Source organism: Myotis nattereri, assembly GCF_964212035.1.
Source record: "Myotis nattereri genome assembly, chromosome: X".
Classification (NCBI taxonomy): Eukaryota; Metazoa; Chordata; class Mammalia; order Chiroptera; family Vespertilionidae; genus Myotis; species Myotis nattereri.
In genome coordinates, this window is record NC_138078.1 from 2,527,945 (window position 1) to 2,811,950 (window position 284,006).

A 284,006-nucleotide genomic window follows, 5' to 3' on the forward strand; every position below is an offset into this window, starting at 1 on the left:
CCGGACTGCGAGAGGGCGCAGGCCAGGCTGAGGGACCCCCCCACACCACCACCACCCCAAGTGCACGAATTTCGTGCACCGGGCCTCTAGTTGACTAACGTGACCCCACAAGGTGCAAAGCCCTACGTCCATGGGGCCTGAGGCCTGAACACGGGGACGGGCTCCTGTCGCCACCCACCCTGGGGAACGAACGGAAACAGTCGTCAGGGCCGCGGCGGGTCCTGCCAGGGTGTGTGTTTGAATAGGCAAGGTAGGCAGACGCCCGCCGGTGCCGGGAGGAGACGGAGGGTGCGTGCCTGCCGCTGGGCTCGGCGCCTTTGATTCACGGCGCTGCCTGTCGCATCATGAAATGCACGTTCTGGAGAGCGAAGTCGTAAAGACTTTTAAAAACAGCCCTTCTGTGTTCAAAGGGATTCCCTGTAGGTTTGTGTTTTTTCTTTTTTCTTTAAAGCAATGTGTGTGCTGCTTGCATGGGCCCTGCAGCACGTTCACTTCCAGGCATAAGCACGTTTTATCATCGGCCACAGACACACACTCGGGCTGCCGGTGGTTGTATTGCTCTCTTCTGATAGAATCATCACAGCCATTGCTGGGACGATGCCGGCCCTTTTCAAGGGCTTTTTCCCCCAAAAACATATATTTTATCGATTTCAAAGAGGAAGGGAGAGGGGGAGAGAGAAACATCTATGAAGAGAGAGAATCATGGATCGGCTGCCTCCCGCACGCCCCCCCCCCCCCCACACTGGGGATGGAGCCCGCAACCCGGGCCTGTGCCCTTGACCGGGAATCGAACCCGGGACCCTTCATTTCCCCAGGCCGACGCTCTATCCACTGAGCCACACCGGCCGGGCCAGAGTTGCATGGTTGGTAATACGATTACCATTTTACAAATGGAAAATTGAGCTTTTTGCATAGGGACGCTGAATAGACACACTATTTTTATTTTTTAAAGAAACATCACATCCGTTTTCAAACATCTGCTGCCTTTTATTCTCTTGTGACGTAGGTATTCTGTCTGGGGGTGACGTCGGCAGAGGCACCCTTCCCTCTCCGGCGAGATTATGAAAACGCAGCTGCAGGGCCGGCAGGTTTAGAGGCGTTATTTTTACGAGTCACGTTGATGCCTGTGAGATTTTACAAAGGGGTATTCAGTAGGTGTTTGCTATGACTGTGGTGCACCGGAGAATTTCTTAAGGAAATTTTGAAATTGATTTCTTTTTCGAAGAAATACACGGAATTGTCAAGCAACACCATTTCAGGCTATTTCTTTTTTAAAGATATTTTTATTGATCTCAGAAAGAGGAAGGGAGAGGGAGAGAGAGAGAGAGAGAGAGAGAGAAACGTCGATGATGAGAGAGAATCATGGATCGGCTGCCTCCTGCACACCCCCCACTGAGGATCAAAGCCGGGCGTGTGCCCTTGACGGGGAATCGAACCCGGGACCCTTCAGCCCGTAGGCCGACGCTCTATCCACTGAGCCACACCGGCCAGGGCTCAAGCTATTTCTTTTCAAGGTTGTGTCTCCCTGCCCGTTCCCGTCCCCGCCCCCAAGGTCACCTTCCATCCGTCCACGGGCGTTCCGTGTGTCTGAGAGTCTAGTCTACATTAGCCATCGCCAGGGTTTAACTCCGTCACCGCAGGCGTCACTGGAATCGAAGGGATTGCTTTCCTGCCCAATTTGCCTCGGAGGACAGAGTGTGGGCCTGCAGGCCGAAGGGTCCCGGGTTCGATTGCTGCCAAGGGCACACGCCTCGCTTGCAGGCTCAGTCCCCAGCCCTGGTCGGGGCCCGGAGGGGAGGCAGCCAGTCGATGCGTCTCTCTCGCGTCGATGTTTCTCTGTCTGTCTGTCTCTCCCTCTCCCTTCCACTCTCTCTAGGAAAATGGCAATGGGAAAATGTCCTAGGCGAGGATTAACAGAGAGAGAGAGAGAGAGAGAGAGAGAGAGAGAGAGAGAGAGAGAGAGAGAATCATCGCAAAAACACAGCATGGACCAGAATTTGCATGTCCGTGTTTGCGGGATCGCGTGTGCGGTGTCGGCCAGGTTCAGCTGTGGATGTGTGTTCTAGCCTCCACCCCCCGCCCTACCCGCCCCCCACCCCCCAGCCCTGCGGCCCTGGAAGTTCAACGTTAGTCCATTTCTGGCCTCTGTTGATTGCCGGGCCCTGCAAGGAGCACACGGTGTCTAAAGCTCATGGTTTCACCCTGGCCGGTGTGGCTCAGTGGCTAGAGCGTCAGCCTGTAGACCGAAGGGCCCCGGGTTCGATTCCGGTCAAGGGCACGGACCTCGGTGGCAGGTTCCTCCCCGGCCTGGGCCCCGGTCGGAGCGCGTGCAGGAGGCGACCCGTCGATGTGTTTCTCTCACATCGATGTCTCTCTCTGTCTCTCCCTCTCTCTCCCACTCTCCCTAAAACTCCATGGGAAAATATCCTCGGGTGAGGATTAAAAATAACCCCATATAATAAAAGCCGAGGTGGCGTCGCGCGCAACGTCATCACAAGATGGCTGCCATGAGGTGGCCGGCAGGGGAGGGCAATTGTGGGCGATCAGGTCACCAGGGGAGGGCAGTTGGGGGCAACCAGGCCAGCAGGGGAGGGCAGTTGGGGGGCGATCAGGCCTGCAGGGGAGGGCAGTCGGGGGGCGATCAGGCTGGCCGGCAGAAGCAGTTAGGAGCCAGCAGTCCCGGATTGTGAGAGGGATCGGGCCTAAGCCGGCAGTCGGACATCCCCTGAAGGGTCCCAGATGGGAGGTGGTGCAGGCAGGGCTGAGGGACATCCCCCCGCCCCATGCACAAATTTCGTGCACCGGGCCTCTAGTAAAAGAATTAAAGCCCATTCTTGCAAAGGACGTCCGATGCCAGTAAGAGGGAGCACTTGTCCCGGGGACGAGGCAACCGGCTGACTTTCCCTGAACCCCAATGTCGGCCAAACCAGCAGCAGCGGGGGCCAGGGGTCCTCATGTCCGACTGCTCAGATATGCTGTCGATTTAGAAAACCATACCAATGACCATAAAAAACACCCCACTTGATAGCCAAACGGCAAGAGTCTCTCTAAAATGTGTAACACGCAGCTTGTGTGCTTGTGGCTCTTAAACACGGGTTCAGGATACGACGGGTTGCTCACCAAACACGTGTTTGGGGAAGCATAAGCCAATTGGATTGTATTTGTATCATTTTCACCAAATCTCACACGATATAATGTTTTAAAAAAAACAACCTGATTTTTCACCCGGCCGGCGTGGCTCAGTGGTTGAGCATCAACCTGTGAACCCGGAGGTCAGGGTTCGATTCCCGGTCAAGGGCATGTGCCCGGGTTGCGGGCTCGACCCCCAGTAGGGGGCGTGCAGGAGGCGGCCGATCCATGATTCTCTCTCATCGTGGATGTTTCTGTCTCTCACCCTCTCCCTTCCTCTCTGTGACATCAATAAAAATATGTATTTAAAAAAAAGAAGAAGACTTGAGAGGCCTTTCCCGTAAAGGTAAGACTTCATCGCGCCTGTTGCAGGGTGGCTCCCACGCAGACACGTGCAGAGCCACGCCCAGGAGGGGCAGGGAGGCCCCGGTGCACGAAATTTTTGACGTTAAAAAAAAACACAAAACAGCAACACACCTTACTTTTTGCTTGTGAGTGGGCTGCTTTCCATGCGAGAGGAGTGAGTGTTTCACAGAACGCCCGCTGACTTTTGTGTCCGATGGAACCGGTAAAGGCGTTTTGGAAGGACCCCGGAGGTTTCGAAGCTCCGCTCTGTTGACAGACGGGAGGTGGGGCCGCCTTTGATGTTTGCCAGCCCCTGGCGTTGGCACTGAGCCCCGTCTGCACCCCAGACTGGGAGCCAAGCCTCTGGGCAGGAAAAAAGGCAGCGTTTGAGGGGAAACAGTGCCACACGCTGGCCGTCCGGGTGCAAAGGGCCCAAAAGCACTGGATTCCCCATCCGTGATCCCCTGTTTTGGGGGCTCAATGGTGTGAGCGAGATGCCCATGCAGAGTTCCCCGTTCCCGCCAACGACGGGGCTAAACTCTGTGAATCTACGCACAGAAGGCCCTCGGGTGACCGGGGGACGCCGGAGATCCGCTCTGTAAAAAAATCAATAAAATATATTTTTAAAAAATAAGTAAATAAATAAACTAGAGGCCCTGCGCACGGATTCGTGTGCGAGCAGCTCGCTGCCCCGCCCTGCTGTAGCTCCCCACCGCGTGCAGCCGGGGCGCCCCTCACTTCATCTTATAAAACGGATATTCTACCTCCGCGATTGAGACAGAACACACAGGCTGGGGAGATGGTTCCGTCTTAGGTCGGCGTCCTTTCTTTTCCAACGAGAGGCCACGTCGGGCCGCGATGCCTGCCAGGATGGATGGCGGTGCGTCTGGATGTTCACACGTGGCTCTTCGCTGATGACACCCGGGAGCCGAACGCCAGCGCACACGTCTATTGAAAGAACATTATGTCGTTTGTCATACCCCCGGCGTCACAGAGACATGCAACCACTCACAACCCATCACAGGGCATCCCTGCAGATTCAGTCATGAGCCCCCGGACAGGGCCTATTCTTGTTTCTATGACCCGTAACGGAAATAAATCTATTAGCCCGGCCGGCGTGGCTCCGTGGGTGAGCACTGACCCATGCACCAGGCGGTCACGGTCAGGGCACACGCCCGGGTTGCGGGCTCCATCCCCAAGTAGGGGGCGTGCAGGAGGCAGCCGGTCCATGATTCTCTCTCATCACTGATGTTTCTCTCTCTCTCTCTCTCTCTCTCCCTCCCTTCCTCTCTGACATCAATAAAAGTATATTTGAGCCCTGACCGGTGTGGCTCAGTGGATAGAGCGTCGGCCTGCGGACTGAAGGGTCCCGGGTTTGATTCCCGGTCAAGGGCATGGACCTTGGTTGCGGGCACATGCCCAGTAGGGTGCGTGCAGGAGGCAGCCGGTCCATGATTCTCTCTCATCACTGATGTTTCTCTCTCTCTCTCTCTCTCCCTCCCTTCCTCTCTGAAATCAATAAAAGTATATTTTAGCCCTGACCGGTGTGGCTCAGTGCATAGGGCGTCGGCCTGCGGACTGAAGGGTCCCGGGTTCGATTCCCGGTCAAGGGCATGGACCTTGGTTGCGGACACATGCCCAGTAGGGGGCGTGCAGGAGGCAGCCGGTCCATGATTCTCTCTCATCACTGATATTTCTCTCTCTCTCTCTCTCCCTCCCTTCCTCTCTGAAATCAATAAAAGTATATTTTAGCCCTGACCGGTGTGGCTCAGTGGATAGAGCGTCGGCCTGCGGACTGAAGGGTCCCGGGTTCGAATCGCGGTCAAGGGCATGGACCTTGGTTGTGGGCACATGCCCAGTAGGGTGCGTGCAGGAGGCAGCCGGTCCATGATTCTCTCTCATCACTGATGTTTCTCTCTCTCTCTCTCTCCCTCCCTTCCTCTCTGAAATCAATAAAAGTATATTTTAGCCCTGACCGGTGTGGCTCAGTGGATAGAGCGCCGGCCTGCGGACTGAAGGGTCCCGGGTTCGGTTCCGGTTAAGGGCATGGACCTTGGTTGCGGACACATGCCCAGTAGGGTGCGTGCAGGAGGCAGCTGGTCCATGATTCTCTCTCATCACTGATGTTTCTCTCTCTCTCTCTCCCTCCCTTCCTCTCTGACATCAATAAAAGTATATTTGAGCGCTGACCGGTGTGGCTCAGTGGATAGGGCGCCGGCCTGCGGACTGAAGGGTCCCGGGTTCGGTTCCGGTTAAGGGCATGGACCTTGGTTGCGGACACATGCCCAGTAGGGTGCGTGCAGGAGGCAGCCGGTCCATGATTCTCTCTCATCACTGATGTTTCTCTCTCTCTCTCTCCCTCCCTTCCTCTCTGACATCAATAAAAGTATATTTGAGCCCTGACCGGTGTGGCTCAGTGGATAGGGCGCCGGCCTGCGGACTGAAGGGTCCCGGGTTCGATTCTCGGTCAAGGGCATGGACCTTGGTTGCGGGCACATGCCCAGTAGGGGGCGTGCAGGAGGCAGCTGATGGATGTTTCTCTCTCTCATCACTGATGTTTCTAACTCTCTATCCCTCTCCCTTCCTCTCTGTGAAAAATCAATAAAATATATTTTTAAAAAAGAGAGAGAGAAATGATCGCGCGGATGCTCTAGGGATGTGTCGTGTGCATATCCATCTTGTGGGTTTAATACACGTGTCTAGCCCCCGCCCTCTGCAGAGAAGAGCTTATGGGGGGCTCAGCCATGGCCCAGCGACGCCCAGAAAGGCCGATCTCAGGGCCGGTGAGCCACTGTTCCCAATTGCACCAGCAGGGGGCAGTGTTTCCATCCGCCTCCCGCTCTTACTGCAGCCGGCAGGGCAGCGGTTCTCAACCTGGGGGTCGCGACCCCTTTGGGGGTGGAAGGACCCTGTCACAGGGGCCGCCTAAGACCGCCGGGACACCCATCCATAATCACATATCGATTTTGCGATTCATCACTGTGCCTTCATGATGTTCCACGTGTCACCAGGAAAATGCCTCCTGCAGGTCAGATATTTACAGGACGACTCATCGCAGCAGCGACAGGACAGTGAGGACGTGGCCACGCAGATGATTTTATGGGTGGGGGTCCCCACAACACGAGGGACTGTGTATTCAAGGGTCGCGGCCTTAGGGAGGTTGAGAGTCGCTGCCGTGGGGCATTACAGTGGGAGCAGGGACTTTATCATTTTTTTAAATATATTTTTATTGATGTCAGAGAGGAAGGGCGGAGGAGAGAGAGAGAGAGAAACATCCATGATGAGAGGGAATCACGGATCGGCCGCCGCCTGCACGCCCCCACCCTGGGGACCGAGCCCGCAGCCCGGGCCTGTGCCCTTGACCGGGAATCGAACCCTGACCTCCTGGTTCCTAGATCGACGCTCAACCACTGAGCCACACCGGCCGGGCAATCTTGGTTTTATTGACAGCCTTTCACGATTGATTCTCAAGTATTTTAATGGACTCCCCACCCCCCCATACTTCCCTGGAGGTGATCGATGCGGCTCCCACGGTCTCCTGCCGTGGACACAGTGGGTCTCCCCCGCCTGGGAAATTCCACGTGTCTTTTCTGGTTGTTGCTTGAACCCCGAAGGCCCAGATGTTAGATGCCTTTGGGAGCGGGGGCGCTGGGGGTGACAGCTCCGGGTTTGGGGGCGGGGACCTGGCGTTGTAGCCTCTCGGACGCTGCTGCATGCAAGGGCCCCCCGCCCGCCTGCTGGCCCTGTGATTTTCGCCCGCCTCCTCCAGTGAGTGAGGTTCAATGGCCTGCACCTACTCTGTCTGAAACGTTGCAAAAATAAGCCGTTCTCTGGGTGATGAGCACACAGTCCCCCCTGAAGGAACGCCCTTTGCTTTTCTTGCCTGTCCCCCCACCCCGTTTCTGAAAATCCCTTTGCACACACAGACACAGAACCCCAAGCTCTCACGCTCAGGAACCAAGCACAGGACGGCCATGGTACTCAGCCGGCGAGGCTTCCCCATGCCAGCGGAATGACGGGTTCGAGCTGGTGCCTGGCACGCGGGAGGAAAGGCATTTCCCAGGAGATGCGTCCCGGGAGCAGAAGAGCCTAGCCGTGCCCGAAGTTTTAACAAGCGTGACTACGGAAAAGGAATGATAGGCAGAGGCGTCCTGAGGCTCCGCTAAGGGAAACGGGGTGCCCCCGGGGCAAGAAGGGTGACAGGATTCACTTTCCCAAGAGCATGTGAAGGGCTGGAGCGGTGCATGGAGCCAAGGCGACAGTTCTCCGGTGAAGGGTGCCGGTGGGGACACTGACTCAGAGGTCAGGCTGTGGTGTGGGTCTGAAGGAGGAGCTAAAAGAAGACCAGATCACCTTTCGCCAACGAGGTGCCCGTCAGCACCTTGTTCTAGTGTTTTGACAGGGGATGGTCATAATAATGGTGGCGGTGATGCTGGTGATGATGATGATGACATTAATAATGATGGTCTTGATGGTGGTGATGGTAATAATGGTGATGATGGAATTGATGGTGGTGATGGTAGTGATGGTGGTGGTGATGATGATAGTGATAATAATGACGAGGATAATATTGATGATGGTGGTGGTGATGATGATAGTGATGATAATAATGATGAGGATAGTATTGATGATGGTGGTGGTGATGATGATAGTGATGATAATAATGATGAGGATAATATTGATGATGGTGGTGGTGATGATGATAGTGATGATAATAATGATGAGGATAATATTGATGATGGTGGTGGTGATGATGATAGTGATGATAATAATGATGAGGATAATATTGATGATGGTGGTGGTGATGATGATAGTGATGATAATAATGATGAGGATAGTATTGATGATGGTGGTGGTGATGATGATAATGATGGTGTTGATGGTGATGATGATGGTGATGGGATGATGAAGGGGATGGTGATGATGATGATGATAGTGATGGTAATACTTGTGGTGATGATGATGGTGGTAGTGATGATGGTGGTGATAGTAATAATGGTGATGTGATGATGGTAGTGAAGGTGGTGGTGATGATGAACCATGGTGGTGATGGTGGTGGTGGTGGTGGTGATGAGATGATGAAGGGGATGGTGATGATGATGATAGTGATGGTAATACTTGTGGTGATGATGATGGTAATGATGGTGGTGATAATGGTGATGGTAGTGATGATGGTGATGATGATAATGATGATGTGATGGTGGTGATGACGATGAACCATGGTGGTGGTGGTGGTGGTGATGGTGGTGGTGGTGATGCTGATGGTGGTGATAGTAATAATGGTGATGATGGTATTGATGGTGGTGGTGATGATGGTGATAGTGATGGTAATAATGATGAGGATAGTATTGATGATGATGGTGATGGTAGTGATGATGGTGTTGATGATGGTGATGGTGATAATAGTGATGGTAATAATGGTGATGATGGTATTGATGATGGTGATGATAATGATAATGGTGATGATGATGGTGATGATAATGATGATGAAGGGGATGGTGATGGTGGTGATGATCATGATAGTGATGGTAATACTTGTGGTGATGACACGTCTAATCTCCTGCTTTAATTTTCACAACTCTTCTACAAGGAGCGCACCCTCATCTCCACTGCAGAGACAGGGAATTCTGGCACCTGCATGCTGATGATGGTGAGAGTGATGATGAAGGGGATGGTGATGATGATGATAGTGATGGTGATGATGGTGATGATAATGATGGTGTTGATGATGGTGATGATGGTGATGATGATAGTGAGGTAATAATAGTGATGATGGTGATGGTGTTGATGATGGTGATGATGAAGGGGATGGTGATGATGACGATGATGATGAAGGGGATGGTGATGATGATGATAGTGATAGTGATGATGGTGATGATAATGATGGTGTTGATGATGGTGATGATGGTGATGATGATAGTGAGGTAATAATAGTGATGATGGTGATGGTGTTGATGATGGTGATGATGAAGGGGATGGTGATGATGACGATGATGATGAAGGGGATGGTGATAATGATGATCACGATGATGGTGATGGTGGTAACAATGATGGTGATGATGAAGGGGATGGTGATGATCATGGTCATGGTGATGGGGATGATGATGATCATGATGATGGTGATGGTGATGATGGTGATGATGATGATGATGAAGGGGATGGTGATGGTGGTGATGATCATGATAGTGATGGTAATACTTGTGGTGATGACACGTCTAATCTCCTCCTTTAATGTTCACAACTCTTCTACAAGGAGCGCACCCTCATCTCCACTGCAGAGACAGGGAATTCTGGCACCTGCATGCTGAACGCTGCACAGCTCCGGAAATACCACACGGGCAGGTAAGGAGCTTGGCAATTCTTCTCCGACACCACACTGTGGCCTACCAGGCTACATTCTCACTGCCAAATCCCCTTTGCTATCCGAACCCAAACATTTGGAATTTCTCCTTCCATTTCCCCCACAAGAGAATAAACCTTCGCTCGCGCCGCCACCCCTGCCCAGGTAGAACTCCCTGAGAGAGAGACACTGGAAAGTAACCGTCTGGCTTCTGTTACAATACGACCCCCTGCTGTCGAGAAATACAGCATCTCCCTTGGACTCAGTGGGTCTGGGCGAGGTTCAGGGCTTGCTTTTCCAAGAAGCTCCCAAGAGATGTTGGTGATGGATGCTTGTCTGCTGGGAGAGCCGAGCGGTCGAGAACACGGGCAGGGCATGGACAGGCTGCATGGGGTGGGCGACGAGGGGAGGGGGAGAGCGGAAATCCCTGCTGTGCGGGGAAGGGAGACCCACACTGAGGCATGTGAGCCATGCAGGACGCGGAGGAAAGACCCCATGCCAGCCCCCGAGGCAGGAGACGTGTAGACGGAGGGGAACGCCGTGGGCAGGAGCTGACGGGAGATGGCTGGCAGACCCCACCCGGGGGTGTCGGGGTGCCAACCACAGCAGTGAGCCCAGGGCATGGGATGGGGTTCAGGCCGGTTGCCGTAAACACCATGTCAGTTCTGCGCAACGCAGCCCGGCTGTCCCTCACCCAGACTGTGGCGGGCGGCGAGAGGCCAGCGGACAAGAGCTGGGGCCTATCTGTAGGGAAGCAGATTCTGCTGGAGAACTTTGTGCCAAGAACAGAGAGAAGTCAATACAAACATTGTACAAACCTGCATTTCCTTGCCCGCAGGCAGGCCGGCAAACAGCAGGGCAATGGCTTTCTTGTTGGTTATGGGCTCAACCTCTTAATTACATTTTTTGAAGCCAGCAACGTTCCAGGAAGGAAAGACAAACAAATGGTCCAAGACAAGGTTATTCGTTCTCGAAGGTAACCGTGCCAATGGGCGCGCTGCTCGGGGCAGAAACTAATTCTTCTCAAGACAGCTGCGCTCCCCCCCACCCGGGGAATTAGGACATCGCTCCCCTAATTAGCCGAAACGGCCTGCAGGAGGTTCCCGCCACTGGGCTACGCAATCTCCCCCAGCAGAAATGTCTGATGCCAGGGGGAGGGCGTTAACAGGAGCGGGGAGGAGAGGGAGGAGGGGGGAGGGGTGGAGAGAGGGAAGAGGTGAGAAAAGAAGTAGGATTGTTAAAAATAAAATAAAATGAAAGCAAACTAAAAAAACAAAAGCAGGATTGGCTCAGCCAGGGTGGCTCAATGGTTGAGTGTCGACCTACGAACCAGGAGGTCACGGTCCAATTCCCGGTCAAGGGCACAGGCCCGGGTGGCGGGCTCGATCCCCAGTGGGGTGCGTGCAGGAGGCGGCCGGTCCATGATTCTCCCTCATCATCGATGTTTCTCTCCCTCCCCCTTCCTCTCTGAAATCAATAAAGATATATATTTTTTTAAAAAAAGAATCCTATATAGTAAAAGCCTAATATTGAAATCGACCGAACAGCAGAACGGCCGGTCGCTATGACACGCACTGACCACCAGGGGCTGCCCCCAGCCTGCAGGCCCCAGGCCATCCAAGGTGGGGGGGCTTGTGGGGGCGCCCTGATCGCCCCACTGGTTGTCCAACAGATCGGCCCTGATAGCCGTCCAGGCCTAGGGGCTCTACCTGTGCACAAAATTCGTGCACCGGGCCTCCAGTTAGACATAATCTCTTCCAAAGTCTCTTGAGGTTGTGTGTGTGTGTGTGTGTGTGTGTGTGTGTGCGCAGTCTTCATGGCATGAAAACTAACTGCCCATCAGCTCTGCTCAAATACTCAGTCCGATTTAAGTATTACACGAAGGAAATCAGACTTGTGTGCCGAACGCTGATCAGGAGCTAGAAATGCATTTTTTTTTTTATCCCCATCAAAGGCCACTCGCAGTAAGAACTCATCAAAGCCCCGGCCAGTGTTGCTCAGTGGTTACAGTGCTGACCTGCACACCAAAGGGTCTCGGGGTTATATTCTCAGTCAAGGGCACAGACCGGGGTTGAAGGTTCACTCGCCCAGCCCCCCATTGGGGTGGGGTACGCGCGGGAGGCAACCAGTCGATGTGTCTCTCTCACACCGACCTCTCTCTCTCTCTCTCTCTCTCTCTCCCCCCCCTTCTTCCTCCCTCCCTCCCACTCTCTCTGAAAAGCAATAGAAAACAGACACCCTCAGGTGAGAATTAACAACAACAACAAAAACTCATCAAATCCAAGACTCGCTCAAACCAGAGGCATTTCTAAAGACCGACTACAAACACAAACCCCCCTGACACCGAACGGAACCACACGCTGTGACATGTCCAGGCGAGCACGGCGTGTTGGAAATTGGTTTTCTTGCCCTGACCGGTGTGGCTCGGTGGATGGAGCGTCGGCCTGCGGACGGAAGGGTCCCGGGTTCGATTCTGGTCAAGGGCATGCACCTTGGTTGCGGGCACATCCCCAGGAGGGGGCACCACGGGAAAAGAATGCAACAAAAGAATACCCTTGGCCACATGTCGCGCCTGTGGAAATATAACCACCCACACGCATGCACACACACACAGGCACACCCATGCACCCACGCAAACCCATGCACACAGGCACACAGGCACACAGATGCACCCATGCACACACAGGCACACACAGGCATCCGTGCACACACAGGCACACACAGGCACCCCATGCACACACAGGCACACACAGGCACACACAGGCACCCATGCACACACAGGCACAGGCACACACAGGCACACAGATGCACCCAGGCACACACAGGCACACACAGGCACCCATGCACACACAGGCACCCGTGCACACACAGGCACACAGATGCACCCATGCACACACAGGCACCCATGCACACACAGGCACACACAGGCACCCATGCACACCCATGCACACCCAGGCACCCGTGCACACACAGGCACACACAGGCACCCATGCACACACAGGCACACACAGGCACCCGTGCACACACAGGCACACACAGGCACACAGGCACACACAGGCACACACAGGCACCCGTGCACACACAGGCACACACAGGCATGTGCATATGCACACATGCATGCACAGGCACCGTGCACACACAGGCACACACAGGCACCCATGCACACACAGGCACACACAGGCACACAGGCACACACAGGTATGTGCATATGCACCCATGCACACACAGGCACACACAGGCACCCGTGCACACCAAGGCACACACAGGCACCCCATGAACACACAGGCACACACAGGCACACACAGGCACCCATGCATACACAGGCACCCATGCACACACAGGCACACACAGGTATGTGCATATGCACCCATGCACACACAGGCACACACAGGCACACACAGGCACCCATGCACACACAGACACGTGCATATGCGCCCATGCACACACAGGCACACACAGGCACCCAGGCACACCCATGCGCCCATGCACACACAGGCACACGCAGGCACCCATGCACACACAGCACACCCATGCGCCCATGCACACGCAGGCACCATGCACACACAGGCACACATAGGCGCCCATGCACACCCATGCACACACATGCACACATTGGCACACCCGTGCACCCATGCACACACAGGCACAGGCACACAGAGGCACACAGAGGCACACACATGCACCCATGCACACACAGACACACACAGGCACCCATGCACACCCATGCACCCATGCACACGTAGGCTTCCATGCACACACAGGCACGTGCATATGCACCCATGCACACCCATGCACACCATGCACCCATGCACACCATGCATCATGCACACCCATGCACCCATGCACACCCATGCACCCATGCACCCATTGGCACACAGGCACCCATGCGCGCACAGGCACGTGCATATGCACACGCCCGCACCAGTTTAAGCAGCGAGTCTCTGAGGCATGAATGAGCTGCTGGCGTTGTCAGGGGCGGCCTCCCAGGCGGAGGTCACTGTGTAGAACTGTGGGCTCCACACGGCGCGACTTTGCACGGGGGCCACCCGTGTTCATCGCGCTCCTCCCCGCGACGCAGACCCAGCCGGAGGAAGCCGCGGGCACTGCCTCCCCCCGTTAAGCTTCCCCCGCCCGCTCACCACATCCACACATCACCCCCGCCTCGGGCGTCCTCGCGGCTGCTGCCGGACACGGTCCAGTCTGTTCTGCTTGAGAGGAAGCTGGAAAGGCGTGCAGCAAATAAGACACTGGGGGGTAGGGGAGGCCAGGGGATTCTCAAGGGCGGGGGGAAAAAAAGAGGAGACATATATAATACTCTTTGTAATACTTTAAGCAAAAAAAATAAAATTTAAAAAAAAAAAAACACGGAAAAAACGGTCAAATAGGAGCAGGTCAGCCCGCCATACGAACCAGGAGGTCACGGCTCGATTCCCGGTGAAGGCACATGCCCAGCCCTAGCTGGTGTGGCTCAGTGATAGAGCGTCGGCCTGCGGACTGAAGGGTCCCGGGTTCGATTCCGGTCAAGGGCACACGCCTGGGTTGCAGGATCCATCCCCAGTGGGGGGCGTTCAGGAGGCAGTCGATCCATGATTCTCTCTCATCATGGATGTTTCTCTCTCTTTCCCTCTCCCTTCCTCTCTGAAATCAATAAAAATAGATTTAAATTTTTTTAAAAAATAAAAAATATATAAATAAAACCAGGTCAGCCCAGAGAGCAGTGGCCAGGGCCCTCTCTGCCCCTCCCCCTCCACACGGGGCCCAGGTCCTCTCCTGGCAGGTAGGCAGGTTGGAGGGGCAGCCCACACGGTGGCCCTATCCCTGCCTGTAGGCAGGAGCCGCCCGCGGGCTGGGAGCAATGCACAGTTCATTACCAGCTGCCGGGACGCCTGGCAGGGTCCAGCTCTCACAACAAACTGCCTTTCTCCTCTGCACTGAGCCTGCGCTCTGGTGGGGATGTCTCCCCCAAACATCGCAGGCCCCCCAGAAGGGATTCGCATGAGGCAGGGTGCCTCCGGGGCCAGCCAGCGGGGGGCCTCAACAGGGTGCCTCCGGGGCCACCTAGCGGGGGCCTCAGCAGGGTGCCTCCGGGGCCAGCTAGTGGGGCCTCAGAGCTGCAGCAACTGGCAGCCATCAGGACAGATTAGCCCATAAGCGAAACCTAATTGTCGAGTCAAAAGTTGAAAATGGAGAGATTTCCCCCCGTTTACTGGTGTGGTTTTAACCCGATGGGACCACCGCGAGAGATTTCTACCCAGCGGGCCCGACGACGCCTGACTCCATCATTCCGTGAACAGAGTCCTGTAGATTTTAACATCTTTTTGGCCCACATTTTCAGAAGACGATAAACACGAGGGACGCTCACTAGGGGTTAATACGACATGGGTTTTTTTAAAAATCGGGGTGCTGGATAGCGGTTCCCACGCTCCCCCCACCCCAGGCTGCCTCTACCCGTGGCTGCCGTGAGGGGTGGCGTTGGTCCCAGACTTTGTGGGAGTCGCCCGCGTGCATGGTTTTCAGGTTCTCTGCTGAGGAAGCTGCTCCCTGCAGACGGGAAGGGGGGGTGCAGGAAGCAGGCCCAGCCGGACACCCCGGGGTCACCATCTTGAACCAGAAATGGAACTGGGACCAGAACCGGAAGTCAACAGGGCACAGGCCAGGCCGAGGGACCCCACTGGTGCACCGTGGGGGTTGGAGAGGGATGCGGGAGGTTGGCCAGCGGGAGAGGGACCCAGGGAGGGCTCCAGGCCGCATCCGGCCCGTCTCGCTCAGTCCCGATTGGCTGGATCCCAGCAGCAAGCTCACCTACCAATCGGAGCGTCTGCCCCCTGGTGGTCAGTGCACGTCATAGCAAGCGGTTGAGCAGCCTTAGCATATCATTAGCATATTACGCTCTGATTGGTTGAATGGCCCACCAGACAACCGGACACTTAGCATATTAGGCTTTTATTGTATTGGACGTCTATACTATGACCCTGCGAAACCAGTGCCTCTTACCTTCCACCCTCTCAAGAAATCAATACAAAAAATACCCTCAGGTGAGGATTAACGAGAAAAGCATTTACAGTTTGTTCCTTCTTTCTTATTTTTCTCTCTCTGGAACACCTACTGTTTACATACCAGGCGGGGTCCCTCGGGCTGGCCTGAGGGGATCTGGCCGACACCAGCTCTCTGACATCCCCCAGGGGGCCCCGGATTGCGAGAGGGCGGTTCTTGGGTGATGCACCCCAGAATCAGGTTCCCTTCTCTCTGGTTCCGGGTGTATCACCCGAGAACCGCAGCTGCCAAGTCTCCGCAGCTTTGCCGCTCCTGCATTGAGTGTCTGCCCCTGGTGGTCATTGCGTGTCCTAGCGACCGGATGGTCGGACGGTCGGACGGTCGGACGGTCACTTAGGCTCTTATATATATAGACTAGAGGCCCGGTGCACGAAATCTGTGCAAGGGGCTCGGCCCTCGCAGCCGCAGTGGCTTGCCTCGCAGCCCCGGCTTCGTCCGGAAGGTCGTCCGGAAGGACGTCCGGTCTAATTAGCATGTTACGCTCTTATTGTTATAGAGTGGGCCTCGTGGAATGTTCCTCTAATTTTCTTCTCGGGTCTCTCCCACGGTCCCTCTCCTCGTCTTTTCTTCTCCCCTTTCTGTCGACCGCCTTCATGTCATCTTCCGTAGTGAGCTCGTTCTGCACTTACCCGTACCCCCTCGGCAAGTGTGCGTGTTACACGGGGTCAAGATTTATCACCCACACGGAGGCCGAGGGGGGTGGGTGTGACTCAACAGCAGAATGTTGGCCAACGTCCGGGCAGGTAGGATGAGGGTCAGAGAAGTATTCACCCCCACGCTAGAGCGTCCAATTGCCTGTGCGAGGCCTTCCAACGCTATTACTTCTTCCTGGCAGGGCAACCGGCAGTGTTTTAGAATGTTCCAGAACGTTCCAGAATGTTCCAGAGCGTTCCAGAACACTCCAGAATGGGACTGCTCCTTCCGCCAATGAGGACCAGGGCTTCCTCCAGTGACCCACAACAGACACGACCCATACGTGAAACGTGAAGTTACCGTGTTCAGCGGCTGGGATGTTGGGTTTCTCGGTTTCTGCCGCCGAGCCTAGCCGAGCCTCACCATTGGAACTTGCAGCCCATTTTACAGATGACAAAACTGAGGCAGACCTTCAGTCACACAGATAGAAAGTGACGGAAGCAGCATTAGAATCCAAGCAGTCGGCCTGCAGAGTCTCTGCTCTTCTTGCTTTTTCTACTTCTTTTCTTTTGTTTGTTTTGCCTTGTCAATCCTCACCTGCGGGTATTTTTCCATTGATTTCTAGAGAGAGAGGAAGGGAGGGGGAGGGACAGGGAGAGAAACACATCAATTGGTTGCACGTGCCCTGACCCGGGCCCGGGATCACCGAGGGACATGCCCTTGGCCGGGCTTGAACCCGGGACCCTGCAGTCCACGCGCCGACGCTCTACCCACTGAGCCACACCAGCCAGGGCTCTGCTTTTACCTCTCAGCCGCCTCTCTGGTCAGGACGCGTCCAGGGGAGCGTGGCACGCGCGGGAGAGAGCCAAGGGCGGTGGGTGCTGGGGGGAAAGTGTGAATTTCCTGCAACACGGGGACTACATTGGACACGGAGGGATGGGGGCTCCCGCGGGAATCCTGGCCAGAAGGACGAAGAACGTGAGCCGAAGGTTCTGTGGGTGCAGCCAAGGGATAGAAACACACAGGACAGCCCGTCGGGGTGCCTACATTTATTCTTAACGGATGTGTCCGTTAGAAACGACCCCCGTGCACAAAACTGTGGCTGAACTATCAGCCGAGAAATAGCAGCTCCCCCCCGGGGTCCCCGTTTGTCCCCCACATCTCAGGGCTGCTTCTCGTAAAATAAGACAGGACACGCTTCTGCGGGCGGTTGACGATTCGCCCCTAACACAGTCTCACTCGGACTATTCTTGGAGGGCCCGGAGGAAAATTTGCTCCCGTGTCTATAAAAAGCGAGTGTATTTTGTGAAGTAGGAGATGAGAAACAAGAAAAAAAAGATGTGTTTTTAAAAAAAAAAAAAAAATGCCGCTGCCCGTCCGGTGGGAGCCGGAGCGGAGACTCTTGTCCTGAGAACATCATTCCCTCTGAAGCGATTAGAAAAGGAAGAACCTAGATCAGAACCAGCCTGCGGCAAACGGAGCCTGGACCGGACTCCGTCCCCCCAAAAAATAACTCATTAAAAATATCATCTCACACGTGCATCTCATTTTGGCTCCTCAACGACAGACGCTGCCCGGCCGGGGTGGCTCAGTGGATAGCGCGTCGGCCTGCGGACTGAAGGGTCCCGGGTTCGATTCGGGTCTTGGTTGCGGGCACATCCGCAGTGGGTGGCGTGCAGGGGGCAGCTGATCCATGTTTCTCTCTCATCGATGTTTCTAACTCTCTATCCCTCTCCCTTCCTCTCTATAAAAAAATCAATAAAATATATATTTTAAAAAATTAATTTTCCTTTTTTTTTTTTAAATCCTCACCTGAGGATTTTTTTTTATTTTATTGATTTTTAGAGAGAGAAAGACAGAAACATCGTTCGGCTGCCCACTGTGTGAGCCCCGGCCGGGGATCGAACCCGCAACCTGGGCACGGGCCCTGACCGGGAACCAAACCCACCAGCTTTCCCCGCATGAGGCGAGGCTCCAACCAGCGGAGCCACCCAGCCAGGGCGCTCCCTGCTCCAGGAGCACTCGGGGCCCAGACACTAAGCTATTTTCCAGGAATGTCAAGTATGTGGTCCCTCGCAGACAGAGAATGAGCGAGGGCTGCAGGGGGCCTGCTATGCTTGGCTCCTCAGACGCGTTAAATACAGTGGATTGGCGACTAATCCGGGCCCACCGGGCGCGCCGTTACCAGGACGGCGTCCGATGTGTGAGGCACACGAGCCGTGACCACGGTGATGCCACACGTGAGAGGCACTGGGATGTCTTCGATCCCGGTAACCGGCGAGGTAGGGGTGGTTATGCACCAGTATTGGAGAGCCAACCCTGACCACAAGGGCGTGGTGAGCCAACCCTGACCACAAGGGCGCAGCGCCTGCATTGAGCCCCTGCCCCCTGGTGGTCAGTGCCCGGCATAGCGAGCGGTTGAGGGGCCTGAGCATATCATTAGCATATTACGCTTTGATTGGTTGAACGGCCGACCAGACGACCGAACACTTAGCATATGAGGCTTTTACTATAGAGGATTTTTTAAAATATATTTTATTGATTTTTCACAGAGAGGAAGGGAGAGGGATAGAGAGAAACATAGATGGGAGAGAAACATCGATCAGCTGCCTCCTGCATGCCCCCTACTGGGGATGTGCCCGCAACCCAGGTACATGCCCTTGGCCGGAATCGAACCCGGGACCTATCAGCCTGCAGGCCGAAGCTCTATCCACTGAGCCACACCGGTTAGGGCTATAGGATTTTTTATTGATTGCAAAGAGGAAGCAAGAGGGAGAGAGAGACAGAAACATCAATAATGAGAGAGAATCATGGATCGGCTGCCTCCTGCACGCCCCCATGCCTGGGTTGGGGGCTCCGTCCCCAGTGTGGGGTGTGCAGGAGGCAGCCGATCTGTGATTCTCGTCATCGGTGTTTCTCTCTCTCCCTCTCCCTTCCTCTCTGAAAAAAAAAAGTTTAAAAATAAATAAATAAAACAAAATAAGTTGACGGCCCGAGCCTGTTAAGCTCAGTAGATAGAGTGTCGGCCTGAGGACTGAAGGGTCCCGGGTTCGAGTCCCACTCAAGGCCACGTACCTCACTTGCAGGCTCGAGGCACCCCAGGGTTCAGGCGGGAGGCAAGCAATCGAAGTGTCTCTCTCCCACGAACATTTCTCTGTCTGTCTCTCCCTCTCCCTTCCACTCTCTCTAAATAGCAATGAAAAAAAAATAAAACGAGACATCCACCAATTAAAAAGCAAATTTGATGACAACCCTTGCCTGACCTTGTACATGAGAGAAACGCAGGGGAGCCCTGGCTGGTGTGGCTCAGTGGGTAGAGCGCCGGCCTAGGGACTGCAGGGTCCCGGGTTCGATTCTGGTCAAGGGCCACATGCCAGGGGACAAGGTCGCCTGGGCGGGAAGGCGAGGGGGAGCCGTGATGGCGAGTTTTCCTCTGTGACCCGAAATTCCAGAGCTTGGGCCCCTCCTAGGGCCTCGGAGAACGTCCTTCCTTTCCTTTCATCTTCCGCTGTGACTCGTGCCCCATGGACACCAAAGTGCCTTCCAGATACACAGGTCTTCATGAGCGAGTGGCCCGGTGCACGAAATCTGTGCACAGTAAAAGGGAATTAATCAGAGGGGGCGGGGACACAGTCTGCTGATTGGTCAATACCTGACGGCGTCCCAGACAATTTGCATATCGTCCTATTATTAGTTAGGTCGTCGAAAAGAAACCACCAGTGCCCTGGCTGGTGCGGTTCAGTGGTTAGAGCGTCAGCCTGTGCACCGAAGGGTTGAGGGACTGGGGGGCGGGGGGGGGGGGGCAGGGAGCTGCAGGGGGGCTCGCAGCATGGCTTGCTCTCGAGAGGGCCCGGGGGGCGGGGGGGCTGAAGAGCAGGGCCCGCAGTAACTCACTCACTCACTCGATGGTGGGACGTCCCTTCAGTGGCCAGCAGCAGGTTGGATGGGGGAAAAGGGCGGCAGATGGTGGCTGATGCAAGACCGGGCTTCCGGCCCCGCAGGCGTGGCTCGGGGGTTGAGCATCGACCTAGGAACCAGGAGGTCAGGGTTCGAGTCCCGGTCAGGGTTCGAGTGCCGATCAGGGCACAGGCCTGGTCAATTCCTGATGAGGGGCACAGGCATGGGTTGCAGGCTCGATCCCCAGTGTGGGGCGTGCAGGAGGCAGCCGATCCACGATTCTCTCTCATCACTGATGTTTAATCACTATTCTCTCTCGTCACAGACTCTGCGGACCGTGAGCCGCCAGCCAGGGGGCCATGATCACTGCCAGCAAGAACGGCTCCTGGCCCTGGCCGGTGTGGCTCAGTGGACAGAGCGTCGGCCGGCGGACTGAAGGGTCCCGGGTTCGATTCCGGTCAGGGCACATGCCCGGGTGTGGGCTCGATCCCCAGGAAGGGGAGTGTCTGGGAGGTAAAGGATCGATGTTTCGCTCTAAAACAGCGGTTCTCAACCTGTGTGGGTCGCGACCCCTTTGGGGGTCGAACAGCCCTTTCACAGGGGTCGCCTAAGACCGTCGGAAAACACATAGATCATTACATATTGATTTTGCGATGAATCGCTATGCTTTCATTACGTCCAATTTGTAACCATGAAATTGGGGTCACCACCACATGAGGAACTGCATTAAAGGGGTCGCGGCACCAGGAAGGTTGAGAACCACTGCTCTTAAATATCAATAAAAGCGTATCCTCAGGTGAGGGTCAGACCAAATAAATAAGCCCAGACGGTGTGGCTCAGTGGTTGGGCATCGACCTAGGAACCAGGAGGTCACAGCTCGATGCCCCCCTGGGGTTTGGGGCTCGATCCCCAGTGGGGGGCGTGCAGGAAGCAGCGGGTCCATGATTCTCTCTCATCATTGATGTTTCTCTCTCTCTCCCTCTCCTTTCCTCTCTGGAATCAATTTTTAAAAATGTATATTAAAATGACGTCATGGGGGGGTGTCCTCAACCTTCCAGACCATGTTTAAGCCGCCTGTGCACAGAGCCAGGTACCTCCCCAGAGAGAGAAAACGGCAGGAAACAGTCCGCAGAGCTCACGGCATGAGCAGAAGCAGCTGGTGCAGCTGGGGGTGGGTTCTGCTTATTGGGGGGCAAGGGGGGGCCTTGGCGTTGGTTGTTTTGCTGCCTTTGCTTTGGGGCCGGAGGACGGGGGCGGGGCACAGGAGGGGCCCCGGTGAACCGGGTGTTGGGGAAAATCCCTGGCAGAAAAGGGGTGCAGGGCTTGCAGACGTGGGGTGAGCAGCTCCGGGTGCCCCTGGGGCCGGCCAGGCAGCTGGGCCTGGGGACACCCGGCCTCCGCCTCAGACCCACCCCCGCTGGACCCGCGGGCCGGGGACCGGTGGTCGTGTGTGTTTTTAATGGTTTTTACATGTTTTTTGAAGCACCGCTTCCTGTTATGCCGCAGGAAGGCTGGGCCGATGCGTGACGGAGCAGGTTTCTTTTGCAGCGAACCCCACAGCCGGCGAGGGCGGAGGCCCCGCGCCCCCTCCCCGAAGCCGCCAGGGGCTCCCCAGGTCCGATCTGCACGCGGCGCGGGCTCCCCAGGTCCGATCTGCACGCGGCGGGGGCTCCCCAGGTCCGATCTGCACGCGGCGGGGGCTCCCCAGGTCGGATCTGCACGCGGCGGGGGCTCCCCAGGTCCGATCTGCACGCGGCGCGGGCCCCCCAGGGTCCGATCTGCACGCGGCGCGGGCCCCCCAGGGTCCGATCTGCACGCGGCGCGGGCCCCCCAGGGTCCGATCTGCACGCGGCGCGGGCCCCCCAGGGTCCGATCTGCACGCGGCGCGGGCTCCCCAGGTCCGATCTGCACGCGGCGCGGGCCCCCCAGGGTCCGATCTGCACGCGGCGCGGGCCCCCCAGGGTCCGATCTGCACGCAGCGCGGGCCCCCCAGGGTCCGATCTGCACGCGGCGCGGGCTCCCCAGGTCCGATCTGCACGCGGCGCGGGCTCCCCAGGTCCGATCTGCACGCAGCGCGGGCCCCCCAGGGTCCGATCTGCACGCGGCGGGGGCTCCCCAGGTCCGATCTGCACGCGGCGGGGGCTCCCCAGGTCCGATCTGCACGCGGCGGGGGCTCCCCAGGTCCGATCTGCACGCGGCGGGGGCTCCCCAGGTCCGATCTGCACGCGGCGCGTCTCCACGCGGCGGCTCTGGCAGAAAAGGGAACTGTACACGCACGCAGTCCGGCTAAAAAAAAAAAACAAAAAATGGCAATTGCATCTCGGGGAGGGTTGGGTGGAGCCCAAACACACGTTCCCCGCCCCCCTCCCCCGCGTGCACAACCTCCCTCCCCCCTCCTCCGCCCATCCCCCTTCTCCGCCCTCCCCCTCCTCCTCCACTTTCCATCCCCCTCCCACCATCTCCAACCCCCCTCCCCTCCCCTCCCCCATCCCCTCCCCCTTTCGGCTCCCATCCCCCTCCCTCCTCCTCTCCTCCTCCTCCCCCTTTCAGCTCCCTCCCCTCCCCCTCCCACTCGCGCCCTTCCCCTTTCTACCCGCCCCGCCCCCTCCCCTCCCCCCTTCCCGCCGCAGGCACCAGCTCCTCCCCCTCCTCCCCGCTCCCCTCCCCCCTCCCCCAGTCCCGCTCGGAGGACCCCTCCACTGGGGGACGGAGAGGGCGTGGCCTGGGGGTCACGTGTCCCCTGGTGGGGCGTGGTCTGGGGAGCCCCCCTGGCCTGGGTGGGCGGGGGCGGGGCGGCGGCGGAACCTGTTCTTTGTTGCGAGGTCAACGCCGGCGCCTGGGGACGGAGCTACCGAAGACCTTGGAAGAGACGCGCACAGGCAGCGCGCGCCCCTCCCCCACGTGCGGACGGAGCTACCGAAGACCTTGGAAGAGACGCGCACAGGCAGCGCGCGCCCCTCCCCCACGTGCGGACGGAGCTACCGAAGACCTTGGAAGAGACGCGCACAGGCAGCGCGCGCCCCTCCCCCACGTGCCGCGCGCCCCAAACACGGTGCGGGGTCCTCATCCTCCCGGGGTCCGGGGTCCTGGGCCCGGGGTCCAGAGGACGCAGGGAAACAGGAAATGATCGGCCCAGGGGCTGTGCTTCGGGGAGCCCGCGGGAGGCCTGGGCATGGGGGATGGGGGAACCGGGTTAAAGGGGGTGTCGCTGGGGGCGGGGAGGCCTGGGGAGCTGGGGGAGGGGGAGGGGAGCACCCGGGGAGGGGAAAGCAGGCCCCCACTTCGGGGTTCTCCGTCCTGGCGGACCCAGGAGGGCCGCTCGCGGTGTCTGACTCCCTGCCTGGCAGGTGAGCCCTAGGGCCAGGCGGCTGCCGCTCCAGCTTCTGCGCCCACGAAGGGAGCGGTAACCAGCTGGAACCCAGAACCTGATGGGCTGGGCTTCCTGTCGGACCTGGAGCCGGTTCCGCAGAGGCAGGCCTGAGTGTTCCCGGAATAAACTTCCAGTCCTGCCGGCAGCTGGGAGAGCGGCAGGTCACCCACAAAAATCTGCTCTGCACCCGCCCCCCATAAGCCAGCTGCTTATCTGGGGCAGAAGGACACAGATTACTTGGGGAGGTCGGCAAAGGGGTGTGCCAAGTGGGCAGTTCAGAGGCATGCAAAGGCTGGGGGTCTGCAAAGGGCTGGGGGTTCTCAAAGGGCTGGGGTTTGCAAAGGGCTGGGGGCCTGCAAAGGGCTGGGGGCCTGCAAAGGGCTGGGGGTCTGCAAAGGGCTGGGGTTTGCAAAGGGCTGGGGGTCTGCAAAGGGCTGGGGTTTGCAAAGGGCTGGGGGTCCTCAAAGGGCTGGGGGCCTGCAAAGGGCTGGGGGTCTGCAAAGGGCTGGGGGTCTGCAAAGGGCTGGGGGTCTGAAAAGGGCTGGGGGTTCTCAAAGGGCTGGGGGTCTGCAAAGGGCTGGGGGTCTGCAAAGGGCTGGGGTCTGCAAAGGGCTGGGGGTTCTCAAAGGGCTGGGGGTCTGAAAAGGGCTGGGGGTCTGAAAAGGGCTGGGGGTTCTCAAAGGGCTGGGGGTCTGCAAAGGGCTGGGGGTCTGAAAAGGGCTGGGGGTCTGAAAAGGGCTGGGGGTTCTCAAAGGGCTGGGGGTCTGCAAAGGGCTGGGGGTTTGCAAAGGGCTGGGGGTCTGCAAAGGGCTGGGGGCCTGCAAAGGGCTGGGGGTCCTCAAAGGGCTGGGGGTTCTCAAAGGGCTGGGGTTTGCAAAGGGCTGGGGGTCTGCAAAGGGCTGGGGGCCTGCAAAGGGCTGGGGGGTTTGCAAAGGGCTGGGGGTCTGCAAAGGGCTGGGGGTCTGCAAAGGGCTGGGGGTCTGTAAAGGGCTGGGGTTTGCAAAGGGCTGGGGGTTCTGCAAAGGGCTGGGGGTTTGCAAAGGGCTGGGGGTCTTCAAAGGGCTGGGGGTCTGCAAAGGGCTGGGGTTTGCAAAGGGCTGGGGGTTCTCAAAGGGCTGGGGTTTGCAAAGGGCTGGGGGTCTGCAAAGGGCTGGGGGCCTGCAAAGGGCTGGGGGTTTGCAAAGGGCTGGGGTTTGCAAAGGGCTGGGGGTCCTCAAAGGGCTGGGGGTCTGCAAAGGGCTGGGGGTCTGCAAAGGGCTGGGGGTCTGTAAAGGGCTGGGGGTCTGCAAAGGGCTGGGGGTCTGCAAAGGGCTGGGGGTCTGTAAAGGGCTGGGGGTCTGCAAAGGGCTGGGGTTTGCAAAGGGCTGGGGTTTGCAAAGGGCTGGGGGTCTGCAAAGGGCTGGGGTTTGCAAAGGGCTGGGGGTTCTCAAAGGGCTGGGGGTCTGCAAAGGGCTGGGGTTTGCAAAGGGCTGGGGGGTTTGCAAAGGGCTGGGGGTCTGCAAAGGGCTGGCGGCTCCGGTTTCTGCAACCAGGTTGTCAGTCTTTCCGTCCTAAGAGGCAGCTCCCGGATGGGGAGGCTGGGCCGCATGTCCAGCTGAGCTCCCAGGGCCCGCAGGCCACTCCCAGGCAGGTGAGCAGGCGCCTTTTTGGATCAGAACCAGGCCAGCCCGGTGAACAGACCATGGCTAATACTTCTTCCAGCTCCAGGTGGTCCCCCCTCTTCCATTTCTGCCCCTGTCGGAACCTCCAGCGCCTCCCAGTGAGACCTCGAAGGCCTGTCCTCCTCTGGGCGGAGAATGTTTCCATCCAGAAATGGGGGGTTGAGGGCAGCGCGGGGTGAGGCCTGAGCTCGGGGTGCTCACCTAGCCTTCGAACGCTGTCTCGGGGTCACTCCGTCGTTTGCAAAGGGCCCCTTTGGATGACGGCCGAAGGCCCCACTGGTGGGCTTTTATATAACAGCAAGTGCGAGAAAGGAATCCGTCTCCTTCCACCACGAATACGTGTGTGGCTCTGGGGGTTTGGGGCTCCTGTTTGAAACTTTCAGGGGTTTTGTTTGTTTTGTTTTTAAATATATTCGTATTGATTTCAGAGAGGGAGGGAGAGAGAGAAACATCCATGATGAGAGAAGAGAACCATGGACGGGCTGCCTCCTGCGCGCCCCCCACTGGGGATCCAGCCGAGCCCAGGAGCTGGAGAGCTGAGGCCCCTGGGAGCAGCCCTCATCGGATGACTGCCGGGGGGGCGTTGGGCACCTGCCCCAGGACCTTTGCACATGCTATGGGCTCCGCTGCGCATGCACCACGGCTGTCCCTCCCCCGCAGGTGTCCCCTGGGGTTCTCGCCCATCAACCACCTGAGCCCAGTTCCTCCCTCCGGCTCTGCTTTAGGGAAACAAACCTGAATGCAGGCGACTCCGAAAGTTAGAGCCCAGGTTTAGGCGCAGCCATTAATATGTTAAAGTCATGTGCTGGGCCTCTAGTATCAGATACATGACAAGAGCAAACCACCTAGACTTACAAAGAGACTTCAAACACCTGGTTGTCTTCATCCCTTTCGGCTGAGTGCCCAGGTACACAATTCCTGCTTTTTGGGTGTTTTTTTTTTATTCTAAATATATTTTTATTGATTTCAGAGAGGAAGGGAGAGGGAGGGAGAAACATCCATGATGAGAGAGAATCACGGATCGGCTGCCTCCTGCACGCCCCCCACTGGGGATCGAGCCCACAACCCGGGCCTGTGCCCTGATGTGCGATGGACCCTCCACCTCCTGGTGCACGGGATGATGCTCAACCCACTGAGCCACACTGGCCAGGCAGGGAGACTCTGGATAACGAGCTTATGTTCACCCGGCGGGCGTGGCTCGGTGGTTGAGCGTCGACCTAGGAACCAGGAGGTCAGGGTTCGATTCCCCGTCAGGGCACAGGCCTGGGTTGCGGGCTCGATGCCCAGTAGCGGGCGTGCAGGAGGCGGCCGATCCATGATTCTCTCTCATCACTGATGTTTCTCTCTCTCCCTCTTCCTTCCTCTCTGAGATCGATAAAAAGTCTACGTTTTTTAAATGGCTCGTCTGCATAAGGGGCGGCCTGACTGAGCCCCCCTTTCACTGGCTTTTGATTAATATTCCGATGAGTCCCATCGGTGGCTCGCGCCAAGGATTTAATTGTGCAAGAGGTGAGCCTGCAAATGAGAGAGAGAGAGAGAGAGAGAGAGAGAGAGAGAGAGAGAGAGAGGAGCTATAAATAGCAGACCTTAATGTTAGCCATTAATAAAAAACACACACAATGGATCCTAAAAGAGTCTGGCTTTTTGCGTGTGATCACATCTCTACAGAGAAGGCTTCCTCCCCGACCCCTGCTCCCCGGACCCCGTCCCCGCCCCCAGCCGTGGAAACAGGGCAAATACTGTCTGTTGTGAAATCCAAGATGTGAGGACACTTTCTCTGGAAGGGGAGCAGGGGAGGGGAGGGGAGGGGAGGAGGTAATGCAATTGGGGCGAGAGAGAGCCGCCCTGGACAGTGAAGGAGACGACGGAGGGCCCTGGTCTCCGTGGGTGAATCTTGGGGTCCTGGCGGGTTCCTGGTGAGACAGGGAGGCACAGCGTTTACCTCTAACACACGGCACCCCAGGCCCTGCCTGCCTCACGCTCTCGGCCTGCCTCTGTCCCCGTCGTCCCTGTGACCCAAATAGCCGGCAGTGGCAGGAGGGGGGCGCCCCCGGCCGGGGATCAAGCCCCAAACCCCAGGCTCGTGGCCTGACCGGGAATCGAATGGGCGTCCTTGTGTCATGGGGTGGTGCTCCAATCTCCTGGGCCGCAGGGGCCAGGGTTGCAGGGCTTGAACCCAGTCGGGGGCGAGCAGGAGGCAGCCGATGGATGATTCTCTCTCATCACGGGTGTTTCTAACTCTCCCTCGCCCTTCCTCTCTCTCTCTAAAAAAAGAAAAAGTATACACACACACACACACACACACACACACACACACACACTCTAGAGGCCCGGTGCACGGATTCGTGCACCGGTGGGGTCCCTCGGCCTGGCCTGCGCCCTCTCGCAATCCGGGACCCCTCGGGGGACGTTGGAGAGCCGGTTTCAGCCCCATCCCCACAGGCCAGGCCGAGGGACCCCACCGGTGCCTGAATCCGTGCACCCGGCCTCTAGGATGCATATAAGATCTTTGGTTAATCTCTTCTCGCCCTCCCCTCCCCCTTCCCTCTGAGATTCATCAGTCTGTTCCATGTTTCCATGCCTGTGTGTTGAGCGTCTGCCCCCTGGTGGTCAGTGCGTGTCATAGCAGCCGGTTGAACAGTTGAATGGTTGCTTAGACTTTTATATATATATTTATATATATATATATATATGTATATATACTGTATATATATCTATATATGTATATATACTGTATATATGTATTTATATATGTATATATACTGTATGTATATATATATACACACACACATATACATATATATACACACATATATACTTGAAAATTTTTTGAAGAAGTGTTGGCACATTTCCATGGGCGTGTGGACCAAGACAGGAACGAGGGGGAACGTTCTAGAAACGTCCCATGCCCCTGGGGGTGGGGGTGGGGGTGAGAGAGCAACCAAAGGACTCGCATGCACGCATACAGGCATAACCCATGGACACAGGCAGTGGGGGGTGAGGGCATGTGCTGAGGGTGGGAGCGGCCGGGGAGAGGTCGGTGAGGAGAAAGGAGACATATGTCATACTTTCAACAATAAAGAATTGTTTTTTTTAAATATATTTTATTGAGTTTTTACAGAGAGGAAAGGAGAGAGATAGAGAGTTAGAAACATCGATGAGAGAGAAACATCGACCAGCTGCCTCCTGCACACTCCCCACTGGGGATGTGCCCGCAACCCAGGTACATGCCCTTGACCGGAATCGAACCTGGGACCTTTCAGTCCGCAGGCCGACGCTCTATCCACTGAGCCAAACCGGTTTCGGCAACAATAAAGAATTTAAATTAAAAATAAATAAATAAAAAAGAAACGTTCCATGTCCCCCCCCCCCTTTTTTTTTTCAATTTCAGAAAGAGGAAGGGAGAGGGAGAGAGAGAGAGAAACGTCAATAATGAGAGCGAATCACCGATCGATTGGCTGCCTCTTGCACGCCCCCTACTGGGGATCCGGTTTGCACCCTCAGCCACGTGCCCTGACCGGGAATTGGACAGTGACCTCCTGGCTGGTGGGTCAACCTCAACCACCGAGCCGCACGGCTGGGCACAGCCTCCCTGGCCTGGATGTGGCGTTGGGTCTGCACAGGTGGCACACGCACCCGGCCTGTGCCCTCCCCGCAGGGACGTCGTGCCCCAGCGTTTAAGGCCCCAAGTCCCGTCCGCCCAAGGCCGGCGTAGGAGACGCTGCAGAGGAGTCACTAAAAGCCGACTCGGGGGCCCCGGCCGGTGTGGCCCAGTGGATAGAGCGTCGGCCGGCCGGTGTGGCCCAGTGGGTAGAGCGTCGCCGGTGGACGGAAGGGTCCCGGGTTCGATTCCGGTCGAGGGCATGTACCTTGGTGGCGGGCACCTCCCCAGTGGGGGGTGTGCAGGAGGCAGCTGATCGATGTTTCTGTCTCTCCTTCCCTCTCCCCTCCTCTCTGAAATCGATAAAAAATATATTTTAAACATAAAATAAAAAATAAAATCTTAGTTTTAAAACAACAAAACAGTCCGTTGCCTCCCAGAAGCTCAAACAATGGACATCCGATTTCTCCCTGGATTCGGGGGTCGGGGGTCGGGGGGCTGAACGTCCATGGGCCAATGTGTCTATGTTTGTGTGTTGGTGGGTTTCGGGGCTCCGCGCCTCCTTTGCCGCCTCTGAAATCCAGGGGCAGCCGGATTCCCAAGTGGACGAGACTTCTGTGCCTGTACAGCTCCGTGGGGAAGTGATTTTTGGTTATTTTTTAAAATATTAGATAATTTTTTAAATAAAGAATGCTTTACATATTTTATTTTACTTTTTAAATATAATAGAATTGATGTCAGAGAGGAAGGGAGAGGGAGGGAGAGAGAGAAACATCCATGAGGAGAGGGAATCACGGATCGGCTGCCTCCTGCACGCCCCCTGCTGGGGATGAGCCTGCAACCCGGGCCTGTGCCCTTGACCGGGAATCGAACCCGGGACCTCCTGGTTGGTAGGTTGATGCTCTGCAACTCAGCGGCACTGAGCGCGCTCACAGCGCTGCCCCGCCTTCCTCTCTGCCCGGGTCCGAAACATGGTCCTCATTCCTGGGGGGAACCACGACCGCTTGGCACGGTCAGGCCTCGTTTCAGCCCCGCCTCGCTCCAGCCCCAGGCAACCGCGACGCGGCTTTCCACCGCTAAGGATGCCCTATTCTGGACATTCCCCGTGAATGAATGAATCATGTGACCGGGACCTTCCGTTGTCTCTGGCTTCTCTCACTCAGCGCTTTATTCCCCCCCAGGGTGCGTCCACAGTGTGGCAGGGGTCAGTAATTCGTTCCATTTACCTATATATATAAAAGCCTACGCGACCGTCTCCACCCGTCTCCACGCACTGACCACCAGGGGGCAGACGCTCAGTGCAGGAGCTGCCCCTGGTGGACAGGGCGCCCCCACAGCCAACCTCCCGCAGCCCCGCCCCCCAGCCCGCCGGCCCCGATCGGCCCCCACCGCCGGCCAGGCCGAGGGACCCCACCCCTGCACTCTAGTCCTGTATGATAAAGACCTAATATGCTAATTAGACCGGGTGGCGGAATGACCTTCTGGAACGACCAGTGGGCGGGGCCTCGAGGCAGTCGGGCTGCGAAGGCCGAGCCCCTTGCACGGATTTCGTGCACCGGGCCTCTGGTGTTAAAATAAAAACAGTTCTAAGTGAAGGATAATTATTTTTTAAGCACACGTTGGGCAGCTCGGCTATTTATTGGGCACCGACTGTGTGCAGGGCCTGTACCGTCCTTCCTCACCAAGCGGACCCTGGCTCGCCCCGTGCACCTGGCCCTCCAGGGCAGAGGCGGGGGCCTGGGCACGGCCGGTAGAAGGCGCATGCTGAGATTTCTTGTGCCCGGCCGGTGTGGCTCAGTGGTTGAGTGTCGACCTATGAACCAGGAGGTCACGGTTTGAGTCACGGTTGGGGCACGTGCCCAGGTTGTGAGCTCGATCCCCAGTAGGGGGCGTGCAGGAGGCGGCTGATGTATGTATTTCTCTCATTGATGTTGCTCTCTCTGTCCCTCTCCCGTTGTCTCTGAAATCAATAATATATATATATATTTTTAAAGGATTTCTTGTGAGAAATTGGGTGATGCATCATGGGAGGCTGGTAAGCCAGCGTGAGCTCGGCAGGGCGTGCAATGAGGAAAGGCAGGCTGGGGTCCTCCCGGGAACAGACTGAAACCTGGGGAAGTTCCCTCCTTTTCGGGGACACCTCCCCCCTGCCCCGAAGGCCCTTCCCTGATTGCACCAGGCCCACCCAGGTTCCCTGGGCCGACCTCCCCTGCCGAAGGCCAACTGATTAGGGACCTTAATCACATCGGCTACAAAATACCTCCTCAGCGACCCCTAGATTCGTGTTTGCAGGGGGTTGAATTGTGTCCCCCCTGTTTCCTCCCTCTCCCCAAAAAAGATATATTCAGGTCCTGATCCCTGGTACCTATGAAAGTGACATTATTATTATTTTTTCTTTTATATGGAAAGGGCAGAAAGAGCTGACTTTTTTTTTTTTAAATCCTCACCCAAGAATATTTCCCCATTATTTTTACGGAGAGTGGAAAGGAGGGGAAGAGAGAGAGAGAGAGAGAGGAAGGTTGATGTGGGAGAGACATTGGTTGCTCGCCTCCTGCAGGGGATCGAGCCTGCCGCCTGGGTACGTGCGGTGATCATCATCATCATCATCATCATCGAACGTGCAGTGCCATTGCTCTTGGGGTGTGCGCACGCGGGAGGGCTCGCTGGGGTGTGTTTGCACGTGACGTCGTGGGGGGCGGCTCTGAAAGGAGTCCCTGGGTGGGAAGGATTCTTTCCCGCCACGGAGCTTGGGATCCGAGGAGCTGGATTGGAGTTGCCTGTGCCCCCTTTTTGTTTATTTTTTGAATATTATTTTTTATTTTATTATTATTATTTATTATTATTATTTTTCTGTGGGGGGATTGGGGGGACCCCCACTGGCACCCGCCTTGGCTGGCCTGGGGCCTGCGGGCTGGGGATGGCTCCTGCGCTGAGCATCTGCCCCCTGGTGGTCAGTGCGTGTCATAGCAACCGGTCATTCCACTGTTCGGTCCATTTCAATATGTTTTTATTTATTTCAGAGAAGAAGCGAGAGGGAGAGAGAGAAATGGCAATGATGGGAGAGAATCATGGATCGGCTGCCTCCTGCACGCCCCCCACTGGGCATGTGCAACCCGGGCCTGTGCCCTTGATCAGGAATCGAACCCGGGACCCTTCAGTCCGCAGGCCGGCGGTCTATCCACTGAGCCGCACCGGCCAGGGCTTTTGTTTGTCTTTTCATTCTCTTCACGGTGTCGTTTGCAGAGCAGACATTTTTAATTTTAATAAAGTTCAACATATTCAAGAATATTTTTATTTCCCCACGGGTCAAGCGTGCTTTGGGTGTTGGCGTTCATCACGTCCTTGCTGGACGCAAGGTCATCCGGATTTCCTCCTCGGTTACCGTCTAGAAGTTTTATGCTTTTGCTTTTCGCATTTTTTTTTAAAGATTAAAACATTTTTTTTGTTTACTGATTTGAGAGAGAGAGAGAGAGAGAGAGAGAGCGAGAGATACACTGATTGGCTGTTCCACGTATTTACGCATCGTTGGCGGCTTCCTTACGTGCCTGCGACCTTATGGGGACCACGGTCCAACACACTGGGCTACCTGAGTTAATGACATTTTCTTTCTTTTTTAAAAAATATATTTTATTGATTTTTTTACAGAGAGGAAGGGAGAGGGATAGAGAATAAGAAACATCGATGAGAGAGGAAACATGGATCAGCCGCCTCCTGCACGCCCCCCACTGGGGATGTGCCCGCCACCAAGGTCCATGCCCTTGACCGGAATCGAACCCGGGACCCTTCCGTCCGCAGGCCGACGCTCTACCCACTGAGCCACACCGGCCAGGGCAATGACATTTTCTGAATTTTTGTGCAGAGCGCAAATATGATCTGTGCCTGGATTTAAAAAAAAAATGCAACGCCGATAGCATCGCTTGCAAGCAGGTCCTGGTACCCCAGCTCCGCGGGGGAGCAGAAGGGATTGTTGCAAACATGCCAACAGGGTAGCGAGCGCTCCTGGCGAGCCTGCTGCTCGGGGTTTGCATTAACCTTCACTCTTATGGGAGGAATCCAGGCCCTTTCCTCCGCCTCCCCCTTCCCCTCTTCCTGTTTCCTCCCGCCCACCGGCCTGCACCCGAGAAAAGATACAATGAAACAGGCCCCTTTGCCACCCCCCCCATTGCATCTACAGATAAAAAGGCCAATGCAGGCCCCAGGAGGCGGGCGAGGGAGGCTGCTCTGGCGCTGCAGCCGGACGCCCCTTAGCCCTCTCTTGCAGGGCCCAGCTGTGCCTGAGTGACCCCTTCATCCCTGGTTGGGGGGGCTGCCGGTCAGCCCCGGCCATCACCCCGAATCTGCAAGAAGACCAGGGGGGTGATTGCACGCCCCCTCTAGGGTTAGAGACCCTGCAACCCAGGCATGTGCCCTTGACCAGAACCGAACCCAGGACCCTTCAGGCTGCAGGCTGAGGCTCTACCCACTGAGCAGCACCAGCCGGGGCCCATTTGCCCACACTTGCAATGATCGCAAAGAGACCTTTAAACCGGGTTCAGTTCCGGATTTCCCCGGCAGCGAATGCCAAGCAAGACAGGCTGGCAAGCCAAGAGGCTTTGGTTTTATTTGTGTTTTAGCATTTTTTTTTTTTTTAATTGATTTCCAAGAGGAAGGGAGAGGGAGAGAGGATCATCATGGATCCGCTGTGTCCTGCACGCCCCCTACTGGGGATCCAGCCGGCAACCCGGGCATGTGCCCTGACCGGGAATCGAACCCGGGACCCTTCAGTCCGCAGGCGAACGCTCTAGCCTCTGGGCCACACCGGATTGGGCGGGCAATTGGGTGTTTTTGGTTTTGTTTTGTTGTTTTGTTTTTGCTTGCGCGGCTACTCGGCGGTGTGCGGTAGCCGAGGGCCGGTCCCGCTGCTGTCACCTCGTTATTTACTTTCCGGACCCGGATGACCGCGCAGCGCGAAGGGAGGCGCGCCCGGCCGCCGCCGTGTGACCCGCCAGGCGGAAAAGACGCCGCGCGCCTCCCGCCGGCGGTGGGGGCAGGGAAGCACGTGCCAAGCGCGGCGGCGGCGGCATCATGAGCTCGATTGCACCCCGGGTGTCTCGGGTGCAGGTCACAGCTCGGCACCCGCCCGCCCGGGCCCCGGGGAGCCCGGGGGAGCCCGGGAGCACCGCAGGGCAGGCCCCCGGGGCGGCCCCGCCACGTCCTGTGGGGGAGGGGTGCGGGCCTGGCCAGGCCACCGGTGGAGAGTAAGACCCCGTGGGTTGCGCTGACTCACCAGTATGGAGGCTGCAAGTGGGGTTCGCTATGGACGTGCATCCCCGACGTGGTGCAGTCCGGCCGCGCAGGGTCCTTCGCGGGCCCGCCTTCCGGATGGAGGACCCCCCCCCCCCCCCCCCGCCCGCAGAGCAACAAACGGCCCAGTGTCCCGGGAAGGAGCAGGCGCGGTGACCGGCTGCCACGCCGGGTGTGCAGGGCTCGGGGCGCGGAGCTCCGCGGGCACCCAAGCGGGGGGCGGGGGGGCGACTGATTTAAAAGCACCCCCGAGGCGCAGGGGGTGGGCGCGCGCCCCCGGGTCGTGCCATCGGGGCCGCGCGGGGTGCGTGGTTGCAGGGACACTGGGGACTGGGGTGCCCAGGGCCGGGCCCCCTGAGCCATGGCAACGTGAACACTTTGGAAAAATGCCCGCGGTCTGCGGCCCGGGGGTGGGGGTGGGGGACAGGGTGGAGAGGGGGGTCCCGCCCCCATCCATCCCCCGAGCCCCCGCGCCCCGGCTCCCGGCCTCCACCCCGGTGTGTCTGAGTCTCTTTCTCCCCCAAACACTCTGGCTCTTCCCAGGGGGCGTTCTGTAAGGTCGAGGCCCCCACTGCGGGGGGGAGGGGGCGAGTGTTGGGGTGCCCTCCGAGCCGCCGGTTTTGAGGGCGGCGCGCCTGGGGCAGGGTGCAGGGGTTCAGTGAGGGCGGCTGGGCGCCTTCTCCTTGGAGGTGGGGGAGGGGCACCCTCCAGACGGGCCCGGGTTCCCTTCTCCCAGGGACACCTTGGGGTGGGGGTTGGCACGGGTCCCCCACTTCCCCCCCACCCCCCGGGCAGCAGGGTAAAGGCTGCGTTGGGGACGGGGTGCGGGGGGGACCAGTGTTCCCTTCCCACCTCCCTGGAGGCCTCGGGGAGGGACCGGGCTCAGAGCGGGGAGGGGGATGTCCGGTCCCCTCACCCCGCCTGGACAGGGTGGGGGCAGGGGGAGCTGGGGGTGGGGGACCGGGCCGGGGCGCAGGGGCCCTCGGGTGGAGAAGGGGCTGGGTGGGGGCGCGGGTCCCCGCCGGGGGCCGGCGGGAGGGGCTGCGCCCGGTCCCGGCGGGGGAAGGGCCGTCCCCGGTCCCTCTGCCCCCGGGGGAGGGGCGGCGGGGGACGCGGGGCCTGGGGGCGGGGCGCCCCGCTGGCAGTCCTCCCGGCCGGGGTCGGCGCTCTGGCGGCGGCCGCTCCCCCCGGAGGTCACTGCCCGTGCCGGTCCCTCCCGCCGTCCCGCCCTCCGCCGCCGCCGCCGCTCCCGCCCCGGCCCCCCGCCCCCCTCCGCGCTCGGGAGCGTGGAGCCGCCCGCGCCCCCGCCCGCCGCAGCGCCCTCGCCGCCATTCGCCACCGAAACTTTCCAGCGCGCGCGCCGCTCGGACTCGGCGGCGGGCGGGGGCGCGGGGGGGGGGCGGCGGCTGCTGCGGGCGCCGGGCCCTCCTCGGCCCCGGCTCGGCCCCGGCTCGGCCCGGCGGCTCGGCCCGCGGGGGAGGCTGGGCGCGGCGGCGCCGGCGAGCGGCCCAGCGCGCGGTGAGGCGAGGTGAGTGCGCGGCCCGGCGGCGGGAGGGCGCGGGGCGCGGGGCGGGGGGCGCAAACTTCTGGGGCGCGTGGGGCCCGGCCGGCGGCTCGGGGCGCGCGCACGCTCCGCCCGGGCGCGGAGGGCAGGTCCCGGCGGTGCCCGGGCGCAGGGGCCGGGGTGCGGCGCGCTCCCCGCGGCCTGAACAATACCCCGAGGGGGGCGCTCCCCCTGGTGCCGGCGCGGGGTGCGCGCGCGGAGCCCGGGGGGCGCCTTTGTTCGGGGAGGGGAGGCGGCCGGCCACTTCGGGGAGGCGCTCGGACCGGCCCCCCCCGGCCCCTTTCGCCCGCCGCCCCCGGGGGCTCCCCCGGGGGGGAGGGGCGCCCCATTCATCCGCGGGCCCGGGACCGGGTGGCGGTCGGCGTGGGTGCCCGGCGAGGCCCCGCGCTGCCCTGCGTCCCGGGCGCTGGAACTGTCACGGAAGTCGGGAGCCCCCGGGCCGAGCGAGGGGGCCGGGCTGGGGGTGACATCGCGGGGTACCCCCGTTCCGGCGCGGCCTGGGAGGCTGTAGACCTGTTGCTCGCGGGCTGGGGGAGGGGGGGACCCCAGATCCGGGCCCGGTTCCCCAGGGTACTGTCCCCACCGGGGGCCAGCGTTCCGACGGGGGCACTGCGTCTTCGGGGGGTCGGCGGCCGCGGGGTCCGTGACAACTCGGGGTCGCGAGAGGCGCGCCCGCCCGCGCCGGGATGGGGCCTGGGCTTCACGTGCGCCGCCGGCCTGTGCGCAGCGGGGCGCGGCCCAGCTCGCTTCCTGCACGGCCGCGCGGTCCCCGCGCCCGAGTGCATGGCGAACCCCGCCAAGTAGGAGTCGGGGTGCGTTTCCCCCGGGGGGACGTGGTGGAGCGGACCCCCAAAGACGCGGAAAGCCGGCCCCCTGGCCTCCGCAGCGGCCTCGGCTCCGCAGGGTCACGTGGGGCTCGACCGGACTTGTGGCTGGTTTTCTCCCGTTCGCGCCGCCCAGTCCCGGCCGCGAGGGAGGCGCAGGGGCGGGACCTCGGGCCTGGGCCGGAGGGGTCAGGTCCCCCGCCTGGCTTCGGGGTGCAGACGGCTGTGATGATGGCAAAAAGTTTGCAATTAGATTTTCCTGGAAAAGACGCGATGAGCGGGGGGGAAAGAGAGAGAGAACGTGAGGACGGACCCATGGAGAGGGTCCTTGGAGACGGTGCGTTCGTCCTAAGGATGCGCACGTGCGCGCTGGGCGTGGGGCGGGTTTGGTGGGGACCCGGCGGGAGGAGTGGTTCAGGGGTAACGGGGGAAGCCGGTCCCTGGGCCTCCTGACTGACGGGGCCCCTCAGGGGAGAGAATTCCAGATTTTACGTCGGCACACGCCCCTGGGGAGGCAGGGAGAGTGCTGGCGTTTGCCTGGGGCGAAGGGGGTGTGCGTGCCTTTTGCCTCCTTGCTGGGCGCAGTGAGTTCTGCTCCGTCAATAGTTTTAAAGAAGGAATGACAGCCGGGCCGGTGTGGCTCAGTGGTTGGGCATCGACCTATGGACCAGGAGGTGATGGTTCGAGTCCCCGTCAGGGCACATGCCCGGGTTTGCAGGCTCCATCCCTGGCCCTGGTTGGGGTGGGGGGGTGGGGGTGCGGGAGGCAGCCCATCCATGTCTCTCTCTCACAGTTGATGTTTCTCTCTCTCTCTCTCTCTGTCTCTCGCCTTCCATGCTACTTGCCCTTTAAAAAAATCACTAGAGCCCTGGCTGGTGTGGTTCAGTGGATAGAGCGTGGGCCTGTGGACTGAAGGGTCGCAGGTTTGATTCCCGGTCGGGGCACATGCCCGGGTGCGGGCTCCATCCCCGGTGTGGGGCGTGCAGGAGGCGGCCGATCCACGATTCTCTCTCATCATGGATGTTTCTCTCTCCCTCTCCCTCTCCCTTCCTCTCTGAAATCAATTAAAAAATATATGTATATATTTTTTAAAAAGTAGGCTACATCCAAGAAGTTAAAATCTCACCGCCAAAGACATTTTAAAAATAGTTCCGACCAGGAAGCGAGCCTACAGTCATTTTGTAAACATTTCTTCTTTTTTTTCTAAGTTGGAAAGATAAACTTTTTTTCCATAACTATTTTTAGTGGGAAGGAAGCCGCCGGCCTCGGGCATGGAGGGTGGATGTGAGTGTCGCCTGGGGGCCTGCCCTCCTCGGCTGTCCCCTCCGCCCCACGCTCTCCGTGGGGATGACCAAGGGGACCGGAACTGACCGCACTGGCCACAGTGGCTGAGGGAGACCCACCGAAACCGCAGTGGAAGCTGGCTGTGGGGACGGACCGACAGTCATCATGGTGCAGGAGACGGGAGGGCGCAGCCTGAGAAAGGGGCTGAAATCCCAGGGGACCAAGCGGGGAGCCAAGGAACCCACTTTTTTTTAAGTATTTTTTTTATTGATTTCAGAGAGGATGGGAGAGGGAGAGGGAGATGGAAACATCCATGGCGAGAGAGAATCACGGATCGGCTGCCTCCCGCACGCCCCACACTGGAGAGCGAGCCCGCATCCCGGGCCTGTGCCCTGACGGGGAACCGAACCGTGACCTCCTGGCTCCTAGGTCGACGCTCAGCCACTGAGCCCCGCCGGCCGGGCTCTGGCAGCCTGTGGGGTGTTCACGGAGCAGCTCCGATCCCGCCATCCTAGCTCCTCACCGCCATCAGATATTTTACGGAGAATCTGCTCGACTGAAGAGCGTGGACGGGAACTGGAAGCCGTGAGGACACCAGTGGGAGCGAGTTGAGCGTGGAGACAGGACAGACGGCTTGGGCCCTGCTTCCTCTGCGTTGGTTTGCTCTCGGTGGACGGGACGCAGATGGAGGTGGGAGGGACTCTTAGAAGAGGAAGGTGGAGGAGCTGGGTGTGTATCGGGGCCGCATTGCCAACGCCGAGCTCGCCGAGCTCTGGGGTTTTGCCGATAACCACGGGTTCCCCGCCGGGGGCCAGTGGGAGAGCCTGAGGAGGCCATGTACAGTCGACGCACCAGGCCCGTTGGGGCGAGGTCGGTGGGGGAGGTGGGCCCCAAGAAAAACAAGTCGTGGACTGCAGCTCTTGAGGCACCGATGTGTTTTGGGGTGCAGGCAGAGTTGGGGACGCTCCCCCAGAAGGTGGGGCACAGGAGTGGGCTAGGGAGACCCACGAGGACGCAGGCCACGCCGGCCGCTCGCTGCCGAAACTCAGCACACGTGTCCTGGCGGCCCCCGGGGAGTGCCAGCGTGCCCTGCGCTGGGCCTCCTGGCTCCTGGTGGGCAGGGGCCGGGGTGACCTAGTTTGCAACCAGCATGCCAGGCCCTGAATGTGTCTTTGGGCAAATCAGTTGCCTTCTGTAGAGTTGGTTTTGTCACAGAGAGAGCAAGAGAGACAAGGCAGCTGGTTTCTGAGGCTGGCGCTGAAGGAGACGGGGTTATTCCGGTGCCTGCAGCCCAGCAGGCCTGGCTTAGGGTCGTCCTCCACTCTGCTCCCGGGGACTCAGGGTGGAAATGTGTCTTTATTACGTGGGGTGGTTGGTCTCCAGCCTTTACTTTCTCTTCCGTTTCTCCCCCTCTGTGAAGTGAAATTCCAGGATCATCATCCGTGGATATACACACACGCACACCCACACGCACACACATGTTCTCTCTGTTTTCCGAATTAGCGTGTAACAGATTATGGATTTCAACACGTGCCTAGGTTTGTGTAATCGGAGGTTCAGTCACAGCCCAGACCTGTGCACGCTCTCCCTCCGTGGTTCCCGGATCGTCACCCTTCCCCCACCCGGACCCGGGACCCAGGACCCTGCCCGTCAGCTCTGCTGTCCTGTCCTTGGTCGTATTCAGACCCAGGCAGAAACCCCCAGGGGCGAGCCCACCACGCCTCCAGCGCCTCCCTTAAGGCTGCACCTTCACACGTGGGCACATGTGGGCCCCGTGCCCTCCTCACCGATGTTATGAAAAGCAGAAGCAGCTAAACCTGTCACTTGTAAATATTTGTAAGACGCCGCAGGGGGAAATTCCGGCTGTCTCGTTGGGGCTGCCAAAGGTTTGCGGTCTCCTCGGCCAGGGCCTCTCTCTCTCGCTGCCGTGGGGTGAGTCTTGACGCCCTTACAGAGAACCTTTGAACCTTTGAAGACCTTTCTTTAAAAAAAATATATATTTTATTGATTTTTTACAGAGAGGAAGGGAGAGGGATAGAGAGTTAGGAACATCGATGAGAGAGAAACATCGATCAGCCGCCTCCTGCACACCCTCTACTGGGGACGTGCCCGCAACCCAGGTACATGCCCTTGACCGGAATCGAACCCGGGGCCCGTCAGTCCGCAGGCCGACGCTCTATCCACTGAGCCACACCGGTCAGAGCTGAAGACCTTTAACGTGTAAAATCGACCGGCAGGTTCACGTCGTGCCTGGGCAGAGAGGTGAGTATCAAAGAGGCTGGAAACTCGAGTTGTATTTGCATCCGCTCGTTGCAGACGGAAAGCAAATTCCCCCGTCCGGCGTCTGGGTTGTGAGCCTGCGTTTCACTGTGGGCCGCGATTCCTGCGTTTCGGGACCCTAATGAGACATGGCGTGTTTTCTGCAAGAAGGAGTCCTTGGCCTGGTGTGTCCTCACGGCGGGGGGCCGAGGCGTTTAGCTGGGGAAAGGGCTGCTACTTAAATGTCGGTGACGGGGCCTGGTGGGGCCCTGCCGGCGTGGCTCAGGGGTTGAGCGGCCACCTAGGAACCAGGAGGTCAGGGTTCGATTCCCGGTCAAGGGCACATGCCTGGGTTGTGGGCTGGATCCCCACTAGGGGGTGTGCAGGAGGCAGCCGGTCCGTGATTCTCTCTCATCATGGACGTTTCTCTCTCTTTCTCCTTCTCCCTTTCTCTCTCAAATCAATAAAAACATATTATTATAAAGAGAGTCTGGTGGTTTTTTTTTTAAAAAAATCCTCACCTGAGGGTATTTTCCCATTGATTTTTTAGAGAGAGTGGAAGGGAGGGAGGGAGGGAGGAGGAAAGAGCAGGAGAGAGAGATAGAGACAGGCAGACACAGGGATTGGTTGTTTCCGGCACACGTCCTGACCGGCAACCCAGTCACGTGTCCCTGCTGGGGAATCGAACCCGTGGCCCTTGGGTGTGCGGAGACCCACTCTCTAAGCACGGACACACCCGCCAGGGCCATGATGGTGGTTTTGTGTTAACTAAAAGTATAGGTAGCCCTGGCCAGTGTGGCTCAGTGGCTAGAGTGTCGGCCTGCGGGCTGAAGGGTCCCGGGTTCGATCCCGGTCAAGGGCACGTGCCCGGGTGGCAGGCTCGATCCCCAGCAGGGGGTGTACAGGAGGCAGCCGATCCATGATTCCCTCTCCTCATTGATGTTTCTCTCTCTCTCTCTCTCTCTTCCTTTCTCTCTGAAATTAATAAAAAAATAATACGGTGACCTCCTGGTTCGTAGGTGGACGCTGAGTCACCGCGGCCGGGCATTTTGGCAAACATTTGACTAGCTCACCCCTAATGCCTTGCCAGGGCCAGAGCACGTGATTTTGGGGGCCTCATATGGGGGTGGGGGGCGGACAGGAATGCCTGGTTTTGGGTTTTAATTCCCAGACCGGTTTCCGGTCCCGTCAGGGGCTTGGCGGGGCGTCCTGGGGGCAGGAGGAGACCATGACGACGCCCATTGAATTTTCATCTGATGTTTCTAGGCCAGCGGTTCTCAACCTGTGGGTCGCGGCCCCTTTGGGGGTCGAACGACCCTCTCCCAGGGGTCCCCTAAGACCGTCGGAAAACACATGTATAATTGCATATTGTTTTTGTGATCAATCACTGTGCTCTCGTGATGTTCAACGTGTCACCATGAAAATGCATCCTGCAGATCAGATGTTTCCATGACGATTCATAACAGCAGCCACATGACAGCGATGACGTAGCCACGAGAATAATGTTACGGTTGGGGGTCCCCACAGCATGGGGAGCTGTATTCAGGGGCCGCGGTGTCAGGAAGGTTGAGAACCGCTGCGCTAAGCTCTTGGTGACCTGTGGAACGTTCCTATAATGTGAGCCGAGTGCTGTGTGGAGCTGACGAACGGATGACAGGAATTGGGGGCGCGATGCTTAGCACTGCTTTCTCACCGGGAAGGATTTGCGACGAGAAAACAGTTTCGAGATCACGGGTTAGGTCCCACGGGGGTTGGGGGGAGACGGGGCGACGTTCAAGTCCCTGAGTGTAAGTGGGACCATGTGTGTATTCCCTGTTGCCCGCCTCCTGTCAGGGTGTGTGTGTGTGTGTGTGTGTGTGTGTGTGTGCATTTTAAGTGACAGATCTTCCAGTGTTTTTTTTTAAAATTATTGATTTCCGAGAGGAAGGGAGAGGGAGAGAGAGAAACATCCATGATGAGAGAGAATCATCGATCGGCTGCCTCCTGCACGCCCCACGCTGGGGACCGAGCCCACAACCCGGGCCTGTGCCCTGGTGGGGAATCGAACCCTGACCTCCTGGTTCCAAGGCTGACGCCCAACCACTGAGCCACACCAGCCGGGGATGCTGTGCTCTGTAAGCTCTCCAGGACCGCAGTGTGTTTCCGAGCTCCCGATTCTGTTGATAACCCGCTGCGTTCAGGGCTGCACACCCTCTGGGCCCCCGGACGCGGGCTCCGGGGGAAGCAGTGGGGCCGCGGCGAGAAGGCCGCCCGTCACCTCGTGCGGGAACCGGGGCGCAATGAGCGTGTCTGGTGCCTCCCAGCTGGCTGCGTACGTGTCCTCGGTCTGTCTTTCTGCCAGAGACATACTGCGTTCCTCCTGGTTTTGGGGCTTTTTTGTTGTTGTTGCATTTCACACGGGTGGCTTTGCCAATAGAAAACCGCCCTTGGAGCCGACGCTGTCTTCCTGGTGTCCCGGTAGACCAGCCGTGGGCGAACTATGGCCCGCGGGCCGGATCCGGCCCGTTTGAAATGAATAAAACTAAAAAAAAAAAGACCGTACCCTTTTATGGAATGATGTTTACTTTGAATTTATATTAGTTCACACAAACACTCCATCCATGCTTTTGTTCCGGCCCTCCGGTCCAGTTTAAGAACCCATTGTGGCCCTCGAGTCAAAAAGTTTGCCCACGCCTGCGGTAGATAAACAGAGGGTGTCCCAAAATTCACACAAGATTTGAATTTTGCGTGAGCGTTAACGACAACAACAAAATAAATAAAAGCCTGATTTTACTTCGTTTATTGAATCAGATTCTCATATCTGCTGCCCTTTGATGTCAATCCCTTTGATAAGTATCACCAAGTACCCATGAGGCCCAGGAGCAGGGACAAGGAAGACCAATGGAGACCGTGGCTTTGCATCTGTGCCAGCAAAGCCCTGGAGGCCATGGACCCGATGTGCTATTCCATACATAACCCTAGACTGTGTCCTTTATGAATCAATAAAAAAAATTTCAATTTTTAATTATAAATCTGTGTTTTCTATCAAAGTTACTTCTTGCGTGAATTTTGGGACACCCTATGCAAGGATGGTCCTCACAGCGTGGACCACGCTGCGGGCTGTGGGCGTGAGATCGAGGCTCCCCTCCGAGCGGGACGGCTCCCCTCCAAGCGGGACTGCTCCCCTCTGAGTGGGACGGCTCCCCTCCGAGCGGGACGGCTCCCCTTCGAGCGGGACGGCTCCCCTCCGAGCGGGACGGCTCCCCTCCGAGCGGGACGGTTCCCCTCCGAGCGGGACGGCTCCCCTCCGAGCGGGACGGTTCCCCTCCGAGCGGGACGGCTCCCCTCCGAGCGGGACGGCTCCTGGCCCCAATCCTCGGCTGAGGGCTCGGTTGGCACGACACCGAGTGGAGCGGCAGCCGCTCCAGCGATTGCACGCCGGCCTTCCGAGAGAGAGAGAGAGAGAGACAGACAGACAGACAGACATTGATGCAACAGACACATCTATGGGTGGCTGCCCTCTAGCCCGGACTGGGTGGGGACCAGCCCTCCAACCCAGGCGTGTGCCCTTGACCAGGAATCGGACCTGCGACCCTCCTGTGTGCAGGCCGATGCGCTGACCGCTGAGCCGCACAGGCCAGGGCTCCGTGCCCGCCTCTTTGGCCGGTCTGTCTGAGTTGCGGCGACGTACGCGTTGGCCTTGGCTTTCGGGTACGGCTTTTGGCGTGCGCGCCCACTTCTGCCTGTGGGACTCTCGAATTCGCGGGGTCGCGTCGTGTGTGAAGGGAAGGTGACCGTGGGCCGGGGCGTTCGCATGTGTGTGACGTCGAGGGCAGGCCAGCCAGACGCCAGTGAATTGCTCTATCGCCCGGGGAAGGTGGGGGGGGTGCCTGTGGGGAGGGCCCTGGTCATTATCACTGGACTAGAGGCCCGGTGCACGAATTTGTGCACGGGTGGGGTCCCTCGGCCTGGCTGGCGATGGGGGCTGTCTTACCCAGTCCCGATTGGGGCCGGCTGCGGGGGTGGGGGGCGCAGGAGGGGAGGTTAGCTGTGGGAACGCACGGACCACCAGGGGGCAGCTCCTGCATGGAGCATCTGCCCCCTGGTGGTCAGTGCGCATCACAGCGACCGGTCGACCGGTCCCCTTAGGCTTTTATCCATAGAGATTGTTTGCCGGCCAGATTGCCCGTGTGATGTGTCACAGAGGCATGTCAGGGAGCGGCCCCACCCAGGCTGTTCCCAGAAGCCCTTGCAGGGATTGTCTCCCACATGCATACAGCAGGCGCTCAGTAAGTGCAGGCTGGCGGGTGTGACCTCCGGGACTGGGGCGGGGGTGGATGGAGCAGGCGGGTCGGGGAACCGGTGGCAGCCGGGGGGCGTTCAGCCTGTGTGCAGCCCGAGCTTCGAGAGTGGAAACACGGCGCCCGCTCCTAACATCGTTGAAATACCGTCTACACAGTTTAGGTCTATTTTTATTGATGAGCGAGAATCTTGGATCGGCTGCCTCCCGCACGCCCCCTGCTGGGGTTCGAGCCCGCAACCTGGGCGTGTGCCCTTGACCGGAATCGGACCTGGGACCCATCCGTCCGCAGGCGGACGCTCCATCCACTGGGCCAACCTGGCCAGGGTCGTCTCCGTCGTGCACATCTTCACGTCTTCCCACGGAAATAAAAAAGCCAGTTGTCGTCCGGATCGTTGCGTGGGAAGCTTTATAATGGGAGGCCCGCAGCCGGCAAACGGATATAACCCCGGCGAATCACATTAGCGGACTCACCCTAAATATAGAGGAAGATTAGCTCATGGAAATTCCTCCTTTCTATCTCGGTCCGTCCAGCTCATACCCACCCAACGGTCGGATCATTTCTGGTTACATTCTGTCATGCTTTTGGCCGTCCTGGGCGTGTTTTCGGAAAAGGGAGCTGAAACGAGACTGGATGTTTTCGTTTTTCCCAGATTCATGTTTAAATGGGAAAAGGGCCCGGCCAGCGTGGCTCGGCGGTTGAGCATTGACCTATGAACCAGGAGGTCCCGATCGGGGCACGTGCTCGGGTTGCGGGCTCGATCCCCGGTGGGGGGCGTGCGGGAGGCAGCCGATCCATGATTCTCCATCACCATGGATGCTTCTCTCTCTCCCTCCCTCCCTAAAATCAATAAGGATGTATCTATAATAATAAAAGCGTAATACGCTAATTAGACCGGGTGTCCTTCCGGACGACCTTCTGGACGAAGCCAGGGCTGTACGAAGCCAGGGTCCCGGGTGCCAGAGGGAAGCCGGGGGAACGAAGGCCTGCTCTTGCACGCATTTCGTGCACCCGGCCTCTAGTTTTAAAAATAATTGGAAAATGGCACCCGGCAGAAGCTGTCTTGTGAGCTTTCATTCTCTCAGTTACCACGCGTCCTCACGCACACACAGTATACACGCCTGGCATCACAGACGGCGAGGTAGGGGGCCCCGCGCTCCCGCGTGGCGTTGGCTTTAAGGGAAGCTGGGGCGCGATCCGTGGCTCCCTGTCTGAGGGTGGATGTTCGGCCGCCTCCAGCTTCCCGTCGTGTTCGCTTTCCCCCTGGCTGGGCTGTATTTGGACGACAGGTGTATTTCTCCGCGTGGGTTTCCGGAGGCCCAGGTGCTCGTCGGAGGGGAACTTCTCTCCGTCCGCACCGCTGGGTTGGGCGGCCGCTCGTGCGTGGAGGCCTAGGCCCTGGATTGAGGGGGGCATGGTGGAGACGGGGGCTGGGCATCTCTGAGCTGGGTGTCCCCTGGGTTCACTGGTGCTCGTCATGGGTGTTCGCTGTGCGTTCGGTTTGCTGTGGGTGGCAGCTGCGCGGACGTCTAGTCGAACGGAACTGAAGGGCTGGCTTAAGATCCAGTTGATTTTCTTTTAAACAGATGTATTTTTTATTGATTTCAGAGAGGAAGGGAGAGGGAGAGAGAGAAACACCCATGGTGAGGGAGGATCGTGGATCGGCCACCTCCTGTATGCCCCCTACTGGGGATGGAGCCCGCAACCCGGGCCTGTGCCCTTGACCAGGAATCGAACCATGAACTCCAAGTTCCTAGGTCAACGCTCATCCGCTGAGCCCCGCCGGCAGGGCAAGGTGCCTACATTTTTAAAAATCTGCCGTGACAGAGTCATCGGCTGTCATCCGCATTGCTTCGTCCTCTATTTTTCCAAGGTGACGGGGTTATTGAGATGTAATTCACAGGCCTTGCCACTCACCCGCCCGCCGAAAGGGTGTTGAGAATTTGCGTTCCTGGCATTCTTAGGGGGTTGTGCAACCCCCAGCGCTCCCTGATTCTAGGACATTTGCATCATCTCCAAGAAAACCCGCGCCCAGGGAGCCACCCTCCCTGACTCCCGCTGGCCGCCACCGGTCTGCTTTCTCTGGATTCCTCTTTTCTGGATGTTGCCAGTAAATGGAGCCAGGCAGTGAACGCCTGGTGTGTGTGTCTGGCTTCTTTCTTGTGTTGTTGTTGTTATTATTATTAATTGTTATTGTTATATATGTTCTCATTGGTTTCAGAGAGGAAGAGGGAGAGAGAGAGAGAAAAACATCCATGATGAGAGAGAATCATGGGCCGGCTGCCTCCTGCACGCCCCCCAGTGGGGATCCAGCCCACAACCAAAGCCTGTGCCCTTGACTGGGAATCGAACCCTGACCTCCTGGTTTATAGGTCGACGCTCAACCGTGGAGCCGGCGGGCGATTTCTAGGATTTGTGTGTGTGTGTGGTTTCACCTGCTTGGCATTGCATTAAATTTCCAAAGTTTTATTCATCCTCTTCTGGTGCGGAGCCTCATCCCTGGAGCACTTACTGGGGTTGAAAACCTGTTTCCTGTTGGGTGTCCATGGGGATCCAAGCTATTTTGTGCAGGTGGCCTTCGGCCAGCGCTTTCCGATCAGCGTGCGTTTTCTTTTTCCTCCCTCGCAAGGTCGCAGGGTCTTAGGACCAGGATCCCGCGTGCGCTCCCCTGGTGCTGTGCACGGCCGTGTGCGTGGTGAATCGCGGTGGGCTGCTGAGGGTGTCCACCGCCCGCCGCCTCCCTCTCTGTGCTAAAGGGCTGAGCCACGTCCAGCAGGGCCAGGGGTGAGCCTGAGGAGGGGCGGCCAAGGATTAGAGAAGATGGACAAGAGCATACAGTCAGGGCCAGGTGGACCACTGTGCCTGGATGAGGGCACAGGGAAGGATTAGAGAGGACGGACAAGAGGATACAGTCGGGGCCAGGTGGACCGCTGTGCCTGGATGAGGGCACAGGGAAGGATTAGAGAGGATGGACAGGAGGATACAGTCGGGGCCAGGTGGACCGCTGTGCCTGGATGAGGGCACAGGGAAGGACGAGAGAGGACGGACATGAGGATACAGTCGGGGCCAGGTGGACCTCTGTGCCTGTATGAGGGCACAGGGAAGGACGAGAGAGGACAGACAAGAGGATACAGTCGGGGCCAGGTGGACCGCTGTGCCTGGATGAGGGCACAGGGAAGGAGTAGAGAGGATGGAGGAGAGGATACAGTCGGGGCCAGGTGGACCACTGTGCCTGGATGAGGGCACAGGGAAGGATTAGAGGAGATGGAGTAGAGGATATAGTCAGGGCCAGGTGGACCGCTGTGCCTGGATGAGGGCACAGGGAAGGATTAGAGAGGACGGACATGAGGATACAGTCGGGGCCAGTTGGACTGCTGTGCCTGGATGAGGGCACAGGGAGGGATTAGAGGAGACGGACAAGAGGATACAGTCGGGTCCAGGTGGACTGCTGTGCCTGGATGAGGGCACAGTGAAGGATTAGAGGAGATGGAGTAGAGGATACAGTCGGGGCCAGGTGGAACACTGCCTGGATGAGGGCACAGGGAAGGATTAGAGGAGATGGACAAGAGGATACAGTTGGGGCCAGGTGGACCGCTGTGCCTGGATGAGGGCACAGGGAAGGATTAGAGGAGATGGAGTAGAGGATATAGTCAGGGCCAGGTGGACCCCTGTGCCTGGATGAGGGCACAGGGAAGGATTAGAGAGGACGGACAGGAGGATACAGTCGGGGCCAGGTGGACCGCTGTGCCTGGATGAGGGCACAGGGAAGGATTAGAGAGGACGGACAGGAGGATACATTCGGGGCCAGGTGGACCGCTGTGCCTGGATGAGGGCACAGGGAAGGAGTAGAGAGGACGGACAAGAGGATACAGTCGGGGCCAGGTGGACCGCTGTGCCTGGATGAGGGCCCAGGGAAGGAGTAGAGAGGATGGAGGAGAGGATACAGTCGGGGCCAGGTGGACCGCTGTGCCTGGATGAGGGCACAGGGAAGGAGTAGAGGAGATGGAGTAGAGGATATAGTCGGGGCCAGGTGGACCGCTGTGCCTGGATGAGGGCACAGGGAAGGATTAGAGGAGATGGAGTAGAGGATATAGTCGGGGCCAGGTGGACCACTGTGCCTGGATGAGGGCACAGGGAAGGAGTAGAGAGGACGGACAGGAGGATACAGTCGGGGCCAGGTGGACCACTGTGCCTGGATGAGGGCACAGGGAAGGATTAGAGGAGATGGAGTAGAGGATATAGTCAGGGCCAGGTGGACCACTGTGCCTGGATGAGGGCACAGGGAAGGATTAGAGGAGACGGAGTAGAGGATATAGTCAGGGCCAGGTGGACCGCTGTGCCTGGATGAGGGCCCAGGGAAGGATTAGAGGAGATGGAGTAGAGGATATAGTCAGGGCCAGGTGGACCGCTGTGCCTGGATGAGGGCACAGGGAAGGATTAGAGGAGACGGAGTAGAGGATACAGTCGGGGCCAGGTGGACCGCTGTGCCTGGATGAGGGCCCAGGGAAGGATTAGAGGAGATGGAGTAGAGGATATAGTCAGGGCCAGGTGGACCGCTGTGCCTGGATGAGGGCACAGTGAAGGATTAGAGAGGACGGACAGGAGGATACAGTCGGGGCCAGGTGGACCGCTGTGTCTGGATGAGGGCGCAGTGACCCAGCCTGCAAGCGAAGCTTTATTGTACAGTCGGATCCCCCAGAGCCAAGCAAGGGCAGCATGTTTACAACGTTCTTGCGAGTTTCACATCAGCTTCTTCCCGGTGGTTGCCAATCTCTGACCTCGATCAGGCCCGGTTTAGGCAGCACTGGCTGCACCCCCGCAGCCCACATCCCTCAGCTACCGAGGACTGCAGGGTCAGACTGTAAGGTCAAGCTTACATACAACCATGGCCTTTTGGCTATAATTGTGCTGGGAGGGCTTTGTAACTAGATTCCACCTCCAAGTGAGATCATGGGGTCTTGCTCTGACCGGCTTATTCCGCTCAGCATCATGCTCTCCAGGTCCCTCCAGGCTGTCTCACAGGGTAAGAGACCCTCCTTTTTCAGGGTTGCCTAGTATTCCAAGGTTTTTTCCCGTTGATTTCTAGAGAGAGAGGAAGGGAAGGGGCGAGAGAGAGAGAGAGAGAGAGAGAGAGAGAGAGAGAGAGAGGAGAGAGAGAGAGATGTACATGAGAGAGACACATGGATTGGTTTCCTCCTGCGCACCTGGGCCGGGGATGGAGCCTGCAACCCAGGAACGTGCCCGTGACCAGACTCGAACCGGGGCCCTTTGGTGCGCGGGTCGATGTTCTCAACCGCTGAGCCACAGCTGCCATGGGCAGACTTCCCTTTGCAAAGAGAGTGCGTTTCTGACTTCTTGGGATGTATTCCTGGAAGTGGGATTAGGGACATGCTCTGGGGGGCGCGGGGGGGAGGGGGGGGAGGTAGCAGCCTGAGAGAGGTCGGGAGGGGGAAGAGGAGACACAGGTAACACTTTCAACAATAAGGAACTTAAACCGAGAAAAGAGAAGAAAGAGAGAGCGCGGAAGCATCTCTGTGCCCCTGGGGTTGGTTACGACCGGATCAGCCAGGCGTGCGCTGCCTCTAGGGGCTGCCCACCAGACATGGAAGGAACTTTGTTACGAGAAACGTGCTTCCTCCGGTTTGGGAATGGCTGATCGACATGGTCCAGCCCTTTTTTTTTTTTTTTTTTTTGTATTTTGCATCAAAATGTAGACACTGGCCCGGGCGATGTGGCTCAATGGTTGACCATCAACCTAGGAACCAGGAGGTCAGGGTTCGATTCCTGGTCAAGGACACATGCCCGGGTTGGGGGCTGGATCCCCAGTAGGGGGCGTGCAGGAGGCAGCTAATCCATGATTGTCTCTCATCATGGATGTTTCTCTCTCCCTCCCTCTCTGAAATCAATAAAAAAAATGTTCTTTTAAAAATGTAGACACTGAGCAGGGAGAAAGCCAGGGTCCCTCGTACGGGCACCGGGAATGGCACCGGTGCCCAGGGTTGGAGCCGAGGCCCCTCGGGGAGGAACGGCCCTTCTCGTCCTGTTCGCTGGCCGTATCCCAGGGTCGTGCGAGTGGACTTCTGCCCCACAGGCTTCCCGTTATCGTCTCACCCGCGAGGAGACGGTGGCGGGGGCCGGGGGCTGGGGGCTGGGGGCTGGGGGCAGGGTGTGTGCGTGTGAGGGCGAGGAAAGCGTGGACCCTCGTGGCCACTGGCAGGGCCGGCCGCCGGGCGAGACGGGCCGGCGAGGACAGCCGGGGACAGTGTGACCGTGACTCAGGCAGCGTGATCGAGGGAGAGAGGATCCCGGGGTCATTCGCCTCCAGGCTGCCCTGGGGCAGTGTCTGCGCCACGGAATGCTCTTGGGAACGCGTTCGGCTCAACTTTTCTTTTTTTTAGATTTTTTTTTCTTTATTGATTAAGCTATTACAAATGTGTCCTGATCCCCCCATTGTGCCCCCATCCCCCCACCCATGCCCTATCCCGTCTCCCCGCCCCCCGTGTGTAGCCATTGGCTATGCTTATACGCATGCATACAAGTCCTTTGGTTGGATTAAATAAAAATAGGCCCGTGGCTCAGCGCTTGTCCGTCGACCCAGGAACCAGGAGGTCACCGGTTCGATTCCCGTTCGGGGCACGTGCCCGGGTTGCGGGCTCGGTCCCTAGTAGGGGCCATGCAGGAGGCAGCTGATCAGTGACTTCCTGTCTCTTCGATGTTTCTGTGTCTGTCCCCCTCTCCCGTCCCCTCTCTCTCTCAAGATCAATAAAGGGCCCTGGCCGGTGTGGCTGAGTGGATAGAGCGTCAGCCTGCGGACTGAAGGGTCCCGGGTTCGGTTCCAATCAAGGGCATGTGTCTTGGTTGCAGGCGCATCCCCAGTGGGGGGTGTGCAAGAGGCGGCTGATCGATGTTTCTAACTCTCTATCCCTCTCTCTTCCTCTCTGTAAAAAAATCAATAAAATATATATATTTTTTAAAGAGATCAATAAAGGCCTATTTTAAAGAAGGTGACCCCGTGATTGTGGGCTAACGTCTGGGGCCGGGGCCGGTAGGCAGGCCGATGTTTTCCTGGAGAGAGGCGAAGAGTGGGAGCAGCGTGACTGGGGTTTAGTCCCGAAGGCGCCATCACCGTCCACGTGAGGCGGGGACGGGAGAATAAGGGGACGTCCTGCTTCCCCTGACCACGGGGGCCAGATGCCCCAGCCGCGCCGGCACACGCACTGGTCGGGTTCCCGTGCTGCCCACAGCCCTCGCTGGCGCCCGTGCCATTACAACCGGGGTGGTGGTCGGGGTGCCCCCGGGGTGCGGGCCGTCTCAGGGGCATCACCTGCCGGGGAATTCTCTGTGGAGTCCCCCGCCGGCGCCTGGAGCAGTAACCTTCTAGCCGAGGCCACGCTCCAGGCTTGACTCATCGGGGTGCCCGAGCGCCTTTCTTTCCTTTTTTAAATATATTTTTATCGATTTCAGAGAGAGAGAGAGAGAAACATCAGTGATGAGAGCGAACCACGGACCGGCTGCCTCCTGCACGCCCCCCGCTGGGGATCGAGCCTGCAACCCGGGCCTGTGCCCTGACCGGGAATCGAACCCTGACCTCCTGGTTCCTCCGTCGCTGCTCAGCCACTGAGTCCCGCCGGCCAGGGGCGGACGTGCGGGGACGGTGGAAATGTGAGCTCAGCCTGAGGCCGCCCCGAGCCTCCCGGCCCACGGAGATGGCAGGTGGCATGGCCGTGCCCGCTGTCTGCCGGGGTGGAGAGTGAGGCCGCGTAGCAGCGCGTCCGTGGGGCGGGCCGGCCGGGCCTTGTCCCGGGACACACGCCCGCGTCCCTGTCCGGGAGTGGACGCGCCGTCCGCCAGCTCTTGGCCTGAGGCCTGCGCGGCCCCTGGAGCGAAGCCGGTGGTGACAGGGAGACGCCCTGGAGCTCGGGGAGCCGGGCACGGCTCCCGGCCTGCACCGTGAGATGGGGTAAGACCGGGAGGTCATGTCGGCGCTCCTGGTGCCAAGCACAGCACCTGTCAGTCACCCGCAGAGGCTTGGGGATGAAACGGAGACGGTTTGGCCAGGGCCGGTGTGGCTCAGTGGGTAGAGCGCCGGACTGCAGGGCTCCAGGTTCGGTTCCGGTCCAGGGCACGCACCTGGTGGGGGCGCCTGCAGGCAGTGACTGATGGGGTACTGGCCTTCCTGCAGGGCGTGACGGGGTTATTCGAAGGCCGATGGTGCCGATGACGGGGGCACAGCTGAATATTCCGAAAGCAGTTGCAGGCGCCCAGCAGGTGTTGCCCAGTGGTTGAGCGTCGACCTAGGAACCAGGAGGTCAGGGTTCGATTCCCGGTCAAGGGCACAGGCCCGGGTTGCGGGCTCGATCCCCAGTGTAGGGGGCATGCAGGAGGCGGCCGGTCCATGATTCGCTCTCATCACTGATATTTCTCTCTCTCTCCCTCTCCCTTCCTCTCTGAAATCAATAAAATTATGTTAAAAAATAAAAGGAAAAGGAAAAAGCACACTTCTGGTGAAAAAGTGGTTTCTTTTATTTTTAAAAATATATTTTTCCCGAAACCGGTGTGGCTCAGTGGATAGAGCGTCGGCCTGCGGACTGAAAGGTCCCGGGTTCGATTCCGGTCAAGGGCATGGACCTGGGTTGCGGGCACATCCCCAGTAGGAGATGTGCAGGAGGCGGCTGATCGATGTTTCTCTCTCATCGATGTTTCTAACTCTCTATCTCTCTCCCTTCCTCTCTGTGAAAAATCAATAAAATAAAATAAAAATTTAAAAAAAAAAAAAAGAGAAGAAAAGGAGGGAAGTTGCCTGAGCGGCTCTTTGCTGCTTTGCTGCCGCGGTGACGGTTGCCGTGGGTGGCAACAGCTCTTTGCTGCCAGCCGGCCGCCCTGCACAGTTGCACCTGGTGCCAGGAGGCTGGGGCAGCAGGCTGGGTGCAGAGCGGCTACACCCCGTATTGCGGGGGGGCGGGGGGGGAGGCCGGGACGGGGGCGGGAAGAGCCTGCCCGCCCGCCCCCCGGGAGCCTGCCTTCTCCGTGGGCGGGAGCCCTGTCTGCAGGGAGGGGACGCCTTCTTCTCTTCAAATACGTGGGTACTGGTTTCAGAGGGGAAGGGAGGGAGAGGGAGAGAAACGTCGATGATGCGAGAGTTGCATCGGGCCTCCTGCCTGCCCCCCGCTGGGGATGGAGCCCGCATCCCAGGCCTGTGCCCTCGGCCGGACGCGAACCCGGGACCCTCCGGTCCGCAGGCCGGCGCGCTAACCACTGAGCCACACCGGCCGGGGCGAGCTAGGCTTCGGGCGGCACCGAGCCGGCCGCCCTGGGCACTTTCCCTGCTGACCCAGTTGCAGAGCTGCCAGCACAGGGAGGGGGCGGGGGCCCGCCGGGCCGGTCACCGCTGGCCGCCGACAGGACCTAAAATTAGCTCATTGAGGAGCCAGCCAGGGGCCGGCCGGCCGTGGCCCGGGGCGTGTCCCACGGGGACTCCAGGGCGGCGGGCGGTGCCTGCTGCGTCTGCCCCCGGTGTCCGCTCCGGCTTCTCTGAGTGTCCTCTCCCCGCGCCTCGCCCCGCGTGGGACCGAGAGTGGGTGTGCGTGCAGGGCGCCCGACGGGCAGGTCCCGGCTTTAGGGCGAGAAGCGGGGACGGGGCTGGTGAGCTGTGTGCCCGCTGGTGAGCTCTGTGCCCGCGGGTGAGCTGTGTGCCCGCTGGTGAGCTGTGTGCCCGCTGGTGAGATGTGTGCCCGCCGGTGAGCTGTGTGCCCGCCGGTGAGCTGTGTGCCCGCCGGTGAGCTGTGTGTCCGCCGGTGAGCTGTGTGCCCGCCGGTGAGCTGTGTGCCCGCCGGTGAGCTGGGGGCCCGCCGGTGAGCTGGGGGCCCGCTGGTGAGCTGTGTGCCCGCTGGTGAGCTGTGTGCCCGCCGGTGAGCTGGGGGCCCGCCGGTGAGCTGTGTGCCCGCCGGTGAGCTGGGGGCCCGCCGGTGAGCTGTGTGCCCGCCGGTGAGCTGTGTGCCCGCCGGTGAGCTGTGTGCCCACCGGTGAGCTGGGAGCCCGCTGGTGAGCTGGGGGCCGCTGGTGAGCTGTGTGCCCGCTGGTGAGCTGGGGGCCCGCTGGTGAGCTGGGGGCCCGCCGGGGAGCTGTGTGTCCGCCGGTGAGCTGTGTGCCCGCCGGTGAGCTGTGTGCCCGCCGGTGAGCTGTGTGCCTGCCGGTGAGCTGTGTGTCCGCCGGTGAGCTGGGTGCCCGCCGGTGAGCTGTGTGCCCGCCGGTGAGCTGGGTGCCCGCTGGTGAGCTGTGTGCCTGCCGGTGAGCTGTGTGTCCGCCGGTGAGCTGGGTGCCCGCCGGTGAGCTGTGTGCCCGCTGGTGAGCTGGGTGCCCGCTGGTGAGCTGTGTGCCTGCTGGTGAGCTGGGGGCCCGCTGGTGAGCTGGGGGCCCGCTGGTGAGCTGTGTGCCCGCTGGTGAGCTGTGTGCCCGCTGGTGAGCTGTGTGCCCGCTGGTGAGCTGGGGGCCCGCTGGTGAGCTGTGTGCCCGCTGGTGAGCTCTGTGTCCGCTGGTGAGCTGGGGGCCCGCTGGTGAGCTGTGTGTCCGCTGGTGAGCTGTGTGCCCGCTGGTGAGCTGGGGGCCCGCTGGTGAGCTGTGTGCCCGCTGGTGAGCTGGGGGCCCGCTGGTGAGCTGTGTGTCGGGCGTCCACTGTCGTGGTACAGAGTCATTCGCTGTCCGCCTCCTGCACGCACCGAGCAGGGCCAGGGATTGAACCTGCAGCTGCCCTTGGCCGGAATCGAACCCGGAACCCTTCAGTCCGCAGGCCGGCGCTCTGTCCACTGAGCCGAACTGGCCGGGGCCGCAGCCGGGTTTTACTCCGTCCCCCGGGCGAGGGGGGTGCCCCCCAGGGGCCGGAGGCCAGGGTCCGGCCCCTCAGCTCCTGCCTGCGGCCTCCTCGTTTTCAGTGAGAAATGCGGATTTTCGTTCCGTCCTCGCCGCTGGTCCCACCCGTGCCCGTCGCGGCCAGACCCGCCCAGTTCTCTGAAGGAAACGAGGGCAATCTGAGCCCCCAGAACGGTGGTTTTTTATCACGTGGCTCAGTCCGAAGCAGAAGGGTTTACTCACGCCCTGGCCGTTCTGGCTCCGTGGATCGAGCGTCGACCTGCGGGCTGAAGGGACCCGGGTTCGATTCCGACTCCAGTCAAGGGCACCTGTCCCGGCCGCGGGCTCGGTCGCCAGTCGGGGGCGTGCAGGAGGCAGCCGGTCCGTGATTCTCTCTCATTAGGGATGTTCCTCTCTCTCTTTCCCTTCCTGAAATAAATAAAAATTATATATATATATATATATATATATATATATATATATATGCACTAGTGCACGAAATTCATGCAGGGTAGGGCTGGAGATCAGGGCCGATCTGTGGGGGGCAATCAGGGGGTGTGGGCGGCCTGCAGGATGGGGCAGCTCCTGTGTTGAGCGTCGCCCCCTGGCGGTCAGTGCGCGTCATCGCGACCGGTCGTTTCGCCGTTCGGTCGATTTGCATGTTCGGCTTTTACCGGATAGGATTTTTACGAAGAGCCTGTGGCTCAGAGGAGCCGAGGCCCACGTGCATGAATTCCGTCTCCTCTCGCCGCCCGTTAGAACCTCCTTTCCCCGCCACCCTCGCGGCCTTTCTCACCGGCAGGTTTAAAACTGGGTTTCCTGGTTCCCTCCCCTGGGGCTGGACACCTGCTTACTGCCCCCGGCCTGAGCTGGTGGAGGGAGCCCCGTCCTCCGGATTCCGGGGGGCCTTTCGCAGGAGACGTCTTACGTGCTTGTGTCCTCCCACCGGCTACGCCTCACGTGACGGGCAAATACGACAACGACGCGGTGACGTCTACTGTCCGCGTGGGATTTGCGTCCGAAGGGCCGTTCTGGGGGCCTCTTCCCGGCCGGAGCTGTGCAGCGATGCTTTCGCCGTCCAGAGGGAGTGCGCCTTCATTGCAAATCTCTCGTGTCTGGCCCTGGCCGGGGTGGCTCAGTGGGTAGAGCGTCGGCCTGCGGACTGAAGGGTCCCGGGTTCGATTCCCGGTCACGGGCACAGGCCCGGGTGGCGGGCTCGATCCCCAGTGGGGGGGCGTGCAGGAGGCGGCCGGTCCGTGATTCTCAAGTCAGTTTCGACTTGTGACGGCCTCACCGCCTGCAGTTTTGGGACACACTCGGACCCATCTGCGCGCATTTCTGGGCCGTGGCCTGGCCGCTCCCGTGGGCGTGGGGTGCTGGCCGGTCCGCCCCGTAATACATTGACGTAAGTAGCTCGCGCTTTCTCCCTTGGTTACATCACTGGTCAGCTGCCTCCTGCACGCTCCCTACTCGGGCACGTGCCCTTGGCCGGGAATCGAACCCGGGACCCTGTGGTCCACAGGCCGGTGCTCTACCCACTGAGCCACCCCGGCCAGGGCTGCGGGTTCGTTTTAAACGCTCACCCGTCAGGTGCCCGGCGCACCCTGGGCTCTGAGCATTGACTGGCTCCTGGTGATCCGATGGGACCACAGCCCGGGGGCCCCGCGGGCACCCAGACACTCTGTCCGTCTGCCTCTCGGCCACTGTCCCTAAAAGCCAACGGGGAAATACTGTCGGGGGCGGGTTAACCAACCGACAGACACACAACGAGGAGGAAAACAAAATAAGTGAGGGGATGTGATGGGACCCGCGTTCTCACTCCGGGTGTTTCTCGCTAACAGGTGACGGACGGCAGCCGGCGGCCGGCACGCACGCCCGGGACGGGGCCGGGGCCGGGACCTGCCCGCCTTCGGCTCTGGTGAGTGACGCAGTGAAGGGGTGGCCCGGAGGGTAGCGCGTGTGCCCTCCGCCTCTTCGTGCTCCCGGGGTGGGAAGGTCATTGGTGCCGCACGGGCGGGGCGGGTGGAGGCGGCGTGGGCTCGGTGAGGGCGGTGGGGGGAGGTGGGCGCTGGCGCCTGGAAGGCCGAAGCTTCGGGGAGACTGGAGACGCTGCCCGGCCGGCGGGGCTCAGGGGTTGAGCGTCGACCTGTGAACCAGGAGATCAGGGTCGGACTCCAGGTCGGACTCCCGGTCGGACTCCTGGTCAGGGCACAGGCCCGGGTTGCGGGCTCCATCCCCAGTAGGGGGCGTGCAGGAGGCAGCCGATCCGTGATTCTCTCTCTTCATGGATGTTTCCCTCTCCCTCCCTCTCCCTTCCTCTCTGTGAAATCAATGAATATAATCTGTGTAACAAAAGCCCAATATGCTACATGTCTGGTCGTCCGATCATCCAGTCGTCTGGTTGTCTGTTCAACCAATCAAAGCGTAATATGCTAATGATATGCTAAGGCCGCTCATCCGCTCGCTGTGACGTGCACTGACCACCAGGGGGCAGACAGTCGACTGGTCGGCCTGTCGCTGTGACGTGCACCGACCACCAGGGGGCAGACAGTCGACTTATCGGCCGGTCGCTTTGACGTGCACTGACCACCAGGGGGCAGACAGTCGACCGGTCGCTATGACGTGCACCGACCACCAGGGGGCAGACATTCTACTGGTCGACCAGTCGCTATGACGTGCACCGACCACCAGGGGGCAGACAGTCGAATGGTCGGCCGGTCACTGTGACGTGCACCGACCACCAGGGGGCAGACAGTCGACTGGTCGGCCAGTCGCTATGACGTGCACCGACCACCAGGGGCCAGACATTCTACTGGTCGGCCACTCGCTATGACGTGCACTGACCACCAGGGGGCAGACAGTCGACTGGTCGGCCTGTCGCTGTGACGTGCACTGACCACCAGGGGGCAGATAGTCGACTGGTCGGCCAGTCGCTATGACGTGCACTGACCACCAGGGGGCAGAGAGTCAACCGGTTGACCAGTTGCTATGACGTGCACTGACCACCAGGGGGCAGACGCTCCAACCAGTAGGTTAGCTTGCTGCTGGGGTCCGGCCAATGGGATGGACATGCCCTGGACCCCTCCGGCCGTCCCTCCCTGGCTGGCTGACCTCCTGAGCCCCTCTCCAGCCCTGATCGGGCACCAGTGGGGTCCCTCGGCCTGGCCTGCGCCCTCTTGCAAGCAGGGCTGAGCCCCCGCCTTCCCGAGTGCACGGATTTCGTGCACCGGGGCCTCTTTGCGCCTCCTGGGCGTGGCTCTGCACGTGTCAGCCTTGGGGTCTCTCTGCAACAGGCGCGATGAAGTCTGATCTTTACGGGAAAGGCCTCTCAATTCTTTTCTTTTTTTAAATATATATTTTTATTGATTTCAGAGAGGAAGGGAGAGAGGAACGTCCATGAGGAGAGAGAATCTCGGACTGGCCGCCTCCTGCACGCCCCCCACACTGGGGTTCGAGCCCGCAGCCCGGGCCTGTGTCCGTGGAGGCGGAGGAGCTGCGCCCCGGCCCCGGGGCAGCCGGGTGGGTGCAGGCGGGTCCGGCACAGACGGAGGGGGCTCTTTGCACACATTGTGTGGGTCTCAGAGAGGAAGGGAGAGGGCGAGGGAGGGAGAGGAGCATCCACGATGAGAGAGGGTCATGCATCGGCCGCCTCCTGCACGCCCCCTGCTGGCGATGTGCCCGCAACCCGGGTACATGCCCTGGACTGGAATCGAACCCGGGACCCTTCTGTCCGCAGGCCGACGCTCTATCCACTGAGCCACCCCGGCCGCGGCTGCACGTTGCCTCCCGGAGTGCTGGCCGCCCGTTTCTGGCTCCAGGGTCCAGTGAGGACACGGCCCACCCCGGGGTCCGCTCCGGGGACGGGATCCTCCGTTCCCTCCCTTCCCTGCGGAGACAGGGGTGCGCGCAACGGGGAAGACCAGGCGCCGTGGGCAAGAGGCGCCTGATTTCCAGCTGCTTTGTAAAAAAAAAAAAAAAAAAATCATTTATTTCTTAAATAAATTTTCATGGACTTCAGAAAGGAAAGGCGAGGGATAAAGAGGGAGAAACATCCACTGGGGATCGAGCCCGCAACCCGGGCGCGTGCCCCTGACCGGAGTCGAACCCGGGACCCTCCAGTCCGCAGGCCGACGCTCTATCCACTGAGCCACACCAGCCAGGATGGGTTCCTGCAGTTTAAAGGGCCCCGGAGGGCGGCCGAGAGCAAGGGGGCCATCAGGCCGCTCACAGAGCCCCCAGGGGATGCAAAGCCCCGCCCCTCCTGCCAAGCCACGCCCCTCCTGCCAAGCCACGCCCCTCCTTCAAGCCACGCCCCTCCACGAAGTCCCTCTCGCAAAGCCCCGTCCTTCTGCCAAGCCCCGCCCCTCCTGCCAAGCCACGCCCCTCCTTCGAGCCACGCCCCTCCACGAAGTCCCTCTCGCAAAGCCCTGTCCTTCTGCCAAGCCCCGCCCTTCCTGCCAAGCCACGCCCCTCCACGAAGTCCCTCTCGCAAAGCCCCGCCCCTCCTGCCAAGCCACGCCCCTCCACGAAGTCCCTCTCGCAAAGCCACGCCCCTCCTGCCAAGCCACGCCCCTCCTGCCAAGCCGAACCCCTCCACGAAGTCCCTCTCGCCAAGCCCCGCCCCTCCTGCCAAGCCACGCCCCTCCACGAAGTCCCTCTCGCCAAGCCCCGCCCCTTCTGCAAAGCATTGGCCCAGGAACCAGGAGGTCGCCGGTTCGATTCCAGTCGAGGGCACAGGCCGGGTTGCGGGCTCGATCCCCAGTCGGGGGCGTGCAGGCGGCGGCGGCCGGCCCATGATTCTCTCTCCTCACGGAGGTCCGTTTGCCCCGTGGGATGTTTCCTTTTACGTGTCCGCCGTTCACGTTTCCTTTTCTGTGCATCGGCCGTACTCCGAGCTCCAAGGGCACGTGTCGGGGTTCACTTCCGGGGCCGTTGCTTCAGGGACGGTGATGAGGGCCCGGGCCGGGGGGCAGCGCGTCAGCTGGTCCCTGCAGGTCCGGTTCCCGCCCGGGGCGCGCGGACCGCGGGTGCAGGCGTGATCGCTGGCCCGGGCCGGGTGCCTGCAGGAGGCGGCGGTCCGTGTGCCTCTCCCATCGGCGTGTCTCTCTCTCTCTCTCTCTTCCCCTCTCCCTGGAAACCCGTGGGAAACCGCTGGGGTGAGGGGTTCACAAAGAGCAGACAGGGAAGGACCCTGATGCCGGCCTTTCCTCCGAACCGGCGCTGCTGGCGGGTACCTCCTCGTCCTCCCGCCGCGAGCCTCGCTCTGAGCCTGCAGGTTAGGGCTGCGTGTGAAACAAGGGGGCGGGGGCAGAGACACGGAGGCCAGAGGCCGAGGGGGGGCGAAGATGGCACTTAGGGGCGCCTGTCCGCCCCATTCCCCCCTCTCCTTCAAGGGGCCCTGGCTGTTGAGAGGTGTGGACCCTGGTTAAGGAGACTGGGTGTGTGTGAATGGCGGGAGGGTGTGTGCACTTGCCTCCTCTCCCATTTTATACTTTGCTTACCAACAGACACTGTTTTTGCCCGGCTGGTGTGACATAGTAGTTGAGCGTCTTCCTGTGGGAACACACATTCCTGTGGGGGAAACACACCTTCCTGTGGGGGACATGCACCTTCCTGTGGGGGGACATGTATCTTCCTGTGGGGAACATGCACCTTCCTGTGGGGAAACACTTCTTCCTGTGGGGAAAACCCATCTTGCTGTGCAGGAATCCTACACTTTTTCCTTTGGGGGAAAGGCACCTTTTGTGGGGAAAAGGCACCTTCCTATGGGGGAAAGGCACCTTCCTGTGGGCAGAATTTATTTTCCTGTGGGAAAACCATTTTTCCTGTGGGGGAACACTTCTTCCAGTGGGGGAAACGCACCTTCCTGTGGAGGAACCCTTTTTCCTGTAGGGGAAAGCTTCTTCCTGTGGGGGAAACACGCCTTCCTGTGGGGAAACCCATCTTCCTATGGGGGAAACGTGCCTTCCTGTGGGGAAGCCACCTTGCTGTGAAAGAAACGCATCTTCCTAAAAGGGAACACAACTTGGGGGTTAGAAGGGGAAGCACCTTCCTGGGGTTAAATGAATCTTCCTGTGGGAGGACCCTCCTTCCTATGGGGGAAACGCATCTTTCTGTGGGGAATATGCATCTTCCTGTCCTGGAAATGCATCACCTGTGGGGGAACCCTTCTTCCTATGGGGGAAACGCACCTTCCTCTGGGGGAACCCTTCTTCCTGTGGGGAAATAGTTCTTCCTGTGGGGGAAACGCACGTTCCTGTAGGGAAACCCATCTTCCTGTGAGGGAAACTCACCTTCCTATGAGGGAACAGATCTTCCTGTGGGGGGAAAAGCACCCTCCTGTGGGGAACGCTCCTTCCTGTGGGGGAATGCATCTTCCTGGGGGGAACCTTCGTCCTGTAGGAGAAACACATGTTCCTATGGGTGAAACGCACTTTCTTGTGGGGAATGCACCTTCTTGTGGGGAAATGCATTTTCCTGTGGGAAAACCCTTTTTCCTGTGGGGGAATCGCAACTTCCTGTGGGGGATATGCACCTTCCTGTAGGGAAACCCATCTTCCTGTGGGGAAACCCATCTTTCTGTGCAGAAATGCATCTTCCTATGGGAGAATATTTTTTCCTGTGGGGGAAACGCAACTTCCTATGAGGGAAATACACGTTCCTATGGGGGAACCCTCTTTTCTGTGGGGGTTACGCACCTTCCTTGTGGAACACATTTTCCTGTGGGGGAACCGCTCTTCCTGTGGGGGAAACGCACCTTCCTCTGGGGAAACCCTACTTCCTGTGGGGGAACCATTCTTCCTGTGGGAAAAACCCACCTTCCTGTAGGGAAACCCATCTTACTGTGGAGAAACCCCTCTTCCTGTGGAGGAATGCATCTTCCAGTGGTGAATCCTTCCTATGGGGGAAACACAATTTCCTGTGGGGGAAATGACCTTTTCTGTGGGCATATCCTTCTTCCTACAGGGAAACACAACTTCCTATGGGGGATGTGCACCTTCCTCAGTGTAACGTATCTTCCTGTGGGGAACCCCTTCTTTCTGGGGGTGGGGGGGGGCGTGAAACGCACCATCCTATGAGGGAACACATCTTCCTGTGGGGAAACCCACCTTGCTGTTGGAGAAACGCACCTTCCTATGATGGAACACAACTTGGGGGTTAGGGAGACACCACCTTCCTGGGGTGAATGCATCTTCCTGTGGGAGAATCCTTCTTCCTATGAGGGAAACGCAACTTCCCATGGGGGATGTGCACCTTCCTCGAGGAAACGCATCTTCCTGTGGGGGAACTCTTCTTTTCGGGAGGAAATGCACCTTTTTTTAGAAGACACATCTTATGGGGGAAACACACCTTGCTGTTGGAGAAACGCACCTTCCTATAAAGGAACACAACATGGGAGTTAGGGGAAAATCCTGTTTCTGGGGGAAACACATCTTTCTGTGGGGGATATGCACCTTCCTGTCCTGGAAATGCACCTTCGAGTGGGGGAACCAATCTTCGTGTGGGGGAAACGCACCTTTCTCTGTGGGAAACCTACTTCCTGTGGGGGAACTGATCATCCTGTGGGGGAAACGCACCTTCCTGTAGGGAAACCCGTCTTCCATTAGGGGAAACTCACCTTCCTATGAGGGAACACATCTTCTTGTGGGGGAAACGCACCTTCCTGTGGGGGAACGCTTCTTCCTGTGGGGGATACGCACCTTCCTGTAGGGAACCCACCTTCCTGTGCAGTAACACACCTTCCTGTGGAGGAAACGCATGTTCCTGTGAGGAATGCACCTTCCTCTGGGGGAAAGGCACCTTCCGGTGGGGGAATTGCACTTTCCTGAGGGGTACCCTTCTTCTTGTGGGGCATATGCACCTTCCTGTGGGGAAACCCATCTTCCTGTGGGGAAACCCATCTTCCTGTGGGGGAAACGCACCTTCCTTTGGGGAAACCCATCTTCCTGTGGAGGAATGTATCTTCCAGTGGAGAATCCTTCTTCGTATGGGGGAAACACAACTTCCTCTGGGGGAAATGCACTTTCCTGTGGGACAACCCTTCTTCCTATGGGGGAAAAGCATCTTCCTGTGGGGGAAATGAACAAACCTATGGGGTAAATGCACTGTCCTATGAGGGAACACATCATCCTGAGTGGTAAATGCACCTTCCTGTAGGAAAACCCATCTTCCCGTGGAGGAATGCATCTTCCTGTGGGAGAATCCTTCTTTCTGTGGGGGAAACGCAACTTCCTGAGGGGAAAATGCACTTTCCTGTGGGGGAACGCTTCTTCCTCTGTGGGATGCGCACCTTCCTGTAGGAAAACCCACCTTCCTGTGCAGTAACACACCTTCCTGTGGGAGAAACTCATGTTCCTGTGGGAGAAACGCACCTTTCTGTGGGGAAATGCAACTTTGTGTAGGAGAACCCTGCTACTGGTGGAGGAACTCTTCTTCCTGTGGGGGAAATCATCTTCCTGGAAGGGAAATGCCCATTTCTGTGGTGACACGCACCTTCCATTGTAGGAATCCTTCTCCCTGTGGTTAAATGCACCTTCCTATAAGGCAGCGGTTCTCAACCTGTGGGTCGCAACCCCTTTGAGAGAACGCATCTTCTTATGGGGGAAACGCCTCTTTCTGTGGGTGATATGCACCTTCCTGTCCTGGAAATGCACCTTCCTGTGGGGGAGCCGTTCTTCCAGTGGGGGAAAGGCACTTTTTTTTTCTGGGGGAACCCTACTTCCTCTGGGGGAACCGTTCTTCCTTTGGGGAAAACACACCTTTCTGTAGGGAAACCCGTCGTCCTGTGGGGGAATGCATCTTCCAGTGGAGAACCCTTCGTCCTCTGGGGGAAACACAACTTCCTGTGGGGAAAATGCACTTTTCTGTGTGGGAATTCTTCTTCCTCTGGGGGAAACGAAACTTCCTGTCCGGGAAACGCACCTTCCTGTAGGGAAACCCATCTTCCTTAGGGAAATGCATCTTCCTGTGGGAGAATCCTTCTTCCTATGGGGGAAACGCAACTTCCTGAGGGGGAATGCACTTTCCTGTGGGGGAGTCCTACTTCCTTTTGGGGATACGCACCGTCCTGTAGGGAACCCACTTTCCTGTGCAGTAACACACCTTCCTGTGGGGAAACGCATTTTCCTGTGGGAAAAACGCACATTACTGTCGGGGAAAGGCACCTGCCTGTGGGGGAATGCATCTTCCTGTGGGAGAACCCTTCTTCCTGTGGGGGAATCGGAACTTTCTGTGGGAAAACTCTTCTACCTGTGGGGGAAACACCACTTCCTGCGGTGGATATGCACCTTTCTGTGGGGGAAATGCAACTTCCTGAAGGGAAACCCATCTCCCTGTGAGAAAGCCATCTTCCTGTGGGAGAATCCTTCTTCCTATGCGGGAAACGCAACTTCCTATGGGGGAACGTTTCTTCCTGTGGGGGAAAAGCACCTTCCTATGAGGGAACACATCTTCTTTTGGGGGAAACGCACCTTCCTGTGGGGAAACGCATCTTCCTGTGGTAGAGCCCTTCTTCCTGTGGGGGAAAGGGAACTTCCTGAGGGGAAAATGCACTTTCCTGTGGGGGAACCCTTCTTCCTGTTTGGGAAACGCAACTTCCTGTAGGAAAACCCATCTTCCTGCGGGGAAACCCATCTTCCTGTGGAGAAAGGCATCTTCCTGTGGGAGAATTCTTCTTCCTTTGGGGGAAACACAACTTCCTGTGTGGAACACATTTTCCTATGGGGGAACCGTTCTTCATGTGGGGGAAATGCACCTTCCTGTGGGGAAACCCATCTTCCTGTGGGGGAACCGTTCTTCCTGTGGGGAAAATGCACATTCCTGTAGGGAAACCCATCGTCCTGCGGGGAACCCATCTTTCTGTGGAGGAATGCATCTTCCAGTGGAGAACCCTTCTTCCTATGGGGGAAACACAACTTCCTGTGGGGAAAATGTACTTTCCTATGGGGGAATCCTTCTTCCTATGGGGGAAACTCAACTTCCTGTGGGGGAAATGCACTTTCCTGAGGGGTACATTTCTTCCTGTGGGGGAAAGGCACCTTCCTGTAGGGAAACCCATCTTCCTTAGGGAAATGCATCTTCCTGTGTAATAATGCATCTTCCTGTGGAAGAATCCTTCTTCCTATGGGGGAAACGCAACTTCCTGAGGGGGAATGCACTTTCCTATGGGGGAGTCCTACTTCCTTTTGGGGATACGCACCGTCCTGTAGGGAACCCACCTTCCTGTGCAGTAACACAACTTCCTCTGGGGAAACGCATTTTCCTGTGGGAAAAACGCACATTACTGTCGGGGAAAGGCACCTGACTGTGGGGGGGATGCATCTTCCTGTGGAAGAACCCTTCTTCCTGTGGGGGAATCGGAACTTTCTGTGGGAAAACTCTTCTCCCTGTGGCGGAAACGCCACTTCCTGCAGTGGATGTGCACCTTTCTGTGGGGGAAACGCAACTTCCTGTAGGGAGAGCCATCTTTCCCCACAGGAAGAACGGTTCCCCCACAGGAAGATGGGTTTCCCCACAGGAAGGTGCATTTCCCCCACATGAAGAACGGTTCCCCCATAGGAAAATGTGTTCCACACAGGAAGTTGCGTTTCCCCAAAGGAAGAAGAATTCTCCCACAGGAAGATGCATTTCTCCACAGGAAGATGGGTTTCCCCGCAGGAAGATGGGTTTTCCTACAGGAAGTTGCATTTCCCCTACAGGAAGAAGGCTTCCCCCACAGGAAAGTGCATTTTCCCCTCAGGAAGTTCCCTTTCCCCCACAGGAAGAAGGGCTCTACCACAGGAACTTCCTGTAGGTAAACCCATCTTCCTGTGGGGAATCCCATCTCCCTGTGCAGAAATGCATCTTCCTATGGGAGAATACTTTTTCCTACGAAGGAAACGCAACTTCATATGGGGGAAATACACGTTCCTATGGGGGAACCCTCCTTTCTGCGGGGGATACGCACCTTCCTTGTGGAACACAATTTCCTGTGGGGGATCCGCTCTTCTTGTTGGGGAAACACACCTTCCTCTGGGGGTACCCTACTTCCTGTGAGGGAGCCATTCTTTCTGTGGTGAAAACGTACCTTCGGGTAGGAACATTGACTTTCCTGTTGAGGAATGCATGTTATTGTGGGGGTAACACACCTTCCTGTGGGGACATGCATCTTCCTGTGAGGGAAAGGCACCTTCCTGTGGGAAAACCCATCTTCCTGCGGGGAAACCCATCTTCCTGTGGAGGAATGCATCTTTCTGTGGGAGAATTCTTCTTCCTTTGGGGGAAACGCAACTTCCTGGTGGAACCTTTCTTTCTGTGAGGGAAACGTACCTTCCTCTGGTGGAACTCTACTTCCTGTGGAAACGTTCATCCTGGGGTCAAAATGCACCTTTCTGTAGGGAAACCCATGTTCTGTAGGGGAAGGGCAACTTCCTAAGAGGGAATATAATTTCCTGTGCGGGAATCGCAACTTCCTTTGGGGGAACCCTCCTTCCTGTGGGGGTTACGCACCTTCCTGTGTGGAACACATTTTCCTATAGGGGAACAGTTCTTCATGTGAGGGAAACGCACCTTCCTCTGGGGGACCCCTACTTACTGTGGGGAAAACGTTCTTCCTGTGGGGAAAACGCACCTTCCTGTAGGGAAACCCATCTTCCAGTGGGGAACCCTACTTCCTGTGGAGGAATGCATCATCCAGTGGAGAACCCTTCTTCCTGTGGGGGAAACACAACTTCCTGTGGGGGAAATGTGCTTTCCTGTGGGGGAATATTTCTTCCTATGGGGGAAACGCTACTTCCTGAGTTTGGAATGCACTTTCCTGTGGGGAAATGCACCTTCCTGGGGGGAAAGGCACCTTCCTGTGGGGAAACCCATCTTCCTATGGAGGAATGCATCTTCCTGTGGGAGAATTCTTCTTCCTTTGGGGGAAATGCAACTTCCTGTAGGGAAAATGCATTTTCCTGTGGGGCAACCCTCCTTCCTGTGGGGGAACCGTTCTTCCTGTGGGGAAAATGTACCTTCCTATAGGGAAACCCATCTTCCAGTGGAGAACCCTTCCTCCTGTGGGGGAAAACAACTTCCTGTGGGGAAAATGTACTTTCCTGTGGGGGAATCCTTCCTATTGAGGAAACGCAACTTCCTGAGGTTGGAATGCACTTTCCTGTGGGGGAAACCTCCTTCCCATGGGGGAAAGGCACCTTCGTGTAGGGAAACCTATCTTCCTGTTGAGAAACCCATCTTCCTGTGGAAAAACCCATCTTCCTCTGGAGGAATGCATCTTCCTGTGGGGGAAATACAACTTCCTGTGGGGAAATGTACCTTCCTGTGAGGGAAAGGCACCTTCTTTTGGGGAACACTTCTTCCTGTGGGGAAAACACAACTTCCTGTGGGCAAATTGTACTTTCCTGTGAGGGAATCCTTCTTTCTAAGGGGTAAACGCAACTTCCTGAGGTTTGAATGCACTTTCCTGTGGTGGAACCCTCCTTTCTGTAGGGGAGACGCACCTTCCTTGTGGAACACATTTTCCTATGGGGGAACCGCTCTTCCTGAGGGGAAACGGACCTTCCTCTGGTGATACCCTACTTCCTGTGGGAGAGCCCTTCTTCCTGTGTTGAAGACGCACCTTCCGGTAGGGTCATCGACCTTCTTGTGGCGGATTGCATGTTATTGTGGGTGTAACGCACCTTCCTGTGGGGAAATGCACCTTCTGTGAGGGAAAGGCACATTACTGTGAGTAAACCCATTTTCCTGTGGCGAAACCCATCTTCCTGTGGAGGAATGCATCTTCTTGTGGGGGAATAGCAACTTCCTGTGGGGGAATTGCATTTTCCTGTGGGGGAACCACTCTTCCTGTGAGGGAAATGCTTTTCCCTCTGGGGCAACCCTGCTTACTGTCCCGGAACCGTTCTTCCTGTGGAGAAAACGCACCTTCCTGTAGGGAAACCTATATTCCTGGGGGGAACCCATCATCCTGTGGAGGAATGCATATTCCAGTGGAGAACCCTTCTTCCTAAGGGGGAAATAAAACTTTCTGTGGGGAAAATGTTCTTTATGTGTGTGGGGGGAATCATTCTTCCTGTGGGGGTAACGCAACTTCCTGTGGGGGAAAGGCTCCTTCCTGTGGGGAAACCCATCTTCCTGTGGAGGATTGCATCTTCCTGTGAGGGAAATGCAACTTCTTGTGGGGAAATGCACCTTCCTGTGGGGAAACCCATCTTCCTGAGGGCAAACCCATCTTCCTGTGGACGAATGCATCTTCTTGTGGGAGAATAGCAACTTCCTGTGGGGGAAATGCATTTTCCTGTGGGGGAACAACTCTTCCTGTGGGGGAAATGCACCTTCTCTGGGGCAACCCTACTTCCTGTCGTGGAACCGTTCTTCCTGTGGGGAAAACGCACCTTCCTGCAGGAAACCTATCTTACTGGGGGGAACCCATCATCCTGTGGAGGAATGCATATTCAGGTGGAGAACCCTTCTTCCTATGGGGGAAATACAACTTCCTCTAGGGAAAATGTGCTTTATGTGGGGGGCAATCATTCTTCCTGTGGGGGAAACGCAACGTCCTGTGAGGGAAAGGCTCCTTTCTGTGGGGAAACCCATCTTCCTGTGGAAAAACCCATCTTCCTCTGGAGGAATGCATCTTCCTGTGGTGGAAATACAACTTCCTGTGGGGAAATGTACCTTCCTGTGAGGGAAAGGCACCTTCTTTTGGGGAACACTTCTTCCTGTGGGGAAAACACAACTTCCTGTGGGCAAATTGTACTTTCCTGTGAGGGAATCCTTTTTTCTATTGGGGGAAACGCAACTTCCTGAGGTTCGAATGCACTTTCCTATAGGGAATCCATCATTCCCGTGGGGGAAAGGAGCCTTTCTATAGGGAAACCTATCTTCCTGTGGAGGATTGCATCTTCCTGTGGGGGAAATGCAACTTCTTGTGGGGAAATGCACCTACCTGTAGGGAAACCTATCTTCCTGTGGGGATCCCATCATCCTGTGGAGGAATGCATATTCCAGTGGAGAACCCTTCTTCCTATGGGGGAAATACAACTTCCTGTGGGGAAAATGTGCTTTATGTGGGGGAAATCCTTCTTCCTATGGGAGAAAGGCAACTTCCTGTGAGGGAAAGGCTCCTTCCTGTGGGGAAACCCATCTTCCTGTGGGGAAACCCATCTTTCTGTGGAGGAATGCATCTTCCTGTGGGGAAAATACAACTTCCTGTGGGGAAATGCACCTTCCTGTGAGGGAAAGGCACATTCTTGTGGGGAACACTTCTTCCTGTGGGGGAAACACAACTTCGTGTGGGCAAATTGTACTTTCCTATGAGGGAATCCTTTTTTTTATTGGGGGAAACGCAACTTTCTGAGGTTCGAATGCACTTTGCTGTGGGGAATCCCTCCTTCCCGTGGGGGAAAGGCACCTTCCTATAGGGAAACCTATCTTCCTGTGGAGGATTGCATCTCCGGTGTGGGAAATGTGCTTTATGTTGGGGGGGGAATCATTCTTCCTGTGGGGGAAACGCAACTTCCTGTGGGGAAATGCACATTCCTGTGAGGGAAAGGCCCCTTCCTTTGGGGAAACCCATCTTCCTGTGGGGAAACCCATCTTCCTGTGGAGGAATGCATCTTCCTGTGGGGGAAATACAACTCCCTGTGGGGAAATGCACCTTCCTGTGAGGGAAAGGCATCTTTTTGTGAGGAACACTTCTTCCTGTGGGGGAAATACAACTTCCTGTGGGCAAATTGTACTTTCCTGTGAGGGAATCCTTTTTTCTATTGGGGGAAACGCAACTTCCTGAGGTTCGAATGCACTTTCCTGTGGGGAATTCCTCCTTCCCGTGGGGGAAAGGAGCCTTCCTATAGGGATACCTATCTTCCTGTGGAGGATTGCATCTTCCTGTGGGGGAAATGCAACTTCTTGTGGGTAAATGCACCTTCCTGTGGGGAAACCCATCTTCCTGTGGGGAAACCCATCTTCCTGTGGAGGAATGCATCTTCCTATGGAAGAATGCATCTTCCTGTGGGGGAAACCCTTCTTCCTGTGGAGAACCCTTCTTCCTGTGGGGGAAACACAACTTCCTGTGGGCAAAATGTACTTTCCTGTGGGGGAATCCTTCTATCTATGGGGAAACGCAACTTCCTGAGGTTTGAATGCACTTTCCTGTGGGGGAACCCTCCTTTCTGTAGGGGAGACGCACCTTCCATGAGGAACACATTTTCCTATGGGGGAACCGCTCTTCCTGAGGGGAAACGGAACCTCCTCTGGGGATACCCTACTTCCTGTGGGAGAGCCATTCTTCCTGTTTTGAAGACGCACCTTCCGGTAGGGTCATCGACCTTCCTGTGGAGGAATGTATGTTATTGTGGGGGTAACGCATCTTCCTGTGGGGAAATGCACCTTCCTGTGAGGGAAAGGCACCTTACTGTGGGGAAACCCATTTTCCTGTGGCGAAACCCATCTTCCTGTGGAGGAATGCATCTTCTTGTGGGGGAATAGCAACTTCCTTGGGTGAATTGCATTTTCCTGTGGGGGAACCACTCTTCCTGTGGGGGAAATGCATTTCCCTCTGGGGCAACCTGCCGGGGTCCAGCCCCAGCGGGTCCAGGGGTCCCTAAAGGTGTGGACGGAGTCGGCGAAGAAGGAATGGCAAGGAGGCAGCGTTCAGTTGATCAGCAGCCTAGCCATGATCTCCAACCAGGATCTCCAGCCAAGTTCTGGTCTGGATCTCCAGAGAAGTTCTGGTTCAGATCTCCAGCCAGGTTCTGTGTCTTTGTTCTCTTGCTAGGTTCTCCAGGTTCTCCAGCCAGGTTCTGTAGCCATTTTCCCTCGCTAGGTTCTCCAGCCAGGTTCAGTCACCAGGTTCTAGTCAGGTTCTCTTGCCAATTTCTGTAGTCAGGTTCAGTCCAGGATCTTTTGCCATGTTCTCTCCAGCGAAGTTCTTCGCTCTCTAAGTTCTGTGTAGGTTCTGTGCCTAGGTTCTGTCTCTCTCTCTGTCTCTTGCTGTCCTGTTACATCTGTATTTATACCAGTTGATTCAATCCTATCAATCTCTATTACAAAGGTTAGGGCGTTTCTTATCTCCATTCCAGGGAGTAAAGATTATGTAGCTTAAGCATGATTGTCCGTAGTTAAAGTGATTAATTAATCACCTGGCACTTAGTTAAGAGGTTTTATTCCCTCCCTAACTTCAGGGGAAAATCCCTACCTGGGGAAGCAACCTTTCTCAGAGAGGAGACCTTGGTTAAAACACATAGTGCCAAGAAGGTGAGCAAACATATTAAGAACAGTATGCCATATATGCCAGGTCCCTTGAAACAGCAAGCATGGACCGGCTCCCGGCAGAGCAACCCTACTTCCTGTCGCCGAACAGTTCTTCCTGTGGAGAAAGCGCACCTTCCTGTAGGGAAACCTATATTCCTGGGGGGAACCCATCATCCTGTGGAGGAATGCATATTCCAGTGGAGAACCCTTCTTCCTATGGGGGAAATAAAACTTGCTGTGGGGAAAATGTGCTTTATGTGTGTGTGTGTGGGGGGGGGGAATCATTCTTCCTGTGGGGGAAATGCAACTTCCTGTGGGGGAAAGATTCCTTCCTGTGGGGAAACCCATCTTCCTGTGGGGAAACCCATCTTCCTCTGGAGGATTGCATCTTCCTGTGGGGGAAATGCAACTTCTTGTGGGGAAATGCACCTTCCTGTGGGGAAACCCATCTTCCTGTGGAGGAATGCATCTTCCTGTGGGGGAAATACAACTTCCTGTGGGGAAATGCACCTTCCTGTGAGGGAAAGGCACCTTCTTGTGGGGAACACTTCTTCCTGTGGGGGAAACACAACTTCCTGTGGGCAAATTGTACTTTCCTATGAGGGAATCCTTTTTTTTATTGGGGGAAACGCAACTTCCTGAGGTTCGAATGCACTTTGCTGTGGGGAATCCCTCCTTCCCGTGGGGGAAAGGCACCTTCCTATAGGGAAACCTATCTTCCTGTGGAGGATTGCATCTTCCTGTGGGGGAAATGCAACTTCTTGTGGGGAAATGATCCTTCCTGTGGGGAAACCCATCTTCCTGTGGGGAAACCCATCTTCCTGTGGAGGAATGCATCTCCCTGTGGGGTAAATACTACTTCTGTGGGGAAATGCAACTTCCTGTGGGGAAATGCACCTTCCTGTGAGGGAAAGGCCCCTTCCTGTGGGGAACCCATCTTCCTGTGGGGATACCCATCTTCCTGTGGAGTAATGCATCTTCCTGTGGGGGAAATACAACTTCCTGTGGGGAAATGCACCTTCCTGTGAGGGAAAGGCATCTTTTTGTGGGGAACACTTCTTCCTGTGGGGTAAACACAACTTCCTGTGGGCAAATTGTACTTTCCTGTGAGGGAATCCTTTTTTCTATTGGGGGAAACGCAACTTCCTGAGGTTCGAATGCACTTTCCTGTGGGGAATCTCTCCTTCCCGTGGGGGAAAGGAGCCTTCCTAAAGGGATACCTATCTTCCTGTGGAGGATTGCATCTTCCTGTGGGGGAAATAAAACTTCTTGTGCGGAAATGCACCTTCCTGTGGGGAAACCCATCTTCCTGTGGGGAAACCCATCTTCCTGTGGAGGAATGCATCTTCCTGTGGGGGAAATACCGCTTCCTGAAGGGAAATGCACCTTCCTGTAGGGAAACCTATTTTCCTGTGGGGAACCAATCATCCTGTGGAGGAATGCATATTCCGGTGGAGAACCCTTCTTCCTATGGGGAAATACAACTTCCTGTGGGGAAAATGTGCTTTAAGTGGGGGGAATCCTTCTTCCTATGGGAGAAAGGCAACTTCCTGTGAGGGAAAGGCTCCTTCCTGTGGGGAAACCCATCTTCCTGTGGAGGAATGCATCTTCCTGTGGGGGAAATACAACTTCCTGTGGGGAAATGGACCTTCCTGTGAGGGAAAGGCACCTTCTTGTGGGGAACACTTCTTCCTGTGGGGGTAACACAACTTCCTGTGGGCAAATTGTACTTTCGTATGAGCGAATCCTTTTTTTTATTGGGGGAAACGCAACTTCCTGAGGTTCGAATGCACTTTGCTGTGGGGAATCCCTCCTTCCCGTGGGGGAAAGGCACCTTCCTATAGGGAAACCTATCTTCCTGTGGAGGATTGCATCTTCCTGTGGGGGAAATGCAACTTCTTGTGGGGAAATGATCCTTCCTGTGGGGAAACCCATCTTCCTGTGGAGGAATGCATCTCCCTGTGAGGGAAATACTATTTCCTGTGGGGAAATGCAACTTCCTGTGGGGAAATGCACCTTCCTGTGAGGGAAAGGCACCTTCCTGTGGTGAAACCCATCTTCCTGTGGAGGAATGCATCTTCCTGTGGGGGAAATACAACTTCCTGTGGGGAAATGTACCTTCCTGTGAGGGAAAGGCACCTTCTTGTGGGGAACACTTCTTCATGTGGGGGAAACACAACTTCCTGTGGGCAAATTGTACTTTCCTGTGAGGGAATCCTTTCTTCTATTGGGGGAAACGCAACTTCCTGAGGTTCGAATGCACTTTCCTGTGGGGAATCCCTCCTTCCCGTGGGGGAAAGGAACCTTCCTATAGGGAAACCTATCTTCCCGTGGAGGATTGCATCTTCCTGTGGGGGAAATGCAACTTCTTGTGGGGAAATGCACCTTCCTGTGGGGAAACCCATCTTCCTGTGGGGAAACCCATCTTCCTGTGGAGGAATGCATCTTCCTGTGGAGGAATGCATCTTCCTGTGGAGGAATGCATCTTTCTGTGGGGGAAACCCATCTTCCTGTGGAGAACCCTTCTTCCTGTGGGGGAAACACACCTTCCTGTGGGCAAAATGTACTTTCCTGTGGGGGAATCCTTCTATCTATGGGGGAAACGCAACTTCGTGAGGTTTGAATGCACTTTCCTGTGGTGGAACCCTCCTTTCTGTAGGGGAGACGCACCTTCCTTGTGGAACCCATTTTCCTATTGGGGAACCACTCTTCCTGAGGGGAAACGTACCTTCCTCTGGTGATGCTCTACTTCCTGTGGGAGAGCCCTTCTTCCTGTGTTGGAGACGCACCTTCCGGTAGGGTCATTGACCTTCCTGTGGAGGAATGCATGTTATTGTGGGGGTAACGCATCTTCCTGTGGGGAAATGCACCTTCCTGTGAGGGAAAGGCACCTTCCTGTGGGGAAACCCATTTTCCTGTGGCAAAACCCATCTTCCTGTGGAGGAATGCATCTTCTTGTGGAGAAATAGCAACTTCCTTGGGGGAATTGCATTTTCCTGTGGGGGAACCACTCTTCCTGTGGGGGAAATGCATTTCCCTCTGGGGCAATCCTACTTCCTGTCGCTGAACCGTTCTTCCTGTGGAGAAAACGCACCTTCATGTAGGAAACCTATCTTACTGCGGGGAACCCATCATCCTGTGGAGGAATGCATATTCCAGTGGAGAACCCTTCTTCCTATGGGGGAAATAAAACTTGCTGTGGGGAAAATGTGCTTTATGTGTGTGTGTGCGGGGTGAATCATTCTTCCTGTGGGGGAAACGCAACTTCTGTGGGGGAAAGGTTCCTTCCTGTGGGGAAACCCATCTTCCTGTGGAGGATTGCATCTTCCTGTGGGGGAAATACAACTTCCTGTGGGGAAATGCACCTTCCTGTGAGGGAAAGGCACCTTCTTGTGGGGAACCCTTCTTCCTGTGGGGGAAACACAACTTCCTGTGGGCAAATTGTACTTTCCTATGAGGGAATCCTTTTTTTTATTGGGGGAAACGCAACTTCCTGAGGTTCGAATGTACTTTGCTGTGGGGAATCCCTCCTTCCCGTGGGGGAAAGGCACCTTCCTATAGGGAAACCTATCTTCCTGTGGAGGATTGCATCTTTCGGTGGGGGCAATGTGCTTTATGTGGGGGGGAATCATTCTTCATGTGGGGGAAAGGCTCCTTTCTGTGGGGAAACCCATCTTCCTGTGGAGGATTGCATCTACCTGTGAGGGAAATGCAACTTCTTGTGGGGAAATGCACCTTCCTGTGGGGAAACCCATCTTCCTGTTGGAAATCCCATCTTCCCGTGGAGGAAATGCAAATTCCTGTGGGGAAATGCACCTTCCTGTGAGGGAAAGGAGCCTTCCTGTGGGGAAATGCATCTTCCTGTGGAGGAATGCATCTTCCTGTGGTGGAATACCAACTTCCTGTGGGGGAAATGCATTTTCCTGTGGGGGAACCACTCTTCTTGAGGGAGAAATGCACCTTCCTCTGGGGCAACCCTACTTCCTGTCGCGGAACCGTTCTTCCTGTGGGGCAAACGCACCTTCCTGTAGGAAACCTATCTTACTGCGGGGAACCCATCATCCTGTGGAGGAATGCATATTACAGTGGAGAACCCTTCTTCCTATGGGGGAAATACAACTTCCTGTGGGGAAAATGTGCTTTATTTGGGGGGGAATCATTCTTCCTGTGGGGAAAACACAACGTCCTGTGGGGGAAAGGCTCCTTTCTGTGGGGAAACCCATCTTCCTGTGGAAAAACCCATCTTCCTCTGGAGGAATGCATCTTCTTGTGGGGGAAATACAACTTCCTGTGGGGAAATGTACCTTCCTGTGAGGGAATCCTTTTTTCTATTGGGGGAAACGCAACTTCCTGAGGTTCGAATGCACTTTCCTGTGGGGAATCCCTCCTTCCCGTGGGGGAAAGGAGCCTTCCTATAGGGAAAACTACCTTCCCGTGGAGGATTGCATCTTCCTGTGGGGGAAATGCAACTTCTTGTGGGGAAATGCACCTTCTTGTGGGGAAACCCATCTTCCTGTGGGGAAACCCATCTTCCTGTGGAGGAATGCATCTTCCTGTGGAGGAATTCATCTTCCTGTGGGGGAAACCCATCTTCCTTTGGAGAACCCTTCTTCCTGTGGGGGAAACACACCTTCCTGTGGGCAAAATGTACTTTCCTGTGGGGGAATCCTTCTATCTATGGGGGAAACGCAACTTCCTGAGGTTTGAATGCACTTTCCTGTGGGGGAACCCTCCTTTCTGTAGGGGAGACGCACCTTCCTTCTGCAACACATTTTCCAATGGGGGAACCGCTCTTCCTGAGGGGAAACGGACCTTCATCTGGTGATACCATACTTCCTGTGGAAGAACCATTCTTCCTGTGTTGAAGACGCACCTTCCGGTAGGGTCATTGACCTTCCTGATGAGGAATGCATCTTCCTGTGGGGGAAATACAACTTCCTGTGCGGAAATGCACCTTCCTGTGGGGAAACCCATCTTCCTGTGGGGAAACTCATCTTCCTGTCGAGAAATGCATCTTCCTGTGGGGGAAATACAACTTACTGTGGGGAAATGTACCTTCCTGTGAGGGAAAGGCACCTTCTAGTGGGGAACACTTCTTCCTGTGGGGGAAACACAACTTCCTGTGGGCAAATTGTACTTTCCTATGAGGGAATCCTTTTTTCTATTGGGGGAAACGCAACTTCCTGAGGTTCGAATGCACTTTGCTGTGGGGAATCCATCCTTCCCGTGGGGGAACGGCACCTTTCTATAGGGAAACCTATCTTCCTGTGGAGGATTGCATCTTCCTGTGGGGAAATGCAACTTCTTGTGGGGAAATGCACCTTCCTGTAGGGAAACCTATCTTCATGTGGGGAACCCATCATCCTGTGGAGGAATGCATATTCCGGTGGAGAACCCTTCTTCGTATGGGGATAATACAACTTCCTGTGGGGAAAATGTGCTTTATGTTGGGGGAATCCTTCTTCCTATGGGAGAAAGGCAACTTCCTGTGAGGGAAAGGCTCCTTCCTGTGGGGAAACCCATCTTCCTGTGGGGAAACCCATCTTCCTGTGGAGGAATGCATCTTCCTGTGGGGGAAATACAACTTCCTGTGGGAAATGTACCTTCCTGTGAGGGAAAGGCACCTTCTTGTGGGGAACACTTCTTCCTGTGGGGGAAACACAACTTCCTGTGGGCAAATTGTACTTTCCTATGAGGGAATCCTTTTTTTTATTGGGGGAAACGCAACTTCCTGCGGTTCGAATGCACTTTGCTGTGGGGAATCCCTCTTTCCCGTGGGGGAAAGGCACCGTCCTATAGGGAAACCTATCTTCCTGTGGAGGATTGCATCTTTCGGTGGGGGAAATGTGCTTTATGTGGGGGGGAATCATTCTTCCTGTGGGGGAAACGCAACTTCCTGTGGGGGAAAGGCTCCTTCCTGTGGGGAAACACATCTTCCTATGGAGGATTGCATCTACCTGTGAGGGAAATGCAACTTCTTGTGGGGAAATGCACCTCCCTGTGGGGAAACCCATCTTCCTGTGGGAAATTCCATCTGTCTGTGGAGGAAATGCAAATTCCTGTGGGGAAGTTCACCTTCCTGTGAGGGAAAGGAGGCTTCCTGTGGGGAAACGCATCTTCCTGTGGAGGAATGCATCTTCCTGTGGTGGAATAGCAACTTCCTGTGGGGGAAATGCATTTTCCTGTGGGGGAACCACTCTTCCTGTGGGAGAAATGCACCTTCCTCTGGGGCAACCCTGCTTCCTGTCGCGGACCGTTCTTCCTGTGGGGAAAACGCACCTACCTGTAGGTAAACCTATCTCCCTGTGGGGAACCCATCATCCTGTGGAGGAATGTATATTCAGGTGGAGAACCCTTCTTCCTTTGAGGGAAATACACCTTCCTGTGGGGAAAATGTGCTTTATGTGGGGGGAATCCTACTTCCTATGGGGGAAAGGCAACTTCCTGTGAGGGAAAGGCTCCTTCCTGTGGGGAAACCCAACTTCCTGTGGGGAAACCCATCTTCCTGTGGGGAAACCCATCTTCCTGTGGAGGAATGCATATTCCTGTGGGGGAAACACAACTTCCTGTGGGCAAATTGTACTTTCCTATGAGGGAATCCTTTTTTTTTATTGGGGGAAACGCAACTTCCTGAGGTTCGAATGCACTTTGCTGTGGGGAATCCCTCCTTCCCGTGGGGGAAAGGCACCTTCCTATAGGGAAACCTATCTTCCTGTGGAGGATTGCATCTTCCTGTGGGGGAAATGCAACTTCTTGTGGGGAAATGATCCTTCCTGTGGGGAAACCCATCTTCCTGTTGGGAAACCCATCTTCCTGTGGAGGAATGCATCTCCCTGTGGGGGAAATAGAACTTCCTGTGGGGAAATGCACCTTCCTGTGAGGGAAAGGCACCTTCCTGTGGGAAACCCATCTTCCTGTGGAGAAACCCATCTTCCTGTGGAGGAATGCATCTTCCTGTGAGGGATATACAACTTCCTGTGGGGAAATGCACCTTCCTGTGAGGGAAAGGCACCTTCTTGTTGGGAACACTTCTTCCTGTGGAGGAATGCATCTTCTTGTGGGGGAATAGCAACTTCTTGTGGGGGAAATGCATTTTCCTTTGGGGGAACCACTCTTCCTGTGGGGGAAATGCACCTTCCTCTTGGGCAACCCTACTTCCTGTCGTGGAACCGTTCTTCCTGTGGGGAAAACGCACCTTCCTGTAGGAAACCTATCTTCCTGGTGGCAACCAATCATCCTGTGGAGGAATGCATATTCCAGTGGAGAACCCTTCTTCCTATGGGAGAAATACAACTTCCTGTGGGGAAAATGTGCTTTATTTGGGGGGGAATCATTCTTCCTGTGGGGGAAACGCAACTTCCTGCGGGGTAAAGGCTCCTTTCTGTGGGGAAACCCATCTAACTGTGGGGAAACCCATCTTCCTGTGGAGGAATGCATCTTCCTGTGGGGGAAATACAACTTCCTGTGGGAAATGTACCTTCCTGTGAGGGAAAGGCACCTTCTTGTGGGGAACACTTCTTCCTGTGGGGGAAACACAACTTCCTGTGGGCAAATTGTACTTTCCTATGAGGGAATCCTTTTTTCTATTGGGGGAAACGCAACTTCCTGAGGTTCGAATGCACTTTGCTGTGGGGAATCCCTCCTTCCCGTGCGGGAAAGGCACCTTTCTATAGGGAAACCTATCTTCCTGTGGAGGATTGCATCTTCCTGTGGGGGAAATGCAACTTCTTGTGGGGAAATGCACCTTCCTGTAGGGAAACCTATCTTCCTGTGGGGAATCCATCATCCTGTGGAGGAATGCATATACCGGTGGAGAACCCTTCTTCCTATGGGGGAAATACAACTTCCTGTGGGGAAAATGTGCTTTATGTGGGCGGAATCCTTCTTCCTATGGGAGCAAGGCAACTTCCTGTGAGGGAAAGGCTCCTTCCTTTGGGGAAACCCATCTTCCTGTGTGGAAACCCATCTTCCTGTGGAGGAATGCATATTCCTGTGGGGAAACACAACTTCCTGTGGGCAAATTGTACTTTCCTATGAGGGAATCCTTTTTTTTATTGGGGGAAACGCAACTTCCTGAGGTTCGAATGCACTTTCCTGTGAGGAATCCCTCCTTCCTTTGGGGGAAAGGCACCTTCCTATAGGGAAAGCTATCTTCCTAGGGAGGATTGCATCTTCCTGTGGGGGAAATGCAACTTCTTGTGGGGAAATGATCCTTCCTGTGGGGCAACCCATCTTCCTGTTGGGAAACCCATCTTCCTGTGGAGGAATGCATCTCCCTGTGGGGGAAATAGAACTTGCTGTGGGGAAATGCAACTTCCTGTGGGGAAATGCACCTTCCTGTGAGGGAATGGCACCTTCCTGTGGGGAAACCCATCTTCCTGTGGAGAAACCCATCTTCTTGTGGAGGAATGCATCTTCCTGTGAGGGAAATACAACTTCCTGTGGGGAAATGCACCTTCCTGTGAGGGAAAGGCACCTTCTTGTGGGGAACACTTCTTCCTGTGGAGGAATGCATCTTCTTGTGGGGGAATAGCAACTTCCTGTGGGGGAAATGCATTTTCCTGTGGAGGAACCACTCTTCCTGAGGGAGAAATTCACCTTCCTCATGGGCAACCCTAATTCCTGTCGTGGAACCGTTCTTCCTGTGGGGAAAACGCACCTTCCTGTAGGAAACCTATCTTCCTGGGGGGAACCCATCATCCTGTGGAGGAATGCGTATTCCAGTGGAGAACCCTTCTTCCTATGGGGGAAATACAACTTCCTGTGGGGAAAATGTGCTTTATTTGGGGGGGAATCATTCTTCCTGTGGGGGAAACGCAACTTCCTGCGGGGGAAAGGCTCCTTTCTGTGGGGAAACCCATCTAACTGTGGGAAAACCCATCTTCCTGTGGAGGAATGCATCTTCCTGTGGCGGAAATACAACTTCCTGTGGGGAAATGCAACTTCCTGTGGGGAAATGCACCTTCCTGTGGGGAAACCCATCTTCCTGTGGGGAAACTTATCTTCCTGTGGAGGAATGCATCTTCCTGTGGGGGAAATACAACTTCCTGTGGGGAAATGTACCTTCCTGTGAGGGAAAGGCACCTTCTTGTGGGGAACACTTCTTCCTGTGGGGGAAACACAACTTCCTGTGGGCAAATTGTACTTTCCTATGAGGGAATCCTTTTTTCTATTGGGGGAAACGCAACTTCCTGAGGTTCGAATGCACTTTGCTGTGGAGAATCCATCCTTCCCGTGGGGGAACGGCACCTTTCTATAGGGAAACCTATCTTCCTGTGGAGGATTGCATCTTCCTGTGGGGGAAATGCAACTTCTTGTGGGGAAATGCACCTTGTTGTAGGGAAACCTATCTTCCTGTGGGGAACCCATCATCCTGTGGAGGAATGCATATTCCGGTGGAGAACCCTTCTTCCTATGGGGATAATAAAACTTCCTGTGGGGAAAATGTGCTTTATGTGGGGGGAATCCTTCTTCCTATGGGAGGAAGGCAACTTTCTGTGAGGGAAAGGCTCCTTCCTGTGGGGAAACCCATCTTCCTGTGGGGAAACCCATCTTCCTGTGGAGGAATGCATATTCCTGTGGGGGAAACACAACTTCCTGTGGGCAAATTGTACTTTCCTATGAGGGAAAGGCACCTTCTTGTTTGGAACACTTCTTCCTGTGGGGGAAACACAACTTCCTGTGGGCAAATTGTACTTCCCTGTGAGGGAATCCTTTTTTCTATTGGGGGAAACGCAACTTCCTGAGGTTCGAATGCACTTTGCTGTGGGGAATCCCTCCTTCCCGTGCGGGAAAGGCACCTTTCTATAGGGAAACCTATCTTCCTGTGGAGGATTGCATCTTCCTGTGGAGGTTTGCATCTTCCTGTGGGGGAAATGCAACTTCTTGTGGGGAAATGCACCTTCCTGTAGGGAAACCTATCTTCCTGTGGGGAATCCATCATCCTGTGGAGGAATGCATATACCGGTGGAGAACCCTTCTTCCTATGGGGGAAATACAACTTCCTGTGTGGAAAATGTGCTTTATGTGGGCGGAATCCTTCTTCCTATGGGAGCAAGGCAACTTCCTGTGAGGGAAAGGCTCCTTCCTGTGTGGAAACCCATCTTCCTGTGGAGGAATGCATATTCCTGTGGGGAAACACAACTTCCTGTGGGCAAATTGTACTTTCCTATGAGGGAATCCTTTTTTTTATTGGGGGAAACGCAACTTCCTGAGGTTCGAATGCACTTTCCTGTGAGGAATCCCTCCTTCCTTTGGGGGAAAGGCACCTTCCTATAGGGAAAGCTATCTTCCTATGGAGGATTGCATCTTCCTGTGGGGGAAATGCAACTTCCTGTGGGGAAATGCACCTTCCTGTGAGGGAATGGCACCTTCCTGTGGGGAAACCCATCTTCCTGTGGAGAAACCCATCTTCTTGTGGAGGAATGCATCTTCCTGTGAGGGAAATACAACTTCCTGTGGGGAAATGCACCTTCCTGTGGGGAAATACACCTTCCTGTGAGGGAAAGGCACCTTCTTGTGGGGAACACTTCTTCCTGTGGAGGAATGCATCTTCTTGTGGGGGAATAGCAACTTCCTGTGTGGGAAATGCATTTTCCTGTGGGGGAACAACTCTTCCTGTGGGGGAAATGCACCTTCCTCTTGGGCAACCCTACTTCCTGTCGTGGAACCGTTCTTCCTGTGGGGAAAACGCACCTTCCTGTAGGAAACCTATCTTCCTGGGGGGAACCCATCATCCTGTGGAGGAATGCGTATTCCAGTGGAGAACCCTTCTTCCTATTGGGGAAATACAACTTCCTGTGGGGAAAATGTGCTTTATTGGGGGGGAATCATTCTTCCTGTGGGGGAAACGCAACTTCCTGTGGGGGAAAGGCTCCTTTCTGTGTGGAAACCCATCTAACAGTGGGAAAACCCATCTTCCTGTGAAGGAATGCATCTTCCTGTGGGGGAAATACAACTTCCTGTGGGGAAATGCAACTTCCTGTGGGGAAATGCACCTTCCTGTGGGGAAACCCATCTTCCTGTGGGGAAACTCATCTTCCTGTGGAGGAATACATCTTCCTGTGGGGGAAATACAACTTCCTGTGGGGAAATGTACCTTCCTGTGAGGGAAAGGCACCTTCTTGTGGGGAACACTTCTTGTGGGGGAAAGACAACTTCCTGTGGGCAAATTGTACTTTCCTGTGAGGGAATCCTTTTTTCTATTGGGGGAAACGCAACTTCCTGAGGTTCGAATACACTTTGCTGTGGGGAATCCATCCTTCCCGTGGGGGAACGGCACCTTTCTATAGGGAAACCTATCTTCCTGTGGAGGATTGCATCTTCCTGTGGGGGAAATGCAACTTCTTGTGGGGAAATGCACCTTGTTGTAGGGAAACCTATCTTCCTGTGGGGAACCCATCATCCTGTGGAGGAATGCATATTCCGGTGGAGAACCCTTCTTCCTATGGCGATAATACAACTTCCTGTGTGGAAAATGTGCTTTATGTGGGGGGAATCCTTCTTCCTATGGGAGAAAGGCAACTTCCTGTGAGGGATAGACTCCTTCCTGTGGGGAAACCCATCTTCCTGTGGGGAAACCCATCTTCCTGTGGAGGAATGCATATTCCTGTGGGGGAAACACAACTTCCTGTGGGCAAATTGTACTTTCCTATGAGGGAAAGGCACCTTCTTGTTTGGAACACTTCTTCCTGTGGGGGAAACACAACTTCCTGTGGGCAAATTGTACTTTCCTGTGAGGGAATCCTTTTTTCTATTGGGGGAAACGCAACTTCCTGAGGTTCGAATGCACTTTGCTGTGGGGAATCCCTCCTTCCCGTGCGGGAAAGGCACCTTTCTATAGGGAAACCTATCTTCCTGTGGAGGATTGCATCTTCCTGTGGAGGTTTGCATCTTCCTGTGGGGGAAATGCAACTTCTTGTGGGGAAATGCACCTTCCTGTAGGGAAACCTATCTTCCTGTGGGGAATCCATCATCCTGTGGAGGAATGCATATACCGGTGGAGAACCCTTCTTCCTATGGGGGAAATACAACTTCCTGTGTGGAAAATGTGCTTTATGTGGGCGGAATCCTTCTTCCTATGGGAGCAAGGCAACTTCCTGTGAGGGAAAGGCTCCTTCCTGTGTGGAAACCCATCTTCCTGTGGAGGAATGCATATTCCTGTGGGGAAACACAACTTCCTGTGGGCAAATTGTACTTTCCTATGAGGGAATCCTTTTTTTTATTGGGGGAAACGCAACTTCCTGAGGTTCGAATGCACTTTCCTGTGAGGAATCCCTCCTTCCTTTGGGGGAAAGGCACCTTCCTATAGGGAAAGCTATCTTCCTATGGAGGATTGCATCTTCCTGTGGGGGAAATGCAACTTCCTGTGGGGAAATGCACCTTCCTGTGAGGGAATGGCACCTTCCTGTGGGGAAACCCATCTTCCTGTGGAGAAACCCATCTTCTTGTGGAGGAATGCATCTTCCTGTGAGGGAAATACAACTTCCTGTGGGGAAATGCACCTTCCTGTGGGGAAATACACCTTCCTGTGAGGGAAAGGCACCTTCTTGTGGGGAACACTTCTTCCTGTGGAGGAATGCATCTTCTTGTGGGGGAATAGCAACTTCCTGTGTGGGAAATGCATTTTCCTGTGGGGGAACAACTCTTCCTGTGGGGGAAATGCACCTTCCTCTTGGGCAACCCTACTTCCTGTCGTGGAACCGTTCTTCCTGTGGGGAAAACGCACCTTCCTGTAGGAAACCTATCTTCCTGGGGGGAACCCATCATCCTGTGGAGGAATGCGTATTCCAGTGGAGAACCCTTCTTCCTATGGGGGAAATACAACTTCCTGTGGGGAAAATGTGCTTTATTGGGGGGGAATCATTCTTCCTGTGGGGGAAACGCAACTTCCTGTGGGGGAAAGGCTCCTTTCTGTGTGGAAACCCATCTAACAGTGGGAAAACCCATCTTCCTGTGAAGGAATGCATCTTCCTGTGGGGGAAATACAACTTCCTGTGGGGAAATGCAACTTCCTGTGGGGAAATGCACCTTCCTGTGGGGAAACCCATCTTCCTGTGGGGAAACTCATCTTCCTGTGGAGGAATACATCTTCCTGTGGGGGAAATACAACTTCCTGTGGGGAAATGTACCTTCCTGTGAGGGAAAGGCACCTTCTTGTGGGGAACACTTCTTGTGGGGGAAAGACAACTTCCTGTGGGCAAATTGTACTTTCCTGTGAGGGAATCCTTTTTTCTATTGGGGGAAACGCAACTTCCTGAGGTTCGAATACACTTTGCTGTGGGGAATCCATCCTTCCCGTGGGGGAACGGCACCTTTCTATAGGGAAACCTATCTTCCTGTGGAGGATTGCATCTTCCTGTGGGGGAAATGCAACTTCTTGTGGGGAAATGCACCTTGTTGTAGGGAAACCTATCTTCCTGTGGGGAACCCATCATCCTGTGGAGGAATGCATATTCCGGTGGAGAACCCTTCTTCCTATGGCGATAATACAACTTCCTGTGTGGAAAATGTGCTTTATGTGGGGGGAATCCTTCTTCCTATGGGAGAAAGGCAACTTCCTGTGAGGGATAGACTCCTTCCTGTGGGGAAACCCATCTTCCTGTGGGGAAACCCATCTTCCTGTGGAGGAATGCATATTCCTGTGGGGGAAACACAACTTCCTGTGGGCAAATTGTACTTTCCTATGAGGGAAAGGCACCTTCTTGTTTGGAACACTTCTTCCTGTGGGGGAAACACAACTTCCTGTGGGCAAATTGTACTTTCCTGTGAGGGAATCCTTTTTTCTATTGGGGGAAACGCAACTTCCTGAGGTTCGAATGCACTTTGCTGTGGGGAATCCCTCCTTCCCGTGCGGGAAAGGCACCTTTCTATAGGGAAACCTATCTTCCTGTGGAGGATTGCATCTATCGGTGGGGGAAATGTGATTTATGTGGGGGGGAATCATTCTTCCTGTGGAGGAAATGCAACTTCCTGTGGGGGATAGGCTCCTTCCTGTGGGGAAACACATCTTCCTGTGGGAAAACCCATCTTCCTGTGGAGGATTGCATCTACCTGTGAGGGAAATGCAACTTCTTGTGGGGAAATGATCCTTCCTGTGGGGAAACCCATCTTCCTGTTGGGAAACCCATCTTCCTGTGGAGGAATGCATCTCCCTGTGGGGGAAATAGAACTTCCTGTGGGGAAATGCACCTTCCTGTGAGGGAAAGGCACCTTCCTGTGGGAAACCCATCTTCCTGTGGGGAAACCCATCTTCCTGTGGAGGAATGCATCTTCCTGTGAGGGATATACAACTTCCTGTGGGGAAATGCACCTTCCTGTGAGGGAAAGGCACCTTCTTGTGGGGAACACTTCTTCCTGTGGAGGAATGCATCTTCTTGTGGGGGAATAGCAACTTCCTGTGGGGGAAATGCATTTTCCTGTGGAGGAACCACTCTTCCTGAGGGAGAAATTCACCTTCCTCATGGGCAACCCTAATTCCTGTCGTGGAACCGTTCTTCCTGTGGGGAAAACGCACCTTCCTGTAAGAAACCTATCTTCCTGGGGGGAACCCATCATCCTGTGGAGGAATGCGTATTCCAGTGGAGAACCCTTCTTCCTATGGGGGAAATACAACTTCCTGTGGGGAAAATGTGCTTTATTTGGGGGGGAATCATTCTTCCTGTGGGGGAAACGCAACTTCCTGCGGGGGAAAGGCTCCTTTCTGTGGGGAAACCCATCTAACTGTGGGAAAACCCATCTTCCTGTGGAGGAATGCATCTTCCTGTGGGGGAAATACAACTTCCTGTGGGGAAATGCAACTTCCTGTGGGAAATGCACCTTCCTGTGGGGAAACCCATCTTCCTGTGGGGAAACTTATCTTCCTGTGGAGGAATGCATCTTCCTGTGGGGGAAATACAACTTCCTGTGGGGAAATGTACCTTCCTGTGAGGGAAAGGCACCTTCTTGTGGGGAACACTTCTTCCTGTGGGGGAAACACAACTTCCTGTGGGCAAATTGTACTTTCCTATGAGGGAATCCTTTTTTCTATTGGGGGAAACGCAACTTCCTGAGGTTCGAATGCACTTTGCTGTGGGGAATCCATCCTTCCCGTGGGGGAACGGCACCTTTCTATAGGGAAACCTATCTTCCTGTGGAGGATTGCATCTTCCTGTGGGGGAAATGCAACTTCTTGTGGGGAAATGCACCTTCCTGTAGGGAAACCTATCTTCCTGTGGGGAACCCATCATCCTGTGGAGGAATGCATATTCCGGTGGAGAACCCTTCTTCCTATGGGGATAATACAACTTCCTGTGGGGAAAATGTGCTTTATGTTGGGGGAATCCTTCTTCCTATGGGAGAAAGGCAACTTCCTGTGAAGGAAAGGCTCCTTCCTGTGGGGAAACCCATCTTCCTGTGGGGAAACCCATCTTCCTGTGGAGGAATGCATCTTCCTGTGGGGGAAATACAACTTCCTGTGGGAAATGTACCTTCCTGTGAGGGAAAGGCACCTTCTTGTGGGGAACACTTCTTCCTGTGGGGGTAACACAACTTCCTGTGGGCAAATTGTACTTTCGTATGAGGGAATCCTTTTTTTTATTGGGGGAAACGCAACTTCCTGAGGTTCGAATGCACTTTGCTGTGGGGAATCCCTCCTTCCCGTGGGGGAAAGGCACCGTCGTATAGGGAAACCTATCTTCCTGTGGAGGATTGCATCTTTCGGTGGGGAAAATGTGCTTTATGTGGGGGGGAATCATTCTTCCTGTGGGGGAAACGCAACTTCCTGTGGGGGAAAGGCTCCTTCCTGTGGGGAAACACATCTTCCTATGGAGGATTGCATCTACCTGTGAGGGAAATGCAACTTCTTGTGGGTAAATGCACCTCCCTGTGGGGAAACCCATCTTCCTGTGGGAAATTCCATCTGTCTGTGGAGGAAATGCAAATTCCTGTGGGGAAGTTCACCTTCCTGTGAGGGAAAGGAGGCTTCCTGTGGGGAAACGCATCTTCCTGTGGAGGAATGCATCTTCCTGTGGTGGAATAGCAACTTCCTGTGGGGGAAATGCATTTTCCTGTGGGGGAACCACTCTTCCTGTGGGAGAAATGCACCTTCCTCTGGGGCAACCCTGCTTCCTGTCGCGGACCGTTCTTCCTGTGGGGAAAACGCACCTACCTGTAGGTAAACCTATCTCCCTGTGGGGAACCCATCATCCTGTGGAGGAATGTATATTCAGGTGGAGAACCCTTCTTCCTTTGAGGGAAATACACCTTCCTGTGGGGAAAATGTGCTTTATGTGGGGGGAATCCTACTTCCTATGGGGGAAAGGCAACTTCCTGTGAGGGAAAGGCTCCTTCCTGTGGGGAAACCCAACTTCCTGTGGGGAAACCCATCTTCCTGTGGGGAAACCCATCTTCCTGTGGAGGAATGCATATTCCTGTGGGGGAAACACAACTTCCTGTGGGCAAATTGTACTTTCCTATGAGGGAATCCTTTTTTTTATTGGGGGAAACGCAACTTCCTGAGGTTCGAATGCACTTTGCTGTGGGGAATCCCTCCTTCCCGTGGGGGAAAGGCACCTTCCTATAGGGAAACCTATCTTCCTGTGGAGGATTGCATCTTCCTGTGGGGGAAATGCAACTTCTTGTGGGGAAATGATCCTTCCTGTGGGGAAACCCATCTTCCTGTTGGGAAACCCATCTTCCTGTGGAGGAATGCATCTCCCTGTGGGGGAAATAGAACTTCCTGTGGGGAAATGCACCTTCCTGTGAGGGAAAGGCACCTTCCTGTGGGAAACCCATCTTCCTGTGGGGAAACCCATCTTCCTGTGGAGGAATGCATCTTCCTGTGAGGGATATACAACTTCCTGTGGGGAAATGCACCTTCCTGTGAGGGAAAGGCACCTTCTTGTGGGGAACACTTCTTCCTGTGGAGGAATGCATCTTCTTGTGGGGGAATAGCAACTTCCTGTAGGAAACCTATCTTCCTGGGGGGAACCCATCATCCTGTGGAGGAATGCGTATTCCAGTGGAGAACCCTTCTTCCTATGGGGGAAATACAACTTCCTGTGGGGAAAATGTGCTTTATTGGGGGGGAATCATTCTTCCTGTGGGGGAAACGCAACTTCCTGTGGGGGAAAGGCTCCTTTCTGTGTGGAAACCCATCTAACAGTGGGAAAACCCATCTTCCTGTGAAGGAATGCATCTTCCTGTGGGGGAAATACAACTTCCTGTGGGGAAATGCAACTTCCTGTGGGGAAATGCACCTTCCTGTGGGGAAACCCATCTTCCTGTGGGGAAACTCATCTTCCTGTGGAGGAATACATCTTCCTGTGGGGGAAATACAACTTCCTGTGGGGAAATGTACCTTCCTGTGAGGGAAAGGCACCTTCTTGTGGGGAACACTTCTTGTGGGGGAAAGACAACTTCCTGTGGGCAAATTGTACTTTCCTGTGAGGGAATCCTTTTTTCTATTGGGGGAAACGCAACTTCCTGAGGTTCGAATACACTTTGCTGTGGGGAATCCATCCTTCCCGTGGGGGAACGGCACCTTTCTATAGGGAAACCTATCTTCCTGTGGAGGATTGCATCTTCCTGTGGGGGAAATGCAACTTCTTGTGGGGAAATGCACCTTGTTGTAGGGAAACCTATCTTCCTGTGGGGAACCCATCATCCTGTGGAGGAATGCATATTCCGGTGGAGAACCCTTCTTCCTATGGCGATAATACAACTTCCTGTGTGGAAAATGTGCTTTATGTGGGGGGAATCCTTCTTCCTATGGGAGAAAGGCAACTTCCTGTGAGGGATAGACTCCTTCCTGTGGGGAAACCCATCTTCCTGTGGGGAAACCCATCTTCCTGTGGAGGAATGCATATTCCTGTGGGGGAAACACAACTTCCTGTGGGCAAATTGTACTTTCCTATGAGGGAAAGGCACCTTCTTGTTTGGAACACTTCTTCCTGTGGGGGAAACACAACTTCCTGTGGGCAAATTGTACTTTCCTGTGAGGGAATCCTTTTTTCTATTGGGGGAAACGCAACTTCCTGAGGTTCGAATGCACTTTGCTGTGGGGAATCCCTCCTTCCCGTGCGGGAAAGGCACCTTTCTATAGGGAAACCTATCTTCCTGTGGAGGATTGCATCTATCGGTGGGGGAAATGTGATTTATGTGGGGGGGAATCATTCTTCCTGTGGAGGAAATGCAACTTCCTGTGGGGGATAGGCTCCTTCCTGTGGGGAAACACATCTTCCTGTGGGAAAACCCATCTTCCTGTGGAGGATTGCATCTACCTGTGAGGGAAATGCAACTTCTTGTGGGGAAATGATCCTTCCTGTGGGGAAACCCATCTTCCTGTTGGGAAACCCATCTTCCTGTGGAGGAATGCATCTCCCTGTGGGGGAAATAGAACTTCCTGTGGGGAAATGCACCTTCCTGTGAGGGAAAGGCACCTTCCTGTGGGAAACCCATCTTCCTGTGGGGAAACCCATCTTCCTGTGGAGGAATGCATCTTCCTGTGAGGGATATACAACTTCCTGTGGGGAAATGCACCTTCCTGTGAGGGAAAGGCACCTTCTTGTGGGGAACACTTCTTCCTGTGGAGGAATGCATCTTCTTGTGGGGGAATAGCAACTTCCTGTGGGGGAAATGCATTTTCCTGTGGAGGAACCACTCTTCCTGAGGGAGAAATTCACCTTCCTCATGGGCAACCCTAATTCCTGTCGTGGAACCGTTCTTCCTGTGGGGAAAACGCACCTTCCTGTAAGAAACCTATCTTCCTGGGGGGAACCCATCATCCTGTGGAGGAATGCGTATTCCAGTGGAGAACCCTTCTTCCTATGGGGGAAATACAACTTCCTGTGGGGAAAATGTGCTTTATTTGGGGGGGAATCATTCTTCCTGTGGGGGAAACGCAACTTCCTGCGGGGGAAAGGCTCCTTTCTGTGGGGAAACCCATCTAACTGTGGGAAAACCCATCTTCCTGTGGAGGAATGCATCTTCCTGTAGGGGAAATACAACTTCCTGTGGGGAAATGCAACTTCCTGTGGGAAATGCACCTTCCTGTGGGGAAACCCATCTTCCTGTGGGGAAACTTATCTTCCTGTGGAGGAATGCATCTTCCTGTGGGGGAAATACAACTTCCTGTGGGGAAATGTACCTTCCTGTGAGGGAAAGGCACCTTCTTGTGGGGAACACTTCTTCCTGTGGGGGAAACACAACTTCCTGTGGGCAAATTGTACTTTCCTATGAGGGAATCCTTTTTTCTATTGGGGGAAACGCAACTTCCTGAGGTTCGAATGCACTTTGCTGTGGGGAATCCATCCTTCCCGTGGGGGAACGGCACCTTTCTATAGGGAAACCTATCTTCCTGTGGAGGATTGCATCTTCCTGTGGGGGAAATGCAACTTCTTGTGGGGAAATGCACCTTCCTGTAGGGAAACCTATCTTCCTGTGGGGAACCCATCATCCTGTGGAGGAATGCATATTCCGGTGGAGAACCCTTCTTCCTATGGGGATAATACAACTTCCTGTGGGGAAAATGTGCTTTATGTTGGGGGAATCCTTCTTCCTATGGGAGAAAGGCAACTTCCTGTGAAGGAAAGGCTCCTTCCTGTGGGGAAACCCATCTTCCTGTGGGGAAACCCATCTTCCTGTGGAGGAATGCATCTTCCTGTGGGGGAAATACAACTTCCTGTGGGAAATGTACCTTCCTGTGAGGGAAAGGCACCTTCTTGTGGGGAACACTTCTTCCTGTGGGGGTAACACAACTTCCTGTGGGCAAATTGTACTTTCGTATGAGGGAATCCTTTTTTTTATTGGGGGAAACGCAACTTCCTGAGGTTCGAATGCACTTTGCTGTGGGGAATCCCTCCTTCCCGTGGGGGAAAGGCACCGTCGTATAGGGAAACCTATCTTCCTGTGGAGGATTGCATCTTTCGGTGGGGAAAATGTGCTTTATGTGGGGGGGAATCATTCTTCCTGTGGGGGAAACGCAACTTCCTGTGGGGGAAAGGCTCCTTCCTGTGGGGAAACACATCTTCCTATGGAGGATTGCATCTACCTGTGAGGGAAATGCAACTTCTTGTGGGTAAATGCACCTCCCTGTGGGGAAACCCATCTTCCTGTGGGAAATTCCATCTGTCTGTGGAGGAAATGCAAATTCCTGTGGGGAAGTTCACCTTCCTGTGAGGGAAAGGAGGCTTCCTGTGGGGAAACGCATCTTCCTGTGGAGGAATGCATCTTCCTGTGGTGGAATAGCAACTTCCTGTGGGGGAAATGCATTTTCCTGTGGGGGAACCACTCTTCCTGTGGGAGAAATGCACCTTCCTCTGGGGCAACCCTGCTTCCTGTCGCGGACCGTTCTTCCTGTGGGGAAAACGCACCTACCTGTAGGTAAACCTATCTCCCTGTGGGGAACCCATCATCCTGTGGAGGAATGTATATTCAGGTGGAGAACCCTTCTTCCTTTGAGGGAAATACACCTTCCTGTGGGGAAAATGTGCTTTATGTGGGGGGAATCCTACTTCCTATGGGGGAAAGGCAACTTCCTGTGAGGGAAAGGCTCCTTCCTGTGGGGAAACCCAACTTCCTGTGGGGAAACCCATCTTCCTGTGGGGAAACCCATCTTCCTGTGGAGGAATGCATATTCCTGTGGGGGAAACACAACTTCCTGTGGGCAAATTGTACTTTCCTATGAGGGAATCCTTTTTTTTATTGGGGGAAACGCAACTTCCTGAGGTTCGAATGCACTTTGCTGTGGGGAATCCCTCCTTCCCGTGGGGGAAAGGCACCTTCCTATAGGGAAACCTATCTTCCTGTGGAGGATTGCATCTTCCTGTGGGGGAAATGCAACTTCTTGTGGGGAAATGATCCTTCCTGTGGGGAAACCCATCTTCCTGTTGGGAAACCCATCTTCCTGTGGAGGAATGCATCTCCCTGTGGGGGAAATAGAACTTCCTGTGGGGAAATGCACCTTCCTGTGAGGGAAAGGCACCTTCCTGTGGGAAACCCATCTTCCTGTGGGGAAACCCATCTTCCTGTGGAGGAATGCATCTTCCTGTGAGGGATATACAACTTCCTGTGGGGAAATGCACCTTCCTGTGAGGGAAAGGCACCTTCTTGTGGGGAACACTTCTTCCTGTGGAGGAATGCATCTTCTTGTGGGGGAATAGCAACTTCTTGTGGGGGAAATGCATTTTCCTTTGGGGGAATCACTCTTCCTGTGGGGGAAATGCACCTTCCTCTTGGGCAACCCTACTTCCTGTCGTGGAACCGTTCTTCCTGTGGGGAAAACGCACCTTCCTGTAGGAAACCTATCTTCCTGGGGGGAACCCATCATCCTGTGGAGGAATGCATATTCCAGTGGAGAACCCTTCTTCCTATGGGAGAAATACAACTTCCTGTGGGGAAAATGTGCTTTATTTGGGGGGGAATCATTCTTCCTGTGGGGGAAACGCAACTTCCTGCGGGGGAAAGGCTCCTTTCTGTGTGGAAACCCATCTAACTGTGGGGAAACCCATCTTCCTGTGGAGGAATGCATCTTCCTGTGGGGGAAATACAACTTCCTGTGGGAAATGTACCTTCCTGTGAGGGAAAGGCACCTTCTTGTGGGGAACACTTCTTCCTGTGGGGGAAACACAACTTCCTGTGGGCAAATTGTACTTTCCTGTGAGGGAATCCTTTTTTCTATTGGGGGAAACGCAACTTCCTGAGGTTCGAATGCACTTTGCTGTGGGGAATCCCTCCTTCCCGTGCGGGAAAGGCACCTTTCTATAGGGAAACCTATCTTCCTGTGGAGGATTGCATCTTCCTGTGGGGGAAATGCAACTTCTTGTGGGGAAAGGCACCTTCCTGTAGGGAAACCTATCTTCCTGTGGGGAATCCATCATCCTGTGGAGGAATGCATATACCGGTGGAGAACCCTTCTTCCTATGGGGGAAATACAACTTCCTGTGGGGAAAATGTGCTTTATGTGGGCGGAATCCTTCTTCCTATGGGAGCAAGGCAACTTCCTGTGAGGGAAAGGCTCCTTCCTTTGGGGAAACCCATCTTCCTGTGTGGAAACCCATCTTCCTGTGGAGGAATGCATATTCCTGTGGGGAAACACAACTTCCTGTGGGCAAATTGTACTTTCCTATGAGGGAATCCTTTTTTTTATTGGGGGAAACGCAACTTCCTGAGGTTCGAATGCACTTTCCTGTGAGGAATCCCTCCTTCCTTTGGGGGAAAGGCACCTTCCTATAGGGAAAGCTATCTTCCTAGGGAGGATTGCATCTTCCTGTGGGGGAAATGCAACTTCTTGTGGGGAAATGATCCTTCCTGTGGGGCAACCCATCTTCCTGTTGGGAAACCCATCTTCCTGTGGAGGAATGCATCTCCCTGTGGGGGAAATAGAACTTGCTGTGGGGAAATGCAACTTCCTGTGGGGAAATGCACCTTCCTGTGAGGGAATGGCACCTTCCTGTGGGGAAACCCATCTTCCTGTGGAGAAACCCATCTTCTTGTGGAGGAATGCATCTTCCTGTGAGGGAAATACAACTTCCTGTGGGGAAATGCACCTTCCTGTGAGGGAAAGGCACCTTCTTGTGGGGAACACTTCTTCCTGTGGAGGAATGCATCTTCTTGTGGGGGAATAGCAACTTCCTGTGGGGGAAATGCATTTTCCTGTGGAGGAACCACTCTTCCTGTGGGAGAAATTCACCTTCCTCATGGGCAACCCTAATTCCTGTCGTGGAACCGTTCTTCCTGTGGGGAAAACGCACCTTCCTGTAGGAAACCTATCTTCCTGGGGGGAACCCATCATCCTGTGGAGGAATGCGTATTCCAGTGGAGAACCCTTCTTCCTATGGGGGAAATACAACTTCCTGTGGGGAAAATGTGCTTTATTTGGGGGGGAATCATTCTTCCTGTGGGGGAAACGCAACTTCCTGCGGGGGAAAGGCTCCTTTCTGTGGGGAAACCCATCTAACTGTGGGAAAACCCATCTTCCTGTGGAGGAATGCATCTTCCTGTGGGGGAAATACAACTTCCTGTGGGGAAATGCAACTTCCTGTGGGGAAATGCACCTTCCTGTGGGGAAACCCATCTTCCTGTGGGGAAACTTATCTTCCTGTGGAGGAATGCATCTTCCTGTGGGGGAAATACAACTCCCTGTGGGGAAATGCACCTTCCTGTGAGGGAAAGGCATCTTTTTGTGAGGAACACTTCTTCCTGTGGGGGAAATACAACTTCCTGTGGGCAAATTGTACTTTCCTGTGAGGGAATCCTTTTTTCTATTGGGGGAAACGCAACTTCCTGAGGTTCGAATGCACTTTCCTGTGGGAATTCCTCCTTCCCGTGGGGGAAAGGAGCCTTCCTATAGGGATACCTATCTTCCTGTGGAGGATTGCATCTTCCTGTGGGGGAAATGCAACTTCTTGTGGGTAAATGCACCTTCCTGTGGGGAAACCCATCTTCCTGTGGGGAAACCCATCTTCCTGTGGAGGAATGCATCTTCCTATGGAAGAATGCATCTTCCTGTGGGGGAAACCCTTCTTCCTGTGGAGAACCCTTCTTCCTGTGGGGGAAACACAACTTCCTGTGGGCAAAATGTACTTTCCTGTGGGGGAATCCTTCTATCTATGGGGAAACGCAACTTCCTGAGGTTTGAATGCACTTTCCTGTGGGGGAACCCTCCTTTCTGTAGGGGAGACGCACCTTCCATGAGGAACACATTTTCCTATGGGGGAACCGCTCTTCCTGAGGGGAAACGGAACCTCCTCTGGGGATACCCTACTTCCTGTGGGAGAGCCATTCTTCCTGTTTTGAAGACGCACCTTCCGGTAGGGTCATCGACCTTCCTGTGGAGGAATGTATGTTATTGTGGGGGTAACGCATCTTCCTGTGGGGAAATGCACCTTCCTGTGAGGGAAAGGCACCTTACTGTGGGGAAACCCATTTTCCTGTGGCGAAACCCATCTTCCTGTGGAGGAATGCATCTTCTTGTGGGGGAATAGCAACTTCCTTGGGTGAATTGCATTTTCCTGTGGGGGAACCACTCTTCCTGTGGGGGAAATGCATTTCCCTCTGGGGCAACCTGCCGGGGTCCAGCCCCAGCGGGTCCAGGGGTCCCTAAAGGTGTGGACGGAGTCGGCGAAGAAGGAATGGCAAGGAGGCAGCGTTCAGTTGATCAGCAGCCTAGCCATGATCTCCAACCAGGATCTCCAGCCAAGTTCTGGTCTGGATCTCCAGAGAAGTTCTGGTTCAGATCTCCAGCCAGGTTCTGTGTCTTTGTTCTCTTGCTAGGTTCTCCAGGTTCTCCAGCCAGGTTCTGTAGCCATTTTCCCTCGCTAGGTTCTCCAGCCAGGTTCAGTCACCAGGTTCTAGTCAGGTTCTCTTGCCAATTTCTGTAGTCAGGTTCAGTCCAGGATCTTTTGCCATGTTCTCTCCAGCGAAGTTCTTCGCTCTCTAAGTTCTGTGTAGGTTCTGTGCCTAGGTTCTGTCTCTCTCTCTGTCTCTTGCTGTCCTGTTACATCTGTATTTATACCAGTTGATTCAATCCTATCAATCTCTATTACAAAGGTTAGGGCGTTTCTTATCTCCATTCCAGGGAGTAAAGATTATGTAGCTTAAGCATGATTGTCCGTAGTTAAAGTGATTAATTAATCACCTGGCACTTAGTTAAGAGGTTTTATTCCCTCCCTAACTTCAGGGGAAAATCCCTACCTGGGGAAGCAACCTTTCTCAGAGAGGAGACCTTGGTTAAAACACATAGTGCCAAGAAGGTGAGCAAACATATTAAGAACAGTATGCCATATATGCCAGGTCCCTTGAAACAGCAAGCATGGACCGGCTCCCGGCAGAGCAACCCTACTTCCTGTCGCCGAACAGTTCTTCCTGTGGAGAAAGCGCACCTTCCTGTAGGGAAACCTATATTCCTGGGGGGAACCCATCATCCTGTGGAGGAATGCATATTCCAGTGGAGAACCCTTCTTCCTATGGGGGAAATAAAACTTGCTGTGGGGAAAATGTGCTTTATGTGTGTGTGTGTGGGGGGGGGGAATCATTCTTCCTGTGGGGGAAATGCAACTTCCTGTGGGGGAAAGATTCCTTCCTGTGGGGAAACCCATCTTCCTGTGGGGAAACCCATCTTCCTCTGGAGGATTGCATCTTCCTGTGGGGGAAATGCAACTTCTTGTGGGGAAATGCACCTTCCTGTGGGGAAACCCATCTTCCTGTGGAGGAATGCATCTTCCTGTGGGGGAAATACAACTTCCTGTGGGGAAATGCACCTTCCTGTGAGGGAAAGGCACCTTCTTGTGGGGAACACTTCTTCCTGTGGGGGAAACACAACTTCCTGTGGGCAAATTGTACTTTCCTATGAGGGAATCCTTTTTTTTATTGGGGGAAACGCAACTTCCTGAGGTTCGAATGCACTTTGCTGTGGGGAATCCCTCCTTCCCGTGGGGGAAAGGCACCTTCCTATTCGGAAACCTATCTTCCTGTGGAGGATTGCATCTTCCTGTGGGGGAAATGCAACTTCTTGTGGGGAAATGATCCTTCCTGTGGGGAAACCCATCTTCCTGTGGGGAAACCCATCTTCCTGTGGAGGAATGCATCTCCCTGTGGGGTAAATACTACTTCTGTGGGGAAATGCAACTTCCTGTGGGGAAATGCACCTTCCTGTGAGGGAAAGGCCCCTTCCTGTGGGGAACCCATCTTCCTGTGGGGATACCCATCTTCCTGTGGAGTAATGCATCTTCCTGTGGGGGAAATACAACTTCCTGTGGGGAAATGCACCTTCCTGTGAGGGAAAGGCATCTTTTTGTGGGGAACACTTCTTCCTGTGGGGTAAACACAACTTCCTGTGGGCAAATTGTACTTTCCTGTGAGGGAATCCTTTTTTCTATTGGGGGAAACGCAACTTCCTGAGGTTCGAATGCACTTTCCTGTGGGGAATCTCTCCTTCCCGTGGGGGAAAGGAGCCTTCCTAAAGGGATACCTATCTTCCTGTGGAGGATTGCATCTTCCTGTGGGGGAAATAAAACTTCTTGTGCGGAAATGCACCTTCCTGTGGGGAAACCCATCTTCCTGTGGGGAAACCCATCTTCCTGTGGAGGAATGCATCTTCCTGTGGGGGAAATACCGCTTCCTGAAGGGAAATGCACCTTCCTGTAGGGAAACCTATTTTCCTGTGGGGAACCAATCATCCTGTGGAGGAATGCATATTCCGGTGGAGAACCCTTCTTCCTATGGGGAAATACAACTTCCTGTGGGGAAAATGTGCTTTAAGTGGGGGGAATCCTTCTTCCTATGGGAGAAAGGCAACTTCCTGTGAGGGAAAGGCTCCTTCCTGTGGGGAAACCCATCTTCCTGTGGAGGAATGCATCTTCCTGTGGGGGAAATACAACTTCCTGTGGGGAAATGGACCTTCCTGTGAGGGAAAGGCACCTTCTTGTGGGGAACACTTCTTCCTGTGGGGGTAACACAACTTCCTGTGGGCAAATTGTACTTTCGTATGAGCGAATCCTTTTTTTTATTGGGGGAAACGCAACTTCCTGAGGTTCGAATGCACTTTGCTGTGGGGAATCCCTCCTTCCCGTGGGGGAAAGGCACCTTCCTATAGGGAAACCTATCTTCCTGTGGAGGATTGCATCTTCCTGTGGGGGAAATGCAACTTCTTGTGGGGAAATGATCCTTCCTGTGGGGAAACCCATCTTCCTGTGGAGGAATGCATCTCCCTGTGAGGGAAATACTATTTCCTGTGGGGAAATGCAACTTCCTGTGGGGAAATGCACCTTCCTGTGAGGGAAAGGCACCTTCCTGTGGTGAAACCCATCTTCCTGTGGAGGAATGCATCTTCCTGTGGGGGAAATACAACTTCCTGTGGGGAAATGTACCTTCCTGTGAGGGAAAGGCACCTTCTTGTGGGGAACACTTCTTCATGTGGGGGAAACACAACTTCCTGTGGGCAAATTGTACTTTCCTGTGAGGGAATCCTTTCTTCTATTGGGGGAAACGCAACTTCCTGAGGTTCGAATGCACTTTCCTGTGGGGAATCCCTCCTTCCCGTGGGGGAAAGGAACCTTCCTATAGGGAAACCTATCTTCCCGTGGAGGATTGCATCTTCCTGTGGGGGAAATGCAACTTCTTGTGGGGAAATGCACCTTCCTGTGGGGAAACCCATCTTCCTGTGGGGAAACCCATCTTCCTGTGGAGGAATGCATCTTCCTGTGGAGGAATGCATCTTCCTGTGGAGGAATGCATCTTTCTGTGGGGGAAACCCATCTTCCTGTGGAGAACCCTTCTTCCTGTGGGGGAAACACACCTTCCTGTGGGCAAAATGTACTTTCCTGTGGGGGAATCCTTCTATCTATGGGGGAAACGCAACTTCGTGAGGTTTGAATGCACTTTCCTGTGGTGGAACCCTCCTTTCTGTAGGGGAGACGCACCTTCCTTGTGGAACCCATTTTCCTATTGGGGAACCACTCTTCCTGAGGGGAAACGTACCTTCCTCTGGTGATGCTCTACTTCCTGTGGGAGAGCCCTTCTTCCTGTGTTGGAGACGCACCTTCCGGTAGGGTCATTGACCTTCCTGTGGAGGAATGCATGTTATTGTGGGGGTAACGCATCTTCCTGTGGGGAAATGCACCTTCCTGTGAGGGAAAGGCACCTTCCTGTGGGGAAACCCATTTTCCTGTGGCAAAACCCATCTTCCTGTGGAGGAATGCATCTTCTTGTGGAGAAATAGCAACTTCCTTGGGGGAATTGCATTTTCCTGTGGGGGAACCACTCTTCCTGTGGGGGAAATGCATTTCCCTCTGGGGCAATCCTACTTCCTGTCGCTGAACCGTTCTTCCTGTGGAGAAAACGCACCTTCATGTAGGAAACCTATCTTACTGCGGGGAACCCATCATCCTGTGGAGGAATGCATATTCCAGTGGAGAACCCTTCTTCCTATGGGGGAAATAAAACTTGCTGTGGGGAAAATGTGCTTTATGTGTGTGTGTGCGGGGTGAATCATTCTTCCTGTGGGGGAAACGCAACTTCTGTGGGGGAAAGGTTCCTTCCTGTGGGGAAACCCATCTTCCTGTGGAGGATTGCATCTTCCTGTGGGGGAAATACAACTTCCTGTGGGGAAATGCACCTTCCTGTGAGGGAAAGGCACCTTCTTGTGGGGAACCCTTCTTCCTGTGGGGGAAACACAACTTCCTGTGGGCAAATTGTACTTTCCTATGAGGGAATCCTTTTTTTTATTGGGGGAAACGCAACTTCCTGAGGTTCGAATGTACTTTGCTGTGGGGAATCCCTCCTTCCCGTGGGGGAAAGGCACCTTCCTATAGGGAAACCTATCTTCCTGTGGAGGATTGCATCTTTCGGTGGGGGCAATGTGCTTTATGTGGGGGGGAATCATTCTTCATGTGGGGGAAAGGCTCCTTTCTGTGGGGAAACCCATCTTCCTGTGGAGGATTGCATCTACCTGTGAGGGAAATGCAACTTCTTGTGGGGAAATGCACCTTCCTGTGGGGAAACCCATCTTCCTGTTGGAAATCCCATCTTCCCGTGGAGGAAATGCAAATTCCTGTGGGGAAATGCACCTTCCTGTGAGGGAAAGGAGCCTTCCTGTGGGGAAATGCATCTTCCTGTGGAGGAATGCATCTTCCTGTGGTGGAATACCAACTTCCTGTGGGGGAAATGCATTTTCCTGTGGGGGAACCACTCTTCTTGAGGGAGAAATGCACCTTCCTCTGGGGCAACCCTACTTCCTGTCGCGGAACCGTTCTTCCTGTGGGGCAAACGCACCTTCCTGTAGGAAACCTATCTTACTGCGGGGAACCCATCATCCTGTGGAGGAATGCATATTACAGTGGAGAACCCTTCTTCCTATGGGGGAAATACAACTTCCTGTGGGGAAAATGTGCTTTATTTGGGGGGGAATCATTCTTCCTGTGGGGAAAACACAACGTCCTGTGGGGGAAAGGCTCCTTTCTGTGGGGAAACCCATCTTCCTGTGGAAAAACCCATCTTCCTCTGGAGGAATGCATCTTCTTGTGGGGGAAATACAACTTCCTGTGGGGAAATGTACCTTCCTGTGAGGGAATCCTTTTTTCTATTGGGGGAAACGCAACTTCCTGAGGTTCGAATGCACTTTCCTGTGGGGAATCCCTCCTTCCCGTGGGGGAAAGGAGCCTTCCTATAGGGAAAACTACCTTCCCGTGGAGGATTGCATCTTCCTGTGGGGGAAATGCAACTTCTTGTGGGGAAATGCACCTTCTTGTGGGGAAACCCATCTTCCTGTGGGGAAACCCATCTTCCTGTGGAGGAATGCATCTTCCTGTGGAGGAATTCATCTTCCTGTGGGGGAAACCCATCTTCCTTTGGAGAACCCTTCTTCCTGTGGGGGAAACACACCTTCCTGTGGGCAAAATGTACTTTCCTGTGGGGGAATCCTTCTATCTATGGGGGAAACGCAACTTCCTGAGGTTTGAATGCACTTTCCTGTGGGGGAACCCTCCTTTCTGTAGGGGAGACGCACCTTCCTTCTGCAACACATTTTCCAATGGGGGAACCGCTCTTCCTGAGGGGAAACGGACCTTCATCTGGTGATACCATACTTCCTGTGGAAGAACCATTCTTCCTGTGTTGAAGACGCACCTTCCGGTAGGGTCATTGACCTTCCTGATGAGGAATGCATCTTCCTGTGGGGGAAATACAACTTCCTGTGCGGAAATGCACCTTCCTGTGGGGAAACCCATCTTCCTGTGGGGAAACTCATCTTCCTGTCGAGAAATGCATCTTCCTGTGGGGGAAATACAACTTACTGTGGGGAAATGTACCTTCCTGTGAGGGAAAGGCACCTTCTAGTGGGGAACACTTCTTCCTGTGGGGGAAACACAACTTCCTGTGGGCAAATTGTACTTTCCTATGAGGGAATCCTTTTTTCTATTGGGGGAAACGCAACTTCCTGAGGTTCGAATGCACTTTGCTGTGGGGAATCCATCCTTCCCGTGGGGGAACGGCACCTTTCTATAGGGAAACCTATCTTCCTGTGGAGGATTGCATCTTCCTGTGGGGAAATGCAACTTCTTGTGGGGAAATGCACCTTCCTGTAGGGAAACCTATCTTCATGTGGGGAACCCATCATCCTGTGGAGGAATGCATATTCCGGTGGAGAACCCTTCTTCGTATGGGGATAATACAACTTCCTGTGGGGAAAATGTGCTTTATGTTGGGGGAATCCTTCTTCCTATGGGAGAAAGGCAACTTCCTGTGAGGGAAAGGCTCCTTCCTGTGGGGAAACCCATCTTCCTGTGGGGAAACCCATCTTCCTGTGGAGGAATGCATCTTCCTGTGGGGGAAATACAACTTCCTGTGGGAAATGTACCTTCCTGTGAGGGAAAGGCACCTTCTTGTGGGGAACACTTCTTCCTGTGGGGGAAACACAACTTCCTGTGGGCAAATTGTACTTTCCTATGAGGGAATCCTTTTTTTTATTGGGGGAAACGCAACTTCCTGCGGTTCGAATGCACTTTGCTGTGGGGAATCCCTCTTTCCCGTGGGGGAAAGGCACCGTCCTATAGGGAAACCTATCTTCCTGTGGAGGATTGCATCTTTCGGTGGGGGAAATGTGCTTTATGTGGGGGGGAATCATTCTTCCTGTGGGGGAAACGCAACTTCCTGTGGGGGAAAGGCTCCTTCCTGTGGGGAAACACATCTTCCTATGGAGGATTGCATCTACCTGTGAGGGAAATGCAACTTCTTGTGGGGAAATGCACCTCCCTGTGGGGAAACCCATCTTCCTGTGGGAAATTCCATCTGTCTGTGGAGGAAATGCAAATTCCTGTGGGGAAGTTCACCTTCCTGTGAGGGAAAGGAGGCTTCCTGTGGGGAAACGCATCTTCCTGTGGAGGAATGCATCTTCCTGTGGTGGAATAGCAACTTCCTGTGGGGGAAATGCATTTTCCTGTGGGGGAACCACTCTTCCTGTGGGAGAAATGCACCTTCCTCTGGGGCAACCCTGCTTCCTGTCGCGGACCGTTCTTCCTGTGGGGAAAACGCACCTACCTGTAGGTAAACCTATCTCCCTGTGGGGAACCCATCATCCTGTGGAGGAATGTATATTCAGGTGGAGAACCCTTCTTCCTTTGAGGGAAATACACCTTCCTGTGGGGAAAATGTGCTTTATGTGGGGGGAATCCTACTTCCTATGGGGGAAAGGCAACTTCCTGTGAGGGAAAGGCTCCTTCCTGTGGGGAAACCCAACTTCCTGTGGGGAAACCCATCTTCCTGTGGGGAAACCCATCTTCCTGTGGAGGAATGCATATTCCTGTGGGGGAAACACAACTTCCTGTGGGCAAATTGTACTTTCCTATGAGGGAATCCTTTTTTTTTATTGGGGGAAACGCAACTTCCTGAGGTTCGAATGCACTTTGCTGTGGGGAATCCCTCCTTCCCGTGGGGGAAAGGCACCTTCCTATAGGGAAACCTATCTTCCTGTGGAGGATTGCATCTTCCTGTGGGGGAAATGCAACTTCTTGTGGGGAAATGATCCTTCCTGTGGGGAAACCCATCTTCCTGTTGGGAAACCCATCTTCCTGTGGAGGAATGCATCTCCCTGTGGGGGAAATAGAACTTCCTGTGGGGAAATGCACCTTCCTGTGAGGGAAAGGCACCTTCCTGTGGGAAACCCATCTTCCTGTGGAGAAACCCATCTTCCTGTGGAGGAATGCATCTTCCTGTGAGGGATATACAACTTCCTGTGGGGAAATGCACCTTCCTGTGAGGGAAAGGCACCTTCTTGTTGGGAACACTTCTTCCTGTGGAGGAATGCATCTTCTTGTGGGGGAATAGCAACTTCTTGTGGGGGAAATGCATTTTCCTTTGGGGGAACCACTCTTCCTGTGGGGGAAATGCACCTTCCTCTTGGGCAACCCTACTTCCTGTCGTGGAACCGTTCTTCCTGTGGGGAAAACGCACCTTCCTGTAGGAAACCTATCTTCCTGGTGGCAACCAATCATCCTGTGGAGGAATGCATATTCCAGTGGAGAACCCTTCTTCCTATGGGAGAAATACAACTTCCTGTGGGGAAAATGTGCTTTATTTGGGGGGGAATCATTCTTCCTGTGGGGGAAACGCAACTTCCTGCGGGGTAAAGGCTCCTTTCTGTGGGGAAACCCATCTAACTGTGGGGAAACCCATCTTCCTGTGGAGGAATGCATCTTCCTGTGGGGGAAATACAACTTCCTGTGGGAAATGTACCTTCCTGTGAGGGAAAGGCACCTTCTTGTGGGGAACACTTCTTCCTGTGGGGGAAACACAACTTCCTGTGGGCAAATTGTACTTTCCTATGAGGGAATCCTTTTTTCTATTGGGGGAAACGCAACTTCCTGAGGTTCGAATGCACTTTGCTGTGGGGAATCCCTCCTTCCCGTGCGGGAAAGGCACCTTTCTATAGGGAAACCTATCTTCCTGTGGAGGATTGCATCTTCCTGTGGGGGAAATGCAACTTCTTGTGGGGAAATGCACCTTCCTGTAGGGAAACCTATCTTCCTGTGGGGAATCCATCATCCTGTGGAGGAATGCATATACCGGTGGAGAACCCTTCTTCCTATGGGGGAAATACAACTTCCTGTGGGGAAAATGTGCTTTATGTGGGCGGAATCCTTCTTCCTATGGGAGCAAGGCAACTTCCTGTGAGGGAAAGGCTCCTTCCTTTGGGGAAACCCATCTTCCTGTGTGGAAACCCATCTTCCTGTGGAGGAATGCATATTCCTGTGGGGAAACACAACTTCCTGTGGGCAAATTGTACTTTCCTATGAGGGAATCCTTTTTTTTATTGGGGGAAACGCAACTTCCTGAGGTTCGAATGCACTTTCCTGTGAGGAATCCCTCCTTCCTTTGGGGGAAAGGCACCTTCCTATAGGGAAAGCTATCTTCCTAGGGAGGATTGCATCTTCCTGTGGGGGAAATGCAACTTCTTGTGGGGAAATGATCCTTCCTGTGGGGCAACCCATCTTCCTGTTGGGAAACCCATCTTCCTGTGGAGGAATGCATCTCCCTGTGGGGGAAATAGAACTTGCTGTGGGGAAATGCAACTTCCTGTGGGGAAATGCACCTTCCTGTGAGGGAATGGCACCTTCCTGTGGGGAAACCCATCTTCCTGTGGAGAAACCCATCTTCTTGTGGAGGAATGCATCTTCCTGTGAGGGAAATACAACTTCCTGTGGGGAAATGCACCTTCCTGTGAGGGAAAGGCACCTTCTTGTGGGGAACACTTCTTCCTGTGGAGGAATGCATCTTCTTGTGGGGGAATAGCAACTTCCTGTGGGGGAAATGCATTTTCCTGTGGAGGAACCACTCTTCCTGAGGGAGAAATTCACCTTCCTCATGGGCAACCCTAATTCCTGTCGTGGAACCGTTCTTCCTGTGGGGAAAACGCACCTTCCTGTAGGAAACCTATCTTCCTGGGGGGAACCCATCATCCTGTGGAGGAATGCGTATTCCAGTGGAGAACCCTTCTTCCTATGGGGGAAATACAACTTCCTGTGGGGAAAATGTGCTTTATTTGGGGGGGAATCATTCTTCCTGTGGGGGAAACGCAACTTCCTGCGGGGGAAAGGCTCCTTTCTGTGGGGAAACCCATCTAACTGTGGGAAAACCCATCTTCCTGTGGAGGAATGCATCTTCCTGTGGCGGAAATACAACTTCCTGTGGGGAAATGCAACTTCCTGTGGGGAAATGCACCTTCCTGTGGGGAAACCCATCTTCCTGTGGGGAAACTTATCTTCCTGTGGAGGAATGCATCTTCCTGTGGGGGAAATACAACTTCCTGTGGGGAAATGTACCTTCCTGTGAGGGAAAGGCACCTTCTTGTGGGGAACACTTCTTCCTGTGGGGGAAACACAACTTCCTGTGGGCAAATTGTACTTTCCTATGAGGGAATCCTTTTTTCTATTGGGGGAAACGCAACTTCCTGAGGTTCGAATGCACTTTGCTGTGGAGAATCCATCCTTCCCGTGGGGGAACGGCACCTTTCTATAGGGAAACCTATCTTCCTGTGGAGGATTGCATCTTCCTGTGGGGGAAATGCAACTTCTTGTGGGGAAATGCACCATCCTGTAGGGAAACCTATCTTCCTGTGGGGAACCCATCATCCTGTGGAGGAATGCATATTCCGGTGGAGAACCCTTCTTCCTATGGGGATAATAAAACTTCCTGTGGGGAAAATGTGCTTTATGTGGGGGGAATCCTTCTTCCTATGGGAGGAAGGCAACTTTCTGTGAGGGAAAGGCTCCTTCCTGTGGGGAAACCCATCTTCCTGTGGGGAAACCCATCTTCCTGTGGAGGAATGCATATTCCTGTGGGGGAAACACAACTTCCTGTGGGCAAATTGTACTTTCCTATGAGGGAAAGGCACCTTCTTGTTTGGAACACTTCTTCCTGTGGGGGAAACACAACTTCCTGTGGGCAAATTGTACTTCCCTGTGAGGGAATCCTTTTTTCTATTGGGGGAAACGCAACTTCCTGAGGTTCGAATGCACTTTGCTGTGGGGAATCCCTCCTTCCCGTGCGGGAAAGGCACCTTTCTATAGGGAAACCTATCTTCCTGTGGAGGATTGCATCTTCCTGTGGAGGTTTGCATCTTCCTGTGGGGGAAATGCAACTTCTTGTGGGGAAATGCACCTTCCTGTAGGGAAACCTATCTTCCTGTGGGGAATCCATCATCCTGTGGAGGAATGCATATACCGGTGGAGAACCCTTCTTCCTATGGGGGAAATACAACTTCCTGTGTGGAAAATGTGCTTTATGTGGGCGGAATCCTTCTTCCTATGGGAGCAAGGCAACTTCCTGTGAGGGAAAGGCTCCTTCCTGTGTGGAAACCCATCTTCCTGTGGAGGAATGCATATTCCTGTGGGGAAACACAACTTCCTGTGGGCAAATTGTACTTTCCTATGAGGGAATCCTTTTTTTTATTGGGGGAAACGCAACTTCCTGAGGTTCGAATGCACTTTCCTGTGAGGAATCCCTCCTTCCTTTGGGGGAAAGGCACCTTCCTATAGGGAAAGCTATCTTCCTATGGAGGATTGCATCTTCCTGTGGGGGAAATGCAACTTCCTGTGGGGAAATGCACCTTCCTGTGAGGGAATGGCACCTTCCTGTGGGGAAACCCATCTTCCTGTGGAGAAACCCATCTTCTTGTGGAGGAATGCATCTTCCTGTGAGGGAAATACAACTTCCTGTGGGGAAATGCACCTTCCTGTGGGGAAATACACCTTCCTGTGAGGGAAAGGCACCTTCTTGTGGGGAACACTTCTTCCTGTGGAGGAATGCATCTTCTTGTGGGGGAATAGCAACTTCCTGTGTGGGAAATGCATTTTCCTGTGGGGGAACAACTCTTCCTGTGGGGGAAATGCACCTTCCTCTTGGGCAACCCTACTTCCTGTCGTGGAACCGTTCTTCCTGTGGGGAAAACGCACCTTCCTGTAGGAAACCTATCTTCCTGGGGGGAACCCATCATCCTGTGGAGGAATGCGTATTCCAGTGGAGAACCCTTCTTCCTATGGGGGAAATACAACTTCCTGTGGGGAAAATGTGCTTTATTGGGGGGGAATCATTCTTCCTGTGGGGGAAACGCAACTTCCTGTGGGGGAAAGGCTCCTTTCTGTGTGGAAACCCATCTAACAGTGGGAAAACCCATCTTCCTGTGAAGGAATGCATCTTCCTGTGGGGGAAATACAACTTCCTGTGGGGAAATGCAACTTCCTGTGGGGAAATGCACCTTCCTGTGGGGAAACCCATCTTCCTGTGGGGAAACTCATCTTCCTGTGGAGGAATACATCTTCCTGTGGGGGAAATACAACTTCCTGTGGGGAAATGTACCTTCCTGTGAGGGAAAGGCACCTTCTTGTGGGGAACACTTCTTGTGGGGGAAAGACAACTTCCTGTGGGCAAATTGTACTTTCCTGTGAGGGAATCCTTTTTTCTATTGGGGGAAACGCAACTTCCTGAGGTTCGAATACACTTTGCTGTGGGGAATCCATCCTTCCCGTGGGGGAACGGCACCTTTCTATAGGGAAACCTATCTTCCTGTGGAGGATTGCATCTTCCTGTGGGGGAAATGCAACTTCTTGTGGGGAAATGCACCTTGTTGTAGGGAAACCTATCTTCCTGTGGGGAACCCATCATCCTGTGGAGGAATGCATATTCCGGTGGAGAACCCTTCTTCCTATGGCGATAATACAACTTCCTGTGTGGAAAATGTGCTTTATGTGGGGGGAATCCTTCTTCCTATGGGAGAAAGGCAACTTCCTGTGAGGGATAGACTCCTTCCTGTGGGGAAACCCATCTTCCTGTGGGGAAACCCATCTTCCTGTGGAGGAATGCATATTCCTGTGGGGGAAACACAACTTCCTGTGGGCAAATTGTACTTTCCTATGAGGGAAAGGCACCTTCTTGTTTGGAACACTTCTTCCTGTGGGGGAAACACAACTTCCTGTGGGCAAATTGTACTTTCCTGTGAGGGAATCCTTTTTTCTATTGGGGGAAACGCAACTTCCTGAGGTTCGAATGCACTTTGCTGTGGGGAATCCCTCCTTCCCGTGCGGGAAAGGCACCTTTCTATAGGGAAACCTATCTTCCTGTGGAGGATTGCATCTTCCTGTGGAGGTTTGCATCTTCCTGTGGGGGAAATGCAACTTCTTGTGGGGAAATGCACCTTCCTGTAGGGAAACCTATCTTCCTGTGGGGAATCCATCATCCTGTGGAGGAATGCATATACCGGTGGAGAACCCTTCTTCCTATGGGGGAAATACAACTTCCTGTGTGGAAAATGTGCTTTATGTGGGCGGAATCCTTCTTCCTATGGGAGCAAGGCAACTTCCTGTGAGGGAAAGGCTCCTTCCTGTGTGGAAACCCATCTTCCTGTGGAGGAATGCATATTCCTGTGGGGAAACACAACTTCCTGTGGGCAAATTGTACTTTCCTATGAGGGAATCCTTTTTTTTATTGGGGGAAACGCAACTTCCTGAGGTTCGAATGCACTTTCCTGTGAGGAATCCCTCCTTCCTTTGGGGGAAAGGCACCTTCCTATAGGGAAAGCTATCTTCCTATGGAGGATTGCATCTTCCTGTGGGGGAAATGCAACTTCCTGTGGGGAAATGCACCTTCCTGTGAGGGAATGGCACCTTCCTGTGGGGAAACCCATCTTCCTGTGGAGAAACCCATCTTCTTGTGGAGGAATGCATCTTCCTGTGAGGGAAATACAACTTCCTGTGGGGAAATGCACCTTCCTGTGGGGAAATACACCTTCCTGTGAGGGAAAGGCACCTTCTTGTGGGGAACACTTCTTCCTGTGGAGGAATGCATCTTCTTGTGGGGGAATAGCAACTTCCTGTGTGGGAAATGCATTTTCCTGTGGGGGAACAACTCTTCCTGTGGGGGAAATGCACCTTCCTCTTGGGCAACCCTACTTCCTGTCGTGGAACCGTTCTTCCTGTGGGGAAAACGCACCTTCCTGTAGGAAACCTATCTTCCTGGGGGGAACCCATCATCCTGTGGAGGAATGCGTATTCCAGTGGAGAACCCTTCTTCCTATGGGGGAAATACAACTTCCTGTGGGGAAAATGTGCTTTATTGGGGGGGAATCATTCTTCCTGTGGGGGAAACGCAACTTCCTGTGGGGGAAAGGCTCCTTTCTGTGTGGAAACCCATCTAACAGTGGGAAAACCCATCTTCCTGTGAAGGAATGCATCTTCCTGTGGGGGAAATACAACTTCCTGTGGGGAAATGCAACTTCCTGTGGGGAAATGCACCTTCCTGTGGGGAAACCCATCTTCCTGTGGGGAAACTCATCTTCCTGTGGAGGAATACATCTTCCTGTGGGGGAAATACAACTTCCTGTGGGGAAATGTACCTTCCTGTGAGGGAAAGGCACCTTCTTGTGGGGAACACTTCTTGTGGGGGAAAGACAACTTCCTGTGGGCAAATTGTACTTTCCTGTGAGGGAATCCTTTTTTCTATTGGGGGAAACGCAACTTCCTGAGGTTCGAATACACTTTGCTGTGGGGAATCCATCCTTCCCGTGGGGGAACGGCACCTTTCTATAGGGAAACCTATCTTCCTGTGGAGGATTGCATCTTCCTGTGGGGGAAATGCAACTTCTTGTGGGGAAATGCACCTTGTTGTAGGGAAACCTATCTTCCTGTGGGGAACCCATCATCCTGTGGAGGAATGCATATTCCGGTGGAGAACCCTTCTTCCTATGGCGATAATACAACTTCCTGTGTGGAAAATGTGCTTTATGTGGGGGGAATCCTTCTTCCTATGGGAGAAAGGCAACTTCCTGTGAGGGATAGACTCCTTCCTGTGGGGAAACCCATCTTCCTGTGGGGAAACCCATCTTCCTGTGGAGGAATGCATATTCCTGTGGGGGAAACACAACTTCCTGTGGGCAAATTGTACTTTCCTATGAGGGAAAGGCACCTTCTTGTTTGGAACACTTCTTCCTGTGGGGGAAACACAACTTCCTGTGGGCAAATTGTACTTTCCTGTGAGGGAATCCTTTTTTCTATTGGGGGAAACGCAACTTCCTGAGGTTCGAATGCACTTTGCTGTGGGGAATCCCTCCTTCCCGTGCGGGAAAGGCACCTTTCTATAGGGAAACCTATCTTCCTGTGGAGGATTGCATCTATCGGTGGGGGAAATGTGATTTATGTGGGGGGGAATCATTCTTCCTGTGGAGGAAATGCAACTTCCTGTGGGGGATAGGCTCCTTCCTGTGGGGAAACACATCTTCCTGTGGGAAAACCCATCTTCCTGTGGAGGATTGCATCTACCTGTGAGGGAAATGCAACTTCTTGTGGGGAAATGATCCTTCCTGTGGGGAAACCCATCTTCCTGTTGGGAAACCCATCTTCCTGTGGAGGAATGCATCTCCCTGTGGGGGAAATAGAACTTCCTGTGGGGAAATGCACCTTCCTGTGAGGGAAAGGCACCTTCCTGTGGGAAACCCATCTTCCTGTGGGGAAACCCATCTTCCTGTGGAGGAATGCATCTTCCTGTGAGGGATATACAACTTCCTGTGGGGAAATGCACCTTCCTGTGAGGGAAAGGCACCTTCTTGTGGGGAACACTTCTTCCTGTGGAGGAATGCATCTTCTTGTGGGGGAATAGCAACTTCCTGTGGGGGAAATGCATTTTCCTGTGGAGGAACCACTCTTCCTGAGGGAGAAATTCACCTTCCTCATGGGCAACCCTAATTCCTGTCGTGGAACCGTTCTTCCTGTGGGGAAAACGCACCTTCCTGTAAGAAACCTATCTTCCTGGGGGGAACCCATCATCCTGTGGAGGAATGCGTATTCCAGTGGAGAACCCTTCTTCCTATGGGGGAAATACAACTTCCTGTGGGGAAAATGTGCTTTATTTGGGGGGGAATCATTCTTCCTGTGGGGGAAACGCAACTTCCTGCGGGGGAAAGGCTCCTTTCTGTGGGGAAACCCATCTAACTGTGGGAAAACCCATCTTCCTGTGGAGGAATGCATCTTCCTGTGGGGGAAATACAACTTCCTGTGGGGAAATGCAACTTCCTGTGGGAAATGCACCTTCCTGTGGGGAAACCCATCTTCCTGTGGGGAAACTTATCTTCCTGTGGAGGAATGCATCTTCCTGTGGGGGAAATACAACTTCCTGTGGGGAAATGTACCTTCCTGTGAGGGAAAGGCACCTTCTTGTGGGGAACACTTCTTCCTGTGGGGGAAACACAACTTCCTGTGGGCAAATTGTACTTTCCTATGAGGGAATCCTTTTTTCTATTGGGGGAAACGCAACTTCCTGAGGTTCGAATGCACTTTGCTGTGGGGAATCCATCCTTCCCGTGGGGGAACGGCACCTTTCTATAGGGAAACCTATCTTCCTGTGGAGGATTGCATCTTCCTGTGGGGGAAATGCAACTTCTTGTGGGGAAATGCACCTTCCTGTAGGGAAACCTATCTTCCTGTGGGGAACCCATCATCCTGTGGAGGAATGCATATTCCGGTGGAGAACCCTTCTTCCTATGGGGATAATACAACTTCCTGTGGGGAAAATGTGCTTTATGTTGGGGGAATCCTTCTTCCTATGGGAGAAAGGCAACTTCCTGTGAAGGAAAGGCTCCTTCCTGTGGGGAAACCCATCTTCCTGTGGGGAAACCCATCTTCCTGTGGAGGAATGCATCTTCCTGTGGGGGAAATACAACTTCCTGTGGGAAATGTACCTTCCTGTGAGGGAAAGGCACCTTCTTGTGGGGAACACTTCTTCCTGTGGGGGTAACACAACTTCCTGTGGGCAAATTGTACTTTCGTATGAGGGAATCCTTTTTTTTATTGGGGGAAACGCAACTTCCTGAGGTTCGAATGCACTTTGCTGTGGGGAATCCCTCCTTCCCGTGGGGGAAAGGCACCGTCGTATAGGGAAACCTATCTTCCTGTGGAGGATTGCATCTTTCGGTGGGGAAAATGTGCTTTATGTGGGGGGGAATCATTCTTCCTGTGGGGGAAACGCAACTTCCTGTGGGGGAAAGGCTCCTTCCTGTGGGGAAACACATCTTCCTATGGAGGATTGCATCTACCTGTGAGGGAAATGCAACTTCTTGTGGGTAAATGCACCTCCCTGTGGGGAAACCCATCTTCCTGTGGGAAATTCCATCTGTCTGTGGAGGAAATGCAAATTCCTGTGGGGAAGTTCACCTTCCTGTGAGGGAAAGGAGGCTTCCTGTGGGGAAACGCATCTTCCTGTGGAGGAATGCATCTTCCTGTGGTGGAATAGCAACTTCCTGTGGGGGAAATGCATTTTCCTGTGGGGGAACCACTCTTCCTGTGGGAGAAATGCACCTTCCTCTGGGGCAACCCTGCTTCCTGTCGCGGACCGTTCTTCCTGTGGGGAAAACGCACCTACCTGTAGGTAAACCTATCTCCCTGTGGGGAACCCATCATCCTGTGGAGGAATGTATATTCAGGTGGAGAACCCTTCTTCCTTTGAGGGAAATACACCTTCCTGTGGGGAAAATGTGCTTTATGTGGGGGGAATCCTACTTCCTATGGGGGAAAGGCAACTTCCTGTGAGGGAAAGGCTCCTTCCTGTGGGGAAACCCAACTTCCTGTGGGGAAACCCATCTTCCTGTGGGGAAACCCATCTTCCTGTGGAGGAATGCATATTCCTGTGGGGGAAACACAACTTCCTGTGGGCAAATTGTACTTTCCTATGAGGGAATCCTTTTTTTTATTGGGGGAAACGCAACTTCCTGAGGTTCGAATGCACTTTGCTGTGGGGAATCCCTCCTTCCCGTGGGGGAAAGGCACCTTCCTATAGGGAAACCTATCTTCCTGTGGAGGATTGCATCTTCCTGTGGGGGAAATGCAACTTCTTGTGGGGAAATGATCCTTCCTGTGGGGAAACCCATCTTCCTGTTGGGAAACCCATCTTCCTGTGGAGGAATGCATCTCCCTGTGGGGGAAATAGAACTTCCTGTGGGGAAATGCACCTTCCTGTGAGGGAAAGGCACCTTCCTGTGGGAAACCCATCTTCCTGTGGGGAAACCCATCTTCCTGTGGAGGAATGCATCTTCCTGTGAGGGATATACAACTTCCTGTGGGGAAATGCACCTTCCTGTGAGGGAAAGGCACCTTCTTGTGGGGAACACTTCTTCCTGTGGAGGAATGCATCTTCTTGTGGGGGAATAGCAACTTCTTGTGGGGGAAATGCATTTTCCTTTGGGGGAATCACTCTTCCTGTGGGGGAAATGCACCTTCCTCTTGGGCAACCCTACTTCCTGTCGTGGAACCGTTCTTCCTGTGGGGAAAACGCACCTTCCTGTAGGAAACCTATCTTCCTGGGGGGAACCCATCATCCTGTGGAGGAATGCATATTCCAGTGGAGAACCCTTCTTCCTATGGGAGAAATACAACTTCCTGTGGGGAAAATGTGCTTTATTTGGGGGGGAATCATTCTTCCTGTGGGGGAAACGCAACTTCCTGCGGGGGAAAGGCTCCTTTCTGTGTGGAAACCCATCTAACTGTGGGGAAACCCATCTTCCTGTGGAGGAATGCATCTTCCTGTGGGGGAAATACAACTTCCTGTGGGAAATGTACCTTCCTGTGAGGGAAAGGCACCTTCTTGTGGGGAACACTTCTTCCTGTGGGGGAAACACAACTTCCTGTGGGCAAATTGTACTTTCCTGTGAGGGAATCCTTTTTTCTATTGGGGGAAACGCAACTTCCTGAGGTTCGAATGCACTTTGCTGTGGGGAATCCCTCCTTCCCGTGCGGGAAAGGCACCTTTCTATAGGGAAACCTATCTTCCTGTGGAGGATTGCATCTTCCTGTGGGGGAAATGCAACTTCTTGTGGGGAAAGGCACCTTCCTGTAGGGAAACCTATCTTCCTGTGGGGAATCCATCATCCTGTGGAGGAATGCATATACCGGTGGAGAACCCTTCTTCCTATGGGGGAAATACAACTTCCTGTGGGGAAAATGTGCTTTATGTGGGCGGAATCCTTCTTCCTATGGGAGCAAGGCAACTTCCTGTGAGGGAAAGGCTCCTTCCTTTGGGGAAACCCATCTTCCTGTGTGGAAACCCATCTTCCTGTGGAGGAATGCATATTCCTGTGGGGAAACACAACTTCCTGTGGGCAAATTGTACTTTCCTATGAGGGAATCCTTTTTTTTATTGGGGGAAACGCAACTTCCTGAGGTTCGAATGCACTTTCCTGTGAGGAATCCCTCCTTCCTTTGGGGGAAAGGCACCTTCCTATAGGGAAAGCTATCTTCCTAGGGAGGATTGCATCTTCCTGTGGGGGAAATGCAACTTCTTGTGGGGAAATGATCCTTCCTGTGGGGCAACCCATCTTCCTGTTGGGAAACCCATCTTCCTGTGGAGGAATGCATCTCCCTGTGGGGGAAATAGAACTTGCTGTGGGGAAATGCAACTTCCTGTGGGGAAATGCACCTTCCTGTGAGGGAATGGCACCTTCCTGTGGGGAAACCCATCTTCCTGTGGAGAAACCCATCTTCTTGTGGAGGAATGCATCTTCCTGTGAGGGAAATACAACTTCCTGTGGGGAAATGCACCTTCCTGTGAGGGAAAGGCACCTTCTTGTGGGGAACACTTCTTCCTGTGGAGGAATGCATCTTCTTGTGGGGGAATAGCAACTTCCTGTGGGGGAAATGCATTTTCCTGTGGAGGAACCACTCTTCCTGTGGGAGAAATTCACCTTCCTCATGGGCAACCCTAATTCCTGTCGTGGAACCGTTCTTCCTGTGGGGAAAACGCACCTTCCTGTAGGAAACCTATCTTCCTGGGGGGAACCCATCATCCTGTGGAGGAATGCGTATTCCAGTGGAGAACCCTTCTTCCTATGGGGGAAATACAACTTCCTGTGGGGAAAATGTGCTTTATTTGGGGGGGAATCATTCTTCCTGTGGGGGAAACGCAACTTCCTGCGGGGGAAAGGCTCCTTTCTGTGGGGAAACCCATCTAACTGTGGGAAAACCCATCTTCCTGTGGAGGAATGCATCTTCCTGTGGGGGAAATACAACTTCCTGTGGGGAAATGCAACTTCCTGTGGGGAAATGCACCTTCCTGTGGGGAAACCCATCTTCCTGTGGGGAAACTTATCTTCCTGTGGAGGAATGCATCTTCCTGTGGGGGAAATACAACTTCCTGTGGGGAAATGTACCTTCCTGTGAGGGAAAGGCACCTTCTTGTGGGGAACACTTCTTCCTGTGGGGGAAACAAAACTTCCTGTGGGCAAATTGTACTTTCCTATGAGGGAATCCTTTTTTCTATTGGGGGAAACGCAACTTCCTGAGGTTCGAATGCACTTTGCTGTGGGGAATCCATCCTTCCCGTGGGGGAACGGCACCTTTCTATAGGGAAACCTATCTTCCTGTGGAGGATTGCATCTTCCTGTGGGGGAAATGCAACTTCTTGTGGGGAAATGCACCATCCTGTAGGGAAACCTATCTTCCTGTGGGGAACCCATCATCCTGTGGAGGAATGCATATTCCGGAGGAGAACCCTTCTTCCTATGGGGATAATAAAACTTCCTGTGGGGAAAATGTGCTTTATGTGGGGGGAATCCTTCTTCCTATGGGAGGAAGGCAACTTTCTGTGAGGGAAAGGCTCCTTCCTGTGGGGAAACCCATCTTCCTGTGGGGAAACCCATCTTCCTGTGGAGGAATGCATATTCCTGTGGGGGAAACACAACTTCCTGTGGGCAAATTGTACTTTCCTATGAGGGAAAGGCACCTTCTTGTGGGGAACACTTCTTCCTGTGGGGGAAACACAACTTCCTGTGGGCAAATTGTACTTCCCTGTGAGGGAATCCTTTTTTCTATTGGGGGAAACGCAACTTCCTGAGGTTCAAATGCACTTTGCTGTGGGGAATCCCTCCTTCCCGTGCGGGAAAGGCACCTTTCTATAGGGAAACCTATCTTCCTGTGGAGGATTGCATCTTCCTGTGGAGGTTTGCATCTTCCTGTGGGGGAAATGCAACTTCTTGTGGGGAAATGCACCTTCCTGTAGGGAAACCTATCTTCCTGTGGGGAATCCATCATCCTGTGGAGGAATGCATATACCGGTGGAGAACCCTTCTTCCTATGGGGAAATACAACTTCCTGTGGGGAAAATGTGCTTTATGTGGGCGGAATCCTTCTTCCTATGGGAGCAAGGCAACTTCCTGTGAGGGAAAGGCTCCTTCCTGTGTGGAAACCCATCTTCCTGTGGAGGAATGTATATTCCTGTGGGGAAACACAACTTCCTGTGGGCAAATTGTACTTTCCTATGAGGGAATCCTTTTTTTTATTGGGGGAAACGCAACTTCCTGAGGTTCGAATGCACTTTCCTGTGAGGAATCCCTCCTTCCTTTGGGGGAAAGGCACCTTCCTATAGGGAAAGCTATCTTCCTATGGAGGATTGCATCTTCCTGTGGGGGAAATGCAACTTCCTGTGGGGAAATGCACCTTCCTGTGAGGGAATGGCACCTTCCTGTGGGGAAACCCATCTTCCTGTGGAGAAACCCATCTTCTTGTGGAGGAATGCATCTTCCTGTGAGGGAAATACAACTTCCTGTGGGGAAATGCACCTTCCTGTGGGGAAATGCACCTTCCTGTGAGGGAAAGGCACCTTCTTGTGGGGAACACTTCTTCCTGTGGAGGAATGCATCTTCTTGTGGGGGAATAGCAACTTCCTGTGTGGGAAATGCATTTTCCTGTGGGGGAACAACTCTTCCTGTGGGGGAAATGCACCTTCCTCTTGGGCAACCCTACTTCCTGTCGTGGAACCGTTCTTCCTGTGGGGAAAACGCACCTTCCTGTAGGAAACCTATCTTCCTGGGGGGAACCCATCATCCTGTGGAGGAATGCATATTCCAGTGGAGAACCCTTCTTCCTATGGGGGAAATACAACTTCCTGTGGGGAAAATGTGCTTTATTGGGGGGGAATCATTCTTCCTGTGGGGGAAACGCAACTTCCTGCGGGGGAAAGGCTCCTTTCTGTGTGGAAACCCATCTAACAGTGGGAAAACCCATCTTCCTGTGAAGGAATGCATCTTCCTGTGGGGGAAATACAACTTCCTGTGGGGAAATGCAACTTCCTGTGGGGAAATGCACCTTCCTGTGGGGAAACCCATCTTCCTGTGGGGAAACTCATCTTCCTGTGGAGGAATACATCTTCCTGTGGGGGAAATACAACTTCCTGTGGGGAAATGTACCTTCCTGTGAGGGAAAGGCACCTTCTTGTGGGGAACACTTCTTGTGGGGGAAAGACAACTTCCTGTGGGCAAATTGTACTTTCCTGTGAGGGAATCCTTTTTTCTATTGGGGGAAACGCAACTTCCTGAGGTTCGAATGCACTTTGCTGTGGGGAATCCCTCATTCCAGTGCGGGAAAGGCACCTTCCTATAGGGAAACCTATCTTCCTGTGGAGGATTGCATCTATCGGTGGGGGAAATGTGATTTATGTGGGGGGGAATCATTCTTCCTGTGGAGGAAATGCAACTTCCTGTGGGGGAAAGGCTCCTTCCTGTGGGGAAACACATCTTCCTGTGGGAAAACCCATCTCCCTGTGGAGGATTGCATCTACCTGTGAGGGAAATGCAACTTCTTGTGGGGAAATGCACCTCCCTGTGGGGAAACCCATCTTCCTGTGGGGAAACTCATCTTCCTGTGGAGGAATACATCTTCCTGTGGGGGAAATACAACTTCCTGTGGGGAAATGTACCTTCCTGTGAGGGAAAGGCACCTTCTTGTGGGGAACACTTCTTGTGGGGGAAAGACAACTTCCTGTGGGCAAATTGTACTTTCCTGTGAGGGAATCCTTTTTTCTATTGGGGGAAACGCAACTTCCTGAGGTTCGAATGCACTTTGCTGTGGGGAATCCATCCTTCCCGTGGGGGAACGGCACCTTTCTATAGGGAAACCTATCTTCCTGTGGAGGATTGCATCTTCCTGTGGGGGAAATGCAACTTCTTGTGGGGAAATGCACCTTGTTGTAGGGAAACCTATCTTCCTGTGGGGAACCCATCATCCTGTGGAGGAATGCATATTCCGGTGGAGAACCCTTCTTCCTATGGGGATAATACAACTTCCTGTGTGGAAAATGTGCTTTATGTGGGGGGAATCCTTCTTCCTATGGGAGTAAGGCAACTTCCTGTGAGGGAAAGGCTCCTTCCTGTGGGGAAACCCATCTTCCTGTGGGGAAACCCATCTTCCTGTGGAGGAATGCATCTTCCTGTGGGGGAAATACAACTTCCTGTGGGAAATGTACCTTCCTGTGAGGGAAAGGCACCTTCTTGTGGGGAACACTTCTTCCTGTGGGGGAAACACAACTTCCTGTGGGCAAATTGTACTTTCCTATGAGGGAATCCTTTTTTTTATTGGGGGAAACGCAACTTCCTGAGGTTCGAATGCACTTTGCTGTGGGGAATCCCTCATTCCAGTGCGGGAAAGGCACCTTCCTATAGGGAAACCTATCTTCCTGTGGAGGATTGCATCTATCGGTGGGGGAAATGTGATTTATGTGGGGGGGAATCATTCTTCCTGTGGAGGAAATGCAACTTCCTGTGGGGGAAAGGCTCCTTCCTGTGGGGAAACACATCTTCCTGTGGGAAAACCCATCTTCCTGTGGAGGATTGCATCTACCTGTGAGGGAAATGCAACTTCTTGTGGGGAAATGCACCTCCCTGTGGGGAAACCCATCTTCCTGTGGGAAATTCCATCTTTCTGTGGAGGAAATGCAAATTCCTGTGGGGAAATTCACCTTCCTGTGAGGGAAAGGAGGCTTCCTGTGGGGAAACGCATCTTCCTGTGGAGGAATGCATCTTCCTGTGGTGGAATAGCAACTTCCTGTGGGGGAAATGCATTTTCCTGTGGGGGAACCACTCTTCCTGTGGGAGAAATGTACCTTCCTCTGGGGCAACCCTACTTCCTGTCCCGGATCGTTCTTCCTGTGGGGAAAACGCACCTTCCTGTAGATAAACCTATCTTCCTGTGGGGAACCCATCATCCTGTGGAGGAATGCATATTCAGGTGGAGAACCCTTCTTCCTATGAGGGAAATACACCTTCCTGTGGGGAAAATGTGCTTTATGTGGGGGGAATCCTACTTCCTATGGGGGAAAGGCAACTTCCTGTGAGGGAAAGGCTCCTTCCTGTGGGGAAACCCATCTTTCTGTGGGGAAACCCATCTTCCTGTGGGGAAACCCATCTTCCTGTGGAGGAATGCATCTTCCTGTGGGGGAAATACAACTTCCTATGGGGAAATGCACCTTCCTGTGAGGGAAAGGCACCTTCCTGTGGGGAAATCCATCTTCCTGTGGAGGAATGCATCTTCCTGTGGGGAATTGCAACTTCCTGTGAGGAAATGCACCTTCCTGTGAGGGAAAGGCACCTTCCTGTGGGGAAACCCATCTTCCTGCGGGGAAACCCATCTTCCTCTGGAGGAATGCATCTTCATGTGGGGGAAATACAACTTCCTGTGGGGAAATGCAACTTCTTGTGGGGAAATGCACCTTCCTGTATGGAAACCTACCTTCCTGTGGGGAACTTATCATCCTGTGGAGGAATGCATATTCCGGTGGAGAACCCTTCTTCCTATGGGGGAAATACAACTTCCTGTGGGGAAAATGTGCTTTATGTGGGGGGAATCCTTCTTCCTATGGGAGCAAGGCAACTTCCTGTGAGGGAAAGGCTCCTTCCTGTGGGGAAACCCATCTTCCTGTGGGGAAACCCTTCTTCCTGTCGAGGAATGCATATTCCTGTGGGGAAACACAACTTCCTGTGGGCAAATTGTACTTTCCTATGAGGGAATCCTTTTTTTTATTGGGGGAAACGCAACTTCCTGAGGTTCAAATGCACTTTCCTGTGAGGAATCCCTCCTTCCTTTGGGGGAAAGGCACCTTCCTATAGGGAAAGCTATCTTCCTATGGAGGATTGCATCTTCCTGTGGGGGAAATGCAATTCTTGTGGGGAAATGATCCTTCCTGTGGGGAAACCCATCTTCCTGTTGGGAAACCCATCTTCCTGTGGAGGAATGCATCTCCCTGTGGGGGAAATAGAACTTCCTGTGGGGAAATGCACCTTCCTGTGAGGGAAAGGCACCTTCCTGTGGGGAAACCCATCTTCCTGTGGGGAAACGCATCTTCCTGTGGAGGAATGCATCTTCCTGTGGTGGAATAGCAACTTCATGTGGGGGAAATGCATTTTCCTGTGGGGGAACCACTCTTCCTGTGGGAGAAATGCACCTTCCTCTGGGGCAACCCTACTTCCTGTCGCGGAACCGTTCTTCCTGTGGGGAAAACGCACCTTCCTGTAGGGAAACTTATCTTCCTGTGGGGAAAACATCATCCTGTGGAGGAATGCATATTCCAGGGAGAACCCATCTTTTTTTTGGGGAAATACAGCTTCCTGTGTGGAAAATATACTTTATGTGGGGGGAAACCTTCTTCCTATCGGGGAAACGCAACTTCCTGTGGGGGAAATGCACCTTGCTGTGGAGAAAGGCAGCTTCTTTGGGGTAAAGGCACCTTCCAGTGGGCAAAACGCATGTTCCTGTAGAGAAACCCATCTTCCTGGAGGGAAACCCATCTTCCTGTGGTGGAATGCATGTTCAGTGGGAGAATTCTTCTTCCTTTGTGGGAAATGCAACTTCCTGTGGAGAATCCTTCTTCCTGTGGGGGAAACACAACTTCCTGTGGGCAAAATGTACTTTCCTGTGGGGGAATCGTTCTTCCTATGGGGGAAACGCAACTTCCTGAGGTTCGAATGCACTTTCCTGTTGGGGATACCTCCTTCACATTGGGGAAAGGCACCTTTCTGTAATGAAACCTACCTTCCTGTGGGGTAACCCATCTTCCTGTGCAGAAATACATGTTCCTATGGGAGAATACTCTTTCCTATGGTGGAAACGCAACCTCTTATGGGGGTAATACACTTTCCTGTGGGGGAACCCTCCTTTCTGTGGGGGAGATGCACCTTCCTTGTGGAACACATTTTCCTATGGGGGAACCGCTCTTCCTGAGGGGAAACGGACCTTCCTCTGGGGATACCGTACTTCCTGTGGGAGAGCCGTTCTTCCTGTGTTGAAGACGCACCTTTCGGCAGGGTCATCGACCTTCCTGTGGAGGAATGCATGTTATTGGGGGGTAACGCATCTTCCTGTGGGGAAATGCACCTTCCTGTGAGGTAAAGGCAGCTTCCTTTGGGGAAACCCATCTTCCTGTGGGGAAACGCATCTTCCTGTGGAGGAATGCATCTTCCTGTGTGTGAATTGCAACTTCCTGTGGGGGAAATGCACCTTCCTCTGGGGCAACCCTACTTCCCGTCGCCAAACCGTTCTTCCTGTGGGGAAAATGCACCTTCCCGTAGGGAAACCTATCTTCCTGTGGGGAACCCATCATCCTGTGGATGAATGCATATTTCAGTGGAGAACCCTTCTTCCTATGGGGGAAATACAACTTCCTGTGGGAAAATGTTCTTTATGTGGGGAATCCTTCTTCCTATGGGGGAAATGCAACTTCCTGTGGGGAAATGCCCCTTCCTGTGAGGGAAAGGCACCTTCCTGTGGGGAAACCCATCTTCCTGTGGGGAACCCATCTTCCTGTGGAGGAATGCATCTTCCTGTGGGGGAAATGCACCTTCCTGTGAGGGAAATGCACCTTCCCGTGATGGAAAGGCACCTTCCTGTGGGGAAACCCATCTTCCTGTTGAGGCATGCATCTTCCCGTGGGGGAACCCTTCTTTCTCGGTAGGAAATGCGCCATCCTTTGAGAGAGCACATCCTCCTCTGGGGGACACGCACCTTCCTGTGGGGAAACTCTCCTCGCTGTTGGAGAAATGCACCTTCCTTTAAAGAAACACAACGTGGAGGTTAGGGGGAAAGCACCTTCCTGGGGTGAATGCAGCTTCCTGTGGTAGAACCCTTCTTCCTATGGGGGAAACGCATCTTTCTGTGAGGAATATGTACCTTCCTGTGGGGGAAACGCACCTTTCTCTGTGGGTAACCTACTTCCTGTGTGGGAACCGATCTTCCTGTGCTGAATACACTCCTTCCTGTAGGTAAACCCATCTTTCCGTAGGGGAAACGCACCTTCCTATGAGGGAACACGCCTTCCTGTGGGGAAACCACCTTCCTGTGGGGAAACTAATCTTCCTGTGGGAGAGCCCTTCTTCCTGTTGGGGAAACGCAACTTCCTGAGGGGAAAATACACTTTCCTGTGGGGGAACCCTTCTTCCTGTAGGGTATATGCACCTTTCTGTAGGGAGACCCACCTTCCTGTGCAGTGACACACCTTCCTGTTGGGGAAACACATGTTCCTGTGGGAGAACGCATGTTCCTGTGTGAGAAATGCATCTTCCTGTTTGGAAAAGCAACTTTGCATAGGAGAACCCTTCTACTTGTGAAAGTACTCTTCTTCTTTTTAGGGAAATCATCTTCCTGTAGAGCAGTGGTTCTGAACCTTCTATCCGTTTAAATACAATTTCTCATGTTGTGACACAACCATAAAATTATTTTCGTTGCTAGTTTGTAACTGTAATGTTGCTTCTGTTATGAATTGTAATGTAAATATATGATATGCAGGATGATCTTAGGCGACCCCCGTGAAAAGGTCGTTTGATCGCCAAAGGGGTCGCGACCCACAGGTTGAGAACCGCTGCTGTAGGGGAAATGCCCATTTCTATGGGGAAACGCACCTTCCTGTGTAGAAATCCTTCTCCCTGTGGGGGAAACGCAGCTTCCTATAAGGGAAAACATCATGGGAAGGGGTGAGGAGCACATTCCCGTGGGTCAGTGCATCTTCTTTGGGAGAACCATTCTTCCTATGGGGGAAACGCATCTTCCAGTGGGGGAACCCATCTTCCTATGGGGAAAACCATCTTCCTGTAGAACAGAGGTTCTCAACCTGTGGGTCGCGACCCTTTGGCATTCGAACGACCCTTTCACAGGGGTCACCTAAGACCATCCTTCATATCAGATATTTACATTATGATTTATAACAGTAGCAACATTACAGTTATGAAGTAGCAACGAAAACAATTTTATTGTTGGGTCACAACGTGAGGAACTGTATTTAAAGGGCCAGAAGGTTGAGAACCACTGCTGTAGAGGAATGCATCTTCCAGTGGAGAATCCTTCTTGCTATGGGGAAACACAACTTCCTGTGGGGCAAATGCACTTTCCTGTGGGGGAGCCCTTCTTCCTATGGGGGAAACGCACCTTCCTGTGGGGGAACCGATCTTCCTGTGGGGGAAACGCACCTTTCTCTGTGGGAAACCTACTTCCTGTGGGGGAACCGATCTTCCTGTGCGGGAAAACGCACCTTTCTGTAGGTAAACCCATCTTCCAGTAGGGGAAACGCACCTTCCTATCAGGGAACACATCTTCCTGTGGGGAAATGCACCTTCCTGTCGGGAAACTCATCTTCCTGTGGGAGAGCCATGCTTCCTGTGGGGAATCGCAACTTCCTGTGGGGGATATGCACCTTCCTGTTCAGAAACCCACCTTCCTGTAGGCAAACCCGTCTTCCTGTGGGGAAACCCATCTTCCTGTGGAGGAATGCATCTTCCTATGGGAGAATACTTTTTCCTATGTGGGAAACGCAACTTTCTATGCGGAAAATACACTTTCCTGTTGGAGAACCCTCCTTCCCATGGGGGATACGCACCTTCCTGTGTAGAAATCCTTCTCCCTGTGTGGGAAACGCAGCTTCCTATAAAGGAAAACATCGTGGGAAGGGGTGAGGAGCACATCCCTGTGGTCAATGCATCTTCTTTGGGAGAACCCTTCTTCCTATGGGAGAAACGCATCTTCCTGTGGGGGAACCCTTCTTCCTGTTGGGGAATCGCACCTTCCTGTAGGTGAAACGCATGTTCCTGTGGGGGAACAGATGTTCCTGTAGGGGAAATGCACCTTCTTGTGGGGGAATGCATCTTCCTGTGGGGAAATGCACCTTCCTGTGGGAGATCCCTGCTACTTGTGGGGGAACTCTTCTTCCTGTGGGGGAACTCTTCTTCCTGTAGGGGAAATGCCTATTTCTGTGCAGAAACGTACATTCCTGTGTAGGAATCCTTCTGCCTGTGGCGGAAATGCACCTTCCTTTAATGGAAAACATTATGGGAAGGGTGGGTGAGCACATTCCTGTGGGTGAATGCATATTCCCTTGTTAGAACCCTTCTTCCCATGGGGGAAACACATCTTCCTGTGGGGGAACCCTTCTTTGTGTGGGGGAAATGCACCATCCTGAGAGAACACATATTCCTGCGGGGGAAATGCACCTTCCTGTGGGGAAACCCACCTTGCTGTTGGAGAAACACACCTTCCTATAAGGGAACACAACTTTGAGGTTAGGGGGAAAGCACCTTCCTGGGGGTGAATGCATCTTCCTGTGGGAGTACCATCTTCCTATGGGGGAAACGCATCATTCTGTGGGGTATATGCACCTTCCTGTCCTGGAAATGCACCTTCCTGTGGGGGAACCGTTCTTCCTGTGGGGAAAACGCACCTTTCTGTAGGGAAACCCCTCTTTCTGTAGGGGAAATGCACCTTCCTATGAGGGAACACATTTTCCTGTGGGGGAAACGCACCTTCCTGTGGAGAAACGCACCTTCCTGTGGGGGAAAGGCACCTGCCTGTGGGGGAATGCATCTTCCTGTGGGAGATATGCACCTTCCTGTGGGGGGGGGGAAATGCACCTTCCTGTAGCGAAACCCATCTTCCTGTGGGAGAACCCTTATTCCTGTGGAGGAAACGCAACTTCCTGTGGGGGAAATGCGTTTTTCTGTGTGGGAACCCTCCTTCCTGTGGTGGATATGCACCTTCCTGTGGGGGAACCTTCTTCCTGTGGGGGAAATGCACGTTTCTCTACGGGAACCCTACTTCCTGTGGGGGAACTGTTCTTCATGGGTGGAAAATGCACCTTCCTGTAGGGAAACCCATCTTTCTGTAGGGGAAATGCACCTTCCTATGAGGGAACACATTTTCCTGTGGGGGAAACGCACCTTCCTGTGGAGAAACGCACCTTCCTGTGGTGGAAAGGCACCTGCCTGTGGGGGAATGCATCTTCCTGTTGGAGAACCCTTCTTCCTGCGGGGGAAATGCAACTTCATGTGGTAGATATGCACCTTCCTGTTGGGAAACCCATCTTCCTATCGAGGAATGCATCTTTCTGTGTGAGAATCCTTCCTATGGGGGAAACGCAACTTCCTGAGGGGGAAATGCACTTTCCTGTGGGGAAACCCTTTTTCCTGTGGGGGATACGCACCTTCCTGTAGGGAAACCTACCTTCCTGTGCAGTAACTCACCTTCCTGTGGGGGAAACATGTTCCCGTGGTAGAACGCATGTTTCTGTGGGAGAAATGCACCTTCCTGTGGGAAATGCAACTTTGTGTAGGAGAACCCTTCTACTTGTGAAGGTACTCTTCCTCTTGTGGGGGAAACCATCTTCCTGTAGGGGAAATGCCCATTTCTGTGGGGAAATGCACCTTCCTGGGTAGGAATCCTTCTCCCTGTGGGGGAAACGTACCTTCCTATAAGGGAAAACATCTTGGGAAGGAGTGAGGAGCACATTCCTGTGGGTGAATGCATCTTCCTTTGTGAGAACCCTTCTTCCTATGGGGGAAACGCACTTTCTTGAGGGGGAACCCTTATTCCTATGGTGGAAACACACCTTCTTGTTGGGGCAAGGCACCATCATTGTGGGAACACATCTTCCTGTGCTGGAAATGCACCTTCCTAAGTGGGAATCCTTCTTTCTGTGGAGGAAATGCACTTTCCTTTGGGGAAAGATGTCTTCCTGTGGGGGAAACGCACCTTCTTGTGGGGAATGCACCTTCCTATGCGGGAAGGGCACCTTCCTGTACGGGAATGCACCTTTCTGTGGGGAAACCCACTTCCTTGTCTAGTTAAAGCACCTCCCTGTGGTGGAAACGCACCTTCCTATGGGGGAAATACACCATCCTATGAGGAAGCACATTTTCCTGTGTGGGAAACACAGCTGGTTGTTGAAGTGAGTCACCTTGCTGTGGGAAAACCCTTCTTCTTGTGGGCTGAGACACCCAGCCCCAGGGTCTATCTTGAGTTAGGAAAATTGATTCATGATTTGATCAAGAATATTCAAGTAGAGCGTTATCTTCTTTTTAGGAAAGGGTAATTTTTGACTCGGGCAGTTTATAGTTGTTTATCTGTTTGAAATTGGTCAAGAGAAAGTGTGGGTGTATGATTAAAGAATTTGCATGTGAACCAATGAACACAGAATTATGTAGCCTAGAAGGTCCTCGTATGCCTGCATTCTGCAGATATGATGCAAGGATTTCAGGCACTGCAGGCTTCTTAGTAACCACGGCAACCTGGGCTTTCTGCTCAGGTGGCCACCAACCACATGGAGCTGTGGATGACCCAAAATATGACTAGTGTCACTGAGGGACACTCTCTGAAATTTTATTTCCTTTCCATTGATTAAATTAAAATGTCCTTCCATGACTCAAGTCTTCGGAAAACTTTTTAAGCCTGCTGGGAACCACATGGGTGTGTGAGTCTATGTTTTCAACTGTGCATTTCCTGAACCTCAGTGGCTGTCAGTTATTTTCAGTGGAAATTCACTTTTCAGGTTGAGCTGTGCCATTAGTAGGACATACCTTGATTTTTGAAGATTTGTAGGAAAAAGGAATGTAGAAGGTTTCAGTAACTTTTTCTATGGGGTACATGTGGAAAGGATGCTATTGCGGATCTCTTGGGTTAAATTTAAATATATTATGAAAATGCACTTCACTGGTCTCTTTTTTTGTTTTTAATATATTTTTATTGATTTCAGTGATGAGAGAGAATCATTGATCAGCCGCCCCCTGCACGCCCCACCTGGGGATCAAGCCTGCAACTCAGGCATGTGCCCTTACTGGGAATCGAACCATGACTTCCTGGCTCATAGGTCGCGCTCAACCTTTGAGCCACGCGAGCCAGACTGTTCTCTGTGTTTTTAAGTTATTTAGAAACTTCCCTTATGTTTTTGTTGGACAGCATATATCTTTATCAGAGTTCTCACCTCACAAAGGAAGAAGGAGCACCTTAAGTGACAGGCTTTTCGTTGGTGCCAAAACGCAACATTCAGCTAACCCACAGATATTTGTATTTATGTTTATATTTATGTTTATGTTTATGTTTATATTTATATTCTCACTCAAGGATATGTTTTTATTGATTTTATTTAATCTTTAAAATTCAGTTTTATTGATTTCAGAGAGGAAGTGAGAGGGAGAGAGAGAGAAACATCAGTGATGAGAGAGAATCATCGACTGGCTGCCTCCTGCACACCCACTACTGTGGATCAAACTGTCACCTCCTGGTTCATAGGTCGACGCTCAACCACTGAGAGCCATGCAGGCTGGGCCACCACCATTTTTTAAAACAAATAATTTTATAGAGGGAGGAGAGAGAGAGAGAGAGAGAGAGAGAGAGAGAGAGAGAGAGAGAGCCATCAATTGGCTGCCTCCCGCACGCTCCCTGACTAAGGATTGAATTTGAAACCTAAGCATGTGCCCTGACCAGGAATTGAACCATGACCTCTGGTTCATAGGTTGACGCCTAACCATTGGGCCACTGCGGCCGGGACCCTCCTACCTTTTTCTAAAGTAAACAGCTTCCACTGATACTATGCTTCAGTGTCAGTTTCCTTTTTTTCTGACTTGGAGGCGTTCCTCTGAGGTGGGGAGCAGCGACTCAGGCTGGAGCGGGCGGATCTGCATACCTGCTATTTTTCCTGGCTTCTCGGGTTTTTGCTGACGACCACAAGGCCAGGCCTGAACATCGTGTAACAGCATAATGCGTTCATTTTTTGAATGACTCTTCTGATGAACCGTGATTTCACGAGAACATCTGTCCCGTTTCCCAACCACAGAGATGAATGTGAATTTAATGAATCAAAATGTGTCATTCTGCTACCACATAGCCGCCCTCTCCAAGGTCGGGAGCTGGCCTGGGGGTGTCTAGTTCTGACTCCCATTCAGAGGTTCCAGAAGCAACCACGATTCTGAGGTTCTTTGTTTTTTAATCCTCACCCGAGGATATTTTTCCATTGATTTTTAGAGAGAGTAGAAGAGACAGGGAAAGATAGAAACATCGATGTGAGAGAAACACATTGATTGGGTGCCTTCTGCATGCGCCCTGACCAGGGCCCAGGCTGGGGAGGAGCTGCAGCTGAGGTGCATGCCCTTGACCGGAACTGAACACAAACTGGCGAGGGAGGATTCTGAGATTGTGTTTGGGGAAGGCCATGCTGAGAAAGGACCTCACAGTATCTTCCATGAATGAGAAGACAGCTGGAAACATCCTGTGTCCCACAGATATAGGTCAGAACTAATTTAGGGAGAAAGCGAGTATTTCTCCTTGACTTGCTCACTGCAGGATGTATTGGCCGATGCTCATTTGAACTGTGATTTTTTGTTTTGTTGTTTTTTTTGGGGGGGGGGCGGGGGGATATTATTACTAGAGGCCCGGTGCACAAATTCATGCACCAGTGGGGTTCCTCAGCCTGGCCTGTGGGATTGGGCTGAAACTGGCTCTCCAACATCACCTGAGGGGTCCTGGATTGCGAGAGGGTGCAGGCCAAGCTGAGGGACCCCACGGGTGCACAATCAGGGCTGGGGAGGGACCGCGGGAGGGCTCTGGGGCATGTCCAGCCCATCTCACTCAGTCTCTGATTGGCCAGACCACAGCAGCAAGCTAACCTACCGGTTGGAGCATCTGCCCCCTGGTGGTCAGTGCACGTCATAGTGACTGGTTGACCAGTTGACTGTCTGCCCCCTGGTGGTCAGTGCACGTCATAGTGAGCAGTTGAGCAGCCTTAGCATATCATTAGTATATTACGCTTTGATTGGTTGAATGGAGGACTGGACGACTGGACACTTAGCATATTAACCTTTAATTATATAGGATTTTTAAAGTCTTTATTGTTGAAAGTATTACATATGCCCTCTTTTTTCCCCCCATTGGTCCCCTCCAACCCACCCCAGGCCCTCACTACCCCACTGTCTGCATACATAGGTTATGCATATATGCATACAAGGTCTTTGGTTGATCTCTTCTCACCCACCCACCCTCCCCTGTTTGAACTGTTACAACCAGTTTAGTCTTGCTGAGTTTTCCTTTAACCAATAGCAGGGTCTTTGGGAAAAGTGCATTTTATGGAAGGTTTGTTTTCTTATTACGGTAAAATATACAGAAAGTGAAATGTACCATTCTTAACCATCTTTAAGCAGACAGTTCAGTGTCATTCAGTATATTCCCCATTTATCTTCCCAAATGAAAACTCTGTCCCCAGGAAATAATAACTCTCTTCTTTGTCTCCCTTTTTCCAGCCACTGGCACCCACCATGCTACTTTCTGCCTCTGAATTGAAGGATTCTGGGTACTTCCCATAACTAGGATCATACATGTTGGTCCTTTGGTGTCTGGGTTATATATATTTTTTCCAAATACATCTTTATTGATTTCAGAGAGGAAGGGAGAGGGAGAGAAATATAGAAACATCAATGATGAGAGCGAACCATCCTGTGCAGCCCACACAAGGGATCGAGCCCACAACCCAGACATGTGCCCTTGACCGGAATTGAACCCTGACCGCTTGGTTCATAGGTCGATGCTTAAGTGCTGAGCCACTTTAGCTGGGCTGCAGGCTCGTTTTTGAGTAATCTCTGTGGGATGTAATAGAAATGGAATCTGACCCTCACTCCAAGTTCTGTGACACAAGCGTTAGCAGACTGTGGCCCGCAGGCCACAACCAGCCCAATGCCTACTTTTGTAAAGTTTACAAGCTAAGGATGGTGTGTGTGTGTGTGTGTGTGTGTGTGTGTGTGTGTTTGGTTTTTTTCTTTTCATTTATAAGTGGTTAAAAACAAGGAAAAGAAAAATCATGTCAGGATACTTGAGAATTCTGTGAAACGTTATGGAATGTTTCTTTGGAATACAGACGCGCCCATTGATTTACGTATTGTTCACGACCGTTTCTCTCTGCAAAGGTCGAATGGAGTGGTTGTAACAGGGACTTACGTGCCCACAGAGCCGCAGGCATTTACTCTCTGAGCCTTTGAGAACAAGGTTGCCCACCTCTCTGACCTCATGCAACCTGGCACGCATATATGCATAACAAGTCAGACAAGTATATTCACATCTGTTCACCTCCCTGCCCACGTCCCTGATCTTGTTCAGCAGCCTCAGAGAGTACATTCAACAAATCGTACCGCGCACACATTTTTTTTTTATCAGCACAGAAGCCTTTTTTCTTTTTCCCCACTTATCATGTCATGAATTCATAGGGAATGGGTTCCAGCAGCTCAGGCTCCTTTCCATCGGTTCTCACAAAGTGAGCTTCTCTGGGTGGAGCAGGCTGACGCTTCAGGTGACCCCAGGGACCTTTCTCTTTGGCTTCCTTCTTTTTCTGATCATGTTCCTTCACACGTTTCAGGAAGCTGTCTCGGCTCTTAGAGAGCTTAATATGCTCAATATGTACATTAATTCTCTTGGCAAGAATCTTGCCCTTAACTTGCTTGTTCACAACAATGCCCACTGCATGTTGGGTGACATTGTAGACTTCCAGTTGATGTCCACAATATCGCCTTTCTTGTAGATTCACATGTATGTGACCAAAGGAACAGCTCCATGTTTGCTAAAAGGCCTGGAGAACATACAGCGGGTGCCTCCCCTCTTTCCCTTTGTGTTAGTCATTTTGGCGAATTACTGGAAGATGGCGGTTCCGGCCGACAAAAAGCCCGCGCACACATTTTTATTTTTATTTTTTTGTTAATCCTCACTTGAGGATATATTTGCACTGACTTTATTTTTATTTCATATTTTTATTGACTTCAGAGAGGAAGGAAGAAAGAGAGAGAGAGAGAGAGAGAGAGAGAGAGAGAGAAGCATCAATGATGAGAGCGAATCATTGATGGGCTGCCTCCTGCACACTCTTACTGGGGATTGAGCCTGCAACCCGGGCATGTGCCCTTGACCGGAATTGAACCCGGGACCCTTCAGTCCACAGGCCTACGCTCTATCCATTGAGCCAAACCGGCTGGGGCTGCATTGAATTTTAGAGAGAGTGGAAGGGAGGGGGAGAGACACACAGAGAGAAACATCGATGTGAAAGAAACACATTGATTGGTTGCCTCCCATACGCGCCCTGACCAACCGGGGCTGGGGCTCACGCCTGCAACTGAGGTACATGTCCTTGACAGGAATCGAACCTGCGAGCCTTTAGTCCAACGGCTGATGCTCTATCCGGCTAGGGTCAGGCACACATTTTTGGAAGATGTGATGAGATAGGAGGACACAGTCAGTGCACTAGGACCCTCACCTCTCAGCACCTGCTTCCTCGATCCGCCGTGATCAAGGAAAAGAGAAAGGGGATGAGGGCCCAATTCTAATTCCCTTTGGAGACAGGCTCAGCTGGAACTGCCCTACCTGTTGGCACTCCCACGGTGTTAAAAGGAGCGTTTATTTTTATGTTGTTGGCACACTTGCATTCCCTTCATTGAAGTTCTATTGTCTTTAGATTTCAAGCTCCCAGTGTCTACAAAAGTGCTCATTGGGCCTATGTGATACTTTCAACAATAAAGATTTAAAAAATAAAATAAATATATAAATTGGACAAGATAGACTATCATCTTAGTTAAAATACCAAAAAAAAAAAAAAAAAAGTCAATGGAGAAAAATATTCTCAGGTGAGGATTAACAAACAAAAGAATATACTGTGTTTGTTAAAGTGATTTGCATTTCACACAAATATGTAGCAATACATAAACTTTTGGCCAGCGCTGTTTATCGATAGTGATTCCATTTGGGTACTAATGATGGGGAAGTCAGTAATGACAGATTGGAAGGTTGGCTTTTTCATTTTAATTTATTATTTCTAGCCATGAACTAATTAATTTTGCTGTGTTGTATAACCAGGCGAATGTTATTAACCCAAGTCCCATTTCCCACTGTTTTTGGCTTTTATAGAACATAGATGATGTTAATTACACTTAATGAGTTGAACAACATATATGAAAGATAATCCTCAATTCCAAGACTCTAATGTGTGAGTTGCCATCTGTTTTTGGACCAGAGAAGAATAATTTGATTCTAAAGCTTTTTTTTGTGTGTGTGAACAGCTTGGAATAAGAGCTGTTTATATATTAATCACTTACTGAAGTCCTATGGGTTATAATGCCTTCCTTTTCAAGCAGTTTGGGGTTTATTGTGTGACATCTGCTCATATTTGGACACTTTAGGGTAGTTAGCAATTTCACCATAAGGCTGTCCCCCCCCCCCCGCCCCCCCCGGTCATGTACAGTCCAGTTCAGTCCTGAACACAGTCATTTGCTTTCTGCTGCAGGTTTCTGTAAGGAGTATGTCCCATTCCGTCTCTTCTACAGAATTTTTCCCATAATGAACTGTGTTTTAGTTTTATGAGCAAAATCCGTTTTCCCTTGTGCCTGCTTCTCTCCGACGCCCTTCGATTCCTAGTCTAAAAGTTGTTGACAGATGTTTAAATATCATTGGTGTTTATTTCAGTGGTAGCTTTTTAAAAAAAATCACCCTGGTTGTTTCTTTTATCTTATACTAGAGGCCCGGTGCACAAATTTGTGCACGGGTCGGGTCTGGCCAGCCTGCCCCGACTGGGGCCTGGGGCCCATGGGGACTGGCTGGCCAGGGGGAGGGGCCCGGGAGGAAGGCCGGCCAGCCCCACCCCCATCGGGCCAGTTGGCCTGCAGCAGTGAGCGTCATAGCAACTGGTTGTTCCCGTTCCCGTCATTCTGGTTGTTCCGGTCACTTGGCTTATAGATAGATAGATAGATATCCTTTTTTTTTTTTAGAGGGTGTTTATTAAGATTTTTAAAAGTTTGATTTTTAGAGAGGGAGAAAAACATCCAGGAGAGAGAATCATTGATCAGCTGCCTCCTTCACTCCCCCTACAGGGGATTGAGCCACAACCTGGGCATGTGCCCTGACTGGAATCAAACCTGGGACCCTTTAGTCCACAGGCTGACACTATCCACTGAGCCAAACCAGCTAGGGGACAACCAAAGACGTTTTAGAAGGAAGAAGGGACAGAGCGCTGAAGACACGCTGGTTCACTGTTCAGTGTGCATATTGATTGAAAAGTAAAAGCACGTGTGACAGGAAGGGTTATCATTATGAGACATAAGCCTGGCTTCAGAAATCAGTGCGAGCGAGCGGAAGCCCCGGGGAACGGAAATGTGTGGCCCAGGAATGGAAAGTTGAGGCGTGCTAGTGCCTTTTGTTTGCTATGTTTTTAGGGAAGCCTTAGGGGGGATTCAAATGTGGCCTTAAGCAGTGTGGCTCAGTGGTGAGCATTGACCTACGAACCAGGAGATCGCGGTTCGATTCCCAGTCAGGGCACATGCCGGGTTGTGGACTCAGTCCCTAGTAGGGGGCGTGCAGGAGGCAGCCGATCGATGATTCTCTCTCATCATTGATGTTTCTATCTGTCTTTCCTTCTCCCTTCCTCTCTGTGAAATCAATAAAAACATATTAAAAAAAAAAAAGATTGGGATGTGGTTTCTGTGTTTTTCCAAGCATGTAGTGTGTGTGAGGTGGACATGTACACACAGGCATGCCTGTCAGCACTGTTATTATCGCCGCCTGAGCCGTGTCTGAAGTTTCTCCAAAGCGTGCTTTCTCCCTTGGAGGGTGTGTATGGTTCCCATTACCGGTGGCATGTGGCTCAGTGCTTAGAGGTATTTCAGAGCAGCATTCATTTATCATTAAATGATAGCCTTGTCTGAGCTAAAATTAATTTGACCTACTTTGAGAATTTTAGCATTCACACTTTCTACAAGTAGCATAATAACTTGACAGGCCATTTAAAAGATATGTTTTTATTGGTTCCAGAGAGAGGAAGAGAGGGGGAGAGGGAAAGGGAAGGAAAGATCAGTGATGAGAGGAAATTATGGATCGGCTGCCTCCTGCACGCCCCCCACTGGGGATCGAGTCCGCAACCCAGGCCTGTGCCCTGACTGGGAATCGAACCGTGACCTCCTGGTTCATAGGTCAACGCTCAACCACTGGCTCAACCACACCACGGGCTGACTGGCCATTTTCACTTCTTTTTCACTTGGCTAATACAACTACCTAGTCTGTGCTCACGTTGGACACGGAGATGATGGAACAGTAGACTGGTTACGTTTGGGTTGGGATGAAAAAGAAAACCACCGACATCAATTTGAAGGAGAAAACGGGGATGGGGAGGCGGATACGTCCCACAGATTTGTAAGGTGTTTTGTTTTTACAAATCTCTCCATGTCTCCCCAGGCAGACGCGTTGCGGTTTCTATGCTCGGATGCTGGGGGGCCCACCAGTGCGGAGGGGTGCACATGAAGTCACCGTGAAGGTAAGCGGGGATCTGCCTCTGGATCTGTCTTTTCACCTGAAATCTGCTTGCGAAATGGAACTGCGTTTTGCCAAAACGGAATGCCTTCTGTTTACAGTGATGGGGGGAGCGGGGGGAGAGACACGGGGGGAGAAAGATGCAGGTCTTTCTCCTCGCTGAACTTGAAGGTAGTGTAGATAGAACATGATTAAGTCATCAGGGCTGGATCACCATTCTATGTGCTGAACTGGCATTTTACTGCCTTGCAAGAATTTCAGATACTGGATGGGCTCTTACCAACTTTTCTGAGTCTTCCCGGGATAGCTGGCAGCTTCTAAAATCAATCTCCTGTCAACACTGAATTAAAATTAAGCTGAGCCCGGCTGGTGTAGCTCAGTGGATTGAACATAGACCCATGGACCAGGAGTTCACCGTTGGATCAGGGCACATGCCCGGGTTCAGGGCTGGATCCCCAGTAGAGGGTGTGCAGGAGGCAACTGATCGATGTTGCTGTCTTTCTCTCCTGGGCAGGCAGGAGGACGTGTGAATAGGGTGTGAGTATGGTTTGGGTGGACCCAGTAGCCACCTGGGAGACGCCCGGTGGTGTGGGATGTAACTCCAGGACTGGCCGTGTCTTCTGTCTGGTCCGCATCCTCCGTGGATGTGGGCCTGGTTTTCGGGTGAAGCCATGAATGAACCCGGAAGGGGCAGCTGGCACAGGAAGGCCCCTCTCTGCCTGTTGCACCATAGGGCTGTCTTTCGTTCCTTGGAGAGCGGCGATATTTTCTACCACTAGACCCGCTCCTGTCTGCCGGTCCTGCGCCTCATTTCCTGCTTGGGAGAGCTGCCTCGCGCCCGTGCTGCTTATTTCCAAAAACAGTGCCAGGTTTTAATTAGATTTTAATGAATGGGGAAGCGGTCCAAGTTCACAGGAGAAAACCTGCAAAATATGGAAGAGCACATACTCACATATGTAGATATAACCCACTCCAAACAGAGGCTTGTTTTGCGGAGTATCGTGTGTGTGTGTGTGTGTGTGTGTGTGTGTGTGTGTGTACACAAAACAAAATTTAGCACCATGCACGTTCCATCTTGTAAGCCAATATTTTAAATATATCTACATATATTTTTATTTTAGAGAGGAAGGGAGAGGGAGAGAGATAGAAACATCAGTGAAGAGAGAGAATCATGGATTGGCTGCCTCCTGCACGCCCCCTACTGGGGATCGAGCCCACAACCCGGGCATGTGCCCTTGACCGGAATCCAACCTGGGACCCTTCAGTCCCGTAGGCCAACGCTCTACCCACTGAGCCAAACAGGCTAGGGCTGTCTTCAGTTTCTTGATGGGCTTTAAACCCAAATTATTATTTATGTTGGCATACTTGTTTAGAGGGGCAACCCCAGCGAAGCCATCCGCTGGCATGAACGTTTAAATTCCTTTCTAAGCAACACGATGGGGACGTGATGCTGTGGGTCACCGTGGAAGGGGCTGTTCCTCTTCGCCCCATCCCAGCTGCGGAGTCCTCCCGTCAACCTAATGGGCAGTGTCTCCAGTCAAAACTGGGTCAGGCAAGAAAACAAACACCACCCACTGATTGGACCTGTGGTTTCCAGTTTGTTTTGCTTTTCACTTCCGTTCAAGGCCACAGGGGACCTGCCGCTGCTGCAAAAGCTCTCTTTTGCTTCAGAAAGAAAAGAGGCTGGACAGCATCCCCTGGCGCTGCATACAGCCGGTGTCCGGAGCCCAGCCAGGGGCCGGCCACGAGTGGGGTCCGAGGTGTCCCCTGGAGAAAATGCTTACCCACACACGGCCTCTGGGGGAGTGCCTTCCTTTTTTTCTTCTTCTTTTAACAAAAATATTTTTATTGATGTTAGAGAAAGAGGAAGGGAGGGGGCGAGATAGAAACATTGAGAGAGAAACATTGATCGGCTGCCTCCTGCACGCCCCCTACTGGGGATCGAGCCCACAACCCAGGCATGTGCCCTGACCGGGAATCGAACCCTGACCTCTGGGTGCATGGGATGATGCTCAATCACTGAGCCACGCCGGCTGGGCAGTAGTGCTTTTTTTGATGGGCTTTGTAAGTGCCACTTGGGTGGCCTGATCGTTGATGACCATGCTGAGGCTGCCAGCTCTGGTGGATTTTAAGGGGGTGGGGGGTGTCTGCTGATCCCCTCGGATGCCCTTGCAGGTTGCTCTTTAGCGGTGGTGCACAGTTGGCTGAATAAAGTCCTAACTGGCTCTTCTGGGACCTGCTGTGCGGGGGGCCTGCACTGGGAATATGAAGCATTTAGCCCTCCCTCCTGCTCCCCCACAGAGGGCTGTTACTGTCCTTCATTTGGAGATGACAGGTCTGTCACAGAGCTTGCCCTGCGATCTAGAGCTAGAAGGAGGTGGAAGCGTGGTGAGAGGTCCGCCTGCCGGCTCTGACCCCGGGTCCCCCATCTTCTGCCCCAGCTCTGCAGCCAGCACGGGAATGTCGTGGACCACGTCATGCATCCACTGAGACGGTTCTTACAGAGAAGACGCAGGCCACCTTCCCCACACACACAGTAGACGGTGCCTGCGTGCCCTTCAAGCCTTGGCGCAGACGGCGGAGCTGCCCCGGGTCCATGGGAGTGTCTGGCACATTGTTGGAGATCAGAACCACGCTTTCACTCTAGCACTGTGTGTGTGTGTGTGTGTGTGTGTGTGTATGGCTTGTCCCCATGGCTGGCTCGGCCCGTCAAAGGTGTGGTTTATACCTGACCCTATCCCAGCCTTATAAAATACCGCAATGATTCTTGTTATTGGATATGTTTCACTGGGATGTATGCTTTTTTAAAATTTATTATTTTTTCGTAATCCTTACTGAGGATATTTTTTCCATTGATTTTTAGAGGGAAGGGGGAAGAGAGAGAGAGAGAGAGAGAAGGAAAGAAACACCAATGTGAGAGACACATCGATTGGTTGCCTCCTGCATTCACTCCGACCAGGGCCGGGGATCAAACCTGCCACCTGGTACGTGCTCTTGACCAGGAATCGAACCCACAACCATTGGGTGCACCGGCCAATGCTCTGCCATTGAGTAGCACCAGCCAGGGGGGGAAATATGCTTTTTATATAAATAATTATGAAATTTGTATGTAACACATGATCACACAATATAACACGAACCAGACATGAGTTAGCTTTGTGGATATAACGTCACGGGAGTGGTTTTCTTCCACTCATCTCAAAAAGTGCAGAAAAATGCCTGGCGTGGCTCAGTGGTTGAGCATCTACCTATGAACCAGGAGGTCACGGATCGACTCCCTCCCGGTCAGGGCACATGCCCGGGGTTGTGGGCTCCATCCCCAGTAAGGGGCATGCAGGAGGCAGCCGATCCATGATTCTCCCTCATCATTGATGTTTCTATCTCTCTCCCCCTCTCCCTTCATCTCTAAAAACAATAAAAATAAATTTTTTAAAGTGCAGAAGAAAACAAAAAGAAATACAGATGTGTTTGAAAAAACTCTCCATTTTCTCCTCTCACCTGTCTCACAGAGGGTGGCTCTCGCTTCCACAAACCTCGTCGCTGCGAGGTGAGGCTAAGATGAGCATAACCAGCGACGAGGTGAACTTCCTGGTGTATCGCTACCTCCAGGAGTCAGGTAAGGTTACCCCCCTTCTGTGGGGGAAATCCACTTTCCTGTGGGGGAACACGTATTCCCATGGGGGAAATACACCTTCCTGTAAGGGAACACATCTTCCTGTGGAGGAAATGTATCTTTCTGTGCAGATACCCTTCTTCCTGTGGGGGAAACGCACCTTCTTGTAGGGAAAGGCATCTTTCCTATGGGGGAAACGCACCTTCCTGTGAGGGAACACATCTTCCTGTGGGGGAACACACCTTCCTGTGTGGGAACCTATCTTCCTGTGGGGGGAACACACCTTCCTGTGAGGGAACACATCTTCCTGTGGGGGGACACACCTTCCTGTGTGGGAACCTATCTTCCTGTGGGGGGAAAACACACCTTCCTGTGGGGGAATCCCACTTTCCTGTGGGGTGAACCCTTATTCCTTGGCGGAAATGCACCCCATTGTGTGGGAAAGGCACCTTCCTGTGGGGGAACTCTTCATCCTGTGAGGGAAATGCCCTTTCCTGTGGGGGAAGTGCACCTTCCTATGAGGGAACACATCTTCCTGTGGGGGAAACAAACCTTCTGGTGAGAGAACGCATCTTACTGTGGGCAAATCCACGTGCCTGTGGGAAACACACCTTCCTGAACAGGAACCCCTCTTCCTGTAGGGGAAATTCACCTTCCTGTTGGGGAACACATCTTCCTGTGTCGGAACCTAACCTTCCTGTGGGGGAACACACCTGTGGGGGAAATGCACCTTCATGTGAGCGCACACATCTTCCTTCAGGGGAATCGCACCTTCCTGTGTGGGAAACTATTTTCCTATGGGAGAACCTAATTTTCCTGTGGGGCAAACATACCTTCCTGTGGGAGGACCACACCTTCCTGTGAGGAACACAGCTTCCTGTGGGAGAACACATCTTCCTGTGGGGGAACACATCTTTCTGTGGGGGAAATGCACCTTCCTATGAAGGAAACCTTCTTTCTGTGGGGGAAATGCACCTTCCTGTGGGGGAAACACACCTTTCTGTGGAGGAAACACACCTTTCTGTGGGGGAACGCACTATCTGTTGGGGAACCCTTCTTTGCGGGACGGGGGAGGGAAAGGCACCTTCTTGTGGTTGAACACACCTTCCTGTGGGAGAATCCTTTATCCTGTGGGAGAGACACACCTTTCTGTGAGGGAACACATCTTCCTGTGGGGGAAATGCACCTTCCTGTGTGGGAATCCTTCTTCCTGTGGGGTAAAGACTCCTTCCTGTGGGGGAATGCGTTTATCTTTTGTGGGAAATGCACCTTCTAGGAGGAAAACGCACCTTCCTATTGGAGAACACACTTTCATGTGGGGGAACCCTTCTTTCTGTGGAACAAATCACCTTCCTGTGGGGGGGAAAACACACCTTGTTGTGAGGAAACATACTGTCCTGTGGGGGGAAAGCAGCTTCCTATTGCAGAATTGCACCTTTCTATAGGGGAAATGCACCTTTCTGTGGGGGGAACACACCTTCCTGTGGGGGAAACGCATCTTCCTGTGGGGAACTCATTTTCCTTGAGGGAAATGCACCTTCCTGTGGGGAAACCACCGGCCCTGTCGAGTGTGATCTATCAGGGACGGGGGTGCAGGCTCCCGACAGGACCCAGAGTGTTCCTGGGGCAGGAAAAGGGTTTCGTTCCTGAGGTGGCATGGAGGACGATATTCCTTCTTCCCTCGGCGTTTCTATTCAAGTCAGACCTTGTTGGCGAAGATACTAGCCCAGTCGAGGTTGCGTTGAATTGGCCGTGCGATGAGGTGCTCTCGGCCTTGGGCAGCAGTGTAGATAGAAAGGAACCCCTTAGATTAAGCACCTCTGATTTATTGAGTTTCCCCCACCACCCTCAGAAAACGGGGTACCCTACGCAATTTTCTGACACTTAGGAATAGCTCTTGTTTCTTCCAATACTTTCGAACATGAGCGAGAATTTCCTTTTCATAAGGAATGTGCAGGCCCAGTGCGGAGTGGGCCTTGTGCGTATTAGCACAAGGGGGGTGGGTGGAGAAGGCAGCAGGGGGCACTGAGAGTGCCATGGGGCCTGGCCCCTGGCACAGCTTTGTCCACATGAGAGCGGGATTCCTCACGTGAGCTCGTGCAAGTTGCTGAACGTTGCTCTCCCTGTCACACAGCACCAGACTGCCCCCAACTGGCCACATAACCCAGTTCACAGGGTGTGTGTGTGTTTGTTTTTCATTTGTCATTTTTATTGTTTTTTCTTTTATGTTTTTTTAATCCTCACCCAAGGATATATTTTCCATTGATTTTAGGGAAAGTGGAAGAGAGAGGGAAAGACAGAGAGAAACATCAGTGTGAGAGAAACACATCCCTTTGTTGCCTCCTGCATACACCCCGACCAGAGCTTGGGCCGGGGAGGAGCCTGCGACCGAGGTACCTCCCCATGACCAGAATCGAACCCGGGACCCTTCAGTCTGCAGGCCAGTGCTCTATCTACTGAGCCAAACCGGCTAGGGCATTTTTTAAATTCTTGATTTTTAATTCTTTTTACATTAACTTTATTCTTTTTCTTAGTTTCTAAAGGAAATACTCCTCTAGCCTTGAAAACTGTACAGTAGGGGTGGGGAACGTCCAGCCCTCGGCCGTATGAGGCCCGCGAAACCATGGGGCCTGGCCCTCCAAGGCATTAGGGGTGGGCTCATTCAATGTCTGACCAGATAGAGCAGGCTCATGTTTAAGTTGGTCATTTTGTAGGGCCCCCGAATGATGTTATAAATATCCCCATGGCGCTTGGCAGAGAAAAGGCTCCCCATTTCTGATCTAAAGGCTTTGAGGTCATTCGTGAAGGTCAGGGTTTCTCAGCCTCGGCACTGTGGACATCTGGGTGGGATCACTCTTCCTCCTGGGGGCGACCTCCTGGTACATGGGGTGTGTAGCTCACATTTATTGAGCACCTATGTGTGCCAGGCGTGATTCCAAGTATGTCTCAGATGAAACGATTAACCCCCAGGAAGAGACTGAGCTGCTCCCTCTTTTACAAGGAGAAACCCAGAGTGTGGACAGGGTGTTGAGTTCCCCAAGTCACACCGCCAGCAAGTCAGAAAGCTAGGATTCCGATCGGCCATCTGGTTCCAGAAACTTCCTCTTTCCAATGTGGTGAAATCGCTGGCTTATTTTCAGACAGTAAGCCCTTCGTTCCTGGAGTACACCCTACTTGGCTCGGACATCGTGTCCTTTTCTGTGTTGCTAAACTCAGTCTTATGCTGGGTCTGGTGAATTAACATGCATCTCACCAAGGCCAACTGGGCTGGGATGCTCCTTTTTTTTTTTTTTTATCTTTTAAAAAAATATTTTTATTGATTTCAGAGAGAGGAAGGGTGAGGGGGAGAGAGAGAGAAACATCAATGATCATCAATGATGAGAGAATCATTGTTCGGCTGCGTCCTGCACGCCCCCCACTGGGGATCAAGCTCAAAATCTAGGCATGTGCCCTGACCAGGAATCGAACCGTGACCTCCTGGTCCCATAGGTCAGCGCTCAACCAGTGAGTCACACCAGCCGGGCTGGGATATTCCTTTCTGAATGTCCTCATCAGGTTTTTGGGGCTCAGTGGGGGTGTGCAGCAGGCAGCCGATCTATGGTTCTCTCTCATCATTGACGTTTCTCTCTCTCCCTCTCCCTTCCTCTCTGGAATCAATTAAAAAAATAAAAATAAAGCTGAGATGGTTGTGCCCTCAAAGCTGTTTTCCATCCTGTGCAAATGTGGGTCTTCTGGGGCCTGTGTCTTCCCCATGCCCCTTCCCGCTTCCCCCCAAACCAGAAGCCGGGGTGGGGGAGGGTGGTCCTGCAGCTGATAAGGTGGTTGAGGCCCCGGTGCCCCTTAGTGCCTGTGGCCGTGCCTCCACCTGCCTCCAGGCTCACGCCCCGCCTTCCCTGTCTGGCTGCAGGCTTCTCCCACTCGGCGTTCACCTTCGGTATCGAGAGCCACATCAGCCAGTCGAACATCAACGGGACGCTGGTGCCGCCCGCCGCCCTCATCTCCATCCTGCAGAAGGGGCTGCAGTATGTGGAGGCTGAGATCAGCATCAATGAGGTATGTGCACCTTCCCCAGGGGGCGGCCCCCAGCCCCGCTCCCGGGTCCTGGGAGGGCTGGCCACAGGCCCCGTCCTGCACGCCGGCCCTGAGGTCCTCGCCGGGGCAGGAGAGTGTGGTGGCTTCACTACAGGCTGCAGGGACCGGAGTGAGCTGTCCAGGCCCCGTGCACCGGGGTGTTTTCCACATGCACACGCGTCTGGCCGGCTACTGCGCGTCATGGTTTCCACATGCACACGCGGCTGGCCGGCTACTGCGCGTCATGGTTTCCACATGCACACGCGGCTGGCCGGCTACTGCGCGTCATGGTTTCCACATGCACACGCGGCTGGCCGGCTACTGCGCATCATGGTTTCCACATGCACACGCGGCTGGCCGGCTACTGCGCGTCATGGTTTCCACATGCACACGCGGCTGGCTGGCTGCTGACCAAGCACCGTGATGTCACGTGCGCTCCCCCCTCTGAAAACACAGCTGACCTTCCCCCATGTCCCTCCTCGGGGCAGGCGTGCACCGTGCCGAGCACAGAAGGGGCGTCCCTCCCCGCTCTCTCTGAGCGGCCGGTTCCCCAGGGCCCTGGAGATGTTCTGTAGAATCTGTCCTGCGAGTGACCCTGACACGTGCAGTCAGAAAATCGGGGAAGGACAGGGGGGACTGTCCTGCTCAAGAGCCTTCCAGGTGCCGGACTGGTGATGGTGCTCACCAGAGAGCTGGTGGGAGAAGATGACCATAATGACAAAGTAAAATGGTGACAGTTTGCTCGTATCCCCTCCTCTTTTTGGGTTGGCCTCACTGCATAATTGGGCCAATTTTATACGCATGGGTGGTTTTATTTTATTGTAACTTTTTTCAGAGAGGAAGGGAGAGGGAGAGAGAGAGAGAAAAACATCCATGATGAGAGAGAATCATCGATCGGCTGCCTCCTGCACGCCCCACACTGGGGATGGAGCCCGCAACCCAGACAGGCGCTCTTGACTGGAATCAAACCCTTCAGTCCACAGGCCAACGCTCTGTCCACTGAGCCAAACCAGCCGGGGCAACGTTTCTTGTCTTAATCCTCACCTGAGGATGTGTTTATTGATGTTAGAGAGAGGAAGGGAGAGAGAGAGAGAGACAGCAATGTGAGAGAAACATCCATCGGTTGCCTCCGATGGTATGTGCCCTGAAACAGGAGTCAAACCACGACCTTTTGGGGTACGGGATGATGCTCCAACCTACTGAGCCACCGGCTGGGCACGGAGGCATTTCACAGGCCGCCGATAGGCAGTTCACCAGTCAATAGGCGGATGGTCTCGGAGTGAGGTCCTCCTGGCGCAGGAGGCCGATTGGGCCGAGGTTCCTGCAGACACGCTCTCCCACATTGCCGGTAGTGATAGTGACTCGCAGGGACTCCCACACCTGTCCTCGCAGCTTTCTCAGCCTGGGGCGCTGGGCATTTGGGGTGGGTCATTCCTGGGAGGGAGCATCCTGTGCACTGCAGAACGCTGAGCAGCTCCAGGGTCTCCACCGTCACATGTCACAGCATTTTCTGTCCCACTTTGACAACCAAAAAGGTGGCCAGGCGTAGCCCAAGTCCCTTGAGCGGGCACCCCTCCATCATTGAGAATCATTGGATCTGGGAGAGCATCTTTTATATGAGATACGGTAGTGCCTCGGATACAGTAAAGCATCTTTTATATGAAATACAGTAGTGCCCCAGATACAGTGGTAGAGCATCTTTTACATGAAATACTGTAGTGTCTCAGATACCAATAGAGCATCTTTTACATGATATACGGTAGTGCCTCAGATACATAGAGCACCTTTTACATGAAATACAGCAGTGCCCCAGATAATAAGAGCATCTTTTTTTTTTTTAATATATTTTATTGATTTTTTTACAGAGAGGAAGGGAGAGAGATAGAGAGTTAGAAACATCGATGAGAGCGAAACATCAATCAGCTGCCTCCTGCACATCTCCTACTGGGGATATGCCCGCAACCCAGGTACATGCCCTTGACCGGAATCGAACCTGGGACCTTTCAGTCCGCAGGCCGACGCTCTATCCACTGAGCCTAACCGGTTTCGGCAATAAGAGCATCTTTTACATGAAATACAGTAGTGCCTCATACAGTAGAGCGTCTTTTACATGAAATATGGTAGTGTCCCATATAACAATACAGCATCTTTTACATGAAGTACGGTAGTGCCCCAGATACCAATAGAGCATCTTTTACATGATATACGGTAGTGCCTCAGATAACAATAGAGCACCTTTTACATGAAATACAGCAGTGCCCCAGATAACAATAGAGCATCTTTTTTAAAAAAAATATATATTTCTTTATTGATTTAAGAGAGGAAGGGAGAGGGAGGAAGAGATAGAAACATCAATGATGAGAGAGTCATTTTTGGCTGCCTTCTGCACGGCCCCTACTGGGGACCAAGCCCGCAGCCTAGGCATGTGCCCTTGGCCGGAATTGAACCCGGGACCTTTCAGTCCGCAGGCCGACGCTCTATCCACTGCGCCAAACTGGCTAGGGCAAATAGAGCATCTTTTACATGATATACGGTAGTGCCTCAGCTACATAGACCACGTTTTACATGAAATACAGTAGTGCCTCAGATAATAATAGAGCACCTTTTACATGAAATATGGTAGTGCCCCAGTTCAGTGTGGTATTTACCAAACATTGGGTCCCCCACTGAGGACAGCATTACACCCTGTCTTGCACCCAGGCTCACCCCACCACACACACTCTGCCCACCGCTATGCCCTGGGCAGCGCCTGCCCCTCCTCGCCTCTGCCCGCACCTACCTGCCTGCGGTGCCCACAGCCCAGTGCCAGGAGCTTCGGGGCTGATGGCCGTCCCTTGCCTTCCCCCAGGATGGCACGGTATTCGATGGCCGCCCCATAGAGTCCCTGTCCCTGATCGACGCTGTGATGCCCGACGTGGTACAGACGAGGCAGCAGGCCTTCCGGGAGAAGCTGGCACAGCAGCAGGCCAGTGCGGCGGCGGCGGCGGCGGCATCAGCAGCAGCAGCAGCAGCCACGGTGGCCACGGCCACCACGACAGCCACGGTGACCCCAGCAGCTGTTTCCCAGCCCAACGCCCCAAAGAACGGAGAAGCCACAGTGAATGGGGAGGAGAACGGAGCACATGCCATAAGTAAGTGCGGGCATGTAGTATGCAGATGCGTGTGTATCTGTGTGCACACATGTGCCTGTGTTAGTTTGTGTGTGACTGTGTATGTGTGCACTGTGTGTGTGTGTGTGTGTGTGAATGTATGTGCATGCACCTGTGCATGTCTTATGCAGACGTGAGCATTCTTCCCTGAGTGAAATTTGCTTCCCTCGGGTAAGTCGTGCAGCCGCCCCGGCCCTGAGGGTCGAGATGACCAGGGTGTTCACACCTCACCCCGAGGCCTCCTCACATACAGCCTCCCAGCCGCCTCAGCTGAGGCTGCGGCCACAGCCCAGCCCCGTGGCAGGTGACCGTGAGTGGGCACAGGCCAACGAATTCTTCACGTCCGTCCTACGTTGCTCAGCCACGCGGCTTCTGTTCCCTCGCACAGATAATCACTCGAAGCCCATGGAAGTAGACGGGGACGTTGAGATCCCACCCAGCAAAGCCACGGTGCTTCGGGGCCACGAGTCCGAGGTCTTCATCTGCGCCTGGAACCCCGTGAGCGACCTCCTGGCCTCGGGGTAAGGGCGTCAGCCGCGGTCCCGCCTCCGGAGCGCGTTCCCTCTCACCTACCCGGCACCTGCTCAGGGGTGCAGACCGAAGCCTGGGGCGCCCCTGCTGCCCTTCCTGGGGTGCTTCCTACTGTGGTAAAATTGTGGAGAAGTCCCCGTGTTCTCCCTGGGTGGGGGCTAATGCCTGCATTTAAAATTACTCTGTGCTGCAGAGATGGTGCGGAGAAAAGCCTGAGATAAAAAAACAGCTGCCGTGGGGTTGGACTTAGGGCAGGCCATGCCCCTGGGTCTCTCACGGCGCCCGGCCCCGAGCTGCTTGGCCTGGAGCCGTGGCCTGCCTCTGCCCGTCGGCTGCGGGCCCTGACGCAGGTTGCATGGTGGGGAAAGGGAGAAAACCCGTGAGGACGAGAGGAGCTGACTGCGGGGCGCTTCCTTCTGCAGGTCCGGAGACTCGACGGCGCGGATCTGGAACCTGAACGAGAGCAGCAACGGGGCGTCCACCCAGCTCGTGCTGCGGCACTGCATCCGCGAGGGCGGCCACGACGTGCCCAGCAACAAGGACGTGACCTCGCTGGACTGGAACGTAAGCCCCAGCCGCCTCCCACATGCTGGACTGTCTGGTGCCACGTGGGGTGCAGGGGTGCTGGGGTCGTGGGGCTCCCTTCCTGAGAGCTAGCCAGGTCATGTCAGGCTCCTTCCCGGCATTAGCCCACGGCTCCGAGCAGCCAAGGAAACGTGACTTCCACCTTCATAGTTCTTCCTTTTTTTTAATGTTTTCATTCATCTCAGAGAGAAGAGAGAGAGAGAGAGAGAGAGAGAGAGAGAGAGAGAGAGAGAAACATCGATGATGAGAGTCATCATCAATCAGCTGCCTCCTGCACATCCCACACTGGGGATCAAGCCCACAACCCAACCCGGGCCTGTGCCCTGACCGGGAATCGAACCATGGCCTCCTGGTTCACAGGTCGATGCTCAACCCCTGAGCCACGCCGGCCGGGCTGGAGACCGGTTATCGACGTGAGAATGTTCTAGCTGTGGGGTGAGAGGTTCTCTTCGCTTTGTCAGAACCGCCCCCACTAAGCTGTTTCTGTCGGCCTGTTTCTTTCTGGCCCGCAGAGCGATGGGACGCTGTTGGCCACGGGCTCCTACGATGGCTTTGCAAGAATCTGGACGGAAGAAGGTGAGTGCTGCCGCCCTCGGCTTGGGGTCGGAGAAGAGCGGCTTTGGCGTGGAAGCGCCATGTGAACGGGCCGTGGCCTTGAAGTCAGCGTGTTTGTTGTTTGTTTACTTACACCACAGGTAACCTGGCCAGCACCTTAGGCCAACACAAAGGCCCCATCTTTGCCTTGAAATGGAACAAAAAGGGGAATTACATTTTGAGCGCTGGTGTGGACAAAGTGAGTGTTCGCTAAAATACGTCTTTGATCGGTAGACGCTTACTGGTGTTGAATTTCTAGATAACATCGTGGTTTCTCTGAATTCTGAGGCTTTCTGCTTCCTCTTAAGAAATGTGTGGTGCTTGATATATATATATATATATGTGTGTGTGTGTGTGTGTGTTTAAAATATGTTTGTATTGATTTCAGAGGGGAAAGGAGAAGGAGAGAGAGACAGAAATATCAATGATGAGAAAGAATCATTGATCCACTGCCTCCTGCACTCCCCCTGCTGGGGATCCATCCCGCAATCTAAATCGAACCGTGACCTCCTGGTTCATAGGTCAGTGCTCAACCACTGAGCCACGCCAGTCAGACGCCCGTCACGTCTTAATATGTCACACACTCCACAGACCTTTGTGCAAAGCTCCCCTGCTCGCTTGAGGTGCACAGCTCAGCGACAGCCTCAAAGCCAAAAGTACTGACCATCTGGCCCTTGGCAAAAATAGCTTTGCTGAACTCCACACTCCAGTGTGACCCTCTAGGCCAGTGATGGCGAAACTTTTGAGCTCGGCGTGTCAGCATTTTGAAAAACCCTAACTTAACTCTGGTGCCGTGTCACATATAGAATTTTTTTGATATTTGCAACCATAGTAAAACAAAGACTTATATTTTTGATATTTATTTTATATATTTAAATGCCATTTAACAAAGAAAAATCAACCAAAAAAATGAGTTCGAGCGTCACCTCTGACACGTGTGTCATAGGTCGATGCTTCTAACTCTCTATCCTTTCCCTTCCTCTCTGTAAAAAATCAATGAAATATATTAAAAAAAAAAAAAAAGAATTCCTGTTTGTTTTCCAGGGAAACTGTTTCCCTCCCTTATTTATAGACCGCTGCATGGGTGCCTTGTGCCAGTGCAACTCAGTTGCCCTGCTCTTTATCCCCAATTCAGGGAGTGACCGACGCACAGGGCAGTTTTCAGAAATGCACGTTTCTTCTTCAGCTCCTCATTTGGAAAAGTGCCAGAAAGATACTTAGATAAGCTTTATTATGAGTTTCTTCAACTTGTAATGGGAGCGGGGAAACCCCCACTGATCTCGGTACTTTTCCAATTATCAGTTACAGCTGCTGGGTCTTGTGGAGTCGCCACCACCCCACCTGGCTCTCGAGATTGTTACATATAAAACACTGGATTCCACAGACCTAGGCAAAAAGACTGCCGAGGATCTCATGAACAGCTAGCTATATACTGATCACATGTTGAAACAATATTTTGGCCATACTGGAGTAAAATAAAATGTGTAGTTAAAACGTAGTTTCATGGCCACAGCAACCTCGGTTCATATCCGAGTCACAGCACCAAAAAACGAAAAGAAAAGGTTGTTTTAACAGTTTCTCTTTTTCTTTTTGGTATTGAGTGCTTACTAGAAAACAAAGTTCCCCGCGTGGCTTGTGTCCTGTCTTTATTGGGCAGCACTGGAGTGGAGGGAGGAGGGGCCACTGCCTGGTCTTGTATGATAACTTTTCCGAGAGAAAACTTGGCGAGAAGAACACTCACTAGATTTCCTTTTCGTTTGCGGAGCACAGACAACAATAATTTGGGATGCCCACACGGGAGAAGCCAAACAGCAGTTTCCGTTTCACTCTGGTGAGTCTTTTGGTTTGGTTTTGTAATCCTATATAATAAAAGGGTAATATGCAAATCGACCAAACGGCGGAACGACCAGACGCTATGACGCGCACTGACCGCCAGGGGGCAGGTGCTCGACGCAGGAGCTGCCCCTGGTGGTCATTGTGCTCCCATAGTGGGTGCGCCGCTCAGCCAGAAGCCCTGAGTCGGGCTCACGGCTGGAGAGCAGGTCTAAGCCATCAGTCGGACATCCCCCCATGAAACGTCCTGTGAGATATTCCTCACTACTCCAAGGAGTGTGTCCATGGAATCCAGCTGCAATCGCAGTGCTCTCAGGCGTCCATGGTACAGATTCCCCAACATCAAAGCATTAAAAACACCCCAGGGAACCAATCCCAGGACCAGTGTGGCCTTCTTTCTCCTGCCAGCCCAGGGGGGCCGTGTTGGGGATCCCTGAGATCGTGCCCACATAGGGGAGTCCAACCTCAGGTTTGTCGCAGCGGAAGGACATAGAGCACAGTCGGCCGAGAGGAGAAAGGTCACAGGGCGAAATCCAGCATTGGCAGTGGTCTTCTCTCCCGGAGTCGCCAAGGATGGGCCGATTCCCCCAGAGACAAGTGTGAGGGGCCACGTAGAGCGCAGTGGAGACTCCTGTCCAGGATCTTCATGGAGGCTGGTACTGCAGGCAGCCTCTCCCTGGCTCGGACCCGGGTTCCAGACTCCTGGAAGGAACTGACGTAAACTACTAGTTTGCAGTTCAAGTACAGAAGCTGCTCTTATCAGTTAGGGAATGGTGGGAGCCTTCAGATATCCAGATCCCCAGACGTGGGCCAAGAGAACAGGGTCCCCCTGAGGTGGGGCGTCTTTCCCACAGGGGTGTGCAGCCGCTGCTGCGGCCCTAACCACGTCCCTCTGTGTGTTGTGGCCACAGCAGGCCACGTGGGGCAGCCTGGGCTCTAGAGACTCCAGTTTTCCACCCCCTGTCCCGCCCGCAGCCCCCGCCCTCGATGTGGACTGGCAGAACAACACGACCTTCGCCTCCTGTAGCACCGACATGTGCATTCATGTCTGCAGACTCAGCTGTGACCGCCCCATCAAAACCTTCCAGGGACACACGGTAAGTGGGAGGCCTGACAATGGGGCTCAAGTTCATGGGCATGTGCCAGGAGGGGGAGCCTCGGATTAAAAGATGCTGTGACAGCCCTAGCCGGTTTTGCTCAGTGGATAAAGCTTCAGACTGAAAGGTCCCAGGTTCGATTCTGGTCAGGGCACATGCCCAGGTTGCGGGCTCCATCCCCAGTAGGGGGCATGTAGGAGGCAGCCGATCCATGATTCTCATTATTGATGTTTCTATCTCTCCCTCTCTCTCCCTTCCTCTCTAAAATCAATAAAAATCTATTTTTTAAAAAAAAGATGCTTGTGACGGCCTACTTGTCCCTTGGATTTTTAAATGACTGGAGTATTTCTTGCAGCATGATTTCTGATGCCCTATTAAAATGCTACTGACATTCCTTTAAGCAGATTTGTCACCTGCTTTTTGAATTTTTTTATTAACACATTTAATTTTTTTATTATTTCTTATTCTTTTGTTAATCTTCACCCGAGGATACTTTTCCATTGATTTTTTTAGAGAGAGTGGAAAGGAGAGGGATAGACAGAGAGAAACGTCTCTGTAAGAGAGACACATCGACCAGTTGCCTCCTGCACTGCACCCCGACCAGAGCCAGGGATTGAGCCTACAACCGAGGTGTGTACTCTTAATCGAAATCAAACCTGGGACCCTTCAGTCCAAGGGCCGACACTACCCACTGAGCTTAACCAGCCAGGGCTTTTTTTCCTCCTCCTACTCAAATCTGTGATGCCATTATGGTACTCATCTAACTGTCCCTGGGGGTGGGGTGATTAATAACAGAAAAAAGAAAGGTACTGTGACTGCAGACCAGGTCTTTTGCAGCCCTTTGCTGCTTGGGCTATTGTAATATCTCAGTTGGTTGGGTTGACCCAGGTATGGGCAGGCAGTGGAGAAAACATAGACCCTGAGGTGAGGTGTTGGGTTTTGGAGGAAGGACTTAGAGTAGCTATTAAATATGTGACGACATAAAGAAAAGGATGCTCGTCATGAATGAATAGATGGGGAATGTTAGCAGAGAAAGGAAAACTATATTTAAAATCAAAACAAAATAGTCAAATGGAAATCTGACAGCTGAGAAGTTTGATGTCTGAAATGAAAATCTTAATGGGTGGGTTTAACAGCCGATTGAGATTGCAGAAATAAGGCTAATGAACCTGAAAAGAGATCATAGAAATAGCCAGTATCCTGAATTTGGTGGAAAATGCTGGTTTTTAGAGAGTGGAAGGGAGGGAGGGAGTGGGGGAGAGAGAGAAACATTGATGGGAGAGAGACCCATCTATTGGTTACCTCCTGCGTGCACCCTGACTGGGACCAGGGACAAACCTGCCACCCACCACCCTTTGGTGCATAGGCCAAAACTCTAGCCACTGAGCAACACCGGCCAGGATGAAAATGATTTTAATGTCAGTTTCAAAACAACGGTGGTCGGTGGTCATACTGGTTTTCTGTGCTGTGCTTATTAAATGTAAATGCACTGGCTCCCGAGGTGTGATGTTTTTCTTAGAGAAACGTGGATGCGGGTGACTGGTTTTGCATGGTGTGTGGCTGTGCATTTACCTACAGGAGAAAGGCAGAGTAAGCAGCAGGAAAATCTGAGTCCTGTGGTGGAAACTATGAATAGTCTGAAGAGATGACGGGGCGCTGCTGCCCCCTGCTGGACGGTTGTGGTACCTACTCACAGGCCTTCATTGCTTTGTAAAATCCTTTGCTCTCTTTCAGAATGAGGTCAATGCCATCAAGTGGGATCCTTCTGGAATGTTGCTGGCGTCCTGCTCCGATGACATGACCTTAAAGGTAATGTGGAAGGAAGGGCTGCTGGATCCCAGGCAGCCCCGTACTCAGTGCAGGTCTTACCCTCACGGCTGCTCTGGGTGATGATTTTGTATGGAACACTTCCCACTGCTGTAAGTTTGCCCCATGGCTACTCGGTGCCGCTGGCGCCCCCGGGATTTTGCCCACCCCTCTACCTGGGCAGCGACCCGCGGGTGGGCTAGCTGCCCCAGGGCCCCAAACCTGAGGAGCGCTCACAGCGTGACAGTGTGGAGCCATTCCTGGCTAGAGAAAGAACTCCTGCCTGCTCACACGCTTGCCATCGTGCCCTCTAGATCTGGAGCATGAAACAGGACACGTGTGTCCATGACCTGCAAGCTCACAGCAAAGAGATCTACACCATAAAGTGGAGTCCCACCGGGCCCTCCACCAGCAACCCGAACGCCAACATCATGCTCGCAAGGTAAGAGGGGACGGGCCACAGCCCAGGCCCACGCGGCTCCCAGAGCCACCTTGCTCACTGTGGCTGGAACAGTTATTGTATCAAAGGGAACAGAAACATTAGTCTGTAAAAGAGATGGCCAGGAAATGTCACTTGTATCAAAGGGAATAGAAATTGTGCGAAGGGGTGCTGTGAATGAGTTAGAGAGTGGAAGGGAGGGAGGGAGTAGGGGAGAGAGAGAAACATTGATGGGAGAGAGACCCATCTATTGGTTACCTCCTGCATGCACTCTGACTGGGACCTCCCTTCCAAACTGTACATGAGTAGCTGCCCAGATAGGATAGGGCCCATGAGACAGCGCTATGAAGTGACGCCTGAGTAAGGGTGTGGATCCTTGTCGCCGGGCTGGTGGGAGGCAGGTCTGTGTCCAGGCGTCTGGCATGTGGCTTCGTGAAGGTTTCATCAGGATGGAGAAAGCAAGCAGAGCTGAGCTCGGTGTGCCCGAGGCCCTGCGTTACTTAGTCTAGCACAGGGCTGCAGGTGGCACGGGTTCTGAGCGGCAGCACAGGGCTGCCCCGCCCTAGCAGGGCTGACCGAGCCATTTCTATAGTGAACCCCCAGGGCAGCAGCATGGTCCCCAGAATTGGGGAGAGGGGTACGTGGCCATGGTGGGCAGCCCAGACCCACGCCACTTGAGGTTGCGGTGCACAGAACTGCCTCAGCCCAGTGCTCACAGGACGCCATTCGGCCCCGTGTTTAGTAAAAACATCTAGAAAAACAAGCTGGAGAGATTCTGAGGCTGGAGATGCCAGGATCCTTCAGGGTCTGGGATCCACGGTGCACACAGTGGATTGCAGGAACCAATGAATGTGAAATCACCCTGTTTCCCCAGTAACAGCATCCAAAAAAGCAAAAGACAGGAATCTATCTACACTAATAAAAGACAAAATGCTAATTGACTGTACCTTCGCCACGCACATCAGCCAATCAGAAGAGTATGCAAATTAACCCAACAATGATGGCCGTTAAATTTCCATACTGCAGGCAGATCCCACTGCGCCTCCCTGTGCTGGTGGCAGTGCGATTCCCCAGCCACCGCCCACCCCAGCATGTGATCCGGACCTGCTGTGGGCGGGGCGGGGCGGGGCGGGCAGCAGTGAGATCCCAGCCGCTGCCCACCCCAGCGCAGGATCTGGGCCTGCCGTTTGCGTCCCAGGGCAGGCGGCAGCGCGATCCCCAACCACCGCCCGCCCCAGCGCGGGATGTGAGAGGGCACAAGTTGGGCTGAGAGACACACACACACACACACCCCCACCCCCCACCAGTGCACAAATTTATTTTTGTGCACCGGGCTTCTAGTCTTCTATATAATAGAGGAATATGCAAATTAGCCAGGACACCATAACGTCATGACCAGACAGCAGGGACCTGAGGCTGCATGGCACCTGGCCGGGGTGAGGGACCTCAGGCCGTGCCCCCCGCCCAGCGGGGCTTGATGGGGGACCTCAGGCCACACCCCTCACTTAGTGGGGCTTGATGGGGGACCTCAGGCCATGCCCCCTGCCCCGACTCTGAGTCAGGAGACCTCAGGTCGTGCTCCCCGCCCCGGCTTTGGGCTGGTAGACCTCAGGTTGCACTCTCCCCCCCTCCCCCCCCCCCCCCGCCCGGCAGGGCTTGACGGGGACATCAGGCTGTGCCCCCCCCCCCCCCCCGCCTCAGTGGCTGGCGGGGGACCTCAGGCCACACCCCCTGCCCAACGGGGCTTGACAGGGGACCTGAGGCTGCACCCCCACACCCAGCACCAGGCCAGGGAACCTGAGGCTGTGCCCCCTGCCCAGAAGGGCTTGACAGGGGTGGGGCCAGCCAGGTCTGAATCTCCTGCGTTTTCGAAGCGCGTGCGGGCGGTGGGCAGGGACTTGACTCTAGGTTCCATGGCGTGCTCCAGACTCTGACAGAAGGGAGATTTGCATATACATTTTAGTAATTTTCTTTCATCTCTGACACTTCTATTATAGAGAAAGGGAATTAAAATATTTCCGCTAATTCCCTTTTAATGTGCACTAATTTTGTGCACCGGGCCACTAGTTGTTTTATAACAATGGCTTTGCTGTTAATGCATCTGAGTCACATTTCGCCATGACGAAGCATCCCTGTTATTGTCTCTGGAAACATAAAAGCGACACAAGGAAAACGTGATGCATGTACGCCTTGGGGAGGTGGGAGGAAGTCCCGAGGCCTGTGGTGACGTTTCCTCCCTTCCTCCTAGTGCTTCGTTCGACTCCACAGTCCGGCTGTGGGACGTGGAGCGCGGCGTGTGCATCCACACACTCACTAAACACCAGGAGCCTGTCTACAGTGTCGCTTTCAGCCCCGACGGCAAGTACCTGGCCAGCGGCTCCTTCGACAAGTGCGTGCACATCTGGAACACTCAGGTAATCCCTCAGACCTTTCTCAGAGGCATGCCCAATGTCAAATTTCGGTGACTCAGGCTCGAGACATCCTCTGGGGAGTTTGTGCTGGGGAGTGAGTCACCTGCCTCATCCTTTTCTGGAAGATGGGAAAACCGTAACCCAGTCCCCTTGTCGCCAGAGATGCTGCTCCCAGGGTACTAAGGTTGGGGGAACAGGTGTCATTTCACTTGAGCTTCCCAGGGGGTCAGCCAAGGGGCGGGGCCAGCCCTGACCTCCGGGCCACATCGTGTAGCAAATCGGAGGGTGCAAAGGAATATCTGTTTGCTTTGTGGTGCCATTTTGATTTTCCTAATGAAGATAGTGTATGTTTCCATAGGAAAGGGTATGTCATATTGGGTTGTGCTGTTGGCAGAACTCAAAGGAGACAGCATTTGAGTAAATGCAGCAGCGTGGGTATCCCTGGGTAAGAGGTTCTGAGTATAAGAGTGGAGGTGGGTGGCACTCAGCGGACTGAAGGGTCCCGAGTTCGATTCCCGGTCAGAGCACATGCCTGGGTTGTGGGCTGGATCCCCAGTAGGGGGCGTGCAGGAGGCAGCTGATCCATGATTCTCTCTCATCATGGATGTTTCTCTCTCTCTCCCCCTCTCTTCCTCTCTGAAATCAATAAAAATAAAAAATAAATAAATTTTAAAAAAGAGTGGACGTGGGTGAGAGGTAGAGTAGGGACTGTTATGTTGCGCAGTCAGCTCTCGGTTCTCCTGCCGATGGAGGAGAAATGGTCGGAGCCGTTGCAAATGGCCAACGGTCCAGTTTGTGTGACCTCGGGTGGATTGCATGGCCTCCCTTCACCTCTTGTAATCCAGCCTGCCTTGGCGTTCCCTGTGGCTGGTTTGACATTGCAGTACATTTGCATTGAGCCCATGCCCCCTTGTGGCAAGGGCTGGGAGTACATGAGGCAAGTGAACTAGCTGCCATGGGCAGGGTGTCCACTCAGACCGCAGGCTTCCCAGTGTCTGCCTCACCCAAGCTCCATGCTCTTGGAGAGGGAGAGGTGAGGGGGGACCCTCTGCGGAGCCAGGCTGCTGCTAAGCCTCACAGCCCAGACAGGCCACGCAGAAAACACACGTTCCAGGAATACCGTGCCTCTTCATAGAAACAGTGCTGGGTGGATTTGTAAAGTGACATCGTAGAAAAATGACATGAGGGCCCGGTCAGCATGGCTCAGTGGTTGAGTATCAACCTATGAGCCAGGAGGTCACGGTTGGATTCACGATCGGGGCACATGCCTGGGTTGCGGGCTTGATCCCCAGTAGGGTGTGTGCAGGAGGCAGCTGGTCAATGTTTCTCTCTCATCATGGATGTTTCTATCCCTCTTCTTCTCCCTTCCTCTCTGAAATCAATAAAAGTATATATATATATATATATTTTTTTTTTAATATATTTTTATTGATTTCAGAGAGGAAGGCAGAGGGATATTGAGATAGAAACATCTATGATGAGAGAGAATCATGGATCGGCTGCCTCCTGCATGCCCCCCAACTGGGGACCGAGCCCACAACCCGGGCATGTGCCCTTGATCGGAATCGAACCTGGGACCCTTCAGTCCGCAGGCCGACGCTCTACCCACTGAGCCACACCAGCTAGGGCAATAAAAGTATATTTAAAAAAGAAAAACATTAGGTACCGCCCGAGGTTGAAACCTCATCACATTATGTCACTCCTTTTGCCTAGATCTCAAACCTCTTTGATCCTCAGTGAGAGGATGCCCGCTAAATACAACCACGTGGATGCGCTGTGGCCTTGCTCCCGCCCCGTCCCGCCCCCTTAGCTCCTGCTTTGCTTTGCAGAGTGGGAGCCTGGTCCACAGCTACCGAGGCACTGGCGGCATCTTCGAGGTCTGCTGGAACGCCCGAGGGGACAAAGTGGGCGCCAGTGCATCTGACGGCTCCGTAAGCAGCACCCCCGGTGTGCTGGGGGTGGGGGGCGCGGGGAGGAAAGGGGACACACCCGGCAGCCGATACCCAGGGCCCAGGCTGAGCACCTGGCTCCTGGCTCCGACCCTGGATGGTGCCCCAGCCTTGACCCTCTGCTGACAAAAGGGGCTCTGGGTCCTGGGCCCTATGGTGATCCCCTGAGGCAGGGGGCGGCGGGAGGGTTGCCGAGGGTCGGGGTAGCCCACTCGTGTTCCCCAAGGCCATGAGCTCGGGCTTGACTGGTCGTCGGCCCTGCCGCTCGGTGTCTGGGCCGTACCACGGCCACTGCCTCTGTATTAGTCCCCAGGATGGTCAAAGGCTCAGTCACTAGGCTGTTGTTACAATTTCTCTGAATGTTCAGAACAGTGTGCCAATAGAACTCTATTTATAAAACAGTTGGGCGGGCCTGATTTGATCCGTGGGCTGTACAATATAATTTGTCCACCCGGCTCTGTTCCCTTCCATACAAGTAACATTTCCTGGCCATGTTACTTGCCGTAACTTCCACAAAGTAACTTTTCCGTTCCCTTTTTTACAGTAACTGTTCCAGCCACAGTCACAGGCTCTGTTTCCCCACAGGTGTGCGTGTTAGATCTGCGGAAGTGACCGCATTGTCCCGGGAAAGAGAAGTCATGGACCAGCAGTGGTGGGCACGGGGACCTTGGCACCCCTGAGACTCGATCCTGCAGCTGCGATACTGCGGGGGCGTGGCACGTGGGCATGACCTTGGAGCCAGCCCCTCCCGGCCACGCCCGGAGCCTGTATTCCGTAGTCCTCACCGAAACCTATCACACAGTTGTATCGGAGGGCAGCCTGACGCCACCAGCCGGATGGTGCGTGCAGACGGCTATGATGCCAGGCACGGCCGGGGGGAAGCTGTGCCAAACAAGAAGAGAAAGAAAACTGCGGTGATCACCCGAAAGCTCCCCACCCCGCACCCCCCACCCCCGCGGGCTGCGTGGTTCCCTCACGATAGGGACACCGCGGTTGGCTTGCAGAGGAGATTCCAAGACCAGCCTGTGCGGCGGGAATGCGCGCCTCGGTGACCCTGACTCCTCCGTGCCCCACAACCTTCGTTGTCCCGACAGCTTTGCTGGGCCTTCCGTCCACGATGGGGCTGGTTTCGCCTTCTTCCCGTCCCTGTCCTTGCCCGCCGCCCCCCCCCCCCCACCTTTGTCCTCCCTTCAGTGTCTGCATTTGCTGTAGATGTGGCCTTGGGGACACGTGGCAAAATCTTTGTCGACCGCTTTCTCACTCCTCCTCTCCCCTCCCCTCCCCTCCCCTCCCCTCCCCTCCCCTCCCCTCCCCTCCCCTCCCCTCCCCTCCCCTCCTCTCCCCTCCCCTCCCCTCCCCTCCATCCCTTTGTCATAGTGTTTCCTATGCATCGTAGGTCTCGAGGGCACTTTCCACGCAAAATAAGTGCTTTATGTAGGAAGGCAGGGCAGGGGGGCTTTTTACAGGAGAAAAAAAAGACTTATAAGAGAGAGAGCCCGGAGTATTTTTGGAAAAAAGAAAAGATATTTTTATGTTAAGACGATTTTAAAATCCTACAATGGCCATCAGACAGAGAGCTTTGTGCGGTTTCCTATTTTAAACTATTCCGGGGAGCGGTTCCGTGGCCTCGGGCCACGTGGCAGGTGGGAGGGCACCAGTGGGGGACAGATCCGAGGACGCCGCGGGGTTCCCTTGGCGGAGGGACACCCCGCTCTTTCCAGGGGGCAGCCCGGGGTCCCTGGAGTCTGCCTGTGTGGCCGCAGGAGGGGAATGAAGGCGGGTGCGCTGTGACCTCAGGAGCGAGTCCCCAACTAGATGGTATTGAAGCCATTGACACAGAAGGCCCTGCTCCGAGTCGCCTGTAGGTGGCACCACCTGGTTCCCGGGACGGCCATTGGCCCAGGAGGCGGGGGAGGTTGGGGGGGTGGGGCCTACCACGGCTGACCCCACGGCGCTGGGTCTCCCTGGTCCCAGGTGAACGGGGAGGGAGGCCCCGCAGGTGAACCACAGGTGGAACGTCACCGTCACCTCCGTCTCCATCCCTTCTTTCTCTGCCAAATGCGCGTTTCCTTTTCTAATCATGAGTCTTTTTAAAGTTTTTAAAAAATTAAACCTGGCTTTGTGTTCCCACGGGAGTTTCCTGTCCTTGCTGAGGTAGCCGTTGCACTGGCAGCCCCGCCGCCGAGCTGGTTTTGCAGGGGCCAGTGCGAGGGGGAACGTGGGCGCAGCGGGGACGGGACGGGACGGGGCGGGCGCCCGTGCGCGGAGCCCCGCCTCCCGTGTCCCGGCCGCCAGACAGGATCCATCCGCGGAGCCGGAAATCCACCCTCAGGGCAGGTGCGCGCGTCCAAGAGACCAGGCTGAGCCTGCGGAACCTCATCATGCCGCCATCACCCGGCGCCCCGTGGATACGTGACACCCTCGAGTCCCAGCCGGAGAAGATCCCAAAGTGCTGGTTCCGAGTTGGGTGCTTTATTTGGGCCGTGGCCCGGACACTCGGCGAAGCTCAGAGCCTATGACGTCACCACTCGCATCTCCCAAGCCCAAAGTCTATGACGTCACCACTCTGGTCCTGGATATCGATGAGAAACCTCGATCAGCTGCCTCCTGCACACCCCAGCTGACATCCCAGCCAACTTAGGTCATTCCTGCCCCGAGAAGTCAGGAAGTTTGGGGCGGTGTGTGGAGGTGCCATCTGACCCCCATAGAAACGGGCGCATCGCCGCGGGGGGGGGGGGGCGGCCTGCAGGGTGTGCGCTTGGAGCTTCAGTAGACAATCCTCCCACGAGGCCAGGAGCCAGGGTGTCGCCGACGCGTGGTCCGTGGGTAAACCCGACCCGCTTGGCCGGAGTGAGGTGGGAGCCGAGGGCTGGGAGACCCTGGACCACGCGGGCTCAATCCCGGCCGGCGGGGACCCGTGGGGATGAAGGCCAACCCCAGGCCCTGGCTTCCTGCCCCTGACCGTCCAAGAAGAGCTGCCGCAGCCACAGGGGACCAAGTGCGCGCATCCAGGCGCCGTGGCAGTGCCCATGCTCACCGGGAGCTGAGCTCCAGAAAGTCAGCCCGGCGTCCTGTTTCTGTTCGCCCTCATTTACTTACAGCTTAAACCCTAACGCTGGCAGTTAGTGACCAAACGTGACCTTGATTCTGAGCAGATGTCCCATGCCGAGCCTCCCAGACTCTCCGGCTGGGTTTGCCGGGACCGGGGATGGCGGGAACGGGCAGTGACCAGCATCATCCCGGGGACTGGAGTCTTTTTTTTAAATATGTTTTTGTTATTGATTACAGAAAGGAAGGAGAGAGAGAGAGAGAGAGAGAGAGAGAGAGAGAGAGAGAGAGAGAAAGAAAGAAATATCAATGATGAGAGAATCATTGATGGGCTGCCTTCTGCAGGCCCCCTAGTGGGGACCCAGCGAGCCCACAGCCGAGCATGTGCCCTGACCAGGAATTCAACCGAGACCTCCTGGGTCATAGGTCGCTGCTTAACCGCTGAGCCACACCAGCCGGGCAGGGACTTGAGTTTCCTTCTGTTCTAACATCGGTGTGAGGCGGGGGAAGTGCACTTTGTCCGACGTCAGGTCTGCTTCGTGCTGGTTACTTTCCTCCTTTTCAGCCTGTTCCACCTTTCTTTCTTCACAAATCGTGTTTCCAGTCAAATGCACAAACGTCCCCTCCGCCCCGCCTCAGGGCTTTGAACTCTGGCTCCTGCGGTGTTTGTCGTCAGTGTCAGACGTGCCAGCAACTAACTGTGCTTCTCCGGCAGCACCTCCACCCTGTCCGCCCGCGTCCATGTCCGCGTCCGCGTCCGTCCCCCCACCCCGCACACCCTCAAGCGCTCCAACAAAAATGATCACCTTGCGTGTGGTAGCTCATTTGTTCCAAGAGAATCAACAGCTCCTGTTCAGTGTCTTGAATAAATCGCTCTATTTTGATACGAGAGAACATGGTAGGTGTGCTTTCTTCATCCCGCTCGTCCCTGGGGCCCACGACTCCCCGATGAGCAGACACAGACTCCGTGCGTGCCTCCGGGACTGCGGCTGAACCTGCCCAGATGTGGGAACAGCAGCCCGGGTGTGGCAAAGGGTAGCTCTCCTAAGGGCACGTGTTTCTGTTTTAATCTTTATTGTTGAAAGTATTACAAATGTCCCCCTTTCCCCTCTTGACCCCCCCCACATTGTCCATGTCCGTGGGAGATGCATATATGCCTACAAGTTCGTTGGCTGATCTCTTCCCACCCACCACGCCTGCCTTCCCTCTGAGGCTTCAGCCTCTTCCCTGCTTCCATGTCTCTGGGTCTCTTTTGGTTCATCAGTTTATGTTGTTCACTAGACTCCACACGGGGGCGGGTGGGGATGGGGGGTGACTTCTGGCCGGCCATTTGGAAAAGTCAAAGTCGGTGACTCCTCCTGTCCCCCGGTGGTTTGCTGAGAATGCGGTTCCGCCATGAACTCAGAGGAATCTGCAGAATGGGAAGTCCCAGGGCCACTTCCACCCCAAGTGGGTGTGGCATCATTTCGTTCCTTCGTGGATGTCCCCCCCTGGGACAAGGAGGCAGTTGTCCTGGGGACCCAGGCTGTGTTTTGCTCTGTATATATTACCTTGTCCTCTACTCACTCTGTCCATGTGGGTGCTTAAACCCACCCTGAAAAATCCAGCCCTCCGGCTGCGCTGCCTTCGCATTGTAAACTAGCCTCCGGATGGAGTCATAGTCACTGAGACACTAACCTAAGTCAGGCCCGTATGAGGCTTGGCAATGACCTCCCCAAGTCCATTCTCTGGCCCCTCTCAGGAAACATTTCCGCTCACTGCCCTCTGCCCTTAGGAAGCAACACCTCCTCCACTAGCCTCCCTCCTCCCCGTGATCAGGTCAGTCCCTCCAGAGTGGACCACGCCCTGACCCAGTGGTCGGCAAACCCCGGCTCGCGAGCCACATGCGGCTCTTTGGCCCCTTGAGCGTGGCTCTTCCACAAAATACCGACTTCTGCGCATGGGCCACGAAGTTTCAATCGCACTGTATGTGTGCGCCCACACATGGTATTTTGTGGAAGAGCCACACTCAAGGGGCCAAAGAGCCGCATGTGGCTCGCGAGCCACGGTTTGCCGACCACGGCCCTGACCACAGTGACCGGCTCGGCAATGAAAAAGCATCCAGGCCGGATGAGTCCTCCTCCTGCAGGGGCTTTTCTGCTTAAGGTGCCGACAAAGATGGTTTCCCGGGAAGGTTTGTCTCCGTCCTCTGGGGTCCCAACCTGGTGGGGAATCTAGGATTGGGGGCCTAGAATCTGACCCCATGGAGAGAGCCTGGAAGGCGATGGAGGCAGAGCCCAGAAGACACGAACTGAGCAACCTGAGCCCAGGCACATGCAGCTGGACCGGAAGCTAACCACCCACCCCTCTGGTCTTCCTGAGATAAACCGAGACATCCCTCTGTTGCAAGTTGGCAAATTTCCGTTCCTTGAAACTGCAAGGATGACAAGCACGAGAGGAAGTAGAGACGAAGGACTTTTCTGAGTGTGGTGGATGCCTGGGCTGCTCTGCTTTTCTGTGGTCACATAGGGCCCAACCACATAGCCGGCAATGGGAACGGGACCTGGCTCTACGCCATGGGTCTAAGACAGCGGTCAGCAAACTGCGGCCCCTTGAGTGTGGCTCTTCCACAAAATACCACGTGCGGGCGCGCACATACAGGGCGATTGAAACTTCATGGCCACGCTCAAGGGGCCAAAGAGCCGCATGTGGCTCGCGAGCCGCAGTTTGCCGACCACTGGTCTAAGATATGAACAGGCTCTCTCTCCTCCTTGAGACCTGCTTACAATAAACTAACCATGAACCTCAGCCTGATACCAACCTGCAGGTTCTGCCCTGGGAACTTGATGTTCTCCTCAGCTCTCGCCTACTCTCGAAACGAAGTCTGAACGCGCTCAGCATATTCACGATAAAGCTTCTCCCTGTAAAACATAGTAAGGAGCACTTCACACTTCATGTCGCTAAGATGAACGTCAGCACCTTCTAAACAAACCTCATGGGACACAATCATACCGTAGACCAGTGGGTCTCAGCCTTCTGGCCCTTTAATACAGTTCCTCATGTGGTGACCCAACCATAACATTATTTTCGTTGCTACTTCCTAACTGTCATGTTGCTACTGTGATGCATCGTCATGGAAATATCTGATCTGCAGGATGGTCTTAGGCGACCCCTGTGAAAGGGTCGTTCGACCGCCAAAGGGGTCGCGACCCACAGGTTGAGAACCGCTGCCATAGAGGGAAGGGGAGAAGGGAGTAAGGAACTGAAATCCTGGGATGGGAAACAGGAAAATGAAGTGCGTTCCTGTCTTTCAAGATTGTTTCTCCCTAACTGGCTGGGAGGGAGGCTATCTCACATGCCTTGGCTCTTGAAAACTAAGGGAGATATATTTGTAATACAAATTTTTCTGAAAACTGCATTGTATCTACCAAAGGTTTGGATCATTTTTTTTTCTTACAAAATAACCTATAGTCTGAGCTATAGACAAACAGGATCATTGGACAGAGCATACCCATTTATCCTATAACATTTCCAAACGGGAACAGTTTACTTTTTACTCGCTTTGGCACAACAGATATATATTTTTAAAATCTATTTTATTGATTTTTTACAGAGAGGAAGGGAGAGGGATAGAGAGTTAGAAACATCGATCAGCTGCCTCCTGCACACCGCCTACTGGGGATGTGCCCGCAGCCGTGATATAGAAATAATGGAGTTTTTTGCTTTGAAAAAGAAATTGAGCCAAATACACTTTTCAATAGAGACTTCACCAAATAGAAAATGGCAGTGATGCTCTTAAGTGACTTGTCCCCACGAACACTAAGAAGTGACGCAAAGGTCCTGCCCCTGACGACCAGAATCGAACCTGGGACCCTTTAGTCCTCAGGCCGATGCTCTATCCACTGAGCCAAACTGGTTAGGGTGGCAAAACAAATACTTTGTGCACATGAAGAATAAAGCCAGTTCAGGAAATTTAAAAGTTATTTACAATATAACATTAACTTTCTCTACATAAGTGAATATAGCTAAATAGTACACTACATTGATCTTTTGTTCAGTTAGCACATTATATATCTACTAGTGGCCCAGTGCACAAAATTCATGCACATTAAAAGGGAATTTATTAGAGGAAATATTTTAATATTGCTGTTTGCCCTTTCTCTATAATAGAAGTGTCCAGCCGGCCCCACCCTCATTGGGCGACACCAAGACCCGGCCAGCCCCACCCCTGTCAAGCCCCACCAAGCAGGGGACGCAGCCTCACGTCCCAGCACAGAGTTGGGGGCGTGGCCTCAGGTCCCCCGCCCGGGCCTGGTCCCACGCAGCCTCAGGTCCCTGCTGATCAACGTTATGGCATGATGACCATTTGCATATTAAGCTTTTATTATGATAATAAAAGTGTAATATGCTAATTAGACCAGGCAACCTTCCGGACGAAGCTGGGGCTGCGAGGGAAGCCCGGGTTCCAGGTGCCAGAGGGAAGCCGGTGCAGGCAGCCTGGGGAAGGAAGGCCTACCCTTGCACAAATTTCGTGCATCGGCCTCTAGTATATATATGTAACAGGAGGAGCAGAGTTCAGAATGGTGGTGGAGATCAAAGAAGGCCTGAGTGTAGGCAGTCTCAGACCCCAATGTAGCTGGCGGCAGTATAAATCCACTGGAGGATGATGTTATAATTAAGTCAGTAACCCAAACAGGCAGCCCAAATGGGAAGACAAAAAGAACAACCCCCAAATGAAAGAACAAGAAAATTCTCCAGAAGAGATAAATTAAATGGAGATAAGAAATTTGTCTGACCCTAACCAATTTGGCTCAGTGGATAGAGTGTAGGCTTGCAGACTGAAGGGTCCCAGGTTTGATTCCGGTCAAGGGCATGTACCTCGGTTGTGGGCACATCCCCAGTATGGGGTGTGCAGGAGGCAGCTGATCGATGTTTCTCTCTCATCGATGTTTCTAACTCTCTATCCCTTCCCCTTCCTCTCTGTAGAAAATCCATAAAATATATTTTTTAAAAGAAATTTATCTGATACAGAGATCTCCAACAGCATGAACCAAAACACTGGATTTCTGATCAAACCTGCCTCTTCTGAGCCCTCTTGTAATGCACAGAGAACATGCAGCCCAACACAGAGACCAAAAGCTGAATTCCTGATGGGAGCCGTCTCTTTGGCACCCTCCTGTGGTGCATGAAGAACAGGCAGCCCCATGTGTGGACCAAAGGCTGAATTCCTGATGGGAGCTGCCTCTTCTGCGCCCTCTGGTGGTGCATGAAGAACATGCAGCGCAGCCCATCCACATGCCCTGCACCTCAGCTGCTTCTCCACTTGGCTGCCCTTCTGGCATCATCAATAACTTTACCCAAGAGCATTTGCTAGAAGTGCTGTTCAGAAGGAACCCAAGACAGACTGGGAGCCTGGTTTCAATGACTTTATTAACTTTCCCAGGGACTTGGACGTGGCATTACATTACAGCGCGTACAGATGCTGCTGAGCATTTGGTCTGAACAGTGATATTTAACCTTTTCATCTTGTGGCACATAAAATTCGGTGGCGACCCCCAAAAATATATATTTTGCCCATCTGACAAAGAAAATAGCCATACTTTTGATTCAATGACACCTGACGGCTATTGTGTTCGCTGTTGTCATTTTTTTAATTTGACAAACTAAGGGAAAGGGGTGGCGCCCCTGACTAAACAGTCAGGTATTGCATGTTGTACATATTCCTGTGGCGCAGAGGTCGGAAGTCACTGGCCTACAAGGCACTCTTCCATTCCCAAGGGCACGCACGTCGCTTCTCTTTTCACAAAGAGGACCCTCGGGAAGATGCTCTGACATGGTGATGAGAGTGAGCCTGGGGGGAGGGACACCTTGACAAAGGCGCTGGGAAGGTGAGAACACTTCTGAGGAACAAGGGCTGTAGAGCGGAGGATGGGGGGTAGGCCCTTTCTCTCTCACAGGTCTCCCTGGATTTGGGGAACACCTTCAACCTCGTTCGCCTGGCGGGACCCGCTTGCAATATGGATTTCGATTGTGCTGGCATCAGACCCTGGAGGGGAAAAGAGAGAAGGCTGTGATGGTGTCGTGTCCTGGGAGGCATTGCATGAGCTTCAGCAACGTGTTCGTGGACGAGATCACAGTGCGTGGGGTGGCTGCCTGCCCGCCTGCGCTCAACCCCAGGAGGTGCCCCACGAGAGGGAGACCCCCTTCTGTCACACTCAGACACCTCCAAGTGGTCCTTTCGTGGATGATGCCACGTGGTTTGGGGGAGAGCAGTGGGTTATCAGTAGAATGAAAGCAAAGGTCTTGCCCTAGCCGGTGTGGCTCAGTGGATAGAGCATTGGCCTGCGGACTGAAGGGTCCCAGGTCTGATTCCGGTCAAGGGCACATGTCTAGGTTGTGGGCTCGATCCCCAGTAGGGAGCGTGCAGGAGGCAGCCGATCCATGATTCTCTCATCATTGGTGTTTCTCTCTCTCCCTCCCCCTTCCTCTCTGAAATCAGAAATATATATTTTTAAATGCTGAAAGGAGAGGCAGATGAGCAACTACAAGACTGGCATCAGTAGGGGGCACTGTGACGTTCCATGTACACCCCGACGGGCGTGAGGGAGGTGACAGGCACCACCTCCATCCCACCTCACCTTGGTTGCTGACGGGCCTTGGGGGAGCCCTGGACCCCGCAGCTCGCCTGCCTCGCAGCCGGGGCCTCACCTCCAGACAGCATGCTCAGGGCCTCGTCGGATGTGTGCCGGCCCACACGTGCCACCTTCCTGGAAGCGGGGCTGTCACCGGGCGCGCAGGGGCCCTGGTGGGCGGGGCAGGCCCGCTCGGCGGCCGAGCTGGTCATGGGCTCCCACTCGATCTCCTTCCTGGGAGACTGCAAGTCCAGGCGGCATCCGGTCCAGCCGTAGAAGGCCAGCGACAAGAGGAACCCTTGGGCGGGATTCAGTATGCCCTGGAGGGGACAGGGAGACCCTGGTGAGGTGAGCACAGGCAGCAGGCGGCGCGCCCCCTGCTGGCCTCGCCTGGAGTGGCCGAGCCGGTTGATGTGGCAGACTCCTGAGGCCACCTGGGGCAGGGAACCGGTCCTCACTTCTGTGCGGTACGCACACAAGAGCTGAGCCAAGGCACCAAGCCACTGCCAGGCACAGCCCGGAGGAGGCAGGAGCGCTGGTCTTACTTTCAAGTCCTTGCCAATCAGATTTCCTCCGATTTTGAAGCGCCATCAAAATCAATTCTGTGTAGGACACAGTGTATTTTTCCACTGAGAGCTCCTGTTTGTATTTTTTTAAATATTTTTATGGATTTCAGAGAGGAAGGGAGAGAGAGAGAGAGAGAGAGAGAGAGAAAGAGAGAGAAAGAGAGAGAGAGAGAGAAACATCAATGATGAGAGAGAATCATATCAGCTGCCTCCTGCACGCCCCCTACTGGGGATCAAGCCTGCAACCTGGGGATGTGCCCTGACCAGGAATCCAATCGTGACCTCCTGGTTCATAGGTTGATGCTCAACCACTGAGCCACGGGTCCGGCCCGTGTTTGTGTCTTTATTATAAACGCAATCTAATGGAAGCAGGGGTAGGGGGGGCACCAATGTGCTTCCACCTGACCATCACGTGTATTTCTAGCCAATATATTTTGATGTGTGTCATTATGTAGCTGTATTTAGTATAATTTTTTGTTTATATATATATTTTTAATCCTTACCAGAGGATATTTTTTCCATTGATTTCCAGAGAGAGCGGAAGGAAAAAAAACATCGACATGAGAAAGACACACTGAGCCAAACCAGCCAGGGCTACATTTATAATCTTTTAAAACGTATTTTTACATTCATTTCAGAGAGAGGAAGAGAGAGAGAAACATCGATAAGAGAGAAACAAAGACAGGCTGCCTCCTGCACGCCCCTCCTGGGCATGTGCCCTGAGCAGGAATGGAACCCGCATCTTTCGGTGCAGGGATGATGCTCAACCAACCGAGTCACATAGGCCAGGGCTGGGTTTTATTTTGCAAGAGGAAAATTTAAAATCAGGACTGACCTACCATAATAAACCACGTGGTCTTGGCCGCATTTCTGACATATTTCAAAGCGCCTCCGTTGATGTCCGGTTGCATCTCCAGATAGAAGAGAAGGCTTTCATTGATGATGTTCGACAACCAACTGTGAGAAAGACAATGGCCGGCCCGCCCGCCCGGTGAGGACATCAGCCGCAGAGGGCGTGCTTACGCACTGGGGGCAGGGGGCGTGTCTCCCCAGAGCTCACGGTCCTCCCGGGGTGGCCGCAAGCACTGCCCCCCCATCAGAATTTGACAGAAGACCCACAGCTGCTTCCCCGTCCCACGCAGAGACAGACAAACCCTCCATCAACCCCAAAGTTGGTCTTCGTTCGAAGCGTGGCATATGGTTTGGACCAAGACCAAAGCAAACCTTATCTGACATTTATGTTCAGATGTTTTGTTTGTTTGTTTGTTGTTTGTTTGAACCCTCACCCGAGGATATTTTTCCATTGATTTTCAGAGAGAGCGGAAGAGAGAGGAAAGACAGAGACAAGCATCCAGCACGAGCCCCGACCAGGGCCTGGGCCAAGGAGGAGCCTGCAACCCAGGTACATGCCCTTGACCGGAATGGAACCTGGGGCCCACTGGTCCACAGGCCGACGCTCTATCCACTGGGCCACACGGGCTAGGGCTGATGTCCGAATGTTTTGATGTGATTGTTGGGAGGCAGTGAGACGGGCAAGGCCAGCTCGTGAGGCTTTAAGAGAAATAATGACGCCTCCCCTCGCAGTGCCCGAGCCTCCTGGCATCGCATGAGTGGCCACGCCCACAAAGGCAGGCCTGCCTGGGACACGTTGCTTTGCGGCAGCTAAGGGTTTTCTTTTTTGTTTTTTTTTCACTTTATCCCCACCTAGTGGGCACTTTTATGTACTGCGAAGTGGGAGAGAAAAATGCTCTACTTGTTTTGAGTCTGAAGGTAGAGGAGGCCACTGCGGGTGGAGAGCGGCCCCTGGTGGTGCCCCTGTTATCTGTGTTCTTATCTCGGGCCCAGAGCTCCTTGGAGAAGAGCTCCCTGAGGAGATGACTGTTGTGCCCAGATTTCAAGATTCCCAAAGGCCCACCAGGGAGCCAGCGAGTCCGATGCAAAAGCAAAGAGTCCTTCATTTCAAGCTAGCTTGAGCTCCCCGTCCACCACACTCACCGACAAAACAGCAAGCCAAGTGGCAGAGAGAGGGAAAACTCTGTGTGGAGAGAGGTTTTATAGGGGGTTGGGGTGAGGGGAGGAGAAAGGACTGTGGGCCCTGCCGATTGGCCAGGCGCAAGTCGGTGTCTTGTTACACAGGATGTGGTCATATCTATGGCGACTTCCCTTGATTGTCATTGGTTAGTTTAAAGAAGTCCTGGGTGTTGGCTAGCAGAGGCTTGGCTTCCGGGAAGAAGCCTTGCTGAGCACATGGCCAAGGTAAGATGGAGAGCATAGCCCTTACCCTGGGGCAAGATGGAGGGCGTAGCCCTTACCCTGGGGCAAGGTGGAGGGCGTAGTCCTCGCCCTTTCATTCCCCCTTGTCTTGGAACTTCCGGCTCAATCATGAGACGGACTGCATTTCTATTTCACCTTTGCTAGAGACCCGTAGTGGGCACACAGAACTATCAACTGAACTATCCCTATACGCTTAACAAATGGTCTGGTGGAAGGGAAAGAAACCATTTTAGATTTAACAACTTCTATTGAAATAGGATTTTTCTTCTTAAAATTCCTCCATGGCTATCAAAAAGCCAAATCAAGATTAATTTATCCTGATGTTTGCATAAACACAACAAGAATGGTAACTGACTACCTTTGCTGGAATTTCATGGTTGAACCTTAATGTGCCCCGTAGGGCCAGGAAGCCAAGCCATCCAGCTGCCATCAGGCCTGCCTGCAGTATCTGCTGAGTTAGGTGAATCGGTTTTCTGATTGTAACCTGCTGCCGTGCATGGGGCACAGGTCTAGTTCTCTCTCTCTCTCTCTCTCTCTCTTTTTTTAAAAATACATTTTTATTGATTTCAGAGAGGAAGGGAGAGAGAGAGAAACATCAATAATGAGAGAGAATCATGGATCGGCTGCCTCCTGCACACCCCCTATGAGGGATCGAGCCCGCAACCCAGGCATGTGCCCTTGACCAGAATCAAACCCGTGACTCTTCAGTCCACAGGCTGATGCGCTATCCACTGAGCCACACCAGCCAGGGCAACACAGGTCTATTTCAAAGCGTCCACGTTGGGCAGAAGGCCTGCGGGGGGGAAACTGAGGAGAGAGAAATTGCTCTCTACCCTTCTGGCCTGAGCTCTGACGCGTCCCACCAAAGCTGTGCCCTCACCCTTGGAGCTTCTTAGATACTGGCAGCTGGTGCCAAGACTGACACGAGTGGGTGGACTGAGAATGCAGGGCCAATGCTGTGTTTCCATGGTAACCTGGCAGGGGGCACCCGGATGCTGGGGCTGGGATTGTGAAGCCGGGGTTGTGTTCTAAGGGCTTCCCGTCCCATCTCTGTGGATCTGACTCTTTGCAGAGGCTGAGGGGCTGTGGACTTGCCTTCTGTCCTGCGTGCATTTCCTGGAAGGGCCGCTAGCCCAGAGCTAAAGGTTTCCTCTCCAAAGACTCCTCCCTTGGGCCCTGGCTGTTGTGGCTCAGTGGATAGAGGGGCGGCCTGAGGACTGAAGGGTCCAGGATTTGTTCTGGTCAAGAGCATATGCCTAGCCCTAGCCAGTTTGGCTCAATAGGTAGAGCGTCGCCCTGCGGACTGAAGGATCCTGGGTTTAATTCCTGGCAAGGGCACACGCCCAGGTTGCAGGCTCGATCCCCACTGGGGGGCGTGCAGGAGGCCGCCGGTCCATGATTCTCTCTCATCAGTGATGTTTCATTCTCTCTCTCCCTCTCCCTTCCTCTCTGAAATCAATAAAAAAAAAAATTTAAAAAAAGAGCATATGCCTGGGTTTGGGCTCCTCCCCAGTAGGGGGCACGCAGGAGGCAGCCAATCAATGATTCTCTCTCATCATTGGTGTTTCTATCTCTCTCCCTCTCCTTTCCTCTCTGACATCAATAAAAAAATACATACATACATATATATATAAAGACTTCTTCCTCTAGAACTCTCAGGTCCCTCGTGGACAAGCAAATTGCCCAGGGGCCTGCATGTCCCTTCCCAGTGGCAAGTACAAGGAGCAGAAGACAGGTTACCAGACAACGACAACCAGCATGATCTTGAAGAATCGGGTCTTGATCATGGCTCCCATCCGCCTCTCCTTCTCCGTGTAGACGCCTTGTCTTCCTTTTAGTAACGAGGCCACTGTGGAGAGAGGGCATGCGCGATGCTCAGGACGCAGCAGGGAGCCCTGGAGCAGAGCCCAATGGTAACATCTTACGCGACCTGATGACCTCCGTCTCAGCGCTGATGAAACCGGACTTTGAGTTTTACTAGTTCAGGAGCTACGTTTTAAAGATTTACATTTTCTGTGATAACAATGAGCCCTAGCTGGCATTGCTCAGTGGACAGAGCGTTGGTCCACGGGTCACAGGTTTAATTCCTGGCCAAGGGCACGTACCTGGGTTGCAAGTTCTATCCCAGGCCCTGGTCAGGGCGCGTGTGGGAGGCAACCAGTGAATGTGTCTCTCTCACCTCTGTGGGGAGCGGCTGCAGTGTTCGGACAGGTTCAAGCCTCGGACCAAGGAGAGGGCACAGTCCCCTCACGGCCACGTGCAAGTCCCAGCTTGGAGGGCAGGGCCCTCCCAGCGCAATTACAGCCAACAGCTGTAGTTGTGAGCATGAACCTATGGTCCGAACACACGGCCCCTCGTGCCTGAGTGACGTGGGCTTGATAGAGTTCAGGTGCATGTAGTTGAGTAGGGTCGGAAGCCACGAGAACGCTGTAAACATCTTGACCACGCCCTGACTTTGCCTCGTGGCATCTGCTATAAAATAAAGACTCGGCTTGTAGTCCGTGGCGCTGTCGCTAGCTCTCCACCAGAGAGGACAGCGTCCCACCCAGACCCAGCTTTTTTCTCTTGTCTGTCTTTTCTCCATCCTTCACCGCCCCCTCTCAGGCTCACCGAACCTGGCTGAGCTGGCGGCACATAAGGCGCCCTGGGGCTGAGTATGCCATGGCCATGCCGGCCCGGCACACACATCCATGTTTCTCCCCCTCTCTCTCCCTTCCAGTCTCTCTGGAGATCAAATGGAAAATATCTTCGGGTGAGGATTTTAAAAACACGTTTCAAGTTCTCCATCATGGCCGCCCTGGTTCTCACTCTGTGGGTGAGATTCCCGTGGGGAGGCGGAGCCGTGGGGAGGGGATGGGCGGGGGGGGGGATGAAGCCCCAGCCCCAGCCCAGATGCCTTCCCAGTGCGTCCTGCTGACCACAGCCACGCTCAGCCGGCCTCGCACCACAGGACTCATCTCCTGTGCTCTGCCTCCTGCCTCCTGCCTCCTGCTCCGCTGAGACCAGACGGGGGCCAAGTGCATTCTAGGAGGAAGCAGGCCCTCGGGCCCTCACCCCCTCCCTTCTGCTCCGGCCTCCCTCCAGTTTCCCAGCTGCTCCGTCTCCAGGCCACAGCGGGGCGGCCAGGGGAGCCCAGGGGGGCGGGAAGCCGGCAGGTGCTGCCTGGAGGCGATGCTGGCCAAGGACGCGTGCAGCCATGGCCACGGTGGCTTGCTCCCTGGTGTACACAGCTGCTCACTGCCCCCCTATATCCTGCTTCTGTCTCAGAGGACGATGGGTGAGGCCAGCGCCCCGGATCATTCCAGAAGGACAGCACGTGTCACGATCCAGACCCCAGGCCACCACGTGGGCGCTGCCCTGTCCTTACCTGCCGTCACCGTCTTGCCGAACAGGATGGGGTTGGCCAGCAGGACGAGCAGCAGCGGCAGGTAGGCGCTGATGTAGTGCGGGATGGCGTGCTCCAAGCCCCGCTCGCACCTGCCAGAGGGGGGCCCCCCCCCCGAGTTATTCCGGGGACGCCGCTCAGCTGGGAACGAGGCAGGAAGGCCAGAGGGGAGATACCGGATTCCTTCCGCCTCTGCCCCCAGGAAACTTGACAGCAGCGCAGGCTGGGGGACTGCAGAGTCGCTGGCAAGGAGGTGGATCGGGCGCCGGGGCTCCCTGCTGGGGCCTCCGCAGTTCCCCCCAGAAACGGAGAGAATGGAAAGGACCCGGGTGGTGGATTCCCCCCCCCCCACCTCCCAGTCTCTGCTCACGGGAAAATCGCACAGTCCACGGGGACAAGGCCGCTCAGGGAGCCGGCCAGTGGATGCCGGTTCTCAAGGTTCATGGGAGCCATCATTCTGTGGCTCTTTCCAGGGAGAGGGACGGGGTTCCCGTTGGCTCGGGGACACCTGTGGCATGCTGGGTGCCACACAGGTGTGCTCCCACGGGAGGAGCTCACCAGGTGAGAGATGCATAAGGCAGAGGGAAATGGCAGAGGCGGGGAGAAGTGAAGGCCAAGGGGAGAGGACTGCTCAGGCCCAAGGAGGAAGGGGAGAAGCAGGTGGGAGGGGGAAGAGCAGGTGGAGGGGGAGAAGCAGGGGGAGGGGGAGGGGCAGGTGGGAGGGGGAAGAGCAGGTAGAGGGGGAGAAGCAGGGGGAGAAGCAGGGGGAGAAGCAGGGGGAGGGGGAGGGGGTGCGGGAGGTGAGAGGGGGAGAGCTGGTGGCTGGGAAGGAGGAGTGACAGGAAGGCTAAGGCTCTTGTGTTGGAGGAGCCAGAGGGGGTCGCGGCGGGAGATGCAGAGCACCGGGTGGGGAAGTGGCGCCGTCTTTCCGCAGCGGCTGCCTTACCTGGACAGGGACGGGTGGTAGAGCATGAGCACCCCCTCGGCGCTGAGCAGCACGGCCAGGCCCCAGGCCATGAGGTGGTAGAGCAGGATGATGCTAGGAGAGGAGAGAGCCGCCTCAGCTGCGCAGCCACGCCCGCGCTCCCCACTCGGGCAAGGAGTGGCTTTAGTTGGCCCGTCGGCTGTTCTTTTTACTGGGGTGGAGTTCATAAAACAGAACCATTTTGCCCTGGCCGGTTGCTCAGTGGTTGGAGCATCGGCCCGCGGACCGAAGGGTCCCGAGTTCGATTCTGGTCAAGGGCATGTACCTCGGTTGCAGGCTCCTCCCCGGCCTGAGCCCTGGTCAGGGTGCCTGCAGGAGGCAACCCTTCGGTGTGTTTCTCTCACATCAATGTTTCTCTGTCTTTCCCTCGCTCTTCCACTTTTTAGAGAGAGTGGAAGAGATGCTTTGTGTAGGTGAGGAAAAGGCCTACCTTTATTCTTTTTTATGTCGATATCCAGTTGTCTGAGCCAGGGTGAGGATTCCCACACAAAACAAAACAAACCAACCAACGCCACAGTGAGATAGCACTGCGCACACCAGGAGGGCTGACACGCTCAAAGCCACACACATGCACAGAAAGTAACACGTGTCGTTAGCACAGACGCGGGAACGCAGAGCCAGCGCTCCCAGCTGCTGAGAAAGTACAGGGTGCACCTCGCGGAAAGCAGCTCCTTAGCGGTTATACTCAGGGACGCGATGGCCCGGGGCTTCCGCCCGGAGCTCCCACCCTGGGATGAGCGGAAAACGCGCGTCCTCACAAGCACTTGCGTCCACATGTCACTGCAGCTCTATTCCTAATCGCCGCACAATGGCACCCCCTCCATGCCCATCAGTGATAAACGGATAAAGTGCCCACGGCCCTGCAGTGGAATATTACTCAGCAACGAACAGGAATGAAGCGCTGATAGATGCTACAGCGTGGACACACCTTGGAAATGTTATGTGAAGTTTAAGAAGCCGACACAAAAGGTTGTATAGCGTATAATTCCACTTATGAGAAACATCCAGAACAGGCAGATCTAGGCACAGAGAGTAGATTAGCAGCTGTGGGGGGCTGAGGAGAGGGGAGAATGGACGGACAGTGACTACTAACCAGCACAGACATTGGGGGGGGGGGAGGGTTAAAGCGTCATAAACTAGATGATGGTGATGGCGGCACAATTCCGGGAATTCACTACAAGACAGTGGATCTTTGTTGTTAATCCTCACCGAGGATATTTTCCCACTGATTTTCAGAGAGAGTGGAAGGGAGGAGGGGAGACACAGAGAGAGAAACACTGATGTGAGAGAGACACATCCACGGGTTGCCTCCTGCACGCACCACTCCTCCCACACTGGACCAGGGATCGGCCTGCAACCGAGGTGGGTGTCAGGCTCAAAGGGGAGGGGCTGTCCGAGGTGAGGCTGCAGGTGTCTGTCTGGCGATGAGACCTGGCTAAATGGCGGCACACCTTTCCCGGGGCCAGGGCACCAGAGTGGGCCCCCCTCCTCCGCCTACCTCAGTCCCGACGACCTCCGGATCACCAGGTAGGCGTCCACCGCGTAGCAGAACAGCCACCAGAAGCAGGTGCTGTAGAGCAGCTGGATCCACACCTGTGGGCGGGAAGGTGGCCATCAGGGCCCAGGGCCCGGGCGCCAGGCTGCCCCAAGCGAGAGATGAACCTCGCCGCCCTCTGTCGTCAGCAGGCGCACAGGGCAGCCTGGGACACACTGGGCAGGCCTGGAAACCAGGGCGGTGTGGCGGGGACAGCTGTGCGCCTCTGTCCGGGTCTGCTCAGCGCCTGCCCCGCGAGCCCTGAGGGTTCAGCTGTGGGGCGTAGACCGCCCGAGGGCTCATAGGGTCTCCGGGCCAGAAGTGCTTTTGCTGAGAATGAAGGGGTGTGGGCAGGACAGGCAGAAGGGTCTTCTCATGGGAGGGGAGGGGAGGGGAGGCGAGACTCCGGGGATGCAGTGGGCAGCCATGGAGGGGGCGGGGCTGACAATTCTCTACAAATGGAGGGTCCAGGCAACCTCCGTGGGCCGAGAGCACTCACTGGACTTTATCTTGGTGGACCATGTGTATTTAAATATATATATATTTCATTAGGCAAAATGCAGCCAATAAGTCAGTAGCTTTCTTTTCTTCTCTCTCTCTCTCTCTCCCTCCCTCCCTCTCCCTCCCCCCCCTCCCCCTCTCCCCCCCTCTCTCTCTCCCTCTCCCACCCTCCCTCCCTCTCTCTCCCTCTCTCCCTTTCAGCCAGCTGGTTCTGACTGTGGCTCTACCTAAGGCAGTGGTTCTCAACCTTCTGGCCCTTTAAATACAGTTCCTCATGTTGTGACCCAACCATAAAATTATTTTCGTTGCTACTTCACAACGGTAATGTTGCTACTGTGATGAATCGTCATGGAAATATCTGATATGCAGGATGGTCTTAGGCGACCCCTGTGAAAGGGTCGTTTGACCGCCAAAGGGGTCGCGACCCACAGGTTGAGAACCGCTGGCCTAAGGTAAGGCTTGCAGGACTGTATGCGCATGCGCTGAGCGGGAGGGAGGGAGAAGCCACATTAAAATCACAGAGGCCGTACCCCAGGGCCCCTGGTCATCAGTTCTGGGGAGGGAGTTAGGTCTGAGGGTTGGGGGGAGGGGTGGGGAGACTCTTTGAGGACCAGGGCACATCAGGAGCTCAGCCAGAGAGGAGGGGCGAACAGAGGGCGAGCACTCACCGCACTCCCCACGCAGAAGGCAGCAGGCCAGATGTCCGTCCCGTTCCCCACGTTCATGGTCTGAACAAAATCAGGGAATCCTAGCCACACCGCCGCCCGGACCATGACACCTGGGCGGGAATTGGAGGCGAGAATGAGCCCATTTTTTACCCGATCCTGATGTGGATCTAAAGCTGAGTTGTTGCTCTGTGATGGATGGATGGATGGATGGACAGATTGATTCGCAGATGGGACAGAAAGGGAGAGAGAAAGAAGGGAGGAGAAAGAGAGGGAAGTAACGCCCATGTTGATGTGCGCACAGAGAGTAACTGCGATGGTGGCAAAGCCATCCCGGCATGGACTGTCTAACAAACCACCATCAGCCATAAGCGTGTTCCTGTATTTTGTGTTTACTTGGCATTAAGAAGTGATTATGGAAATAGCAAATCAGTTACTTCTCGGCTATATATATATATATATATATATATATATATATATATATTCATTGATTTCAGAGAGGAAGGGAGAGGGAGAGAGAAACATCAATGATGAGGGAGAATCACTGATTGGCTGCCTCCTGCATGCTCCCCTACTGGGGATCAAGCCTGCAACCGGGGCATGTGCCCTTGACCAGAATGGAACCCAGACCCTTCAGTCCACAGGCTGCTCTATCCACTGAGTGACACCATCTCGGGCTTGGCTATAATTTTAATGTCCGTGTTAACTCTTATTCATACAGAAAAGAGTGTTAGAAAGAGCACACTGTTGAAGTTTAGGAAGAAACTTGCTGCATCCTCTTACAACTGCACTGAAGAATCTCACAAATTCGCTGTTGACCACTTCCTTCCGACACTTATTATTTGTGAGTCTTTATTCCCATTAGACCCAATATGGAATCCTCCTCAAACACTACACATACTTCAAGTGTAGGTCGAGGTTCTTGGTTGGGCAGCGCTTTTTCCTAGGCACCCCGGCCCTGGCCCGGCTCCGCTGCACAACCGACAAAGACACGGTTGTATTTTTTAGAAACAAATGTCCCTTAGACATAACTTTTGTTGTCGTTGTTGCTCCTCACCCAGGATATTTTCCCATTGATTTTTAGAGAGAGTGGAAGGGAGAGGGAGAGACAGAGAGAGAGAGAAACATCGATGTGAGAGAGACAAATCGATTGGTTGCCTCCTGTATGTTCCCTCTGCAACCGAGGTACGTGCCCTTGACCGAAATCAAACCCGGGACCCTTCAATCCTCCCGCGACACTCTATCCACTGAGCCACACTGGCTAAGGTCCTTGGCCATAACTCTTAGGGACCGTCTTGTTTCGTGGATCGCGGGTCCTCTAGTCCTCCTGTCCGGTCCCCAGGGAACCGGTTCTCCCTTCTCTGTGCTCCTGAGCTCGCAGATGCCCTGCCTCCCTGCAGGCCACGATCTCACCCAGGCAGCAACCAGATCCCCCCTGCGGGCAGCGCGCCCTCACCCAGGCACCAACCAGATCCCCCCCGGGCAGCGCGCCCTCACCCAGGCAGCAACCAGATCCCACCCGCGGGCAGCGCGCCCTCACCCAGGCACCAACCAGATCCCCCCCGGGCAGCGCGCCCTCACCCAGGCACCAACCAGATCCCCCCCGCGGGCAGCGCGCCCTCACCCAGGCACCAACCAGATCCCCCCCCCCCGCGGGCAGCGCGCCCTCACCCAGGCACCAACCAGATCCCCCCCCCACCCCCGCGGGCAGCGCGCCCTCACCCAGGCACCAACCAGATCCCACCCGCGGGCCACGCGCCCTCACCCAGGCACCAACCAGATCCCACCCGCGGGCCACGCGCCCTCACCCAGGCACCAACCAGATCCCACCCGCGGGCCGCGCGCCCTCACCCAGGCACCAACCAGATCCCCCCCGCGGGCAGCGCGCCCTAACTGTGCCCGGACCAGGGCCACCCTGGGGCCGCGCGCCTCACCCAGGCACCAACCAGATCCCACCCGTGGGCCGCGCGCCTCACCCAGGCACCAACCAGATCCCACCCGCGGGCCACGCGCCCTCACCCAGGCACCAACCAGATCCCCCCCGCGGGCCGCGCGCCCTCACCCAGGCACCAACCAGATCCCCCCCGCGGGCCGCGCGCCCTCACCCAGGCACCAACCAGATCCCACCCGCGGGCCACGCGCCCTCACCCAGGCACCAACCAGATCCCACCCGCGGGCCGCGCGCCCTCACCCAGGCACCAACCAGATCCCCCCCGCGGGCCGCGCGCCCTAACTGTGCCCGGACCAGGGCCACCCTGGGGCCGCGCGCCTCACCCAGGCAGCCGAGCACGTCGCAGGCGACAGCGGCGCGCAGGATTCGGGTGGACGCGGGGGCGCGAGCCGGAGCCCGCGGGGAGGTGAGGGACCCCGCGGGGGCCGCGGGCCGGCGCCCGGGCAGCAGCTGCAGGAGGCCGAGCGCCAGGCGGAGCGCGCCGCTGCCCAGGCACAGCGCGTTGAAGGCCCGCGGCTGGAAGCCCAGCACGAGCTGCGTGGCGGCGTCCCGCGTGGGGCAGCAGAAGGTCCCGAGGCGCGGGGAGGCCATGTCGGTGCTGAGGCCGCGGCCCAGGTCTGCCGGGACCCGCGGGCCGCCTGGGTCATGTGCGCCGGCCCGGCGGGGGGCGTCATGTGCTCTGGGCTCCCCCCACTACCCCCCGCCCGTCTGGAGTTTGCAGAAAAGGCGCGGGCGCGGCGGGGCCCCTGCGGCCTCTGCGAGGCCACGAGGCCTCACGAGGGCGATGCTGGATCCGGAGGGGGTGGGGGAGGGGCGCCAGAGGTCGGGGGTCAGCCTTCTCCCCTTTCACCAAGCCTCCCAGGGGCTGGATTTTGCGGAATCGAGGCCCCCAAACTCCATCTCCTCTTAACTGATCTGCCAGAAAAGCCCGCCTCTCTCTCCAGCCTGATCTCTCCTGAGGGGGCTCTGCCGTTTCTAATCAGAAGGTTTACAGGCACCGCACGACCAGGAACGGGGACTGGTGTGGGCTGCGCGAAAACAATGCTTTATCATCGCTACACTCCCCTCCCTCGAGGAAACAGGCCCACAGAAGCAGCGTTTGCATTTAAAATCAACAAATGAACCTTAAAGAAAGGGATACTGGGCCTAACCACACACTCACACTCTCTCTCTCTCTCTCTCTCTCTCTCTCTCTCTCTCTCTCTCTCCCTCTCTTCCCCTATCAAATCTGTTCCATTTATTACTCAGCTCAGCGGTGTAGGTTCGCTTTTGACATTTGAAAGGAACTTCCAAGAGTAATTCTGTTTAGAAAAGAATGTTATTCAAGTGTATCCAGGCTTTCTTAACTGCTATAATTGCCTGCATGGCTCACTATACATTGAAAATCACGCTTGCCGAAACCTGTTTGGCTCAGTGGATAGAGCGTCGGCCTGCGGACTGAAGGGTCCCGGGTTTGATTCCGGTCAAGGGCATGTACCTGGTTGCGGGCACATCCCCAGTGGAGGATGTGCAGGAGGCAGCTGATCAATGTTTCTCTCTCATGGATGTTTCTAACGCTCTGTCTCTCTCCCTTCCTCTCTGTAAAAAATCAATAAAATATATTTTAAAAACGAAAAAAAAATCACGCTTGATTCTAGAGCAGTGGTTCTCAACCTTGGCTGCACATGAGAATCACCTGGGAATCTTTTTAAAATCCTGATTTCTGGGCCTCATCCTCCGGAAATTCTGTTTCTTTGTGATGGGGTGGGGCCACATTAGTAACAAAGAAACAGAATTTCCGGAGGATGAGGCCCAGAAATCAGGATTTTAAAAAGATTCCCAGGTGATTCTAATGTGCAGCCAAGGTTGAGAACCACTGTTCTAGACCAGGGGTCCTCAAACTATGGCCCATGGGCCACATTCAAATACAAATATTGTATTTGTTCCCATTTTGTTTTTTACTTCAAAATAAGATATGTGCAGTGTGCATAGGAATTTGTTCATAGTTTTTTTAAAACTATAGTCCAGCCCTCCAACCGTCTGAAGGACAGTGAACTGGCCCCCTGTTTAAAAAGTTTGAGGACCCCTGTTCTAGACAGACAAAAGTTTCAAAATTATATCAGTACTAGTAATAAGCATCCTAGAGTGAAGCTTAAAAAGGAAATAGCTCTTTATGGTTGAAAATGAAAGAGCTGCTTCCAGGTTATGGCTCTACTAACCCAAGCTTTGTTTAAAAACAAAACCCAGCCGAAGCCGGTTTGGCTCAGTGGATAGAGCGTCGGCCTGCGGACTGAAGGGTCCCAGGTTCGATTCCGGTCAGGGGCATGTACCTGGGTTGCGGGCACATCCCCAGTGGGGAGTGTGCAGGAGGCAGCTGGTCGATGTTTCTCTCTCACCGATGTTTCTAACTCTCTCTGTCCTTTCCTCTCTGTAAAAACTCAATAAAATATATTTAAAAAAAATAAAAATAAAAAATAAAAATAAAAACAAAACCCAGCCCGCCCCCGCAGGCTCAGCGGTTGAGTATCGACCTATGAACCAGGAGGCCAGGGTTCCATCCCCAGTAGGGGGCGTGCAGGAGGCAGCTGATCCATGTTTCTCTCACATCGCTCTTTCTCTCTCTCTCCCCCTCTCCCTTCCTCTCTTGGAAATCAATAAAAACAAAACACAAACGCCTCTACTGTCATCAGTAAACCCAGTAGGTCCATTGGCAACCCCGAAGCCCTCTCCCCCCAGTCAGTGGGCGGCTCTCTAGGTTTCTTCCCATCCACCTAGGCAAGGTGTCAACACTTGACCGCAGACGCGGAGGGTGCCCTCCCACCCCCGGCTCACCCACAGTGCCACCCACAGTGCCACCCCAGCTTTGCAGTTTGAGGCGCTCAGGCAGAGTCTGGGCTCAGCGCCTGCGCCTTCATCCTGGAGACCAGGGGACCCGGCTTCCTGTCCCCGGGGACGGCAGACAGGCCCGCGCTGCCAGATGGGAAGCAGAGCCCCGAACAAAAGGCCGTCACTTCAAAAGGGCCCGCCCGGCACTGCGAGCCGCAGCTGCTCTCACAGAGGCCGGAACAGACTGACGTTGGCAAAGCCTGAACCGCTCTTCCCTGGGACACGCTTGCGCAGACCGTGGGAAACCCCAGGGAACTGCTCCCCAACGCCTGGCCTGAGCCAGCGCGCAGCCTGCTGGCTGCTTTGGACGGTGCGGCTCCTCCCCCTTCGCCCTGGGAAAGCAGCAGCCGCTTCTGCCCGGAGCCCGTGGGATGGGCTTTGAACCGTGAAAAGGGAAAGGGAGCCTCTGTGTGTCGCCCTCACGCGGAGGGTTCGGGCGGCCGATCCTTGCAGAGGTGTCTCTGCATCGCAGTCCCTGCTTTGTGCCCGAGCTGCACACACCCCTCTGCCTCCCCGTGCCACGCCGTGTGCCCTGCGCGGCTGTGGTGCCCAGTGTTCAAGGGAGCCGACACCAGGCGATCCCTGGTCAGGATCACCTTGGGAGGAAACTTACCAACGGGCGGGATCGGCTAGGGGCCTATGCTACCGATGGGCCTCGGAGCGGACCTGCGCAAGGAGGGATAGCAGACTACATTTCTTTCTGTTTTTTATTTTTTATTTTTTATTTTTTTTTCTTCTTTTTTTTTCTCTTTTTTTTTCTTCCTTCTGTTTTTTAAAGAGACATGCTTTATTTGTTATTTTTAAAAAATATATTTTATTGATTTTTTACAGAGAGGAAGGGAGAGGGATAGAGAGTTAGAAACATCGATGAGAGAAACATCGATCAGCTGCCTCCTATACACCCCTACTGGGGATGTGCCCGCAACCCGGGGATGTGTCCTCAACCGGAATCGAACCTGGGACCCTTCAGTCTGCAGGCCAATGCTCTATCCGCTGAGCCAAACCGGCTAGGGCCAGACTACATTTCTGAACTGTCCAACAAGTAAGAGGCAACTTGAAATTAGCCTGAAAAATAAAACTATGACAGAAACATGTTTGTGAGACAGTGAAATAATACGCAAAAAGGTAAACAGGTGAAGTGCACAGGCATACACAGGTGGACACATCTGGAAGTACCGCACAGGTCAACAATACAAGATGACACTGCAGCCCGGCCGGTGTGGCTCAGTGGTTGAGCTTCAACCTATGAAGCAGGTCACAGCTCAATTCCCGGTCAGGGCACAGGCCTGGGTTGTGGGCTCGATCCCCAGTAGGGGGCGTGCGGGAGGCAGCTGATCCATGATTCTCTCTCATCATGGATGTTTCTCCCTCTCCCTTCCTCTCTGACATCTATTTAAAAAATAGATGCTGACAAATGGATCAACATCCGCCTGAGCCAAAGAGCATTCTAAATGCAAATGCCCAGTGAGGGGTGCAGGCCTGAGGCTGGCAGTGGTGAGTAACATCCTTCGGCTGGGGAAACCCCCGGGAGCGAGGAATGTCTGGGACTAACTTGGGACCGAAGTCAGGATGCTGGGAGGAAAAGGAAGCACGTGCAAGAGGAAGAAGCCAGATAAGGACCCGCGGAGACAAACAAAGCGACTTGTGCTGAAAGAAAGCACTTCCGGACAATGTTCTGGAAGAAGCCGGAGGAAGGCTCCCGGGGTGGAGATGAGAGGAGAGCCCAGGGCTCTGAGAAAGCAACGGCCACTCGGGCTCTTGGCACCGGAAGCAGTTCAGCGCCTCCAACGGGCCCATCGACTCACAGTCGGCCCCACCTCAGTACACACCGTTTCCAACGCTTTCTCCCCAAAGCCAACTGGCCAGTCGCTGAGTAAATAAAGCTCAAGCAGAAGGCGAACCTGGGTGTGCCGGACAGGGATTCAGTCTTTTTTAAATTTTTTTATTTTTATGGATTACAGAGAGGAAGGGAGAGGGAGAGAGAGAGGACAGAAACATCAATGATGAGAGAGAGTCATTGATCAGCTGCCTCCTGCACGCCCCAGACTGGGGATTGAGTCCACAACCCAGGCACATGCCCTTGACCGGAATTGAACCCAGGACCCTTCCGTCCGCAGGCTGATGCTTTATCCACTGAGCCACACCAGCCAGGGCAGAGATTCGGTCTTCATCACAGCTTCACTTGCTGGGACACAGCCATCAGAACCTGAGGAAACCTTCGTTTGGAAGTTTCCAGAGAAAGCCAGTAGGGGTGGAGGAGTGTGGCCGGGGAGGGGTCCAAGCATGCCTTTGGTTCCCTTGATCCCGTGAACTGGGCAAACGCTAGGGGTCCGCTACATAGCTTGCAGTCGGCACACAGGGCTGCGCCTCATCTTCTGGCCTTGAGTCTTTCCTCTGCACGCCTGGGGAATTCAATAGCAAACATTCCCCGGGATGAATGGGCCTGGAATCCAGGCTTAGAACCCAAGGAGCCTGATTCAGGTGGTGGTTGGGCACTGACTTCCCCTGATGAAACAGAAGAGTGTGGGTTCTGAAGGAACCTTGCCCTTTCCGCCGAAAAGCAACAGACATTCAAGGATTCAGAAACAGTGCCCAAGCCCAGCTGGTGTGGCTGAGTGGTTGAGCATCAACCTATGAACCAGGAGGTCACGGTTCCATTCCCGGTCAGGGCACATGCCCGGGTTGTGGGGCTCCATCCCGTGTTGAGTGTGCAGGAGGCAGCCAATGAATGATTCTCTCTCATCATTGATGTTTCTAACTCTCTCTTCCTTCCTCTCTGAAATCAATTAAAAAATATTAAAAAATAAAACAAAATGGTAGGGAAACATTGCCGACCATTAAAACAAAATTATTTATTATTTAAATATATTTTTATTGATTTCAGAGAGGAAGGGAGAGGGAGAGGGGTAGAAACATCAATGATGAGGGAGAATCAGGGATTGGCTGCTTCCTGCACATCCCCTACTGGGGATGGAGCCCGAAACCCGGGCATGTGCCCTTGACCGAAATCGAACCCAGGACTCTTCAGTCCGAAGACCAACACTCTATCCACTGAGCCAAACAGGCTAGGGCAGTGGTCGGCAAACTGTGGCTCGCGAGCCACATGCAGCTCTTTGGCCCCTTGAGTGTGGCTCTTCCACAAAATACCACGCACGTACAGTGCAATTGAAACTTCGTGGCCCATGCGCAGAAGTCAGTATTTTGTGGAAGAGCCACACTCAAGGGGCCAAAGAGCCACATGTGGCTCGTGAGCCGCAGTTTGCCGACCACTGGGCTAAGGCCAACATTTTTTTTTAAAAAAGGAGAGAGAAATAGTGCCCGAGAGTATCCTCAGCTTGGCCACTTCAGAGAATGCGTCCTGGTCCTTGAACTGAGTCACCTCCGCCTGAGAGGGCAAGACCGAGTGTGTGAAGGGGGGGGGGGGTTGTGTTCAGAAAAGAGGAAGAAAATCAAACTAACATCAGTATCTGCTCTGTCTTGTGAGCCGGAGGCACTGGTGCTTCATGTCTTGCTTAAATCTCCCCTCCATTCTGTGGCTCATCTTTATTTCTAGTTGGTGTGTGAGGCGTGGGAAGAGGTGAGGGAACATGTCCAAGGTCACGGAGGTGGAAGCCCAGGCCTGTTGCGCCGGAAGCACTTCCTCCAGAGGGAACCCGGGCCGTGCCTGTCACCTTGCAAGTCTACAAACCAGCCAGACCCAGGGCGTCGCCTTCTCGCCCCTCATCTTGAGGCAACCAGGAGTCCACTTTGGAGACGTTGGGGGCAGGTCACAGGTGGCCGCATTTGATGCTGTGTGACTACACCGGTACTGTCAAGGAAGGAGATATATACATATTGTATAGCATGTACATATATGTTACATAGTTTAAACTTGTTACACGTTACATAGACCTGTGTGTATATATGCATGTTACATAGTTTAAACTTGTTTCAGGTTGTGTTCCTTCTGGAGCTCACTGCGGTAATGTGGTGATGCAGTGACCGTCATGTCTGGGAGCTCAGTCCTCATCTCCAGGAAACGCGTCTAACAAACCTCACAGAGAGGACGAGACCCGCTCCTGAACCACAGACTGCGGGTGATTTTGAAATGACTGCTTCGCTGCTACTCCAGCGGCTGAGGAGAGAATAGGAAATCCACACGTTAACCTCAAGGGCTTCTGTGGTTAGCACTGCAGCACGCTGGGAGATTAGCAACCTCCTAGCAACCCGGCGCATGCAGTAAGGATATGTATCTGACTCTGGCCGGGTGGCTCAATGGTTGGGGCATCATCCTGTACACCAAAGCGTTGCGGGTTTGATTCTGGGTCAGGGCACATACCCAGGCTTCAGATTCAATCCCAAGTCAGGGAGAATATGGGAGGCAAGCAATCAATGTTTCTCTCTCACATCAAAGTTTCTGTCTTTCCTTTCCTCTCTCTAAACACAGCCTCAGGTGAGGATTGAAAAAAAAGCCAATCAGCCCTGGCCGGCTTGGCTGAGTGGATAGAGCGCCAGCCTGCGGATTGAAGGGTCCCAGGTTTGATTTCAGCCAAGGGCACATGCCTGGGTTGCAGGCTTGATCCCCAGTGGGGGGCGTGCAGGAGGCAGCTGATCAATGATTCTCTCTCATCATTGATGTTTCTCTCCTTCTCCCTTCTTTTCTGAAATCAATAAAGAAATATATTCTTATTTTTTAATATATTTTATTGATTTTTTACAGAGAGGAAGGGAGAGAGATAGTTAGAAACATCGATGAGTGAGAAACATCGATCAGCTGCCTCCTGCACATCTCCTACTGGGGATGTGCCCGCAACCCAGGTACATGCCCTTGACCAGAATCGAACCCGGGACCTTTCAGTCCGCAGGCCAACGCTCTATCCACTGAGCCAAACCGGTTTCAGCAAGAAATATATTTTTTAAAAAGCCAGTCATATGCCCCTTTTGAAGTGTATAATTATGCAAATGTAAAGAATTACCATGATAGATTAGATTTTTAGAAAGTTACTGCGCCTGGGAGACATTTTTGTTGCAGTAACAATGCTACCACCTTTCAGATAGTCGTCCTCCGCTACTTCCTGCTATTTCTACTGCTGGTCAAGTGTGTCTCCATCCCTTGAAGTTCGGGCAGAGAGATTCCACTAAAACAAGGGCTCTGGCTGGCGGCCAGCGGAGGAAGTTCCTGGATCCAGTCAGCAGTCCTCCCAGCAGCAGTGGCTTCCCGCCCCTCATCCCCTCGGCACCCGAAGCATTTCAGCTCTGAGGATGCACACATGGTCCCGTCTCCTCATGTGCGTGTGGCCCTGGTTGATTTGTGGGGTGAGAGGGAGGGAGTGACAGAATCTTTAGTGAGCTCTCGAAGTTTGCATACTCTCCTGGCTGTCACTTTATTTTTATTTATTGATTTTACAGAGGGGGGAAGGAGAGAGAGAATGTCCATTTGTTGTTCCACTTATGTATGCACTCATTGGTTGACTTTTTAAAAAGTTGATTTTAGCCCTGACCAGTTTGGCTCAGTGGATAGAGCGTTGGCCTGCGGACTGAAGGGTCCCAGGTTCGATTCCGGTCAAGGGCATGTACCTTGGTTTCGGGCACATCCCCAGTAGGAGGTGTGCAAGAGGCAGCTGATCGATGTTTCTCTCTCATCGATGTTTCTAACTCTCTACCCCTCTCCCTTCCTTTCTGTAAAAAATCAATAAAATATATATTTTTTAAAAAAGTTGATTTTAGAGAGAGAGGAAGGGAGAGGGAGAGAGAGTCATGGATCGGCTGCCTCCTGCACGCCCACTACTGGGGATCGAGCCTGCAACTTGGGCCTGTGCCCTGACCAGGAATTGAACCGTGACCACTGGTGCTTGAGGGGGACAACAGATGCAAAAAGCCACTTACCACCGCCCCCCCGCCCCCCACTACTCTTTTCCTGGGGAAAACATTTTGTCTCTTGTAAAGAAGTCGCTGCCATTTAAAATCCTTGCTCGGATCGCAATGGATGCGGCCTGCTAACTTGAGTAATAAGCTCTCCCCTCTCTCTCTCTTCCCCTCTCATATCTTTATGGGAATGGAGCAGTCCTCACTGGGCTTGAGGGCAGCATGAGCCTTCCCCACGCACCCCCACCCTCAGCAGATAGCCAGCCTGCGCTGCGGCTCCTTAAGAGTGGCGGGCCTGCGGGGGCTTTAGCCACGGCCCCTCCAGGCTAACAGCGAGCGCCTTCCAGTGGTCCCAGCCGGGACCTGGGACCCGCGGAGCCCTGGCCATGTTCCCCAGAGAGAGCAGGGCCTCACCCCAGGACCCTGGATCCGCTCCTGTGTGTGGCTACAGGGTCGTTGCACGTGGGATTAAATTTAGGAGTTGGAGATGAGGAGACTGTGAGGTCTGATCAAATAATTGAATCATCCCTGCCTCCCCCTGGGAACTGACCTTTAGGCCACTTCACAACCGACATTCCCTTTCGCTTGACCACATTCCACTTGCTAAGACCATTATCTCTCCCCTCCGGACTTTCCCAGGATCCGGACCTGCCCAGAGAGTTTCCCGCTGAACCCTCCCCCCTCCACCCCCCAGAGTCCTTAAACCCTCTGACTGCCCGTCACTGGGGGGCTGGCAACATTCGGGGCTCAGCCCATGTGGTCTCCAGGTGACCCAATTCATTCACAATCCCTCACTATGTGTGCTCCTCCTTTGGCGATCCTGACAGACCCCCCTGGTTTCTGCAGATGGCCCTGTAGTGTCCCCCGAGTGTCCTCCAGGCTGAGGAAGGCGGGCCCGGGCAGACAACAGAGGCTGTGAGGACAGGGGTAGAGATCGAAGGGGTGCGGCCACCAGACACGGGAGGGGCAGGACACAGGCTCGCCCCACTGCCCTGAGGGCCCGCCCTGCTGACCTGGAGTTCACACTTCTGGCCTCCAGGACAGAAGCACAGGTCGCCTGTTTTGAGCAGGTGATGGTGATGTGTGACAACAGCCAGCCCTAGGAAACCACAGTGTCCCAGAGGCCTCAGATTTCCACGCGCCCTAAAGGCACTCATGGTTGACTCACCTCACCTGCCCGCGGGCCTTCAGTCGCCACTTATCAGGCACTCAACTCAGTTCTTCAGCAAGAAAACCACTTGTCTGTTTTCTTAAAATATTTTTATTGATGTCAGAGAGGAAGGGAGAGGGAGAGAGAGAGAGAAACATCCATGATGAGAGAGAATCATGGATCGACTGCCTCCTGCATGCCCCCCACTGGGGATCGAGCCCACAACCCGGGCATGTGCCCTGACTGGGAATCAAACCGTGACGCCCTAGTTCATAGGTCGAGACTTAACCACCAAGCCACACCGGTCAGGCAAGCCACTTGTTTTTGATCGCCCAGCCACTACCACGTACACACACACTCTCACACACACACACACACACACACACACACACACCCCCTGGGGAGGGGATGTTGAGGCTCAATGATTCCAAATGAACCCGATTGGGCCAGATTTCTGCCTTCCAGCGCGGAGGCTGCCAAGCTCCCCACCAAGAGAGCTCCTGGGTCATGATTTCCACCTGAGGAGCCCAGGGCCTCTCAGCCTGCGAGATAACAGCTCCCTTATTCCTCCTCCTGGAGGTGCTAGAAATACTTCAGGGAGAGGAAACCAGCCGCAGGGCCACCTCAGGTGTCCCTAACCCTTTCCCCTCCTGTCCTGGTCAGTTAGACGCCCTTCTGCACTGACTTGGGCTCTAGTTGTCTCCTGGCGGCTGCTTGCTTTGTGCTCGCAGCTGGAGTTAGTGCCCCACACTCCCTGCACCCTTTACACTCCTTCCCCACCTCCCACCTCCCACCTCCCCACCCGGAGGCTGCCGGGAAGATGCTCAAGAAATACCTCAGAAGCCCACGCCCCTTGGCTACTTTATATGAAGGCCAAACTGCAAAATAGCCAACGTCTTTCTAAAGCTGTATTTTAAAATAGGAATCTTTAAAAATAGTGGCTGCAGCTAAGCACGCTCTCATGAACGCTCCTGATTTGAAAAGGTAGGTATTGGGTTATATTGTGATTAGCTATTGATGGTTCTCTGAAAGTTGGTTCAATTTGCCTTTTATTTATTTAAATATATATATTTGTATTGATTTCAGAGAAGTAGGGAGAGGGCGAGAGAGAAACATCAATGAGGAGAGAGAATCATGGATCGGCTGTCTCCTGCATGCCCCCCACTGGGGGTCGAGTCCTCAACTCAGGCATGTGCCCTGACCAGGAATCAAACCGTGACCTCTTAGTTCACAGGTCTACATCCAACCACTGAGCCACACTGGCCGGGCCAATTTGCCTTTTATTGATTGATTCATTCACTATTGGTAAAAATTTATATTAAGAATATGTTTTAACCCCCATTTATTTAGTCCCTTCACATCCCACACTTTAAACAGCGCATGCGTCCTAACAACGGAAGAAGGGAACTCACAGGCCTGGGGTAGCCTCCAGTTCTGCAGGCAAAGCTTCCCACCCGGAGGCTGCAGCCTCCTTCCTATTGGCTGTTGCTGTTTGGAGATCAAGGGAGCCTCACGGTGTGGCCAAGTGTCCAAACCTCCTACAGAGGGAAGCCCACGCCCTCACTGGTGGACCTACAGGGAGAGAGCGGCAGCAATGCATGCAGGGCAGGGGGTCTCAACCCTCATCTGTGTCAGAACTGCCCTCCGCTGCCCAACCTGGCCTCGGTCCTGCAGGAGGAAGGCGAGTCCTTCAGGGCCTGGCTCAGTGACCTCAGGCCGGCCGCTTAATCCCTCGTGGAAAGGGGTGATGGAGGTCCCGGAGGGAGTGTGCTGAGAGGAGCTGAGTCCAGTTACAGAGGGCGCTTGGCACCCTGGACCCTGCCTCTCCCAATGATAACATCTCCCAACATCAGCGGTTCTCAACCTGTGGGTCGCGATCCCTTTGGCGGTCGAATGACCCTTTCACAGGGGTCGCCTAAGACCATCCTGCAGATATTTGCATGACGATTCCTAACAGTAGCAACATGACAGTTCTGAAGTAGCAACAAAAATAATTTTATGGTTGGGTCACAACATGAGGAACTGTATTTAAAGGGCCAGAAGGTTGAGAACCACTGCCCAACATGATAGCACAATATATTAACATTGATACAATGACACACGCCACCAAGTTCATTCAGATTTCCCCAGTTAACACGCACTCCTGTGTGTGTGCATTTATTTATTATTCTTTTTTAATCCTCACCCGAGGATATTTTTCCATTGAGTTTAGAGAGAGTGGAAGGGAGAGGGGGAGATAGAGAGGAACACCGATGTGGGAGAGACACATCAATTGGCTGCCTCCTGCCTGCCGCAGACCAGGGCTGGGAGCCTGCAAGGGAGGTACGTGCCCTTGACTGGAATCAAACCCGGGACCCTTCAGTCCGAAGGATGACACTCTATCCACTGAGCCAAACCGGCCAGGGTGTGTGTGTGTGTGTGTGTGTGTGTGTGTGTGTTCAACTCTGTGCAATTTAATCAGTCTGTGAGGATTCGTGGGGCCACCACAGTCACGGTACACTTGAGATTGATTCTTACGGGCACACTCTCCAAGGCTCCGCTGAAAAAGGGGAAAAAAAGGCTTATTTCTCTAACTCAGTGGTTCTCAACCTTCCTAATGCCACAACCCTTTAATACAGTTCCTCATGTTGTGGTGACCCCCAATTTCATTGTTACAAATTGAACATAACTAAAGCATAGTGATTAATCACAAAACAATATGTAATTATATATGTGTTTTCCGATGGTCTTAGGCGACCCCTGTGAAAGGGTTGTTCGACCCCTAAAGGGGACGCGACCCACAGGTTGAGAACCGCTGCTCTAACTAGAGGCATTGAGGACCCCACAGCCTGGAGGGCATTCCTGGGGCAGTGAGCACTGCCCAGCCTCGGGCAGGTGCCAGGGGAGTCTGCACTCATTCCAATCGCCATGGAATCCTGACCACAGGATGCAGACCCCTCACTTGACCGCTGAAGAGACCAGAGTTGGAGCTCCTCTTCCTGGCTCCTCAGTGGCAGAGCCCAGACGAGGCCCGGGTGGGCCTCAGAGTCTGTCCAGGGCTGTCCCGTCTTGTCCTTGCCGCCGGTCCCAGCGCCATCACCTGCTAACAGCCCGGACGGATGGAGCTGCTTGGAGGAAACAGGCGTTCATCAGCGTCCGGCTTCATAACTACAAACGGCAAGAAAACAATTGTTTTTTTGCAAAGCATGCAAATACCTAAATACTGCGATTTCTTTATTCCGGACTTTTATGGAAATTGAAAAAGAGGCAGGAAGAGGTGGCACACCCGTTCATGTCATAAACATGCAATGATGCCAGCCCAGCACGCACTGCCCCTGTAGGAGTGTCCCCTGGGCCACTAAGTCCCAGTGACGGAAATCCCTGAAAGCGAGAGCAGGGTTTGCAGGGGAAACGCTTCTGGGATGTAGCTGTAGGAAGAGCCCACAGGAAGCCATTCCTCACCTGGTGGGCGTGCCTCAGTGGCTGAGCGTTGACCTAAGAACCAGGAGGTCACAGTACCATTCTGGTCAGGGCACATGCCCAGGCTGCGGGCTCCATCCCCGGTGAGGGGCGTGCAGGAGGCAGCTGATTCTCTCTCATCACTGATGTTTCTCTCTCTCTCTCTCTCCCTCTCCCTTTCTCTGTGAAATCAATAAAAATATGTTTTTTTTTAAAGATGCCATTCCTCATCTGGGCTGGGCGCTGCAGAAGGGGCTTTGCGGGAGGGTGAGCAGTCCGTCGTCCCTCCTGGGGACAGGTCCAGCGGTGGGACCCTGGCTGCAGGGGGCGCCCCTTCCCAACTCTCCGGCGGGTGTGGGCGCGCGCGGGGCGCTCCCGGGACCCACGGTCCCGCCCGCTTCCGGCCTCACCTGCGCGGCCCCAGGTCTCCGCCCGCGGTCCGCGCCCACAAAGGCGGCGGCGCCGGGCCGGCCGCGCGCCCCAAGATGGAGACGCCAAGGACTCGGGCCGCCGATCGGCCCGTCCCGCGGCTCACCTGCCGCGCCCCGGTCTTCCCGGGGGCGGGCTGACGCGCCCCGGACCTCCGAGGGCCTCGCGGGCAGACGGGCGGGGCCTCGGGCCGCAGACCCGGGCCGTCCCCCGCCCCGAGCGCGCGCCCCCGCTCTACGCGCGCCCCCGCTCCTCGGCCCGCCGATCGGCGCGAGCCCCCCGCGCCCGCCGCGCCCCGCCCCGCCGGCCCGCCCCCTCCGGGCCCGCCCTCCGCCGCCCGGCTCCCTCCCGGCTCCCTCCCGGCTCGGCCGGCACTTTCCTCTCAAGTTGCAGCGCAAGTTCGCTGGTGGCCGGCGGCGGGGCGGGCGCCCGCAGCCTCGTCGCCTCGGCCAGCCGGGCCCCCCGGGGTGCATGGGCGCGGGCCCGGGGTCTCAGGAGCCTGGCCGTCTGCGCGCCCCGCGCCATGGAGGGCGCCGAGCCCCGCGCGCGGCCCGAGCGCCTGGCCGAGGCCGAGGGGCGCACGGCCGACGGCGGGCGCCTGGTGGAGGTGCAGCTGAACGGCGGCGCCCCGTGGGGCTTCACCCTGAAGGGCGGCCGCGAGCACGGCGAGCCGCTGGTCATCACCAAGGTAGGGCGCGCGCGGGACCCGCGCGGTGACAGCGCGCCGGCGGGCGGGGGGCTTGGAGGGGGTGGGGGCACCCGAGGGAGCGGAGCGATCGCGCCCCGGGCTCCAGGGCGCGCGTCGGGCCGGGTCACCCGTGGGGAGGTGGACTCCGGGCCACGTCTAGGTGTGCAGTCCGGGCGCCAGCCCCGCCGCTCCGTGGCGGCTTCCAGCCCTGCTGGCTCCCGGCCCCCGCGCAGAGTTTAAATGGCTTCTGTTCCGGGTCCCCTCCCCTCCCCCTCCGGGAAGGAGCCGGACGGGGTCCCTGGCCCCTCCCGGTCTGGCCCGCAGCGGCCTGCACCTGTGGGGCTGCCCAGAGGCCGGGGAGAGCCGCTCCCACGTGCCCAGGGGTGGACGGAGCCGCCCCACCCGCGTGCGCCTCGGTGGACGCTCGGTTCTGCGCCCCTCGGACCCGCGCCCCGATCACTGGGAAACCCAGCCCAGCAGCTGCCGCGGGCGCAGCTTCTCGATTCCCATCAGCCCATCAATATTTACTGACTTTCAGCTTCCAGTTCCACGGCGCTCTGGAGACCTGCCGAAGCTACGGGAACTTTTCAGCGCCTTTATAGACGTGGAGTTTCGGCTCCAATAACGATTCCTAGTGTGTCTGATCCGGAATGTGTTTCACCTGTAAGAGATGGGGAGAGGGGGCTGTTTTAAAACTGAATTCTCTTGTGTCAAATACAAACCCACCTTGAAATGGACCAGCCGAACCCGTAAAAACACGCAAACAACCACCAAATCTTCCTGTTTTCTTCTGGCTCCAAGTGTGGGGTTGGCGCGTTCATTTGGGAAGGGTTGGGCAGGGCATTCCTAGGGACAAAGTTCCATTTCCAATGTGAAATGCTTGGCTGCTGGGAGCCAGTGAAGGTGACCTGCCTTCTCTGGGCTTTCCTGCTTGTCCGGTGCAGGGAGAAGCCTGGTGAAGGCTAAGCCGCCCTCGGCCATGAATTTGGGAAGTGGCTTTGTGGTTCAGATAGCCAAGGAGCCATCAAACTTCTCTGTTCCATGCTTTGGCTCCGGTTTATCTTTGCAGAACTGCAGACTTGAGGGGAGGCTTGGTGAGAGTGCGCTGACTTGGTGTTGAACTGTGTGCTCTTTGGAAAGATGGTGGGCAGGCATTGTGACCTGGCCCAGCAAGGGCACTTTTCCCGCATGTTTGAGTATGAAAGCATATTTTGCCTGTATCTATTTTAAAAAATATATCCTTGTGTATCAACTTTTTTTTTAACTAATTTTTTTTAGAGAGAGAGCAAGGGGGAGAGAGAAACATTGATCGGTTGTCTCCCATATGCACCCAGACTTGGGATTGAACTCACAACCTAGCTATGTGCCCTGACCAGGAATTGAACCCACAACCTTTTGGTGTATGAGAGGGTGCCCCAACCCACTGAGCAACCCAGTCAGGGCTTGCCTGTCCCTTTTAAATAAAGGTTTTACAAGACATTTCTGATGGTAAAATTAAAGATACTGGGTAAATGTCTCAGACCTTTAGTATCTCATGTATTCTTTTAAAGAAAAGATACACGATTCAACTTTCATGGAGGGGCAAACCTAGGTTTACCGTTGTTTGTATGGAAGAGAATACAGTAATTAAATAACAATACAAGAATAAACTGGCTGAGTACTCACAACTGTAAACCCACGTTTGCCCCACCCTGTGTCTTCATAGCAGGTGGAACAAGTTGAAAAACATTTAAGCTGAAGTCTTGCTTTTTGGCCTTAAACCGAGGGAGAAAGCTGGAAGTCACTTTACAATTTATTTGTCTTGCTAGAAGCTGATTAAGGGGACCCCAGAGCATCTCCTCCTTTCTACAGGTACCCCAAGTTCTCCCCCCTTCTTTTTGCTTAATATTTTTTGTTTTTCAATTACAGTTGACGTATAATATTATAGTAGTTCCCGGTACACAACCCAGTGATTCGACATTTATATAAGTTACGAAGTGATCACCCATATGGCAATAGGTACCCCAGTGGCCTCCTGTTCTCTGTGTCTAAGAGGACCCCAAAGTTCTAGAAACCCCAGTGTAATGGCCTCCTGTTCTCCGTGTCTAAGAGGCGCCATTCCGCAAACCGAAGGCGGGGGCAGTAGCACCGGCAGACACCGGGGCCTTCTCGGGGCTGGGATGCCCTGGCCCCTGAGTTGGCCTATTGGTTGCTAAGGTTTTTGAGGGAACATTTTTGTGGCCGGGCTAGAAGCAGTGTGCGCTCAGCCTTTCTGCACTGTGCTTAAGGATTTTACAGACTCAAATGCTTGTGATTCTTATCTGAGATACTCATGCGTCCCTCCCTTTAACTGCTGCTTCAAGGAGATTTGTGGTTTCTTTGCTCTGGAGGGAGAGCATTCAGAGCAGCTTGGGCTTGTGTTCTAAATGTTCATGCACACGTGTAAGTGCGCACATGCATGCTCACACATGCACACACGGAACGGTATTGACGGTATTTCCATAACTGTCTTTTTTCCTGGGTTAGTTGTCAGGGATGCTGGCTTACAATTCAGCAGCTGGCAGTTATGGTAACTACCACGTTGTTAGGAAAGGATGAAGGAGAGCGGGTGCAGCTCTAACCACTTAGAGAGGATGGAGATAGACTCTGTGATGAGCATTGGGGACACTTGTTTCACACCAGAATTTGGATAAACCTGAGCTTGGACTCTTTCTTTCCCTATTGCTACCGAAAAATCTTCAGGTCTCATAGTAATTCTTCTAATCGACTTTGTGCACTTAAAAAACTTCGTGATTAGCCCTGGGTGGGTGGCTTAGTTGGTTGGTCATTCCGTACATGAGAAAGGTTGCGGGTTTGATCCCTGGTCAGTTGGATATGGGAGGCAACTGATCGATGTTTCTCTCTCTTCTTTCTCTCAAATCAATAAACATAGCCTGGCTAGTGTGGCTCAATGGTTGAGCATTGCCCCATGAACCAAGAGGTCACGGGTTTTATTTCTAGTAGGGCACATGTCTGGGTTGTGTGCTTGATCCCCACTAGGGGGCGGGCAGGAGACAGCCGATCCATGATTCTCTCTCATCATTGATGTTTCTATCTCTCCCTCTGCCTTCCTCTCTGAAATCAATAAAATACATATATAATATATATAAATATATATAAAAAATATATAAAAGGCTGATATGCAAAGTGACCCCTTGGGAGTTCGATCGCTCGCTATGATGTGCGCTGACCACCAGGGGGTGGTGCGGAACGAGGAAGGCTCTGGCCGGCAGCCTGCAGCCGGGGAAAGCCTCGATTGGCCCTGATTGCTGGCCAGGCCTAGGGACCCTACCCGTGCATGAATTTCATGCACCAGGCCTCTAGTAAATAAATAAATAAACATATCCTTGGGTGTGGATTTAAAAAACAACAACTTTGTGACTAAATATATATTTGGGCCCTGGGGTCTTAGACAGTGCCTTGCCGATCTGACAGAATCTGGCTGGGAGGAGCCGGACCCAGTGCAAGGACTGTTGTGACAATGAGGTCTTCTTAGAAAGCCTCACAGAGTGTGCATCTTAGAACTGGGAGGGGCGCCACACCAGGCTGCCTCAGGCCTTGACCTTCAGATGGAGGCCTTGGGTAGCCCACTGGATAGATGTGCGCTGGGGGTCACCAACATGGCGAGTCTTGAGAAGGACCTTGAGGACCAGCTCTGGGCTCCGAATGTCCCTGCTTTCCCTGCAGCCGGGGCCACCGCTGCAGTGCCATAGTGAACGACTCATATCCATCTGACGAGTTTTTTTGTTTTTTTAAAATATATTTTATTGATTTTATACAGAGAGGAAGGGAGAGGGAAAGAGAGTTAGAAACATCGATGAGAGAGAAACATCGATGAGAGAGAAACATCGACCAGCTGCCTCCTGCACACTCCCTACTGGGGATGTGCCTGCAACCAAGGTACATGCCCTTGACCGGAATCGAACCTGGGACCCTAGAGTCCGCAGGCTGATGCTCTATCCACTGAGCCAAACTGGTTAGGGCCATCTGACGAGTTTTTATAGTAAACCTGCTGCTATGCTATCCTGGGCCGGGATGTTCTCTCTGGGGGGCTGACCTGGGCATTGTAGGATGTTTAGCAGCATCCCGGGCCTCTACCCACTGACACCCCCTCTCCAGGGTTGACAACCAGAAGACCCCCTCCAGACTGCGGGACGTCCCCTGGGTGCCCTTTCCCTCGATAGGTACCCAGGTGGCACCTTTGCTTTGAGAGGATTTTCGTGTCTAAAGCAAATGCCTCTTTTGAAGACAGGGGCTGTGGGGCCTTCCGCTGGGAGGCCCCTGGTGAGGCCAGTCATTGCCTGCTGGGCTGTTTTCTTCCCGGCTGGCCCTGATAAAAGGCTTTATTTACATAGCAAAACTCAAACAAATACTTGCTGGGTCCGCAGTTTTGTAGCTGGAGAAAGGAAATCGGAGGAGCCTGCACGGCCAGTGCTGCCTTTTACAGGCCGTCAGGGGCTGCTGGTACGCTCGGGCTCTGGGTGAGTTTGAATGAAGGGGATCCGACTTCCCTTCCCGGGAGTGGCATCCGTGGAATGTGAAGTGCCTGTGTGAAGTGCCCCCAGACCCCCACTGCAGGTGGCCGCGCCGACTGGAGCAGTGGCATTTACCAGGGCTGCCAAACAGCCCGCTGCTCCCAGCAACGTCAGAGTCCTGGGAAAACGCAGGCGTTGACTTTTTGTGTGTCCAGGGCCTGTGAGGGGATCCCGGGCACCAGGTCCCTGCACAGGTCCCGCTGGCCTTGCCGTTGCTTTCCCCATCAATCCAGGAAGCCTACTCGTGGTCGGCAAACTGCGGCTCGCGAGCCACATGCGGCTTTTTGGCCCCTTGAGTGTGGCTATTCCTAAGCCTTAGGAGTCCCCTAATTAAGTTAATAACATTGTACCTACCTATATAGTTCAAGTTTAAAAAATGTGGCTCTCAAAAGAAATTTCCATCGCTGTACTGTTGATATTTGGCTCTGTTGACTAATGAGTTTGCCGACCACTGGCCTAGACCTTCAGTGGCTCAGTGGTTGAGCGTCAGCCTATGAATGGGAGGTGGCAGGGCACATGCCTGGGTTGCGGGCTCGATCCCCAGTGTGGGGCGCGCAGGAGGCAGCCGATCGATGATTCTCTCTCATCATGGCTGTTTCTGCCTCTCTCTCCCTCTCCCTTCCTCTCTGAAGTCAATACAAAAATATATAAAACAAAACAAAACACTGTCAGTGGGAGTGGGGAATGGGGGAAGCTCATTTCTAAAATGTCAGAATTCTGAGAAAGCACCGAGTGCCCGGCTGGGTGTCGGCAGGCTGCGGCCTCGGGAATGTTTGTTAAGAGAAGGAATGAAGCCAGGCCCTCCTTTGGGCCTGTCTTGAGGCTCCCCCCCCCCCCCAAGAATGCCAGAGCCTCGGCCAGCAGCCCCACAGGAGACGGACGGGCCTGGCCTGCTCCCAGGGTTGCGCCCATGTCAGGTTGCCTTCGGGGAGCAGAGCCACCCTGGGCGGTGGGAGGGCTGTGGGCCGTCCCGTCCAGTGTCCTGACTCACTCTCTCTGGGGGTTCTGCCCATTAGCATTTCCCCGGATGTGAGAGAGCCCAGCCATGCTTTCTGGTTTGGGGGTGTGTGTCCCACAGCGGGTGGCACATGTCCTATGTAAATCAAGGGCTCAAGGCCAAAACTGGTCTCTCGGAGGCACTGACACCTCGCCTGGCCTCGAGGTTGGACAAGGGGCTCCTTCTATGGACCATGCTGTCCTCGTCACTGGGGACCTGGGGACCCTGGGCATGACAGCTTGTCCTGATGGGCTTCTCTTTGCCCCCAAGAACCAAGTCCTTTGTCAGTGCTGAGAGCAGGTTTGAGAATTAGGGGTGGGACTCTGTAGGGGCTCTGGGACTGACGGGGTCGGCCTTTCTGGGGTTCCCTCTGAGGGCTTGTGCCCGGGGCCTTGAGGTTCCCCAGGTGGAGGAATCTTTCTCTTAGAAATTGATTTAGCTTCCCCAGCCGGCATGGCTCAGTGGTTGAGCGGCAACCTAGGAACCAGGAGGTCACAGTTCGATTCCCGGTCGGGGCACAGGCCCGGGTGGCGGGCTCGATTCCCAGTGTGGGGCGTGCAGGAGGCAGCCGATCCATGATTCTCTCTCATGGATGTTTCTATCTCTCTCCCTCTCCCTTCCTCTCTCTAAAAAAAAGAAAAAAACCCCCACAAATTAATTTAGCTTGACTCCCACCTATAAACCCAGAGGCTCGCAGGGTGTGAAAGCTACGGACGGAAGCTGTGTGTCACTTCCCTACCCCATGGATGGGCCCTTCCTGGTCCAGTCTGAGTGATCCTCAGCACGCCCTGGCAGTCTTGGGGGGCGGGGGGCGGGGGAAGGAAAGCAGTTTGCCCAGAGCTGAGTGCAGGAGCGATGAGAGGCTGGCGTTCCTGAACTCACCTTTCTCTCCCAGGGCCGGCAAAACGGCTCCTTGCTGGGAAGGGGCCCGTCTTCCTACTCGGACGTGCGGGCCGCCCTCCTGCCAAGGTTGTTCTGTGCCAGCGGAGAATAAACCTGGGTTTGTGGGTTTCTCCCGGGCTCTGGGAGCGCCTCTTGTACCCTGGGCGCACTGTACATATTTGACGGGATCATTTGAGGATGTCAAGGCCGAACACACAAGTTTGATTCAGGTCTTTCTTCTTTTACTTTCCAACGCTGTAGCCAGGCGGGGAGTGGGGGGTTGGGGGGCAGGGAGGGGGAGCGCTGGGAAGAGGAATTTGCAAGGCACCTCGGGGAGCTGACAACTCTCACCCGCTTGAAGGATTTGGAAAGAGCTCAGGGCTGCATGTTGCTCCCTTGGGCCTTTTCAAAACGTGGCCGTTGCCCAGCGCAGGGTCTGTTCTGTTACCCGCTGGGCCAGGCATGTGCGCTGTCCTGGGTAGGGCGAGCCTGGTCTGTTCAGCAGTTTGCATGTTAAGGCTTCTCTTTCGGGGAGAGCGGGGAGACATACCTTAGGAGAAGGACACTCGAATACCATTAAAGAATAATTGGCTCTGCCGGTGTGGCTCAGTCGTTGAGCATCGACCTATGAACCAGGACAGTGGTCAGCAAACTCATTAGTCAACAGAGCCAAATAGCAACAGTACAACGATGGAAATTTCTTTTGAGAGCCTAATTTTTTAAACTTAAACTGTATAGGTAGGTACATTGTGATTAACTTAATTAGGGGACTCCTAAGGCTTAGGAAGAGCCATACTCAAGGGGCCAAAGAGCCGCATGTGGCTTGAGAGCCGCAGTTTGCCGACCACGGAACCAGGATGCTCAACGGTTAGATTCCGGTCAGGGCACATGCCCAGGTTGTGGGCTCGATCCCCAGTGTGGGGCGTGCAGGAGGCAGCCGATCCATGATTCTCTCTCATCATTGATGTTCTTATTTCCCTCTCTCTCACCCTCTCCCTCTCCCTTCCTGTTTCTGAAATCAATAAAAACATTTAAAAAAATGACTATAAATGTAAAAAAAAAATTGCACTAACCTTTTATTTTCCGTTCAAAGAGATCAGGTTGCTCTGGAAAGTCGGGATGTTTTGCATTGCAAAGCAGAAGGATCACTTTGTACCTGGGCTGTGTTTAATTTAATTAATTTATTTTTAAAAGATATTTTTATTGATTTCAGAGAGGAAGGGAGAGGGAGAGAGAGAAACATCAATGATGAGAGCGAGTCATGGATTGGCTGCCTCCTGCACACCCCCTAGTGGGGGTCGAGCCTGAAACCAGGGCCTGTGCCCTGACCTGGAATGGAACCGTGACCTCCTGGTTCACAGGTCGATGCTCAACCACTGAGCCACGCCAGCCGGGCGCTGGGCTGTGTTTTAAATCTCTGGGGTTTTTAGTTGTGGGGGGTGTCAGCTGCCTCTGTCCGTGGGGGTGGGCGGGAAAGGGCTGCAGACTGTCTCTCTTTTGGGGCAAAGGGGACTAAGACTTTCAGCTCAAAGGCAGTTGTGAAGGTGAGGAGAACCCAGGCGGGTGGAGTCTGAGAGCTTTAAAGGAACCCTTTTACTCACCCATAGAAGGAAAGGGACAAAATGTTAGTGTGTCCTTTTGAGCTTTGTTTTTGTTTTCATCCGAGTGGTTCTGGCACAGTTTAAATAATCAGATCGCTCCTCAGGCTGTGGTCACACCGGCCCTCTCCCAGGTCATTTCCTCCTCCCCAGAGACAACTGGAAACTTTTATAGCTGCGTGCTGCCCGCATTGCTTACATTCTGCGCTGCTACTTGTGTTCGTTCTTCTGAGAGGCGACTAGTGACTTCACGTCTCCTTCCCACCGACTCCCCGGGCACGTTTCTTGGGCCCCCACACTCCCACTGGTCTTACCTCCTAATTTTGGTCAGAAGAGGGCTTTTCAGCCTTAGCACTATTGACATTTTGGACCAGATAATTCTTTGTCGTTTGGGGCTGTGCACTGCGGGCCGGTTAGCAGTGTCTCTGTTCTCCACCCACGAGATGCCATTAGCAACCCTCATCCTAGTCGTGACCGTCATGAATGTCTCCAGACGTGGCCAGATGTCCCTTGGGGAGAAAAATCACCCTTTTTGAGGACCACTGAACTAATATTTAGTGTTTATTTTGTTTGCCAGGATCTTTCAGTGCTGAGCCTGGTGGTATGAACTATAATAATCCCCCCGCCCACACACAGACACAGGTTTTCATAATCACTAAGGTTAATGATAGTTTGGTTTCTCTGCTTAATTTTTATGTACTTATCACTGATTCATCCTCCAAAGCTTCCCTAAGTATGAAAAATCTTTTAATACTTTGAAACACCTGGGGGGGCGGGTGTTGCAAATGCCATTGTTTGACCTCAGCAGAGAGAGTTATTCGGTGCAGAAGCCTCAGTTGAAGCTGTCCGCGGGCGCTCGGCAGGGGTCTGCTCTGCGTGTCCGGATCCGTGTCTGGATCCGTGTCCGGATCCCAGGGGAGGGGACACACCTTTCTGTGTGTGACCTTTGAACTGGTTCTGACATTTTCTGTCTTATTTTTCATGCCTTTGTATTTGTGTTCTTCTTGGGGGAATTTTGTGCAACTTTGTCTTCCAGTTTTTCCACCGAGTTTTAAATTTGTGCTCTCAGTGTTTTACAAATGGCCAACTTTTTGTTCTCGAATGTTCCTTGTTGATACCACACTGATCTTGTTTCATGGGCCTTCTCTCTATCATTGAGGCTATTTAGCTGTTTTTGTGGGGGTTTTTTTTAGCCTTTCGGCATAGATTCAGTTTCTGAGCTCTGCTGCTTTCTGTCTGTTTGGCTTCTCTCCTCCCTGCTAGGGCGAGGCGCTCCCAGGTACAGGTAGGTGGGAGCGTGTGACTGCGGGGGCCGTTTGGAGGCTGTGCGGGGAGGCCTGGCCGGGCTGCTTCCTGGGGCTCTGGGAAGGCCGTAGCTTCCAGTGTTTCTTTGGGGCTGGTCACGTGCTGGTCAGGTAGGACTTTCTTGCTCTCCTGAAAGTCAGTTCCTGGTGGAGGCAGATCTGAGAGGTGATCGGGGCTCCCAGGGCCTCTGCCGGCTCCGAGGGGCCCGGCTCTGCTCAGTGAGGCGAACATGGGCACCTCCGCCCTCCGCTGGCCACCCAGGCTCCGTGTGGAGGGAAGGTGCCCACTGGTGACCAGTGGCAGCGCGAGGAGACGGCTGCAGCCACCACCTTGCCCTTAACCTTTCTAATCCTTCAGGCCGTCGAACTGTGATTTTCAACCTTTTTTACCTGATGACACACATGAGCTAATTACCCAAATTCTGTGGTACACCAAAAAGTGTGATCTGAAAAAAAATAGGTATAATTTTGATTGATTTACAAAAAATGAGTGATAATAGTATGCAGCTACCCTTTTTGCTCCAAAGTGACTTTTAAAAAAAAATCAGGTGCCTATACTTGTAGGTAAGGATTTCTGGTACCAAGAATGAACCAATCAAACATAAACTTATGCGGTGTGACCAATAAGATGCACCTCAGACCACTCACATGGCCACTATTGTGTTGGCTGTTGTCATTTTATTTAACAATAAGGGAAAAGAGGTGAGTGCCTCTGACTAAATAGATATTGCATATTTTAAAAATCCCTGAACTAGAATCATCCCCGTTTTTGTATATTGTCATGGGAATTAAATGAGGTAATAGGTGAAGCTAGCTCTAGCGAATTAAATCTCTCCTTTCCCTCTCCTATTTAACCCTGCTTCATTAAGATTTTGGAAAGCTGTAAAAAGTAATGTTAGTGTGTTGAACCACTGACTTTCTCTGGAAAGACTTGAGGCTGGATTTTGTATGGCAACATTTCAAGGGGTCTCCTAGAGGTTCTGTCACTGATTTTGACCATTTAGACTTGAAAGAAAGCATTTAATTAAAATACACATCTAATCCAGCACCAGTACAGTCACTGTGCTAGGTACAGCCCAGTGGAGCAATTCTTCCCTCCTTTCCACCCCCAGTTATTTTTAATAATGTCTCTTCTTTTTAATCATATTAATGACCGGTAGCTCTTTCAGATCCATTCAGATCAGGGCAGAAGAACAGAATTTTATTTATTTATTCAGAAGAATGGAATTTTAGAAAAGTGATTTGGGAAGAGACAGTAGTAAGCAAGGTGAAGGTTAAATATTTCAAGGCTTCCAGGCATGGAGTCGGACCCACAGGCATCGAGGAGGGGCTGTTAGCATCTCCTCTTCCTTCTATACACACTGTTGGACTATATTTCCCAGCTTCCCTTGCAGCTAGGCATGGCCATGTGACAATTCTACCCAATCACATGAAGTTGGAAGTGGAGTTTGCCTGTTATAGCCGCTCTGCTGTCCACTACTGCCGGTCTGGAGTGAGCATGGCTGGTCGCTGCTTGACACACGTTTACCCTTCCAGTAGCACCATGACGTGAGCGAGAAACAAGCCTCTGTTGTGTTTGGGCCATTACACGTTCCTTGGGTTACTTTTTATAAGAGTTAGGCTATTCTAACAAATGAAATCAGAGTGAAATCCAAGCTTTCCCGTTAACAAATGGGAAATTTGTCAGCTTTAAGAGACTGTGTGGAACAGCCTGTGTGGCTCAGTGGTTGAACCAGGAGGTCACGGTTCGATTCCCAATCAGGGCACATGCCTGGGTTGTGGGCTTGATCCCCAGTAGGGGGTGTGCAGGAGGCAGCCGATCCATGATTCTCTCTCATCATTGATGTTTCTATCTCCCTCTCCCTCTCCCTTCCTCTCTCTCTAAAATCAATAAAATATATATATATATATTTTTTAAAAAGGAGAATAGTATTCCAGTGGCCTCGGGAGGAAAGTGGAATTGGTGTGGGAGCTGAGGGCGGGGAGGACAGGGCTGCTCATGAAAGTCTGGGGAGGTGTTGGGGGTGGGGCCAGGGGCCGGGAGCCCGGGACTGGTTGCTCGCTGACTCTCAGAGCCCAGGTGAAGGAAGTTGTTTGCCTGCGGCTTGAAAATGCTGAAGCTGATGAAACTCTGCTCCTGCCTGTGTTAATTGTGCACGTGTTTGCAAATTTGTAAGCACCGCGATACTTATCTGTGCTAATTGCACATGGGCTTGTAAAGTCGCAAGCACAGTGATACTGTTTTCTCTTGTTGTAGAAGCGTTAAAACCATCTTGGAAAAAAGAGAAAATAAAGGAAGAGGTTGACCAGTACATGTAATAATCTTATTTCTGGTAATAACCCTCCCCTGCCGCGCACCCCCCAAGTCTTTGCTTTGTACCATATACATCTGATTATTCATTGCCTCTGGGCAGTGCTCTTATCGACAATCTTGGGAATCAGGTGATAACTTCAAGGAAGCTTAGCTGTGTGGACGCCACTTGGAATTTTAAAAACGCCATGTTTTGTACTGTGGAATGTACTGAGCTTTATTATTTAGATTTCTCTAGACAGGCCTATGAAAAACAGCCCTGGCTTCTGGAAAACGGAGTGCTTTGTATCGGTCAAGTATGTCAGTGTTTAAACAATCGTGTGCTTTCTTTGGGTCACGCAGCTTGCCTTTCATTTCCCTTCGCCGTGAGCTACCCTGAGTCGGGAATGAAAGTTTGGGAAGGAAACATCTGGGCTTGTCGAGATAGGCCTGCGCGGCTTGAATCGATTGGCCTGGTGTGTCTCTAACCGTAAAGATCTGACACAGCTCACGTCCCCAGGGTTTACAAGCTGGAGCCGGAGGAGGGCGCGGGGAGCAGGATTTCCGGGTCCTTCCCATGTTCAGTGAGGGGTGTTTTGGGGAAAAGTAATTGGAATCTGGTAGCACTCTGCGGAGTTGTGAGATTTTACCCACCGAGGTGAACTTGACATTGTCCTCCGCTGACTACTGAAGGGGCTTGTGCCCTGAGATGGGAACTGGTTTGCTTCCCAGAGTTTAGCCCTGAGATGACCCATCTGAAAAGATGTCTCCTTCTCTTGAAAGCATCTTCTTTCACACGCCTGCCCTCCCCTGGCTCTTGCCTTTGTGTCCGTCCGTCCACTGCAGCGTTCGTTTTCCGAAAGTCCTTCCCTCATCTCTCATCTCTCCTCTATGTGGTCCCTTTCCTTCCCTAGGAAGATCAGGTGCATGTAGACAACTTTTTTGGGGGGGGTTTGTTTTATTTTTAATTTTTTAAAATCTATTTTTATTGATTTCAGAGAGGGAGGGAGAGAGAGAAACATCAATGATGAGAAAGAATCATAGATCAGCTGCCTCCTGCACGCCCCACACTTTAAATAGCACTGGGAATCCAGCCTTCAATCCAGGCATGTGCCCTGACCGGGAATCAAACCATAACCTCCAGGTTCATAGGTTGACGCTCAGCCACTGAGCCCCACCGGCCGGGCTGTAGACAAATGTTGAATCTCTGTGTGCAGTCCTGACCCAGGGCTTGGCCCGAAAACTCAGAGTGATCAGACGGTGATCATTCATTGATCTTCCCTCACCTCCCTTACTTCTCCTGCATTGCCGTCCTGCCCGCAGCTTTGTCCCCAAACCTGGGACTCCTCCCTACGTCTCTCCCTCCTAACCTTCCTCAGCCTGCAGATCCCCAGCTTCTTTGAAGCCCGAGGGTCTTGTGTTGCGGCTTCTTCTCAGCCCGGTGATGTCGCTGCCTGCATTGTTGCTCGCCGGGACAGTCGCAGTGTCGCTAACTTGCGCACGGCCTCCTGGCTCTCCGTGGGTCCGATGCCTGTAGGCGTCCAGCAAGGCAGGGGCCAGGGCGCTCCTCCAGTTCCCACACAATGGCTGGAACTCAGTAACCGTGACCTCAGCGACGGGGCATGTGACACTTTAGCTGGGTATAAGCAGCAACTTTCAACCGCTGTGCCGCTAGAATGTTTAAGACACGCAGCACCTGTTTAGTCAGGGGCACTGGCCTCTTCCCCTTAGATCAGCGGTTCTCAACCTGTGGGTTGCGACCCCTTTGGGGGTCAAACGACCCTTTTACAGGGGCCGCCTAAGACCATCGGAAAACACATATATAATTACATATTGTTTACAGTAGCAAAATTACAGTTATGAAGTAGCAACGAAAATAATTTTATGGTTGGGGGTCACCACAACATGAGGAACTGTATTAAAGGGTCGCGGCAATAGGAAGGTTGAGAACCACTGCCTTAGATTGTCAGATAAAAACATGACAACAGCCAATACAACAATCGGGTCGGAATGAATCAGAATTATACCTATTTTTGCCCAGCCAGAGTGGGCAATCGGACAGACCCTCGAGGGAGGACATCATTGTCCCTTCCTTCTGATGCCTTGTGGCCCTCCATTGATTTTAGAGAAAGAGGAAGGGAGAGGGAGAGGGAGAGGGAGAGAGAAACATCAATGATAGAATCATTGATCGGCTGCCTCCTGCACGCCCCCCACTGGGGCTCGAGCCTTCAACCCCGGCATATGCCCTGACCGGGAATCGAACCTTTTAGTGCACGGACGATGCTCAACTGAGCCACACCGCCAGGCTCCTTTTATTTTATTTTTTTTAAAAAATAGCACGCACCCTGCTATTCATGGGGGAGATAGTTATGGTGTCATAATTATGATGTCAGTAGGTGAAGAAGTGACGAGGTAGCCGAAAGGTTACTAGCAGGCAGTTATGGAGAGTGTCTCTGCGTGCAAGTGTGCTCACTGCTTTAATGGATTACAGACCAGGCATAGAAATGGCCTGTGTGCTTCATAGAGAAGAAGGTAATTTCAAGCACAGTCTGATTGGGAGACAGGGTGAATGTTAAACAGTTTTGGGGACCCACTTACAATAGCAGCATTGAAGGCCAGACTTGGCCTTGTAATTTAGCCCCAAGCTGTAGCCCAATATAAATGTGTTAATCACCACGAAACTGTAACTCATGCAATGAGTCAGCTGCCTAATTTTGCACAGATTACCAACCATTCCGGGTACGTGCCTACTGCCCAATTAACTGCACTCGAGAATAAAAACCTGTTGTGTAATCGAATAAATCTTCTCCACGTTCTCAAAACTTTCTTGTTATTCTTTATCGCCACCAGGTTGTAGCTGAATTGTCTTCATAAGTAGTAACATTTTATTTTTGTCGCCATGCCTTTAATTCGTGTAAAATTGTATGGCATGCCATGGAAACGCCATCAGGTAGGAGTTACTTTTCTCAGAAAGAGAGAGGACTGTACAAAGCCATTTTTGTTTCTGTTTTGTTTTGGTTCTGGTAGCAATCCTGAAACCATGCTTAAGATTTAAATGGAGAAGCAATAGCCCTGGCCGGTTTGGCTCAGTGGATAGAGTGTTGCGCGCTGATTGAAGGGTTGTGGGTTCGATTCTGGTCAAGGGCACGTACCTCGGTTACAGGCTCGATCCCAGGCCCCAGTCAGGGTGCATGCGGGAGGAGGCAACCAGTTGATGTGTCTCTCTCACATTGATGTTTCTTTCTATCTCTCCCCCTCCCTTCTACTCTCTCTTAAAAAAAAAAAAGGTCAATGGGAAAAAATCAAATGAAAAATATCCTTGGGTGAGGATTAACAAATAAAATAAAATAATAAAAGAAAATAATTGGAGAAGCAACATTTAGGTTTAGGTGAAGGAGGTTAGTACATTCTGGGTTTTCCCTAAATTCTCTCTAGTTCAACTGTTTAAACATGAAAGGATCATTGACTCTTAGTGAGAAAAGAGAAGATAGAAGTTGGGGTACATAAACCTAGAGGTGCCTTTGCACCAAAGCAATTGTGCGAGCTTTCCTGGTTCAGGGCCGGCCCAGGGCGGGCAGGCTCAGGAGCTCTGGGAGTGGGGATGCCAGCGAGGGCCCCCGCCCCTCTGTGCTGCTCAGGTCCCTTTGAACTGTGCAGTGTCTGAGCTGCGCCCGGCCACGCAACGTGGCTGTTTTCTCCCATTAGGGCCCCATTACGGTTCCGAACCTGGGGGGTGTAGGAGCAGACGGTTCCGGTCCTGGGAGGGTAGGACACGCTGCAATGCGAACACTCCAGGATGTCCCCCACAGGGCCCGGCGCCCTGAGCGCTGCTGGGAGCGCCAGCTTCTCAGGCTGGGAGGAGGCCAGGTCTCTGCTTTGGAGCAAGGCGTGGAGCAGTTTTCCTTCCATGAATGGACTCGTCGTTTTCAAATGTCTCAGAGGCAGGGCAGGGCAGGGCAGGTTAGGTTTCTCCTGGAAGGAAGTTCACTCTCCCTACAGTGGAAGCTTTGGAAAAACACCCCCTACGTAGCAAACTTCAGAGGTTATGGGATAATAATATATACTTGGAGTAGCTTAAAGGGCTCCATCTAGAAAATTAAAGTTTCTAAAAATTCTCTTCGCAGCTCAATATTAAAGAAAAAAGAGATTTCTCTTGGTAAAAAATGGGAGAAATCACGAGGAATGTATTTCAAGCCCGCTTCATGCCCTGTGGCTTCCCCCCAGTAGGACTGTTTCATTGTCTAATTAGTCCTTCCTACTGTTCCTACAATTCCCCAGCTATGCATGCCATCATCTTTCCCACAATCCCTGTGTCTCCCACAATTCCACTTCTCCCCCATGACTCTGCACCGTTCCCATAATTCCTTGTCTCCCACAGTTCCATTTCACTCCCATGATCCCCTTTCTTTCTATAATACCTGGTTGGTCCCATAATTCCACTATCATTCCCTTGATCTCTTGTACTTCCCAGAATTCTATTTCTCTCCTATGATACCCTGTCCTTCCCACAATTCCCTTTTTCCTATAAACTTTTGGTGTTCCCACAATCCCTCTTTCTTTCCCATGAATCCTTGTCATTCCTACAATTCCATTTCTCTCCCATAATTCCCTGTCCTTCTCACCCTGCCTCTATGTGTCCATCACCCCTAAGGTTAACCTGAATTCCATTTTAATTCCATGATGGCTTCCTTCTCACAATTCCTTGTTCTTCCCATAATCTCTTGTCATTCCCAAAACTTTTTCTCTCTTATGATCCCCTGTACTTACACAATTCTTTCTTTTCATAGTCCCACGGTTCCCTTATACATGGGATTTGGGGAAAGACAGAATTCTATGAAAAGGTGTCATTGTAAAGAGGAATCACAAGGCAGCATGGGAAAGAAAGTTGAGTTGTGGGAAAGATGGTTTCGTATGTGAAAAAAGGGACTTGTGTGAAAGAAAAGAGCTCATGGGAGAGAGGGGCATTGGGAATGACAAGGGGTTATGGGAGAGAGATTAATTGGGGGAATGACAAGGCATCATGATAGAGAAGGGAATTGTGGGAGAAAAGGCATTGTGGGTACAATAGGTTATGGAAGAGAAAGGGGAATTGTGGGAGAAGCAAAGCACGTGTGTAAAGACAGGGATCATGGTAGCTGTGGGATATTGTGGGAGGAATGGTGTCCTGTGGGGATGACAGGTAATAGTGGAAAGACAAGGGGTTATAGGAGAGAGGAGAATTGTGGTCACAAGGGGAATTGTGGGAGAGAATGGAGACAGACTGCTCTTGGAACAAAATGAAAGAAACCACGTAGAGCCGAAACCGGTTTGGCTCAGTGGATAGAGCATCGGCCTGCGGACTGAAAGGTCCCAGGTTCGATTCCGGTCAAGGGCATGTACCTGGGTTGCGGGCACATCCCCAGTGGGAGATGTGCAGGAGGCAGCTGATCGATGTTTCTCTCTCATCGATGTTTCTAACTCTCTATCTCTCTCCCTTCCTCTCTGTAAAAAATCAATAAAATATATTTGAAAAAAAAGAAAAGAAAAAAGAAACCACGTGGAATGTAGTTAAGCCCATTTCATTCACTGGGGTGATCGGCCTTATGACTCTCCCTAGGAGAGACGCGTTCCATTGTGTCCTTGCTTCATGAAACTAACATTTGTACAGACAATCCCATGACTGCATGAAGTTTGAATTTTCGCTTCGGGTCCTTAGAAAATGGTGAGAATCTCTCCGTGTTCTGTTCCCATGAACTCAGCTGGGAATGAGAAATAAACGAGCTGGCGTAAAGCTGCATTCTTCGTCACTTCTCCTTTCCTGTTCACGTGCGCACCGATGACAGTGGGCCGGCTCGCTGCTCGGGGACCTGGGTGCCAGGACAGCCTGCACCGCCCTGGCCAAGTGCGTCCGTGACATGTGTCATTAGCACCACGTGCTCAGGCCGTGCTCCTGGCCCCGTCAGCAGGGAGATGAGTATCGATCTGTGACTTCTCGTTGCTCATCTGCCCTGGCTGCCCGTGCCAGTCACCCCGAGACTGGGAGACGGAGCGGGTCCCGCAGGCTGCAGTTCCAGCAGAACCCCTGTGTACTCAAGCTCTCTGGGTGGTCCCACCTTGACCCTGGGCCTCCTGCAGCTGCGCTCGCCCCTTCAGGTTGAGTTTCCCCCACTTGCAACTCTGGGGCTTGGCAGGGTGGGCTATGCGTCCCCGCCTCATTGCCCTGCGCCTGGCATGGTTTCCGTGCTCAATGCATGGGAGGCCACGTGGGTTCCTTTTGGGTGGGAGCAGGGTCTGGCTTTGCCTGCGCTCTGGTGGCCATGGGTCACAGGAAGGGGAGCAGGATGCCTGTGTGCTGAGGCTGGAGCCGGGGGAGAGGGGTGTGTGTTATTTTTTAAAGGTATTTTTATTGATTGAGAGAGAGAAGAAGGGTGAGGACGAGAGAGATAGCAACATCAATGATGAGAGTGTGTCATGGATTGGCTGCCTCCTGCACGCCCCCTACTGGGGATCAAGCCCACAACCCGGGCCTGTGCCCTGACTGGGAATCAAACCGTGACCTCCTGGTTCATAGGTCGATGCTCAACCACTGAGCCACACTGACTGGGCAGGAGCTGGAGAGGGGGTTTTAAATGAGAAAGAGAGTGGGGTGCTGAGCTGTTTGATGGGGTACTGGCTACCAGCTGTGGCCTGCAGGCGCCGGGCTAGATGCTCTACAGCAGGGAGGGGCTTTCTGAGCGGGTCTCTGAAGCAGCACAGCCTCCTGAGAGCTGTCAGAAAAGGGGGCCGCAGGCCCGGGATCCTGATTGTGGGCCCAAGTTTGGTGACCTCCGCTCTCTATGCTTTATCCGTTTACTCCTCCTGCCTGTCGGTGGAAGCGCTTTTTTCACATGCTCAGCTGGGGGAGTCATGATTTAATGCTCCGGCTGTGGGACACTGAGGCTGGGGCTGTGTTAGTCTGAGTTGTGAGCTGGTGGACGGGCAGGGCTGTGAGCTGAGGTCGGCTCAGTCCATGGCTCTGGAGGTGGGGCTGCTCATTTGATGAGCCCCTGAGCCCTAAGGTCACCTTGGCTACATCTGTGTCCAGAGTCCACAGGACGAAGTAAATGAGGCGCGTGAGTGTGTGGCCCGCACTTGTGCGTGGGGGGCTGGCTTTCTCTTTCTACTTCACGCACAGCTGTAGTGCTTGGGTTTTTTAAAAAACCAAATTCTGTGTGTGTGTGTGTCTGCATGTATACATGTGTTTGCACACGTGGCGAAGCAATGGCTATTTCCATTTGGACAGGCAAACAAAAAACCACAGCAAGGTGTGGCATGAAGGCCACAGAATTATGAGGTAGGGAGCCGGACATTGACCTTGGACCGTCACTGAAAATCTCTGAGCAGTTCCCCTGCCTCTAAACTTGGGAAAATAACCCTTTATGGGCTGGTCTGAATAGTGGTCCAGAAGGTTGGAGAATTGTCACAGCAATGCACGCGTGTTGTAGAATTGTCACAGCAATGCACACGTGTTGTAGAATTGTCACAGCAATGCACACGTGTTGTAGGAATGTCACAGCAATGCACGCATGTTGTAGAATTGCCACAGCAATACACACGTTGTAGGAATGTCACAGCAATGCACGCGTGTTGTAGGAATGTCACAGCAATGCACGTGTGTTGTAGAATTGTCACAGCAACACACACATTGTAGGAATGTCACAGCAACGCACACGTGTTGTAGAAATGTCACAGCAATGCACACGTGTTGTAGGAATGTCACAGCAGTGCACACGTGTTGTAGAATTGTCACAGCAATGCACGCATGTTGTAGAATTGCCACAGCAATACACACGTTGTAGGAATGTCACAGCAATGCACGCGTGTTGTAGGAATGTCACAGCAATGCACGTGTGTTGTAGAATTGTCACAGCAACACACACATTGTAGGAATGTCACAGCAATGCACGTGTGTTGTAGAATTGTCACAGCAACACACACATTGTAGGAATGTCACAACAATGCACGTGTGTTGTAGAATTGTCACAGCAACACACACATTGTAGGAATGTCACAGCAATGCACACGTGTTGTAGGAATGTCACAGCAATGCACACGTGTTGTAGAATTGTCACAGCAATGCACACACATTGTAGGAATGTCACAGCAATGCACGCGTGTTGTAGAAATGTCACAGCAATGCACACGTGTTGTAGGAATGTCACAGCAATGCACACATGTTGTAGGAATGTCACAGCAATGTACACGTGTTGCTGGGGGGGTATTTCCAGCAAACCTTGTCAGCCTCCCTGCGCTCCGGTTGTCCTGGCAGTACATGTGACTGGTTGGTTCTGGCAGGAGCTGACGTCCTGGTCGGTGGTGGCAGCGACCAGAGCTGCCCAGTCACCGCCTGGGAGAGGTGATAGCAGGGCCCCCATCTGTCCAGACAGCAGGCAGCTGGCTTTGCTTCCCTTTTAGTCCTCAGGGTGACAAGAGCACGTTGAGGGTTCTAGGGCCAAAGATGGGAAGCCAGTCCTGGTACAAGACGTTTTCCTTAAAATTGATTTGAGAGAGAGAGAGACTTCGATTTCCTGTTCCCCTTACTCATGCACTCGCTGGTTGATTCTTGTATGTGCCCTGACTGGGGATCGAACCCGCTACCTTGGCGTATGGGGACGACACTCAACCCACTGAGTACGCAGCCGGGGCCCACGTGTGTTTTCTCCACGAGCAAAGCAGACAGAGAGCCTCAGCGTGGAGAAGTTACCGGCGGCCGATGACTCACAGGGGAGAGATTCTCTGGGGTTAGCGCCGAGGTCCTAGGATAGAAAGTGACTCAGGTCGGAAGGAGCGCACACCTGTTCGTTGCGCCAACGTTCCCTGCAGACACTTCCGACAACGTCCCCGTGGGTGGCTCCCAGGTGCGCGGCTGCTCGTGTTTTCTGGGTGAGAAAAGCAAGGCCTCCACCTCACGCAGCGATTGGAGTGTTGGGTTCAGTTGGGAGACACTCCGGCCCAGCGTTCCGGAGGCTTTTGGTTCATGGTTTCAGAAAGTGGTCAGATGGCCCTGGCTGGTGTGGCTCAGTGGATAGAGCATCGGCCTGGGGACTAAAGGGTCCCGGGTTCGATACCTCTCAAGGGCACATGCCCGGGTTGTGGGCTCGATCCCCAGTGGGGGGCGTGCAGGAGGCAGCCGATCCATGATTCTCTCTCATCATTGATATTTTTATCTCTCTTCCCTTCCCTTCCTCTCTAAAATCAACAAAAACCTAGTTTTTTAAAAAAGAAAGTGCTCAGGTGGCTTCACGCCCCAGGGGCAGGCCCAGTGCCCTGTGGGTTTGCACCTGGAGGCCGCAGGGCAGCCACTTGTCTGCATTTCGTCCAGGAAGGGACACGCCCTGCGGGTGGGGCTGCGGTGCCCTCACAGCCTTGGAGAAGCCGACCAGGCGGGTAGGCAATGGGCCCCGCTTAGGCGGTGGGCATTCCTGGCTGCCTGGCAAGCTAGCGGGAGCCCAATGCAGGACAGAGGTGCGGCTGGGGCCCGAGTCACCACTCTGCCGCTGGTTGGACAGTCAAGGGTGCATAGCGCCCTGGGGTGGCCCCCTGCGCTCCCAGCAGCTCTGTCCCTGCCACCTGGCTGCTGATCCACCAGGTGTTCCCTGGCGAGGTCGAAGGGTCAAATACCTGATGTCTCTGTTTGTGTCTGGGCTGCAGTAGAAACCCACCTCCTACTGGGTCAGAGGGAGGGCGAGGACTTACCTGTTGGGTTCCCTGAGCAGAAGGGGGCCAGATGGGAGGGTTTTCATGTGACCTTGCACTTGGAAGGAGAAGAGATGGGAGGAGGGAGCGCCAGCCCCTCCTCCTGGGATTGTTTCCTGCTACTTACAAACACGAGGTCTCTGGCAAAGGGAGGCAGCAGGCGACCCCTCACTCTGTTTACTAGGAGACAACAGGCCTGAGCGAAGCTGCCGCCTCCTGGGCAGCCGCCCCAGCACTCACATCCGCAGGTGCAGCCCCACGTGGCCCTCACTGGCCCCAGGCTGGGGGCACGCAAGTCTGCCCGCCCTCTCTCCACCCTCTCTCCGGGGGCCAGTGGGCCACAGCCTCTCCGCGCCAAGCCTGAGCGTTCTGTGCGCTCTCCGAGCTTCTGAAATCCCCTCCTGGGCCAGGCTGGAGAATGAATGGGTCCGGGCTTGGGCGCTGTCTGATTGGCGAGCGGTTTCTGCTGCCGCCTCTCCTGTGTCTACATCCCCAGCCTCCCCTCCGGCCCCCCATGCGACACCTGGCACCCGAGGCACTCAGTTCTGAAGACACTGAGCCGGGAATGGCCCCAGCCAGGAGACCTGCAAGCTCATCACCGTGTCTGGCTGGCGGAACAGAGGACCCAGAGCCAGAGCTATTTCAGTTGCAAGAAAGCAAAGCTGAAACCCACACCCTCGTGGAGAAAGGAATGCAGGGACCCGCCCGGCTGGGGAGTCTCCAGATGCGCCTCTCCTCCCCCACCCCACTCAGATGATGCTCCTTGCTGGCTTCACTTCTTAGAGCAGCGGTTCTCAACCTGTGGGTCGCGACCCCTTTGGGGGTCGAACGACCCTTTCACAGGGGTGGCCTAAGACCATCGGAAAACACATCTATAATTTACATATTGTTTTTGTGATGAATCACTATGCTTTCATTATGTTCCATTTGTAACCATGAAAATACATCCTGCATATCAGATATTTACATGACGATTCATCACAGTTGCAAAATGACAGTGATGAAGTAGCCATGAAAATAATTTTATGGTTGGGGGTCCCCACAACATGAGGAGCTGTATGAAAGGGTTGCGGCATTAGGAGGTTGAGAACCACTTTCAGAGGAAGGGAGGGGGAGAGAGAGAGAAACATCCATGATGAGAGAGAACCATGGGTCGGCTGCCCCCTGCACGCCCCCCACTGCGGATCGAGCCCGCAACCCGGACCTGTGCCCTCACCGGGAATCGCACCGTGACCTCCTGGTTCATAGGTGGACACTGAGCCACGCCAGCTGGGCTGAAATTTTGACTTTTTAAAAAATAAATAAAATGATATTTAGTCTCTCCCTGCCCATTTGCCCTCCTCCTGCCTGGACTGCAGCTCCTCTCCTGCCCCCATTGGTCCTGCACGATGTCCCTGGAAATATTGTCACCTAAACAAAAAGGACACCGTCCCCCCTGTTCGCAGACCCGTTCCTCTGCCTCCTCGCCGTTTGCCCTCTCACTCCCCGAGCTCATCTTTGTCTCTATCTGCACGTGCAGCCCGGGACTCCTCCTCATGGGGCCCCTGCCTGGTGCCTGCCCGCCAGCCCTCCTGGCCCTCAGCGGGTGGCGGACGCGGATATTGGTCCAGGCTGTAGCCCCTGCGGCGCCCCGCTGCCTGGAAAGGGTCTGTTCCTGCCTGTGGCTGAAGAGTCCAGGAGACGCTGGGAATGCCTGTGTTAGGGGGTGTCGGGGACGAGGGCAGGGGAGAGGTCCAGTTTGGGGGAAGGTTGCAGGAAGGGCCCTAGCCGGTGTGGCTCAGTGGATAGAGCATCGGCCTGTAGACCGAAGGGTCCGGGGTTCAATTCCGGTCAAGGGCAGGTGCCTCGGTTGCAGGCTCCTCCCCAGCCTGGGCCCTGGTCAGGGCGCATGCAGGAGGCAACCAGTCGATATGTCTCTCTCACATCGATGTTTCTCTCTGTCTCCCCAGCCCTTCCACTCTCCCTAAAAATCAATGGGAAATAGCGTTGGGTGAGGATTAACAAAGAAAAAAAAGGTTGCAGGAAGGGGCTGGATTGAGAGGCTCCTTAGGGACAGCAGGGCGGGCCGGGGAGGAGGTGCGGGCGGATGGCGAGGACCAGGGGATGCAGACCGAGAGGCACTGAGGAAGAGGGAGGCAGACAGGAGGACCAGCAGTCAGCCATCGGGGTGACGGCCCAGCGGAACCTCTCCTCTGTTCCGGCCGGACCTTCCTACCCTGACTCCCTGTGACTCACCCTGCGCGTTCCAGGTGACGTGGGCGGTGTCCCCCAAACTGGAGAATCATCCTTCAGGGATAAAGGGGAGCCTGGGGCAGCGTGTGAGTGCCGTGGGGGCTTCGGAGGTGAATGGAAGCGGCCCCACACGCAGACACACATGCTGTCCCTGGGCCGGGGTCCTGTGGGCCCGGGGTCCCATGGACCTGGGTGTCCCTTCGGAACCCCGAGAAGCTAGGGAGGAAGGCAATGTTTGCGAGGGTGCCGTCTGGCCTGTTTCTAACTCGGAGCTCACGGAGGGGGGGGGGAGGAGGGGGGGCTCCCCATGGATTTGTGCTGAAGCTTCACCAGCTCCCGCAGCAAGAAGAAGCTGGAGGCTGCATTGGCAGGCCCGCTGCCAGCTTGTGCTAACCTGCCAGTCAAGGTCATCCCTGTTAAGGTCATCCCTGTCAAGGTCATCCCTGTCCGTCCTCTGTGGTTTGGGTGCCCAGAGTCTTCCTTCATCGCCAGGCAAAGGTCCCACAGAAACCGCGCACTGGTTTGGGGAAAACATAATACCCGTATTTACTGTAAATAGGGAGACCTAATATTTTCATTTGCAAACTGAGAGTCAGGAGATTTGACTCGAGACGCCATTCCCCTTTTTCTCTTGACAGGTGACCTCAGGTAAAAGGCATAGCTGAGGCTTGTGGTTGCCTGGAGGACCGGGAGTCCATGGGGAGAAGGGGCAGGGTGTATGTGCACAGAGGGTGTGGATGTGGCAGGTTATTCTGGGAATAAGTCAGCCTGTCTGCCCCCTCCCCTCCCTCCCTCCTCCTCCTCCTCCTCCTCCTCCTCCTCCTCCTCCTCCTCCTCCTCCTTCTCTCCTCCCTCCCCTCCTCCTCTTCCTCCTCCTTCTCCTTCTCTCCTCCCTCCCCCCTCCTCCTCCTTCTCTCCCTCCCCTCCTCCTCCTTCTCTCCTCCCTCCCCTCTTCTTCCTCCTCCTCCTCCTTCTCTCCTCCTCCTCCTCCTCCTCCTCCTCCTCCTCCTCCTCCTCCTCCCCCTCCCCCTGGCCCCAGTTCCTTAGTCCACCCCTCTTTTTTCTTGACAGGGAGCTCAGGTGAAATAGGTAACCCCATGAGCCACAGTTTGCTCATCTGTGAAAGGGGCTGGGAAACTCCACCTTGTAACATTCCTTCCGTAATCCCTGGGACCTGACATGTTTCTGATACTTAGACGGTGCCCAACAGATTGGAGCTCAAAATTGCTAAGGACATCACTGAGCCTTGGTGCATCTGTGGGACCCCTGGTCTGTGGGAACTCTCATTTGGGGGACCCCTCATGTGGGGGTCTCTTATCTGTGGGACCCCCTAATCTGTGGGAACCCTCATCTGTGGAATCCTACATCTGGGGGACCCGCTCATCTGTGGGAGCCCTACATTTGGAGGACTCCTCATCTGTGGGAACCCTACATCTGGGGGAGCCCTCATCTGGGGGAGCCCTACATCTGGGGGATGCCTGCCTTCTCTTGCCAGCTCCCTGTCTCCCTGCACCGCCCGCCTTGGGCAGCTGGGTCTGCTCCCTGGTCGCCTGTCTTAGCTTCTGTCTCTTTCCCTTCCCGTGCCCCTCTCCCTCCCTTTCCTGTCACAGCTTCATGCAGGTGTAGGATTCCCCGTCTGTCAGTCTGTCACTTTCACCAAACTCCCCTGCTTGTGAGGCACCGCCTCCCCACCTCCATGGATGGTTTCTCTTGAATAAAGGACATCAAACTCGTTTAAAAACATTCACCCATTTGGAGTGTACAAGTCGGTGACAGCAAATTCAGAGTTGTGTGTCCATCACCGCAATGCAATTTGGGGGCACTTCCATCTCCCCCAAAAGATCCATTGTGCCCACTAAGCCGTCTGTCGCTGTTCCACCCCAGCCTGGGCAACCACAGTCTCCGTTCTGTCCCTGTGGGTTTGCGTGTTCGGGACGTGTCATCTACCTGCAGTCACACACTTGGCCTGTGTGTCTGGCTGCTTTGGCTCAGCGTCCCGTGTTCAAGGTTCATCCATATGGCAGCATGGCAGCGCTTTGCTCCTTTTTTGGCTATTGTTCCGTGGTGTGCCCGCCTCCATTTCTTCATTTGTCCACCCCGCAGCGGATACCCCTCCTCGTGCCCCTCCCCCTATTAAAATATTTTTAAATATATTTTCATTGATTTCAGAGAGGAAGGGAAGGGGAGAGAGAGAGAAAAACATCAATGATGAAAGAGAATCATGGATCGGCTGCCTCCTGCATGCCCCCTACTGGGAATCGAGCCTACAATCCAGGTAAGTGCCCTGACTGGGAATCAAACTGTGACCTCCTGGTTCCTAGGTCGACGCTCAACCACTGAACCACACCGGCTGAGCCAGATGCACATTGTTATTGTCTTCCCGAGCCATACTGCACAGCCGTGTGGGTGGTCCCCTCCTCCTGCAGGCACCCTGGGGGGTAGCCAGGCTCTGTGGCCTGCGGGGGCAGGCGGCTCAAATCTTTAGAATATTAATTCCATCACTTGCAACAGGCTTTTTTTTTAGAAAGAGTGGAAGGGAGGGAGGAGTCGGGGGAGAGAAACATCAGTGTGAGACGCACACTCACTGGCTGTCTCCCGCATGCACCCCGACCAGGGCCAGGAACCAAGCCTGCAATGAGGTATACTGGCCCTTGACCGGAATCGAACCCGAGACCCTTCAGTCCCAGGGCCCATGCTCTAACCACTGACCAAACCGGCCAGGGCAGCAGGCATTTAAAAAAAAAAATCATAGGATTGCTAGAAAAACCTAAGAAACCAAATATTTGAAAAATGTGTTTCTTGTCATCTCTGTCTGACCCCAGGAAGTAACTCCGAATTCTTGCAGTGTGGACAGAAATCCCAGCTTCATCAAACTGACAGCTAAGCGGGAGGCATCGGCCTCCAGGGGAGGCGTGGGCCCCTTAAGATAAAAGCGGGGAGCGCAGGTCCCGGCTTGCCCTCCTGCAAGTGCGGCCCGTGGACTGAGCGCAGGGGCCAGGGGCCAGCGGCAGGCGCCGGGGACAGTGGGTGGGATTCCTCCCTGTGTGGCTGCTTTCTTCGTGGACTGGAGCCCCACTCCACGGGCTCACAGAGTCTTCTGGGGCCCGGCGGGGTGCCTTCCGGGGCTCTGCAGTCGGTCCTCCCAGCCTGGGACGGTGCGGGACGCTTGTCCTGAGTCCTGGAGCAGGCCACCGGGCGATGGGGGTCCCTGGTCAGAGACGAGCTGGAATCGGCGGTCCCGGGCGCTTCCTAAGGGCACAGGAGAGCGGAGTAAGGTGGGGGCTTACCGGCAGGAATTGGATGGGATCAGCTTTGCGCTGACCCCACGAGAGCTGGAAGCCGCCCTGAAACGCCTGCCGGTGTATTTTATTACGGTCCGAGAGGCTCAGGGACTGGGGGTGACGAGCCCCACATCATAGACCAGGTCCTGACTACTGAGGAAAAAGGGTTAGAGGAGTTCGCATGGAAGTATCTAGAAGAGTCAGCAATTCATCAGAGCATATTCTTTCTTTCTTGTAAAAAATTTACAGCAAGTCCAAACCTAAGCCCTCCCTAATCACCCCAAAAGGAAACAGAAGCCCTCAAGCGTTTTAAGACACCTTCTTTTTAAAAAAATTTATTTTTATTGATTTCAGAGAGGAAGGGAGAGGGTGAGAGAGATAGAAACATTGATGATGAGAGAGACATGGATCGGCTGCCTCCTGCACGCCCCACACTGGGGTTCGAGCACACAACTTGGGCCTGTGCCCTGACCGGGAATTGAACCTGGGACCCTTCAGTCCACAGGTGGACGCTCTATCCACTGAGCCAACCCGGCTAGGGCTAAGACGCCTTCTTCATGCCTCAATTTATTTGCAAAAACACTTGCATGCGATGGGCAAAGAGGCTTCGGTGCCAGCCACTCCGGTGCAGCCCCGTCTTCCCAGGAGGGAAACCGGAATCCAGGCAGAGGTCTGCGTGCGTCCCCACGGCGGCGTCCCTTTCATCACTGACACTGCAGCAGGTGGCTCTTGGTGCTGATAGACGGCATGGAGAGGTGACACCGGATCTGAATTATTTCTGTCCCTTCCTAAGCGTGCGCTGGACTCCACCGGCCACTGGGTGTGTGCCCCGTGGGCCAACCAGTGGGTGTTGGGTTTCCAGGGCAACGTGATGGCTTGGGGGAGGGCGAGCTTCCTGCTGGTCACCTGCCATGGTTTGGCTGCAGCTCATGCTAATGCTGGGTCACCTCTGTCACCTGCATTCCTCTGGCACCTGATTGGAAAGGAAACCCTGTTTGTTAATGGGGTTCATCCGGAACAGTGGTTCCTAACGTGGGGCACACGCCCCACAGGGGGGCGATTTGATTGCTAAGGGGGCGCCACTTGAGAATGAGTTATTCACAGTGAATTTTGTGCACTTCTTATGATTCTAGGGGCCTCCTAGACAGTCTATAAATACATATTGTGACATATTTATGCATTTCGGTTCTCTGTTATATGTTCTGAAACTTTATTTGCTAGTTTTTCAGATCACTTCATATTATTATTATTTAACCATGTCTTCATGCTTTCTTCCTCAGCACTTCCACGGTCCTTCCGTTCTTTGATTTTTCTCTTTCACGGATGCCGTGTTCTTTGGAAGTGTGTTTAGACCAAGTGAATGGCCTTTTAGGCTTCCTCCACGTGACTAGGAGTTCACCTTTTGAAGAAGAATAATTCTATGTCACGGAGGGGGGGCATCAGGATTTTAGAGGTGCTTAGGTAGGGCGTGGCCAGAAAAAGGTTCCAAATCACTGGCGTGGAGGCTCAGAGCTGCCCCATCCCCTCCGAACCCTGCGGCCAACAAGTGCCTGAGAGCGAGGTTTTGGAAACCACAGCTGCCCTGGCCGCCTGTGTCCTCCTCCCCGCCCGGGGCCAGCCAGCAGGCGGGAGGGTGCGCCCTCGATTCCTATCTGGAATTCTTGTCAGAGGCGGATGGCAAGCAAACACTGTAACCTCGGGCTCAGAGCCGCTGCTCCTATTTTCATAGTTGCTGAGTGAAAACAGATTGCGGGTTCTGTGAACTGACTGAGAGCGCGGACTGTTCTGCAGCAATTACAGCTGCTGGTTGAGAGGCGTTTACACGACGGCAAATGCTTGTAATTAAGCGCCGCCTGTGCAACAGAGAGGAAACGAGGAAAAGGTGGAATTTGGCTGAGGGTTTGCCCCGTGTCTTTATATTTTTATACTAGAGGCCCGGTGCACGGATTCGTGCACTGGTGGGGGGGGTCCCTTGGCCTGGCCTGCACCCTCTCACAATCTGGGACCCCTCGGGGGAGGTCGGAGAGCCCGTTTCGGCCCGATCCCCGCAGGCCAGGCCGAAGGACCCCACCTGTGCACGAATCCATTCACCAGGCCTGTAGTATGCCTATAAGATCTTTGGTTAATCTCTTCCCGTCCTCCCCCCTCTCCCCTCTCCCTCCCCTCTCCCCTCTGAGATTCATCAGTCTGTTCCATGTTTCCATGCCTGTGCATTGAGGGTCTGCCCCCTGGTGGTCAGTGAGTGTCATAGCTACCAGTCAAATGATTGCTTAGGCTTTTATATAATTTAAAGCTGTTCCATAGTGAAGACTTACTTTTAAGAAAGCCCATGAATGGTGTATACAACTTGCTTTGCAAAAAACTTGGCTTTTCCAAGTAGGGTTTTGAAGACTGACTGAAAGATTTGTTTCTCTTTTAAACCTTTTTTGGATGCTTGCCCTGGCCAGGGAGCTCAGTGGTTAGAATGTCATCCCCATACACCAAGGTTGCGGGTTTGATCCCTGGTCAGAGCACATGCAAGAATCGACCAATGGCCTGGCTGGCATAACTTATGAACCAGGAGGTCACGGTTTGATTCCCGTTCAGGGCACATGTCAGGTTGTGGGCTCGATCCCCGGTGTGGGGCATGCAGGAGGCAGCCGAACAATGATTCTTTCTCATCATTGATGTTAATATATATTTAGATGTGTGTGTGTATATGTATGTGTGTGTGTGTGTGTGTGTGTGTATATATACACATATATATGTATTAAAAAAGAATCAACCAATGAATGCATCAATAATTGGAATAGCAAATCAATGTTTCTCTCTCTCCTCTCTCTCTAAAAACCTTGTGTCATAAATGGTGGAAAGCCGAAACCGGTTTGGCTCAGTGGATAGAGCGTCGGCCTGCGGACTGAAAGGTCCCAGGTTCGATTCCGGTCAAGGGCATATACCTGGGTTGCGGGCATATCCCCAGTAGGAGATGTGCAGGAGGCAGCTGATCGATGTTTCTCTCATCATTGATGTTTCTAACTATCTCTCTCCCTTCCTCTCTGTAAAAAAATCAATAAAATATATTTAAAAAAAAATGGTGGAAACCCGGCCACCTTGAACTCAGGAAGGGAAAGAGGAGGCGGGAGAGAAGGCCTGGGACAGGCGGTGACTCTGTAGCTGCTGATTGTTCTGCTCGGCTGTGTGCCTGCCGCAGGGGCTCACCGCGTGCCCCTCGCCCTGAGAGACGGGTTAGTGTTCCCCCCTCGCCCAGGGCCCCCTGCCTGGTGAGCTGCGGGAACAGTTGAGTCTGCCCGGCGAGGCACTGTCCAGCAGCTCTGCACAGTGACTTATGCACAGATCGTCATGGGCATTTACTGTACCAGCCGCAGAGTTAAGTCTTCTGTGTTCAGGGTCCCCACTGCGTGGTGTCCCTGTGTCGTCTGGTCTAGTGATCTGGCCACTTCTTCTTCTTATAAATATGTTTTCATTGACTTCAGAGAGGAAGGGAGGGGGAGAGAGAGAGAAACATCAATGATGAGAGAGAACCATGGATCGGCTGCCTCCTGCGCGCCCCACACTGGGGATCGAGCCTACAACCCAGGCATGTGCCCTGACTGGGAATCGAACCCTGACCTCTTGGTTCATAGGTCGTCGCTCAACCACTGAGCTACACAGGCTGGACTGGCCCCTTTAACAAGCACTCTGTCATACGTGTCTCCTATTTATGACTTTCCCAGTTTTCTTTCTTCCAATTCTTATTAAAGAAAGCTGCATAAATTTGGGGAATTTGGACCATTTCCCTCCAAACCTACTGTTCTACTTAATGACTGGTGCATTCTTTTTTTTTTTTAATATATTTTATTGATTTTTTTATAGAGAGGAAGGGGGAGGGAGAGGGATAGTGATTTAGAAACATCGATCAGCTGCCTCCTGCACGACCCCCACTGGGGATGTGCCCGCAACCCAGGTACATGCCCTTGACTGGAATCGAATCTGGGACCCTTCATTCCGGAGGCCGATGCTCTATCCACTGAGCCAAACCAGCTAGGGTGACTGGTACATTCTTAGAGAGATTCCTGAGGGTCTCTGCGGGACTTGGAGCGATTTCTCTGAAATGTTCTCCTATTTTTCTCTTTGAAGCTGGGGCCCTCATGGGAGAATTCACTGCCTGGCACACGGTGGCCACGAGCCTCTTGGTCCTAAATCGGAAAATCGGAGCGAGGCAAGGCCCTCCCCCTGTCCTGGAGTCTGAAGCCAGCGCCTGTGGCTGGGGGACTTCCAAGGGTCCCCCACTTCCTCTCTAGGAAATGAAGGCTGGGGGAGCTGGGCTGGGTGCCGCTGGTCCTGGAGGTGCCTCAGGAACGTCCTTTCATTCCACCAGTGCAAGCTGGAGCCCGGTCCTCGGTGTCTGTCTCCTGTCTGTCTGTCCCCCCCCTCCCACCTGCTCCCTCCCTCCCTCTTCCCTGCCACCTTTCCTGGGGGAGGGGGTCTGTCTGGGAGAGAGGGAAACATCAGTGTGAGAGAGATACATCGAGTGGTTGCCTTGTGTAGGTCCCCCGACTGGGGATCGAACCTGAACCTAGCTAGGCATGTGCTCTGACCAGGAATCCAACCCAGGGCCTTCCGTGCGAGGCACGAGGCACGAGGCTCCAACCGACCGACCCACCGGCCAGGGCTGGATGGACACTTCTTAAAGGCACACTGATAAGGTTATTACTCCCAAGGAAGTACTACTGCTAAATGTATGCCTTGCCTCTATCTGAAATATATTTTTATAATGAAGTATAACTTGCATTCAGAAAAGCGACCCAACAATAACTTGAACAGCTGGTGACTTTTCATGGAGTGAACACAGCTGTGTAACTCAGTGCCTAGATCAAGAAGTGAACGTTGCCCGGCTGGTGTGGCTCAGTGGTTGAGCATCGACCCATGATCCAGGAGGTCACCGTTCGATTCCCGGTCAGGGCACATGCCTGGGTTGTGGGCTCGATCCCCAGGGAAGGGCGTGAAGGAGGCAGCTGATGAATGATTCTCTCTCATCACTGATGTTCCTATCTCTCTCTCTCCCTCTTCCCTCCTCTCTCTGAAATCAGTAAAAACATACTTTAAAAAAACAGTGAGCATTGCTCTTTATGTCCTAGCCCCAGAGGTGCCCCTGAACCTCTGCCCAGAGATACTGTAGCTTGAATTTTCACACCATAGATTTGCCTGTTTGCCCTTTATATAAATGGAGTAAAAACACTTTTGCGTCGAGCTTTTTTCGCTTGATCTTAATGTTCGTGAGATTCAAATGACTGCTGGTAGCAGTAGCAGTTCGTTCATTTTCTTGGCCGAACTTCAGCCTTTTTTCTTTTTTTTTAAGGGTCCTTTTGAAAATGTTCAGTGGCTCTGACCTTCTTGTGGTCCCTTTTCATCCTCCCTGGAGAATCGCCGTCTTGAACACAGATCTGGCGGTGCTCTGAGCCCATGCCCAGCCGCTCCCAGGAAATGATTGTTTCCGGCCGCTTTGTAGCGTTTCCATAGCAGGCGGGGCGTCCTGCTAGCACGCCGCTCCTGGGGTCATTTCATTCCATGTTTCGCACACGGGGAGGCTGTGAAGGGCTGGCTGGTGGTGGTGATGGTGGAGTGTGTGTGGGGGTCTTAGAGATGCAATCTGGACTCCCAGAAACGTAATATCCCACTTTTATTTTTATTTTTTAAAATATATCTTATTGATTTTTTACAGAGGAAGGGAGAGGGATAGAGTTAGAAACATCGATGAGAGAGAAACATCGATCAGCTGCCTCCTGCACACCCGCCACTGGGGATGTGCCTGCAACCAAGGTGCATGCCCTTGACCGGAATCGAACATGGGACCCTTTAGTCCGCAGGCCAACGCTCTATCCACTGAGCCAAACGAGCTAGGGCAACATCCCACTTTTAAAAGGGGATTCGCTGCCAGAATGTCACCTTTGATGTGTTGGGTTTTCTCACTTTGGTTTCTTTTTAAGTATATTTTTATTGACTTGAGAGAGAGAGAAATGGAGAGGCAGAGGGAGAGAAACATCGATGAGAGCGAAACCTCAGTCGGCTGCACCTCCTCTGCTTCCATCCTCACTTGCTCTGCTCCCCTGTGTGTCTGTGTCCAGATGTCCCTTTCTCATTGCCATGGGGGCGGGGGCGGGCCCTTTGGCCTCATCTTGGTCACATCTGCAAAGACCCTATTTCCAAATAAGGTCACAGTCACAGGCCCGAGGTGTTGGGACTTGGCCATGTCGTTTTAGGGGACACAATTCAGCCCACACCCCGGGTAAGCAGGGTGTTTCCTCCGTTTAGAAAAGTGCTCACACTGTGAGGTGGACACTAGAGGGTTTTCACACGGAGACCACACTGGCAGCCCCCATTCAGAGGAGGGAATGGGCGAGACAGCCTTTATTTTTGTTAATTTATGTTTGACATGCTTTTATTGATTTATGTTTTATATTTTTTATTGATTTCAGAGAGGAAAGGAGCGGGAGAGAGAGATAGAAACATCCATGATGAGAGAGAATCATGGATCGGCTGCCTCCTGCACGCCCCCTACTGGGGATCGAGCCCACAACCCAGGCATGTGCCCTGACCGGGAATCGAACCCAGGACCCTTCAGTCCGCAGGCCCACGCTCTGTCTGGCCAGGGTGGAGAGACAGTCTTTAGAAAAACAAAAACCAAAACCAAGAGCGTGTGAAGGCACCGCCCTTTCAAGGGAAGGCTCTGTGGGAAGGCATTTCCGGGCTCTCAGCCAGGCGTGTGCTTTTAAGGGTTAATCTCTCCACTGCTGATGCCAGGCTCCTCGATGGCCTTGGCTTTGATCCCAAGTAAATGGCACTTGTCACTTTACCATGTTCCACGTCACAGGCCGCCAGGCGTGATCCTGAGGTGGCCTCTTTTAAAGGAGAACATTCAGATTTACTGTTTCCTACTTAGGATTGTGACCTCAATGTCAAGTTTGGCAAAAGCCCCCCCCCCCCCCCACTCCCACCCTGTTGGTATTTGAGTTATGTTTGGAATTCAGCCCTTACCTCCGCTGAGTTTGTTTTCAGACTCCTTGGGGCCAAAATTTTTTAGAGTCCGTCATGGGAGATAGCTGCCGCCCCCCTTTTTTGAAGACAGTCACTAAAGATCTCAAATATTTCCTTGTCAGTTCTAAAAGATAAGTGTACGTGTCACAGCAAATTCTGTCCCTGAAAGGATGGACCAAAGCCAGTGATGGCGAACCTATGACACGCGTGTCAGAGGTGACACGCGAACTCATTTTTTTGGTTGATTTTTCTTTGTTAAATGGCATTTAAATATATAAAATAAATATCAAAAATATAAGTCTTTGTTTTCCTATGGTTGCAAATATCAAAAAATGTCTCTATGTGACACGGCGCCAGAGTTAAGTTAGGGTTTTCCAAAATGCTGACACGCCGAGCTCAAAGGGTTCGCCATCACTGACCAAAGCACAGGAGATGGAATGAAGCCAGGCCCAGGCCAGCTGCAAAAATGGCCTTGACCTTGAAGCTTTGCCATGACCTTGAGTGTGGCATCACCTGGACCCAGGACAAAACGACGCTCCAAGGTGTGGCGAGTGTTCGGCGTCTCTGTCTGTGCCTGGCCTGGCACCCTTTTGCCCATCGTAAGCTGGGCACGTAATTAACTCGGAGTTCTCCGCTGACCAGTGAATAATTCAGGCCTCAACGTGGGCAAAGGTAGAGGTGGGCCCCTAAGTAAACTCCCACATCCTGGTCCAACTTGGCAGCCCCCAAGGCACAACCTACAGGCTTCTGAACCTGCCTGTCCCGGCAGAAGCTGCCTCATGCCTGGGGTGGAAATTAAGCCATTTTGAGTCTTTTTTGTTTTTAATGTATTTTTATTGATTTCAGAGAGGAAGGGAGAGAGAGAGAGAAACATCAATGATGAGGGAGAATCATGGGCCGGCTGCCTCCTGCACACCCCACACTGGGGATGGAGCCCGCAACGTGGGCATGTGCCCTGACCGGGAATCGAACCGTGACCTCCTGGTTCATAGGTCGATGCTTAACCACTGAGCCACACCGAGCCACGCCGGCCCGGCCCATACTTGATCCTTCAATGAAAACACGAATACAGCAAGACAATTGTTTTTCTCAGCCTGTCCCTCAATAGTTTTTGTGTGTTTTTTTAAATTACGAAAGCTAATGATATTTTGCTGTTTGGAACTGATTCCGTTGGGTGCTGATTTGAAAAGGTTGTAAACAGTAGAGGGGCATGAGCTGCATTTATGAAGAATTATGACTCACTCTGCAGCATCGTGTCGCTGGCTGAGCCGGTCTGGTCACCTAGGCCGCATGCCCAGCCCGCCCAGCCCGGGTGCCTGGCTCCGGGCCCAGCATGGCTCGCACGTCCCAGCCCCATGACGCTGTTGGCCACTCCCTCGTGGTTGCCCAGCAGCGGCTGCCTCGAGGCACGTGTCTTTGTTCCCGGCCAGAAGAAAGGGGACAGAGTGGCCCCAGATGTTGCTGCCCCTTTGATGCCGAGAACCAGGCTTCCCTCCAAGCGTCCCTCTGGCATCTGCTTTCATCCCCTGTCATGGCCACCACCCCCGGGGAGGGCAGCGTGGCTCTGCCGGCTCTGCGGGGAGTCCAGCTCCTGGGAGAGCAAGGCCCTCGGCCACCAGAGAGGGTCCCACTCCAGGCACGGTGGGAGGGCACTGCTTCCAAAGACGCCATCCGGGATGCGGGAGAGTGTGGGACCTGAACGAAGGCCTGAAAGAGGTGTTGTCCTGGCCGGTGTGGCTCAGTGCTTAGAGCGTCGGCGTGCAAGTCTGCGGGTTCGATTCCCGGTCAAGGGCATGTACCTCCATTGCAGATTCCCTAGTCCCAGTGAGGGCATATGCAGGAGGCAACCAATTAATGTTTCTCTTATGTCAATGTTTCTCTCTCTCTCTCCCTCCTCCTTCCCTTCCACTCTCTAGAAATCAATGGAAAAGGTTCTCGGGTGAGAATGAACGAACAACAAAGGGAGTGTCGCTTGGAGAGGGAGAGGGGACTTGAAGGCGGGCCTTTCAGCAGAGCCCTGGACGAAGGGAAAGCGCAGGGGACCTTGACAGGTGGCAGCGTGGGCTCTAACAGGCGAGGAATTGTGTGTGGCAGAGCAGTGTGGGAATTACCCAGACCCTGGCTGCCCTTTGTGGTAACACATGTGTGATCTTCTACATGGTTTTACTTTCGTCTCTCCTAGTCTTAAAAGCAGAGGAGCCCTGGCCGGTTTGGCTCAGTGGATAGAGCATCGGCCTACGCACTGAAAGGTCCCAGGTTTGATTCCGGTCAGGTGCACATGCCTGGGTTGTGGGCTCCATCCCCAGTGTGGGGTGTGCAGGAGGCACCGATCCATGATTCTCTCTCATCATGGATGTTTCTATCTCTCTCCCTCTCTGAAATCAATAAAAATATATAAAAATAAATAAAATAAAAGCTCTTGAGCAAAATATGTTACTGTAAAAAAATCTTTTAAAAACAAACAAAAAGCAAAGGAAAGGGCTAGCGATGGGTGAGATCGCCCATATTTTACCCAATAAAAGATGAAGGGGCTCGGAGTCGCCCCTAGGGCGGGTGAGCGCCTGGCGAGCTGCCTGGGAGTGGCCCGCGCGTCACCTGCAGCCTTATCTGAAGGAACAGTGGCTGTCTCTGCAACACAGCCGGCTGGGAACATCCACTAAAGACAAACAGCGTGTGGAAGGTGGGAGCTTTGTTCCCGAGCGGCGAGTTCCTTTTCCTGTCTCTGGATGGCCTATCGGCTCCCAATGGCTTTGTCACTTGGAAAACTTCGGAATGAAGGAATGACAGTCATGTCTTAGATGTCCCCTCTGCTCGCTGCCGAAGGCCCAGGAGGAGGGGTGGCAGCAGCGGCAGGTCTGCCCCGGGCTGCCGGGTGCTGGGCCCTGCAGGTGCTTGGTATTTCTACGACCAGCTTGACCCACGGGACTGTGCTTGGCTTTCCCTCCCGTAGTCAGAGGATGGAAACAGCCCTTAGGCGGGAACTCGCTATCTTAGCAGATTCTTTTTTAAATATTTAAAAAAGTACTTTTATTGATTTCAGAGAAGAATGGAGAGGGGGAGAGAGAGAGAGAAACATCAGTGTTAAAATGAGATAGAAACGTGCCCTGACCGAGAATCGAACAGTGACCTTCTGGTTCTTAGGTTGATGCTCAACCACTGAGCTAAGACGGCCAGGTCTTTTTAAAATTTTTTAATTCTCACCTGAGGATATGCTTTAGAAAGAGGACGGGAGGGAGGGAGAAAGAGAGAGCGAGTGAAAGAGAGAGAGAGAGAGAGAGAGAGAGAGAGAGACATGGAGAAACATCGATGTGTGTGTGAGAGAGAGAAACATTGGTGTGTGTGTGTGTGTGTGAGAGTGTGTGAGGTGTGAGAGAAACATCAGTGTGTGTGTGTGTGTGTGTGTGTGAGAGAGAGAGAGAGAGAGAGAGAGAGAGAGAAACATCAATCAGTTGCCTCCCATACTCACCCTGACCAGGGATTGAACCTGCAACCTTCTGGTGCATGGGATGATGCTCCAACCAGCTGAGCCACCGGCCTGGGCTCTGAGCTGATTCTTTGGTAGAAACATTGCCTATTGCCCTGCGACACGCATTGGCCTAGGACAGGAGGAAGCAGATACCATTTCGCTTTGTCCTGTGAGAGATGAAGGCCTTGCTGTGGGACTGGACGGGGCGGCAGGGACACCAGCAGGCAGCGGTGCGGGGTGTTAGGGAGGCGGGTGGGGGCCTGGCATGTGTCCCAGAGGATGAGCAGGGTCGCGCCAGGTGGGTGGGTGCTGTGTCCGCGATGGGGGTGGGTGTGAATAGAGGGACCCTGTCAGCAAGGCCGTTTTCTGTGGGGAGAAAGCCTGCTTTGTTGGGGCCCATGGTGTTGGGCCAGAGCCCATGGTGTCCAGACCACAAGGCCTGTTTGCGTGGTAACAGTGGGACTCAATTCGGTGTGAGGCTCCACCCGGCCCCTTCGCTGGCCTTGGCATTGTGGCTGGAGACCAGAGAGGGGAGGCTGGGCTTCCTGCGTGGTGGGCGGGTTTCCCAGGGGGGACGGCTTTATAGGGCAGGGGATGGGTTTCCCGGGGTGGGGGCGAGGGAGGTTAAATGGGATTTTAGGTCCTTATTTTCTCTTTGCTCCACAAGAGCCACAATGACTGTCTCAGATATTTGATCCTTCTTCTAGAACTGGTTCTCAATGGGGGATGGGGGTCCGCCAGGGGACATTGAATGATACCTGAAGACATTTTGGTGATTACAACTTGGGGTTGCCGCTGGCCTCGGTGGGTGGAGCCCAGGGGTGCTGTTAATAACCTTCATACAGTGCACAGGGTGCCCGCCACGAAGCGCGGTCGGCCCCGATGTCAGCAGTGTGCGGTGGAGGAGCAGGGTGAGGACCTGTTAAAGGCGTCAGAGCTCACGTGATCTGGGAAAAGGTCCCCAAGAAAGGGTGGGGGACCTTGGACGGAAGGGTGCCCCCGAGACTCCCCATCCAGCGTGGGAGCCCGAGGGTGGCGGCCCCCTCTGCGCAGCCACCCTGCTGGACCTGAGGCAGGCACCACCCGTGGTCCCAGGGCCTCAGTGGGAGCGAGGCCGCAACGTGGAACGTGGTGTGAAGACTGGCTGGGCCCGCCGGGCACCTGTGCCGCTGTGACCGTGCCGTCAGCTGTGGGAACAGTGGCTGCTGTGTCCTTCCTGCCTTCCGCCCTCGGGCAGGCTGTCCCGTCTAACAGATCCCCACAGGCGGAGATTAGGGGAAACGTGTCCCATCTTAATCAAGAGGCCTGCCACTGGGCCTGCGTCACCAGCACCCGAACCTGCGTATTGTATACGTTCAAAGGGCCATCGGGGGAAATGCACGCTTCCTTCCCGCCCTTTGCTTGCTTGCAATCCCGGCGATTTAGACCAGGATGTATTGCAGTATTTGTGTCTGAGCCTGAGAACTTACTGCCACTTACATCATGTTGCATTTTTACGGGGGAAGTTGACATGACTTCCACACGGTCCACTTAGGCTGAGCTTTTGTAACACACCCACGTACAAATGGCAACTTTCTGTGTTTTAGAAGTTTTCTGGAACACTACAGTAGCTAAACAAGGGGAGAGGAGACTTTGAGTTTAAAGGACACAATAAGGACAACTAGGATAATTGAGCTTTGGGATTTTAACCCCACAAACTATCTGTATATATAAAAGCCCAGCAACCAGAATGGCGGAATGACCAGTGGCTGTGATGCACACTGTGGCAGCCAACCAGCCTGATCCAGGCCCTAATGCCCCCCCTCCCTCTCTGGGTGGCCCAGCCCCCGATCGGCCCCCAACAACCCAATCGGGGGCAGGGCTGGCCAGCCAACCACCCGCGGCTCTTCCCCCAACCCCCTCTTGCCCGGCCCGATGGGCCTTCATCGGGGCAGGCTGGCTGGACCCCACCCATGCACGAATTTATGCACCGGGCCTCTAGTCTTACATAAAGGACTTAGAAAGCACCTTGCCTAAATAGCATGGAGTCTTCTATGCGAAGCTGGCTTCCTTTATTTATTTATTTTAAACATTTATTTTTTTATTTTGAAATATATTTTTATTGATTTCAGAGTAGAAGGGAGAGGGGGAAAGAGATAGAAACACCAATGATGAGAGAGAATCATTGGTGGGCTGCCTCCTGCACGCCCCACACTGGGGATTGAGCCCACAACCCAGGCACGTGCCCTTGACTGAAATCGAACTCAGGATCCTTCAGTCCACAGGCTGATGCTCTATCCACTGAGCCAAACGGGCTAGGGTTATTTTTTAAAAATATATTTTTATTGCTTTCAGGAAGGAAGGGGGAGAGAGAGAAACATCCATGATGAGAGAGAATCATTGATCGGCTGCCTCCTGCACATCCCTTATTGGATACTGAGCCTGCAACCCGGGCATGTGCCCTGACTGGGAATCAAACCATGACCTCCTGGTTCATAGGTTGACGCTCAGCCACTGAGCCATGCCGGCCGGGCAGTAGACGAGTTTTTTGGACTAGATCACCCTTCATCTTTCGGAAACCTTCCCTGGTGCTCATCCGCCTCCCCTCCCGCCCCCCACCTTGTAATCTATTATTTCCTCCCGGTCCGTGCACGTCTGTTACTGCACTCCTCACATAGAATTTGTATCTGTCAGCGTCTAGTTTGCAGGTAGAAACCACAGAGCAAATTTGAACGGCGGGTGCTTAATACAGAGCCTGAGTCTGCAAACTGGCCAAATACCGACACAGCCCTTTGCTTATGTCTCATCTGCCCAGCAAGGTGGACAGTCGCCATAGAGACCTGTGGCCCCACGAGGCCTGAGACATTATTATTCCATGGCTTTGCATGGAAAAGTGTGCCGGCTCCATGCAGAAAATTAACCATTAACAGGTGATTGCTTACTATCGATTTATGGTGGCGTAATTATTAACTAGCGGGTCCCACGGGGTAGAGGGTTCTAAGGAATTCGGCGACCGTGCCCCTCAGACATTCAGGTGTCCTCGGAGCGGGTGTGCCTGCGGCCCCTGGACAGTGGACAAGGTCACTGAGTGCCACCGGCCAGCTGGCGGGCAGGCAGCTCAGCGGGCAGCAGCTACTAGTGCTCCCAGGACTGAGTGCCACCTCCCGGGGGGCCACTGAGGTGCGGCGAGCGCAGCTCACCGGGAAGCCAGCCAGCACAGTGCCAGCGGGACTTTCCAGGGAGGCACCGTGGGGGTGGCGCCACACTGTTCCATGTGGCTGCCTGGGGCACTGGAGCGGGGCACTGGAGCAGGCCACCGGAAGGCAGGCTAGAGTCTAGAGTGGAAGCCTCCCCTCCCCAGTGTCCCGCCAGCGCCCTCTACCAACGGGCTGCCCTCTCCAGGGTGCCTGCCGGCCAAGGAGGAAGGCTGGTGGGTCCTGCCCCAGCACCAGCGTGGGGCATGAGGCACCCCGTGCTGATCGGGGCAGATTTGGTGTAGGCTGTGTGTAGATCTCTCTGATTTTTATTTTTTAAATAAATTTTAGTCCAGCATGTGCCCTGGGCTTGGAACTGAACCCGGGACCGTTCAGTCTGAGGCCGATGCTCTATCCACTGAGCCAAACCAACTAGGGCTCAGGGGGCATTTTCTGAACACCGCTGCCTGTCGGGGAAGCTACAATCAAGAAACAGAGTCCGGCCCGTGTGGCTCAGTGGTTGAGCCTCAACCTATGAACCAGGAGGTCACTGTTGCATTCCCAGTCAGGGCACATGCCCCGGTTGTGGGTTCCATCCCTAGTAGGAGGTGTGCAGGAGGCAGCTAATCCATGATTCTATCTCATCATTGATGTTTCTATCTCTCCCTCTCCCTTCCTCTCTGAAATCAAAAAAAGAAAAAGAAGATGCCCCCTGAGTGTCGCTGTCCAGAAACTGCCCCTTCCGCGCCTGCATCTGGAGAGGAGGCGCACTGGGCTAGCCCAGCTTTGCCCTCCCAGGGGCCAGGGGCTGGGGATGAAGGCTCTTCCTTGGCTACCCTGGCCTGCTGGCCTGGATCTGTGCTGCCACTCGGATGGCCTGAGGCAAAGTCCCTTCTCTCGCTGTCCCTCGTGATCTCTCCTAGAGCCAACAGCTGTTTTCCATTTCTGTTTTGACTTCTGGTTGCTCATTGCAGCCTCCAGAGTGTCCAGAGCTTGTCCTTGTCTCACACGGAGCCTTCCCTGGACACGTTGGGTGGCCGCACGCCCCCTCGGTACAGGAGCTGATCACCCGGCATCGTCTCCCCCGCATCTGCCTGTCCTGGCTCTGTCCTGGCCAGGCCACATCTGCCTTTCTTTTTTTTTTTAACTTTTTTTTTTTTTTTTTTTTTTTTTTTTTTAATATATTTTATTGATTTTTTACAGAGAGAAAGGGAGAGAGATAGAGAGCTAGAAACATCGATGAGAGAGAAACATCGATCAGCTGCCTCCTGCACATCTCCCACTGGGGATGTGCCCGCAACCCAGGTACATGCCCTTGACCGGAATCGAACCTGGGACCTCCCAGTCCGCAGGCCGACGCTCTATCCACTGAGCCAAACCGGTTTCGGCAACTTTTTTTTTTTAATAAATCTTTATTGTTCACATTATTACAGTTGTTCCTCTTTTTCCCCCCCATAGCTCCCCTCCACCCAGTTCCCACCCCACCCTCTGCCCTTACCCCCCACCCCACTGTCCTCATCCATAGGTATATGATTTTTGTCCAGTCTCTTCCCACACCCCCCACACCCCTTTCCCCCCCGAGAATTGTCAGTTCACTCCCTTTCTATGCCCCTGATTCTATTATATCCACCCGTTTACTCTGTTCATCAGATTTTTTATTCACTTGATTTTTAGATTCACTTGTTGATAGTTATGTAATTGTTGTTCATAATTTTTATCTTTACCTTTTTTCTTCTTCTTCTTCTTCTTAAAGAATACCTTTCAGCATTTCATATAATACTGGTTTGGTGGTGATGAACTTCAGCTTTTTCTTATCAGTGAAGCTCTTTATCTGACCTTCAATTGTAAATGATAGCTTTGCTGGATAAAGTAATCTTGGTCGTAGGTTCTTGGTATTCATCACTTTGAATATTTTTTGCCACTCCCTTCTGGCCTGCATAGTTTCTGTTGAGAAATCAGCTGATAGGTATGGGTATTCCCTTGTAGGTAACTAACTGTTTTTCTCTTGCTGCTTTTAATATTCTCTCTTGCCTTTTACCCTTGACATTTTAATTATGATGTGTCTTGGTGTGGTCCTCTTTGGATTCCTTTTGTTTGGGGTTCTCTTTGCTTCCTGGACTTGTAAGTCTATTTCTTTCACCAGGTAGGGGAAGTTTTCTGTCATTATTTCTTCAAATAGGTTTTCAATATCTTGCTCTCTCTCTTCTTCTGGCACCCCCATAATGTGAATGTAGGTATACTTGAAGTTGTACCAGGGGCTCCTTACACTATCTTCATATTTTTGGATTCTTTTTTCTTTTTCCTTTTCTGGTTGGGTATTTTTTGCTTCCTCATATTTCAAGTCATTGATTTGATTTTCAGAATCCTCTACTGTTGAATCCCTGTATATTATTCTTTATTTCAGTCAGTCGTGTAATTTCTGACTGGTCCTTTTCCATATTTTTGGAGGTTTCTAGAAGATTCTTGAGTAACCTTATAACTGTGGTTTTGAACTCTATCCTTTCTTCCATTTCTTTCATTTGTGACATGTTTCCTTGTCTCCGCATTTTGGCTGCTTCCCTGTGTTTGTTTCTATGTATTGGGTAGAGCTGCTATGTCTCCTTGAGTTGGTAGAGTGGCCTTGTGTAGTAAGGGTTCTATAGGGCCCAGTGGCTCACTCAGCCTCCCCAGTCACCTGAGCTGGGAGCTCTAGGTGCACCCCTTTGTGGGCTGTGAGCACAGTCTTGTTGTTGTTGAGACTTGATTGCTGTTGGTGTCACTTGGAGGAATTGACCTCCAGGCCAATTTGCTGTAAGGACCAGCTGCGACTACAGTGGGAGAGTTGCTGTGTAGGAGATACCCCTATGGAGCAGGACTTACTTCAGTGTGGCTTTGGTGCTCACTGAGTCTGCCTCTTGAGTGTGTTGCTTGTGGATGTGTAGAGTTGTAATCTGGTATGGTCTGACACTGACCACTGGGTACACTGGCTCTTGGGTCTCCAGGGAGGTGCAAAGTCAGCCACTGCCTGGGGCCACCCAGCAGAAGCTACAGAGAGATCTGCAGATTCCTCCTCTTTGTATCAGGGTTGGAAGTCCCCAGATGAGGCCCAGCTGTGAAGCAAGGCAGGCTGGTGCTGGTGCCAGGTCTTGGGCCTTTTATTGATAAGTTTGGGACTCCCTGACCCAGCTTCAGCTTGTTTGAGAGATTTTAGCCTGAGCAAGGACAGGCCATTCATATGCAAAAGCTGCTGCACACAGGTTGGGTGGGGCTGTAATTGGATGAGGCAGGGTCTTAGGGGATCACCAGGGTGGAGCAAACAGAAATAGCTGCCAGTCAGCCCTGCCTGGGAGGTCCCAGCATAGGAACAATGATCCCTGCTAGCACCTCCATCTGGGAGAAAGCTACCCCTGAGTTCCTGCCCCGATACCTGACAATCCAGTTCCTTGTCATATGTGTCTGTGTCCCCCAGAGCCTCGCCCTGGTGTTGGAGCTCAGAGGAAGTGGGACCTTGTAAGTTCAGTTGGTGGTGCCAGCCTTTTAAGAGGAATAGCTGGGTCTCCAGCAGCCTGTGTGTCACTTAGCCCCAATCAACACTGGTTTTATAGCCTGTAGGGACTTCTTTTCCCAGCTCTGGTACCCTGGCCTGGGGGTCTGGTGTGGGGCTGGGACTCCTTGCTCCTCCCAGCGGCCTTTGCAGAGATGCTCTCCCTCCCGATTAAAAACATGGCCCACGTGGGTGTCAGACCAACCCGATTCACACATCCGCATCTCCTACCAGTCTCAGTGTGCTTTCTTCTTTACTTCTCTAGTTGTAGGACTTCCATTCAGCCAGCTTTCCAGCGGTTCTGGATGATGGTTGTTCTGTATTTCAATTGTAATTTTGATGTGGTTGTGGGAGGCAGTGAGTACAGGCGTTTACCTATGCTGCCATCTTCTATGCCAGCGGTTCTCAACCTGTGGGTCGTGACCCCTTTGGCAGTCGAACGACCCTTTCACAGGGGTCACCTAAGACCATGCTGCATATCAGATATTTACATGACGATTCATAACAGTAACATTACAGTTATGAAGTAGCAACGAAAATAATTTTATGGTTGGGTCACAACATGAGGAACTGTATTTAAAGGGCCAGAAAGTTGAGAACCACTGTTCTATGCCTTCCCTTTTGTTTTCTTTTGTGGTTTTTTTTTTCTGTTTGTTTTTTCTTTTGTGCCTTTCTTTTAAAAAAATATTTTTTTATTGGTTTTAGAGCGAGAGAGGGAGGGAGAGGGAGCGAGAAAGACATCAATTGGCTGCCTCCTGCACAGCCCCTGGGACCGAACCCACAACCTGGGTATGTGCCCTGAATGGGAATCAAACCAGCAACCCTTCCATGCACAGGACGACGCCCAACCAACAGATCCAGCCGTGCCTTTAGGGCTGAAAGGAGTTGCTTCTCTGGGTGGGTTTGGGTTTATTTTGTCAGATTTTTCAAATATCGTTCTCACATTTTTTCTTGCTTTCTGATATTTTTGTGGTCAGCCCTGAGGAAAGGAATTTCTCTTTTGTGGCTGAGACTTTATTGCTGTGTTGAGGCTCGGTGCCCAGGCGTTGGAATTCTGCAGTGCTTACCATGGGGCGGGCTGACAACCTAAGAAGCCATGTGGCTGCGATTGTTCTCTGAGGGGTTATTCCTGCACTTCCCGGGGGACAGGTGGAGGGAAGTGTCCCCTTGCACTTCCCGGGGGACAGGTGGAGGGAAGTGTCCCCCTGCACTTCCCGGGGGACAGGTGGAGGGAAGTGTCCCCCTGCACTTCCCGGGGGACAGGTGGAGGGAAGTGTCCCCCTGCACTTCCCGGGGGACAGGCGGAGGGAAGCGTGTTGCGCAGCGCAGGGTGGGACGTGCCCATGGCTCCCGAGGTTGCTGAGCTGTTAGCCCGGGCCCCGCTCCCTCACAGGTTAATATCATGAGACGACATGCCCCAATTTCTTTTTCACGGCTAACGTGCCTTGAAATTAATATGTGACATTATTACGGAAATTGGACTGTTGTGCCCAGGGACAGAGAAAGGCAAGATCAAGGAGGGCTTTTCGTTAGGAAGAGTACTGAAAAGCAAGAGATAGAAGTAATTTTATTTGTAATTTTTATTTCTTTAAACATTTTTTTATTGCCTGGCCAGCATGGCTCAGCAGTGGTTGAGTGCCGACCTATGAACCAAGAGGTCATAGTTCTATTCCTGAGAGTGGAAGAGGGAAGGAGGGAAGGAGGGAGAGAGAGAGAGAGACTTTGATGGTTGTTTCCCGCCCGCAACCCAATTGCGGCTGGGGATCAAACCTGCAACCCAGCCACATGCCCTTAACCAGGAATCAAGCCCACGACCCTTCGGTGCAACGGCCGACACTCTGACCACTGACCCACACTGGCCAGGGCAATTTATTTTGTAAAATTTATATTTATTGTTGAGAGTATTACAGATGACCCCCATTTCTCCCCACTGCCCCCCACCTGGTCCCCACCCCAAGAGCCTGTGTTTTAACCAGTACCCGGGAGATTCATCTATGCCTTACAGTCTGAGATGTGCCCTTCCCCCAGCCTGCACGTGCCTCCTGGGGAGGAGCTGTCTCAAGATACCGCCCCCCTCGCCGAAACCGGTTTGGCTCAGTGGATAGAGCGTCGGCCTGCGGACTGAAAGGTCCCAGGTTCGATTCCGGTCAAGGGCATGTACCTGGGTTGCGGGGCACATCCCCAGTGGGAGATGTGCAGGAGGCAGCTGACCGATGTTTCTCGCTCATCGATGTTTCTAACTCTCTATCTCTCTCCCTTCCTCTCTGTAAAAAATCAATAAAATGTATTAAAAAAAAAAGTGGGACCTAAATATTTAAAAAAAAAAAAAAGATGCCGCCCCCTCCCAGCCCCTGCACTCCTGGCCGGCCCCTCCCCCGCCAGACCTCTAAATGCTGGGGGCTGGGGTGCGCTCCTTGGTGGTCACCTGCCTATGGGTCTGTCTTCTCTGTAGGTGGCCTCCTTCAGCCCCCCCCCCCGGGTCTCAGTCCCTCTGCCGGGGTCACTCCATGTGGGGTCATCTTTCCCTGGGCACCCTCTTTTTAAAAAACATTTTAATGATTTCAGAGAGGAAGGGAGAGGGAGAGGAGAGAGAGAGAAACATCAGTGATGGGAGAGAATTGGATGCCTCCTGCAGGCCCCCTGCTGGGGATGGAGCCCACGACCTGGGCATGTGCCCTTGACCGGAATCGAACCCGGGACCCTTCAGTCCGCAGCCCGATGCTCTATCCACTGAGCCAAACCAGCTGGGGCTCCCTGTGCACCCTCTTCCCACAGCCAGCTGCCCACCGGGCCCTTCCCCTGAGCAGCCCCCTGGCCTCTCACACAGGCATGTCAGACCTTGAACCTCCACCACGTGGAGCCGGCACCTCCGCTATTACCTGTGGCTGAGGTGTAATCTGGGGCGGGTGGAAACTTGTTTACCGTCCGTCTGTCATTACGTCGGGATAAAATCGTCTAGACGTTCGAAACCAGTTGTTCCCGGAATGGATTGCTTCATAGGTTTGCCATGAGTGGTCTTTAGTTTTGTTTACGGTGTTGACGTGCAATGAATTATTGCTTTATTAACCCAAGAGTTCAGCTGTCCTCGGATCGAGGTGGAGGTTTGGGGGAAAGGTGGGGTTTCCAAAGTGAGGCGTTGTCAGTGGCTTCGTTCCCACTCGCGTCCTCCCCAAGGGGGCGCCGCCTGCTCAGCCGCCTGCGCAGACTTGAAGGAATTCTCGGGTTCACCGAGGTGTACAGTGGGGGGCAGCGAGCTTTCAAATTGTACACTTGTCTACGTGTGACCGTTAATTTGTTCACGTGCTTTCTTAAGTAGTTTGTGAAGAGAATGGCTTTTTGGTACGAAATAGGGGTTGGCCAACTTTTTTTGTAATGAGCCAAGTAGTAAATATTTCTGGCTTTGTGGCCAGGCTTGTTAGTTCTGCCCGTGGCAGCATGTAAACCAACGGTGCGGTCGTGTTCCCATACAATTTCACTTACATCCCTACTCCCCCCTGGCTGGATTGGGCTCATGGGCCACAAGGTGACAGGTCCAGAATGCAGGCTGGGCTCATTGACACTGAATTGGGTCACTACTACGAAGGGAAAACTGGGTTAAGGATTTAAAGATCAAGATTTCTCAGGGCGATGGCTGGTGTGGCTCAGTGGTTGAGCGACGACCAGTGAACCAGCAGGTCACGGTTCGATTCCCGGTCAGGGCACAGGCCCGGGTTGTGGGCCGGATCCCCAGTGTGGGGTGGGCAGGAGGCAGCCGATCCATGATTCTCTCTCATCATGGATGTTTCTCTCTCCCTCTCCCTCTCCCTTCCTCTCTGAAACCAATAAAATATATGTGTTGGGCACTGAGTCGTGACTATGTTAAAATACACAGCCTGGTATAATCATCTAATTTGGGCTATAATCAAAGAAACCAGGCACTGTGAGGCCGCAAGGATGGGGAGCAGTTGGGACCTGCGTGCGCTGATGTGCCGTGGAAAATGCTGCAGCTGCTTTAGACAGCAGTCTGGCAGGCCCTGCCTGGGTAGCTCAGGTGGACCCGATACACCAAGGTCGCGGGTTCGAACCCCGGTCAGGGCACATACAAGAATCAACTGATATGAATGCGTTAACAAGTGGAACAAGTTGATGTTCCTCTCTCTCTCAAATCAATCAATACAATAGATAGGTAGGTAGATAGAGAAATAAATAAATAAAAGAAAGCAGTCTGGCAGTCCCTCAAATGCTCACCGTAATTTCCATGGAGCCCAGCACTTCCACTCCTAGCTGTGTACCGAAAGGAACGGAAGACACATATACAGAAGCTTGGACACGGTGTTCCTAGCAGCATACAGCCCACATAAAAAAACAGCTCGCCTGGTCGGGGTGGCCCAGCTGGTTGACCATTGTCCCATGTACCAGGAGGTCACGGTCTTCAATTCTCGGTCAAGGGCACGTACCTGGGTTGCAGGTTCAATCCCTGGCCCAGGTTGGGGCACCTGCAGGAGGCAGCAATTGATGTGAGAATCAATGTTTCTTTCTCTCTCCCTCTCCTTCTCCCTCCTCCCTCCCTCCCTCCCTCCCACTTTCTCTAAAAATCAATGGAAAATTACCCTCAGGTGAGGATTAACAACAACAGAAAAGATGAGTCACTGTTCTTGGTTGTGTGTGTTCCTGAGCGTTCCGCGCCCGCATCCAGCAGAGGCGGCCCGCATGGAAGCTGGGCGGCCTCAGGGCCCAGATGGCCCTTTCCCCCCTCGGTAGTGTGGAGGCCGGTCCTCGGGCCTGCGGGCGGGCGGCCCAGGTCACGGCTGTGCTCCTGGCTGCATTCTGGGCACTGGTTTGCTCATGCGGGAGGCTCACTGGACGGCTTCTTTGTTGCAGGTTGAAGAAGGAAGCAAAGCTGCAGCGGTGGACAAGTTACTGGCGGGAGACGAGATCGTGGGCATCAATGACATCGGCCTCTCGGGGTTCAGACAGGAAGCGATTTGCCTGGTGAAGGGGTCCCATAAGACCCTGAAGCTGGTGGTAAAAAGGTAAGACGCGGGCCTCATGTTGTGTTAACCAAGATACACGGAATGGAGAAGAACAGCAAGATGTGACGCCTGACTTAAATTGTGTATGTGTGCGCGCACGTGCATGTGTGTGTGTGTGTGTGTGTGCGCGCGCGCGCACGTGTGCATGTAGGATTGTTATCTCTTGGCCAAGGATGAATTAAGCATCAAAAATGTTGAAAGATCCCTTTTATGACTACTGACTGTTTATTTTGATTTATTAAGTGTCTCTTTGGCAATGTGTAGATTATTTTTTTGGCAGCGAAAAAAACTCTGCTTTTGTTCCAAATGAGCAGTGTGGTTGCCTGCTGCGTACACAAGGCGGCAGGCTGCTGGGCTTTACGCTGAAGATAGTGTGACTGCAGGTAGACTTAGCGGAGCGATGGTGATGATGGTTACGGAAGCTTGACCCTCCGAGGTAAGACTGGTTAGAAACCATCTCTGGGCTCATTGCCCAGCTCCAGTGTGACTGGGGCCCCTCGGCTTCTCTCTCCCATATTGTCTCTGTGGCTTACTGCGGGGACCTGCCAGCTTGGTGCAGGAGAATTCTGGGCTGCTTCCTATAGCGCTCGGTGCACAAGGGCCCATGCAGGACTTGGGCTGATGGAGTGAAATTGCTTTGAACTGTACCTGGGTGTGTGTCGCTGGGGGGTCTGATGGGGACACTGCCTCCAGGGTGCTCATTCATAAAACCTGTGAGTGTGACCCTGGCCAGCCCACAGGCAGCAGCAGATAAAATGGACACTCGTTGTGGGACAAAATCAGGAGGCAAGAATATTGTCGCCACGGCATCTAACAAGGTAAAACAAAATATCAGTCAATGTCAGGTCGTATTCCAGGGTTCAAAAAACAGATGTATAATAGCAAAGTTGGTTTAGAAGAAGCAGAGGCAAAGAATGGAATTCGCGCTCCCCAGTGGAAAGTTGGATGAAAGCACAAATTGGGGGTTCCTCAAGTGACAAGTGTACGTAGGAAGCAGGCGTGTCAAAAGATGGTTAGGAATCCAAGTTTACTTAAAAGCCAGACCCTAGGTTTTGTCTCTCAGGCTAGCTAATAGAGTAGCAGGGCCCCCTGGTGGTGAGATGTGGGCAAACAAGGACTTGTTTGGTAGGATGCTGATTATATTACAAATTAGACAGCTTTCTTCGTCAGCAGCTTGGCAACACGTTTCAAAAAGCGTATCTTGGGCCATGACCGGTTTGGCTCAGTGGATAGAGCGTCGGCCTGCGGACTGAAGGGTCCCAGGTTCGATTTCAGTCAAGGGCATGTTTCTTGGTTGCGGGCACATCCCCAGTAGGGGGTGTGCAGGAGGCAGCTGATCGATGTTTCTCGCTCATCGATGTTTCTAACTCTCTATCCCTCTCCCTTCCTCTCTGTAAAAAATCAAATATATATATATATATATATATATATATATATGCATATCTTGGAACCAGAATTTCATTTCTGGGGTCCTAGACATTCAGCAAAGGGAAATGACCCCTGCTGGCGAATGCTGGCATTACAAGTGTGTGCCCGCGTGCACTGACGTGGAAGGGTGCCCTGGAAGTCCAGGTGAGTGGAACACATACGTGTATTTATAGATACTTCCCATTTTTAAAAAAAGTTTTAAATTTCTAATTGTGGTAAAATAGACATAAATTTACCATCTTAACAATTTTTAAATCTGTTCAGCAGCATATTACTTCTATTTTTAAAAAATATTTTAAATTGAGTTTTAAAGAGAGAAGAAGGGGGAGAGAGAGAGAAACATGGATCGGCTGCCTCCTGCATGCCCCCTACTGGGGATCGAACCCAGAATGGAATCCGCAACCTTTCGGTGCATGGGACAGTGCCTAACCAAGTGAGCCACACAGGCCAGGGCGTATTACTTTTAAAACAGCAAAAAATATCGAGATCCTGCATTTAAACAATTGTTTTATTTTTTTAAAATGTTTCATGTTTTATTGATTTTAGAGGATGATGGTGGGGAGAGAGAGAGAGAGAGACAGAAACATCTATGTGAGAGAGATGGAGCCAGCAACCTGGGTATGTACGGGTTGATGCTCCAACTAACTGAGCCATACCTGCCAGGGCACAGCCCCTGCATTTTTAAAGAGGAGAAGCTTGCCCGGCCAGCGTTGGCTCAGTGGTTGAGTATCCACTTAGGAACCAGGAGGTCACGGTTCAATTCCTGGTCAGCGCACATGCCCAGGTTAGGGACTTGATCCGCAATAGGGGGCGTGCAGGAAGCAGCCGATCAATGATTCTCTCTCATCATTGTTATTTCTCTCTCTCTCCCTCCCTCGCCCTTCTTCTCTGAAATCAATAAAAATATATTTAAAAAAGAATGTTAAAAAAAAAAGAAAGCGGAGAGGCCTTTGGGGTTGGGTGTGCCTGCGCTCCCCGGAGTCAGCAGGAGGCTGTCCCAGCAGCTGCCCATGTGGCATCTTTCTGCTTGGGGCAGTCCCCAGCCGGGTTTGTTTATTGCGAACAAATAAGAAGAATGACTCTTGGGGGGTGGGTTGGCCTCCCGGCTACAATGGGCTCTTAGAGTAGCTCTTTACTCCTTGTAGTTTGTTTGGTTCTCTGTGAATGTGACAGGTGACAAATGGTTTTATTGTTTAAGTGGGCATTTCTGCCGCTGTGAGTGAGGTCGGCTGAGTTCCAGAGCTTAGCAGCTTGTTTTTGAACTAGAGGAACGTATTAAGGATATAAAAACAGACCATCTCGCCTGGCCAGCGTGGCTGTTGGTTGAGCGTTGTTGTGTGCACCAGAAGGTGGCTGGTTCGATTCCTGGTCAAGGGCACGTACTCCCTCCCTCCCACTCTCTGAAAAGCAACGGGAGAAAATATCGTCTTGTGAGGATTAACAAAAAAGAACTAGCGGCTACTTTATAAAAAGGCGCTGTGTCAATCATCCACAAACACGGCAACATAGATTCCCTTTCCCAAGAGTATGGCCAGATAATGAATGAGCCGACTCAAGCCTTGTTTATTAATCTGATGTAGCTACCTGCCCACCTGAGGAGCCCCGAGAAGGCGGCCTTTCTGATACAGACGGAAATCAGGTTAGGGTGCTGAGCTCTGAGCATGGCCAGGCCGGGAGTGTTTGTTCTGGGGAATGGGGTGTGTGCACCTCCATATAAAACATACCCCTGGTGCCCGGCCGGTGGGGCTCAGTGGTTGAGCGTCCGCCTATGAACCAGGAGGTTATGGTTCAGTTCCCATCAAGGGCACATGCCCGGGTTGTGGGCTCGATCCCCAGTAAGGGGTGTGCAGGTGGCAGCCGATCCATGATGCTCTCATCATTGATATTTCTCTCTCTCTCCCTTCCTCTGTGAAATCAATAAAAAATATATTAAGATAATAAATAGAAAATAAAACATGCCCCCGGTTTGGTAAGTAGAACGGGAATGGTGGATCGTGCATGGACCCCTCCCGCGGGGACAGCTGCTGTGTGCCCGACCTGCAGGTTGTTTGGTTTCAGGGGGCGTGGGGAGCGGGCACCGGCCCCGGGATAGGGTTGCGGAGGCCGGTGTTGCAAAGCCGCGGCGTCCTGTTTCACGGGCCTGGGCAGCGCCTATCTTGTCATCATGTAGAAGCCGGGCTGGGGGTGAAGCGGGGAGACACAGGATCGCTATCTGCCCCGCCAAGTGTCTTTCCCAGATGGGTGAGAACGGCACTTCCTTTCTCCCGAGCGGTGTCGCTGGGAACAAAGGACTGTAACCGGAGTCCCCGCCAAGCGCACATATGTTCTCCTTCGGGATGCCCAGGCGGTGCCCGGGCCAGTGGGGGGTGGCGGGGCTTCTGCCCAGCTGTCAATCAACCGCCAGGCCCTCGGGAGAGGCTGAGCAGCAAGCTTGCGCCTTGCCCTTCCTCCCAAGCACGTGCTGTTCCCTCTGCTCCTTCTCGCAGGAACGTTCCGGGCGGATGTGGTAACCTTTTCCTTGTGTTTCTCTCGGGTTGTCACCTGCACTTGCACTGTTTTCCTGGGTGTCCAGGCCACACCCCGGAGATCCTGGTGGACACTTCTGGAACGGCCCCAGGCCATTTTGCTGGTGGTGCCGCAGCTGGCTTAAGCAAATGTGCTTGGAAAGGGGCAGGACCAGAAATGGGGTCACCTGTGAGTTGTCCTGATGAGCGTGGCCAGGAGATAAGCCCCTCGCGGGGGCGGGAGCGGCTCGCTGCGGCGCGGGCTGTCACTGTGCCCTGCGTGGACAGCGCTGGGGCAGTCTCCATTTTTCTCACTTCAGAGGCAAATTACCATAAATTCAGCTCCCAACAAGTACATATGCTTTTATTTTTTATTTTATTTTATTTTTAATCCTCACCGGAGGATATTTTTCCATTATTTTTTAGAGAGAGTGGAAGAGAGAAGGAGAGACAGAGAGAAATATCGATGTAAAGAGAAACACATCGATTGGTTGCCTCCTGCACACGCTGACCGGGACCCATGCTGGGGAGGAGCCTGCAACCCAGGTACATGCCCTTGACTGGAATCAAACCCAGGACCCTTTGGTCCACAAGCCGATGTTCTAAACACTGAGCCAAACTGGCTAGGGCTCAAAAAGTACATACAGTTTTAAACACCTTGGAAAATTTTCTTTTAAATATGCCATAAATCATTTTCTAAAGCTTGTCATTACTGTCCTAGTCCTTCCGGTTGATATGGTGACATTCATTTTGTTTACAAGGAAAGCTGCCTGCCACCTCATCATGAATCTTACTCTTGTTCCAGCCGGTGTAGCCAGCCCTTTGGCCAAATTACCCATAGGGTTGACTCATGTCACTTCCTGCCTCTGCTGGCAGCCTTAAACCGCTTTGTGACTCTGATTGCGTCCGCTAAGCCCGCATTCGGCAGGGGATTAGCACCCCGGGAGGAGGATCTTAGCCGCAGCTGTGGGGTCAGCCAGGCTGGCTGGCAGGTGATGCATTTGAAGAAAGGAGGCTTCCCATCCAGGGACAGCCCCTGGCCTTGCTGGGAGCACGTTTCTTACAACACGCCTTGGTTTCGGTGTCGCTGCCTGGCAGTGAATTCCGCATGAGGCAGCATTGTGCCTGCCCCCTGCCCCGGCTCCCTGGCGCTGTCTGAGCAGGTAGCTCTGCGTGGGGCCCACTGTGGGTGTTCCGGAAGCAGCTCCGTGCACCGATGCGGCTGGAGGACCGGGATCGCTAGGATGTCCGCAGGTTGTGTCCCCTCCCCACCGTCCCCTTTCGAGGGCTCTTCCTGGGGCAGAACAGTGGTTCGTTTATATTTTTCCAAATATATTTATATTTATTTCAGAGAAGGGAGAGAGAGAGAGAGAGAAACATCCATGATGACAGAGAATCATGGACCGGCTGCCTCCTGCACACCCCCTACTGGGGATCGACCCCGCAACCTGGGCATATGTCCTGACCGGGAATTGAACTGTGACCTCCTGGTTCATAGGTCGATGCTCAGCCACTGAGCCATGCCAGGCGGGCGGGACGGTGTTTATTCTGAAGGAGGGTGTGTGTCTTACTTTGACGCTGGTGGGTGTTGGCAAAACCCGGTGCTTTGAGAGGGTGGCCTGAAGCCCTTTCTTCAAGTTTCAGGGGCAAGTTTCTATTTTTTGAGCATTTTGGAGGTTAGGGCCAGTGGCTGCTGTGCCTGTTTTATCGTTGAAACAGAGTAGAGCCAGAGGTTTGTGCTGAATAGACACCCTGACTTGTTGGGGGTGTTTTCATTATTGTGTGTTTTTTAAAAAAATCTATAATAATAAAAGCATAATATGCTAATTAGACTGGACGTCCTTCTGGACGTCCTTTCTTCCGGACAAAGCCATAGTGGGCGGGGGCCGAGGCAGAGGTGGCAGAGGCCCCCCTGGCCACTGTGGCTGTGGCAGCGGGTGGGGCCCGGGGCCAAGGCCCTTGCATGAATTTCGTGCATCGGGCCTCTAATTGAGATATAAGGGACATGTTAGTTTCAGGTGTACAGTGCAATGATTCAGTTTATGTACATACTGCAAAATGATCACAGTAGGTCGTTAACATTGGTCACCACGCATAGTCATAAATACTTTTCTTGTGACGAGAATAGTATCACTTTTATTAAAATCAGGAGGAAAAATGATCAGATTTGTTTTATTTTGGGAAAAGTCACTTCTGCTCAGATTTCGACGTCAGGTATGGCGTAAGCTCCTAATCAGATGACTATCTAATTACGTGAGAATGTTTCACGTTCTATGTCATGTTGAGACGGGTAGAAAGATGTTTTTTCATTGCAAGGCAGGCAAGCAATGCTTATAAGATTTACTTTACAAACATTGATGGTCTCTAATGTATTAAGACGCAGCAAATGTTTCCCTTATTTTATTTCCTGTTCTTATAGATAAGGCTCATCGGTCCTGCTGCTAATCCTTAGGACTCCTTATAATTTGTTATGTTAATGGTCGCACTTTTGAGTGTCCTGAGTTTTTTTTTTTTAAATATATTTTTATTGATCTCAGGGACAAAGGAAGTGGGAGAGAGATATAGAAGCATCAATGATGAGAGAGAATCATGGATCAGCTGCCTCCTGCTCGCCCCACACTGGGGATTGAGCCCACAACCCGGGCTTGTGCCCTGACTGGGAATCAAACCATGACCTCTTGATTCACAGGTTGATGCTCAACCACCGAGCCACACCAGCCGGGCTGTCCTGAGTTCCTTTGGCAGGGAGTGCGCTGTGCCTTTAAGACGGTCAGGGGTTTGGACACAGCCTGCGGAGATGGCCTTTGTTCCTTCCTTCCCAGCGAGCAGGTGTCGTGATGGAAAGTGTATAAAAGTTACCCGGAAGAGCCCGAGTCATTTGGTCTGCCCAGTTCTGCCTGTGCTCGTTATGGGCCGTTCCCACGCGGTCTCCTGCTAAAGCAGCTGGAGCCGTGCCTGGGCCCTGCTCCGGCAGAGGGGGTGCCTGCCTCACCTCGAGGGGCTTTTGTTTCCAGGCAGCTCTGAAGTCTTGGATCAGTTCCGCAGCCTTGGGGGTTTTATCTTCCCTGCGCCTCCTGGTTGTGCGGGCAGGACTGCAGGTTCTATCGGGCGCGATGCCCCGTCCACAGGATGGCACCGTGTGACTGCTGCTGGGGCAGAGGACTCTGCCGGGGCGTCTCCCCAGATGCTGCCAGGGCTGACTGTGTCTCGTATTAAATATATGTAATCATGTATAGAGTGCCCTGCCCTAGGTTTTATGCATGCATGTAACGCGTTAGAAGCACTCCAGGCAAGCCGTTAAGCTCATGCCATTAGGAGCTGACAGCTGACAGGCAGGGCCCAGCAGAGGGGAGGAGGAGGGGGGACCCAGGGGAGGAGGGAGAAGGGGGTTGAAGGGAGGAGGGAAGAGGGGGGACCAGGGGAGGTTGGGGGAAGGAGGGGAGGAAGGGGGTTGAAAGAAGGAAGAGAGGAGGGAGGAAGGAGGGAAGGAGGAGAGGAGGAGGGGGATCACGGGGGAGGAGGGGGAAAGAGGGAAGAAGCGGGGAGGGGAAGAGGGGGACCAGGGGAGGAGGAGGGCAAGTGGAGGAGCTGGGAGGAGAGGAGGGGGGCGGATGGGGAACCAGGGAGGAGGAGGGGCAACCAGGGGGGAGGAGGGGCAGGGGGAGGAGGGGCAAGGGGAGGAGGGGCATGTAGAACTCAGCGATCTTTCCCAAGGACAGGATCATTGAGCTGTTGTTAGGCCCACGTCAGCTATTCCAGGGCCTCCCAAAGGCAATGGCAGAGGGGACTCAGCAAAGGGGAGTGTAGGGAAGGGGTGACGAGGTGGCTTGGGCTAGACCAGTGACGGCGAACCTTTTGAGCTCGGCGTGTCAGCATTTGGAAAACCCTAACTTAACTCTGGTGCCGTGTCACATAGAGAAATTTTTTGATATTTGCAACCATAGTAAAGCAAAGACTTATATTTTTGATATTTATTTTATATATTTAAATGCCATTTAACCAAGAAAAATCAACCAAAAAAATGAGTTCGCGTGTCACCTCTGACACGCATGTCATAGGTTCGGCATCACTGGCCTAGACAGTGCTTCTCAGGCCTGGGCCTGCGTCTGAATTGCCAGGAGGGCTTGTGCCAGCAGCCCAAGCCCTTGCCCAGATAATGCCCACGGGGCTGGCCAAGGAGTGCGCTCACAACCCCGGGCGGGAAGCCAGGGCACTGGGAGCCCAGCTTCCCTCTGTGGACACCGGGAGCCGCTGAAGGTTCTGGAGTGAGGGGCAGAGCTGGCGAGCGGAGTGGGGGTCGGGGGGGACACACAGACAGATGGGAGGGCTGCTGAGGACCTGGGCTCCCAGAGGCTTGGCAGGAACCGAGGGCAGCGGCCGGCTCGGAGCGGGTGGTGCTCCTTATGGCTTTGTTCCACGCATGCCCAAATCCCAGTGTCCACCAGGCGTGCCGGGGCCAAGTCCCCGCCCCCCACACTGACGACCTTGGCCTCTCAGCCAGCCCGTCCTATCCTGTCAGACCCGCCAAGTTCATGGGGATAAATGTAGACCTTGTTTATTTTGTGAGGCTGTGCCCATTTGCTGCATTTGAAAAGGTTAGAAAAATAATCCAGCACTCTTTTTTTTTTTGAGAGGAAGGAGGGAGTTCTGCTTTTTATATGAATGAACTATTTCATTGAGGCACTTATTCAATTGCCCTTTAAAAATGAATTTTGGTATCTACATCTGTTGATCTTAACTTTGAGTGATAGCCTAGCATTGTTTGTATTTGTTATATAAACCCTGTCCCTTCAAAACAAAACAAAACACAACACTACCTAGCATATAAAATTATTATTTTTTAAATATATTTTTATTGACTTCAGGGAAAAAGGAAGAGAGAGAGAGAGAGAGAGAGAGAAACACATCAATGATGAGAGAGAATTATGAATCGGCTGCCTCCTGCATGCCCCCTACTGTGGATCAAGCCCGCAGCCCGGGCATGTGCCCTGACCAGGAATCAAACCCTGACCTCCTGGTTCATTGGTCCATGCTCAACCACTGAGCCACGCTGGCGAGGCTAAAATTATTTTTTAAATTAAATTTATTGGGTTGACATTGGCCAATAAAATGATATAGGTTTCAAGTATACAATTCTATGGTACATCATCTGTATATTGCCTTTGTGCCTACCACTCAAAGTCACATTGTCTTCTGTCACCATATATTTGACCCACTTAAAGTTAGTTTTAAAAGTTGAAGTGAATTTAGATTAATCTTGGTGTGCAATTCAGGGGAAAGGTTTCACGGGACCCTCGTCATAATGAGTAGTTTTATCTGGAGAACCAGGAAAGCTGGTGGGAATAGCCAGGGCCACAGCTTTTCAGTGATGATGAAAAGAATGTTCGTGCTGATTAAAGACGATATTTAGGCGCTGGCCAGTGTGGCTCAGTGGACAGAGCGTGGGACCGAGGACGGAAGGGTCCTGGATTTGATTCCGGTCCAGGGCACGTACCTCGGTTGCATGCTCAATCCCTGGCCCTGGGTGAGGTGTGTGCAGGAAGCAACCAATCGATGTGTCTCTCTCACATCCATGTTTCTCTCTCTCTGTCTCTCCCCCTCCCTTCCACTCTCTGTAAAAGTCAGTGGAAAAATATCCGCAGGAGAGGATTAACAATAAAAAAAAAAAGATCTTACATCTGCTCTTGCCATTCACTCCTGCTGCATGGGTGGGTGTGAGCTGGACCTGAGGGACAGGGACTGAGGCCTCCAGGTGGCACCAGCGCGCTCTGTGCCCAGACTTCCCACCCAGCGTCCTCACCGGACAGTCACTGAGTGACTGGCACGCGGGTGCTGAGCGGCCTTGTCGCTTATCGTCACAGATGTACCCGTTTCAGGCCGCAGGTGCCTGCGGACAAGCAGCCGGAACCTTCTCTGATCCCAAATAGGTTCATTGTGCCCCAGGAAGTTCACAGGCCTGGACAAAAGCACGCCTACTCCAGGCAAATGTCCCCGTCCCCAGCCCGTGACATCCTCGGTCGTAGCTCGTAGTGTAACCCTTTCCACAGGGTTTCACTTGTTTATTCTTTTTATATATCTTTATTGATTTCGGAGAGGAGGGGAGAGGGAGACAGAGAGAGAAACATCAATGATGAGAGAGAATCATGGATTTGCTGTCTCCTGTACGCCCCCGGGCATGTGCCCTGACCAGGAATTGATCGAACCATGACCTCCTGGTTCGTAGATCCATGCTCCATTCTCAACCCGGCCAGCCAGGCTGTTTATCTGTATGTTACCTTTCTAGAAGGAAGGACATCATGGCCCAGTAACCCCAGCCATGCCTGAGGCATTCCAGAGTGTAATGTCCCAGGGTATAAGGCACACGCCCCTCCTCCTCCCCCCACTCTTCCTTTTCTCTCTGCCTCTGTTTCCATCAGTGTAGTCAATTCCCTTCATTAACTAGCTGTGAAGGTCTGGAGATGAGAGAAGTGATGGATATTGTAGCCCAGAGAAAGCCATCTGAAATAGACACTCACAGGGCCAGGACCTTCCTTATGAGGATCTTGAGAAATGCCATGAGGTACAGTCTTGGTCTTACAACCCCTTTCCTTCTGCGGCGCGAAGAATCCGTCTGTTTTTTGTTTTAGTTCATGGAAAACTGTTGTAAAATCCACACTGCCCATGTTCTGCCACCCAAGGGGGTTTAAGTTGTAAATGCTCTCTGGTTTTTCCTTTAATCTTCTTTCTTGCATAATGTTGTTTCTTTTTAAAACATATCTTTATTGATTTCAGAGAGAGAGAGAGAGAGAAACACAATGGTGAGAGAGAATCATGGATCGGCTGCCTCCTGCACGCCCCACACTGGGGATCGAGCCCACAACCCGGGCAGGTGCCCTGACCGGAAATCGAACTGTGACCTCCTGGTTCGTGGGTCGACGCTCAACCCCTGAGCCACGCCGGCCGGGCATCAACAGACATTTAGAAAGCGCGCTTATGCCCAGGGCCGGCGGCAGCACCTGGACACGGTGCTATGCATCATGTAGAAGTCGCTGTGACTCGTTGGCCGCCTCGGCATGACCATGTCCTGTGTGCAGTCCCTGAGTCGCATGCGCTCTCTTTCAGGAGGAACGAGCTGAGCTGGAGGCCCCACTCCTGGCACGCCACCAAGTTCTCCGACAGCCACCCCGAGACGCCCACCTGCCAGCTGCCCTCCGCCGGCGCCTGCCCGTCCTGGCACGGCCGACACCACGCCAGGTAGGCGCGCTGCCCGCACCATGGGAGGTGTGATTCTGCAAACACGCCTAGCCTCCCAGCCCCGTCGGCACAGCGCCTTCTTTGCATTTAGAATGATTTTGTTTTTGTTAGAAAAGGCCATGGACACACCACTGCTGCGGGACTCTCAGTGTGCTGGCCGTGCAGGCACCTGTGCAATGTTTGAAAACAAAAGCTCGGGCACCACGGCCAGGACGGACGATTTGCTTTCCGGTTTATGTTGTTTAGCGGATGAATCGAGAGCCCGGGGCCGAGTTCCTCTGGGCCGCTGGGCCGGTGGTTCCGAGCCACCCTGTGCCCACAGCCACGCCCGTCCTGGGAGATGTTTACGCGCAGGTTGAGGCCGCAGCTGCGTGGGTCGGGCAGGTGTATTTTGCAGAAGCTCCCCCAGGTGCTGCCGTGGAGGTGGGGAAGCCAGGGGCTTCACAGCCCACATGCCAGGGCGGCTGCCAGCCTTGAGCCCACCCGTGCTCGCCCATGGAGTGTGAGACGGGAGGTGGCGGCGGAGGGCCGGTGGAAGGGGAAGTGCTAGTCGACCTGGCCTACCTGGAACCTGCGTTTCACGGCCGGAGGGCCAGCGGCCGGGGAGCACGTGACACACCATGGTGGTGGTGGCTTAGAGAGGCTCCTGCTAGTCACAGGGCACTGACTGGTCACCTCAGGTTAGTGGCCACTGTCCTCTCTGGTGTCCTATTAGAAGGCTGACAGTAATAGCAAATAGTGCGGACTTTGTGTGTGCATGTGCATGCATGTGTACCTGTGCATGCTCAAATGTGTATCTATGTGCATTTATGTGTGCATGCATCCATCTCTGCACACACGTGTATCTATGTGTGTATTTTATGCATATGTGTGCATGCACGTGTGAGCACATGCACATCAGCACACGTGTATCTCTGTGTGGTTTATGCATGTGTGTGCATGCATGTGAGCATGCATTCATGTCCTCACACACATGCATGCATATATGTGCATGGGTGCACACGTGTAAGTTTGCATGCATATCCATACACGCATGTCCGTGCAAACATTTGTTTATGCACATGTGTGCATGCATATCTGCATCCATGTGCGTACACATGTGAGTGTGCCTGCACATCTGCACACATGTCTATCTATGTGTACATGTGTTTGTGCATGTTAGTATAGGCATGTGTATGTATGTTTGTACCTGTATGTGTGTGTTTGGGGCTAAGGTAACCAAGTCCAAGTCAATGTTTGGCTGATAGTACTAGTCTGCTGTGAAATTGCCAAGTCCTCACGTGAAGGGAAGGCAAGAAGTGTCCAGCGTGTATTAGCTCTCCAGCTCTTTGCAGTGACAAGAGATGGTGGTAATGGGAGCCCAGGGTATTTTTGAAAAACCACAGATTTTCACGGAAGTCTTACCACACAGCTGACAAGCGGGCCTTTTCTGTCGTCATTGAGCTGACTGGCTGTCATAGGCGCTCCGTGAGGCCCCTGTGGTGGTTTCTTGATGAAGAAGCAGGCACGCTGCCCACATCTGCGTGGGAATAATTCTAACACATTATTGACATCTCCTGGGACGTAGGTTCTCGTGGGAAAGTCACCTCAGGAGTGCTGGCAGGAAGGTGGGCAGGAACGGGCTCCGTTTCTGACAGGCTACCTGGTGTCCTCGAGGAAGGGGTGGGCAACGCCAGCCTCCCTCCCCCAGGTGACTTAGCCGTTCACTGCGTGTCGTTTTGCTGCTCACGCGGGTTCCTCTGTCATCATGGTTCTCCCCAAACCTAAAGCAGCCACAGGTGTTTGTTTGTTGGTTGGTTTTTTGTTTGTCTGTTTTGGGTTTTGATTGTTTTAATGTTGGAGCAGGAACCTGCTCTGTTGAGCTTTACTGAGAGCGTCCAACATGCGTGGACAGTTCCCCCGTGGAGAGCGTTAGGCTTCACAGGAGAATTGATTCCCGAGTTGACCACGTAGCTCCCTGCGTGTAACATACCTGATGTTTCGTTTCCTGCTCTTAGACCCCCTCCTTGTTTGGAACCTGTATTCTGGCCACTCAGGTGCAGTTCTAATGAGCCCTGCACGGTTTGATCAGGTACCTGAGCCCAGCAGCGGTCGGTGGCGCGGAAAAAGCCTGTCACCTGAGTTGTCTCATCTACCAGGTGTCCCATGGGTGGCGAGTTGACACTGTGCTATTACTCCTTTTTAAAAAATAATTTTTTGTTAATCCTCACCCGAGGATATTTTTTCAATTGATTTAGAGAGAGAGAGAGAGAGAGAGAGAGAGAGAGAGACAGACATCAATGTGAGTGAGACACATCAATTGGTTGCCTCCTGCATGCGCCCCGACCGGGGCTGGGGATCGAACCTGCAATCCAGGTATGTGCCCTTGACCAGGAATGGAACCCATGACCCTTCGGTGTACGGGCCAAGGATTTAACCATTGAACCACATGGGCCAGGGCTGTGCTATTCTTACTTTAATAGCTGGGGTTGGGAAAGGAATGTTCTGAACTTTCCCTTTTAATTTTAAAACTGTTCTCCTTTGATTGCTTTTCTGTTTAAAATCAATAATAAAATCACTTCATACGCTAAACCAGGGGTCCATGGCGTGCTCCGTAGAGGTCAGAGCGTGACTATTTAAACGGGGTCCACAGTGTGTCCAGTGGAGGTCAGAGGGTGACTGCTTGAACCGGAGGCCCTCAGTGTGTCCTGTGGACGGCAGAGGGCGGCTGTTTCAGAGTCTGTGCCCAGGCTGCTGCGGCCACTCACGTCCAGCTGGAAAGCAGCCAGACTGTCAGCAAGGGGCTGTGACCCTTCCCACCCGTGAACACTGGGACTTGCACTTCGTGTCATTTTCATGGTCTTGTCATATTCTTTTTTAAAAGTATGTTTTTATTGATTTCAGAGAGAGGAGTGGAGAGGGAGAGAGAGAGAGACATCAATGATGAGAGAGAATCATGATCGGCTGCCTCCTGCACACCCCACACTGGGAATCAGGCCCATACCCCGGGCATGTGTGCTGACCGGGAATCAAACCACGACCTCCTGGTTCATAGGTTGACACTCAACCACTGAGCCATGCTGGCCGGGCCTGCAGTGACTCGATTCTAATGCAAGCTCTCCCTCTGCTTCTCGCTTCCCAGCGCCTCCTCCCAGGATCTGTCGGGTGTGTGGGAGCCGACGAGCCTGCAGCGCACCTCGGACCACTTCAGCTCTCTGGGCAGCGTGGACAGCCTGGACCAGCCCTCCCAGCCCTCCCCCTCCGGCCGCCTCTCGGCCGCCAAGTCCAGCGGCAGCATCGACCACCTGGGCGGCCCAAGCAAGCGGGACTCGGCGTACGGCTCGTTCTGCGCCAGCTCCAACACGCCTGATCACACTCTGCCCAAGGCCGATGCCTCGTCCACGGACAACATCCTCTACAAAGTGGGCCTGTGGGAGGCATCCCGGCCAGGTGGCCGGCAGGACCCCCAGGGCCTAGAGGAGAGGCCCGGAGGCTTCCCCCCCAGGGGCCCCCGGGACAGCAGCAGGAGCCCCCGGCCAGAGGACGCGCCTGAGCCCAAGCTGGCCACGTCGGGGCGGTCCAGCTTTGGGCCCATCTGGCATGTTCCTGATAAGAAGAGGGCACCTCCTTCCCCCCCGCCGCCGCCGCCCCCTCTGCGCAGTGACAGCTTCGCCGCCACCAAGAGCCACGAGAAGGCCCAGGGCCCTCCATTCCCCGAGGCGGCCACCGCGCAGCACTTTCCAGGCCTGAGCCGGGCTCAGTCCCAGGGCGACTGGAGGGCAGAGCCCACTGATCTGCAGCGGAAGCTGGCACGCCCTGGTGAGCGGAGGCGGCTGGAGAGCTCGGGCTGTGCTGCGGCTGCCCCCCTGGACTGCGGGCGGCCGTCCAACCCTGGCGCCCCCAGCCGGCTCCACACCTCTCTGTCCAGCACCGACGTGCGTTTCCCGCCATCTGCCCACGCGTGCCAGCACCCGCGCCAGTGCAGCGACGAGAGTCCCTTCCTCCACGAGGGCCTCCGGGCCGCTGTGGTGCCCAGGGGGCAGCCGCGTGGCACCCTCGCTGTGGCCCCGCAGGAGCCCCCCGCCCACAGCTTCCAGGACGCCAGCCCCACCCCGGCCAGGCAGCCCAGTGCTGCCGACCGGAAGGGGGACAGCGCTGGGCAGAGCCACCACCACTCCCTGGCCACCAGACAGGGCCCCCAGGGAGGCGCACAGGCGGCTCAGCCCCGGGACGGCTGCTGGCGCTGCAGCTCGCCTCTGGGGGCCCATGCTCGTCCTGCCACACACCCAGCGGGCCAGAAGCCACGCTGTCACCCCCCTCAGCACCAGGAGTCCCTGGACGCCCACAAGGGGGAGCGTGGCGACCCAGGGGACAGAGGATCGGAGGAGCAGAGAGCCGGGGTGCAGAGAGTCGCCGCCGGGGAGAGCGGCCAGATCTCGGCCCACGGGACGCCCCTGCTGCACTCGCTGACCCGGGAGGGGCCCCGGCCCGAGGGCGGCCTGGAGGGCGGCAGGGAGAGGCCAGCGCCCTTCGATGCCCAGGTGGGCAAAGCCGCCCGGAGGAGCGACCGCTTCTCCACCACCCTCCGCAACGAGATCCGGCTGCGGCGCGCCCGGCTGCAGAAGAGCCAGAGCTCCGTGGCGCTGGCGGCGCCCGAGGCCGCTGGGGAGGCCGGCAGCTGGCGGGGGGCCCTGGGGGGGCCTGCCCCGGGAGCTCCATTGCTGGGCACCTACAAGGACCACCTGAAGGAGGCCCAGGCCCGCGTCCTGCGGGCCACGTCATTTAAGCGCCGCGACTTGGACCCCAGCCCAGCGGACCGTTACGCAGGGTCCCGGGAACCCAGGGCCGGGGACCACCGCCCAGATCTCAAAGCCACCCCCCAGGGGGTGGGCCCGGCCAGGCCACCCTCGTCCGGAGGGGGCCCGTCCCACGTGGCCCGCATTGGGGGCCGGAAGCGGTTCACGGTGGAGCAGAAACTGAAGTCGTACTCGGAGCCGGAGAAGATGAATGAGGTGGGGCTCTCGGGGGATCCGCACCCCGAGGACACCGTGGGGACGTTCGCCGACAGGTGGAAGTTTTTCGAGGAGACCAGCAAGCTGGTTCCGCAGAGGCCCAGGTCCAGGCAGGCGCTCCCTGGGGTCCCGAAGGAGAAGCCGGGCGGGCCGCGGGCCGCGGGCCTCGGCGACCAGGGCGCCAAGCCTCCGCCCCAGGACAGGGCCCGCACCACCTCCTTTGGAGAAACCGCCGACAGTCCCAGGAAAGCAGGAAGGACGGGGAAATCGGAACCGCCCCAGAGGCTCGGGACCTTTGCAGAGTATCAAGCCTCTTGGAGGAAACAGAGCAAAGGCCCGGAAGCCAGGGGCTCGGGGAGGTACCACTCGGCCGACGACATCCTGGACGTGGGCCTGGACCAACAGGAGAGGCTGCAGTATGTTCACGAGAGGTCACGGTCATCGCCCTCCACAGACCTCTACAAACAGGTAAGCGGTACACTCGGGCAAGCTCATGGTCACCCCCACTGCTGTCTTTTATTTATTTTAATTTTTTTTTTATTGAATTCAGAGAGGAAGGGAGAGGGAGAGAGAGAAAAACATCAGTGATGAGAGAGAATCATCCATCGGCTGCCTCCTGCATGCTCCCCACTGGGAATTGAACCCGCAACCCGGGCATATGCCCTGACCGGGAATCAAACTCTGACCTCCTGGTTCATAGGTCGATGCTCAACCACTGAGCCGTGCCGGCCGGGCTGGACCACTGTCTTAGGGATCTATAGGGCTCCCCCCAAATATAATGGGCCAGCGCCAGCATGACTTGCATCCACTCATTGCAGCATTGATGGTGCTGTTTTAGCATCCATTTGTGTGAAAGGGATCTGGGGCGACCTCGGCTTGTTCATGGCGGTTTTAGGTGTCGTGATTCACCCACAGCAGGGGTTCCCAACCCCTCTCTGGCTGCAGCTGTCTCCCTCCCTCAGCAGCTTGTCTCTGCCTTAGTTCCGAGCAAAGAACTTGGGGGAAACTGTAGAAAATGGCAAGTTGTCCTCTGAAATGAAGAGTGATTTTTAAACATGGATGGCATTTAATCATTTAATATTTTTATTTATTTTTGATTTTAAAAAATATATTTCTCTATTGATTTCAGAGAGGGAGGGAGAGGGAGAGAGAAACATCAATGATGTGAGAGAATCGTGGATCAGCTGCCTCCTGCACGCCCCCTACTGGGGATCGAGCCCACAACCCGGGCATGTGCCCTTGGCCGGAATCGAACCTGGGACCCTTCAGTCCGCAGCCGACGCTCTATCCACTGAGCCAAACCGGCTAGGGCTAATCATTTAATATTTTTAGTATCTGTTCTTTTTAGTAATTTTCCCCCCAAATATTTTTAAAGATTGCTCTCAGGCGAATGTAATTAAAAAGCCATGCAGCCCTGATCAGGGAGGCTCAGCTAGTTGAGCATCGTCCGGTGCACCAAAAAGATCACTGGTTCGATTCCTGGTCAGGACATATGCCCAGGTTGTGGGTTCAGTCCCTGGTTGGGGTGCAGACAGGAGGCAACCAATCTGTTTCTCTCTCACATCGATGTCTCTCTCTCTCTCTCTCTCCCCATTCCTCTATCTCTGAAATCAATAAAAACATTTTTTTAAAGGCATTGCATCATGACACTATTGCACTTTTTTTTTAAGGTAAGAGTTTTGATGGTCAAAGTTGAGGTCAAGTTTCTAGCAAGCTGCATATCTGTGTCCATACTTTGACACCAATAGTTTCTCTCTCCCTCTCTCTGCTTTTTCTGCCTCTTAAGCCTGCACTTGTATATGTCCAGGAACAGATTTCCTGCAGCACTAGGTGCAGTTTCTTTTTTAAAGAACCAGCAGTAAAGCCTGGCTGGTGTGGCTCAGTGGTTGAGCATCAACCTATGAACCAAGAGGTCACGGTTCAATTTTGGGTCAGGGCACATGCCCAGGTTGTTGGCTCGATCCCCAGTAGGGGGCGTGCGGGAGGCAGCCAATTGATGATTCTCTCTCATCATGGCTGTTTCTCTCTCTCTCTCTTCCTGCCTCTCTGCAATCAATAACAATATATTTTAAAAAAGAGAACTGCAGTAGGATATCGCACAGCATTCAGGGTGTGTGTGTGTGTGTGTGTGTGTGTGTGGAGAGACTGGGATCTGGAAGGCCGGGGACTTCGGGAGTATGTGTTTCTGCCCTGGAGGTGCCCTGGCCTGCAGCCCGCACAGCGTGACCCGTGAGAAGTCCCTGCTCGCTCAGTCAGGAGAGAGGATCCCACAGGCTGGCAAGTCCTGTGCTTGAGGCTTCGCCCCAGTGAGTCAGGACCAGCCGGTTGGAGGTTTTTGGCCAGTGTGCCCCGCGGCGTTACAGCCCTCGTGTAGGAATTCTTCCTGCCCAGGACTGCGGTGGACATGGGTCTGATGTGTTTTTTATTTTCTCTTTTTTTTTTCTTCTTTTTTTTTGTCCTTTTTTTCCCCCGCCCTTGACAATCCCCTGGCCTCCCCTACCCCCCAGTGTCTTATGTCCATTGGTTGTGCTTATATGCATGCATACAAGTCCTTCGGTTGATCTCTTACCGCCTCCCTCCTGCCCCCCAACCCTCCCCGGCCTTCCCGCTGCAGTTTGACAATCAGTTTGAGGCAGCTCTGCCTCTGTATTTATTATTGTTAGAAGTTTATAATGGTCTTTATTATCCCTGAATGAGTGAGATCATGTGGTATTTTTCCTTCATTGACTGGCTTATTTCACTTAGCATAATGCTCTCCAGTTCCATCCATGCTGTTGCAAATGGTAACAGTTCCTTCTTTTTTACAGCAGCATAGTATTCCATCATGTAGATGTACCTCCACTTTTAAATTTGATTCCTATAAAACCAAGGTGATGATAGGGGAGACTCAGAGAAGGGAAGTGACTTTCACAGTGCTCTGTGACCCTTCCAACTCAAGACCACTTGGGGGCTTCAGCCAGTAACTGAGCCTGGTAGCTTCTGTTGAGCTCCGGGACCACCTAGATCTGGAATATGGTTGCTGTCATTTGTCAAGGCCACACCCAAACCTGAGTTCTAGCCAATGAAAGCAGCAGTGTCTCTGGGAGGAAAGGGCTGAGGCATGGGTAGGGTGTTTTTTAAAAATATATTTTTATTGACTTCAGAGAGGAAGGGAAAGGGAGAGAGAGAAACATCAATGATGAGGGAGAATCACTGATTGGCTGCCTCCTGCATGCTCCCTGACTGGAGATTGAGCCTGCAATCAGGGCATATGCCCTTGACTGGAATCAAACCTGGAACCCTTCAGTCTGCAGGCCAGCACTCTACCCACTGAGCCAAACTGGCCAGGGCGGTCTGATGGGGTTTTGGTGCAGCTCTGAGGAGGGCGAGCTCGGTGTGGGGACCAGCCCGCAGGCTCGCAGGGTGCACCCACAGTGAGGGTTGGTAAGAATGGATGTCTGGGAGAGGGCAGCCGATGACCCGGTCTCCCTGTGTTGCCCGTGGCAGGAGGCGCCCATCGAGCCGAGGCGACAAGCGGAGGACCCTGGCGAGCACAGAGAACATCCCTCCACAGCCCTGGCCGAGGATGGGGGTCCCGCCCCGAGGTAGGCAAACTTGGGGAGGGGGTGACAAAGACGGCTTCTGGGGTGTGTGTTTCTTTATGGTGGTGAATGCCTGGCTAAACAGGTTTGGGCATCTGGGTTTGTCCAAACCTGAAGGGGCTGCTAACTGGGCGATCCAGTGTCCCCAGGGCGGGAGAGCGTCCCAAGGCAGGGATGCCCTCGAATACCATCATGGTATTTTTGGTTCTGAAAACGGCTGCTGTGTTTTCCGTACAGGGAGGTGCCTTTTGCTAATAGAAGGGGAAACCCCGTGGGCCGAGCCCCAATAAAATGCTTTCTCCGGCAGCCGCTGGAGGGGCTTTACTAAGCGGGCGCACAGCTGGGGTGCTGGGCGAGGCTCCCAGTCAGAGTTGCCTTGGAGGGTTGTTAGTCAGAAAGGAGCAGGGCGAGCCTCTCCTGATTAGATGTATTTTACTTTTAAAAATATTTTTATTGCCGAAACTGGTTTGGCTCAGTGGATAAAGCGTTGGCCTGCGGACTCAAGGGTCCCGGGTTCGATTCCGGTCAAGGGCATGTACCTGGGTTGCGGGCACATCCCCAGTGGGAGATGTGCAGGAGGCAGCTGATCGATGTTTCTCTCTCATCGATGTTTCTAACTCTCTATCTCTCTCCCTTCCTCTCTGTAAAATATCAATAAAATATATTAAAAAAATATTTTTATTGATTTCAGAGAGGAAGAGAGAGAGAGAGAGAGAGAGAGAGAGAGAGAAACATCAATGATGTGAAAGAATCATTGATCAGCTGCTTCCTGCATGCCCTCTGATGGGGATCGAACCCACAACCCAGGCATGTGCCCTTGACTGGAATTGAACCTGGGACCCTTTAGTCCACAGGCCAATGCTCTATGCACTGAGCCAAATCGGCTAGGGCTTGTTTTAATTTAAAGATATATATATATATATTTATTGATTTCAGAGAGGAAAGGAGAGGGAGAGAGAGAGAAACCTCAATGATGAGAGAAAATCATTGATCAGTTGCCTCCTACACACCCCACACTGGGGATCGAGCTCGCAACCTGGGCATGTGCCCTGACCTGGAATCAAACCATGACCTCCTGGTTCAGAGGTCGATGCTCAACCACTGAGCCATGCCGGCTGGGTGAGGGTTTGTGTTTTGAAGCTACTGTGCTGAGGCGTCTTCAGGATCAGCTGTGATGTACACACTGCGTGTGTTGCCAGGGCTCTGACGTGGTGAAAGGGTCCAGTGCAGGGGGAGGGTCCTGGGCTGCATTTGTCACGGGTGTCTTTGAGCAGACTGCCTAACCCAGCCGTGGGCAAACTACGGCCCGCGGGCGGATCCGGCCCGGTTGAAATGAATAAAACTATTGAAAAAAAAGACCGTACCCTTTTATGTAATGATGTTTACTTTGAATTTATATTAGTTCACACAAACACTCCATCCATGCTTTTGTTCCGGCCCTCCGGTCCAGTTTAAGAACCCATTGTGGCCCTCGAGTCAAAAAGTTTGCCCACCCCTGGCCTAACCACTCTGAAGAAATTAGTTCCAGAAGTTTCCGCTTTGGGGCTATACACCCGGCAATTTGCAGGACTGTGGGTGCTGTTAGAGCGCGAGCCTCAGTGAAATTCTAGGCTAGGAATGTGGAGGCGTCGTTTCCAACTTTTCTTGGCCAGAGTTTAGCTTCTGAAGTGTTGGCAGGAGGGAGTGCCTGGGAGCATCGCGCTGGGGGATAAAAGCAGTGAAAATTCAGGCGAAGGCTGGCCTGACGAGCACAAAGCCTCTGCCGCAGAGACTCCAGGCGCTCGGCGTTGCCCATCAGCTTAAGGTAACGGAAACGTGTCCGAGTGATGAGTAAACTGCAGATCTGATGCGCAGCGCGAGACAATGGAAGGTGGTTTTTGTTGTACTTTGTTGGGATGACAGAAGAGCGGCAAGATAAGAATTATTGTTTGTTCATGCAACCTGAGCCCATTTTTGTGGGGTTTCGGACTCTGTGTTCTTTTACATTTTATTTTATTGATGGATTGATTTGAGAGAGAGAGAGAGAGAGAGAATCACTGTGAGAGGGAAACATCCTAAGCACCCTGACCCGGGACCGAACTCACAACCCAGGCATGTATCCTGACTGGGAATCGAACCGGTGACCTTTTGGTGCACAGGATGCCACTCAACCAACCGAGCCACAGGGGCCAGGGCTATTTTTAAAAAATATTTTGTCTTATTCAGAATGAGACTGTGCATCACTCAAGGGGTAATTATGCCTCACTCAAGTCTGAGAAACGCAGCTCTAGCTCAGAGGCTGACAAACTAGGATGGTCCATATTCTGGCTTTGGGGAGCACCGTGCCTGCTCTGCGGACTCGGCGGTGCGGTAAGTAGCAAAGACGCAGCCACAGCCTGTCCATCCAGCAGGCTGTGCCCAGTGAAACCTGACCGAGCAGGTTTGCCGCCCTGGGGTTTGGTTCAGGGCGGCAGGCATGGTCTGTGAGGCCGGAATGGCAGTCTGTCCAGACATTTTCAAAGAGGCTTCTTTCATGATTCTCTTGCAATTCGAAATCCATTTCTCCTGTGATCTGGATGTTACTTGTCTCCTTTGGTTGTTTGGCTTAGGGACCTTGCATCATCCACCCGAGTGGCCGTGCTTCTCAGGGCGTGAAGGTGAAGGAGTGCGCGGGATGCTGTGAGTTGAAGGTGCGGGTGGGGTGCCCCTGAGAACCCGAGGGCGGGCATGGCGCTCAATTCAGGTGAAGTGACTTGGGGAAGGTTCGAGGCTCCCCCGAGGCTGCTGGAGAGGCTGGGAGGAAGAGCTCTGTGGGGATGTGTGTGCGCTAGGGTGTTTATTTTGTTCTGTTCCCTCGTTTGTGGAATTGTTCATGGGCACACATGTCCTGTGCCAATTAAAGGCAGATTGGTATGCGATTTATGAGAAGCATTTCCAATGTAAAGTCTTAAGCTCTGAAAGTGCAAGCTATGAAAAGGTTTGAGCGTCTTATAGGCCCTGGTGATTATGTCTCATCTAAGGAGCATAAAAGTGGTTTGTCTTTAGCAATACCTCAGTGAGGGTCTCCTTTAACAGTGGGTTCCTTGAGTGCCACCAGCACCCAGAGCTGGGATTCTCATATGCTTCTGCAGCGGAAGCAGTCAGGGCTCCCTAGAGGAATGGCTGTCTTTATTATTATTATTATTATTATTATTATTATTATTATTATTTCAAATATATATTTTTTATTGATTTCAGAGAGGAAAGGAGAGGGAGAGAGAGATAGAAACATCAATGATGAGAGAGAATCATGGATTGGCTGCCTCCTGCACGCCCCCTACTGGGGGTCGAGCCTGCAACCCCGGCCTGTGCCCTTGACCATGGCCTCCTGGTTCATAGGTCGATGCTCAACCACTGAACCACGCTGGCCAGGCATGGAATGGCTGAGTCTTAGGGCAGGAGCGTGGGGTGTCTTGTGCCAAAAAGTGAGGACATACTGACGGGAAGGAAGGATAGAAGGGAGGAAGGGAGGGAAGGAGTGAGGGCGGCGAAAGAATGTGGGCTTGGCATCAAGGACACAGGTTGAAATCATCATTGTATCAGGCCTAAGCTTGCTAATACATAACTCACGTCCCTGGTTGGTGGGATGTCCATAGCAACCTTCCTTGCAGACTTATTTAAATGTTTAATGGGTATGATATTAATGCATCTGCACACTGCTGAAGATCAAGTGGGATTGAGAAAGCCATGAAACAGTCACTCCTACTGAAATAGCAGGCATACGGGAGGCACCACAAAGTAGCCGTCTTATTTGGTTATGTGAGGGAGTCAGAAGTAATGGCTGTGAGCTTAGAAGAGGTTGACAGCAGGTTGAAAAGAGAAAGTCCACCCTGAGGGTTAAGTGCAGGACCCAGGAAGGGTGGGGGCCCTCCATGGGAAGGGGCTGTTAGGGACTGGGGGAGGGGCACTTCCTGGGGGAGGGGCGAGACTCTGGGATCTCAGCTGCTTGGGGAGGGGAGGGAGGGAGGGAGAGGGGAGGGAGGGGGAGAGGGGACTTTCAATACAGATCATTGTGAGGTGACAGATGGGCTAGCCAGGTCAGCCTGCCACTTCTTTGTCTGCTTCCCTCAATGCCTGGGCCACAGTGAAACTCCCGGAAGCACTTGGCTAGTTGTTGTGTGGATTCCATTCCTAAAGAGTGTGTAATAACCCGGGAAAAACACGTAGCTGTGAATCCACTTTTTAAAAAAGATTTAAATTCTTTATTGCTGAAAGTATTACATATGTCTCCTTTTTCCCCCATTGACCTCTCCCCGGCTGCTTCCCCCGCCCCCCCCTCCCCCCCCCCCCAGCACATGTCCCCGCCCCCTACTGTCTGTGTCCATTGGTTATGCTTATATGCATGCATACAAGTCCTTTGGTTGATCTCTTACCAACCCCCCCCCCCCCCCCCCCGCCGAAATCCACTTTTGAATGTTTTAAACTTCATGGTTCCAGCGGACTTGATTAGGGTTGTGGAGTTGAACCGGGTATCTCACACATTATGTGATTATGCAGCTTCGTTAATAGAGAAAGCATGTAAAATTCATGCAGTCATGGAGGGACCTGGAGAGTAGCATGCTAAGTGAAATAAGTTCCTCAGAGAAAGACAAGTATCACATGAAATCACTCATATGTGGAATCTAATGAACAACATAAACTTATGAGCAAAACAGATCCAGAGACACAGAAGCATGGAACAGAGTGCGAATCTCAGAGAGAAGGTGGGGCGTGGGTGTCAACCAAAGACCTTGTGTGCAAATATGCATGGCCCATGGACACAGACACGAGGGTGGTGAAGGCCTGGTGGGGGCGGGCCGGGCTGGAGGGGGTCAATGGGGAGAAAGGGGACATATGTAATCCTTTCAACAATAAAGATAGAAAATAAAATAAAGTTCATGCAGTCAGCTTTTCTCTAGTTCCCTCTTCTAAATTATAAAAAGGACGCCACCCAAGCTTTGGGGTTGAAGCTAGGAGCCGTGGGAACGCCCCCCTGGGGTCAGGAGTTGCCAGCGTAGTAACTGAAGTGCAAGGGCGCCTGAGTCACGGAGGTGCGAGGCGAGGAGCCTGCGTGGACTTGCCCGTCACGGGGCAGCAGGCGCAGGCAGGCCGCCGTGGGGAGCAGACAGGCGGCTTCCAGGCTCCGGGCTGATCGGGTCCCTGAAGGCAGCACAGCAGGCGGAGGCCCGGTAAGAGTCGCGCGTCCCGAGGCGTCCCCTGCCGCCCGTGCGGTGCGGTGCCCGGGGCTGGGGCTCCCAGTGCCTCTTTTGTTCTCGGGCTGTCGGAGCGGCTGGCGGCTCGCGGTGCAGTGCGGGGATCCGCGCACATTCTCCTCGCTCATTGTTCCGCCTGGAGATGTGAAATCCCGCACGTCGGGCGCAGATTCCGGGGCGCGCGCTCGCCACGCGTGTGTGCGGGCGCGCGCCGGGGCCGCCGGGGCCTGGGGATCCGGGCGGCGTTGGGCAGCTCTGCTGCTGGCGGGCGGTGCTCGGGCTGCCATCGAGCGTGACCGGGCCCTGCTCGTGCGGGCTCTGCGGCCCCGCCTTCCCTGCGGAGGGTCACCCGCAGCCGGGCGTGAGGACCCGGTCTTCCTTGCTTTTTGCCTTTCCTATGCCATCGCCGTGAGAAATAAGCGTTTGGATGACCCAGGCAGTGAATGGGGACACGGAAAGGAAATGGTGAGTCAGCCGCATCCAAATGAAAAAAAAAAAAAAGGTGATAAAATCAGGTGTGCATGTTTAGTCCGCAAAAAAAAAAAAAAAACGCTCTGTGGGTAAACTCACACGCAGCCTGCTCAGTGCGTGAAAAATGTGCGTGGGGAAAAGGGGCTCCGGGAGCCCAGCCTTCTCCAGCCCCCGGGTTTTGCCCTCCTTGGTGTGCTGGTGACACTTGAGAGGCGTGTATTTCTTTGCAGGCTTTACTGACTTGGGGGTGGTTGTGTGTGTGTGTGTGTGTTGCCTGCTGTAACCTGATAAAAGAAACAGATCATTACCAATGTTGGCCATGTTTCTAAATGATGGAAATGTCTTTGCGCTGCTCCCAGATGCTTTTGTGTGTGTGCGGGGAAATTGCGGTGTAGACCTGTGTGCACACACGCGGGCACACTGCGGCTGCATGCGCCGGCCTGTGCGGTAGAGGGCTGTGGGATGCACGCGCACTGGCCGTGCAGGGGGAGGGGGGGAGGGAGAAGGAGCTGGAAGACGGGTCCAGAAACCCACCCGGCGGCATCTGTAACTGAGCAGCCTGCTGCCTCACACACTGTCGGCAGAGTGACAGGATGCGTGGGTGAGAAGATGTTCACATGACACACAAAATAATAGAAGGTTTGGTACAGATTTCCCGAAAGGTCGGCATATTTCTTTTCTTTGCAAAGCAGGATTTTTGAGGGCATGTTCTAATTTCTTTACGTTTATGTTGTAGAGCAGTGTTTCATGGATGGTAGGGAAAGGGCCAGCTCTACGCTTTTGTCATGCACAGCGGAACAATTTTACACTTTCTCTCTTTTTAAAAAATATACTTTTATTGCTGACAGTTTAATAGGTATCTCCCATGTATACACTTTCTCTCTTACCTCTCTCTTTCTCTCTCTCTCCCTCCCTCCCTCCCTCCCTCCCTCCCTCTCTCTCACATACACACACACAGACACCTTAAGGAAAAACATCTGCAGGCCTGTTCTCCTTCACAGATGCATGAACAGCACACAGGCAGCAGCAACACTTAAAGAGAGTCATAAGCATACGTGTTGGTGTCAGCCATGAGGCTGCATAGGGCCCTGCTGCCCAGCGGAGTGACGGAGGGCCCCGGCCGATGCGCTAACTGCGCTTGTGCGCCGCGGCCCACCTGCTCCCCGGGGCCCAGCTCTGAATTTGGGAGAAGCCGATACCGAATGTGGCCTCTAGAATGCATTTGCTTGTCTCTCACCATGTTTACGTCTCTACCTCTTCTGTGCATTACAGTAGAAGAAGATGCCGGGCGGGGGGGGGCAGTAGGAGCCAAGCTGGCCAGTTGTGTCCACTGGTTGGCCCATCCTTCCCGGCCACTGGCCATGGATGCTTGCGTTTTGCAGCTGACTTCCCTGCAGCGGTGGGTAGTCGGGTCACTTCTGGGAGGCTTGTTGCCCTCCCTGGGTGTCTGCCCAGAGGCTACAGTTATTCAGTTTTCCACTTTTAAGAAATATTTGCAGGATCCTTTGTGTCAGTTCCTCAGCCTTCACACAGCCTTTTCACACATGTCTCCGGCCTCCCAGCCCGGGTCCCGGGTTCACTTCCCCCAAGTAGACTGGCCTCGGTGAGTGGGTTCTGGTGGCCGGTGACGGAGCGCCCCGCGGGCCCTGCAGATGGTTCGTCTGCTTCCTGCGGTGCCGGCAGGTGCTGCAGGCGCGTGGCCTGAACGCAGCCCAAGATGCCGAGCCTGAGCCTGCGCTCCAACAACGCGGGAGAAGGAACCCCGGGGGCTGCGGCACAGACCCCTCGCCCGGCTGAAAGAGGGGACTCGGGTCCCAAGCCCTCCGCTTCTTTGTTTTTCTTTTTCTTTTTTTAAAGACATTTTTATTGATTTCAGAGAGGAAGGCAGAGGGAGAGAGAGACAGAAACATCAATGATGAGAGAGATTCATGGATCGGCTGCCTCCTGCGCACTCCCCACTAGGGATTGAGCCCGTAGCCTGGGCATGTGCCCTGACCGGGAACAGAACCGGAACCTCCTGGTTCATAGTCGACACTTAACCACTGAACCACACCAGCCGGGCCAGAGGTAAGAATTTTTGATTCCCGGGGAGAGAAGCCAGGACTCGAATTCCCCTTAGAAATCACACATCAGGCCCGTGGGCTGTGCTGTTTGATTTATTTGCTGTCACCATCCAGGTGAACAAAGACATAAACATATGTGAGGCACACATAATGTCCCTGAGATCCATTTACAAAGAACACGAGCTCCTGTCAGCAAGATCCTTTTCTGCCTGCAGCGTGTAGGGAGGCAGCGGCCGTGCCCTTGACAGTAACCCTGCCACGGAGCTCTGGGCTGACGTCTCATGCAGTCACCTGCTAGCCACGTGTTCTCTCCGGTATCACTTATACGACACTTCTTACCTAATGATTTTGTTTGTAAAAATCTAGCCAGTGGGCCCTTCACCATGCTTGGAGGCCATTAAAGATGGAATAACTAGAAATTCGCATAAGATATTTAACATTTCTACACACACATGCATGCATATGTATGCATATGCAATTGTGTACACATACACATCACACAGATATGTGTGTCATAGACATTTTATGTAGTAGAAAGTACATAAAGTACATTTTCATGTACAATAAATATCTGAAGCCTATTGGGTAAATAATCCATTTCCAAGTATGGTTCTTTTCGTTGTTGTTAATCCTCGCCTTAGGATATTTTTCCATTGATTTTTCGACAGAGGGGAAGGGGGAGGGGGAGACACAGAGAGGGAAGCATCGTATAAGAGAGACATTAATTAATTGCCTCCCACACACGCCCCAACTGGGGCTGGGGACCCCAATCTCTTGGTTCATAGGTCGGTGCTTAACCACTGAGCTACACCAGTGGGGCAAACCACTTAATATTGTTAGATGGCCATTGTTTTATGGAAAAATTGAGTTACTTCCAATTGCCCTTAATGGACAGATAAAGCTAATTGAATCTGTGGTTGGTCTGGTTCTGCAGTCATGACGGCGTGGTGCTAAATTGGAGGAAGGGACGTGGGAGTAGAGATGGGCTGTTAGACGAGTCACCGCCAGACCTTCAGGTCCAACCCACGGACCTTCGAAGGGCCTTTGTTCGGTGGCCCCTGCGTTCAATTAGCACGAAATCAGAAGAAATACATTCTCAGTGGCCAGTCTCGGGTGACGTGAGCTTATTATCTCACTGGATACGGGCCTGTTTGTGTTGTTGGGTACCATGGACCCTGCAAAGTCACACCAGGCACAGATAAGCTCCCTCGAAGGCACTTATCCTGTTATTAGGAAAAACACTGTATAGCTAATGGCATAGGTTAGGCGCTTCAACAGCAGACATGTATCTCTCACTTGTGGAGTTCGGCAGCCCACGGCCAAGGACCCGTTTCCAGGATAGCAGAGGGCCAACTTGTTGCCATGTCCTCACATGGTGGGGAGCAGAGAGGGAGCGAACTCTGTGGGCTCTATTTTTTTTATTTCAATCCTTATTGGAGGATATTTTTTCCATTGATTTTTAGACAGAATGGAAGGGAGGGAGGAAGGGGAGAGAGAAACATCGACTTGAGAAAGACACATCGATTGGCTGCCTCCCGCAGGTGCCCCAAGTGGGGCCGGGGATTGAGCCTGCAACCCAGGTCCATGTCCTTGACGGGGAATTGAACCTGAGACCCTTCTATCCACGGGCTGGCGCTCTGAGCATTGAGAAAACTGGCCTGGGCTGTGGGGTCTCTTTTATAAGAGCCCGAATCCCATTCATGAGAGCTCCACCCTCGTGACCCAACCACCTCCCAAAGACCTCACTCCTGATACCATCACGTTGGGGGGCGGTAGGATTTAACATATGAATTTGAGGAATGCACGTTCACCCCAGAACATAAGTGCATGGACATGACTAGATGCTGGCTCAGCAGAAGGTGCTGGTCTCTGGAGTGCTGGTCTCCGGGGTGTAGGTCTCTGTGTGTGTGGGGGTGCAGGTCCCTGGGGGTGCAGGTCTCCGGCGTGCAGGTTCCTGGGGGTACAGGTCTCTGAAAGCCTTGCATAGAGCCCGCTGCCCTCCCCCCTCCCCGAGCTGCCCAGGCAGGTTGCTCCTTGGTAACGTGTCATTAGCATGTTCCCCATGAGAACGAACAACCAGCTCAACCTGAATGCCATTCCCGGGACGCTGGCTGCAGCTCCTTTTTCACTTCCTTTGTGTGGCCAGACTCCGTGCGGGGTGCACCCAGGAGCGTGTGCAGGAGTCCTCTTATCTGTCTGCTTTTGCTGGCTCTCAATCTTGCCATCACCAGCGATTTTATCCTTGGAAATATATTAACTTTTTAATTGAATTTATTGGGGTGACATTTGGGTAATGAAATGACATAGTTTCAGGTGCACAATTCTATGATCCATCATCTGTACGCTCTATTGTGTGTTCACCACCCAAAGTCAAGTCTCCTTCATCGCCATTTATCCCCCTTTACCCTCTTCTACCCCCCCACCCCCCTCCCTCTGGACATCGCCATGCTGTTGTCTGTGTCTATGAGGTGTGTGGGGGTTTTTCTTAATCCTTTCACCATTTTCACCCTGACCCCCAACACCCCTCCCCTCTAACAGCTGTCAGTCTATTCTCTGTATCTATGAATCTGTTTCTGTTTTGTGTGTTAGTTTATTTTGTTCATTAGATTCCACACATAAGTGACATCATATGGTACTCATCTTTCTCAGACTGGCTTATCTCACTTAGCACAATACCCTCTAGCCCAGGGGTGGGCAAACTTTTTGACTCGAGGGCCACAATGGGTTCTTAAACTGGACCGGAGGGCCGGAACAAAAGCATGGATGGAGTGTTTGTGTGAACTAATATAAATTCAAAGTAAACATCATTACATAAGAGGGTACGGTCTTTTCTTTTTTTAGTTTTATTCATTTCAAATGGGCCGGATCTGGCCCGTGGGCCGTAGTTTGCCCACAGCTGCTCTAGGTCCATCCATGCTGCCCCAAAAGGTAAAATTTCCTTTCTTTTTTATGGCTGAATAGTATTCCATTGTGTAAATGTATCACAGCTTTTTAAAAAAATTATTATTTATTGGGGTGAACCACAGCTTTTTTATCCACTCATCTACTGATGGGCACTTGGGCTGATTCCATATCATGGCTATTGTAAATAACTCTGCAGTGAACATAGGGGTGCATGCATGTATATATATACACACACACACATATGTACAGAGACACAGGTCTATACACATGCAAAATAAACACACGTGTAATATACATGATACAAACAGACATACATAAACACACACTTTACCCACACAGTAGTCATTTGGAAGCTATTGGAAACACAGCTTGGAATATGACCCCAGAAGAACCCCAAATTCCCATTTTTTTTGTTTTTTGTTTTGTGACCTTGATTTCCTGCATTCTTATCAATGAGGGCAATAAAAACCAATGCAAACCAATGCGTGGGTTTATGGCTTTGCGTTGCAGGTTTCGGGGGAAGTAGGAGGGCGGGGGGCAGAGCTGGCCCAGGAGGTGCTGCGCTCCTGTGGATGGTCCCAAGGCAGCGGTTCTCAACCTGTGGGTCGCGACCCCGTTGGCGGTCGAATGACCCTTTCACAGGGGTCGCCTAAGACCATCCTGCAGATCAGATATTTTCATTACGATTCATAACAGTAGCAACATGACAGTTAGGAAGTAGCAACGAAAATAATTTTATGGTTGGGTAACAACATGAGGAGCTGTATTTAAAGGGCCAGCAGGTTGAGAACCACTGTCCTAAGGGTGAGCGCTGGGGTGCAGGCGGCACTGCTCTCCCAGCAGGAGGAGTGGCCACAGCAGCACTGCCCTGGGTGCCCATGAGGCCCATCAGGAAGAGGGAGGGGCCCACGCTGGGCTGAGTCATTATTTACTAGTATTTCCCAGGGGCGTGGCTCCCACAGGCGAGTTCTCTCCCGCCTGGGTGGCTCTCACAGCATGTCCTGTCCAAGGCGCTCTGCAGATAGAGCTGCTTTTGAATAAGTGCATCCAATGTGGACCTAAATAGCCAAGGCACCAAGACCTGAGCAGTACATGGCAGCGCCTTTCATTCTCCCATTTCCCGGAGGTGCTGGGTACTGATGCAGTAGCAGGGGCCGGCGCTCCGAGAGGGTCAGTGGATGCTAGAGTGGAAGAGTTTTAGCAGAAGAAAACCTCCCAGGGTCCCTTGCGGCTTTGACATGAAAGGCTGGGCAGGCATTTGTGATTCATCTTGAGTTAGGACACGTTTCCCTGTCAACCAGCGCCCGACTGTCTGAGCAGGCACAAAACCTTAAGTGAAGGGGGACGTGGGGGTCGCAGGGCCTTCCCTCCGCGCTGGCCATCAGAGCCAGAGCCGCCCCTCAGACGGCGTTGTCGCGTGGACAGTACCACTGCCATTCTGAATTTTGTCCACACAGCTGCTTGGCTGTGCGTTGTTTACTAAAATACTCATTGCCATGTTCAGGTTGTTTTGATAACTTCCAGTTTGTCTTGGTGCGTACCTACTACCCATTTTTTAAAAATCTGACTGCCCACATCAGGTTAATACTAAGGTCTTACACTCGGCTGTTTTCTCAGCTTGTTTCTAAGCGGAGGCGGTGCCCGCAGCCTCCTGGGAGCAGAGGACGAACCTGTCCTCTGTCAGATGCGAGGAATTCCAGTTTCTGGCTGGGAGCAGGGTCCTGCCCTTGGACTTGCCGTAGTGCAGGGTGGGGACTGCGGCCCCGGCTGGCTCTGAAGCATCCACTGAACCTGGAGGGACCTTTCTCCTGGGGACATAGCAAGAGGGACATGGACAGGACACTTGCCACTTAGCACCCAAGACAGGGCTGGAACATGTGTAATTCCCAGGCCCAGTAGCATGTCCTGGGGTGCAGTTCATCCCTCAGCCACAAGGGGCGCTGGTCGTCAGGGAAACGTGTCCTCTCCCGCTGCTGGTTAATAAGTTGCAGGTCTGATGGGCACCGGTCTCCACTCGCTGGTTCCCGGTTTGCTGCCCTGGTCAGGGTCTCCTTTAACAGCGCAGAGCTGGTCACGTCAACGGACAGCTCTTGGCTTCCTGGGAGAGTCATCCCGCGGCTCATTTTATTGCTGTGTTGGGTCGCAAGAGGCAGTGTGTCAGCAAAGGTGTGGCCGGCTGGTTTGTTGCAAATGGAATAGTTGTTAATGCCTTGAGCTTTAGCTGCGGCACAGATGAACGTGTGTGTGAAGCATGTATGCATGGTTTTGTAGGCATGTTTATGTGTGTATGTATATGCATGTAAATACATGTATATATCATGAGAAGACGGAAATGGATTATGGATATGGAAATGGGTAAGAATTTGAAAAGATCAGCAAATGGTTGCAGCTTTCAAACGCAAGTCTTTCTTTTCATTTTTAATACTACGCCACTGATTTGAAAGGCTTTATTAATCAGTTCACTTGCAACCCGTCTTAGAAAGTTCTATCTCTTTGTATGTGGCGATTTCCTGGATGAAATAAGCCACATAAAAATATTGTTGCAGCATGAAATAAATATTTCTGAATAGACCTGTGTATGAGAATTTTCACATTGTTTTCTAAAAGCGTTTGTGTAAATTTTGATTTTTGCTCCCAAATGCAGCTTGTGTGGGCTTGCACGTGAGCCTATATGTCACGTGTGTGCGTGTGTTTTCCATACCTCCCGCCCTGTGGTGGGACGTGCCCATCTATGGCCTCACGGTGCCCAGTGTGTGCTTGGACTCAAGACCTGGCATTAGGAATCACGATGGGCATGGGCGTGGGAAAATGCCTACAGGTTTAATTCCTTACAGCGATTCGAGGAGATTCGCAAGCTCTGGGTCTAGCCCTGTTTGGGAAGAAGGTGTTCATTGGAATCGCTTGCTATTTTTATTTTTTTTTTATAAATTATTATTGGTATGGCATTTTATTTTTTAACAAATTATTTAATTTATTTTAAAAATATATTTTATTAAAGGAAGGGAGAGGGAGAGAGAGACAGAAACATCAGTGATGAGAGAGAATCATTGACCGGCTGCCTCCTGCACACCCCACACTGGGGATTGAGCCCGGGACCCTTCAGTGTGCAGGCCAACGCTCTATCCACTGAGCCAAACCAGCTAGGATGGCTGCTCATTGTGATTCGTTCTTCCTCTAGACAAGCAGATGCCCAGTGTCCGGAAGACGGTCCAGGAGCACATCGGGGCCTGCAGCACCCGGCCCAGGGGTCTGAGCCATCCCGCGCCCCGGAAGCCCCAGAGGTGCCCCAGGAGGGCCGCGGCAGGGCGGGGACCCTCCCCCGTGATTACAGATACTCCGAGGACCACGCACCTGCCGTCCCAGTGTCGCCGCCAGGCCCAGGGTCACAGGCGCAGAGCGGCCTCTCGGCCCCGCACGCCGGGGGGCAGGACCCTCGGCCTGTGAGTGCCGCGCTCGCCAAGAGACCTGCCCCGCAGAGGCCGCCACCGCCCAGGCGGGAGCCCAGGCCTTTCAGGGGACCAGCCAGTGCCACCCCCGCGGGCACCCCTGCGGGCAATCACCTGGCTGTGCCCAGCAGGCCCCTTCCCCCGCCGCCATCTCCCGCACGCAGCCCCTGTGCCTTGGCGGAGAAGCCCAGCGGTGCCCAGCCCGCAGACGGCCCCAAGGCCCCCGGGGAGCAGGACAGGCAGCGTGTAGATGAGCACCCAGCCTGTCCGAAGCGAGAAGCCCTGCTGCCTTCCAAGTTCCGGCCCCTGCAGACATCCGCCATGGAGACCTCGCGCTCCCCTTCTCCTCAGTTCGCCCCCCAGAAGCTGACGGACAAGCCCCCCCTGCTCATCCAGGACGACAGCTCAACAAGGTAGGGCCCTGGGAAGGTGGCCTCTGCATTCTTCCCCTTTCACAGGCTCCCTTCCGCCTGTGGGAGGTTTTTCGTGCACCCTCCCTGCCCGGTGCGCAGGGCCCTCCCTGCCCAATGCCTGCCCTCCCTGCCCAATGCCTGCCCTCCCTGCCCAATGTGCGCCCTCCCTGCCCAATGCCTGCCCTCCCTGCCCAATGTGCGCCCTCCCTGCCCAATGCCTGCCCTCCCTGCCCAATGCCTGCCCTCCCTGCCCAATGTGCGCCCTCCCTGCCCAATGCCTGCCCTCCCTGCCCAATGTGCACCCTCCCTGCCCAGTGCCTGCCCTCCCTGCCCAATGCCTGCCCTCCCTGCCCAGTGCCTGCCCTCCCTGCCCAGTGCCTGCCCTCCCTGCTCAGTGTGCGCCCTCCCTGCCCAATGCCTGCCCTCCCTGCCAGTGTGCGCCCTCCCTGCTCAGTGTGCGCCCTCCCTGCCCAATGCCTGCCCTCCCTGCCTAGTGAGCGCCCTCCCTGCCCAATGCCTGCCCTCCCTGCCTAGTGAGCGCCCTCCCTGCCCAATGCCTGCCCTCCCTGCCTAGTGAGCGCCCTCCCTGCCCAGTGCCTGCCCTCCCTGCCCAATGCCTGCCCTCCCTGCTCAGTGTGCGCCCTCCCTGCCCAATGCCTGCCCTCCCTGCCCAGTGCCTGCCCTCCCTGCTCAGTGTGCGCCCTCCCTGCCCAATGCCTGCCCTCCCTGCCTAGTGAGCGCCCTCCCTGCCCAATGCCTGCCCTCCCTGCCTAGTGAGCGCCCTCCCTGCCCAATGCCTGCCCTCCCTGCCCAATGCCTGCCCTCCCTGCCCAATGCCTGCCCTCCCTGCCCAGTGCATACCCTCCCTGCCCAGTGCTTGCTCTCCCTGCCCGGTGCGCGCCCTCTCTGTGCGGTGTATGACCAGTGCCTTGCTCTGCCCCAGAAGTCGGACTTTCCCTTGGTCTGGAAATAGCACGGAGGGGCCCAGAGCTCCTGCGGTCCCTGGATTTCTAACTGGTTGGGGAGCTGCTGTGAAGGAGGGAGTAGAACACCCTCAGCCCCTTCCTCCAAGCCCCAAACCTTATATGTGCGATAGCCGCAGGCACCGAGGGACAAGGGCTGTGTTTATTTCTAAGCGCTTTCTGATTGTGATCATAACCCAGTGTAACCCTGACATGAGACCTTTGGTTGAAATTGGTGTTTTTCGTAATGTCCACTATGTCCGTACCCCTTTTTGTCTAGATCTTTTTGTTTTGTTTTATTTTTTGTGAATATTTTTTCCATTGATTTTTAGAGTGAAGGGGAGGGAGGGAGGAGGAGAAAGGGAGAGAAACATCAGTGTGAAAGAGACACATGGATTGGTTGCCTTCTGGGAGCATGTGTCCTGACCCGGCTGGGAATAAAACCTGCAACCCAGGTACATGCCCTTGACCGGGAATCGAACACAAAACCGTTGGTGCATGGGCTGGTGCTCTAACCAGGGCATGTGCCCTGACCGGGAATCGAACTGTGACCTCCTGGTTCATAGGTCGACGCTCAGCCACTGAGCCACGTCAGCCAGGGCAGCACAGCTAGCCTTTTAAAATCTACTCACGAAGGCAGCATTATGGGGACCATCTGCGAACCCCTAGATTAAACACATCTGCTCCTCGTGGTTTCCACTACACGGGAAGGAAATGCACAGCTGTTTCTTGTCAGCCTGCACACCACACCCTATGAGCGGGAGAGATCCCTCCTGTGCTCCCAGCCCCAGGGACAGGGTGCGACAGCAGGTGATGTGGGGCGCGCAGCACCCCGTACGTACTCCATAGAGCAGGGGTCGGCAAACTTTTTGACTCGAGGGCCACAATGGGTTCTTAAACTGGACCGGAGGGCCGGAACAAAAGCATGGATGGAGTGTTTGTGTGAACTAATATAAATTCAAAGTAAACATCATTACATAAAAGGGTACGGTCTTTTTTTTTTTTTTTAGTTTTATTCATTTCAAACGGGCCGGATCCGGCCCGCAGGCCGTAGTTTGCCCACGGCTGCCATAGAGTCAGCTCTGTTAGGCTCACGTTGCAGATCTGACGTTAAGCCACCGAGTTAGTTGAAGATGGTGCCCATCAAGATCGTGCACTCGGAGAGCCGGCCCGAGGTTGTGACTTGGGCTGGATTTTCCCTTCCTTCCTGGGCACCAGGCAGTGGCGCTCTGTCTCCGATAGGTCCTGTGAAAAGACTTGGAGCACGTTGGTCCTGGTGGCCCCTCTCGCAGGGTCCCTCGGGGCGTGGTCCTGTGAGGCGCAGCCCAGGGCACCAGCCAGCATTTGGGGTGTCCTGGACTCAGCCCCGTTCTGTTGTCCAGGCTCTTTCTTTCGATTTTCTGTCTCTTTCCTGTAGGGATTCCAGGTGCTGTCCAGCTTCTTGTACCAAGAAACTGTTTTTTAAAAGGAAAAGTGTGGCCCTAGCCGGTTTGGCTCAGTGGATAGAGCATCGGCCTGTGGACTGAAGGGTCCCGGGTTCGATTCCAGTCAAGGGCAGGTACCTTAGTTGCAGGCTCCTCCCTGGCCCAGGCCCTGGTCGGGGTCATGCAGGAGGCAACCAATGGATGTGTGTCTCTCACATCGATGTTTCTCTCTGTCTTTTCCTCTCTCTTCCGCTCTCTCTAAAAACCAATGGAAAAATATCCTCGGGTGAGGATTCAAAAACAAAACAAAAGCAAAGTGTGTGCTTAGTGACTCAGTCCAGATAACAGGGGAGCAGTGCGCCCGTTTGGTGCCAGGCCCTCAGCTCCCTGGTATGCCAGCCGCGCGAAGGGTGGCTTCAAGTGCTGGGTGGCGGCATGCAGGCGCCGAGTGGCACCAGCCGGCCCGGGCGCGCCTTGCCTTTCATCGCCCGGCTCTTCTGTTGGCAGAATCGAGCGGGTGATCGACAACACCACGGTGAAGATGGTGCCCATCAAGATCGTGCACTCGGAGAGCCAGCCCGAGAGGGAGAGCCGCCAGGGCCTGGCCCGCGCTGCCGAGCCGCCCGCGCTGCCCAGCGGGCTGGAGAGAGACCAGATCAAGACGCTGAGCACGTCGGAGCAGTCCTACTCCCGCTTCTGCCTGTACAGCCGCCCGGGCACCGAGCCCCAGCCCCGGGCCCAGCCTCCTGCCGCCCCCGACGGCCGGGCCTCCCCCCCTGCGCTCAGCTACGGGAAGGCCAGGGAGAGGACCGCCGAGGACCTGAAGTCGGAGGAGCTGGCACGGGAGATCGTGTGCAAGGACAGGTCCCTGGCGGACATCCTGGACCCCAGCGTGAAGGTCAGGACCACCATGGACCTGATGGAGGGCATCTTCCCCAAGGACCAGCAGCTCCTGGAGGAAGCGCAGCAGCGCCGGAAGCTGCTGCCCAAGGTCCCCTCTCCCAGGGCCGCGGAGGACAAGTGAGTGCCCGCTGTGCGTCTACGGGGTCTCGTGGGTTACAAAGGGCCAGGGGCGTCTGTGTATGTACATAAATTAATCCTCGCCTGAGGATAGTTTTTTCCAATTGATTTTTTAGAGAGAGAGGGAGGGAAAGAGACAGAAACAGAAACGTTAATGTGAGAGAGACACATCGATTGTTGCCTCCCGCATGCACCCCAACTGGGGTCGGGGATTGAACCTGCAACCAAAGCATGTGCCCTTGACCGGAATTGACCTGGGAACCCTTCAGTCTGAGGGCCGACTCTCCAACCACTGGGCCACACTGACTAGGGCCGCACACGGTTTTTGTTTGTTTTTTGATTATATTTTTATTGATTTCAGAGAGGAAGGGAGAGGGAGAGAGAGATAGAAATATCAGTGATGAGAGAGGCATCAATCGGCTGCCTCCTGCACGCTCCATACTAGGAATGGAGCCTGAAACCAAGGGCTGTGCCCTGCCCAGGAATCGAACCAGGGACCTTTGGATGCATGGGTTGACGCTCCACCACTGAGCCACACCAGCCAGGCTCCACGATCATCCTTTCGCAACAGTAGGCTGCAGTGCCGGGGCAGGGCATCACATGATTTATTGATTCACTTTAGAGAGAGGAAGGGGGAGAGGGGGACATGGATCCGTTGTTCTGCTTATTTATACATTCATTAGTGGACTCTTGTCCGTGCCCTGACTGGGGATGGACCCCGCACTCTTGGTGTTTGGGGACGATGCTCTAACCAGCTGAGCACCTGGCCAGGGTGAGGTTGCCTCTCCTAGAAGTGGCACTCACGTCGTCCTCATACACCTCCGACACTGCCGGGGGAAACTGCCTGCACTCTTCTGTCCCGGGCAGAGACTTTTATTTTTATTATTATTTTTTTATCCCCCGAGGATATTTTTCCATTGATTTTTAGGGCGAATGGAAGAGAGAGGGAAAGACAGAGAGAAACATCGATGTGAGAGAGACACATTGATGGGTTGCCTCCTGCACACGCCCTGACCAGGGCCCCGGGCCGGGGAGGAGCCTTCAACCAAGTACATGACCTTGACTGCAATTAAACCCAGGACCCTTTGGTCCCAGGACCCTCTATCCACTGAGCCACACTGGCTAGAGCCCGGGTGGAGACTTTAGACATCCTTACTTATTGCAGCCTCTTCCCCCCACCCCCGCTTTTTAGAAACCCTGCCCCTTAACCTTGATGAATATCCATCTGGCAAGGTATCTTCAGTCCTGACCTTGCCTTGTCCTTCTTTTGCTGCCTGTCTCCCTGGCTAGTGTCCTTCCGAGGGCGCCATCATTTGTCGCAGCCCCGGTTGCCGGGTGACTGTGGGTTGGTGCCCATGATCGCAGATAATTGAGGTTCTGGCGTTTTTACAGGAGAGAGGAGCCCAGCGTGCCTTCAGCCATGTCCCTGGCCACCAATTCCGCGTACTACAGCACATCGGCCCCCAAGGCGGAGCTGCTGATTAAGATGAAGGACCTGCAGGAGCAGCAGGAGCCCGAGGAGGACTCGGGGAGTGACCTGGACCACGACCTATCTGTGAAGAAGGTAGGACAGCCTGGGTTCCCCATGGCGGTGCGCGCAGAGGCAGGCGGGGGCACACCCGTCTGCATCCCCCAGGAGCCCTGCACCACGTGTGGGGCATTTGTGCTTGGCTTCTGTGCAGGGCAGTGGCGTTTGGGGCAGTCGTATTAAGCCCTGTGGTTAAACGTCCTGTTCTAAGATGGGGCCTTTCCACCAGGATCTTTGCCACCTTTTTGTAATGAGATCCACTGTCAAACTAGCTAAGAGGGCACCATTCTCTTTCTTTTCTTTTTTAATATGTTTTTATTGTCTTTAGAGAGGAAAGAAGAGGAATAGAGAGATAGAAACACTGATCGGCTGCCTCCTGCACGCCCCCTACTGGGGATCAAGCCCGATACCCGGGCGTGTGCCCTGACCAGGAATTGAATTGTGACCTCTGGGTTCATGGGTCCATGCTCAACCACTGAGCCACACCAGCCAGGCTTATTTAAGTTCAACTGATATGTCCCTTTTATCCTGGTGAAAATCCAGGGAAATAATGGTGTACCCTTCAGAGAACCCCATGTCCTCTCTAAATATCAAGTTCGCATGTCTGCAAGCAGATGGTCCCAACTCCAGCAGTGGGCTGGGCAGTGCTTGCGCAAGCAAACAGTATCATTGGATCAACTCCAAGGCTCCCTCGCCTGGCACTTGGGGGTGTGGCCGTGGACAGAGCGAATAGAGCACCTTCTGTGGGAGCTCATGTTCTCTGAGGCCAAGTGCAAAGGCAGCCAGCACATAGACAAAGACACGCGCGGCCCAGCCTGGCCCACCACCTGCGTATCAGTAAAGTGGCATGAAACAACCCCATCCCTTCCTGTGCATGTGGGCTGGTGGCTCTCGCACGACAGCAGCAGAGCTGCGCCCTGGAAACAGTAGCCACGTGGCCAGTAAAGTCTGAAATATTTACCATCTGGCCCTTTGCAGAACAAGTTTGCCAACTCTTTTTATTGTTATTATTATTATTATTATTACTAGTAGTAGTAGTAGTAGTAGTAGTAGTATTTTTTTGTTAATCCTCATACGAGGATATTTTTTTATTGATTTTTTTTATTGGTTTTTAGAGAGAGTAGAAGAGAGGGTGAGAGAGAGGGGGGAGAGAAACATCGATGTGAGAGAGACACATCAATTGGTTGCCTCCTGTACCCGCCCCAACCGAGTCTAGAGAATGAACCTGAAACCCAGGTATGTGCCCTTGACTGGGAATCAAATCTGTGATGCGCAGGCCAATACCCTAACCATTGAGCACACCGGCCAGGGCTGCTCTATTATTTGATGATGCAAAATGAACTTGCGCCTGGTGGGGCTGACTTCCGTGTGCGGAGGCCCCGCGGTGCCCCTGCAGCAGCGGGCGGCCCAGGTGGCGCACCCCTGACCCTGTCTGCGTGCCGCCCTGTGCCCCGCAGCAGGAGCTCATCGACAGCATCGGCCGCAAGCTGCAGGTGCTGCGGGGCGCGCGGGAGAGCCTGCTGGAGGACATCCAGGCCAACAGCGCCCTTGGGGACGAGGTGGAGGCCATCGTCAAGGACGTGTGCAAGCCGAACGAGTTTGACAAGTTCCGCATGTTCATCGGGGACCTGGACAAGGTGGTGAACCTCCTGCTGTCCCTGTCGGGGCGCCTGGCCCGCGTGGAAAACGCCCTCAACAACTTGGACGACAGCGCTTCTCCTGGCGATCGGGTATGTAGGACGCATGTGACCTGGAAATCTGGGGGCTGGGGGAGGACCCGCGGGGAGGTGCTCCTTGGGGAGTTGAGTGAATACCTCAAAAGCTCACACAGCGCCTGTCCACCTCGTGCTGCAAGATGCTATTGAGTGCGGGAGGCGCTCTCCTCGTGTAATGGAGGGATGGCGTGGCCCTCCTGGGGACCAGGCTGCACCGTGCCCAGCATCCTGAGGCCCCTTAGAGAGGTGCGGAGCGGGGGGCGGCCGTTACCCCTCGGCTGTGCATGGCTGAGGCAGCTCCCCATCCTCATTCTTTTTTTTTTTTTTAATCTTTTAAAACCCTCACCTGGGGATATTTTTCCATTGATTTTTAGGGAGAGTGGGAGAGAGAGGGAAAGACAGAGAGAAACATTGATGTGAGAGAAACACATGGATTGGTTGCCTCCTGGATGAGCCCTGACCAGGGCCCGGGCCGGGGAGGAGCCTGCAACTGAGGTACATGCCCTTGACTGGAATTGAACCCGGACTCTTTGGTCTGCAGGCCGACGCTCTATCCAGTGAGCCACACCGGCTAGGGCTCTCCTCCCCTCATCCGGCGCCGCTCCATGACCAGGTCTCAGCGTAGCTGGTGGTGGGTGAGAACCTCGTGTCAGGCCTGGGGAAGCCCAAGCTTTCAGAGGCAGACACGCTAATGCGGTAAAAGGCGAGGCGCCAGGTTGTAGAAGGCGCCTTCATGTTTCCAGGTAGAAAATGAACACGCGAACAGAGGCGGGGATCCTGCCCCCATCTCAGCAGCTTTGAGCCCGACTGCTTTGAGCCTGAACCAAATGTATAGAATCGGTTACGATTCGCTTCCCTTTCGGTTTGGAACCCACTGGCTTTGCCTTGCCTCTTTCCACCCGAGTGCACGGTGGCTTTGTTTGGCAAGCGCCTGGGGCTGGTGGCCCAGCGAGGTGGGCGAGGTGCGCGGGCCCGCGGTGGGCGCTTCCCCAAGCCGCACGCTAGGAGCAGGCTGTTTGCAGCTGCGCCGAAGCTCAGTTCCTCATCTCCGAGCTCTTCTGTGCGTCGGCATTTTTGCAAAGTGCAGCCTCACCCCGCACGCCCCACACTGGGGCTCGAGCCTGCAACCCGGGCATGTGCCCTGACCGGGAATCGAACCCTGACCTCCTGGTTCATGGGGTCAACGCTCAACCACTAAGCCATGCTGGCTTGGGCCTTGGCACCTTTTGAGCATCCCAGCATTCTGTCGCTTTCAGTCCCTTGGTCACGCTGGGGTCACCTTGGCTGCCTCTGTTAGCAGTCCAGGCCCATGCGCGGCACTGGAGGTGCGAGATGCCCTCGCACCGACGGGGGTGGGGTGTGCCACAGCCACGAGTGCTTGCGCCCACACTCTCAGGACTCAGTGCTGTCCTATCAGGGCTGTATCGCTTCCGCCCTGATCCTCACTGGCTTCTCTCTCTCTCTGTCTCTCTCTCTCTCTTTCTCTCTCTTTCTCCTCCCCTGCCCCCCCCAACCTCTCCACAGCAATCACTGCTCGAGAAGCAGCGGGTCCTCGTTCAGCAACACGAGGACGCCAAGGAGCTCAAGGAGAACCTGGACCGCCGGGAGCGC

The 284,006-nt window shown here is 53.8% G+C and overlaps 3 protein-coding genes and 1 pseudogene across 6 annotated transcripts in view; 2 read left to right on the top strand and 2 right to left on the bottom strand.

Annotated features, from left to right (window-relative positions):
* The first annotated feature begins 35,786 nt into the window (after positions 1-35,786).
* TBL1X (transducin beta like 1 X-linked) lies at positions 35,787-157,802 on the top strand. Its single transcript, XM_081080913.1, has 16 exons — positions 35,787-35,841; positions 134,377-134,455; positions 137,961-138,067; positions 141,972-142,117; positions 144,984-145,266; positions 145,673-145,805; positions 146,238-146,379; positions 146,913-146,976; positions 147,096-147,193; positions 148,765-148,825; positions 149,803-149,924; positions 151,659-151,733; positions 152,045-152,172; positions 154,418-154,583; positions 156,410-156,511; positions 157,115-157,802. Exons 3-16 carry the CDS (start codon positions 138,010-138,012, stop codon positions 157,139-157,141), a joined length of 1,605 nt encoding a protein of 534 aa, XP_080937039.1. The 5' UTR covers positions 35,787-35,841; positions 134,377-134,455; positions 137,961-138,009; the 3' UTR covers positions 157,142-157,802.
* Positions 130,314-130,788, bottom strand: LOC308512137 (large ribosomal subunit protein eL21-like; annotated as a pseudogene). Its single transcript has one exon. The product of its transcript is annotated as a large ribosomal subunit protein eL21-like (transcript).
* A 7,705-nt stretch (positions 157,803-165,507) lies between the features above and the next one.
* GPR143 (G protein-coupled receptor 143) lies at positions 165,508-178,640 on the bottom strand (the record flags this gene model as incomplete). Its single annotated transcript, XM_081115268.1, has 9 exons — positions 165,508-165,602; positions 166,265-166,508; positions 167,594-167,711; positions 170,769-170,877; positions 172,396-172,505; positions 173,360-173,452; positions 174,897-174,991; positions 176,102-176,211; positions 178,373-178,640. The coding sequence occupies 9 exons, from the start codon at positions 178,638-178,640 to the stop codon at positions 165,508-165,510; spliced, it is 1,242 nt and encodes a 413-aa protein (XP_080971394.1).
* Positions 178,641-192,298: 13,658 nt separating this feature from the next.
* SHROOM2 (shroom family member 2) overlaps positions 192,299-284,006 on the top strand; it is a gene marked incomplete at its 5' end in the record, with an annotated part of 94,188 nt that continues 2,480 nt past the window's right edge. The window contains 10 exons of one of the 3 annotated variants that reach the window (XM_081080914.1): positions 192,299-192,463; positions 241,351-241,502; positions 252,536-252,667; positions 255,789-258,126; positions 261,145-261,242; positions 275,066-275,746; positions 278,640-279,152; positions 280,545-280,716; positions 282,138-282,410; positions 283,920-284,006. The exon at positions 283,920-284,006 is cut by the window's right edge and continues 2,480 nt beyond it. In XM_081080914.1, coding sequence (XP_080937040.1) covers positions 192,299-192,463; positions 241,351-241,502; positions 252,536-252,667; positions 255,789-258,126; positions 261,145-261,242; positions 275,066-275,746; positions 278,640-279,152; positions 280,545-280,716; positions 282,138-282,410; positions 283,920-284,006 — 4,611 coding nt within the window. Of the gene's footprint in view, positions 192,464-241,350; positions 241,503-252,535; positions 252,668-255,788; positions 258,127-261,144; positions 261,243-266,332; positions 266,915-275,065; positions 275,747-278,639; positions 279,153-280,544; positions 280,717-282,137; positions 282,411-283,919 lie in introns of those variants that run through there. The other 2 variants (XM_081080915.1, XM_081080916.1) reach the window with 2 other exon arrangements.

Excerpts from the sequence above, each read along its gene's own strand:
- TBL1X (XM_081080913.1), top strand. The coding sequence starts at position 138,010 with ATGAGCATAACCAGCGACGAGGTGAACTTCCTGGTGTATCGCTACCTC. Across the intron at positions 151,734-152,044 it reads CCGATGACATGACCTTAAAG|ATCTGGAGCATGAAACAGGA; the intron begins GTAATGTGGAAG and ends CGTGCCCTCTAG. Across the intron at positions 156,512-157,114 it reads CCAGTGCATCTGACGGCTCC|GTGTGCGTGTTAGATCTGCG; the intron begins GTAAGCAGCACC and ends GTTTCCCCACAG.